This window comes from Mastigoproctus giganteus, chromosome 4 (assembly GCF_048544385.1).
Source record: "Mastigoproctus giganteus isolate SK-2022 chromosome 4, ASM4854438v1, whole genome shotgun sequence".
NCBI classification, from domain to species: Eukaryota; Metazoa; Arthropoda; class Arachnida; order Uropygi; family Thelyphonidae; genus Mastigoproctus; species Mastigoproctus giganteus.
In genome coordinates, this window is record NC_143578.1 from 80,834,665 (window position 1) to 81,123,022 (window position 288,358).

The 288,358-nt window shown below is 37.7% G+C and overlaps 1 protein-coding gene across 2 annotated transcripts; it reads right to left on the reverse strand.

The window, feature by feature from the left end:
- Positions 1-30,742: 30,742 nt before the first annotated feature.
- Positions 30,743-233,005, reverse strand: LOC150086866 (solute carrier family 41 member 1-like). Of its 2 annotated transcripts, XM_090372784.1 has the most exons (13): positions 232,924-233,005; positions 194,232-194,452; positions 149,225-149,729; positions 121,156-121,263; positions 120,506-120,577; positions 108,636-108,780; positions 96,638-96,784; positions 73,069-73,216; positions 64,716-64,789; positions 58,333-58,467; positions 54,031-54,179; positions 46,375-46,604; positions 30,743-34,664 (listed from the first exon to the last, which is right to left on the reverse strand). In XM_090372784.1, the coding sequence occupies exons 3-12, from the start codon at positions 149,648-149,650 to the stop codon at positions 46,422-46,424; spliced, it is 1,587 nt and encodes a 528-aa protein (XP_090228910.1). In that variant the 5' UTR covers positions 149,651-149,729; positions 194,232-194,452; positions 232,924-233,005; the 3' UTR covers positions 30,743-34,664; positions 46,375-46,421. The 2 variants fall into 2 exon arrangements, with proteins under 2 accessions (XP_090228910.1, XP_090228909.1); XM_090372783.1 differs by lacking the exon at positions 30,743-34,664 and having other exon boundaries at positions 46,308-46,604.
- Between the last annotated feature and the right edge of the window lie 55,353 nt (positions 233,006-288,358).

Here is a 288,358-nt window from a genome sequence, read left to right on the forward strand (position 1 = left end):
AAAAAAAATATATATATACGTATATTTAAACACCTTAAATATATAATATTTAATAATATATAATATATAATAACACCTTAAATATATAATATTTAATAATATATAATATATAATAAAACCTTAAATATATAATATAATAACTCAACAGATGGCGACACTGTTTCGGGGTCTTCTGTTGTCGTTGTAATCTCCGTGCACGAACTGTTGTGGTCCCCAAGTACCCGTATGTTAGTCGATGTCTACAGCGTCCACGTGTTTCCCGCCAAATCCTTTGTTTCAGATCCTGGGAAAGAATGTCTACTGCTCTATTTTCTTGTGTGTGTGTGTGTGTGTGTGTGTGTGTGTGCGTGCATGCGTGCGCGAACCCACAATTCATTGCGCACCCTCCAACGCTACCTTGAAAACCAACGCGGCAAAAACAGACGATTTCTACGGCATCAACCGACCAGCAAATCACCGGTAGACTCAGAGCCGTACTCGGTTTATACCCCCAGACCAAGCAGCACATCGGTTCATATCCCCCTCCAATCAGAACAAGGCGAAATACAACTTCCTACGTCACACTCACACCACTCTTAACTATAACAGCTATATTTACACATATTCTTATAACTGAAAGGGTAGCCGTGGGGATAAGCACCGGACCACCAGTAGCAACGACATGGATTCGAGCCTAGGTAAAGCAAAAATAAAATTTATATATTTAATGCCGAAAATAAGTGGCGCCATCTAGAGGGCGAAATAAGAAGTAAAATATTTTTTTCTCCGACTTCACAACTAAGCCTCGGTGCAACAGCTAAGCCTAAACCTCGGCTCGCCTCACCGGCACACACTCAAAACCTAAACGGCAAAACAAGCGACCGAGGCGGCAGCACTCACGAAAATTGACGCCAAAATTCATACAGCCGTACTCGGTTAGAACCCCAACCTTATACTACTAAGGCGACTACGATGGACTGAGACAGTATATAAATTCTATACAGTGGGACCAACTGATGATGTTGCAAACAGCAAATGCAAAATGGGAAGCATTCAAAGAACTTATCTTGGAAGCTACTAGGCTTTACATACGAACTAAGAAATATTGTTCAAGGTTTAGGCCTAAATGGATGTCAGATGAACTGATGAGGCATATGGCAGAGAAGAAACATGCATGGGATACATACAAATTAATACATGACAGAAAAGCCTATGATAGATACAAGTTGATCTGTAATCAAGTTACAAAGGAGGTTAGGCAGGCGAAGGCAGATTACGAGAAATCTTTGGCAAGGGATGCAAAGAAAAACATCAAAGAGTTCTTTACTTATGTAAACTCTAGAAGGAAGGGGATGAATCAGATTGGTCCACTTGATATCGATGGGTCAACTGTTGAGGATCCTGCTCAGGTAGCTGACAAACTAAATGAATATTTTGCATCGACATTCACACATGAGGAGTTATTTAGCGAGGGGAAAGACAGAGGTGTATTCAACTCTAGCAGTAAGCTAGAGAATCTTGTAATAACTGAGAGTAAAGTGGAGGAGAAATTGATGAAGATAAACACAACAAAGGCACCCGGGGTGAATGTGATCTATCCAGTTATATTAAAGGAGGCAGCAAAGGAAGTAAGCAAACCCTTAGCCATAATTATGAGAGCTTCCTTGGACTCAGAGGAGGTACCCACAGACTGGAGAGGTGTAAATGTGACCCCAATTCACAAAGGAAGATCAAAGGCTGAAACAAATAATTATAGACCTGTGAGTTTAACTTCTGTTCCAGGGAAAATTAATGGAGGCACTAGTTAAAGAAGCACTGCAGGATCATTTAGACAAGACTTCAACTATAGCTCGGACACAGCATGGTTTTGTTAAGGGGAAGTCTTGCCTGACCAATTTGATTGGATACTATGATGCAGTCACAAAGGAACTGGATGCAGGGAATAACTTTGATATTATATATTTGCATCTTAGAAAGACTTTTGATACTGTTGCACATGGAAGACTGCTGCACAAATTGGAGCAGTGTGACATTGGAGGCAAATTGCTGCTGTAGATAAAGGGGTGGCTGAGGGGGAGAAGACAGAGAGTGGTAACCATTGGACACTGCCCGTCGTGGACTAATGTTATTAGTGGAGTCCCTCAGGGCTTAGTGTTGGGTCCATTATTGTTTTCTGTATTCATAAATGATATTGATGAGGGTATATCAAACTTAATGTCAAAGTTTGCAGACGATACAAAGGTAGGCAGGGTTGTCAAGGACACTACTGACACTATGCTGCTGCAACAGGATCTGGAAAGGTTGAGCAGATGGCTGAGAGGTGGCAAATGAAGTTTAACATTGGCAAATGTAAAGTACTACATATGGGAAACAGCAACCCCAGAGCAACGTATCAACTCTGTGGTACTACACTGACAGTGGTAGAGAATGAAAGGGACCTGGGGGTGGTTGTGCAGGCAGATATGAAGTTCTCTAAGAGTGCAGACGGGCTGCAAGAGTAGCTCATGGTGTATTGTCAATGATATATAGGAATTTTTCTAGCAGGGATAAGGAGGTGATTATTTCCTTGTATAAGGCAATGGTCAGGCCACACCTAGAGTACTGTATACAGGTCTGGAGGCCTCATTTCAAGAAGGATTTAGAGCTGCTGGAACGAGTACAAAGAAGGGAACAAGATTAGTGAATGGAACAAAGGGGTGCTCTTACGATGAAAGGCTTACGTTTTGCAAATTACAGTGTCTGGAGACTAGGCACCAGCGAGGTGATCTGATAGAGGTGTATAAAGCGTTGAATAGTTTGAGCATGCTCAATGCTGATGGGATTCTTCCTCTCGCTCTGAATAATCACCTGAGAGGGCATAAATTCAAATTGAGGAAAGACAGATGTAGGATAGACGTGCGGAAATTTGCCTTTAGCCAGCGGGTGGTTGGTTGGTGGAACAGACTTCCATCGCTTGTCGTGGAAGTTGATAGCCTAAATAAGTTTAAGGCTCAGCTGGACAGGTATTTTGAACGAACAGAGGGGTGAAGTGGAAGTGGTTTTTTTTTTTTTTTTGGCTGATGCTGCATAAGCTTGCTTTCTTGATCAAATGCCTCTACTAATGCTAACGATAATATTAGTTATTATTAGAGTCCGCTTTAACCCTAAAAACCAAGAGCACTACCTTCTAGAAGACGAGCAACTTACAATGCCCTCACTAACTTTGCACAGTGCTTATTTGCAAGACGACAGACTCTACCTATGCCACCAAACCCAGAACAACCCGAATAAAACAGCATACATACATACTGAAACTGAAGCCCTCGGACTTAGCGGTAGCCTATAAACTGAGCAAACAGAAATTCAATAAGCCCTAACAAAACACAAAAGAATATATGCTACAAGAATGAACAGTGGAGACCACCTCGAATTTCACTACAACCACAACAACCTGATGCATCAAGAGAAAGCTGCACCAATCAGATGTGACTAAAGCTCACTTCTAAATATTGATCCATGGACGGGACATTGATGACATGAGAGAACTGAAACAACGAATGACATCACCTGCTTGTACATCAATCGGACCTACACCCAAATGCTGGCTGACTGTCCGGATTTCCTACTTTCCGATCTATGGACGGAGTCACCACCAACGAGAACAAACTCACTGAACAACGACCTACGGACGGGACTTGTATCCCATGAGTGAATACGTAACCAGGTCTTACATAAATCACTACCAAACCTAGACCAAAACCTTGGATGGACACACCCTCGCTGGACCTCCTTGGGTTCCCGGATGGCACAACTCTGTTGCCTTGGCACCTGGCCTGCAGCCTCTTGCATCCATGCCATATTGGCGATCTGGGTCAGTCCCCTTGTCTGGTCTACTATTTTTCCCTCTCCCGGTGGGGGGAGGAGACGGTTTTGCTGTCTCCTCCCCATTCTGCCACCTCTCTTTTCTCTCTAGTGGAGCATGCCCCACGCTAAACTGGAGTTGCCTTCCTTTTCGACCCCATATTTCTATCTATCTCCCCCCCCCAAGTCTCCAGACTTCTCCCCACTCTATCTGACACTAATGTGAACACGCCCCACACAATCTAAAGTCACCAATCTAAATTATTAATTTCGCCGAACATTTTGGACTTCTCCCTAGCGCTTCCGCGACGAGTACGCGATCTTAATTATTTTTTATTATTTTTTATTTATTTTTTTTTTTAGGTCCTAGCCACTGGAATCTCAGGAAATTAGGTGGCAGGACCTGCCAGAGTGAACTACATACTAGTGGGTACCTGGTCTGCCTCCACAGGGCGAAAATGGGGCAACGTCGGGCCTCAGTAGGTGTCTGGCAGCTAAATGACCAAATGAACAACTGTACAAGGCATCACACATATACAAAGCCCATACACTTTTATATCTCTGGCTTTTCCAGTCAACTGGTTCACCCACAATGTAAACTACGCGGAGATGGGGGGGAGACCCTGGTGCCGCTTGACCCTAAACACACTTTACACTTAGCATTACCGTAGTTATGAGAAATAGATTTTTCAGGCACGCCCACTGTGAGAGGCATGCATTACACGTAAACACAGCCAAACAGAAAAAATATATATCGTTAGGTGCTGTAGGTGATAACGGCAGTGGGAACGGCCTGTTATATGTAAAAGGCAGCTTAGGGGAAGTACCAGGTAAATTTCTCGTGGATACAGGAGCCTCGAGATCTATTTTAATGTGGGATTACCTTATCAGATACTGTAAAGGGTCTAATAAGGGAGAGAGAGAGAGAGAGAGAGAGAGAGAGATAATCTTTAATTCCCTTCACGGCCAAAAAGCCAGGAGTTTATATTTTTACAGCCTCCGGAAACTTCCGGGAAAATCGAACAATTATTTACAAAAAAAAGGTAATTTTACAAATGAAAACATATTTTGATACAAAGGAAAGAACTCCTTACGAGAGTTAAGTTTGATTGAGCTGACTTAACATCGAGATAACAGCACCAGCTCAATCAGACAGGAACAGATCCAAGGTACACATCAGCAATGAGCTCGGGATTGGCCCCAAGAGCAGCAGGGGGAATCCTCCAGCCACAGGTATCCCAAAATGAAGGTGTTGCAGTTATTCCTGTTATCATCTTGACTGTTGCTAAGAGGCGTTGGTCGTCGACTAAGGTAGGAAGCCGTGGAATCCCGAGAGAGTTGACAAGCTGCGTGGTACGAATCAGAGCTGGAAGGTTGTGCTTCCTGTTGGCCCACTTTAGGAGCCAGAATTCTGTGGCAAAGAGTGGTTTCTTTATTGACGGTGCCGCTGACGCCCAAATTTCAGCAGCATAGAATAAAGGTGGAAAGATAATTGTTCTCATGTACCTCACGGTTGTCTTTTTATCTCTGATATGAAGGAGATGCTGTTTAGCTGTCCACCGGAGTCTTGAAGCACGTGTGAGGAGCATGTCTATGTGGGCGTTGGATTGAAGTTTGGACAATTGGGATGAGGGTGTTGCCGACCGAAGGCTGTTGAGAAGAAGGAGTTTGCTTCAATGAATACACCATGAATTCGGACTAAGCAGGATTGATCTTGAGCCCAAACTGGCAAAGGTAAGATGTGACTGCAGTGAGAGTGTTGTTAATTTCCATTTTTACCAGATCAAGGTCTTGACCAGGGATGTTGGGAGTGAGTATCTTGATATCATCTGCATAGCTCAGTAGACATCGAGAATGTGCAACCAGTGGGAAGATAACAGATGAGAACAGAAGGCCAGAAAGGACCCCTCCTTGTGGGACTCCTGCGGTGACGGTTCTAGTAAGGGTCCGATCTCCTGTATGAAGCTTTATAACTCTGTTATTCAGAAGAGAGGAGAGAAAGCATAATATGTTCCCTGTGATCTGGAAATGGCATTCCAGGAGAGTGAGTAGTTGGTTTACTTGGACGGCATCAAATGCAGCCTCAATGTCTAAGTAAGTAACAGCTAGTTCGTGCCTTTTCTCGAATGCTGACAAGATAGTATTCGTGGTGGCTAGCAGATTGGTGATCGTTGATCTGTTTGGAAGGGAGTAGTGAATTTGGGCTGGATTACTGGGCAAGATCTGCTTGGTGAAGATGAGGAGTAAGGACTTCTCCAGGAGCTTCAGAAGGCTGGAGGAGTTGGAGATGGGTCGGAAGTGTTTAGGTTTCGATGGCGACTGAACTTTTGCTAAAGGTTTGATGAGATAGTTTTTCCATTTATATGAAAGCCTTTATAGGGAAAGACACATGAATAATCCAGTTGTGAAGATAATCACACAATATTCTCATCAATCTTCATTTTAACATTATTATGTACAACTTCTGGCATCTCTCATATTGTGTAATTATCTTCACAACTGGATTGTCATGTCTGCAATACCAGGGTGTATGGAGACTAGGCATCTGCGAGGTGATCTGATTGAGGTGTATAAAGCTTTGAGCATGCTCAATGCTGATAGAATTCTTCTTGTTGCTCAGAATAATCGCCTGAGAGGGCATAAATTCAAATTGAGGAAAGACAGTTGTAGGATAAATGTGCAGAAGTTTGCCTTTTGCCAGTGGATCGTTGATTGCTAGAACAAACTTCCATCTCTCTTTGCAGAAGTTGATAGCTTAAACAGATTCAAGGCAGAACTAGACAACCATTTGGACCGAGTGGATGGGTATAATGGGAAGGGTGTGTGCGTGTTTTTTTTTTTTTTTTTTGGTGATACTATATAAGCTTGCATCATGTGATCTTGCTAATGCTAAGTTTTATTTGACACCTGAACCTTGGCTGCACTGTGAGTGTATATAGTGTGTTCGTGTCTAACGGCACCAGGGGTTTCCCCCATTTCGCGTTGCTTTTATTGTGGGTGTAACAGTTCACTGTAAAGGCCAGAGATTTAAAAGTGTATGGATATTGTATGAGTGTAATGTTGTGTATTGTTGTTCTTCTGGCCATTTAGCCGCTACACCCCTGCTGTGGCCCAACGTTGTCGACATTATGCCTAGTGGAGCCAGACAAGGTACACTAGTATTGAAATATTTACTCTGACAGGTCCTACCACGTAATTTCCTGAGATTTCAGTGGCTAGGACCTACAAAAAAAAAAAATAAATAAATATATATATATATATATATACAGGGTGTTTCAGTTAAACGTTTCAGAACTTCTAAGAGGGGTAGGGTACATCCTGACAACTCGAAATCATATAGCAATGTAGGGTCGGAAATGCTTTCCTGAAGCGGTGTTGTACACAGAAGCACCATAAAGAAAAGAGACCGTAGGTGAGAAATCGTTTTAATAATACATGAAAAGAAGCAAAAGGTACATGAATTAAAGTAAGTGTTCGAAGTTTCTTCCATGGGCTACAATGCACGCCTCACATCTCCGACGCATGGACATCCGAACATTCTGGAATACTCCAGGCGAATTTCGAATTTCTTCGGCAGCTACTGCAATTCTTGCAACCAGCTCCTCAGCATTGTCAACAGGGGTGTCATAAACTAGCGATTTCATATGATCCCAGAAATAAAAATCAAGACATGATAGGTCGGGTGACCGCGCAGGCCAACGCACGGGACCACCACGTCCGATCCACTGTTGACCAAATGTGACATCCAGGTAGTTACGAACATCTCCGCTATAATGGGCAGGGGCTCCATCGTGTTGGAACCACATTGTCTGTTGCGTCGATGCAGAAATCTGTTCATCTCTCAAAAGTTGTGGCAATACTTGCTGCAGAAAGATCAAGTAGATAGGTCCGGTTAGACGACACGGTAACAGGTAAGGTCCGATGAGGTGATCTCCCATAATACCGGCCCATACATTGACCGAAAATTGAATCTGTGCTGCACGACGTCGTATTGCATGCGGGTTCTCGACCGCCCAGATATGGTCGTTATGCGTGTTGAAAATTCCTTCCCTTGTGAAGGATGCCTCATCGGAAAACAACACTTCAGCAGGAAAAAGGGGATTTGTAGCACATTTTCCAAGGTACCACTGTGCGAAAGCTATACGAGGTGCATAATCCTCCGGTTGCTGTGTCTGGACACGCTGCACGTGAAACGGATGCATGTCTTGTTCTCGGAGAATCCTCCAGACGCTGCGATGGGAAACCCCGACTGCGTTTGCTAGACTTCGTGTACTCGTTCTTGGATTCCCCTGTACATGCTGCAGCACATTCTGTTCGACGGCTGGAGTCCGTGCTGTTCTTACCCTGTCCCTGTCAGCTCTTTCAAATGAACCTCTCTCAGCTAACCTCTGGTGCAGTCTTGCAAAGAAATTATGACTGGGAATACGCCTCGTCGGATATCGTTCCGCGTACAAACGCTGTGCGGCTGGCCCACTACAATTTGCAGCCCCGTATGCCAAATGCATATCGGCTAACTCTGCGTTCGTGTAATCATCCATCCTACTAACTTGGCGTTCTTGTTCAAGAAATTCGAAATTCGCCTGGAGTATTCCAGAATGTTCGGATGTCCATGCGTCGAAGATGTGAGGCGTGCATTGTAGCCCGTGGAAGAAACTTCGAACACTTACTTTAATCCATGTACCTTTTGCTTCTTTTCATGTATTATTAAAACGATTTCTCACTTACGGTCTCTTACAACACCGCTTCAGGAAAGCATTTCCGACCCCACATTGCTATATGATTTCGAGTTGTCAGGATGTACCCTACCCCTCTTAGAAGTTCTGAAAAGTTTAACTGAAACACCCTGTATATATATATATAAAATAAAATAAAATAAAATAAAATAAAATTTTCGCTCAGTGGGGGTTAAGAAAATTGTGTAGGCCAAATGAGTTTAGTGTGAACGCAATTAAATTTAGTCATTATTAAATTTTAAGTTATGTGGGGTATACACTTGAGTATTAGGTAGAGCGGGGCAGGAGCCAGAAGGCTGGAGAAAAGACAGAAATATGGGAAGGATAGAGAAGGCGACCCAGATAATCAGTGGGGCAGACCCATGCCCCACCAGGCGAAGAGGGGAGTGGCAAGGAGGTGAGGGGACGGAAGATACCATCCCCTCCCCCTGTCTGTGCGGGCAGCACAGTGGTATCATCACCGTCCTCCCCACACCGGGTGGAAAAGGCCTGGTTTCGAATCCCGTCGATGACGCGAGGAACTTTAATGGGCTTTTTTCACTCCGTGGCTGAGTTAGTCGGTCTCAGGCGTAGATAGCAAGGTTTTTCTCCCAAGTAACTGGGGTTTTTTTCGTCCAGCAAAACAGGCAAATCGACCATGGAACATACGCAATTTACAGACACAAATACGGGTTAATGTATTTAATTACGGGCAACCCTAAAATAATAATAATAATAAATAATAAAATCCCCTCCCCCTGCTGGGGGAGAGAGGAAAAGATAGGACCATGCAAGGGAGCATGGGTTGAGAGCCAAGATGGCGAGCAGCAAGCTGCAGTTGGTCTTCAGTGGCATTGGTGTTCCCATTTGGGATATCACTCATGGGACCAGGTCCCGTCCAGTTTAGTCAAGTCAGTTCTTGTCCTTTATTAAGTAGGTTCAGTTGTTATTCCTGGTTGTCATGTATAGGATTCAGTTGTGTTCCAATGCAGCGAGCACAAAGTCTTCTTGCGAAGAGCTCTTGGGCGTAGAAGGAGAAAGCCGGGTACTCTTGTTTTGTATCCAGTATGTTGTGTTCCCGTCCTCTATTACAATATAGGATCTTTGTTATTAAGATGTTGCGGAGGTCGTCATAAAGCTGGTAATCATACATTAGATGTTGCCAGCTCTCCAGATCGCCGCAAACAGAGGTAGGGCCCTCTTCAATTCCCAAAAGGAAAAGTTTGGCATTGATGGCACCATATCTGGTGAGAAGGTATGCTGCATGGAGTCCAGGTGAGAACCACGTTGGGAACTTAGGGTAGACCCTGCCGACGTCAGGTAGAAACTTTCTGGTTATCTCCCCTGTATGGGAGTTTGTCCATCTCTCTTGCCACGCCTGCAGCAGGTGAGCGTACAGCCTCTTCTTTTCAGCGGTGCGGTTATTTGCTGCGTCAGTTGTATGTCCGAGACAGGTCATTGAGGTGCCCTTTGCCAGATGGTAAAGTAAACCTTTGCCCACAATCCCCAGGTCAAGGGGGAGAACTACGGTCAGGACCTGAAAGGCGTGGGTGCTCACCGTGCTGCAGGCACGAGAAGTAAATAGTAGAATCTATCTTTGGGTTGAGCTGATGATACGTCGGTTGACTAGGTAGTAGCCTTGTGATACCATACGCCAGAGGCATATGTGATGATAGGTATGAATATGGCTTTGTAGAAGATAGGTAGCGTACGACGGCCAAGGCCCCAGTCCCTTCAAGCGACCCTAGCAACGAGGGCAGCAGATTTCCTAATCTTGGTTCGGATGTTTTGTGTGTGCAGAATTCCTCCTACACGCCCCGCCTCAGTCAGTGTCAGTAAGATGGCTGTGCAACAGAAAGCGCAATGTGTTGTCGTACGCTACGCTAAATTTAAATACCAACTTATGGTGGTATTAACAATGCACTGTTATGAGAGATTAAAATTCAGTATACCACAACATACACTGCACTTTGTTGCATGGCCCTCTTACTGACACTGATTGAGGCGGGGCGTGTAGGAGTCATTTTGCGCACACTTGCCACCCCAAGAAAGTCACAAGGAATTAGTCCCACTCCTCTAGGTGAATCTTAACTGTTGGTTGCTCCCCCAATCTGAACACGTGTGGGGGGTCCAAATTTTTGCTGACGACCTGCTCAGCCCCTATGTCACTTAGAAATACAAGACAGGTGTCAATCTCCACCGAGATACGGACATTATAACAGGAAACCCACGAAACGTCACTAACTCTGACAGTCTCGAATATCCGGATTTTACTCAACATGGAGGCAAAGTCTGAAAACACCCAGGGCATTACATACCTGAATCCCAATGATGACCCCATCATCACAGAAAACTAGGATGAAGCAGCGGACCCTCGCACTGGAGCCACACAGACTGGCAAGAGGAAATATACAGGGTGTCTCAAAAATATTGGTACAAACGTTTAAGGGAGGTAGGTAACATCTAAAGGAATGTGAATTGCATAGCAACCCATAACTGGAAACGTCACCGTAAGTCGGTACACGGCGCTGTTCATCAGTTCGCGAGAGGGAAAATATCTGGTTTACTCATTCAAGCAGTAGACGGACGAAGAGCATGCATCGATATACGAACTGAGCTGGCAGACATGCACCTAGTGTATGGATTAGTAGAGGGCAATGGACGAGCCACTCAACGAATTTATGGAGAATACTTTCCAGACAGACATGTACCGGATCACCGTTTGTTTGCATGTGTGCATCAAAATTTGTGCAATTATGGGTCATTTAGAGGTAATAGGAGTAGTGCAGGCAGACCACGTTCGACTTGAAGAAAGTGTGTTGAATGCTGGCCAGAATAATCCTACTACCAGAATACGTGCCGTTGCCTCTGCCTTAGGAGTGTCTCGTTGCAGCGCACAGAATGTCTGGCACAACGATTCCTTACACCCCTTTCATCTCCAAAGGATTCAGTTACTGCTACCCCAAGATCACCCTGCACGTGTGGCTTTTGCGCAGTGGTCTCTCTAAGAAAGTGTTCAAGACTTGAATTTTCCAGCCTATGTTTTGGTCACGGATGAGGGTTATTTCACTCGGGAAGGCTTATTCAATCAACACAATGCTCATGTGTGGGCTCACGACAACCCATACGGTGTGCACCCACATGCGGCAGAACATCGCTTCACAATAAATGTGTGGGCAGATATGGGCCGTGACTGCTTAGTCGACCCATACCTGTTACCATCCCGCATGAACTCCGCTAAATATCGGATCTTTCTTGAACAAGTTCTACCAGGGTTACTTGACTATGTTACAGCAAATGTAAGACAACATTTGGTTTCAACATGACGGGGCACCTGCCCATTATGGAAGGTGTGTTCGTGACTATCTGAACAGGAGTTTTGGGGGTCGATGGATTGGCCGTGGTAGACCCGTTGCCTGCCCCCCCCCGCTTACCTGATTTATCGAGCCTTGATTTCTTTCTGGGGGGGGGTGCCCTCAGATCTATCGTGTATGAATCGCCTGTGGAGACGGAAATGGATCTCGTGGCGAGACTCTTCTGCGCTGCTGCTACTGTCAAAGAAATTCCAGATGTGTTCGACCGTGTCCGCCAATCCATGCTGCCTTCGTGTCACGCATGCATTGCATCTCATGGTGGAACCTTCGAGCATCTGTTGTAACATCATGAAATGCATTCATCTCGTACTCATTTGTTAATATTACGTCAAATAAATGTTTGCCATTAATTACTGTCTTCTGTCATTTCTGCTTCTTGTGCCTCTTCTACTACTTTCCAGTGACGTTTCCGGTTATGGGTTTCTATGCGATTCACATTCCTTTAGATGTTACTTACCTCCCCTAAATGTTTGTACCAATATTTTTGAAACACCCTGTATAAAGCCAACAGTGCTCAAGTTGGAGTGGGTGAGGCCCTCACAAACCGAACTGAAAGAACCGAAAGAAATCCAAGGTAACCAGCCAAGCCAGAGCAGAGAGATGCCAGCAAAGAAAAATAACCGGAATCCCCTCTCGACCCCTCCCTGCTGGAGGACACCATTTCCAAGAAGACGATGTTCCTCAAGGCCGCCCTTGAAACCCTGTTCAAGGAACAGACGAACAGTATAACTACAGCTCTCCGAGGGCAAATTGTCAACCTCTGGAGCAAGCTAGATACGTTCCTAACCAAAGCATACATTGAGAGCGAAAGAGCAACAGCCAAGCTCCACGCATATATTGAATGTGGCGCAAAACAAATACAGCAGCGTGCACCCACGAATGCAGAAACGCTGAGTAATTCCTCCAATGTAAAGTGTAAAGTGTGTTTAGGGTCAAGCGGCACCAGGGGTTTCCCCCATCTCTGCGTAGTTTACATTGTGGGTGAACCAGTTGACTGCAAAAGCCAGAGATTCAAAAGTGTATGGACTTTGTATATGTGTGATGCCTTGTACCGTTGTTCATCTGGTCATTTAGCCGCTAGACCCCTACTGAGGCCCGACGTTGTCCCACTTTCGCCCCTGGAGGCAGACCAGGGATTCACTAGTATATAGTTCACTCTGGCAGGTCCTGCCACCTAATTTCCTGAGATTTCAGTGGCTAGGACCTAAAAAAAAAAAATATCGCGTACGCGTCGCGGGGAGCGCTAGAAGTCCAAAATGTTGGGCAAAATTAATTTAGATTGGTGATTTTAGATTGTGTGGGGCGTGTTCACGTTGCTATCAGATAGAGGGGGGTGAAGGCTGAAGACTGGGGGGCAAATAGACAGAAATATGGAGCCGAAAGGGAAGGCAACTCCAGTTTACAGTGGGGCATGCTCATGCCCCACCAGAGGGAAGAAATAGGGTGGCAGGGTGGGGAGGGGACAGTTTACTGTCCCCTCCCCACCTGCCAGGAAGAGATGACACAGTGAGCCAAGACAAGAGAGCTGGCTCAGGTTGCCAATGTGGCCTGTGTGCATGAGTGGGAGCAAACCAGACCGTAGGGTCAGGCCACACCATCCAGAAAAACTTGAGGCCCAGCAGAGGCGATCCAATGTTGGTTTGGCTGAATAGGTTGTGCAAAATGTCACAGTTGGGAGTCATTCATGGGACTGTTGTCCCGTCCAGTAGTCAATGTTCTGGGAAGTGCAGTTTTGTCACTTCTCATAAGAGTTCCAGTTTTATCTTGCATGAAGGATCAAGCAGTGAAACCTGACATCTGGTTGGGGGTCTCTGAGAAGCTTTGTTTGACCCATCTATTCGAAGTTTGCAGGCAGAGGAATGGTCAAGCGTCTAGCATACAGGTTCTGGGCAAACTTGGTGAATGCTATATATGAGGCTTCATTTTCCAGTAAGTAGTGTTCCCGGTTTTTGGGATTAAGGCGCACTTGGATGATTAATTCAACACGAAGATCTTCATAAAATTCGCAGTCATACATCTGGTGTCCCCAGGTCTCCACAGAGCCGCATGCACACATTGGGTTGTTTTCGAGTCCGAGAAGGTGTAATTTGTGGCGGATCGCTCCATGTCCTGTTAGGAGATATAGGTATTAGGTATTAGGTATGTTCGGGGTCTGACGGCACCTGGGATTTCTCCCATCTCCGCGTATGTTCTCTGTATCGGACAAGCCAGAGATTTAAAAGTGTGTGGGATATGTACTGTGTAGTTTGTTGTGCCCATTGTTCATCCGGCCTGTTAGCCGCCGGGCCCCTAGTGAGACCCGACGTTACCAATACCTGCCACAGGGAGGCCGGCCGGGTGTTACCAATATTTGTACTCTGGCTGGTCTTGCCACTTACTTTCCTGGGATTTCAGTGGCTAGGACCAAAAAATAAAAAAAATAAAAAAAATAATAAAAAAAAATAAAAATAAAAATAAATAAATAATAATAATTATAATAAATAAATAAATCGTGGTTGATATTAGTGATACTTAGCAAGTTAGTATTAATAGTACGCGACGTGGGGCTGTGCCGTGAAAGTGAGTTTTAAAAACCAAATAGGTTCGGGCAAGAATATTGATGTTCTCTTTTGATTTTGAAATGTAGGGCTAAACGCTGTGCAAGACAAAAGTTTGGGGGAAGGATGAAGACTGGGGGGAAGAAGTTGGAAATAAGGGGCCGACAGAGTAGATGGCCCCTGCAGGTAGTGAGGCATGCCCGTGCCCCACGAGAGTGAGAAAATTGGGGAGGCAAGGAGAGGCAAGCCTCTCCTCCCCAGGAGTTTGGAAAGAAAGATCCGCTCAAGAGAGTGCGGATTTGGGTCGCCAATAGGCTGTTACGGCAGGAGAGTGCCACTGTATGTCGTCTCCATCAGTTTGCAGGCCCTAAAAAGCTGGCCGTTGAGTCTCATCTAGGTGGGACACTAATAGGGGGTTAAATCTGAGATGTCATCCTTCCAGACTGCATGTGGTCTGGGTCCTATTTTCTGGTCATTATCTTGGGGTCATAATCAAGTCTACTGGCTGTCATTATGGGGATTTATCCCTTCCGTGATGTTTGATAGTCCTCACGCTAGCTTTTGTCATTATATAGTGGGTCTATGCTGCAAGGTCTGGGGGCAGTGTCCCTTTGTTCTGATGTCACAACTATTTAAAGGTGTTTTTTTTTTTTTTTTTAGTCTGCATCTAAGGTCTTCGTATTGGGCACACTCAAACATAATGTGCACCCAGCTTTCTTGTTCCCCGCAAGTACAACGCGGATCCTCCACTATTCCCAATGCTGTAAGCTTTGCATTGAAAGCCCCGTGACCCGTAAGGAGGTAAGTCGTGTAAAATCCGGGTTGCAGCCAGGTTGGAAGAATGGGGTAAACTCTGTCTACGTCCGGGATGAACTTTTTGGTGATATTCCCTTTTGTTGTGTTTGTCCAGCGGTATTGCCAGGTTTCTTTTAAGTATTTCTGCAGTCTGTTCTTTTCAGCCTTGTGGGTTGCACTGTTATCCACTGTGTAGTCTAGGTGGGTGCAAGGCATTCCTTTGTTTATATAATAGGCTATTCCAGTACATATGATGTCCAGGTCAAGGGGAAGGGCTCCGGCCAAGACCTGTAGGGCAACAGTGCTAGTGATGCTGCAGGCTCTGGTAATGGTTAACAGGATAGTTCTATGTATTGAGTCGATTATGCGTCTATTTGCGGCGGTTGATGCCTTGTGATACCAAACCGCAGAGGCATATGTTATAGCTGGTAGGAATGTCGTTTTATAATATAAGGAGAGTACGCGACGTTTAAGTCCCCAGTCACGACGGACCACACGTGCTAACAGTGCAGAGTACTTCCTTATCTTTGTTCTTAGATGTGTGAAGGAAAGATTACAATCTAATATCACCCCCAGGTAATTAAGCTGGCTTTGGAGTTTCATTGTGGTGTTGTTCACCTTTATTTGAGTCGGCCTGTGCAGGTCAAGGGTGCCTTTCAGTAAGATTGAGGATGTCTTAGTTGGTGAGATTTTTAGGCAGTGTAAGGTGGTCCAGTCCTATAGTATCTTGATGGCATGGTTTGCTTTTACCTCCAACTGGGTTCTACTGTCGGCAGCAATTTTCAAGATTAAGTCGTCAGCAAAAGCTTGGGTTTGGACGTCACCAAGGTCCATGGCCAGGAACTCATCCAAGACAATGTTCCACAACAGCGGCCCCAGGACAGAACCCTGGGGGCAACCCCTGCAGACACTGCGGTTTACCCTACCATAGGGTGCCACGACAGTAATACTCCTGTCGGTAAGGTAAGACTTGATTGTGAGGTACAAATTGCAGGGAAGGTTGGCCCGCCTTAGCCTTGCCAGGACACTTGGCTACCAAATGGTGTCGAAAGCCCTGGCAAAATCTATGGAGATGATTAGGTAGTATTTACTGTTGGAACTGGTCACACCGTACAGCAGATGTCTAAGTGCCTCTACTGTCGAAGACTCGGGCTTAAAGCCGAACTGGGTAGACATGTGCAGTTCAGCGCTCTTGTAATGTGTGTCAATTCGGGCATATAGCATTCTCTCAAATAGTTTGCTGATCACTGGTAGCAAAGCTATCGGTCTGTAGGTGGTTGGCTGTTGTGGAGGCTTCGTGGGTGTTTTTGGGATCAGCTTCAGTCCCGCAGTCTTCCAGTTTCTTGGGAAGATGCCTTGATGCAAACAGTTATTAAACAGATTTAGGAGGAGTTCGGGGGTCAGATCCGTTACTTTTTTGATAATTTCCGGTTCGAGATAATCGAGGCCTCGGCACTTATTATTTCTTACGTGATTTGCCGCGGATTTGATGTCATCTAGCGTGAAGGTGGTTCACGGGAGTCAGTGGTGTATATGTCATTTTCTTGGCATATTCTATGCTGTTCAGCTGAAGTAGGCATTGCAGTCTCTGGGAAAATAGTGCCCAGAATATTTGTGATTGACTGTTGCCATGTGGTGGTTTGGCTCCCCTGTGGTGTCAATGTGGTAGAAATAACTTCCCCCCTGGGGAGTTTGTTTGTGATTATCCTATAGACTACCCCCCCCCTCCATGGCTCATTATTTCCTGTTATGCCTGCCAAGTTTTCCCAGGCTCTTTGTTTGCTCTTGTTTATCGCATCCGTATATCTGTTTCTTGCTTCTCTATAGCGCTCCTTTAGTATCTGGACCTCAGCAGCAGGCCATGTGCGTCTTGCCCGTTGAAAGAATTTTCTTCTTCTCATGGTCTCCCTTCTGAGTTGCTGGATCTCGTGAGTCCACCACGGGACTGTTCCCGGTTTGGGATTTCTCCTCTTCATTGATGCTTCACTCGCGCAAGTATTATTTCCGTTACCCTCTTTTGATTCTCTTCTGGGTCCGCATTCTGGTCTGTTGTTTCCATGTGTTGGGCCGCAGCAGGCATTAAGACCTCTCTGAACCTTTCCCAGTTCGCCCAGCGGATGGCGAAGCGATTTAGTGTTTGTTTAGGTATCAGTAGCCTGTTTAATGATCTTCTGATTTGGCAGGTAATCACCCTGTGGTCGGAAGTCGTCCACGAGTCTCTGACGATCCACTCATCAATGTAACCTGCAAGGTTTCCCGTGGACAACGTGACATCAATAGTCGCCTCCCACAGGGTATTACAAAATGTAGGCATCTGGTGTGGTCTGTTCAGGATAGTGAACCGAGAGCTCGAGAGAAAGTCCTCTAAAATCTGTCCATTTCTGGTACCTCTCCTGTCTGGGGTCAGACTGTGCCAGGCTGGTGAGCGGCAGTTTACATCTGGCCTAATTATGATCCTTTGATCAGGGAGCATGTCGGTCAATGCCTGCAAGTACCGAACAATATACAAACCAAAAACCAACCTGCCAAAAGAAACGCTTCTGCCAACTCCCAATATTGTTGTGCTGAGACCATTCACCGCTGACGACACCAAATCCAATGAAAGTATAAAGACCCACTTTATACAAGAATTATCTGATGATCTGAAATCGACAAGAATAAAAACAATCAGAAAAGCAAGGAATCTATGAATCATCATAGATACCGAAACCATCGAAGAAGCCAGCCAGATTATGACTAACCCCAAAATAACAACTATAGGATTGAAGGCGGAAATACCAAAGAAAAAAGGATCCTCTATCAAAATATATGACCTAAATAACAACACTATGCCAGAAGAACTGGCCTCTGAGATATACTTCAGAAACGTGCAGAGGTCCCTCCCAAATCCCAACATGAAAGAACTGGTCACACCGAGATATGCGATTAAACCCATGACAGGAAACTCCAAGAACTGGGCACTTAGCCCCGCGGCATGGCAAGTCCTTGCCATGGAGCAGCCACAGATTTCAGTAAACTGGAGCAGCCACAGATTTCACGAACACATCGTGGTCTACAAATGTTATAGGTGCGGCAAGTTTGGCCACAACACCCATACTTGCAGCCAAACAGTCCAGACATGTGGCCACTGTGCCGAAAAGGCCACGACTACAAGGACTGCCCTAAGAAAGATGAACCAATATGTGCCAACTGCAAAGGCCAAAAACTCGACGCATCGCACTCAGTAAGAGATAATAAATGTCCCGTCTACATAAAAATCAAGAGTATGAACCAATCCAGAATCGACTATGGCAGCACACCCTAAGCCATACAATACCACGATTGTGAAATTCTTCCAACACAACGCACAAAGGGCCATGGCTGAAACGGACCAAACTAGGCTCAAAGCTATTGAAGTAAATGCTGACATCATCCTACAGGAACCATATACCCACTGAAAACTGGTCAGGGGACATCCCCTAAAATACAAAATAATATAGAGGAAATAACTCCATGGGCTGCAATTCTCATAAGAAACCCAGATATAACAGACATCAAAGTGTCCCATCTATGCACAGACTGCGCCCAAGATATAACCACAATCGGTACCTTCTACATAACCTCCCTGTAGTGCAGGCCTGCAGAAGACATCACTACAGCCACCAGATACTTGGACCATGTCACCAACACGCACCAAGGAGAAAAATTTATCATCAGAGTGGATGCTAATGGCAGATCCCCAGCCTGGTACAGCCACACACCTGACAGGCAGGGCACCAGTAATGAACAGCGACTGGAGGAGTTCATTGCAAGCGCTTCCATTGCTGTACTAAACAGGCTCAACGAGTTGCCAACATTTTGTAATCTGAGATGGGAAGCGACCATCGATGTTTCCCTCGACACGCTAAATAGAGCGGGTAACATTTCTGATTGGACGGTGCAGGATGCCTGGACCACGTGCGACCACAGGGTCTTCACCTTACAACTCAATAACATTAGCATTGTAGCATTAGCATTAGTAGAGGCTTTTGATGCAAGAAAGCAAGCTTATGCAGCATCAGCCTAAAAATAAAAAATAAAATAAAAAATAACCACTTCCACTTCACCCGTCTGTTCGTTCGAAATACCTGTCCAGCTGAGCCTTAAACTTATTTAGGTATCAACTTCCACGACAAGGGATGGAAGGCTGTTCTACCAACAAACTACCCGCTGGCTAAAGACAAATTTCCGCACGTCTATCGTACATCTGTCTTTCCTCAATTTGAATTTATGCCCTCTCAGGTGATTATTCGGAGCAAGAGGAAGAATCCCATCAGCATTGAGCATGCTCAAACCATTCAAGCTTTATACATCTCTATCAGATCACCTCGCTGGTGCCTAGTCTCCAGACTCTGTAATTTGCAAAACTTAAGCCTTTCTTCGTAAGAGCACCCCCCTTTGTTCTATTCACTAATCTTGTTGCCCTTCTCTGTACTCGTTCCAGCAGCTCTACATCCTTCTTGAAATGAGGCCACCAGGCCTGTATAGAGTACTCTAGGTGTGGCCTGACCATTGCCTTATACAAGGGAATAATCACCTCCTTATCCCTGCTAGAAAAATTCCTACATATCATTGACAATACACCATGAGCTACTCTTGCAGCCCGTCTGCACTGCTCAGTGAACTTCATATCTGCCTGCACAACCACCCCCAGGTCCCTTTCATTCTCTACCACTGTCAGTGTAGTACCGCAGAGTTGATACATTGCTCTGGGGTTGCTGTTTCCCATATGTAGTACATTACATTTGTCAATGTTAAACTTCATTTGCCACCTCTCAGCCCATCTGCTCAACCTTTCCAGATCCTGTTGCAGCAGCATAGTGTCAGTAGTGACCTTGACAACCCTGCCAACCTTCGTATCGTCTGCAAACTTGGACATTAAACTTGATATATCATCATCAATATCATTTATAAATACAGAAAACAATAATGGACCCAATACTGAATCCTGAGGGACTCCACTAATAACATTAGTCCACGATGAGCAGTGTCCATTGATTACTATTCTCTGTCTTCTCCCCCTCAATCGCCCCTTTATCCATAGCAGCAATTTGCCTCCAATGCCACACTGCTCCGATTTGTGCAGCAGTCTTTCATGTGCAACAGTATCAAGAGCCTTTCTAAGATCCAAGTATATAATATCAAAGCTATTCCCTGCATCCAGTTCTTTTGTGACCGCATCATATTATCCAATCAAATTGGTTTGACAAGACTTCCCCTTAACAAAACTATGCTGTGTCCGAGCTATAACTGAAATCTTGTCTAGATGATCCTGTAGTGCTTCTTTAATCAGGGCCTCCATTAATTTTCCTGGAACAGAAGTTAAACTCAGAGGTCTATAATTACTTGTGTCAGCCTTTGTCCTCCTTTGTGAATTGGGGTCACATTTGCACATCTCCAGTCCATGGGTACCTCCCCTTAGTCCAAGGAAGCTCTTATAATTATGGCTAAGGGTTTGCTTACTTCCTTTGCTGCTTCCTTTAATGTAACTGGATAGATCCCATCCAGCCCAGGTGCCTTTCTTGTGTTTATCTTCAACAATTTCTCCGCCACTTTACTCTCAGTTATTACAAGATTCTCTAGCTTACTGACATAGTTGAATACACCTCTTGCAATCCCCTCGCTGAATAACTCATGTGTGAAATGAATAAGAACCTCCAGCGGCAACCAACAGCTGGACGAACGCTCCATACTGCAAACTGGGATCTATTTAACGAGACCCTAACTGTTAACAAAAACAGAACGATGGACCTAGAAAATGCCAGAAGCTCAGATGAATTGCAAAGGACAATCACAGATATCATCGAGAACACTGCAATAAAAAGAAAACCACCTAAACCTACCACTATGCCATGTTGGACCCATGAGTTGCAATGACTCTGGAAAACAGTCCAAAACAGGAGGAAAAACTTCCAAAGAGCAAGACGGACTTGGAACGCACAGGGAGTGGAGATACTCAGGAAACTATAGAGAGGCACGGAACTCATATGCTGCTGTCACACAGAAAAACAAACAAGAATCATGGGAACGATGTGACTAATATAAGCAACACTAATCCCTTGGGCACTGTTCATAAAATGGTCACAAACAAACTCCCCAGGGGAGGTAATAACAATCACGATCACCCCAGAAGATGTTGCAATGTATTCCTGGCACGCATCAACAAATAACATCCTGGATACTGCCTTCTGCCCTTATGTGGATCCAGAAACAGAGGAACAGATTAGGACATGTCGGGAAAACGGCGCTTATCAAACTGACGATATGGAGCCACAATTTTCAAGAGAGGAGCTTTTGCAGGCTGCATCACATATAACTACTAGAATATGCCCAGGCTCAGACCTCCTGGAGCCGGAGATCATTAAGGTTACTGAAATTGATCCTGATCTATTGCTCCTGTTCAACCGATGCATGCTAGACGAATTCTTCCCACTCGACTGGAAAATAGCCAATGTAAAACTAATAATCAAAAATCGGAACAAACCACCTTCATACAGACCAATCGCCCTTTCACCGTCTGCAATAAACTTTTTAAAGATTACTACTAGCAAGAATCCAACACTACCACCAACTAGCAAACCTACCTTCACCCAACCAATATGGATCCCGACAAGGTCGCTCAACGGCTGACGCCCTTCAAAGCCTAATCACACAAGAGTGATAAAAAAAACACCTACTGGCTATTTCCATAGATTTTACCTGGGCATTTGACACCCTATGGTGGTCGTGCATCCTGGGCCGGCTGCAGGAAGCCAGGGCCCCGGCAACCTGTACGTTATTCGGAGCTACCTCACCGACAGAATGATCATCATCAACACCCCCTACGCAATACAGAGACAAATCCACAGAGGCTGCCGACAAGGCTCAGTGCTGGGACCAACTATGTGGAACTTGCTGATGGACGATTTCCTGAACAAGGACCTGGAGGAAGTTCGTTCGCAGACGATCTTGTCTTAACAATTGCAGCCAACTCCAGATTACAGCTGGAGAACCCAGGCAAACCGCACATTACAAGCACTCCAAAACTGGGTTGGACTTCACTTGCTCCAAATCTCACCCACTAAAACTAACTCCACACTCCTCAGGGGAACGCTGGATGTACACAGACCTCCCCAGATAAAAGCAAGCAATACAGCCATCCGATTTAGCAAAGAACTCAAATATATGGGAGTCATACTTGACACACAAATGTCGTTCAAACCACACCTCATCCACCTAAGAAGGAAGATAAGCTTCGGCACGTCCTGGTTAAAAGAATCGCCCAGAAAGACTGGGGATTAAACCAATGCACAATGAAGCTGTATTACAAGCAGCACTTCTGCCAATAGCAACATATGCAGCGGGTGCATGGTATAAAAAAGCAGGCACTGCTGTCAACCCAAAGATCCGGGATTCCACCCAAAGAACTATGCTAATGTCCACTACACGTGCCTGCAGCACGGTGAGCACAAACGTACCAGATTATCGCAGGATTCCTCCCCCTCGACTTTGAAGTGGTCAGGGCATGCTCTACGAGTTCACCAGGGGTACAGCCTGCACACACCAGGATTTCAATGCAAACCCCGCAAACAACGATGTTGCAGAAAAAGAAGGCTCTAGAATGAAAAAGCCCCATGGATTATTGGGCAGTCAGATATGAAGTGCAGACTAGCAGCAAAGTACAGCTCATGAAGTTTTGCCTATATTATGCAGCAATTTTGTCAGCAGAGATAAGGACGCGATTATACCATTACATAAAGCATTAATTAAGCAACATCTTTCCTCAAATAAGGCGCCATACAGATCTGGAGCCTTATTTGAGCAAAGATGTGGGCCTGATGGAAGATGTGCAGAGTACAGTAACAAGATCAGTAAGAACAAAAGGGTGCTTTGGTTCTGCGAATTGCAGAATCTGGTTATGATGCACCTGCAAGATCTGAATGTGTTTAAATGTTCCAAACAGTGACCCCAAATTTGTGCTCACTCAACTCCCTGTCAGGGCATCTGAAAGGGTATGGCTACTGTTTGGTGTTATAGCAATGGCACACTCTTACTTTTGCAGACATTTTCGTGTTAGTCTTAACTCTTTCTACGGAGAAATAATTTGTGCTTACTTATATTGCATTTGTATATTCTGTAGTATTTAATCACATGGAACTTTTCATTTTATGCTTCCATATATGTTATTTGTTTTATTTATTGACTGTTCTGCTCACATGTCCATCCATTGGATGGACATGTGAGCAGAAGAACACCTGAAGTTCGCCTAAAGTTGAAGTATGGAGACCGCACCTAAACAAAGACATTGTGCTTCTTGAAAGGGTCCAAAGACAGGTTATTCACCTGGTGAGATTGGCAAAAGGAAATCCACGAGGAAAGACTCAATATGTGGGCTGCACAGCTTGGAAACTAGGCACCTTAGAGACTTGATTGGGATGTTTAAGTCTCTGAGAGGCATAAGCAAAATGAATAAGGACAAAATTTTCATGGTTATGATTCTAAAACAAGGGGCATAATTTCAAACTGTCAGTCTTAACCACCAATGTAGGTAATCCACCCTAAACTTCTTCCCCTCAAGTACCTTTAATTTGTGGCCCCTAGTTCTAGAATCATTTATAACTGGGAAAATTTCGTGCTCATTTTTACTTTTTCCAGTTAGACTTAAAACCACAATCAAGTCTCTTCTAAGGTGCCTAGTTTTCGAGCTCTGCAACCCACATATTCGAAGTCTTTCCTCATATGGACGCCTTTTGCTGATCTCACCAGGCAAGTTACCCATCTTTGGACCCTTTCAAGAACAATGTCTTTCTTTAGGTGCGTTCTTTATACTTGAACAGTATTCCAAGTGTGGTCTAACAATAGCTTTATATAATGGGATTATGACGTCCTTATCTCTACTATCGCTAGATTGTTCGATAAATCATCGATAAAACACCGTGGATCTTCCTTGCAACCAGTCCACAATGCTTGGAGAACATGTCTGACCATATCGTAACTCACAAGTCCCTTTCTTCCACTACTCACTTTAGTTCAACTCCACCGAATGTAAGTTATTTTGGGGTTGCTCTTCCCCAGGTGAAAGACCTTGAATTTTGCTGAATTAAATCATAGCACTTTTCTGACCATCCCTGTGATTCCAACCTGCTCTGGCTTATAAAGTAACCACTCATGTGGGACTGAGCCAAATGCTTTGCTGATATCTAAATACACAATGTCGAAATTATTCCCTAACTCTAGCTCAAAAGTGACCCTGCCAATAGCTAAACAGATTTGTTAAACATGATTTTCCCTTTACAAAACCATGCTGTGCATCCTTCAGAATTTCATTTCTATTTAAATGATCCTGAATTCCACCCTTGATCATTGCCTCCATGATTTTCCCTACTACTGAAATTAGATGGGCTGGTCGGTAATTTCCCACTTCACTCAGAACCCCCTTTATGTATTGACGATACATTGGCAGTTTTCCAATACAACGTAATCTCTCCGAGCCCAGTGATTCTCTCATTATTGGCCTTAATGGTTCAATACGCACTTGATGCCTCCCTTAAGATTATAGGGTATATGTCATCAACCCCAGGAGGTGAGTGTTTTCATTAAATAATCATGCGAAATTTCAATATCATTAATTACATAATTTTCCACTTTCTTGACAGGATTTTTCTTCTGTAAATATTGATGCAAAGTAACTGTTGAGTTCATCTGCAACATAAGTTGTGGTATCTAATACCATCCCACACAATTACATATGGGACCAACCTGATCTGTCCTTTACATTTATATATGTGAAGAATTCCTTATCCCCACTCTTTGCTCTCTCCCACTCAGTAAAGATACTATAGTGAAAATTATAGTTCACTTAAAACTTTTCTCCTTCAGAAAATAACTACCAGAATTCAACGTTGGAAGCCCAACATGGAACAGAACACCAGCATTCCACAAATTCTTTCCAATATAAGAAATTGCTTGACTCTGATTTTAAAAGATAAACTTGAGTTGGCAATTAACGAAGTACTTTTAACTATTCCTGTTAAAAAATTTCAACGCCTAGAAAATATACAGATCGTCAACGACTATCTCAGTACATCATCCAGTATAAAACCCAAAAGGGCATTTTCTGCTGCTAATCAAATAAATGTATCAAAATTAGATACAGTTTAAACAACTCTATCGATTGCTTGTTTCTTAAGAGCTCACTTTATTTGGACTGGTAGTATGCATGCTTAAACATACCTAAACTTTGTAGTGCCAAAATATATCTTTGATGTGTAAACATATTTGGTGGCACCTACTAAATTTCGGACTTTAGTAAATCAATGTCACAATTTTGCAACACAGACATGACATAATTTGATGTCATTTCCATTTCAAAACAAAGAAAAACCGAGTCAGGAGAGGCAATCATGCAAAGGATCATGGGAGGCGATCTTGGATGTGCTAAGAACTGGCATAAACCAGCTGGTTGTGGTAAAACATTTGGGACATACCATTTAGGTGGCTTTGGGCTAACCACTGCTACCCATGGCAGAAACCTTTTGGTAACCAGAGAAATAGATTTTGAGGAGAGTGATCTTGGATGTGCTCTGAGCTGTTTTATGCATTCTGAGCACACCCAAGATCATTACATCACATGTGCTTCAGCCTTACCAGTTGAAGCACATGTAATGTAGGTGTTACAGTACCCATCTGTTACTGATGCGATTGTATATTTCAACCAGCTGTGCCATTCAAGAATATTTGAATTGGTTCACAATCGGGAGACGACTCCAAATTACATGCATCAGTAGAATCTTTTGTTTGTCATTGTCCATTTTCATTAAGTTGCAGAAGTCTTCGTTGGTCATCAAGTTTGCCTTTCTTTGCAATTCATTTGAGTCGGTTGAGCATGGTGTGCTTTAGATCCTCATTCACTTGTTGTTTGGATGATTGTAAAAGTTTTAAAAGGTTTTTCTCCTCGCAGTCGCTTTAAAAGGCTATGCAGGTCATTACTGCATGCTTTGTCAGGGTCACTGTCTTGGTACATCGTCTTACACATTTCCAGTTTTGTGAATGTCCAAGTCAGATTCATACAATTTACTATCTAGTATTAGCTCTTCATTGTCATCGTAGATCTTGACATATTTCATGTGACAGTACATTTCCTCATTGCAAAATGGAATGTTACCATCTTGCACTTGTACTCGTTGAGATCCTGAACAGTCAGATTTGGTAGCGATTGTAACAATACAAATACTTGTGTTATTGCAATCATACTATTCAACACATGGCTACAATCAAATGGATAATTAGGCTATTGGCCTAATATCTTCCAAAGTTGAATCGGTAGAGTAAGCAGAAGGCGTGTGTATCCTTTTTATCACTAACATTAATTAGGTAGAGTAAGTAGCGGGGTGTGACCATAAATTGCATCATTCGTGGTTTCGGTTCTAGCTGTTCAAAATTTAGTGGTGCCATCAAACATGTTTTACACATAAAACACCTTTCTTGCGTACAGGGTACAGGTGCAATTTTTTTTTTTTTTTTTTTGTTTTTAGATTAACTGTGTTGGTAATAATATTTTTCAGAATATTTATTATAAGTTTTAAATAAACATGAATTCAAGTAATTACTTTATTGGACCTAACTGTCATCAAAATTTATGGAGAAAAATTGTTGTCTTTGGAATAACCAGTATCCTGGTTTCATAAATTAAAAATACCAGTATTAAGATTTTGACAGGTATTGTAAGCCCTACTGTCAACCCCTAGTCATATCTTGTGAAGAGAAATATTGCAACTAATATTATTGCTTGGTTTTGGTTTGGTTTTTTTTTTTTTTTTTTTTTAAGGAGCATTAGCAACTAAGGCCATATTGCTCCGGGTTATGCGGTGGTCATTCCCTGACCTTTCCGCATCCTCCGTATTTGGCGGTGACAGGCTCGAACCCCGGTTTAATCAAGAAACGTGTGCTACACACTGCTGCTCCTTCCCACCTGGCTACGGAGGCACCTAATATTATTGCAATAAGATTTCTGAATGGAGTGATTAAGCTCAATGCCAGTGGTATTCTTCCTTTGTTAAAACATCAGGAAAGATGGTTGCAATATTGACTGTTGTAACTTCCATTATTGAATGTTTGAATAAATTCAACATAGAACTAGACAAAAAATCAAAGGGGGAAAAACAGGTAATATGGGATTTTTTTTTTTTTTTTTTTTTTTTCTAGATGATGCCCTATAAGTTTTCTTTCTTGCATCATTTGCCATCAGAAGAGGAATAAACACCCAAATTCTCTTATCTATGAATCATTCCTTTTCATAAGTAAAAGAAAAGCTAATTGTTTACTGGGGTGAATAAATAAACACCTCCACCCGAATGGTGAAATAGATTTTTTTTTATCATTACCATCCTGTATATTCACTATTATGATACTTGTATATATTCTAGAGAAGCTAAGACAGACACATTTCTGTGATTTAAATATGCAGAACATGTATAAGAAAGTAACACAGAGCACAAGAAACTGTTCTAAAACATTTTATGGACTTCAGTGTTTACACACAGATACAGGAACTAGTACTGATTTGCCTGAGAGCCAATAACATGCACAATAGACTTCATTATCCACAGCTGCCAAAATAAGAGTAAACTACAGTGAGGACAGAATACTTTTATAATCAGGGCTAGTATTTGGATGGAAACAGATAAGATGAAGTCTACAGTACACCTAGTCCTGACCATTTGAACATCATGTATAACACTGAAATTTTTTTTTTCTTTTTTTACAGGCAGTTTTACTTCAGTACATCAGTTATCTATCACAGTTACTTAAATTACTGTACACATATTACATACTTTACAGTAGCAGGTTTGTGAAAAGGTACCTACTGATCAATAGGTTGGTACTGGATTAATATGCCACAATAAGTATGCCTGTGTAAATCATAAGTTAGCTACTCAAAATATTTTTAAGCATACTTTTGAAATCAGATCTTAAGGCAAGAAACGTGCATTGAACATCAGAACAATTTTAATTTAAAAAAAAAATTAAGTACAGTACATCTTGATAATAGTGTATAAGTTAATTATAAATACTGAGATTTCTCTAACAGAGAATTTCATGTTTAAGTGGCATTAAAACATGGCCATTAGTTTAAATATTCTCCCCTAATTCCATTATTTTATTTTTTTTCCATTCAATTACTAAATCTAAAATGTGTAAAAAATCTTTAACTCCCATGAATTCAACATGGAATTTGAATTACCACTAACAACAACAAATTTTTGAAGTAAACATTTCTTATTAATACTTCAATAGTCCATGTTTTATTAAACTGTTACCATAATTGGAATGTATGGAGGTACTTAAATCTATACATATACAGAAGTAAAAAATGAACCACAAAAGAAAATTAAAACTACTCAAAGCATTCATTGTTTCTCTTTGATGGTTATGGCAATGTACACATACCAGGAAGAAATAAAATTTATAATATTTATGTTTATACAATCATTTATTAGAGTTTAAATATTTAGTAAAATACAAGCAAACTGGTCAGTTTTATTTTAAGGATGTTAATATAAAAGCCACTAGATAATAAAAATTCCGGAAAAGTATATAAAACACCAAGCAAAGAATTATTACAGACACTAGGTCTGAATATCAGTTTGAAAACCATGTTAGAAGAACTTAACAGTTGTGCAGTATTCAAAATGCAATAGCCATGGCAACATTACAATAAAATTTTTTTTTTTATTTCCTGGACGGCGTATACAAAATATCCAAAGAAAGGAATACTGTTATATAAAATACTTAAGCCATAAGATGCAGGGAAAGAAAAAAAAAAAAGGATATACTTAAGCTGAATGTCACAATTACGGAAAATTGTTTTGAGAAGTAGTTCACCTGCCAACTAAATATTCCAAAAAAAGTTTTTTTTTTTTTTTTTTTTCTTCCTATCAACTGTATTTATGTCCATTAATATGATAATTCACCAGATAATGCTTTCTTAAATCACGATTTCTTAACCCATTGTTAAAAAAAAAAAATAGGTGTACAGAGTTGTGGCTGATAGCTGGTATATAATTAAACCAAAGCAGTAAACTAAGTGATTCTAATGTTTTTCTTTTTAGCAATTGCATTTAAATCAATTTTTGGAAGCAGATCCTAAAAATGCTTTCATATAAACATTGAATATGAAAAACATCCTGAAGGGTAAGGCTTACATTAACAAATAATAAAAAAAAAAAAACTACACATAAGCCAACTCCTAAACAAAGTAATATTTTCAACTTCTCACACCTGACTGACAACACATTCCCTTGCAACAAAACACCACCTGTATATGGATCAATCAAATTCAATAAGTGTGTGTGTGTGTGAGAGAGAGAGAGAGAGAGAGATTCTCATAAAAGGCATGCATGAAACCATCATGATCATAACATATGACAACATACCTTATCCAGCAATGGATTTCCAGCCAATAAACATCTACTTAAAACCATTAAAAGAATGAAAAAAAAACAAAAAAAACACATGGTTGATTTCGGCAGTATACATGTAGATTTAAGTTATTAGCATTTGGGTGCTGAAAAACACACAAGCTTTCCAAGATAGTTTCAACACTTCAAATAACATGTTCATTAACATACAAGCTATCAGTTTTCCAGTATGTGCTACCATTTCTTATTTGTGTTCCCAACTAATAAACAGTTTTAATAGACTGCAGCAAGAAAACAGCTTTTAAAATTGGCAGATGAGGTCACTACTGCTAGCCTCAGTACAAAAATTGAACTTTCTTTATACAATTTATTTATTATTATTTTTTAAATTGATTCAATTTTGACAAATTCATTAATTTGGACAATTAGGTCAACATAAGAACAAATTAAGTTACTGCTACCAAGGCTAAAAGAACAATCACTTTGTGGTAAGTTGTAACATGGAAGCACTAATACCCCCCCCCCATATTATACACTTGTTTTAGAGGTGAGCAAAGCACTAGTATGCCTTGTTCATTTCTAAAACCAGACTAGCTAATAAACAAATATAACCTTTAAACCACCCTAATGGTCAAAATCCAGCACCCATTGGAAGGTGGGTTGTTTGGGTTTTAATGAGTTTGTTTTGTTTGGTTTTTTAGGAGCATTAGCAACTAAGGCCATATTGCTCCGGGAAATGCGGTGGTCATTCCCTGACCTTTCCGCATCTTCCGTATTTGGTGGTGACGGGCTCGAACCCCGGTCTAATCAAGAAGCGTGTGCTACGCACTGCTGCTCCTTCCCACCTGGCTACGGAGGCACTAGGTTTTAATGAGGCATCAGCAGCTAGGGCTACAATGAGCCCCTCTGGAGGTAGTGCTACACCAGTGGGTACAATATATTTCATTAAACAAAATTTTTCTTTATCTAAAAATAGCAACAATTTTTATTCAAACTAGCTCTCTTAAAGAAGGAGGATCCTTGCTTAATGTCAGCCCATTTAACATTGCTTATATAATTGACAAAAAAAAAAAAAAAAAAGTTGAGGCACCCACCCCTATACAGACAATGTCATAGAAAATGGTTTGTGTGTGTACAGGATAATTCGGGAGGAATAGTAAATATTTTGGGAGGTTATCATATCGATTATTCTAAGTAAAAAATTTCATATAAACAAGTGTCCAATTCTCAATGGATACAGAGATAGCTGTTTGAAACTGGCACGCACAGCTCCCTGAATCAGATGTGACCAAGAAGCAGTTTGGTGTAAGAAGTGTTAAGAATGTCGCACATCTTCACACATGCTGAATATGCCGATATGGTGTTTGTCTACGGTTTTTGTGGTGGAAGTGCTAGTGCTGCTTGTAGAGAATACAGTCAATGGTTTTCTAACCACATTTCCATACTGGATTCAAGAGCGTTTACTAGTGTTTACACCAAACTACATGAGACTGGTACAGTTCCCAGCACTCATTTCTTTTGAATGTGCAAATGAACAAAATGTGGATGAAATAGAACACAGAATTTCTACGCATATTGGTGTTTCATAGACAAGAGTGTGGTGAACATTATGTGAGCACTGCTTGTATCCATTTCATGTACAGTGGGTGCAACACCTTCAACCAGGAGACAATACCCATCGGTTGGAATTTTGTTGGTGAGTAAACGCCGATTAATTCCATTAATACTGTTCAGTGATGAAGCTACTTTCACCCGTAACTCTCATAGGTGGTCAGACGAAAATCCTCATGCCACTGTAGAAACAAATTTTCAACACTGCTTCTCTGTAAATGCGTGGTGTGGTATCATCGACAATCACTTTATTTGGCCTGTTGTGTTACAAAATCTTCTTACACTGCCCATTTATTTAGAATTTCTGCAAAACGACCTTACACTTCTATTGGAGGATATTCCCTTGGTTACAAAGATTGGTATGTCCTTTCAGCATGGCGGAGCTCCTACACATTTTACCAGTCTGCCAATACAATATTTAAAATGAAATTTCCCTGAATGATAGATCGCTGCGGTGGTCCCGTTCACTGGCCACCAAGATTTCCAAACCTCACTCAGATTTTTGGTTGTGGGGACAGATGAAAAGCACAGTATACAAAGAAAACTGTGAATACAAGAGAGGAATTGCTCACTCGCATTTTGGATACTGTTGCCCTCATAAAGGAATGCCAAGACGACCTCAGAAGAACAATGTGTCATATTACCACAAGAGTTGCAAAGTGCAATGAGGTTGGTGATGGGATTTTCGAGAATTTATTATGAACTGTAAAAAAATTTGTCAATTATTTGCATTTTGTATTATTCAAAAAGTCAATAAATACAAACAATAAGTCATATTTCATTCTTTAATACCTCTCACATAATGGCTTTGTGCATGCCAGTTTCAAAAAGCTGTATCTCCATATCCGTTGAGACCTGGACACGTTTATATGAACTTTTTTACTCAAAATAATCAATATTATAACCTCCAAAAATATTTATTATTCCTCCTGAATCAACCGGTATAAAAAAAAAAAAAAAATTGACAATGTTAAATTCAGTTTTGTGTGATATAAGCACTAAGAAAACAAAAATGAGAGTACAATTGTGTTACGGGCCTAATGATTCTAACGAGTACACAGAAATAGTGGACCAATAAATCAGAATGTTTTGTAAAGGGGGATTTTAACTTTCCAGATATTGATTGGAAATTGTGGGTTGGTCAGAGACTAAGACTTTTGTAGATTTATTGGAAGACTTTTCTATAGTAGCACATTAGAGATGCAACAAGAACAATACTCTTGATCAGATTATCAGCAGTGATTCTTCATGGATTAAGAATTTGCAGATAAAAGAACCATTTGATGGCAATAATCACAGTATATTGATGTGGGATTTACTTAAAGTAGTAACTACTATCAAGGAGAGAGAGAGAGAGGGAAGCATTTTTGTAAAGCAGACTTCAGTGGTCTCAGAAAGGTTTTTTTAATTCAATAAAGTGAGAACTATTCCAAAAAATAATTACAGAAGCTACTAGGCTTTTCATACCGACTATGATATACCGTTAACAGCTAGAACCTAAATGGATTTCAAATGAACTAATGAGACATGGCAGAGAAGAAAAATGCGCCAGACACAAATTATTAGGTGATACACAAGCCTATAGTAGATATAAACTAGTCCACAATCAAGTCACTAATGACACTAGGCAAGCCAAGCCAGATGAGAAATCTTTGGCAAAGAATGCAAAGAAAAATAGCAAAGACTTCCTTTTAGTAAACACTAGGAGGAGGACGAATCACATTGGTCCACTTGATATCGTTGGTTTAACTGCTGCTGATGATACTGCTCAAGTTGCTGACAAACAATGTATCTTGCATCTAACATTCATACATGAGGAATTTTTAGGAAAGTGGATATCAAACTCTAACATGGAGCTAAATGATTTTATAATAACTAAGAGAAAGGTGGAAGAGAAATTGAAGTTAAGCATAAGAAAGGCACCCAGAGTGGATGAGATCTATCCAATTCTATTGAGGGATGTAGCAACAAAGGAAGTAAGAAACCCTTAGCCATAATTATGAAAGAATTTTTGGATTCAGAATAAGTTCCCACAGACTGAAGATGTGTGAATGTATCCCCAGTTCACAAAGAAAATCAAAGGGTGATAGGAGTAATTACAGACTTGTTAGATTAACTTCTATTCCAGGGAAAATAATGGAGTCACTGGTTAAAGAAGTAATGTAGGACTATCTAGACAGGACTGCAGTTATACTTCAGACACAGCACGTGATCTTTAAGGGAAATCTTGTCTGACCAATTTAATTATATATTTATGATGCAGTCACAAAGGAACTAGATAAAAAAAATAATTCTGATATCATATACTTGGATTTCAGTAAAACTTTTGATAACTGTTGCACAAAAAGACTGCTATACAAATTGAAGCAGTGCAGCATTAAGGACAAGTTATTGCTACGGATAAAGGGATGGTTGAGTGGCTATTAATGGACACTGTTCATCATGGACTAATCTCATCAGTGGAGTCCTACACACTTCGGTGCTAGGCCCATTGTTGTTTTCTATATTTATTAATGATATTGATGATGGCATATCAGGCTTAACATCCAAGTTTGAGACGATGCAAAGATGGCAGGGTAGTAATGGCAGTATGCTACTGCAATAGGATCTAAAAAAATTATGCAGATGAGCTGAGAAATGGAAATTGAAGTTTAATCTGGACAAATGAAAAGTACTGCATATGGGTAGCAGTATGTCAGAGTAATGTACTGACTGTATGGTACTACACTCAGGGTAGTGAAAAATTAAGATGTGGGATAATTGTGCAGTCAGATATGAAGTTCTGTGAGCTGTGAAGACAGGCTTGTCATGGGATTTTGTCAATGATATATATAAATTTTGCTAGCATGGATAAGGAGGTGATAAGGAGGGTGAGCCTTTGGCTGTGACAGGACAATTGCAACTTCACTTACATCTATGTACACTGTATTCATTTAGTTGTAATAAAGATTCTCTCTCTCTCTCTCTCATAATCCCATTGTAAAAGGCAATGGTCAGGCCACATCTTGAGTACTGCATACAGGTCTGGAGGCCTCATTTTAGGAATGGAGCAGGTACAGAGAAGGGAAACAAGATTGGTGAGAAGAACAAAGGGAGGTCCTCTTAACACAATGCTTCAGTTCCACGAAATGCAGCATCTGGAGAGTAGGCACCTGAGAGGTGATCTGATTGAGGTTTTAAGACCCTGAATAGAATGAGCAAGCTCAAATCTGATGGGATTCTTCCTCTTGCTCAGCTACACTTATGAGGGGGCATAAATTCAACTTGAAGGATGGTTGCAGAATAGTTGGTGAAATTTGCCTTTAGCCAACAGCTGGTTGTTTGCTGGAACAAACTCCCAGACCATCTGTCGTTGTGGAAGTGGATTCCTTAAATAAATCCAAGGAAGAACTAGACAAACTGTTGGAGAGAATGGAAAGGTGAAACAGGATTATTTTTTTTTTTTTTGCTTATGCTATATTAATTTTCTTTCTTGCATCATATTCCACTGCTAATACTATATAGGAACATCATATTCCACTGCTAATACTATAATCTACATAGGAACCAATTTTGTAATGACCTTTAGCACTATTCTGTATAACACTCAATCAGGAAATAATTAAGAGTGGAATATAAGTTGCCAATGTATTACAAGAAATGATTGATTTAGCTACATGTATTAATTTGTGTTCTTAACTTATTTTTATCTGTTTGTTGTTTGAGCAAAAAAAACCCAAAAAACCCACCACTTCTTTCGTATGTTATTGGTTGAATAACCACACCACACTTGCTGTCATATCTATGTTGTTTCTTATGACGACAGGCTATCATTCAAATAAAGTTAAGCACCAATTTTAAAAAATCTGAAACAATTTCATTAGGAACTTTAAATTCTTTAGAGAATTTTTTTTCCCACTACAGAGATAGTTCAGATCCAGAAGCTACACAATATTACATGGCACAAGGCAGTGTGACGAAAGTCAAACTGATCGAAAAAGTCAAGATGTTAACATCAAAATATATGTTGGTCATAAAGTCACAACCCAAACTGAAAGTATTTTTATTTAGCAATACGTCACAAAACATAGCAAATCACATGGCACTCACATGCTGGTAATGTTCATAACACTGTATCTAGACAGTCATAAATGAATTAACTTCCTGATAGCAAAATTTAAGCATTTCACTAAGTTTGCTGAGACATTTAAAAAAGTGATAAAGAAAGGAGTCAGGTGAGGATAAGTCCTTGGTAGTTAAACAATTGAATAATCCAGATATGAATTATCCCCTCATGAAAGAAATCATCACTATTATTGCATTAGCAACACCAACTGTTATGCTATTGTGTTGGGGCCATTTTTATTCAAGCAATGAAACTACACATTAAGCAGCTGATAACATTACAGTAAGTTTCATTAAACAAAAGAAGACAGAATCTTTACAAGGGAATAAGTTTCAAGACCAGTGTCAAGCTACTGGGATAGTTATGATTCCTGTGAGTACCTTTCAACTGTTAAAAAAACACTTATGTACATTACCAGCAATTGGAAGTCACACTTGAATATTAGTACACAGGGCGTTTCAAAAGTATGTGGCTATTTTAATTTTTTTCACAAAATTACTGTAGTTTTCAATGGCAAAACATGAAAATCAATAATAATAATAAAAAAAAAAAAAAAAAATATGCAGTACACATACCTAGTAAAATATTTACTAACACTAGGCATGTGTCAGCTTATTTTTATTACTTTTAACCATTCAAAATTCAAACAGCTACAACTCTATACAGAACCGAACACACTTATGACTTTTTTTTTCTTAAATTAGATTACAGAATACATCTCAGAATTTTTTTCACATACTTCTCAAAACACAATGTTTTGAGTGTATATATATATATATATATATATATATATATATATATATATATAGGTATTGAATAAGTGCCTTTAATATGGTGTTTAGTTTTAGATAGGTACTTAGCTGCAACCCAAAATTAGCCATAACTGGTCACCAATGCCAAACCTAATAAAGGATATTAATACGTAAAATACAACAATAAAAAACATAATATATATATATATATATATATATATATATATATACACACATACCAGTAAATTATAGGCAATGGATACATTGAAAGGGACGTTGACGAGGGCTAACCCTTTCAATATATCCTCCCATAATTACCCGAGCTATCGGTTTCTGATATCATCTGCCTGTTAAACACGGTCTAAAGATAATTTGTGCGATAGGTAGCATTAAGGTTAGCAAATAATTTAGCCGTTAACAGGCTAGATGACTTTAGCCCGACCGATAGCAAAGACACATATAGCAAATGGCAATAGTAAGGAAGAAAAGCGAACCAATAACATTAATATGGTATAAATAATAGACTAGGGAGCAAGCGCTAAAAGTAAGGAGAAAGGCTGCAAGATATAAGGAAAGCTATAGTACCTCAATCCCCCTCGAATTGCTCTAATAGTTCATGAGGTAAGAAAATGATAGAAAATAGTTATAGGTAAAGGAAAAGCTGTATTGCAAGTATACGTCGGATAATACCGGGAGCGTGACTTCCCGTCCCTTTTAGTAAGGGATCCTGGTATGTCATAAGTAAAATGCAGCAAAATAGTATAATAAAATGGATAAAATATTACCAAACAGAAGTGGACAACAGAATTGCTAGTTCCTAATAGCTGACATAGTGCTACAATGGTTTGTCATAGTATTGCCATCTAACCTCTCCAGGACGATGTAAGAAAAAACAACGTTGCAGAGCACGTGTAGCTTTATATCCAAAGATAGATGTCAGCGCCCTCGCAGATCTGACATGTAAAGTGTAGAGGAATAATTAAATCCAGTAAATTGGACAGTCGATGCGCCCTCAGGCGTAAATATTCGTGCGACACTAAGAATTTTATTATAATTTTTAAGAGGCTATAGAAGAAATGCAGTTATATTAAGGGTTCCCATGTGAATAAGCAAGAGAAGAAAATGGCTCAAGTGGAGCCAATAATTAATTACTACCTCAGAAGCAAATATAGGTACAACTTTTTCAATGAGCGTAAGCTATATAAAATATGTTCCTGAGGCAGTGCCTAAATATGTACATATTTACAGGCTCTGTAGATAACGTCGGCATTAAACAATGTAGTAGATGCATATGCATATATATTAACCTCGCAAGACTTTTGATATAATATACTGTTGGTCAAACTGGTTATGGCAATTATTTAACGCTATTAACATAGCTGTATGAAGGTTTATACTTATAAAATGATCCGGGAATCCATTCTCTATTAACTTATGTCTAAAATCTGTAAGTGTGCCAATAATATTCTCTGTATTATTGCATATTTTAATTCTTCTGATACCTTGTGACAAAATAATATTTTTGTGAATTCTTATTGAGATATTTGCTTGCCAATTGGTAAGGTCAATAGTTTTAAATCCAAAGGCCTTACGTTTGTCGTAAACATTGGTGACAATATTATTATTATGCACTTTTATGTTTAGGTCCAGGTATGTGGCTGATTTGGTACTATGCTCATTAGTAGCAACTATTTCTAGTTCTGGTGGATAGTAATTGCTAATTACTGTGAGTAAGTTTGGATGATTGAAAACAATTAGATCGTCAATGTATCTGTACATTGCTATTTCCTTATTAATATTTAATTCAAAGTAATGCAAGTAGAGATTAGCAACCAGGCAAGAACTACAAGCACCCATAGCAATCCCAGTATTTTGCCTATAAATATAGGTACCATCGTAGATATAGCTATTGAAAATGCAAAGATTTACTAAGTAAATCAAGTATTGTTGCTTGCAAGGCAATATATTATTATATTTAGCATAATATTCATTAAATACGTATTTTAAACTACTGTGTGGAATGCTAGTGAACAGATTTTTGAAGTCATAAGTGCTGATATGTTCAATAGTATGATTATGGTTGTTTAGATATTCCAAAATTGGGCTATTGTTGAGAATAATTCTAGAATTTTCTATATTTTTAAAAATAATACTTAGAAGTTCCACCAGTTTTTTATGTGGAATTTTTGAGTAGCTGTTTCTGCAGGAAGTAATAAATCTGAAACTAGTGGGTGTTTTGTGGAATTTTGGTATACAATATATAACAGGAAAATTAGTATTGGGGTTGTTTAATTTTAACTTTTTTTGCATAGCCAGTAATTTTTTAATGATAGTGGTACGGTTGATGGTTTCCAATTTATACATAGAACTGTTATTCAGTTCATTTAGCACTGTAGTAGTGTAAAATTTTCTACATATAATGCTGTAGTTGTTGGCAGCTTTGTCTATGGTAGTTATAATAAATTTATCTTGTAACAATTTTAATTGCTGCTTTATGCTGCACAAATCAAATGTTTTGGTGGGCTGTATATTTTTATGCATAATACCAACCTGTTTATTAATAGCCTGATATGTAAGGGTTATCCATTTGTGGAAAGCTTCTAGTGGTATATTATGCTTATATATATATGCTAATTTAAGGCAAAATTGCATGAGATCTAAATGTATTTGCTTATACATTTTACTGGTATTACAGATAGTATTTGGTCTAAATTTAAATCCATATGATAACAAGGTGCGTAATTCTGGGTCAGTAATAATGCTAAGGTCACCAGTAATTATATGCTTGTGATGTTTATCCACATAAGTATGATATTGAGGCAAATGACAAAAACATTCTGCCTCAATATCACTCTTTACTAAGTTGCAGGCAACTTGCTTATAATTACAAACGGTAAGACCTATAGGCTTATTATAACTGAATCTAGTATGAATATTCAAATTACTAATAGGTAATTCATGTTTGTATATATTGATCAGTTTATTTATGTTTATATGATCTAACAAGTTATAACTAAATTTAATGCTAATATATTCACTAGTGTAGGTACTTTTTCTTAATCTGTATTTAAAAATATCATTAAGTAGGTGGTTTAGATGCTTGTTAACATGGCTATATGTAGCATTGCAGATATCAGAAACCGATAGCTCGGGTAATTATGGGAGGACATATTGAAAGGGTTAGCCCTCGTCAACGTCCCTTTCAATGTATCCATTGCCTATAATTTACTGGTATATATATATATATATATATAAATATATTATGTTTTTTATTGTTGTATTTTACGTATTAATATCCTTTATTAGGTTTGGCATTGGTGACCAGTTATGGCTAATTTTGGGTTGCAGCTAAGTACCTATCTAAAACTAAACAATCATATTAAAGGCACTTATTCAATACCAATATATAATTAAGACTGATGTAATGTTTTTTCTAGTCATTTATAGATGGCATTAATCTGTTCTTGCTATAATTAATTTGATAGAAATAGTTTGGTTATATTACTTTACAAGGATATCTATTAAAATTGATTTGATATATATATATATATAGATAGATATATATATATATATATATATATATAAAAACATCGAGTCTATTTTATACTTGCCCTGTACCTTTCCCCCCAGGTTAAGAAAAAAGTGCAAATCTCCACTTAAGTGTATAAACTGAAAAGGAGCAGAAAGATCCAAAAGAATAATCAGTAAATAAAATATTTATGTTTACTGAGCCATGTTTATTTAATATAATTGCTAACAGTATAAATATAGTTATTCACCAGTACTCAACCTTATCTGCTTATGTATCCTTACAAATTTCTCGAAGAATATTATTATATCCCCATTATATATTTTTAAATGAAATTTATGTTCCTTAAATATATTTGAGATAATATCTGTTTACAATACTGATGACAGAAGAATTAATCAAAGCACATTATTATCATGTTAACAAATTTACAGTATAGATGTTAAAAATTTATAATTTTTAACATCTATACTGTAATTTTTACATCTGCAACAGAATATAAATTAAATAATTTTTTATATTTTAAAACTTTTCCATAACCTAGGGAAGGAATTACAATAACTATTAAAAAAAAAGTTTTAGAGGTTTGGGTGGGGGTTGAAGGGAGTTTGCTGAGCATCCCTGATTGGCCAATGGGGAGGGGAAGACAATCACTCTTACAATATCATTCTCTTTTCTTTTACCTTCTTGGATATCCTGATCATTGAGATCAGTTCTGCATGTGACCAAGGAACTAGCAGAGGTAGCAGAAGAACAGTATACTGCTAACAAAGGTAAAAATTGCAGTGTAATAATATAATAATTAGTAGTTCTCTTAATAGAAATAGTCCACAATGGTATCTGGACAGTACACTTTTAAACCAAGTAACTGCTCAGGGCAAGACAAGAATGAGGGAGGATGATTGAGAATTAATTTTGTGATTAATGTGGGAGCAGCTACTTTACTCAGCATCTATCTCTATAATCTACTGTTGTAGATTTTCTACATCACTTCCACATTGCAAACTTAAATTCACATTTGCTCAGATATTGTGCCCTTCTTTCTGGGTCCCTGTCCGCATGAGTTACAATTTAAACTGCCACTGCAATAATTCTTGTGTATTCTGTTGCATTTATCATTCAGTCATGTGTCCAAATATCATCCATTCAGAATTAGAGGTAGTGCATTCTTACCTACTGATCATTCCTAGTATATTACCATGTTCAGTTTTTTTTATGAGTACTCACTATGTAAAGTAAGATAATTTTATAAACACCACTATGATTTAGTTTTATAAATTTGCAAATTCAATCTTAAATGAATGTCATTCAGTATTGTATATCACTATTGAAGCTGCAGTATATTAAAATATATTCACCCTTCCCCCCCCCTTTCCTGTAATCAGAATTCTCAGGTAAAAACAGCCAAAAAATAATTATTAATTGCTTCTGAGGTATCTATAAAAAACTGTAACCCCCTCTTAGCTAGGGTGGGGGGAACTGTGGTATCCTCTAGAAGCTTGACGTGCAATGTCAAGTCCAATCCGTCTCTACCAGAGTTGTCTTAAATCATCTAAATGATCATAACTGTTTTAACTTTTCTTTAAAATTTTTCTATCAGCATATAAATTTTCTTAATTTCTGTGTATATCAAAAAGAAATAAATGAGAATTATTTTTTTTTGTAGCTGAGTTCCCAAATATCTCTTGTCAAGTTTCTAAATAGAAACAAATGAAATATTTAAATTTTTTTGGCAAAAGATTTTAAACAAGCATCTTGATTTTTAGTAAAGCAAAAAATTTCTCTTCTGAGTGTTTAATAAAGCCATCTCTTTAACAGCAAAATGTTGGCACATGAAAAAATTATCTTATTCATCAACTGGCAGTAATATTTATGTTGTCTACATCAATAATTTCAATGTTCAATACAGAATTACTTAAAAACAACGCGGGGAAAAAAAAAAAAAAAAAACTAAAAGGCAATCAAAATTAAGCACTGAACACAGATAGAATGGTAGCATATATCTCATACCAGTCTAGAGGTAAGTAATTTTTAATGTTTACTGGACATGGATCTCAATATATCATGTATTCTGGTATATACAACACCAGAGTGTATATCTTACTTTCCACAGCAAGTTTTACTTTTTAAACACCAAACTTTTACACGAGATATTATAATCTGCTACCTGCATTTACTGTAAATCTCCCTGTATTTCTGAGCTAAACACAATTTTAGTTTATTTAACACAATTCCTTTCTTTTTTTTTTTTGATTTTTTGGCCCCATAAATTTTCTTAAAAAGTTATACTATTGTATCACAGAAAAGTTAGAGATGAAGAGAACAAGCCAAATGATTTTTAAAATGTCAATTTTAAAGTTCATAAATATACTTATCTATACTCAACATCAAGTCAAGGGGTATATACTACTGAGGAAACTACAGAAATATCATCAGAGAACAAATGACGATCTTTTTTCACATGCAGATGCCAGTTTAATTTATTATATTTTTAGCATCTTAGTTTTAAAATGAAATTATTTTATATTTTGATTTGTTTTTATGAATACTTGGTGTGATGACCGTAGCATCAAAGGTGAGCACTATACTGACACCCACATGATCCACTTTACAGAACTGTGGAAGAGACAGCCTTGCAGTAAGAAATTCCTTTAATAACAACTGTGACCTTTATAATAAATTTCACTACAAACAACATATAAATTCATCTTTTATCTCAATGTTTTATTTATTTATTTTTTACCTGTTTTATATCTTAACATAAGATTAAAATATGTAAACAGTTTACCACAGATTCCAAAGCAGTAATCTTCCATGACTTAACACCAAATAAAGAGGCACTATTATTTAATTAATTGTTTTTAAAACAGTTGAACTCAGTAATTCAAGGGACCAAACGAAAAATACTCAATAAATTTATCACTTGTACGTAGTAACCAACGGCCTCCGTAGCCGAGTGGGCAGGAGCGGCAGTGCAGTAGCACACGCTCTGAGTAGACCGGGGTTCAAGCCCCTGACTACTGAATATGGTCGATCTGCCAACCCGCACTGGACCAGCGTGGCAGATTATGGTCCATTTTTCCCTCAGCATGAATTGTTCAGGAGGCTTCCATCCTGCAGTGGGTTAATAATGGCTGCACTTTACTTTTTTTTTTTTTTTTTTTTTTTTACGTAGTAACCATTGGTTACATGCATCTACAAGAAACTTCAGTAGGGAAACAAAGAAATGCATTTCCTAAAATCAAATTTCCTGCTGTGATATGATTTGAGAATTCAGCCATATAGTACAGAAGAAACAACAACCCATAATCAAAACAAAACATATTTTTACCAATAACCAAGGATAGCCTGCATTTAGGAACAAAAATTAAGAACTTAAATCTTTATATGTGATTAACTTTCATTCCTATATGAAGAGAGAGAGAGAGAGAGAGAGAGAGAGAGAGAGAGAGAGAGAGAGAGAGAGAGAGAGAGAGAAATCTCTCTTGGGCTGCTAGGAAAGAAAAACCCTGGTTAGAGCCAATTCTCATTTATTTATTGGTATCGGCCATGTGTATTGCATTCTGAATGGCAGGAATTTGGTTTGTTGTGATATAATCTGATGAATAAGGAGGCAAAAGGAATCAAAGTAACACAGTCCAATGAGTAATGGGAAACTGAAGTTAATAGCATTATATATATTCCAATTTTACAAGCATTTTGAATTCCTTTCTCTACTAATCCTATTTTTTTGGATAAAAAGTAAAACGATCATCCTAAACACAAATAGCTTGAGGTTCTTTTAAATTCATCCTATTACTTCTGTGAAGTTCACAATTACCATTACAACTGTGAATTTTTTAAAATTAAAATATGCAAGTAAACTAATAAAGATGACACATTTCACTGTTAAAATAAAAATACTACACAGCATAAACTTAAAAAAAAAATACAATGAATATGAGAAAACTAATATAATAACAAAATAAAATAAAAATACGCAAAATATATGAGGGGGAAATTCTAAAGGTTGGTGAACAGCACTCAAGGCTTGCAATGTCTAAACATTGGTAAATAGATCCCAGTATACATGAAATTTACCAATAAAGAACATCCCTGACTAATGACTCCCATTCAGGGAATCAATTTAACTGCTATCAACCAGAAAAACCAAATTTAGTTGGATGTTTTTCCTTTTATCTAGAGTTCTCAAAAATATTTTTATTAGAGAGCATCTCAAATCTTTTAGGACCTTACATTTTAATAATGCATTTCAGCCTAGGTGTGTTTAATGTTTTAATATTAGTATAGGTACATTCTCAGTCCTTTAAGCTTTTCCTTAATATTCAGTAGTCTGACTGTATTTAGTTTAATTCAGTTAAATTTGTTTTTTTTCAGGGGACAACTATTAAACTGATCCCCTTCACAGGCATGATCATTGGTTGGGATGCTTTTGGATTTATGAATTTCACATATACGAGCTGTTTTAAGATATTTATATCTATTGAAAATCAAGAGTTCTACTCCCCATTCTTCAGAAATTAATATATTTTAGATATTTTTGTTGTATCTAATTACAGTTTTCACATTCTTATCATAAATAGTTCATTTCTTCCTAAGGTATACACACTTGTAGTAGATTGCCAAAAAGATGGTCACGCATACAGTAACCTTAAAATAACAAAATTACTTGAGGTAAATATTTCTGTTTCATAACATGGAGTGTGTCATCTTTATAAACTCTTCCATATTTTCTCACTATAACCATAATTGTGTTTTATATATATTAATCCAGTGTTCAAATGCATCTAAAGCATAATAGGAACAATTTATCATCTGATATTATAAATAGTCATATCATTCTCTTATAGCTGGTATACTGCTGTTTCACAGTTTTCTGTGTTAACATCTTACAATCTGCGTTACCAAATAAACTTTAAAATACAAAAAGCTATCTAAGATGGAGAAGAAAAACATTCTTTGGAAAACAGACTTCTGACAATACAAACTAACTTAATAACAAGTACTATTGTGAAATATATCATATATCCTATTACATAATTTATTAATGTAACTGAGATTCACAACAATTATTAAAAAAATAAATAATTGAACTAAGGAGTTTGCATTAACATCCGAATCTGTTATATTTGAAACTAAAAAAAAAAATAAGTTCATACCAAAAATGCAAATATCACCACAAATTTACATTTTAACAGTGGCATCAGAAGGAAAACTAAAAACGAGTGACAAAACTTAAATAAATTTGTGCAACAAAAATGGAAGTAGAAGCTTAAGGATCATAATATAACTGGAAAAGAGAAGCAAGTATTAGCATTATGATGTAATATTTCAGTTTAAAAAACTCGTTTAACTATCTTAATTTTTTTTTTTATATAGAAGGTGTTACACCTTTTATTGATGTTTCAATAATAAAATAAAAAAAACCTCTATGTTAAGCTTTAATATGGTATATTCACTATATTCTGGTTACTTGGTATCAAACAAGTTCCAATTCCACCCCTGCTTTCTTTTTTTAAAGGATATTCTTAATGTAAGTGCTTCTTTACTGAAACTGTAATTAAAAACCTGTACATTATGATTAACTTGAATTTTTTTTTTTTATCCTGGATAAAAGCAAACTGTCTGATAGTTCATCAATCTCTTTCCAATGACTAGTCTCTTAATATTTAAAGCAAACATTCTTTGTAATATAGAAAGTAAACGGGACAAAGCTTCAGCATATGTATTTAAATTGATCTCCAGATAAGCAAAAATTGTTTATATTGATAAAGAAATAAACTGTATTAGAATTAGAAATACTCTATTTAGTAAACTAATTGATACTTAGAAATCAGATTTTATGGCTGGAATATACACATTAGAAGGTTCTGTTACTCTGTAATTTTTAAATATTTTATGTGAACTAATGAAAATTACAAGTATTAAACAGGTAAAAATTCAGATGATAAACATGTTACATTTTAGTAAAAAATGCTAAAACCTCATACTGATCCCTTTTGAAATACAAAAGTGCTAAACAATAATAGTTAAATTAAGAATTGCATTAGTATTTAATTTCAAATTATGATTCATGGATAGAAATGTATCCTTTCTCCAAATTAAAAAGTTTAACATTAAGCCTTAATCTTTGTTTTTCACTTAAGTGACATTATACTAAAATGTTGATGATTTCACTGCCAATTACACAAGCAGTTTATTTCATGATCCCTCAAAATCAATATTTGATATATTTCTTTCTGAAATTTATAATACATTTTTACAATAATCATCAAGCCAGAATAAATATACATCCAAATTCTAAAACACTGACATATTACAACAGTAATCTAAAATCTTATATAAATTAGAAATGAACTGCACACAGACCTCTTAATTAGCATGTAGAAGTGAACAGTTGCAGTCATTGTGGTAAGGTTATATATTTTATAAAAAATAGAAAATTTCAAGCAGTTAGTATTTTATATAAAGATTCATGAAAAATGCAGAGATAATAAAACATTACTTGATTTTATTACTTTTTTTTTTATTGCATGCATTCAAAATGAAATTCCGCACAAAGAAAATCTTATCAATTACCCTGTTCGACCGGTTATTTTTTCCTAGTTTTGCCAAAAACTAAATAAATAAAAATAAATTTATACAGTAACAAAGTACATGTAAATCCTACCACAAATGCCTGAAACAGTTGACATTACAATTCCTGGAATAACAGAAATATACCTCTACAGTGATGATGAATTCTAAAGACCAGTGATCATTAACAACTGCTATTCACCATGTACTTCCTTTTCACCAACAGAGTTCAACAATAAGAAGGCCAATGCTAGAAATGAAGTTCCTAAGAGATCTCCAAGAGCTGTGAGATACGGAATTGATGAATTATCAGGATCGATTTTATGCCTCCACATCCACTGAATCATACAATAAGCTATATGCAGAAGCAGGGATACCTATTTAGAAATGAAATTATCTTCAGATTTTAAATTAATTTCTATCAACTATATCACAAAGCAAAAGATTCAAAATAGAAAGTGTGCTATTACATGGGTAAAAAATTCTTATCACTACAAAAAAAGTAGATCACAGCTGAATATTGCGACTGAACATTAAAATCTTGTGATCAAGATGATCTATATTGCACAGGACTGACAATTTTTGACAAAAGTACAGTAAGATGCTGCTTACTGAAAGGGCCATGCAGCAGGACAAAGAATGGCAATAAAATCAATAGTATCTGGTTTTCATTATGATAGTGCAAAAATGTAAGTTAGTAACTGGTTTTGTTCTTAAGTAGTTCAAAACAGTTTATTTTAGTCAGAACACCTAACATTAATGCCCTATTTAATAAATTAAATTTTTTTCATAAGAGGTTACAATGTATAGTAGAACTAGAAAATGAAGGTAAAAATATCCTTAACCTTTCCACTAAACAACTGTTTCTTCATACAAAAATCTCTCACATCAAAAACATGTTCACAGTGTAATGAAATGACACCACAATTTTCAAAACAGAATTCCTTTGCATTCTGTGAGCAAAATCCCTAGCCTCAACACTCATAATGCAAATGAGTTTCACATCACACTACCATTGTACAGTGAATTTGCTCATCATCTGAATGAAATCTTCTGCAACACAGTACAGGAATTTAGGGAAAATATTTAACAGCATAAAAATTAAATCTGCACAGACAATTCACTAACTAATGTTGTAGGTCTAAGAGATTGTCAGGAAGACAGCCAACACAAACATTTGGCATCACAACAACCAGCAGCCTAACAAAAGTCTATTACAATAATTACAGTTTTAGTTCTGAATTCTCCGTCTGAACTTGGCACATTTGGTTTTTTATGTAAATCCCAAGACGAAAGGTATTCGAACTTTTAGTACTTAAGTGCCATACAAGGGTAGAAGATTAAGAAAATAAGAGGTACTTGTTGACATTACACTTGAATTTATGCAGATAATTTACCAGAAATACAAATGAAGAAAGGTTGTCCCAAAAGAAAAAAGTAGAAGAAAGAAATGAGAAAAGGTTAGTTCTATAAGTTTGGAGTTGGAAAGTGAATGGATGCTGACTGGTCAAGGTATGTGTTCAGACTGGGTTAGAAAAGGCCAGTGGAATAACAGATTGACAATTCAGAAGAACACAAGTCCATGGAAAATTAATACACTAGAACTGTTATACCTGAAACAGAGTGGAGAGAGAGAGAAAGAGAAATCGTAACAGTAGGTCATTAATTAACCTCCCTACACTCTTTTGAACAGGATCTAGGCACTTCAGAAATCTTCACAATGGTGGGATTGTTAGGAACCTTGGGAATACCATTTACATGCAAGTCCCGAAACAGTGCACTTGGTATACTGGAAGTCAGCAACCCAGGTATGAACCAACGTAGGTGTGTGTGGGGGGGGGGCATTCACATCACTGAGGAATGTCACCCTCCATGCTAGCAGGCAACACTAGCATGGAAGACAACTCTCATTGTCTGGTGCAATAGCACCATTCCAATCTGCTTAATGAAGACTTGAAGTGTCCTGTGTTTAAAGCAAAGCTCCAGCAACTCCCATATCTTTTCCATCACACAGTATGATTGAAAAGATCCAGTATTCCTTACATTTCAGGGGTATAGCTCCACAATGGTTTTTCACAGGCCAGCCACTAGATAGTCCACCAGACCAGAACCTGTTGGTAACTCATTAGAAAGCATCAGGAACAGCTACTGTATAATCTCACTGACTATTCTACCAAACTAGTGACTGGAATGAGTTTGAGTAGTGTGTATTGGGGAGAACAGAACTGTTAAGGCCACATTACGTCAAGGAGCCGGGCACACTCTTGCTACATGTACGGGATATCTAAAAATTTCATTAATACGTATATTGTGCCTACTTTTATTTTATCTACTGAAAGCATTATGGACAGTCAGATTATCTGCAAAAAGATCTAAACCTCCCTCATTCATTTCACAAATATACTTAGTCACAGTTCCATTCTTAATGATGTACATTTCAAGCTACAGTATGCAAAGCCCCACTTTTTTTCTGACAGAATCCCAATTATCAGTTGCTTCAACCACTACTCATCTCAGTTTCCCTAATTCCACATATGTCCACTGATATTCCCTGTCAGAGACTTCCTAATTTGGAATCTGTTCTTTTTTATTCCTCTGGATTAGAACATCTCTACCTTATTCTGTCAAATTCATCTATTGTCTCTATCATTCTCCCATTCCACTAATCACTCTGACTTCTTTTCTTTGAAGTTTCTCCAATCTAACTTTCCTAAGAGTGACACATTTTTTTCTTAGCAATTGCTAATGACTGCATTCAACCTGTTCATTTTCCCAGCAGAATACCGAAGAATACCTTACTACCCAACAACCCTGATCTTTTTCTCACAAACAATCCTTCAAATTACACAGTCTATGTTAATGGTCCCCTAGGCACCTCAGATCACAACTTAATGATTCTCTTCTCCAATGGAGCCTCTCTCTCACTGTCATTCTCAGCCTGATGTTTTGCTATTACAAGAATGTAAAATGGAATGATCTGCAAGATTTCTATATTTCTTTCTATTATTTTCCTTAGTTGAGTGGTTTAAATTTTCTGATCAACATTTGCTCAGACTGGGTTAGTAAAATTATTCTTGTATGGATGAAATCTTTTATTCCACTTCAAAACCTTAGTTTTCCATTACTGTAGAATAGGCTGTTCAAGATAAGAATGCTGCATATTACAAGATATTACAAGTGGATTGCACCCATAATGTCAGCTTCATTTCTGCCTAAATGAAAGCTCATAACAATTGTAAAACAGTTATTAATCAATCCAAACTTGATTTTAAGCAGACTAAGAGTAATCTTCTGAAACTTGCTTCTAGTAGTAGTAGTGGTATGTGATGCAAGAAAGCAAGTGTATGAGCTTATGCAGCATCAGCCAAAAAAAAAAAAAAAAAAAAAAATCACACCATTCCCTCCAAATGCCTGTCCAGTTCCTCCTTAAATTTATTTAACCTGTCAACTTCGACAGATGGAAGTTTGTTCCAGCAATTAACCACCCGCTGGCTAAAGGCAAATTTCCGCACATCTATTCTACATCTGTCTTTTCTTAATTTGAATTTGTGCTCCCTTAGGTTCGTAATCTGAACAAGTGGAAGGATCCCATCAGAATTCAGCGTGCTCTACCCATTCAAGGCTTTATACACCTCAATCAGATCACCAAGCAGGTGCCTAGTCTCCAGCCACTGCAATTTGCAGAACTTAAGCCTCTCTTGGTAAGAGGATCCCTTCATTCCCCTCACCAATCTTGTTGCCCTTCTCTGTACATGCTCAATATCTAGGATAATCTATATCCTTCCTAAAATGAGGCCTCCAGACCTGTACACAGTACTCAAGGCGTGGCCTGACCATTGCCTTATACAGAGGGACAATCACCTCCTTCTCCCTGCTAGCAAAATTCCTATATATCATTGACAAAACCCCAATTCCCTGCCCTGGCAGCCTGTCTGCATTGCTCAGAAAACTTCATATCTGACTGCACAATTACCCCCAGGTCTTTTTCTTGTCCAAATGGTAGGCATGCTTTCTAATCTCTTGCCATAGCTATTGGCCACAACTTCCGTCCACATATACTCCTATCTCTGTTAAAGCCTGAAGGTTTTACTGCATCCTCAGATAAAAATAAAGATGATTTAATGGCATCATACTTTTCTGCTAACTCCTGTAATGATGACCTTAAAAAACCTTCTCATATGATACCTAGTGCACTCTATTCATACAGCCTGTGGTCTTCCAAAATAAGGACGTTAAAAGAATTCCAAACAATCTTGAATCTTGCCAAGAAAACTTCAGGTCCTGATGGCATTTCTCCACTTGTTCTTAAAAGCTGTACTCTTGAGCTTGTTCCTGTTCTGTGTTGCCCTTTTACATTTTCTTACTCCAATGTTTTTCCTTCTGCTTGGAAATTTGCTGATATCAAGCCATTCCCCTGAAGAGTGTAACAAATATCTTTCCCTCTCCCATCCAATTATCACCTTTTGGTATTTACATCCATTTTTTCAAAATTGATTGAGAAATCTGTCAACTGCTAACTCTTAAATTATCTTGAAACTTTCCACCTGATCAATGATCACCAATATGGATTCCATTAATGCCAATCTATTGGCTTATATTATTCATCTTTGAGCAAATTCAGTGGAAGAGTGGTGCAATTCAAACAGTTCTTGACATTTCTAAGGCCTTCTAAACAGGCTCCCGTCTAGTTTTTTTCCCTGACCACTCTCTGCAAGTGATAGTAGATGGCCCTCTGTCTTCTCACTTTCCACTGATGCTGGTATTCCCCAAGGTTCAGTCCTTTCTCAAACTCTTTTCCAAAGTATATTAATGAACTTCTTCCACTGACTGGAAATTCTATCTACAGTTTTGCTGATGATGGCACACTACATTCCAACTACTTCAGTGGTGTAAAGAAAATCTGAGATAATTTTAATCCTTCTAAAACTCAATTGTTTTATTTCTAAAAAAAAAAAAAAAAAAACTGCTCTTCTGCTTATCTTCAATGACCCTCAAATTTCTAGACAAGATCACATCTCTATTATAAATGTCTTAAAATAAGCAGATCAACAAATATTGCTTAATAATAAATGCTCCTATGCATAAAAAAATTGGGTTTCCTTTCTCATTATCAGTTTTAATTTTCTTCTAAACTGGTTTGTACAAACTGCAAATCTGCCCTGCCTTGGTATATTGTTTCCACATTTAGGGCTATGCCACTAAAACCTCTTAAGCTTCTATACTCCATTTAAAAGAGGTCAGTTGCATTAATTAATGACCCAACTCTACAAAGTCTCTCCACATTCTCATAGAGATTCAGTTTCTGCTGTGTACCTTTTTATAGCTACTTCCACAAGCACTGTTCTGAATTAGAATCAGTAATCGCCCCCCCCCCCCCAACTCTTCCAAACCAGGTCTGAACACAAATCAAAACCAGTAAGCATCCATTCACTGTTCAATTAAAAACTCACAGAACTAACTTTCTCTTCTTCATCTATCCCTTTCTTTTATGGAATGATCTTTGCTCATAATTTTCCAAAAATTACAATCTACAGCAATTCAAGTCCAATGTCAACAAGTATCTTCTGTCTTTGTGTATGGGTTGCAACCTACCACAACCTACTAAGTATTAGAACTTGGATGCCTCAATATTTCTGATGTACTCATTCCGAGAGAGAGAGAGAGAGAGAGAGAGAGAGAGAGAGAGAGAGAGAGAGAGAGAGAGAGAGGAAGTCAAGGTAATGCCCAACTGAGATATATGATCTTGTTTAAAAATCTGAGTGCCTTTGAAGAGGAGTAGAGGAGCAATAAACTTTTTTGAGAGTAACTAAGAGAGGAATGAGTTTTAGAAGGATTCAACTTAACTAAGTATTCTTTACCCCACTGCAGATTGGTATTTAACTAATTGGCAGCACATATTTGAGATGTCTGAAGCTGGACAAAATTTCTCAAACTAGAAGGCGTGCGACCATCAACAAAACTATTCACAACACTTCTGGTTAGTGGAAAAAGGCAATTAATATATATAAGAAAAAGAGGGAGAAAGCACTGAATCCTGGGGAAACTGAGATTTAGTTGAGAAGTTAGAAGACAGATCTTCTAACTTTTAGTCTTCTATTTCTAATAAACAACTTTTCCTTTATTTCTAATCTAGCCTTTGAATAGGTTCTATTACTTAAATATTTAAATAGCAGCAAACTAATTTGAGGTAATCTTTTGAAATACATTTTGATTTCCTGTGGACTGTGAAAATGTGCGAAATGTACACATGAGCTGGTGATATTTTTAAATTTTTGAACACTTTAATTTTATAAATTGATTTTTTGTTATCTTTTTGGTTGAAAATTGCAATCCAGTTAAGTGTTTATCCAATACAGCAGGTGAATTGTTTCTTAACTTTGCCTCGGAAATTATACAAAAAATTATACATGTAAAGTGTTGAAGAGGGAAATGTGCTGCCCGCTGTTCGGTTTTCAGTGAATTGACATAATAGAAAAATTAATTTGAACTTTATTTAGTAAGGTGTAAACTATAAATTTATAACAATACGATTGTGATTTGATAATGTAACCAACATAATACCTAATGTAATTTCATAGCACAGAACATACTATTGTCACCTAACCCAGGAATAGCATTATTGTACTTGCATATTTCTTAGTTATTGTATTTTTAATTTAAATTTAATTTAAAATCCTGCTTCAGAATAGAGCAGCAAAAAAAAAGAGCTCAAAGGAGTAAGAATGCTCTGGCTCAAGTGAGAACCATTGAGAGCAACTGTCCTATGAATCTGGACTTGATGTGCTCTACAGTGAGAAAAGAGGAATTTTTATAAGGGAGAAGTAATATGAAATATGTACCATTGGTAGAACAAAAAAAGGTTCATCTTCCACCTTTTACACGTAAAGTTTGAATTCATGAAGATTTTTGTCAAGACTTTGTTTAAAGAAGGAAGTGAATTCTGCTACTTAAGAAGTGCTTCCCAATTTATCAGATGCAAAATTTAAAGAATTTTCTCAAATAAAGAAGCTCCTCAAACATGATGCATTTGAAACAAAGTTACAAAATACAGAACTATCAGCTTGGCAATCATTTAAAGCAGTTATGTAGCACAGAATTCTTGGAGAAATGAAAGAAGATAATTATGACTCTCTGGTGTCAATTTACTGCAATGTTAAAGATATTGGCTGCTGAATGTCACTGAAAATTCATTTCCTTCATTCCCAATTTCAGCCTTCCCCCCTCAAAATTTGGAAAATGTGAGTGATGAGCAAGGAGAATGCTTTCTTCATGGTGTATTCACCATGGAAAAGAGGTACTAAAAGAGGACTAAAGTCACTGGGATACTGCCATGATAGGAGCAAAATGAACTGTGAAAAAATTGAGCAGCAAACATTTCTAAGGAAACAACGTATGTGGTATATTTTATGTTTGATTAAAGTATTTTAAAATTAAGACATTTTTAAGATAGCATATGTATTACTGAATAATATTTAAAATTATTTGTTTATTAATATACTACTGGACATAGCTGAGAATCACCACCACTAATGCTAAAGTTAACTGTGACTCTGGGTATTTATATATATTTATTTTCTTTAAGAAATTTTTGCACATTATGTTCAGCTGATATTCCATTTTGGAATAAAAAAAAAATAAAAAAAAAAAACACTGTGCAACTAATGCGCAGAGAAGATAGAAATAGAGATTTTAAATATAACTTCTGCAAAGGAAAACAATTACCAGCTTACAGATATCAAAACTCCTGGGCATGCAGTATTTAAAACTATGATAATAATAAAATATCTGGAACTCGTTTCATACCTGAAGCAATGCAGCAGAAAGGTACACTAGTAGGAAAACAACATCAACTGAGGTGTTACCAGCCTTTAAGAGTCTTATCACATAAGCAAAAATCAAATGACCAGGAAGGGCCATAATTAATAGTACCCTGGCTGTCTTGGCATGAGCACCTAAAAAAAAAAAAAAAAAGGGGGTAGGAACGAAGCTGTGAATTCAGTAAAGAATATATTCAATGAATTTACTATAAAAGTAATTACACCATATTTATTAGCATAAGTTGCACCAGGCATGTATGATAATCAAATTATGTTATCCAAGTAAACCAAGGTTGTGATGTTTAAATGATCAAATTCTTTCAAATACCAATTTGCCTCAAATTTAAAGAATTTAGATTTATAAATAATTTTCCTAGTTTTTTTTTTTTTTTTTCAGGATGAAATTTAAGTCAAGTAATATTTATTGTGACATGCAAAGACTAATAAACTGTCACTTAAAATTATGACTCAAATCTTTTATTTATACCAACTATTTGTTTTCCATTCGATTCTAGCTTTCCACATATTTTCGCATACTTCTCTCCATTATTCTCTTGCCTGCTATGTTTATATTCTGTAGCTTTCCTGGTTGCTTCTTTTCTTAACTTCTGTAGACATGCCCTATACACTGTAAATGATTTTATAATGTCCCCCATAAGCTAAAAAAAAGTGGCACAAATGAAAACAGCAAAGTTATACTGTGTTAGTTACTAGCAGTATAATTAGCACCAACTAAGTAACTGTCCTGTTTTCAGAGCAACACAATTAAAGATGTAAGGTACAAAAAGTTTTACCAAAGGAGATAAGAGCAGCTATATGATTTTTGAATGCAGAATGGGAGACAAACAATTCACTACAGATGGGGTAAAGAATACCATAGACTGTATGGTGTCTACAGTGAAATTCCCTACCAGCCAAATGATATGGGGGGTGGGGGTGCATTTCTTATCTCAGAGTAGGTCATCTGCAGTTTATAAAAGGTTCCATAAATGCCAATGGATACCTGGCTATACTGAAAGGCAAATTGCTGCCAACCATTACAGACCATTTCAATCTGCCAAGTAACTGCATCTTTCAGGACAACTCCGCTCCTATCATTGGGCAAAAAGTGTAAGTAGGCACTTCTGTAGTTACTTTAGCTTCATTTCTGCATTCGAGGTTTGACAGTAATGTGTTTACATTTGTTACAGGTGAAAAAGTGGTTGGAAGAATGGTCCATTACAACTCTTAGCTGGCCAGGAAACAGCCCGGACCTGAATCCTACAGAGAACTGCTGGCATCGTGTTGAATCAGCAGTTGCCAGAAAGAAACCTAAAGACCCTTCATGAACTTCAGGAATTTGTGTTTGGAACCACGAACTATTAGTTAATTATCTTCAGAAATTCAATCTTGTCAATGCCTCGACAATGTGCTGCTGTGATCGGGGCCAGAGGCAGTTCAACTAAGTATTGGTTTGCACCTGGTAAACTTTTCAATTTGTTTTCCATTTAAAATGATAAACTGAAGAAAACTGAGGGCTTCTGATAACATTTCAGCCATAATTGTTGTTTTTACCAAAACTCTTGTATAAAGGTTGCAAATGCTCATTTTGGAATATTTTGAGAGCACCTGTCAAATATTAGTTAGTTTTGCCTTAACTATTAATAAATATCTTTTGTTTATATTTCTATTTGTGATGCTAGTCATTAATGTAACATTAATATTATGAACAAGAAAAGGTTTAGAAATTCCTAGGTGATGTATTTTCTTTGAACACCAGTGTATCATCCTTAATTACCTGTCTGTTTCAACCAGATTATGCATCCTTGGATAAAATGCAACTGAAGGACTGTCGCCGATTCCCAGAATTTTAACCACATTTTTTTCCTTCTGTTCCACTATTATCCTATCAATAACAACTTGCATTTCTGTTGTTGCTAATTTATCCCCATGGTGCTGATCAATTCTTTTCTCTTATAAGAAGTCTTTCTTGATTTCTACATTGATAGACAGAAATCAAAATATATCATTCTTTCCTTAATTTTTGCATGATGAAACGGCGCAGGTGGGCAGGAGCAGCAGTGCGTAGCACACGCTTCTTGTGCTATGCTCAATGACCACTGCAAATTCCCAGGAGCAATATGGCCTTAGTTGCTAATGCTCCTAAAAAAAACCAAATAACAAGCATGATGAAATGATTTTGCACTAATTTTGGAGACATTTCCACCTTGCTCTAAAATCTGACATGTATTTTATTTGCATCCTTTTCATGAGTAATGCATAGATGGAATATATCCTCATCTCTATATTATTAGGCTGTTTCAGCCTTGAAACATCTACCAAATCTCATTTTTAGAAAAAATGAGCATTACTTCATATATCCCTCTCTCCAAATCACAGGGTTTCCCTTTAGAATTTTATCCAAGATAGGTCCAGAATGCAGTCACCACTATTATAATCCACTTCCTCTCCCCCACCAATAAAGATTGGGGTAGACACTGATCAATCGAATTGTACATCCCCCATAACTTAAATCTATGCCTTCTGTATTTCTACTCGCAAGCCATAAAGTTTTCTTAACACTGAAGGAACCACTACTATACCCACCACTGAAAAAGGGAGTTGTCCCAAGGTTCCAAAATCCCAACAAGTATCTGTTTTGAAATTGCTGGATCATCGCTAAACTTGTAAAATACATGTTTTGCAGAAACCAGATCTTCACCCCAATGTTCATCATAATTTGCCATATCATTGTTTGCTCTGTTTTGCTACTCTCAGACATTGTCATCTACCATCATAAATATTACTCCCGCCGACATTGGTGATTTTAAAGTAATTGGATTTGCGAAAATTCTCTGTAGAACAGGGAAGTTCGACAAAATATTATGGTTTTCTACGTTTCTGGTACATTTGTGCAACAGAAAAATATATTGTGCAGGCAGTGTGAAAAGCGGAAGTAAATTTTACCAGGGACAAGTAACAAAATATGTTCCACCAGTTGAGCTAAAAATGATTGTTCTTCCACCTCTGCATATAAATCTTTGATAAATAATGAATTTTGTTAAGGATCTAGACAAAGAAAGAAGTGGATTCTGCTACCAAAGAGAAGTGTTCCCCAATTTAACAGACACAAAAATCAAAAGGAGTCTATCGGCGCTCAAAGAAACTCTTCCAAGATGTATTTGAAATAAATAGTACGGTATGCTGAATTAGCAGCTTGGAGATCATTTAAAGCAGTTGTACACAGATTTCTTGGAAGAATGAAAGAGGTTAATTATGAATCCCTGGTATCAACTTTATTGCAGTGTTATAAAGATAGAATGAAGAAAATAAACATTTTCTTCATTCCCATCTCAGTTCCCCCACCTCAGTTTTGGAGATTTAAGATGAGAAAGAGGAAGGCTCTCATATGGACACATTCATGATGCTAAAGTTGCACCAAGGTTCCTGGGACACTGCCAGGATGGCAGATTACTGTTAGTTTAAGATAAAGCAAAATGGACTACTATAAGAAAATCTGAGTGGTAAACATTTCTGAGGAATTATCTTTCAATGAAGACATGATAGAAATAATTTTGGAATTGACAGATCACTTTCCTTTAGCATCTGCAACTTTTGTGTCGGAAGTTTTTTTTTTTTTTTTTTTTTTATATAGCAAGTATTAGCATTAATTCTAATAAGTAATAATGTTAAGATCATGGTAATAAGAAAAATATTTTTATTATGATGAAAATACAGCATAAGAGATGTGATATTTGAAAGACAAATTAATGCAACCAGCAATATTTATAAAATTAAGTTTTATTGATTTTTGAAAATCTGCTTTTAGTAATATTCACTATTTCTATATTGTTTTGTTATATTTAATTATTAAACATAAAAAATTAAATTGTACATATAAACTTTGATAGCAGAAGATAAATTATACTTCAAAAATTGCACATGGAACTGGAATAGTCCCTACAGTCTACTGTCCAAAAGAACCATTGGAAATATAAGTCAGTAACATATAATATAGCAACTTTAAGTGATGTAATTTTCAGTGTGAGTTTCCACATTACATGCTGCTATCATATATTACCTCATATTATAGAACTGGCTGGTATTGTTCTGATTTTTAGACGATAAATATTGCCTCTGAAGCATACTGTTTCTCATTCTAATATTATTTATACTGATCTCAGAATGTTTAATTTCATTATAATGGCATTAGAAATCACTAGTAGATTATCTTATAATTAAAAAAAAAAAAAAAAAACACTTTGCAAAATGAAATACTTTCCTATCATAATTTATATTTTATACATACTTTTACCAAAGAATGTAAAGCAGGGGTTAACACAGGCACGAGAATCACTGGGAGGGAGGGTACCCATTTCAGACCTCTGGTGAAGATAAGTGGATATGCGACTGGCTTGAACTGCAACTAGGTTTCCACCAACCCCTGTGAATAGCAAAGGAAATTTTTTTAAAAAGTATTAATAAAGGCATAATGATGCAAGTAAGCTGGGCTTATTCAGCCTAAACTATACAATTTAATGCAGTGGCATTAGTACACATAACATCTCATATTGAAAATTCCTCACAAAGGGTTTCCTATCTTCTTATACCTCAAATAAGTAATGCTTACCCAGCACAGAAGACCAGCTGTTACTTATTCTCAATGGGTACCAACACCACCCAAACAGCTGTTTTAGTGCTATTTTGTCCCTCATCAGTGAGTGAATATGTAACCCAATGGCATAACAGCTGACAAGTCAGTTGTGAATTAATTTCACAGTATGATAGATGCCAAATGGGGCACAGTTTCTCTTCCCACAGTCTGAGGCTTTTTAGCCCTAAACCCTATATGCATCAGCCTAAAGCAAAATATACTGTCATTAGGCTTCATCCATAGCTATCTGGCAAATCTTTCCTGAAAATTTATACAAATCGTATTTTTAAATTTTGAGGTAGAATGCTGTTTCAAAATTTAGCCCATTACTTAAAAGAATATTTTCTTTCAATCATTCTACAATCATATTTCCTTCATTTAATACATATATGTAATACAATTCCTCCTATGAAGGAAATTATGACAAATACTTAGTTTTCCAAGCATTTTAAGCTTTAACAGTCTACACACACAAAGTCACAAGACATTCCAACCAACAAAACAGAAGAGTCTCTGTCTCTCTCTCTCTCACCCTCCCAGCTGTTTCAGCATTTTCTTTGATGTCATACACTGTAGTAAAACAACAAATCATTTTCAGTTTAGGGAACAGCTAGCAGTCAGACTGGTGCACGGTCGGGGAGCAGGGAGGCTGCTGCATTACTGATTTTTTTGCCACATGACTGGGCACATTTTCATGGTGCAGGATCCAGTTATCCTTCAATTTTTGACATCTTCACCTCACATTCTCATGCAAACATGTTGAAACCTCAATGTAATAAGCAGGAATAATGTTTCTCCCCTAGTCAGAAATTTGTGGGGCAGTGTGCCCTCATCATTGAGAGAGGGGGGGAAAAAAAACCATCATCAAGACTTTGGCAGTGCATTTTTGTTGCACGAGACTTCTTGGGCTGTGGGGACATTTTTGTGTGCCATCTGGATGATGATTCCACCTTGGTTTAGAGGTAGTAGGCAAACATCCCCAGTGACCACTTTTCTCAGGAAGCTCAGAGCCTGGGTAGATTTTTCAAAGAAATCACCTGTGATGGCTTTCCTGCAGTCCATGTGATCATCCAACAGCATGTAGAACAAACTTTGCGCGTGCACATGCCTAAATCTTCTATCAGGATTGTGTATACTGAGGGTACAGTCCAACTTCATGAGCAATCTCAACAAAGGCCATTTGCCTATCATTTCACATGAGTTACTTCACTTTTGGTGTTTCCTGCCATTTTTTAACCACTTTTTTAACCACTATCACCTGTACACTGCCGTTTTCTTCAAAGCATCTCCATAAACTTTCTGTAATTCTTGCAACATCTCTGTAGGCACTTTTCCCAAGTTTAAAGAAGAAATTGATGTTAGCATGCTATTCAAACTAGCATATCTTGCAATCAACCAGCTATGACACACAAGTGAAGCGTCAAGCCACTTCCCAGTTTCCCATATATTGATATCTTATATATTGATAATGGCATATCAGGCTTAATGTAAGTCTAGAGATGATATGAAGGCTTGCAAGGTAGTTATCACAGTAATCAGGGTATTCTACTGAAACAAGATCTAGACAAATTAGGCAGACAGGCTGAGAAGTGGCAATTGAAGTTTAATGTTGACAAATGCAAGGTACCTCAACCCAGATTAATGTACCAGCCATGTGGTACCACACACTCAGGGCAGTGGAGAATGAAAAAGACACAGGGATAATTGTGCAGCCAGATATGAAGTTCTCCAAGCAGTGCAGACAGGTTGCCAGGAGAGCTCATGGTGTTTTGGCAGTGATATACAGGAATGAGATAAGGAGATGATTATTCCATTGAATAAGGCAATTGTTATGCTACATCTTGAGTCCTGCTCATCTTTGAACATGGCATAATTGGACATAACATGACATAGCTCTGTTGGAATGGGTGCAGAGAAGAGCAACAAGATTGGTGTGGGGAGAAAAAGGGTGTGTTCTAACCAAGAAAGGGCTTCAGTTTCACAAATTGCAGCCTCTGGAGAGTAGATCAATCAGATCTACTCACACTTAGCAAGTAGTTCTGATTGAGGTTTTTTTAAGAACTTGAATGGATTGAGTAAGCACAATGCTGATGGAAGCCTTCCTCTTTCTCAGACTACACGAGGGTACATAAATTGAGGGTACAGTTGATTGCTGAAACAGACCTTCATCAGGTGTTGCAGAGGTGGATAATTTAAATAAGTTAAAGGAAGGACTAGATAAACTGTTAGAAGGGATGGACATGTAGAGATTATACATTATACCTCCTGTTGATTTTTTATGGCAAGTCTAACACAGATGGTCTTTATCATATCACCAACATTACAATATTGCTATCGTTACATTCATTTTATACTTTACAATTACACAGTTAATATCTTCCTGTGTGGCCATCCACACCTCTACGTATGCAAAGAACATACCCAAAAGGAACCTGAATATTTCTAAAATGGAATACGTTGGAACATTCTAGTATCTCTCTCGACAAACATCCCATAATACCTTCTATACACATAGACGCATGCATATCCACCTCCATCACAATATGTCAACAAGCACCTCTAAATTCCATTTATTATAATAACAACCAATTTTTATACATTTCCAATTGATAACTTTAATAATATCCACACAAAACATGCTAGGAAGGTGGAGGAATTTTATATTACTTTTTAAAACATTTGTCTTATATAATAAATACAGTAATCTCATTTGGAGTATGTACAGATACGTTTTTCAGGTGTGGACCCTGAGGGTTATGTATGTATATGTGCATGCTTTTGTTGAGTATGTATAGAGGTTGGAAGAGATGATGTGAATGAAAAATTACTCAAGTGAATCTGTGGAGTACACAATTATTACACCTGAAATATCTCTGCATCCAATGAATTTAGGTAATTTTGAGCAAAAAAGTTTATATAAACATTGGTCAGATTCCAAATAGAGTTATCAATAGTTCTGAATATGGAGTAATGCAATGTTCACAGAATCTCAGCAATGCACCATTGTAAGAATTATGAATAATACATAGTTCACTGATTTTTACCAGTGCACCATCTCCGCTCTTAAGGTGTGTGAACTCTAATCAAATGTAGCCTGAAGAAACATGTGCAGCGTGAAGAACAGGTTTGTTCTTAAGATGTCTTTTACATATACAACATAAATGAGAGCTTACATATGCTCAATTTTTCCTACGTTCTATTAATATTTTAAAAATAAACAAGGAGTTACCTTTTATTCAGTCAGTAGGATTTCTTCTTTACCAAATCTCCTTATACTAATAAATTACGAAATATGTTGAAACAAAATACATAATTTAAAACTCATGTGTTCCTCACTATTGACACATGGACAGTCTAACACCCCAGGATCACAGCGGTGAACCCCAACCAAATCCTAGAAATATTAAACCGCCCCATGCAACCTCTTATTTATTCGTATAAGGAGATTTGGTAAAGAAGAAATCCTATTGACTGAATAAAAGGTAACTCCTTGTTTATTTCTAAAATATTTACATATACAAAATGCTAAAAAACAAAATTCAGTTGTAACAACTTCATTTTTATTATGGAGATCTTTCAGAATTTGATACATTCCAATGTTTTTCAGAAAAGAGAAAAATTCGTTGATATTTGCTTCATCACCAACAATATGTTTTAATGTTATATGTTCTGAGATGGAGATGCTGCTATCACTGAATAGCAGTGGTGTTTTCTGAACTGCAGAGTTCCAAACTGAAAAATTATCAGCAGAGTTTTCCAAATGTTTGAAGTACCAGCTCACTTCCCAGTGTTCACATCCTATATGAGTGTGCAGTTTGACAGGATGCGGCTGAGCAAAAAGAACATCATTGTGGCAGTATAGCATAGTCCTTATGCTAATACACAAAGGATATCCATGCATCTTTGTGTTTCCCAATCAGGAGTATGGAGGGCATTGCATAAAGAAGGCATATAAATTGTGTTCAATACCTTGACACATAGATATGGTGATCCCGACTCGTGGCTGGAATTTTGTAATTGGCTGAATGACAATGGTGCATTTGCATTGTTACATCCTGTTCAGTGGTGAACTCAATTCATTCAAGAGTGTCAACACACAATTTCCATGGTCAACAATTAATCCCCATGCCACTGTGAAGAATAATTTTCAATATCAATTCAGTGTTAATGTGTGGTGTAGAATCCTCTATGATCAATTGGTCCATTTATTCTTAAGGGTCTTACCCAACAGGTGTATCTACAATTTCTGAAACACAAATTGTCAAACCTGTTAGAAGATGTACAACGTTGAATGTACTTCAAAACACACAGATTTTGTCCTCTGTTCTCATGCAATGGCTACTCAATGACTGGTTCTCGTTGACAGATTGGTTACAGTGGTCCACAAAATTGGTCACCTAGCTCACTGGACCTAAACCCTTTAGATTTTTGCCTATTTGGGTGGATGAAAGATCATACATATCATTTTTACAAAAGTTCCAAATTTCACAAATCTCACCACTATCATAAACTCAATACCCAGGGGAGAGAGAGAGAGAGAGAGAAGGAATTTTATTATCTTTATGGTTTTTTTTTTTTTTTTGTTTTTTTTTTTATTATTATTAGAAGAGGAAGATAATGGAATAACACAAAAGTCTGGGATAAGGATTTTTATGATATTAACATTTTAACATAAATTAAAAAATATTCAAGCTTCATAACTGCCCACAGCTGTGGTTTTCAAAGCATGTGCCACAGAACCCTTGGGTTACTGTTGTTTTTACCACTGTTGTTTTTAATTTTCATAAACGACATTGATGAAGGGATAGAGAGCGTGATGTCTAAATTTGCAGATGATGTTAAAATTGGTAGAGTAGTTAATGATCACTGTCAAGCTGAGCTTCTTCAGAGAGACCTAGATAGACTTCAAGAATGGTCAGAAAAATGGCAGCTGTGCTTTAATCCAACAAAGTGTAAGGTATTACACCTGGGAAACAGTAATCCCAAAATAACTTATTCACTTGGTGGAGTTCAACTAAACCCAGTACTGGAGGAAAGGGACTTGGGTGTTACGATACGGTCAGACATGAAATTCTCTGAGCATTGTAAACAGGTTGCAAGGAAGGCCCATGGTGTCCTATCGATGATCTATCGAACTTTTGCAAGTAGAGATAGGGACGTGATAATCCCATTATATAAGGCCTATGTTAGACCACACTTGGAATACTGTGTTCAAGTATGGAGACCGCACCTAAAGAAAGATATCGAGCTTCTTGAAAGGGTGCAAAGAAGGGTAACTCGCCTGGTGAGATCGGCAAAAGGGCGTCCTTATGAAGAAAGACTTCGAATATGTGGGTTGCAGAGTTTGGAAACTAGACACCTTAGAGGAGATTTGATTGAGGTGTTTAAGGCTCTGAGAGGCATCAGTAAAATGAATGAGGACAAAATTTTCAAGATTATAAATGATGCTAGAACTAGGGGACATAAATTCAAGTTACGCGGGGAAATGTTTAGATTGGACTGCAGGAAGTTTTATTTTAGCCAGCGAGTTATAAATTACTGGAATAAGTTGCCTTCATGGGTGGTAGAGGCCGACAGTTTGGGGAAATTCAAAGGTCATCTGGATAGTACTTTCGGGTAAGGGAAGCGCATAGGATGATAGGATTAATTTCCTTTTTATTTAATTTTTAATTTCATTTTATTATTTTTATTTATTTATTTAATTTTTGTTTTTATCATTGTTTTGTTCGGATTTTTTTTTTTTTTTTTTTTGGCTGGTGCAGCATAAGCCATAGGCTTTCTTGCACCATACGGCCGTTACTAATACTAATACTAATATTGATGAAGTTACAAAATAATGATTCTATGGTTCTGCCAATGCTCAATTTATATTTTATCACTAATTTTAATTTATTGTTAATTATTACTCTTTAAATATATTAAGCAGTGTTTAGATTTGCATAAGGATTGTGCTGCAAAAAAGTTTGAAAAGCACTGCTCAACATAATGCACTATTTTGGAAAAGTTAAGTGTAAGAGAAACAAGCTGAATTTTCTTACCATTGATAACAGGTTGGAAAACAGCCATTCCTTCAAAACGAGACACAGCAAAATCCAAAATACATCCTCCAATACTAATAAAAGATGATAATAAATAATAATTTACTGTTTGGCCTAATGTCATCAACAATGAATAACAGTAAGTAACTATTTTTTGTTAAATGAGTTTAGGAAGTAATACACTTTTTTTTTTTTCCTTTTTTTTTTTTTTTTTTTTTGTTAATACCAAAAACAAGCAGAACAAAGAAAAATAGGTGCAAACTGCAATATTAATAAATTGCATAAACTCCTATTGGCAAAAATAATACCTAAAACTTTTTTTTTTTAAATACAGTTTACAACTTGTAAGTTACCACAATTTGGTGACTTGCAGAAATTAGTAAAGTGACCTTGTAACTTCTTAGGAATGTATTCCTTCTGCAAAAACCAATATTCTTAGTATTCCACTCATTGTTTCTATATGCATAGTACTGCTTGTTATTTTTGTATGCATCTAACATTACTTACCTTTATCCATTCTAACCTATTCTTAATTTAATTTACATTCATAAATTACTTACATTATGTTCAGGAATGTGTGGTTGGTTATGCTTTGCAGTATCTGATGCTTGTCTTTTTTTATTTTTCTTTCTTAATTTTCAATTTATGTAACACAGTGGTGTGAGTTGTTTCTGGTTTTTCGGTGCGAAAGCAGCTTTGGCTAAATTGCACTGGTGGAGTGAGATGCTAAGCTCTATTCACACTGCCACCTACAGTCTAGTTTATTTTATTTAACTTGATACAAAGGAAGGTGTCCCCACAGCCACAGTCCATTTTTATGTACATTTTGGAGAATTCCATGCCACCATGCGGTATAGCAAGCATTTTCAATATCAAATTAAACCACAACTTGATATTCCTTTCTGAAGACATTTTGTATTGTTTTTCAACTTTGAGCCATTCAAGCATTTAGCAGTTTTTTTCAGAGGTCATACACGACGAAATATGTTGTTTTGTTCTAAATACCACATGAGTCCTGTGTTAATCATTTTCTCCACGACCTTTTCAAGGTAGCTGGTTAATACAATGGGACAGTAATTTCTCCGGTTTGTGAGATCTTTGTTTGGTTTGGGAAGGCTAAGACTATTGCATGATGCCAACTGTATGGTAACTGATTTTCTAATAAAATTTTAGTATACAAATCAAGTAAGGCTATCTGGGACTGGTCATCTATTTACTTCCTCATGCAATATATTCTTTCAGGATATATTGCACTTTTGAGTGTGAGAGGGCTCCTTTTAAGTTAATGCATTGTAAAGTGGAAGATTTTTTATTGTTTTTAGTGGTAAATTGTGAGGAAGATTTTTCAAAATTTGCTTCATTTGTAAGACGGGTGTGATTGATATGGATCTGTTATAGCATGTCCTTTCCAGTTTAAAAATGGCAATATTTTTCAGTTCCATTCATCTTTATTTTGCCCAGACAGTTTGGTGATGGGAATTTCTGCTCATGAGTCAATGCAATGATTTGATCCAAGGTAGGATATTTATGAAAAACGTTCCAAATTGTTTCTTTCTCATTTGGCTTGAGAACAATGTCATTCCACCAGACTCGGAAAGAACTGTCTTTGTCGCAAGAGTTATGTTACTTTTAAATCACCTGATCACTAACACTTGAGGTCAGTCTTAAAGTCATAATCATGTTTCTTTTTATAGTAAAATTATTGATATTTCAATTGCTTATGTTTTTGCACAGATAGAATGTTGTGATCAACATTTAACTATCTGCAAATGTTGCTATATTAATCAATTTTAACATGAGATTTGACATGGCAATGTGTTTCACAGCCAAATTTGTACTTTGCATCCTCACTAATGATCACAGGATGCAGAGTTCTAGTATTTCGGGATCTTTGTCAATGTGCTACTGCTGACCCACACTATGTTTTCCATTACTGATGAATTGTGAGTGTATGGCTATGATCTGAAACAAAAGCCCAGTCCTCTCAACTGAAGCCTGTTTTTCTCTGAGAGAGAGAGAGAGAGAGAGAGAGAGAGAGAGAGAGAAATTTAGTCAGTGAACCAGGAATAAAACAGTTCTATAGCAATTTTGCAGTGCCAAAAAGTGGACTTCTGCAAATTGGCACTTGCATCATGACAATGCTCCTGCACAATTCCTTTCAAAGAATTCCAGTGTTGTTCTCCCTCCACCCCCACAATGCTTAAAGCAGAGATGGGGGGAACCCCTGGTGCCCTTACCCCAATTCTCAGACATCAGAATGGCAACTATGAGACAGATTATCAAAAAGCATGTAACAGTTTAAACTGCCATGCAAGATGACATTGAGAAAACTGCTTCATGTCTGAAGGTTGCTGAAGTAGAGCTTGGTGTTGATGAAGCAGTCAGGCTTCTTTCAAAGGTGGCAGAAGCAGTCAGGCTTCTTTAATATTCATAAGACTAAAGAACAACTCATGCAACAGCTCTGGGTCAGGAATCTGAAAAACTCTCAGCCTTCTGAAATGTACTGCTTGTTTGATGTTTGTGGATCTATCGAGAACAGAACATATTGCCAACAGTGATGTCTTTGTGTGTGTGCTAGATGTGAGGAGTGTGAGGATGTTAGGAACCAACTCAACGTTGCTATGGGCCTTTACGAGAGCTTGAAGAACAGGGTCAACACTCTCAAAGGATTTAAATCGGGGAACCCATCAAGCTCTCAGTGGCCTACACCAATGCCAGAGCTCTTGCACTTGATCATCAAGCAAAACAGCAGCAATCCCCAAGGCAGAATGCACTGGTCCCACAGGAGCTAGTTGTCAGTGACTATTGTCAGAGAAACAGGAAATATATTATTCAAAAGTTGATAATGTTGTAGAGCATATATCACCTTTTAAGAGCATAAAAGGTGATAATGTTAAACATATTGGGACTAATGAATTTAAGTGTAAAAGATCTGCGGACTTAAGTACAGGTCAATGTATTGAAAAAAAAAAAAAGTCACAAGTTAGGGTTGAAATTGAAAGTGCCTGCAATTCTGCCCAGACATGATTGGAGGGAGTATATGATGAGAGCCTTGTCAATCAGTTTGGCTCCGGAGAGACTGTGCAAGGCTTATGGGTTAGAATTTTTCACAGTGTGGTCTGTGCTTTTTATCACGAGAGACTACTTCTACAGGGATGAGATACACTTAAACACAGATTAATAGATTAACAATGGATGCACACAGTAGTGAAAGTGATTCTTGCATTGCTTCTAATGGAATGAGCAGCAGCCTGGAAAGCAAGGTGTTGGGGACTTCTAGAAGTGCTGGGAACCATCATGGAACAAGTAAATACATGGGCTGTGTTAGGATAACTAAGACTAAGAACAGGTGCATGTACACCAATGGTAGTATAGTAAGTAAATCTGATGAATTTTTTAAGTGCTGGTCAAGACATCAAAGGTGGACATTGTTGGGATATCAGAGATGTGGTGTCATACGGATATAAGGAATGCAGAATTTGAATTTGGAGAGTACAATGCGTACAGAAAGAACAGACAGGACAGAAAGAGAGGAGGGATTATGCCGCAGGTTAAAAAAACAAATCTGAGGCAGAGCATCCAGTTCACGTGGGTGACCAGTGCAATGTTGAGTCAGTTTGTTGTGACACTGGAAAAGCAAAAATGAGTAAGAATGTGTTATAGGCCTAATTACTGGCTCACTCTATTACAGAGAAACAGAGTGAGCCAGTAAATCAGAATAACTTATAATGGGGAATTTTAACTACACAGATATTGACTGAAACTTGTAGGCTGGTCATATGCACACTAGCCATACTTTTGTGGATTTATTGGATGACTGTTTTCTACAGAAGCATGTTCCAGAGGCAACCAGAGGAAGTAATACTATCTGATTATCAGCAGTGATCACAGTGTACTGAAGTGGGATTTACTTAAAGATGTAAGTACTATTAGGGGTAAAGAAGAGGGTTTTTGTTTTCGTAAAGGTGACTAAGAGTGGTCTCAGCCAGTTTTTAAATTGTATACAGTGGCACCAACTGGTGATGTCACAAACAGCAAATTCTAAATGGGAAGCATCCAATGAATTAATCTTGGAAGCTACTAGACTTTTCATACCAACTCAGACACACTGTTCAATTAGGCCAAAATGGTTGCCAGATGAACCAAAATGAGACTCATGGCAGACAAGAAAAATGCATGGGATGTAAGTTAATTATCAGGCAACACAAAAGCCTATGGCAGACATAAGTTAGTCTGTAATCAAGTCACAAAGAAGGTTAAGCAGGTAAAAGTAGATTACAAGAAATCTTTAGGTATCAGATGCAAAGAAAAACAGCAAAGACTTCTTTACTTACATAAACTCCAGAAGGAAGGGGATGAATCAGATTGGTCCATTTGATAACAATGGTTTGATTGTTGAGGATTCTGCTCACGTAACTGACAAACAGAATGAGTAATTTGCATGAGGAATTCTGTCCATGGAGGTCCTCATGGACTAGAGAAGTACAAATGTATCCCCAATTCACAAAGGGGATCAAAGAGTGATATGAGTAATTACAGATATGTTAGTTTAACTAATTTTCTGGGAGAAACTAATGGTGTCACTAGTTTAAGAAGCAATGAAGAATCATCTAGACAAGACAGCAGTTATAGTGTAGACACAGCATGGGTTTATTAAAGGTAATCCTGCCCAACCAATCTGATTGGATAATATGACGTGGTCACAAATGAATGGATGCAAAAATTAATTTTGATGATACTTAACATTTCAGGAAAGCTTTTGATAGTGTTGCACATAAGGTTACTGTACAAATTGGAGCAGTATGGCATTAAGGGAAAGTTGCTGCTACGGATAAAGGGATGGTTGGGTGGGAGAAGACAGTGGTAATCAATGGACACTGCTGTTAGTGGGCTCACCTGTCTGCCAAAGGTCTTCACCTCTCAAACCCATATGCACACCAAAGAGCTGTCACCCTGGCCATAACAAATGCTTGCAACTCAACCTTCAAGCACAAGAATCCATCTCCCTTCCCCTGGGAACTACAACGACTCTGGCACAAAATTAATGACAAGAGGAAGGCCTTCCATTGGACTAGAAGGTCCTGGCCCCCACTGGAGGTAGAAAGCCCACAGAATGCAGTATTGAATAGCAAGAAACTCCTACGTGGTCTTAATCCATCAAAAGAAGAGGATGTCGTGGGAACACCTTGTAGCCAAAACAGGAAACACTGACCCTTGGGGAGTGGTATACAAAATTACCACCAACAAACTCCTCAGAGGTGAAGTCCTGACATCCACCATTACACCACATGGCACAGCCACCACAATCTGTCAATAAAATTCTGGACAGCATCTTTCAACCACCAATCAAAGACTTCACTGAGTGTCGAGATACCAATGACAGCTACATCACTCCAGCAACTGTGGATCCCATCCCTTCAACACTAGAGGAACTCAACCAAGCAATATCCAAGCTACAGGACAGGAGGTGCCAAGGTCCAGATATTCTTGAGCCTGAGATTGTCAACAAGGTGGCAAACTTCTCTCCAAACCTTCTCCTAAAAAACTATTTAACAATTGTTTTGCTAGTAGGACCTTTCCTACAGATTGGAAAATGGCAAATCTCCATCTACTTCTGAAAAACCCCAATAAAACCACCTGAACAACCAACATCCCTATTCTGTCCTCAGAAAACTCTTTTGAGAGGTTCCTCTTCTACAGGATCGACAAGCACTATGCAAATACTAATCTTCAGTTTAATAATCAATTCAGCTTCTGTCCTGTAGCCTGTCCTGTAATAGCGGAGAGAGCATAATTCAAGTTGCAGAAGACTACTATACAGAATTATACGAGGGAATGATGCCAGCAGCAGTGGGAAGATGGATTGCAAATTAGTAACACATACAACAGGTCTGGAGGCTTCATTTTACGTGTACAGAGAAGGGCAACAAGATTGGTGAGAGGAATGAAGGGATCCTCTTACCAAGAGAGGATTAAGTTCTGCAAACTGCAGTAGCTGGAGACTAGGCATCTGCATGGTGATCTGATTGATGTGTATAAGGCCTTGAATGGGTTGAGCACACTGAATTCTGATGGGATCCTTCCAATTCAGATTAAGAACCTTAGGGAGCACATAAATTCAAATTAAGAAAAGACAGATGTAGAATAGATGTGTGGAAATTTGCCTTTAGCCAGCGGGTGGTTAATTGCTGGAACAAACTTCCATCTGTCGTGGAAGTTGAGAGGTTAAATAAATTTAAGGAGGAACTGGACAGGCATTTGGAGGGAATGATGCAATTTTTTTTTTTTTTTTTTTTGGCTGATGCTGCATAAGCTCATACACTTGCTTTCTTGCATCACATGCCACTACTACTACATACCCGATATCCTTCCTGATGAGGTAGAACATGCGTTGAATAAAATGAAGGATCAGAAAGCCCCAGGGGAAGATGAAGTCACTATAGAGTTGTTAAAACTGGGAGGAAGAGACAGGACACAAAAACTGGTAAGACTCTTCACAAATTGCATTAGAAAAGGTGCGACACCTGAGGAGTGGAATAATGCGATAGGTTTTGCTGCATAAGAAAGGAGATAAATCAGAAATTGGAAATTATAGACTAATTAGCTTGTTATCCCACATCTACAAGTTATTCACAAGGGTCATTACTAACAGATTAGAAATACTTGATGAAAATCAAACAAAAGAGCAAGCTGGCTTCAGGACAGGATTCTCAACTATAGATCACCTTCACGTAATATCACAGCTAATGGAGAAAGCAAATGAATATAAAATACCATTATGCCTGGCATTTGTGGATTATGAAAAGGCATTTGACTCCATAAGGAAATGTTTCAGGCACTGGAAAGACAAGGCATAGATACCCCACATATTATGATTTTGAAGAAAATATGAGAACACTACCTCTTTTATTAGACTAGACAAAGACATTAACAAATTTAAAATTGAGAAGGGAGTTCAACAAGGTGACACAATATTGCCGAAACTGTTTACTGCTGCCCTTGAGGAAGCTTTCAGAAGACTAGACTGGTCTCAGAAAGGAGTCAATGTGAATGGAGAGTACCTAAACCATTTACAGGTAACACTGTGGTCATAAGCCACGATCCCAAAGAATTAGAGGAAAATCTTAATCAGTTATGCACAGTTAGTAAGGATTTTGGACTAAAGATGAATATGGCTAAAACAAAAGTAATGATGAACAAGTATGCCACAGAAAGGAACAATGACTGAAGGATCAGTAATTGAAAAGGGGAAGTGGGGAAGTCATATACTTATCTGGGACAAGTTATTAGCTGTAATAATGATAAATGGCTGGTGGCTGGAACGCAAGGGAAGAATAAATTTTGGATGGATAGCATTCAGGAAATATAGTCACATACTGAAGAGCAATATCCCAGTTTATCTGAAATGTAAAATAATGAACCAATATATACTCCCCACCTTGACTTATGGAAGTGAAACTTGGGCACTCACCAAAAGAATGGAAGAGAAGTTGAGAACTACACAGCGAAGAATGGAATGAATTATATTGGGAATCAGACTGTTAGATAAGAAGAGAAACAAATGGATTAGGGAGCAAACTCTTTTAAGTTAAAGGACATTCTTATCAGAACTAAAGAACTAAAATGATCTTGGGAAGGCACACAGCTCGAAGACATGACAGATGGACTAAGAAAATAACAAAATGGTACCCAAGAGGAACGAGAAGACAATGATGGAGAGGGACATATGAAATTCACAAGTTTGTGGGTAGTAAATGGATGGCCATTGCACAAAACAGAAGGAACTGGAAAGTTGCTGGAGAGGCCTTCATCCTGCAGTGGATTGAAAATGACTGATGATAATGATTCGCCTTTTCTTTGTATACTGCACTTTTCATCCTCCCCACAAACAAAACTAACGGAGTGGGGTCTGGAGACCCTGGTGGCCAATGAACAGATCCATCGTTTAGGGAAATTTTGATTTAGATATTGTATCACCAGACGGGTATAATGTGCAGGAGCTCCATCATGCTGAAAGTACATACCACTCCTTGTAGCCAAAGGAACATCCTCCAATAGTAGTGGAAGTTCATTTTGCAGAAATTCTAGGTAAATGGATATTCAGCACATGTGAAGATGTGTAGCATTCTTATCAACACTTCTAACCAGGTTCTAACTGCTTCTTGGTCACATCTGATTCAGGGAGCTGTTCATGCCAGTTTCAAACAGATGTATCTCCGTATATTGAGAATTGGATACATGTTTATATGAACCTTTTTACATATAATAATGCATATTAACCACCCAAAATATTTACTATTCCTCATGAATCACTCTGTATACTACATACTAAAGAATAAATAAATATGCATACCTTGAAATAAATACAGCACTAATAACGGGAATCCAACCAGAATACAAAACTTTCTGCGTATATTTATTTCTCCTTGCGATGACAACCCACAGGGGAATAAGCACAAGAAAAATAACAACTAAGGTAGAAGCAAGCCAAATATCTGTGTCTGTAAGAAATTATTTTAAAACATGTTTTACGAATCAAAATATTATGAAAATCAAATGGTTTAAAATATTAACCACTTATTTACTAAGTATCTGAATAATATCTTCTACGTTTCATAGTATAATAATTCAATTGGAAGATAAATAGAATAAAAACATTAACAATCACAAAATAAACTGAATTTATTTTCTAAAACTTTATCCAGAACTTATGGTTATTCTATGATTATATGAAGCAATAACTACTGTAGCATCACAATGCTATTTCAAATTGCATATAAACCAAGGGCAGTCAAGGCTCAATATGTCCTAGGTCTAAATCTGATTAAAAATTCAGAAGAGCTACCTCTATTTTATTCCATAGGATTATTTCTCTTCCAAACTCTCCTTGTTTATACATGGTTCGAAATTTAAAATGATCAAAATATACTACATTAAAATCAAATAAATGCATTCAATTTTCTAAGCTCGTGAATGATTAGACATCCGGAGAGACTACTTCTACAGGGATGAAAAAGGGTGCAAGAATATTTGCTGATGCCACAGACTAAAAGATTAACAGTGGCCGCAGGTAGGGGCAAAAGTGATTCTCACACTGCTTCTATTGGAATCAGCAGCCTGGAAAGCAAGTTTCTAGAGATTTCCAGGACTATTGGGAGTCATAATGAAACAAGTAAATGCAAGGACTGTGTTAGGGTAACTACGAGTAGGAACAAGTGCATGTATACTTGCATGTACATCAATGCTAGAATTAATATAATTGATGGGTTTGAAGTGCTGGTCAAGACATCAAAAAGGGATATCATTGGGATATCAGAGAAGTGGTGTCACACAGATATAAGCAGTGCAGAATTGGAATTTGGGGGAGTACAGTGTGTACAGAAAGGATACAGGTCAGGAAGGAAGGGGAGAGAGGGAGAGAGAGACAGAGAGAGAGTGGGGGGGTTATGCTGTTAGTTCAGAAATAAAATCGAAGGGAGTGCATCCGATTGACAATAGTGGACAATGCAATGTTCAGTCAATGTGGTGTGACATAAGCACTGGGAAAGGAAAAATGAGATGTGTGTCATAGGCCTAATGAATCTGGTGAGTACAATGAACAATTGGGCAGAGAAATAAATAGTGTGCCAGTAAATCAGAATGTCTTATAAATAGGATTTTAACTTTCCAGATATTGACTGGAACTTGTGGTTTGGTCACTCACACTAGCAAGACTTTCAAGAATTTATTGGATGACTGTTTTCTACAGTAACATGTTCGAGAGGCAGCCAGAGGGAGTAATAAATAATACTCTTGATCTGATTATTAGCAGTGATTAATCATGCATTAATAATTTGCAGATAAAGGAACCACTGGGTGACAGTGATCACAGGGTACTGATGTGGGATTTAATTAAAGATGAAACTATGATCAAGTGAAAGGCTTTTGTTTTCCTAAAGTTGACTACAGTGGTATCAGACAGTTTTTAAATTCTACACAGTGGGATCAACTGATGATGTTGCCAATGGTAAATTCTAAATGGGAAGCCTTCAGGAACTTAATCTTGGAGGATACTAGGCTTTTCATACCAACTAAGAAATACTGTTCAAGGTTTAGACCTAAATGGATGTCAGATGAATTAATGAGGCTCGTGGCAGAGAAGAAAAAATGCATGGGATGCATATAAACTATCAGGCAACACAGATGGCAGATATAAGCTAGTCTATAATCAAGTCACAGAGGAGGTTAGGCAGGCGAAGGCAGATTACAAGAAATCTTTGGCAAAGGATGCAAAGAAAAACAGCAAAAGAGTTCTTTACTTACATAAACTCTAGAACAAAAAGGATGAATCAGATTGGTCCACTTAACATAGTTTGACTTTTGATGATCGTGCTCAGGTAGCTGATAAACTGAATGAGTATTTTGCTTTTACATTCACACACGAGGAGTTATTCAAGGAGGGGAATGCCAGAAGCTTATCAAACTAACAGGGAGCTAAGTGATTTTGAAATAACTGAGAGCAGAGTGGAGTAGAAATTGTTGAAGTTAAATATAAGAAAGGCACCTAGTGGTGGGTAGGATCTATCCAGTTATATTAAAGGAGGCAGCAAAGTAGTAAGAAAACCCTTAGCCATAATTATGAGAGAGCTTCCTTAGACTCGGGAAGGTATCCATGGACTGGAGGTGTGCAAATGTATCCCCAATTCATAAAGCGGTTTCAAAAGGTGTAACTATAGACCTGTTAGTTTAAACTTGTGTTTGGGGGGGGGGGGAATAATGGAGTCACTGGGTAAAGAAGCATTACAGGATCATCTAGACAAGACTGCAATAGTAGTAGTTAAGACACTGCATGGGTTTTTAAAGGGAGGTCTTGTCTGACCAATTTATTGGATACTAGGATGTGGTCACAAAGGAACTGGATGCAAAAAATAATTTTGATATCATATACTTGGATTTCAGGAAAGCTTTTGATACTGTTGCACATGAAAGACTGCTGTACAAATTGGAGCAGTATGTCATTAAGGGCAAGTTGAAAGGCTTTTGATACTGTTGCACATGGAAGACTGCTGCACAAATTGGAGCAGTGTGGCATTGGAGGCAAATTGCTGTTATGGATAAGGGGTTGGTTGAGTGGCAGAAGACAGAGAGTGGTAATCAATGGACACTGCTCAACATGGACTAATGTTATTAGTGAGTTCCTCAAGGTTCAGTGTTGGGTCCGTTGTTGTTTTCGGTGTTTATGAATGATATTGATGATGGGATATCAAGTTTAATGTCCAAGTTTGCAGATGATACAAAGGTTGGCAGGGTCGTTAAGGACACTACTGATGCTATGCTGCTGCAACAGGATCTGGAAAGGTTGAACAGATGGGCTGAGAGGTGGAAAATGAAGTTTAACATTGACAAATGTAAAGTACTACATATGGGAAACAGTAACCCCAGAGCAACGTATCAACTCTGCGGTACTACACTGACAGTGGTGGAGAATGAAAAGGACCTGGGGGTAATTGTGCAGGCAGATATGAAGTTCTCTGAGCAGTGCAGACGAGCTGCAAGAGTAGCTCATGGTGTCTTGTCAATGATATACAGGAATTTTTCTAGCAGGGATAAGGAGGTGATTATTCCCTTGTATAAGGCAATGGTTAGGCCACATCTTGAGTACTGTATACAGGTCTGGAGGCCTCATTTCAAGAAGGATGTAGAACTGCTGGAACGGTTACAGAGAAGGGCAACAAGATTAGTGAATGGAACAAAGGGTTGCTCTTACGAAGAAAGGCTTAAGTTTTGCAAATTACAGAGTCTGGAGACTAGGCACCGGCGAGGTGATCTGATAGAGGTGTATAAGGCTTTGAATGGTTTGAGCATGCTCAATGCCAATGGGATTCTTCATCTTGCTCAGAATAATCAGCTCAGAGGGCATAAATTCAAATTGAGGAAGGACGGATGTCGGATAGATGTGCGGAAATTTGCCTTTGGCCAGCGGGTGGTTGGTTGGTGGAACCGACTTCCATCACTTGTTGTAGAAGTTGATAGCCTAAACAAATTTAAAGCTCAACTGGACAGGTATTTCGAACGAACAGATGGGTGAAATGAGAGTGGGGTTTTTTTTTTTTTTTTTGGCTGATGCTGAATAAGCTTGCTTTCTTGCATCATATGCCTCTACTAATGCTAATGCTAAGTTGCTGCAATGGATAAAGAGATGGTTGAGTGGGTGACAACAGAGAGTGGTAATCAATTGACACTGCTCTTAGTGGACTAATGTTATTAGTGGAGTTCCCCAGGGTTCAGTGCTGGGCCCATTGTTTTGTGTATTCATCAATGATATTGATGAGGGTATCACGGGCTTAATATCCAAGTTTGCACATGGGCAGGGTTGTTAATGACAGTATGCTACTGCAAGATAGATAAGTTGGGCAAATGGGCTGAGAAGTCACAACATTGAAAAATGCAAAGCAGTGCATATGTGTAGCAGTAACCCAAGAGAAACGTACAAACTGTGGTACTACACTCAGGGAAGTGGAGAGTGAAACAGACCCGGGGGTAATTGTGCAGTCAGATATTAAGTTTGCTGACAGTGCCGACGGGCTGCCAGAGCAGGTCATGGAGTCTTGTCAATGATATATAGAAATTTTGCTAGCAGGTACAAGGTGATTATCTTGTTGCACAAGGCAATGATCAGGCCACAACTTGAACACTGTTTACAGGTCTGGAGGCCTCATTTTAGGAAGGATGTAGAGTTGCTAGAACAAGTACAAAGGGCAACAAGATTGGAGAGGAGAACAAAGGCTTAAGTTCTGTAAATTGCCATGCCTGGAGACCAGGCACATGCGAGGTGATCTGATTGAGGTTTATAAGGTTTGTTATTTGTTTGTTATTTGGTTTTTAGGAGCATTAGCAACTAAGGCCATATTGCTCCGGGATATGCGGTGGTCATTCCCTGACCTTTCCGCATTCTCCGTATTTGGTGGTGACGGGCTCGAACCGAGGTTTATAAGGACTTGAACGGGTTGATCAAGCTCAATGCTGATGGGATTCTTCCTCTTGCTCAGATTAAGAACATGAGGGGGCATAGATTCAAACTGAGGAAAGACAGTTGCAGAATAGATGTGAAAATTTGCCTTTAGCCAGCAAGTAGTCGATTGCTGGAACAGACTTCCATCTCTTGTTGTGGAAGTTGATAGCCTAAATAAATTTAAGGCTGAGCTGGACAGGCATTTAGAATGAATGGTGGGGTGAAATGGGAGGGGGTTTTTTTGGCTGATGCTACCCAAGCTTGCTTTCTTGCATTGTATGCCTCTGCTAATGCTAATCCCCAGGATCAGACCTAAAGGCCTCCAAATCCAACCCCAGATCTATCCAATGCACCTCACAACCTCGAGAAATTGAAAACATTGTGTCTAAGTTTTTAAAATAAACATCGTTAAAATTCACGAATGTACAAACATACAACAAATATTTTAAAATTACTTTAACTACATTACTTTTCAGTTATGGAATTGCGCAAAGTGTGGAATGCCTATTCAGCACGGAATGCAGTTTTTGAGTGGGCTCAAAAACTGCATTCCGTGCTGAATAGGCATTCCATACTTTACTCTTTGGTTATGGAATTACACGATGTAGTTTACAATATTCCATGAGGTAATTGCAATTCTTCATATGTTGGTTCTTCTAGGTTCTTAAATACTTGTTTAAAACAACATGCAGCATCAGTTAGGACAATAAGGGCCACGGCATCTGAATTGTTATTTCATTCGATAAAAGAGGATCACATCTTGTTTAATGAAGGTTAAGTTTTTGAATGTACAGCACGATTTCACAAGACTTTTAATAGCTGAAACCTTAGAAATGAAAATAAAAAACGAGATTAACATCCGGAGATCTTTTCTCACATCGGATTCATGGTTTTTCGCACATGCAGGTTATCAAGTAATCTCTTAGTAATAAATAGTGTGGGGACAGACAGTTCACATTAGTCAGTTTCCTACCTGTGATCATGATAAAAAGAAGAAAAATTTTGTCCCTTTATGAAGGAAAGGGATTTTTAAATATTTATTATCGTATATTTGTACATTCGTGAATTTTAATGACATTTATTTTAAAAACTTTGACAATGTTTTCAATTTCTCGAGGTTGTGAGGTGTATTGGATAGATCTTAGGTCGGCTTGGGGGCCTTCGGTTATCCCAGGGATGTCTGTCTAAGTATTTGTGAGCTTAGAGAATTTAATGCATTTATTTGATTTTAAATGTAGTCTATTTTAATCATTTTAAATTTCGAACCGTGCATAAAAAAAAAAAAGGAGAGTTTAGAAGAGAAACAATCCTATGGAGAAAAATAGAACTCTTACTTATGCACAAATTTTCTTTATAGCGGAACAATACTTTGTTTCGAAACCATAAACAAAACTAAATTGAGAAAACATCCCGATTCGCCAATACCAAATGAATCAACAATTTCAAGGTTAGTAACTCATTTTCTAAAATATTGCTTTTGGGACAAAAAAACAAAAAAAAAAAAAAAAAAAAAAAAAAATTGTTCATTGCTAAGTAAAGAGAGGGGGAAAAGAGAGATGTTCATCAATGTTTCCTGTTGTCACCCAAAAATATCATTGAGAAGATTTGCATAAAACAAACAGTTGTACCATAATAAAGTACACAAAAAGGCATCCATCGCTAACTTTATGTAATGTATGAACTTAAAGAACTTGATAAAGGGGAGTCAAAGAAAAAAAAAAAAAAAAAACTGCATTAATATCACTGGATTCAAACTTTGGACTGTTGTCTTCAGTGAAGCTTGGTTTCACTTGAGTGGTAACATGAATATGGTGTGACACTTCACATCACCAAGTAATTGAAAGTCTTCAAGAAAACAAGTTTAGAAAAACATACCAGGATTTAATACACAAGTTTACTATGCTACTTAACATAGCAACATTACTAGTTCAACAAGACAGGACAACTCACCACACATACAATGAAACAGTGGTAATGCTGAGAGACTTTATCGGTGATTATATTATTTCAAAAAATATATGGCCTACAAGAACTCTGGATTATTTCTAGGGTTTGTTGAAAGATGATATGCAGAATAAAATTGTGAACATAGACATACAAATGTTCTAAAGGTGTCAATTTCAACATTCATTACAATAATTACTTGATTACACGATTTAATAGTAAAAGAATCTTACTTACTGATATTTGAGTTGAGCAAAAAGAATTTGGAACAATTGCAAGTATAATCTAAAAAATGAGAGCTAAGTAATAGTGTACACACTTGGGGTGGGGTGTGGGATTAAAGGATGAAAAGGATTTGGGATTACAAAAGAAAAAAAGTTCAACATGCAGTGTAAACATGTGACAAGACATGCAGAGTTTTAGCTATGATTTGTCAGAATTTTGCAAGGAGAATTCTGAAGAAAGTGCAGGGAAGGGAGGGACTAGATTGGTGAAGTAGCAGTAACCATTATCATTATGAGGAAAGGATCAGAATATTGTATATGGTAAGCAGAGATTACCAACCTAGGTGGATTTCATAAAGTGTAAAAGACCCTGAGGAGAATTAGCACAATGGATGAATGAACGAAGGAGAAGGAATCAATTTGGTGAGCAAGACAAAATCTTCTGAAGTTTACCTTTGAGCAGTGTTGTGAAACACTGAAATAAGCTGCCTGGAGGGTTGCCAAGATGGAGAGTTTAACAAAATTTAAGGAGGAACTGGATAGGCACTTCTTGATGAGGTATAACGAGGGGATTTTGTCAATAAACTGCATATATATATATATATATATATATATATATATATATATATATCTCCTTGTCCGTTGAAAACTTTATTCATTTCTGAGATGTAAAACAGAGATTTCTAGGATGGAAAAAACAACAATTCTTGAAAAGCCCAACTACGTTGTCCATGCTTTAAAATTAACCCATGAACTCCTGCTAATCCAATAAAACTTTATAATCAGTGAAGACTAGCAGCAGCTGCCCAAATCTACAAAATTGTAACACTGCAACCTTTCACCCATAAATCCCAGATGATCCCTACTTGTCTTTATACTGTTTTGTTTTTGTTTTTTTTTTGTTAGTTGTTGGCACATCTGCTTCTGTAGCCATAATGCACCTCCCAAGGTTTTACCATTAGCATAGGCATATGATGTAAGAAAGCAAGCTTATACAGCATCATCCAACACAAAAAAAAAAAAAAAAAAACCCTTCCACTTCACCCTTCATTCGTTCAAAATACCTGTCTAGCTGAGCTTTAAATTTATTTAGGCTATCAACTTCCACAACAAGAGATGGAAGTCTGTTCCACCAACCAACCAACTACCCACTGGCTAAAGGTAAATTTACACACATCTATCCTACATCTGTCTTTCCTCAATTTGAATTTATTCCCTCTCAGGTGATTATTCTGAGCAAGAGGAAGAATCCCATCAGCACTGAACATGCTCAAACCATTCAAGGCTTTATACACCTCTATCAGATGACCTCGCCGGTGCCTAGCCTCCAGACACTGTAATTTACAAAACTTAAGCCTTTCTTCGTAAGAGCAACCCTTTGTTCCATTCACTAATCTTGTTGCCCTTCTCTGTACTCGTTCCAGCAGCTCTACATCCTTCTTGAAATGAGGCCTCCAGACCTGCATACAGTACTCAAGGTGTGGCCTGACCATTGCCTTATACAAGGAAATAATCACCTCCTTATCCCTGCTAGAAAAATTCATATATATCATTGACAATACCCCATGAGCTACTCTTGCAGCCCATCTTCACTGCTCAGAGAACTTCATATCTGCCTGCACAATTAGCCCCAGGTCTTTTTCATTTTCTACCACTGTCAGTGTAGTACCACAGAGTTGATACGTTGCTCTGGGGTTGCTGTTTCCCATATGTAGTACTTTACATTTGTCAATATTAAACTTCATTTGCCACCTCTCAGCCCATCTGCTCAACCTTTCCAGATCCTGTTGCAGCAGCATAGCATCAGTAGTGTCCTTAACAACCCTGCCAACATTTGAATCTTCTGCAAACTTGGACATTAAGCTTGATATACCATCATCAATATTATTTATAAATACAGAAAACAATAATGGACCCAACACTGAACCCTAAGGGACTCCACTAATAACATTAGTCCACGATGAGCAGTGTCCATTGATTACCACTCTGTCTTCTTCCCCTCAACCACCCCTTTATCCATAGCAGCAATTTGCTTCCAATACCACACTGTTCCAAATTTGTGCAGCAGTCTTCCATGTGCAACAGTATCAAAAGCCTTTCTAAGATCCAAATATATAATATCAAAGTTATTCCCTGCATCCTGTTCTTTTGTGACTGCATCATAGTATCCAATCAAATTGGTCAGGCAAGATTTCCCCTTAACAAAACCATGCTGGGTCCAAGCTATAACTGAAGTCTTGTCTAGATGATCCTGCAGTGCTTCTTTAACCAGTGACTCCATTAATTTTCCTGGAACAGAAATTAAACTCACAGATTTATAATTACTTGTCAGCCTTTGATCTTCCTTTGTGAATTGGGGTCACATTTGCACATCTCCAGTCCATGGGTACCTCCTCTGAGTCCAAGGAAGCTCTTATAATTATAGCTAAGGGTTTGCTTACTTCCTTTGCTGCCTCCGTTAATATAACTGGATAGATGCCATCCACCCCAGGTACCTTTCTTGTGTTTATCTTCAACAATTTCTTCTCCACTTTACTCTGTTATTACAAGGTTATCTAGCTTACTGCCAGAGTTGAATACACCTCTGACATTCCCCTCGCTGAATAACTTCTCATATGTGAATGTCGACGCAAAATATTCATTTAGTTTGTTACCTACCTGAGCAGGATCATCAACAGTGGAAACATCGATGTCAAGTGGACCAATCTGATTCATCCCCTTCCTTCTAGAGTTTACATAAGTAAAGAACTCTTTGCTGTTTTTCTTTGCATCCCTTGCGAAAGATTTCTCGTAATCTGCCTTCGCCTGCCTAACCTCCTTTGTAACTTGGTTACAGATCAACTTATATCTATCATAGGCTTCTGTGTCATGTGTTAATTTATATGCATCCCATGCATTTTTCTTCTCTGCCATATGTCTCATTAGTTCATCTGACATCCATTTAGGCCTAAACCTTGAACAATGTTTCTTAGTTGATATGTAAAGCCTAGTAGCTTCCAAGATAAGTTTTTTTTGAATGCTTCCCATTTTGAATTTGCTGTTGGTAACATCATCAGTTGGTCCCACTGTATAGAATTTAAATACTGTCTCAGACCATCGTAGTAGTCTTTACGAACGCAATAACCCTTCCCTTTACCCCTGATGGTAGTTACCTCTTTGAGTAAATCCCACTTCGGCACACTGATCACTGCCACCTAGTGGTTCCTCTATCTGCAGATTCTTTATGCATGAAGAATCAGTACTGATAATCAAATCAAGAGTATTACTCCCTCTAGTTGCCTCCTGAACATGCTGATGTAGAAAACAATCACCCAATAAATCCACAAAAGCCTTGCTAGTGTGTGAGTGACCAACCCACAATTTCCAGTCAATATCTGGGAATTTAAAATCTCCCATTATAAGACTCTGATTTACCGGCCCACTCTATTTTCCTGTACAGTAGTTTCTTATTATACTCATCAGAGTCATTAGGCCTATAGCACACTCCTACTCTCAATTTTGATCTCCCTATGTTTATGTCACACCAAACTGACTCGACACTGCACTGTCCAGCAATGTCGACTGGCTTCACTTCATTGGATTTTGCGTGTTTCTTAACTAATAGCATAACCCCCTCCTTCCTTCCTATCCTGTCTGTAGATGGCGTACTCCCCAAATTCGAGTTCTGCATTCCTTATATCTGTGTGACACCACGTCTCTGATATCCCAACAATATCCGCCTTTGATGCTTTGAGCAATACCTCAAATTCATCAAATTTATTTACCAAACTCCTAGCATTGGTGTACACGCAAGTATACATGCACCTGTTTTTTTTCTTAGCTACCCTAACACAACCCATGTGTTTACTTGTATCACAATGACTCCCAGCAGTCTATGAAATATCCTGCATCTTGTTTTCCAGGCTTCTGCTCATTCCAATAGAAGCAGTGCAAGAATCTCTTTCACCTCTGCCAGTGGCTACTGTTAATCTATTAGTCCTTGTACCCCCCCCCCAAGCTAGCAGTTTTTTGACCCACCTAACACTGCCTCGATAGCATCAGCAAATATTCTTGCACCCTTTCTATTTAAGTGTAACCCATCCCTGTAGAAGCAGTCCCTTCTGTTAACAAGTACAGACCAGGCTGAAAAAAATTCTACCCCTTGAGCCCTGCACAATCTTTCCAGGGCCAAATTGATCGACAAGGCTCTCATCATATACTCCCTCCTATCGTGTCTGGGCAGAATTGCAGACACTTTTAAATTCAACCCTAATTCACGGCTTTTATTCAACAGTGACCTGTACTTGTTAAGTAATTATTAGTGCCAACGTGTACAACTATATCATATTTTGTGCCCTTAAAAGATGATTACCGCTCTACAACGTCATCAAACTTTGCCCATGGCAGACATACCCTGGTCCTGTTCCACCTATCCTTTTTACAAAGCATGTTCCCCATTTCCCTGACAATAGTCACCAACAACTACTAGTTCCTGTGTGGGACCAATGCATTCTGCCTTGGGGGGTTGCCGCTGTGTTGCATGTTGACCAAGTGCAAGCTCTGGTATTGATGTGGGCAGCTGAGAGCTTGATGGGCCCTCACTTTAGATCCTTCGAGGGCATCCACCCTGTCCTTCAAGCTCTCATATAGGCCCATAACAACGCTGAGTTGTCGCCTGATTTCATTACACTCCTTGCATCGTGCACACACAAAGATATCCCCCATGGCAATATCATATCCCATACCCGATTGCTCCACAAACATCATGCAAGCAGTGCATTTTAAAAGGTTGTGATTCAGAGGGCAACTGCCTCCCTCAGTTCTTCTCTGAGCCACAGTACTCCCATTAGCTTGAGCCTTTTGCTTTGCTGCCTTGAGTCATTGAATCGAAATCATTTCAATAAAATTTCAATTTCAGTACAAAATTATAACCCTAAACTTGTATCCCAACACAGTTATAACGCTATATATATTTTTCAGTATCAAATATTATCTACGAGTTCCGTTTATATAACTTCCGTATCAAGTTATGTATTAATTAATTATGTTACGTTTGTAATTTAAGTCGTTATGTATTTAGTTAAAAGTACAATTTAATTGACAATGACGTTTAACAAAATTAATAGATTTTGCTGATCAATTGGCAATATTATGTTATATACTATACTTTTTTACAGTACTTTGATCCAAACCCGAGGCGGGATTCAAACCCACGACCTTTGGGTTGCCAGGGAGGCACTTTACCCACCCGGCTAGCCCAGTCAGTTCTTTATACTGTATAAGCTTGCTTTCTTGCATCATTTGCCACTACTAATAGTAAATGCTAACTGTAACAAAAATAGTATTTTTGTTATAGTTAGCTTCATATTTTTTTATAAGAAAAAAAATTAAATAGAAATTAAGATTTGGTATATGCAGAAAAATAAACAAGAGAAATGTCACAATACTAAAATTATTTGTAGCTATATGGAGGGCATACATTGAAATTTAAATTAGGATATAAGCATTTGTTATAAGATGGGACTACTTACACAGAGGGTAGGTTGAAATGTTTCAACTTTGTTGGTAATCACAAAATAATTGTACTGATCCATAAAGAAACGCAACCAATTTTTTAATTTAACCAAGTCAATTTTTATTACATTAATGGCAGGTAAACAGTGGTTTTTCATTCCATAATACAAAGCAAACCAATCACAGAACACACAAATTGACACCATATATTACCACCCACCTTAGTTACTTTCAGCAACTATTCAAATTTTGCATTACTTACTTTCTAAAGACTTTGCTTTCTAAAGCATCTGGCGACTAGGCACCTGTGAGGTGATCTGATTGAGGTGTATAAGGCTTTTAATGGTTTGAAAAGGCTCAATGCTGATGGGATTCTTCCTCAGATTACGAACCTGAGGGGGCTAAACTCAAATCGAGGAGAGAGTTGTAGAATAGATGTGCAGAAATATAAATTAAACTGAAAGTCCACAACAAATGACAATGTTTATATAATACTGAGGAATGGGGAAATTGCAACAGAGGAGGGTGCAAGGAGGACAACTATATCAGGTATGAAAATTTTTTGTTTTGCAGTTAATTGAATTAGTGCAGACAGGCTTCAAGAGTAGCTCATGGGGTCTTGTCAAGGATATACAGGAATTTTGCTAGGATAAGGAGGTGATTATTCTGTATAACGGTATATAACGTGTATAATGCAATGGTCAGGCCACACCTGGAGTACTGCATACAGGTCTGTAGGTATCATTTTAGGAAGGATGTAGAGCTGCTGGAATGGGTACAGAGAAGGGCAACGAGATTGATGAGTGGAACAAAGGGTTGCTCTTACCAGAAAGGCTTAAGTTCTACAAATTGCAGCATCTGGGGACTAGACACCTGTGAGGTGATCTGATTGAGGTGTATAAGGCTTTTAATGGTTTGAAAAGGCTCAATGCTGATGGGGTTCTTCCTCAGATTACGAACCTGAGCGGGCATAAACTCAAATCGAGGAGAGACAGTTGTAGAATAGATGTGCAGAAATTTGCCTTTAGCCATAGACTAGTTGATTGCTGGAACAAACTTCCATCAGTCGTTTTGGAAGTTCACAGCTTAAATAAATTCATGGCAGAACTAGACAAAACTCTGGAGTGAATGGATGGGTGAAATGGGAAGGTTTTTTTTTTGGCTGATGCTACATAAGCTTGCTTTCGTGCATCATATACAAGAAAGCAAGCTTATGTAGCATCATTTAGTGTGCATTACATCAAAATAAATTGATGTAATGCACACCAAAACAGACAGATAACAAGGCACTGAGGAAAACTTTTGGTAAAATTGATTTTGATGAAATAAATGCTGTTGCAATTACAAAAGTTTGAAAAATTCATTATAAAATAATGAATTTTCCAATAATATAATTTGGCATAAAATATGCCAAATTATCTTCCAACACCGTAGCCGAGTGGGCAGGAGCGGGAGTGCAGTAGCACACGCTCTTTGAGTAGACCGGGGTTCAAGCCCCTGACTGCTGAATACGGTCGATCTGCCAACCCGCACTGGACCAGCGTGGCAGATTATGGTCCATTTCCCTCAGCATGAATTGTTGAGGAGGCTTCCACCCTGCAGTGGGTTGATAATGGCTGCACTTTTTTTTTTTTTATGCCAAATTATATTATTATTGGAGCCATTTTGATTTTCAGCAATTTTTTTAAGTATCAGTCAATTCTGTTATTCAAATACTACCTAGTAACAAAATACAAGAAATATTTTAAAAGTTTAAAATCCCATGGTGTAGGATTTAAGTTAAAACTAAATCCTAACAAATGGGAGGCCCAAGCTTAACTTGTATAACAGGCTCAATCCTGGACATACTTTCTCCCAATTTCTGGTAGAAAGTATGCCCAAGTAGGCAGCAGCTTAATCTGGCTGCTCCATTTTTTGCTTTTTTTTTTTTTTTTTCACTAATCAAATCATGTTAAGACGTGACTTATCTCAAAAAATATGGGCGGGGGGACATCCAAGGGCATATACATTATATAATATTCTAGAAAAATTAGCAATAAGAACTAAAAACAGATATAAAAGAACATGCACATGCTCTCTTAGGGGTATTCCCAAATGTATGCTAATAATGAATTAATAATGAAACTGATAAAATGAGTCTGCTTAAAAATAAGGTATTTTAGGGTGGGGGAACACATTGCTACTCTCCCCATGTAATTGCTACATGCATTAGCATCTTCTTTCAGAGAAACAAGAAATTTACTTTCTAGCTTATACAGAAGATTTGAAAGTACCATATTTCCCCATGTATAAGACGCACCTTTTTTCGAAAAATTTGGAGTCTAAAAACTGGGTGCATCTTATACAGTGGTTGTAGATTTTTTTTTTTTTTTTTTACTTGCATTTCCCGCTTGTTGTCCTTGCGCTCATTGTTTCGCACTTGTACCGGTATATTATGTTACATTTTGCCACGTTCTGCCCAGAAATGGCTCAGAAAAGATTTTCTTACAGTGCTGAATTCAAGTTAAAAGTGATCCAGTTTGCAAAAGTGAATGGAAATCGTGCTGCTGAACATAAGTTTGGTCCTCCTCCATCTGAGAAAACAATCAGAGACTGGCTACGGGAAGAAGAAACCCTACTGAAAATGCCACGGCAGAAGAAGGCCATTAGAGGCAAGTCAGCAAAATGGCCTGATTTAGAGAGGGAATTGAAGATATAGATTGAGGAGCAAAGGGCAATTGGAATTCCTGTGCCCACAAAGATGGTTCAACATGAGGCAAGAAGAATTGCTGATGAAAAAGAAGTTACTGATTTCAAAGGAGGACACAATTGGTGTTTCAGGTTCATGAAACGGAATGGACTAAACATGCATACATGCACCAGACTTGCCCAAAAGATGCCTGAAAGCTATGAGCAGAAGGTCGTTGAATTTCATCGTTTTGTCATTCAATGCCGGAAGACACATCAGTTTGAGTTGGGACAGATTGCAAATATGGACAAAGTCCCCCTTCAATTTTATGTTCCAAGCAACAGAACTGTTGATAAGAAGGGGTGAAAATTGTAACTGTGAAGACAAGTGGACATGAAAAGAGCCATTATACAGTTGTTCTAGCTTGTTGTGCCAACGGAACCAAGCTGCCTCCTATGCTGATTTTCAAACGCAAAACAATGCCAAAAGAAGACATTCCTCGAGAAGTGATTGTCCACATTCATGAAAAGGGTTGGATGGATCAGGATGGGATGAAGATCTGGTTTGAGAAAGTTTGGAACAGGAGACCAGGTGGGCTCTTACGCAAACCTGCCCTATTGGTGTTTGATCAGTTCAGGGCACACAACAAAAAATACAAAGAAGATTGCTGCAGAGCAAAAAAACAAAACTTGCCGTCATACCTGGAGGCTTGACATCCCAGCTCCAACCACTTGATGTCAGCATTAACAAACATTTCAAAGCTGCCATGAGAGACAAATGGAACCAATGGATGAAGTCTTCTGGGGACAATTTGACACCAGCAGGATGAGTGAAGAAACCAACTATAGAAGTTTGTACCTGGGTGCGTGAAAAGATCCTGGGATAATATCAAGATTGAGATCGTTGTCAAGTCATTTAAGAAGTGTGGCATTTCAAATGCCATAGATGGAACTGAGGATGAGGCAATATATGAAGACAGTGATTCGTCATCAGACACAGATGAGGACAAGCTAATGGATAGGAATTTTGACAATGATGAGTTGTATGAATTTTATGATGAATAAAACTTGAGTTCAATAACTTTATGTAATACATTTTTTTTTTTCAAATTTCGGGCCCCAAAATTAAGGTGCGTCTTATACATGGGGAAATATGGTATTTCATATTAAATGATATTGGATACAGACAAATAATCATGCAATTTCAAATACAGATGTTAAGGCAAGAGAATCACTTGCAATCATCAGGTCTCAAAATAAATAAATAAATAAATCCACTCAACTCATTTTCACCAAGTTACATAAAAATGATATCCAATCTTACCTTGCTGGAATTCAATTTAAAAAATTTGCAAACAAAGATCTGGGAATAGTCTGGGATAGTGGCCTTACCTTCCTACTCAGGCCTGACTTATCAGAGTAGTCAGTTTGTTTGTTATTTGGTTTTTAGGAGCATTAGCAACTAGGGTCACATTGCTCCCGGGGATATGCGGTGGTCATTCCCTGACCTTTCCACATCCTCCGTATTTGGTGGTCACGGGCTCGAACCCCAGTCTAATCAAGAAGCGTGTGCTATGCACTGCTGCTGCCTCTGCCCACCTGGCTACAGAGGTGCCTGATCAAGCCATGTGCTCTGAAGATGGCTCATTCTGCTTGGAGAAGTTGAAAAAAAAGTTCAACGAAATTTCTTTATTGAATAATATGGTTAAAAGGAGGATTGCTGACTTGTCTAGTGACATAGAAGAACAGACGAGTGCTGAAATCAAAGACTTTGCATTTGGATTGTTCTCAATTCAGTTGGATGGATCCACAAATCTTTCATCCTGTTCCCAGCTTCTTGTCTTTGTTCGGTATGTGAAAGATGCTTCCTGTCAAGGAAGAATTCTTATTCTGCCATTCTCTCAAAAGAAATACCAGAACTGTGGATGTGACGGAAATACTATCAGAGTTCTTTGACCATGAGGGAATGAACTGGCACAATCTATGTGGAGTGTGAACTGATGGCACCCCAGCTATGCTGGGAGCAAAAAGTGGCTTCTAAATGCTTGTTTGAGATCGATCTCCTAGCCATCATTAGTGTTCACTGTGATTCATCAGCAAGCTCTTGCTTCAAAAACCCTTCCATCTCATTTTCAGGATGTTCTTGAACAAGTCATCAAAATTGTGAACTATGTGAAAAGCAGTGATTTGAATTCCCAACTGTTCAAGCAATTGTGCACAGAAATGGATTCAGAGTATAAGAACCTACTCTACTACAGCAAGGTGCGTTGGCTATTAAAAGGCAATGTTGTGGCACGAGTGTTCAACTCTGAGAAGAGTTGCAGAGTTTCCTACAGATGCAAGAAAATCAAACTTGAAGCTACCTTCCATCCATGAAAAGCAGTGGGTCTTTCGCTGTGCATACCTTGTGCATATTTTTGATCATGAACAGACAATCTAAAGCTGCAAGGAAAGAAAACTACCATTCAGTTCATTTATACAGAAGCTCAAAAACTGGAAACAAAAGGCTGAGGAAGGGAACTTTGCCATGTTCGAATCTCTTTCAGCAATAACTATTAATGAACTGTTGGATCCTGGCATTGCAAAGGACGTTGTAACATACCTCAGCTGTCTCCGAGAATTTCGGCAGTACTTTCCAGAAATTGAGAAGTACTGGTGTTCATAAGGAATCATTTTCTAGTTAAAGTCAGCGATGTCCAGGATGATCTGCAAGATGAACTTTGAAATGATTTTGGATGCAGAGATGTCTTTGAAGTGTCCTCTATCTATGAGTTTTGGCCAAAAATGATGGGAAACTACCCCAACATTGCAAAGGAATGCCTTCAGAAGCTCCTGCCCTTTGCAATGACTTATCTTTGTGAATTAAGCTTCTCAACGTTGGTGCAGCTGAAGACAAAGGCTTGGAACCAGCTTGAATGTGAGGCAGATCTTAGATATGCACTTTCTACAACAGTACCTAGGATTGGGAAACTAGTGCAGAAAATTCAGGAGAACATCTCTCATTAAAGTAACTTTAGCTTAAACTGGTTTGAGTTTTTTTTTTTTTTTTTTCCATTCAGCAGATGCCCACAATGTTCTGTTTCCACATAGAAAGTGTTCAAATGAGAAACATTGTTCCATTAAATACTTTTAAATTGAACTAAGTTGTGGTTTTTATTGACATTTCTTTGGTTTCAAAAAATTGCTCAGCTATGAGCCCTGCTAGGCCATGACATGTAAGGCAAAAAGCCAGTTGGGCCACATAGCAAAAAAAAAAAAAAAAAATGGGAAACACTGACTTAGCTGATTTGCTTACCCCTCTTATCAGTACCACAGATTATACTGTTCAAAGTAGTACTCATTTTTTTGAGATCGTTAGGAATTAAATATTATGAAGAACGAGGTTATGGTTTCCTTCGACATGGTTGCCCTGTTCATACCTATTCTGATTCAGCCTGCCATAATGTTTGTTAGGTGTTGCCTCGAATATTTGTTTGTCCAACTGTGCTATAGAGAGTATGGTGGTTCTTTATATAAGCAAATTCAGGGGCACTACTATGGGAGCACTAATTAGCGCCTCTCATAGCAAATATTACATATTACTACAGAGGCTTTTGAAGAGGACATTTGCAGGTGTTTTCAGAGGGGGGGGGGGGTCAGAGTGACTGCTCCTCCAGTATCTTAATTCCTTATCTCTGTATACTGATTTTACCATTTAGATGGAGGCAGACAATGCTTGAATGGTTTAGTTCAATGTGACGGTTGCTGTTTAGTGACTTTGGTTTATAGAAAATCCATGTGCAGCACCAATTTACAAATTATAATTCTGCACATGCCCTGGGCCATCTACACAGCATGGCTAGAATTTTAAACTGCGTATGCTCACTGTTTCTATTATTGATAGGGAGACCGAGTATACCAGAGTCAGATTGGAGTCATCTCCCTCATGTTTAGATAGGTTCCAGTTTCAAGATAATAGTCCTCATAGACTATTGCATTTCGCTACACTCCATTGCTACAGCATACATTCCCAACTATCCAGGCATATCTGCATGTCTTGCCAGGGTGATATGATGTTACTGTATTAGTTGTGTACAGCTCCCAGGCAGGAAGTCACAATTTATGTACCCATGCAAGAGTGGTTTATCACATTACTTATCTGGATTGTAGGGATGTTATATTGGGAATTCTAAATGTAGGTTAGTTGACTGGATTTCTGAGCATGAGGGGGCTATAACGATAAGCTGATTTTGGTGCCTCAGCCAATGCTGAGCACTACTGCACTTCCACTATGGGGCCCAGTCTAATACTGGGATTCTGGATTATGCTTCTTAATACATGCCATCTGCCATGGTTACAGGCCTTCCATATAGCAATGGAGGGTCTCACCATTAATCGTAATGCTGGGACCAGCATTTCACCCCATTGTGGAGCCACTATTTTACACCATGATGGGAGGTGGCAAGTTAACAATTGAGCTGCTAGACGTTACAACAGTAACGTCTAGCAGCTCAATTAACTTTATTTCTATTGCTCTACTTACTCCCTCGCTCCCTCTTTTTTTCCTTTCCTTTTTCTCCTGCTTACACTATGCAGAGGTATGGATCATTTGCACATGCATGGGAATTTTCCTTTGTAATACATATATCTGGTTCGCTGTCATTGATCTTAAGTTGAAGAGGCCAACTGCCTTGAAAGCTTTTCATTTTATTTTATATACCGTGCATTTCACGTTTTATCGCTTTTATTTCGCTGTCATATTTTAATTGTATATAATCCTGTTTTATTTTTATTTTATGTAGTCAGTGATTTTAAATTCTTGTATATATTTATATTTTCCAATTTTGTATTATTGTTTATTTCAATAAACTGAAGTCAGAAGAAGCAATATTTCCTTATTATAAATAATGTTCTGTTTGCTTCAACAACATATAGGCTCTCAACAGAATTGAATTGAGTTGAACTGAACCAATCGAGTGCAGTGTTTCTGGCAGATGCAATATACCTTGGACCTATAATTTAGGTTGTTTAAGTTTAGGAAACCATAGGTGATCTAAGGTGTTTTTGATCTGCACTTTTATGAAGCAAAAAAAGAAAGAAAGACAAGCCTATCAAATATGAGTCCCACAAATACAGTCTCTGATACTACATGGAATGACATTGTGCAAGCCTGCATTCAATTCACCTCAGCAGATGGTTTTATTCCTCTTCCTGGAAAAAAACTTGAACCCATCATACTGCCCAGAAGTTGACATTCAATGGCTTGTTACAGTTGCCACTCAATAACTGAGAAAGTATGCAAAAGTGTTGACAAAAGAAGAATGCAGCACCCCTTAGAGCTGGAAGCAGTTGTTCTGCAATGGAATTCACTTTGATAGCAAAAGTGAGACACTTAAAAACTGACCTTTGAGAAACTCCAACCTCATGGCAAAAAAAAAAAAAAAAACAGGTTAATAGAGGGTGGCTCCTACAAACTAAGTAGAACTTAGGGAAACCCCTAAGTAGACAAGGGGTCCCAATCTTTTAATAAAAAAATCATAAATGAAGTTCCGAGGCAGTGACCTCCACAATAAAGATATTATGCACTTCTAAAATGCTGATCTCCAAGTCATTTCATATGCTTTCCCACATCAAAGGAAACTGACAATTGATACCCACATTTGATAAAATAATGTGGACAGAGATTTCAGCTGAATTATATTGTTTAATATGGCTACGTTACCTTCAGAAGCCATATTACAACCATAGAAATAAAGTTATTTTCTTCAAAATGATATAATGACATGTATTAACCATGCTTCCCCAAGAGATTTGTGGCTAGACTAATGGAATTTTTTTTTTTTTGCTAGGAGACCAAACTGCTCTTTAAATATTCTCTTATACAGAAAAAGCAGGTTGAGTTAGAAAAATTATTTAATATTTTCCTTTTCATGTTTAATAATTTTGTAACATTTCTAGTCAAACAGCACTTGAATGGGAAAAGAGTGTTGCTTTCAACTCCTTCAGTACTAATAACATTATATTCGCCCTCCTCCTCTAAGAAGAGAAGGGTTGACATGATTAGAGTTGCTTTGGCAATGAGCTGGTGTGCTACACCAACAGAGCAACTAAGTTTTGAAGATAAGTTACTTTTTCCACACACATCTGTTCAAAAAAAAAATTTTTGCACTTGCTTTCACTTGACATTGTGATTATTTCTTCATCACTCTTGTAGGGGTTATTTAACTAAATTTTATCATTTTCATCTGATATCTATGCCCAAGAAGTGTAAAAAATGTATATCATTCCCAGAGGGTGAATTTTTTACAGTAATAGGTTACAAATGGCACGATACACAAAGAATGTTTATTCAAAAATAAGGCAATAGTAATTTAGTTGATAATAGAATTTTATTTATTAATTTTTTTAATAAAAAAATTTCTCAATATGGATAGCAGCTTTTACATTAACAGAACTATTTTCTTTGAAATAAAAAAATCATTAACTGTGTAAATTGTCTAAAAAATTGTTGCCTGTTTTTGACATTTAAAGAGTGCAATCACCAGATTTAGACATGGACCTAAACCATGCAATTATAAATTTATCCTCACAAAAGGACACCACTAGGTCTCCTCAAATAGCAAGGCTACAAGCCGTGGCTTATGGCAAAATCTGGGACTAACCAGGCATTAACTTTTTCACAATTTTTGTCAAATAGATGTTTCTGCAATGTGCTAAGCTTTACACCACAGCATGCTTTAGAGTCTGCTGATCACTGAATTAATTACTCCATGAGCTTGGAATTGCCACCTCTTGTCCTTTTTGGAAGCAAGATGAAAATAATAAAATTTAAATTTAGTGATTTTTTTAGATATTTTTATGACAATGCCAAGTGAAAGAAAGCACAAAGCAAAATAACTTTTTAATAGATATTTGTGGGAAGTAACAAATCTTCAGAACAAACTATCTACTAGCGCAGAGGTTCCCAAACTTTCTCGGTTAATGGCACCCTTAGTGTCCCAGTAATTTTTCCATGGCACTCCTAGGCCAAAAAAATACCTAACACAGTGGGTTTTGACATTTTAATATATACCTATATAATTTTATTCTTTATATAGAGGTACTAAATAAAGATCAATTATAGATCACCACAAAATTAAAAAAAGATATGGTACAATGGATACCGTACACCTTTTTATAATGAAATAAATGTATAAATTTCAAAAAAAAAAAAAAAATAAAATAACAATAACTTTAAGTAACTTAAACAGAAATTACACGGCACCCAAGAATGTTGTTGCAGCATTCTAGTGTGCCATGGCACCCCAGTAGAAAACCACCGTACTAGCGTAATGAACCAATTTGTTGCCAGAGCAAGGGAAGTATCTTCGATGAGGAAAATTTAAGAAACACTGAATTCTAAAACTAACCTTGCAGTGGTTAGTCTTAAAAGGAACTATTTTAATCTATCTTGCACAATTATAATATTCAAAAAAATTAACACTGTTAATTAAAAAAATTAACACTGTTAAAGCTGTCAAAGCTAAAAAACCAGAAAAAATGAATATAAGTACTGAAATGGTTCAGCTGTTATGCCACAACCTGAAATAACCAGTGTCTACAAATGAATTTCCTTCATATACTGATATTGTTCTTCAGATATCTTCAGATTCATTGTTCATTTTTTTGTAGTTGTTGGCGCATCGGCTTCTGTGGCCATAGTGCACCTCCCAAGGTTTTGCAGTACTTTCATCCAAGCCCGAGGCGGGATTCAAACCCGCGACCTTTGGGTTGCCAGGCAGACACTTTACCCACCTGGCTAGCCCGGTCGGCATATCTTCAGATATTGTTTCCATTTGTATTCGGCTGTAACATAACTGCCAAAACATTACATTACAGTACTAATTTTTTCTGTTACTAACCAGAGTTAATCTAGCATTAAGTTCTTTGAATATTTTAACTTTTCAAGAGATTATGATAGTGCATTTTAATGCTAATCAAAACACTGCTTGATATTTCCTCTCAAATTCAAGTAAGGGCCACTTGAATAGCTCAAATCCCCTAGAAGACGAATTTATAGCCTGCTTTCACTCTCCTGTTTCAAGAACAGAACTCTGGGAAATACGAGTTGTTGCAGTTATTAACAAATGGAAAACGATGTAGCCCATTTCAACATAGAAAGGTTTGCATTACTGTAACTTAACAATTACTATTAGAAAATAAGTAGGGTACCAATCCTTACAACTATCTAATCCTCCAATATTGGAAGATATGGACCCCCACCTCAATTTTCATTAACTTCAATAGAAAGCTGACCTAAAAGACAAGGAAAAAAAATATTTTTTTTATTAACTACTTGTTTCTCAATATAATTTATCTTATTATTCATTACAGTGTCAGAAATTAAGAGTATATTTAAAGGTTTCCCATTTACAACTAATTCTTGTCATCTCTCTCTCTCTCTCTCTCCCCAAAAAGCAACCTGACTGCTGAAAACCAACATCTATTGTCCTTTCCCTCCCCCCTCTTAATGTGCCTGCAAAAGGGTTAATTTTGACATTATTACCTTACAAAATCATGATTAAAAATGTTCTCTGTATTTAAAGTGTCTATTTGAATGTCTTGTAGTCATGAGAATTACTTACAAATGGTTTTGAATAGCAAACTACTAATGCCTGCCAGCAGAGCCAAAGTTGTAACATCTCCAAGAGAAGCAGCAATGGGTGTAGTAACATTATCAGGGTTGACATGGCACTTTCTGGACAGAATAACAACCCCTACAGTCACACAACCTATAAAAACAAAATAACAAGATGTAATTTCCTAACTTAAAACTGTGTGCAAACAAATATTTCTAAAGCATTACATTGATGAGTTTACTTCCAACCAGAAAGGGAGGGGGGGACATTGAGACCAGGAATACTGGAGAAAATGTTGGAAAACACTGAAAAGGTGAGAGGCAAACATTGCTGCTTGTAGCATGTTCTTATTTACTTTTTTCTTTTTTTTTTTTTATTTGATATATGTTCTACCATACCAAAATTATTTAGACCAAAAGTTACCAGGATCTTCTTATATAAATAAAATTAAAACTAGAAATATTTGGCATTATTATAGTTACAAGAACGTAAGGTCTAATTATAAACTTAGCCAATACCAAAATATTTCACAGGCAGGACTCATGCTTTTAGTTTGAGTCAAAAAAAAAAAAAAAAAAAACCACAATTGAATACTCCTGCATTTTCATTACAAGTGCAGAGTTTGCCTAGGACACAACAGACAGATACACTTATTACATAAGATATGAGGATGGTTCAATAAAGAATCGCCCTCACCTACTTCCACATATCGCAGAGTCATGATATTTTGTATACATATCTCTGTACTAAAGGTGTAAAATTTCAGCCCTGTCTCAATTTGTTTTTCTCTTACAGAGCTGAACGTGTGACGAAGTAGCATCATGTACAAAGCTGAAGCCAGAGCTCTAATCCTGTATCTGTTATTAAAGGGGAAATCTCCTAAAGAAATCCACGAGGAGATGACTGCTCTATATAAGTATGAAGCCCCATCCTATGGAACTGTGAAGCACTGGCATAGACAGTTTAGGTGTGGTCAGACATCGGTAAAACCTGAGCCCATTCCAGGTCATCCCCATTCAGCCATCGATGACAGCACAATCAGAAAAGTGGAGTCGTTAATCATGGAAGATTACCGGATATCTGTGCATGAATTGTCCCAGGAGGTGAAGGTTAGTGTGGGCTCTGTTGAAACAGTTCTTCACGACCAACTCCAGTTACAAAAATTGAGTGCAAGATGGATTCCCAGATTATTGAATCGTTTCCAAAAGGCTGATTGACAACAGAAATCACAAGAGTTGTTAGCCCTCTGCCAAAAAAATGAGGAAGACTTTTTCTCTCGTCTAATCACTCAGGATGAAAGTTGAATACACCATTTCGACGCTGAAAGTAAAAAGCAATCCATGGAATGGTGACATCATGGTTCCCCACCCCTCAAGAAGGCAAGGGTCCAAGCATCAGCAGGAAAGGTCTTGTTGACAGTGTTTTGGGATGAGAAAGTCGTAATAATGACTGATTACCTGCTGAAAGGTAGAACAATTACAGGTGCCTATTATGCCACTTACTCACAAAATTAAGGGAGAAAATCAAAGCATGTAGGCGTAGCATGCTGTCCAAAGGTGTGAGAATGCTTCAAGACGATGCCCCAGATCATACTTCTGAAACTGCAACACAAGCGGCCACTTGTGGATATGAAATACTGCCCCATCCAGCCTACTCGCCCAATCTTGCACCATCAGGCTTCTTGTTTCCTTCCCTCAAATCGTTTCTTCGGGGGACCCACTTCCCTGATGACAAGACACTCATTTCTGCAACAGAATCATGGTTCAAAGACCAACCTCACCACTTCTACAAAAACGGTATCTGTAGCCTCATCCATTGATGGGAAAAAGTGTGTAAATCTGCACAGTGGCTATGTAGAGAAGGAGTAAAACCTGTGCCAAGAATCAACAGGCTAGCAACCTCTGTAGCTAGGTCAGGGTGATTCTTTATTGAACCGCCCTCGTATTATTACAACTCCAGATGCCTACAGCAATTCTTCGGAGCCACAGTTCCATAGTTTATATCCTGTGGCATATACATTCAGAACCACGTCTAGCAGCATATATGCCAGGTGGCCACTTTATTAGGAACACCTACTTAATTGTCAATAGATCACTTTTTTACCCACAGAACAGTATGGATTCAACAAGGAATGGACTCAAAAAAATGCCACAGGGATGCTGGGTCATGTTGACCCAACTGGTTTGCAAACTGGGCGGCTGCAGATCTCTACTCATGTATCCATTAAGCCACGAGGAGAGGCACCTGGTAGGAAACAAATTCCAGATAATCTGTAGCATCCAAACAGTGAGCCTTTTGATATCAGTGGAGCAATGTGCAACACAAAAACACTCCTCTTGTCATTAACACTGCTGCCACCACTACCAGCCTGCATTGTTGGCATAGAGTTCCACAAACTCACAGCTTTTGCCATATTCTGGGCCTGCCATCAGCATGAAACAGAGGAACTGGAAACTTTCTCGACCAGGTATTGCTTTTCCAATTCTCTACCATTCAGTGTGGACATTCACGAACCCAATGTAGTGGTACAGTCAGTCCTCGTATAACATGTGTTTACATTACACAAATTTGATCATACACGATTTATAAATAGGGGAATGATATCTTATATAACACGAACCGAATTCGCTTATGCACGATTCGCCTTTGTGTTTACAAGAAATGGCAGTCAAACGTGGAATCACCCCAACTGAACGCAACACAATAGGAATGAAGAGAAGATTCTGAAAATGTATTTATGTTTTTTTTATATCAGTGAAGGGGAAACACATTTCCCATAATAACGTAAAAACCCACACAATTCCAGCTATCGGCATTATCGCAAATGCAATTAGATCGAGTTTACTACCAGTTTATAACAGATTCCACTAGCAAGAACGCAACTGGAAATTATTTTTGTTTTATGGTAGTAACCCCCAGAAATGTGCTTTAGTAAAATGTGAGGTGTTAAGTGTATCTCTGCCTTTACGGTGTTGTTTATTCAGTTGCTACACACGCAGCTTTGTTTATGTGTATCAAGCGTGCCTCCTCGTTTTGTAATTGTGCTTTATTCCCTAAAAATTAGTAAAATACTTAAAAGGTGTGAAAAGGGAAGCGTCCTGGGGAAGACACTGCAGATTCAGAGAGAAAAAGAAAAGCAATATCGATAAACAGAGGCGGACTGGATCAAAAATTCTTACCCGGGAAAATTTAGAGTGGCCTCACACTAGCGTTTATGGCCAAAATCACATTGGCCTCCGACCCACCGGGGTTTCCCTGGTAAGGCTTATGGCCGCCTCTGTCGATAGAGAAAAAATATGAAATTGTGATACCCTTTGAGCGAAATGAAAGACCATGTGATATTGCATGTGCTACAAGCCTAAATGAGGCAACGCCAAGAATTTGAAAGAATGCAGAGAAAATAAAAACAACTTACATAGCAGGAACAACTCAGCGTAATTAAAATCCATTAGATTAAAACAAAGAATTGGAAGAGATGGAATGGCTGTCATCTGTTTGGATAGAAAATCAAACAAAAAACAAGTTTGCTTACGATAGAAGCAAAAGCATTAGCAATATTTTATTACGTAATAGTTGTAATAAAATACGTAAGTATTTTATTACAACTATTAAATACGTAAGTATTTTATTACGATAGTTTGATTAATTACGATTAATAGTAAAAAAATACATAAGTATTTTATTACGATTATTTATTGTTTGGTAATGTTTTGGTTACAAATGTGTGTTCAATCTTGGGTGGTCGGCACCTAACCCTATTTTTCCCATAGGGCCTGTTATTTATATTGCACAACTTTGCATTGCACGAGGGTTTCTAGGAACACAACTATCGTGCTATACGAGGACTGACTGTACTTCATTTTTTTTCTTGACAGTAGTAGTGGAACCCAGAAGTTGTGCATTCTGAAATGCCCAGTCTGACTGACTAGCCTTTCTGTTATCTTGAACATGTCTGATTGGCCTACACTGGCCCCTCATCAATGAGCTATTTCCAATCACAGGATCACTGTTGACCAGATGTTATTTGGTTACTGTGCCAATCTTGATATATGTAAAAGTATGTAAAAGCCCCAACAGGGTTGCAGTTTCTGAGATACTCATAATAGCACATCTGATGCCAATTACCATGTCATCTTCACAGACATTCAAATCTTTCATCTTGCCCATTCCCACACTGAATTGTACATGTATAGCACCCTATGCATCCATCCACTTTGTTTATATTATGAGGTAGGTACAAACACATGATGCTGTTAATGAAGGAATGTCCCATTTCATGAAAAAGGTAGATGTACCCAATAGTGGCCACATGGCAGTATATTAGTGCCATGCATATATCTCTCTGTTAGATATAAAGAGTGAGGAATTGAAGCAGAAATTTAGTATTTTGATGCACGAGATTAAGTAGCCAAGAAAAAAAAAAACATACTCATGTCCTGGAAAGAAGTCAATCAAGAAACTTATCAGGAATGCCAACTCAATTCTAAGCATAAGGCTACAGAGAAGGATCATGAGGGGCAGAATATGCAGTTCCCATGGAGATTGTAATCTGTGCAATAGGAAATATAGGACTAGGGAAGAACCAACCTGAAGAATCTTTCCAATAACAACAACATGGTTCACAGCTTATATAGCAACCTCCAATAAGGAACTAGAGTCAAATGACTTGCTAAAATCAAAGTACACTATCAAAATTGTTTCCTACATCAAAATAGTTTAATATCATTTTCTTAAAATAGTTAAATATGATTTTCCCCTACAACAAAACAATGTTGTGTGCCCTTCTGAATGCCATTTCTATCTAAATGTCACTAGATTATACTCATTGTCTCCAAGATTTTCACTATCACTGAAGTCAGACTAACTGGTCTATAATTACTCTTTGAACTGCCTTAACGTACAGGTGACCCCCGCTTAACACCGATAATTCGTTCCGGAAAAACAGAGCGTTAAGTGAATCCACACTAAGCGAGCGCCGCATTCCCATAAGGTAACATATGTATTTGTGAGTTGCGGTCAGTGCTATAGGATTGATTTTGATACATAAGTAGTTACCACTGGAATTATGTGGTAACTACTTATGTATCAAAATTAAACTTCAAATTCCAATTAATCATGAATTTAATTGATGAATTTAATCATGAAAATTGTATCGATTATGGGTTGTACTTTGGCCCTCTTCCTGGTAAACTAAAAGGGGTTTTAATTTTAAATTCCCCGCAGCATTACCACCCAACACTAAAGTCAACCGATCCTTCGCCACTTTGAAACCTGGCATGTTTTTTTTCTTCTTTCAATATGAAACGTCTTTTAGGCATTCGTTTCCAAAAAAGTCCGACTTCCTTTATGTTAAAAACTTAAGTATAACACATAATACCCCTCTTCAATAATTTTAGCAAGTTCTTTTTTGAAAGTTTTGGCTCCTTGATCTGCACTTGTGGCTTCTCCCTGGATTTTAAATCTATTCAACCAGCCCTTACTAGTTTTAAATGGTTCCACATTTTTTTTTTTTTTTTTTTATGTGAGTTTTCTTCAGATCATCACCTAATCTCTCTCTCTCTCTCTCTCCCCCCCCTTTTTTTTTTTTTTTTTTTAATAATAACTTAACTGAATTCTGCATTCAATTAATAACTTAACTGAATTCTGAATTAACTAATTTTATTGAAGATAATATCCAATTCTGGATATTATATCTTCAATAAAATTAGTTAATGTCTCTCCATTTCAATCCTAATAGCCGGCCTAGTGCTAGCAGTGGAACAGCTGTTTTTCCCGCTGTAAAATGAATTTTATTTTTTATAATTGTTCTTACAGTTAAACTTGCCAGTCCTAAATTATGGAACACATCCGCTTGTCGTTTGCCCGGAATCGATTTGCTTCAAAACATCTAATTTAATTTTCAAATTTTATTTTTCTTACATTTGTAGTCTTCATACTGCGTCCAGACGTTGCTTTTTCATTCTTATCCGCCATTATTAACCCTTCGAAAATGTAACTCCGTTGGTTGCATTAATTATGATACAATGTTCGGGTAAACTGTCTGTTACACACTATGTCTAATACTGTACTGAGTGATGACTAGACTTCGGATAAATGCATATAATGCAAATATTACAAGCAATATACTTGATCATTTTTAAAATGTTGATCTCGGAACTACGTAACAAGTCACCATAGTGCAATTAAATTAGCGTGGGAGAAAATTTCTCAAGTCAGCATGGGAAACATTTTAATGCTGTTTTGCTATTCATTTTCAAGCTATCGACTCCATCAAATGAAACTATTTTGTTGAATATGCCAAAAACGCAATCTGTAAAAGAGCATTATAGTGATTTCTGACAGTGTTATAGTTAGATATGGGTTATAATATAAGAACAGCGTTATGACAAATCAGAGTAAAGTGAACCGTGTTATAACAAGAGCCTGCTGTATTGGAATTATGTTAGTACTTCTCCAATACAAAGGAATCTCTCTGCCAAATCCAATGATGCCCTCACAATTAACCTCAATGGTTCAATACACTTTCTGGCCACCTCCCTAAAAATTTTGGAATATGCCATCAACTCCATCCACTTTACTTGCCTTTAGGCTCAAAGCTTCCCTAATAAACAATCAGTAATTTCATGCCTCAGCCTCACTTGCACAATCTCTCCTTAGCACAAAGGGACTTTCCATACCAGTCAATCTGTATCATTTGACCGTATTTTGTACTTATTATTTTTTGTTTTGTGGTTTTCACCTGTGCGTTTTAATCCCTAATTTTCTTTTAAATTGTGGAAGTTATTCTCATAATCAGCACTCTTCCCATGAGCAATCACGAGTTTAACTTCGTTTACTGTAGCCTTACGTGCCGACATATCATAACCTGCACTTTTCATTCATTGTTCAACTTGTGATTTATCAGAAGTCTGACCCCCTTATTATTACTAGAAACTAATTTCTTGTTTGATAAGTTTCCCTTATTTTATACATTACATATTACTATCAAACACATGTTTCCTTAAATGTCTAAATGTTCATGCTTAACATAGGGAGGCAGTTACAATGGTGTAACCACCATTCAGAAATTCAAATTCTCATCCAACTTCTATTTTGCAAAATAGTAGTTTTTTTTTTTTTTTTAAACTGATTTTGTAGCATACACTTATTTGTAAATTTAATGCTTAATGATTCAAATGAAATTCTGAGGTAGGATTAAATTTTTTTTAAAAAATTAATTTTTAATTATTGAACAATTTTAAATTACCCAAATGAATTCAAAGTCTAAGCATGGTGCCTCAAGACCCACATTTTTTTAAAATTATTAAATAAATTATTTACTGATTCAGGATTATCAGTAAATAATTGTTAAATATTTAATTGTTTTGTTTCAAGTATCTCTCCTTGAACTTAAACAGGTGCCAAAATACTAAGTGAACAAAAACGAAATTGAAAAATGTTCTAATATCAATCATTCTACAATCATTATTCTTGTTTTTAATATTTTTAATAGTTAATTGATCAGCAATTAGGCATCATTATTTTGATTTATATATATGTAATAATTCATCTGATTTTTAAAAAATATTATCACTTCTTCTAGCTGAAATATTTCATCCAACAAATGGCTGAGCCTAATGCAAAGAAACAAGCTTGAAGACGAGGACCAGGGTCATGGTAAGTTTTAGGCTGATTGGATTCAACTTTCCTGGCATATGGATGTATCCAAAATAGAATCAGCCAGTGCTTTTTGCAAAATATGCAGTAAAGACATTAAAATGGCAGCTTCAGGCTTATTTGAACTGAAAGACCACTTCAAGGCAAAAATGCATGAAAAAAATGTTTGAAACAAAGAAGAGAGCATCCATCAAGAGCCTCTCTGCTGCTCAGCCAACACAGGAAAATAACAGTTACTAGAGCTGAAGTTTTATTTGCAAGTTTCTTTGCACACACACAACCTGGATTCTTCAGTATCTGATCACTTTTGTGACTTGGCAGCTATAATGCTTCTTGTCTGGTGCTTTGCCACAAGTTTCAATCAAAGGGGACCAAAAGAACACTTGTTATTAAAAACTTCTTGGCACCATCTGCAACAGAACCAGTTATCAAGCTGTGAAGACAGAATTCATTCTCAATGAAAAATCAACGAGTCAAATGACAAGAAACCTGAAAAATGATCAACTACTTTTGAAGATGGTTTAGAACCCAAGACATTGCTGGACATGCTAGTATGCAGCAGTGGAACCAGTAAGGCCGTATTCAAATGTTATTGACAATATTTTCTCAAGTTTAAATATCCCTTGGAGTAATTGTACTGGCTTTGCCAATGACAAATGCAATGTCATGATAGGGATATCAAACTCTGTTCACCAGGGCAAAGCTGAGAAATCCTGATGTTTTCATCAGTACTAAGTGCATTTGTCACTTGGCTAATTTGTGTGCACAAGATGGGATCTGGAAACTGTATCAGTAGGTGGATATTTATTACTATTTTGAGCATAGTATTAAACAAAGAAAAGTACACAAGAACTTACAGCTATTCACAGAGGTGGATAACCTGAATATACTTAAACACTGCCACACCTGCTGGCCGTCGCTGCATAATGTGGTGGAAAGGATCCTCAACCAGCATGTGGCACTTTCATCTTATTTTGAAAGACAGAGACAATGAACAGCCTGGCAGTCAGAAACATCTATACACTTTTAAAGTCACCACTGACCCTGATGACCCTGCCATTCTACCATTTTAAAATGAGTTCAATAAACTTTCAAACAGATGAATCTCAGATAGGTGGCATGATATAGTAGATAGACAGATTGTTTAGGAAGATTTTAGTTAAATTTGTGGAGATGGTCTTTAAACATATGGTTTACTTCAGGCTCATCAAATTTAGTAATCGTGAGGTGAACCATGACAGCACACTGGCAGTAGGCCTGTATAACAGAACACTGAATGAAGAAATGGAGACTGACAGTGAAGTCAAAATGTAATTTTTTGAGGATGTAAGAAATTTTTATGTGGCTATGGGGGGAGTTGAAAAAAATTTCCATTTCACAATCAGGTGTTGAGAAACCTCAAAGTACTAGACCCAATCATTAAAGATAATCTGCAGTACCTGCACATCTGCAGATAATTTTGCTCCACATCTCAATCAGTAAGCTCTTAAAGGTGAATTTAATGATTATTATATGCTATCTGATAGCCATACGCCTCTGACAGAAAATGACAAAAAAAAAAAGCTTTCATAGCTACTGGGCCGCCGTAGCCTTCATAGCTATTAGGCCGCCGTAGCCTAGTGGTCAGGCGGGCGGGTGCATAAGTACACGTGCCTTGAGTGACCGGGGTTCAAGCCCGTGACTGCTCAATATGGTGCTGTTTCTTGTATTCTGTCTATCTTGTGAACTCCTCTGACCGTTTGGTCGTACCGGAGTATAAACAGAAAATTTATTTAATTTACTGGCTGGTTGTTATCAGTCAGAGAACAAGTATTGGTCCTCATCTGCTTGTCAAATCTGAAAGTGATTATTCAGCAACTACTGACCTTGCTTCACAGCAATGCTGACTGTGAATGATCTTTCTCCATGACGAAGAACATCCACACAGACTGTAGGAGGCCCATGAATGCAGCAGACACTGACTTCTTTTTTGAAATACAAAATGATACCAGTTATACAGGCTTTAAGCCCACTGACAGCATTTTGAAAAGTGCAAAAGGTGCCTATATTGCTTATAATACAGAGCACCCTAAACCAAAAGAGGAAAATAAAGTTTCAGGAATGGCAAAATTTGTCTCTATTATATGTTTAATTAATTCGTATATGACAATTTGTTGTTTTCAAACTATTGATTTTTATTGATCCAGAATACAGGTTTTCATCTCAAGAGGTTGACAAGTATGACTTTCACCAGTAAAGACTGATGCAAAGTATCAATTCATCAGCAGAGTTATCTAAGACATTCCCAGACCCAATATAAAAGGGTGCAATCTGATTAATTTTCTTCTTTGTATTCAAATACATGAAAAACTGCTGGACCCCATTCTTTGCTTACTTAGCCAATGCTTTCCCACATTAGCCTTTGCCATCCTAACCTTCTCTAAGGTACTATTAGAGATCAATGTGTAGCTGTTGTAGGCTGCAGTACTTTTCATTGCTTTAATTTTCCATGCCATCTTTTTCTGCTTTATTAAGCTGGCTATCCCTGTATTCATCTATCTCAACGTCCTCCTTATGCTATTTTTTTTAATGGTATGCTAGGGGGCTTTGCCCCCTGCTTGCTGCACTCACTTCTTTTGATAAAATAAAATACTTAAAGAAGCTTTTGACACTCTCTTCCTCAGCTATGAATACATATGGAAATCAAGAATGGTACTGTGTGGTCATGCTAGATAAACAAAGCATGTGCACAAGGTTTATCTAGCATGACCACGCTTAAACAAAAGCTTATTTTACCACAGTAAAACAAGCTTCTGTTACATATTTTAGTATTTGTTATGTATTACCAAGTAACCTGCATGCCTCTTCTCCCACTGGCTGAATAAATATCACTAGGAGGAAAATTATTTTAATATATAGAAAGATATGCATTTGTGGCTTTGTGATTATTGCTTTAAAAGGTGTTCGATGTATTAACCCTCTTTCTATAATCTGCCCAATTAATAGATACTATTTAGCATCTTAAACTCAGTCCCCATTCATGAAAACTACTGTAACCTCTTTCTTCATCTTTCAACTAATAACTGCATAATCACTACATGCTAATGGTTCCTATGCTGTTAACCCTATGATATCATCTGATTTATAAGTTAATGACTAGGTCTAGATTATTTTTACTCCTAGTCTAACTGCTGGTACATACAGTTCATTTAAAAAATTTGTTCCTCATGGTACGTTTCCCTCCCACTTACTCCAATCAATTAGGGGGAACTGAAATCACCCATACAAAGACATTCAGTCACCCATTCCATCTGCATGTAGAGATTCTCATCATGCTCTTCACTATCTTCTGGTCCAAAGGTTACTCCCACTCTCATTATACCTTTGTTTCCAGCTGACTAACACCACACAGATTCTATGCTGGCAGACAAGTTCTAAATATGGAAAAGTTCTTTTTGTGCCCAGGCTGCTTTCAATAAGAAGCATCACCCCACCACTACTTCTATCTTCCATATCCTTTCTGAATACACTAACATACCATAGTGAAACACATCATGCCCAATTTCCAAGTGATATTATGTTTCATTTAGCCCCATTATGTCAGTGTTAACTTGGAGTTCGAATTCACTCAATTTTATTAAGAACACGCCTGACATTACTCTAGACACAGTAAACTGCTATGTATTCTTCTACAGTTTACTAACAGACACTTCTTTAAGTTATTTTTGCTTGTTTTTCTAGCCTTAGCCTCCCACTCATTTAAAAGTTACTACTCCCAAAACACCTTGCCAATATCATCTATTGCAGCAAACAACAACTCTTGAGGTGTGTGTGTGTGTGTGTGTGTGCGTGTGCGCGCGCGCAAGCATTACTCTGACCCATAGACAAATAAAGACATCTATATTGCCCTTGTCCCTTCTAACTAACAGTTTTCCTGGATCCTTAAGATATACACTGATAAATCCCCCCCCCCAAAGCCTTGCAGACTCCCTTAAATTTTGAATTAACACCCAAGCTTCAGCACATACACATTCTGACCTAACTCGTGGCATTACTTCAGTATATTCTTATATTTATCCAACAAATCACTAGGTCATATTAATTTAATTGTTAGTTTAATTTCACCAACATGAATAATAATGCTTTCATTAAATCTCCCTTCCTTAGAATTTGACAAACACACCCTGGTTCTAGTCCATCTATCTTTATTATAAAATAATATTCAGTTCTGCAACCTAAACTGGACCACAAGAACAGAACAGTCAAATGCAATAATATTATTATCTCTTCAGAACAATACTCAGATAAATGGAAAGGAAAGGGGAAAAAAACCCATTTTCTAATGAATGTATAATGGAGTAATACTTACCAAGGACAAGGCTGGCAACTGAGGCAGTAACCAAACTACTAGCACAAAGGAGAACAGCATGATCCAAGTCAAATTTGTGTGCATTGATCCAGTCAATTACTACAGCAAATATGGATGCAAAACAACCAACAACTGCTGCTTGACACTAAGTAGGAAATAAAAAGAATACAGCTCTTAAGACAAAAAATAAATCATCATAATCTTTTAAGATATTTTAATATTAATCCTTTCCAGAGTATGTATCTAGATATGTTTTATATGTATGAGCTCAAGGGTTGCTCTTACAAAGAAAGAGCTTAAGTTTTGCAGATTACAGTGTTTGGTGACTAGGCACCTGCAAGGTGATCTGATTGAGGTGTATAAAGCCTTGAATGGTTTTGAGCATGCTCAATGCTGATGGGATTCTTCCTCTTGCTCAGAATAATCACATGAGAGGGCATAAATTCAAATTAAGGAAAGACAGTTGTAGGATAGATGTGCAGAAGTTTGCCTTTAGCCAGCAGGTAGTTAATTGGTGGAGACTTCCATCTTTTGTTGTGGAAGTTGATAGCCTAAATAAATTTAAGGCTGAGCTGGACAGGTATTTGGAACATATGGAGGGGTGAAATGGGAGAGTTTTTTTTTTTTTTTGGCTGATGCTGCATAAGCTTGCTTTCTTGCATCGTATGCCTCTACTAATGATAACACTTTGTACAATGTGCAGAATATTTACTTAAAAGAGTAATCTCAAGTACATGATGATCTGCAATTCTTGTTACCTTTTCAGGGACACATTCTAAAAATTGGGAGCATTCTGAGGATAAGTAGTCAGTTCCAGTGAATGGAATTAACTTCTTGTAGAGTTACCATGCATTCCCAGAAACTGGGGATGCTTGGTAACACAAAATTTATACTCTTAACTTACACCACGTTCCAGTTGCTGAATTAACAATAAGATTCTGTTCAAACCTTGCATACCTGAGAGAGCCACAGTGACTGGCCATCTATATTAGTTGAAAGTTAGTTTAATTTAAGATTTTGGGAGGACGGGAACACTGGGAACACTTTAGATGCCAGAAAGAGCCGTCAAACTGAGAATTAGATGACTGCTTATCATTCAAAGTGATGGGGGGTCAATCCAACAATATGTGCCATTATTGAAGGAAACCTTCAATAATGGCACATATTATTGTCATAAGAGATTGGTCTCATCATTAAATTCAGGCTGAGATAAGCAATTTTGTCTTATTCTTTGCTGAGAATCCAATAACATTCACCTTACAAAAATAACAATCACCATGATATGGCGATAGCACTTTTGCTCTCTCTCCATCTCATAGATATGGCAAACAGCAGCAAATATTTCTTTTTGTTCAACCAGTCAAGTAATCCATTCAAATAACATGTGGTGCCACACCTTATTTTCTACCTAGAGGATAGCAAAGTATAACTGGTAAATTTTCAGAATATTTGTCACGATTGTATACTATTGTGATTTAGTTACGAAAGAGCGTACACACACACACACACACACACACACACACCAGAATTTGCTGGGAGGAGGGCAATTTTTATATTTTCAAGGCATGACAAAAAATGTGTTTCAGCAATTCACCAGATCATGCCTGAAGTAATTTATAATCAAATAATTAAATTACAAAATAAAAAGGATAGAAATATATTTAATGTGTATAAACAATAATAATAAATAATGTATCCGATAGGTATGCAAGTTGTATAATCAACTTCACCTTGTTCCCATACTTGGTCATCTAAATGCAAAACTAGAACAGATCTGGATTAAGCACCTAGAGATTTAGTCCACATTTTTTTCCTTATGAAAAAAAAACTTTTTGACCTGTGGTGTCTTAATTAACAGACCCAGACAATATTGAGAAAAGCCAAAAGGCAGGATTCAAAGTGAAAGACTAATTTTACAAAGCATAACAGAAGGGAATGTATGACCTAAGCTTTGTCAATTTCAGACTCAAAAGACTGTGCAGAGGTGGACTACAATCTCTCAACATAGCCTGCGCCTTTAAGAAAAGTGCAAGTGTATTTGCCAGTACTATTGAGGCAGTAACAAGTTTATCAAGAAACCACACAGACCAATTAACTATCATGGCCAAAAGCGCCGGTAAATTTGATTTTTCATACTACTTCAAACGATTCTATCAGTCAAAAGGTTGGCACAATCTGTTAGTTGCAAATTTGTAGTAATAAGGGGGAAAACAAGGCTTACCAAAGGTTCTTATAACACTCTAGACTGCAAAAACTGGAAATGTCTGAAAAACTATGGGACCACAAGAAAGTAATGACCAACTAATGCTAAAGCTATAGGAATAACCAATTTAAAAATTTCTTAGGGAAAGCCACCCCACCTCTGATTGGTCAACATGATATATGTCAGAGTTATAAAAAAAAAAGCATGAAAAGAAACTGACACATTTGTATACTAATGCTACCAATTCAGTTAAGAAAAACAAATATGGAGTAGTTTTTATAGTAAAAATGCCCATATACAGGAATATTAGGCACAATGTCAATTACATATATTTGGATCTATTCAAAATGTTACAGTTTGAACAAAGAATTTGAATACTTCAGCATGTATATTATGTATGAATTATGTTCCATGACTGGTTTACCTGTTTTCTAAAGGAAACCCTATGAGGCAGTAGCAAGTTTCTCAGGAACCACTTGCGTGAGAAAAACTGCAGCCATTATCAATCCACTGCAGGATGGAAGCCTCCTCAACAATTCACATTGAGAGAAATGGACCATAATTGCCACACTGGTCTAGTGTAGGTTGGCAGAACGACTGTATTTAGCAGTCAGGAGCTTGAACCCTGGTCTACTCAAATAGCGTGTGCTACTGCACTCCCGCTCCTGACTACTCAGCTACAGACATACAGACCAATAACTATCTTGGCCAAAGGCATTGGTAAATTTGATTTTCACACTAGAAGGTTGTGACATGATCAATTGCAAAGTAATACGGGTCGTACATAGGTTCTTGGTAAGTCTTAAACTATTGCCTAACTCAGCCTCAACTGAGATGACCTTTGCACCACCAACATGATTTAAACACAAATTTCATTCCAAATGTGAAGCAACTGATATAGCTGCTCTCTTACTATGGACATACTGCTACCAAATGTACATTTTTGCTGTTGCACAAGCAACTGTATGGATGTCATTCCTCCATATGTCCTATTTGAGCATCATTTGAGAACCTTGTTCACTCCCACCCCTTAACACTGTAAAAAACCAAGCATATTGAGATCAAAGGAATGCCATGGTCCACTTTAATCTATATAACATGGGTGGGGAGGGGGAGTACATAACTTATGCAGAAATCTTATCCATCAGCATAATTATCTTGGAGAAGAAGAAGAAACACCACTTAACTGTGAGGCAAGAGGTATAATTCAATCACACTGTTGACAGTTCATTCATAAATTTATAAAATATATAATAAATTTCTGTTTATTCTTGATACAGCCAGGGCTAGAAGAGTTTACATATTCATTGTGACTACATACAATTCAATTATTCTGATCAGCCAGAAAAGTGTATAAAATAATTAATAAAAGAAAAGAAAATAAACAACCTATGCATTTCCCTCCTCCCCTAGGTAATTATCCAGCTGACCTTTGAATTTCCCAAATCTGTCAGCCTCAACCACCCATGTAGATAACTTATTCCAGTAATTTATAACTCACTAGCTAAAATAAAACTTCCTACAATCCATTCTAAGCTTCTCCCCTCGTGACTTGAATTTATGGCCCCTAGTTCTAGAATCATTCAAAACCATGAAAATTTCGTCCTCATTCATTTTACTGATGCCTCTCAGAGCCGTAAACACCTCAATCAAGTGCCCTCTAAGGTGCCTAGTTTTCAAGCTGTGCAACCCACATATTCAAAGTCTTTCCTCATAAGGAAATCCTTTTGCCGATCTCACCAGGCAAGTTACCCATCTTTGGACCCTTTCAAGAAGCTCAGTCTTTTTTTAGGTGTGGTCTCCATACTTGAACTCAGTATTCCAAATGTAGTAACACCATAATCCCTTGTATAATGGGATTATGATGTCCTTATCTCTACTAGCAAATGTTTGATAAATCATTAATAGGACACCATGGGCCTTCCTTGCAACCTGTCTACAATGCTTGGAGAACTTCATATCTGAATGCATCTAACTCCCAAGTCCCTGTCTTTCACTACAGTCCAGTTCAACTCCACCAAGTGTATAAGCTATATTTGGGTTACTGTTCCCTAGGTCTAAGACCTTTTTTGCTGTGCTGAAGCTGCCACTTCTCTGACCATTCCTGAAGTCTACCTAGGTCACACTGAAGAAGCTCTGCTTGGCAGTGATTATTAACTACTCTACCAATCTTTACATCATCTGCAAATTTATACATGCCCTCTATCCCTTCACTGATGTCATTTTTAAGAAAATCAAAAACAGTGGTCCCAATGCTGATCCTTGGGGAAGGCACCCCACTTCTTACATTAGCCCAATCTGAGGAACAACCATTTATCACAACCCCCTGCCTCCTTCACTGTAGCCATTCTGCTTTCCTTCTAAGGATTTTCCCTGTGATTCCAACCTGTTCCAGCTTACAAAGTAACCGCTCATGTGGGACTGAGTCAAATGCTCGGTTGAAATCTAAATAAACAATGTCGAAATTATTTCCTAAATCCAGCTCATAAGTGACTCTGTCAAGATAGCTAAACCAGATTTGTTAAACATGATTTTCCCTTTACAAAACGATGCTGTGTATCTTTCAGAATGCCATTTCTATCTAAACGATCCTGAATTCCATCCTTGCTCATCGCTCCACTACTGAAAGTTAGACTGATCGGTAATTTCCTGCTAACACAAAACTCCAATACATTGGCACTTTTCCAATCGCATGGAACTCTGAGTCCAGTGATGCTCTCATAATTAGCCTTAATGGTACAATGCACTCACTTGCCACCTTCCTTAAAATTATAGGGTGTATGCCATCAGCCCCAGGAGCCTTATCTGTAGGCTCGAAAGCTTTTTCATTATATAATCATGTGAAATTTCATCATTTAATTACTGTTTTTCAACTTCACTGCCATAATTTCTCATTGACAAAGGATTTTTCTTCTATAAATATCGATGCGAAGTAACTGTTGAGTTCATCCGCAACATCAGCTGGGGTGTCTAATACACTCCCACATCCATTACATAAGGGTTCTATCTGATTTGTTCTTCTCTTCTTTGCATTTATATATATGAATTCCTTATCCCCACTCTTTGCCAGTGATTTCTCATAATTTGCCTTTGCCAGCCTAACCTTTTCTGTGGCACTATTACAGATCTATTTATAGCTGTTATGCGCTTCAGTACTTTTTTATTGCTCTAACTTTTCCACGGAATTTTTTTTGCTCAAGTAATCTGGCAAATTTCATTATTCATCCAACTTGGAATCTTCCTCATGGAGTATTTTTTTTAAAAATGGTATATATGCATTCAGGGCTTCTGTGATTAATGTTTTAATTCAATTATCATAATTCGATTGTATTCACTCCCAGTTAATAGAAGCCATGTAGCACTTCAAGCCATCATAATTTCCTTTCCCAAATTTATAACACTTTCCTTTGCCTTTTGCTACCTCTCTTCACTGTCCACCACAGAACTCGCTGATCACTTCCTGCTACTGGTTCCTGTACTGTCAGCCCTATTATGTCATCTGGTTCATGGATGACAATCAGGTCTAGAATATTTTTTTTCTCTAGTATCTTCCCTGACATGTTTATACAAACAATAATCATCTAGTTGATTTAAAAATTGTTCCTCATTGAGTTTCCTTCTCATTTGCTCCAATCAATTAGAGGCAAATTAAAATCACTCATAATAAGACATTCACACTTACTTGCCCATTCCATTTGCATGTAGAGGCTCTCATCATAATCTCTTCACAATAGTCTGGCCTGCAGATTAATCCCACTCTGCTTACAACTATTTCACGCCATGCAGATTCTATCCTAGCATGCAAAACGTTTGAATCAGGGAAAGCCTTCATCGTGCTCAGGCTGCTTTTGATAGATAAGGATCATGACCCCCCCACCACCACCACCCCCTCTATCTGCCTTATCCTTCCTATATACATTGTACATACCATACTGAAACTCATCATCCCTTATTTCTGGGTGGCACCATGTTTCCATAAACTCTATTATGTCAGCGTTACTTGTTCTAACCAGCAGTTCAAATTCACTCATTTTATTGATAACACTTCTGACATTACTGTATAAACAATTAAGACTTATTATTCTTGTATAATTAAATACCCCAACACACCCCTTACTTCCCTGGCATTAGCTAACCGCTCATTTGAAATGTTTCTGCCCTCAGAACATCTTGCTTATATGATCTGTTGCGGTAACAAATAAGAACACTTAAGGTATATGAAAGAGTTACTTTGACCAATATCATTAGATAAATGCATATCACCCTTGTTCTCCCAAACTAGCAGTTTCCTTGAACCTTTAAGGTATCTTCAATGATACTGGCAAAAACCTTTGCACCACCTTTGCTTAAATGTATCCCAACTCTACAAAACAGATTCCTTCTACCTACAAGTGCAGATAAAAATTTCCCCCCAAAAGCCTTGCAGAGTCCAGTGTTGAGTTAATCTGCAAGGCTTTTACAGCATATAATCCTTCCTATCGTGTGTGGGCAGAATTGCAGATGTACATTCTAACCTAACTCATTGCATTTCTTCAGCATGGTCCTATATTTGATCATGTGTGCTTAATGTCATTAGTCCCCACATGAATAATAATATTCTCTTTACCCCAACTTAAAATCTGACAATCTTTTGGTGATATCATCAATTGTTGCTCAAGGCAGACATACCCTGGTTCTAGTCCACCTATCCTTATTACAAAAAATATTTTCCATTTCCCTAACAAGTCAGTCTCCTAACAGAAACTAAGTCCTTTTGAATCAGAGCAGTTTGCACTTGGTTATTCTGTTCTGGGACCAAATCAGGAGTGCATAACTTGGTGGGTTACTAGAGTCTTGAGTAAGCTTCCAGTTACAATATTCTTGAGGGCAAGCACCCATTTTTTCAGTGACTCAAATTGTTCTAGCAGTACACCAAATTAATTTTAGATTGGTACTCTCTGTACAACAGTGACAAAAGAATCACCAGGTGAGCTATGATTATCCACCAGGTCAATGTCGGAATACATGCCACAGATTCTGCAAACAATGAAACCATGACTCACCTGGAAATCACCGCTAGCTATTTCCATACGAGTCATGATAACCTCTGATGAAGTATTCAACGTGGATCTTGTCACACTCATTGTTTAAATTTACTATCATTACAGAAAGTAACTTTTAAAAAAAATATTTATAATATTATAAAAATTGAATTTACAAACTATTACAGAAAAAAAAAAAATTATATCAAAATAAAAACTTTACCATATATTAAAGAAATTAACTAAAAGCAATCAACTAACCCAGTGGTTTTCAACTGGAGTGCCACAACAACATTCTTGGGGTGCCATGTAATTTGGGTTTAAGTTACTTAAAGTATTTTTTTTTTTTTTTTTTTTTTTGAAATTCATATATTTATTTCATTATAAAAAGGGTACGGTACAATATCCATTGTACCATATCTTTTTAATCTTGTGGTGATCTATAATTGATCTTTATTTAGTACCTCTATATAAAGAATAAAATTATTATATAAGTATATATTAAAAAGGTCAAAAACCACTGTGTTAGGTATTTCTTTTGGCTAAGGATGCCATGAAAAAATTACTGGGACAGTAAGGGCGCCGTGAGCTGAGAAAGTTTGGGAACCTCTGATCTAACCTCTCTAATCACTATGCTCTCTTAATCGAAGAGCAGTACAAAAACAAGTCTGGTTTGCTCACTACGAATGCCAACAGAAGAATTAACAGTACTTTTTTTTTATGGCTTGAATCTGAAACTCCCTTACTTGTGGCCATGCATGCATGTCAACCACTAGACCACAGCAAGCAAGGTATGTAGAACTTTCCCTACATAGGAGCATGTTGCATCTATTGAAGGTCAGTATAGGTGCTATCATCACTGATAATGTTTAGTATGCTTTTCCAAGTGAAGCCTATCCCCACTGGATTATGGAATATGTCTGATGGATTTTGCCCAATGTACTGGAGCAACAACTTCTCAGTGAATGTTTCATAAAGATCATAATCCCCTGGCTTTGGTAATGTGCAGTTGCCTGTGGTACTGATATGGTGATCACCGTACAAGACCTTCCAAAGGCGCCTCCGTAGCCAGGTGGGAAGGAGCAGCAGTGCATAGCACACACTTCTTGATTAGACCGGGGTTCGAGCCCGTCACCACCAAATACGGAGGATGCGAAAAGGTCAGGGACTGACCACCGCATATTCCCGGAGCAATATGGCCTTAGTTGCTAATGCTCCTAAAAACCAAACAACAACAACTACAAGACCTTCCACACTACTCATTAGAAGATGCAAATGTAATCCAAAATAACAGTGATTTACAGTAATGCTCTGACAGCAAAGAACTGTGTTCTACTTTCAGCATTCATACAGGGACGGCAACTCTAAGTGCAGATCACAAAAAATAAACCTCCATTCTCAGATGTTGCAGTGGCCTACCATTTCAAGGGGAAAGGAAGGATTTAATATAACATAATTCACAGTAAGGACATGGCAACATCTCAACCATACTCTAAAGTGGTATTTCCGAAAGTGTGGTACAAGTAACACGCCCCTGCCCGGTACACAGCAGGGTTTTTTAAATTTTACTTCATCATAGTTTTTTAGATGCAGAAAACAATTCAATAAAATTTAGTACTGTGGGTTCACTTATAGCAGTGGTGTCCAACCTATGGCCAGCGGGCCGTATCCAGCCCACAAATAATTTTTGTACAGCCCGCGTAGCAATGAGAAAATGGCTACGTTGTTCAGATCAAAGTGTTTGCAAGCAAATTTCACACATGAAATCATATAAATATTTAAAAAGAAACAGAATAACAGATGGGCATCTTCATTCCATATTGAAAATTGCAAATTTTCAACCAAATTTTGAGCAATTATCTAAAAATATCCAGCCTTAATCACCTCATTAAATGTTAAGTTTTGTTAAATAAACATTGTGTATTGTACTTAAAATTTAAAATCTTTTCAGGTTGTAGGTTTTCTAAAGTGAGCATTTAAAAGAAAAAGTAAGGTTTTAAAAAAAAAAAAAAAAATGATTTTATAATTTTGATAAAATCTAGGAAATAAATCACTGGAATAGATTTGTTTCCATTTCCATTTTTCCATAAATTTCCATTTTTTATATATAGCCTGAAAATAAAAAACGATAAAAATGAAACAAACTTTTCTTTTACATATAACACACTAATTTTTCTCGAATCACTCAACACGGCCTACAAAACAAATCAAATTTTGAATATGGCCCCCTGTATAGGAAAAGGTTGAACACCACTGACTTATAAATGGAAATCACTGGTTAATTGAATCAAAACTTGAAAACCTGAACCCTTTATACGTTGCAGTGTGTAAAACTCGTTAGAATCACAATTTCACTTTATTGAATCAAAAAGATGATAGAGCTATGTAATCTGTGATTTTTCAGGTCCCCCCCCCCCAATCATTTTATCAAACTACACTATTACATGATCCAGCATATGCACATTATGCTTTGTGTGTGTGTGTGTTATTTGGTTTTTAGGAGCATTAGCAACAGACCATATTGCTCTGGGATATGCGGTGGTCATTCCCCGACCTTTCCGCATCCTCCATATTTGGTGGTGACGGGCTCGAACCCCAGTCTAATCAAGAAGAGTGTGCTACGCACTGCTGCTCCTTCCCACCTGGCTATGGAGGCGTGCGGGTGTGTGTTTTACATGTAGTAACCCAAGCAATGTTTTAAGAGACATGTGGGTAGTAATCACTACATAATTATGCCGTTTGTTTTCTCCGAATAAACTGTGTTATATATATGATCTACACTTGCCTGTCAGAATGCTTGTTGATTTTTATTATTACTTCCATTTTTTAGAATTATTATTGTATTCATTTTAAAAAATTAATATATAACTTTATTATATGTTAATAAATGAATACCACATATTGTACTGTATTTGCTCTATTCCAGAGGAAGTAGTATTACTAAAACTAATCCCAAATTACCTTTGCCAGGAAGGGGTATGCCAGTAAGACTAAACTCTCAAAAGAGAGAGTAGTCTTAGAAACTTACAATTATTGTAAGTTGGAGAAACACTGCTCTAAAGAATTGGTTACTGCTTTATTTATGCTGTTGTGCAATTTCACTATCTCAAGATAAACAATTATTTGAACTGTTTGTCACAATAGCACTTTGGATACGTTTCGTACATTGTCAGCAGAATGTAAAAATGAAAAAATCTGGTTTGATCATTTTCACATATCATATTTACTATGCATGTGTAGAGACTATGTGCAATATACAAAGGGTACTAGGAAAGTTTTGCAATATGACGCAACAATGAATCACAGGAAGCTGCTTGTTGCTGCATGTTGAGACATGTTCATACGTGCATAGTAGCCGCCGCGCCAAGTCGATGGGCTCAGTTATTCATTAGTAGTGAGAGTGTAAAGTGCTTGCGATGGCATCGTGGTCACGAAATGAGATAAGGACAGTTTTTTGCGGTATAATTTGGTGCGTGGTTTAACCATAGACCAGTGCTTAGAAGAAATGACTCTTGCACTAGATGATGATTGTCCACATCGTACAACGATATTCAGGTGGTATAGAGAATTCCAAAGGGGAAATTTCACTCTGGAGGATTCTGAGAGGCCGGGAAGGCCACGAACGTCAGTTACGGAGGAAAACGTTACTGCTGTGAGGAAAATGCTTGACGAAAACAGGCGAGTGACCTACCAACAGAGAGGATACTTTGGGCCTAAATGCACCAGCAATTCGTTCGATTCTGCAAGATCATTTGCACGTGAAGAAACTTTGTTCTCTCTGGGTGCCGCATCAACTGACTGAAGAGCAGATGACACGACGTGTGACTTGGTGCCGGGAGATGTTAAAAAAGTTTGATAAGGGACAATCTCGGTATGTGAACAACATCGTGACAGGTGACGAGACTTGGCTGTACTATTACGATCTGCCGACCAAGGCTCAAAACAAAGTTTGGGTCTTTGATGACGACGACACACCCGTAATTGTCAGAAAATCCCGATCTGTAAAGAGGAAAATGATAGCTGTATTTTTCAAATCGAGTGGAATTGTGGAACGTGTCGTTTTGGACACGCAGAAGACAGTCACAGCTAAGTGGTATACTGAACAATGCCTGCCTAAAGTCATTGGATCTATGAAGAACCTGCGGCCAAAGTCAAGAATGAACACCTGGTACCTCCATCACGATAATGCTCCAGTTCACCGCGCCAAAGCCTGCACCGAATATTTGACCACGACAGGACTGAAACTTCTCGAGCACCCTCCCTACAGTCCAGACATTGCTCCCTGCGACTTTGCACTGTTCCCGCATGTGAAAATGAAGCTAAAAGGGAGGCGGTTTTCCAGTGATGAGGACCTTCTACGGGCTTGGGACAACGAGTGTGCTTTACTCCCTAGTGAAACTTGGCAGAACTGGTTTAAAGATTGGTTTCGGAGGATGGAGAGGTGTATTGAATGTAGAGGAAATTACTTTGAAAAAATTAAATAAACAAAGCTGTACTGCAAAACTTTCCTAGTACCCTTTGTACTAACTTGCTAGGAATGGAGTTGTTCCCCACTGTAATTTAATATAACTATCAGCAATAGCAAACCAACAATGTTAAACTACTTCATAAATTGATAACTATTAAATATTCGTAATGAACCATACCTGAACCAAAGCCATATTACCATAAGCCATTTTTAGCTGTTCCTTTGTCGTATCCATATGTCCAAGGTTAGCCTACAAAATGTGACAATTTGATTAAAAGGATTCTAAATAAATAAAAACCTTGAAATTCAACATAATTTAACAAATTATTCTAAAAACATTCAAAATAATATAGCAGCTGCTTTTATTTTATTTTTAATTAAAAAAAAAAAAAAAAAACTTACGTCTGTTGCAAACTTTACTACATAGAAGTATTTTTATTGCAGGACAGTAAAAAGGCAATAAAGCAACACAAAAATTTAGTTTATCTGAAAACCATACTGAACATCAGCATAGTTTTAAAACTATACAATACTTTCTGTGCAGCTTTATTACTCTTTTAATGTCCTGCAATAAAAAACTTCCACATTACCTTCACTAGTGTGGAACAGACACATAGGTCCAAACTCAATGTGAATGTATTCACATTATCAGATATACTTAAATGATACCAATTTTTAACTACTTTAGTAGGTTACTGCATACTAAAATGATGCAGCTACACTAACTTTACGTGATAATGATATACAATATCTTTTTAATGATATACAATAACATTATATAAAGTGATGATATACATTTTTTTCTGAATCTAGGGGAAGAAAACTAACCTGCGTTGAGAGCCTTGCTGCCAAAGTCATTTCTAAATTCCCTTTCAAACCAAGGAGAGATGGAACCAAAATGAACAATTCTGATACTGTCACAAAAACTGGCCAATGCTACAATAAAATAAAGTTTATTAAATATTCATTTTAAAAAATTTCAATCTTTCTTAAATATATTCTTTACTGAATTCATAGTAAATGTGATTTTCATTCCTATGATATGAGTGGACATGTTTAAAAAATACTGAAATGGATAGGCAATAATCATACAGATGAAAAAAGTCTTCGTTATAACTAACAAAAAAATAAATAAATAAAAATTTAATTTATTTATTATTTTTTACCCCTTTCAACAATAATCTTGAAATTTCACTATCACATAAGACTCAGATTTTTTTTTGATAACATAAAAGCAAAAAAAAAAAAAAAAAAAAAACATGAAAAAACAAAAGTTAAAAACGTTTTGATTAATAGATGCTACTTCCCATCATGTGTTACAAAAATTGTGATTGGCTCAATATACATCTAGCTTATCTGAAAATTTCATAACACTGTAGTGTTATTAAATTGTGTTGACATATTTTACGCCACAATCAATGCAAATCAAATGTTACTAAATGAATACTAAAATTAATATTTACATCATTCTAATAGTTTTTTTAGTTGCATTTTTTATTCACTTTTTGTCTAGCAAACAGTACCATTAGCACTGAAAAAAAAAAAAAAAAAAAAAATGGTATCTTCCAATTTAAGTATCTGTTTGAAGGTGAAAGAAAGTGAGATATCTACACTAAGTTTTAATGCTGGAGCAGAATAAAATTTGTCAAAGTATATAATTCCACTGGGAGTAGGAATGCTTAGCAGACAGATTCAAAAATATTAAACATATTACATTTTCTAGTGTATAAATCACTAATTTTGGATTGGCTACAAGAGGTCCCTGACACAACTGGGAGGAGCACTCTTTGCAGCAAGAGATAGGTGTCTGCTGTTGTTAGGGGAGTTGTGAGCTCTGTGGTCAAATGGTGGAGGATGCTCCTCTTTTAGTTGCAATAACTAAACCAGTCCTGAAAATAGGTTACCAAGCTGGAGGATTGATTAATCCTTGCCAACAGAATTAATATAATACTTAATTACTTAATAGAATAATTAAAAATTAATAGCATTAAACCTTCCAATATCCATCATTATCCCTCCAGCGATCTTTTTTTTTTTTTTTTTTTTTTATTTTGCTGGAATTTAGCCTTGTGCTATAGGCAGATTTTTGCTGTGCTGCATGGGTTTGGGCTCCTTAAATACAGAATCATTGATATCCATTTGGTCTTACATCCCACTAGTTGACTTTTTTTTTCTTTTTTTTTTATTATCCCAAACTCATTTTAGGTATTCAGTACAGAAAAGTTGGGGATCCACCACAATTCACACTTAGCTGTGTGTCCACCTCCTTGAAGAGTAGGCACTGGGTAGGTTTTCCAGATGATTGCCTTCCCAGTGGCAAACTGGAGAGACATCTGTACAAACAGATGTCTGTTTCTGGTCATTTTGCAGAGTCCTGTATCACCATGATATCCCTGGCCACTGTGATAGGGGTCAGGAAAATTTACTGCCAGCAACTGATCGCCAGCATTTACCGCCACATCAGTTTATTGCATTTTACCGTCTAGAAGCAATGAGATGTGTTTGGTCAAATCATAAAAAGTTATTTTTTATTTAAGTTTCTGCCTTAAGCTATGATTAGCATGTTTTTGGAATTCTATGAACTATGAGGGAACAATACGGAAATAAAAAAAAAAAAAAAAACCACATGTATGGAAATATGTAATTTAATAGGAAGATTATGTATTTTAATAGTTACATGTATCACAAAAATAGTAAAAAATCCATTATTTGAACAATATAACAATTGGTTAATTTTAAACTAAACTAATTATAACATTAGGTATGTCATAGTACACTGCAAAAATTCAAAATGAATGTTAATGCAATCTTCAGAACCAGTCACGTTGGGATAATTAATTACTAAGAAACTGTAATATTTACAACACAGTATGTAAATTATTAATAAGAAATATTATGCGCTATACCTCTTAGATAATCAATAATATCACCCCATTCATCGTATGCACTGGGTAGGTTTTTAATTCGTTCAAAAGATGTCCTCTGGTTGGGCATCCAATCCATGTATTCTCAAAATAATCAACAACTTCTCGCAATTCTGGAGGAAAAACATCATTTTCACACAAATGTTCAAAAACGACTGTCACAATTGGAGTGGACACAAATGCAATTGCTGCCAAAATTCGCATATTTAAACAAAATTAGCATCAGTTTCATAACATTGTTTCAATCCATTATTCTGAATGGAACGAAAAATACATTGTGAAAAGTGGAAAAAACAACCCCGTTGCAAAGCGTCAGGAAAAACTCTTCTGCAAGCATTCATCATTGCCGTCTTAAAATCTATAGTTATTGATTGCGGGGACATAGATGGTTCCAATACTTTCAGCTGCTGTAGTAGAGATACATACGTTTCCTCAGACTTGTTAGGCAATAATGAATAAACTAATGGAAGCAATATTTTGTCCTTGAATCCATGTATCGTATACAGCTGATAAAAAAGTAAGGGAACAGTTTTGAAAGTCCCATCGGCATAACAGTGTTCACTTCACGCTAACAACTGCAAATTTCTTTTCGTACTGAAAATTAACATACGATTGTCTTTGGGTCCAGAATCAAATTAAAGAAACAATTTTCCATTGCATGATGTTTTATATTCTTCTGTAAAAACTATGTCTCTACGATGTGTTGGAAGAAATGGGCCATCAAAATTTCTATTTCTTATATTTCGGATCGTTTGTTTCATTGTATCTACGCTTGGAAGCTTAGGGGCTGCTGCTGCTTGGCTACAGATTCTCAAAACATTTGAAATAATACTATGAGGCGTATTATTTGTTGTTTCTGCATAAGTTTGAATGGTGTCAAGAAGTTGTGCTGCCTCAACTCCTGCTGCGTCTCCACAATGATTGTGCTCTTTCCATGTTTTAACGATAGTGTTATCTACCGTAGTAACTTGAGCGGCACATTGGGTTTTTCGGTAATTTTGACACTTCCAATGAATTTTTGTTTCATTTTGCCTATCTTTATAAAACAAATGTCCACTAAAGCACAATTTCGGTTTTCCTTTTTCTGATTTCAAAAATTCCACCGACATCATGCATTCACAAACTCAAAAGGATGAAAAAACTCAAAATAAGAAAATGTCGTGATTGTAAGAGATTATAAATATATAAGTACCTCCCTAATTGGCATGGCCTACCCCCACTCCCCTAAAACATGCTTTTAGGGCATGTTAAAGAAACTTAAATAAAAAATAACTTTTTATGATTTGACCAAACACATCTCATTGCTTCTAGATGGTAAAACGCGATAAAATGATGTGGCGGCAAAATGCGATAAAATGACACGGCGGCAAATTGTTTATGCGATAAACTGAAGCAGTGGTAAATTGCTGGCAATAAACTTTCCTAGACTCACTGTGATAGGTCAAAACCTGAGTGGTGCTTCTCGTTTTCTATAAGCTTATTGAAAAGTTGACTTTACTACATACTGTTATACTTGCAAAAAATGTGGGGACTCTAGAATCATTGGGGTTAAGTTTTTTGAAGCATGTCTGATCTAATTTATTTTCATTCAACAATCTTTTAAGAATATCATATATGTCAGCATCAATAAGGCCTGAAACTTTTCTATTACAAATATTGTTACCAAAAAATCACATAGCTGCCTCCTTTATCAGTCTTCTTACTCGTCAATAAAATCAAATCAAGCCTTCTTACTCGCATGCAAGTTGCAATCTTTAAGGTGGAATAGGGCTGGTTTTTTTTCCTTCTGGATAAGTTGTCCATGTGTTTAGTTGTTCTACTGATGTAATCTCTGTTATAGTTAACACCTTTTAGGTCTGGGGTAAGGGATTTCACTGTACTGGGATTTTCAATATTCTTTAGCCATCTAAAAAGAGCATCTCCAAGATAAGAAGGTTACTTGGAATGGGAGTGAACTGAATGCCTTTAGGGAGAATCAGGATCTTATCGTCTATTAGGGTTCTGCTGTGGCGATTGTGGATAAGTCCGTTCTGAACTGGTAGTACCTACAATCATGGGAAATGGTTTTGGGAGGCAATTAAATTTGATTCTATATATACAGTGCTGTGTAAATCCCTCACATATCTTCTGAGATCACTAGAGTGAAGAGAATGTATGGGGGGAAGGACATAATCCCTGAGTATTCTGACTAGTGGTTGCTTAGTGCCCACTCCAAATCAAACAGGAACTGTATTAACTATAATTGTAGTGATTCATTTTCCCACAATCATGTTGATGTGGGCAGGGACAATGATATTAAGAATGTCACTTGGCTGCACGCATTCTTCTTAGGCTGCAAAGGTACCATTACCTCTAACTTAGCATATGGATTTTTTAAAAGAATAGTAAAGTTATTACAGTACCAAACTAATAACATTTATCAGACATTCTCAAATATTTCCCAATAAAATCAAAATTTCAAAAATATTTTATTACCAAATTAAAAATTATGCTTTTTTTTTTTTATTTATATCACTTTGTTCAATTTATCTGTCAAAAGAAACAAAAAATAGTTGGGGGAACAAGTGCATAATTGATCCATTCATTTATTATTGCATCAATTAATGTATTAATTAATACATATATTAATTATGATTAATTAATCTACTACCCCCCCTTGTAAATGGAGTCAAGAAGCCTGAGAAAGGTTTTGGAACACTGCCCTAGATGTGGGAACAATATTCCACAGTGCGGAAAATCTGAGATTTATACAGAGCAAATAGCTGTTTAGAAGAAACGTAACACTATCTTCAGTATTTGGTGGTCATGAGCTTGAACCCCGGTCTAATCAAGATGTGTGTGCTACGCACTGCCACTCCTGCCCATGGAGGCACCTATGAAAATAAAGGTGATACGACAAGCAAGAAGAAGCTTTCAAGTTGATAAGCTTCTTTATCGACTTAAACAAGATACACAATTACAAGTACTTATATTATATTATTAACAAGTACTTATATTATATTATTATAATATAACATATTATATTAGCCTTATGCATGCATTAACAGGTGTAGATCATGTGAGGGAAGAGGAACAACGAAATACTCAACCATCAGACTCGGTGAAAATGGTGTGGCATACGCTAGTCCTATTGTTAATCTGTCACCTCTCATTATAATGTAAAATAACAGCCTCCATAATAGGATGTATGGGGGTATTAGCATTAGGATTAATCATGGGACAACAAGTCACAAATATATGGAGGGCTTCCAGGTACAAGAGGTGGCAGAATCACAGCCAGTCTCATATTTCAATACTACTTATATATATATATATAAAACGGACACTTTATCAGTGTCCGTAATTTGTTTTTAATAAACTTTAATATTTTGACTGTTGTCAGTAGAAGCAATATTTATTTCATTATGATTATTCCTACACACTTCTGTAATACCACCCAGGTAAAAACCAGCAGAAGCAGGGATCGACGTGTGGTTTCAACATTACACAGAGGAATCTACCCATCTGTATCAATATCATTAGGTGACAGATGACTCAGAGTGCAACCAGACCACCACTTTACTTACTGGAGGAACGAAGTGGTGGAACCCATGCTTAGTCTCCAGAGCAAAGCTCCTGCAATCCCCATTTTTTCCATTGCATAGCATGATAGATATCTTTTGAGGTTATGATGGGTAACATGGCAAATTCTAATATTCCTTCCAATGAGGGTACATCTATTAAAGTATCTGCAGGCCAGCGACCACTATATTGTCCACCAGGAGACATCCAGATTAGTTATATAATCTCACTGCTTCTACTGTGCCCTCCTCTACCACTTAACCCCCCCCTACTACTTCCTGTCTTCCCACTAGTACTTTCCATTTTCACTTTTTTTTTTTTTTACTGGGCTCTTCCTGTCTGTAGCCTTGGCTACCACAGGGTTCGCCCCGCCAGTGCTTACACTCCCTACTGCCCAGCCCGGCCCGGCCCAACTCCTCATGGCATTGGATTGTAAAATAGAGGTTTTTGTGTGAAAATATAGGCCCATAGGCTAAGAGCCAGATGAACAACAAAACCCCATACTAATACTATACAAACACTCACTAACCTACATAAATCTGGCCTTAACATAGTTTTGTATCCATCACATTGCATGATGCAGAGTTATGGGGACCTCCAGAGCTGCATTACAAATAAGACTATACCTCTACTGTGCCAGGCAGCAATCAGAGGTAGTATAAGTAGAGTATGTATGTGTTCAATTAATTCATATCCTGTCCTCCAGTTTTACTTTGTCTACTGACTAGATACAATTAAAATATGGAATAAAGGATTTCCTCTTTCCCCATCTCTTCAGAGTGCACAGGGGAGTGTTTGCAACTGAAACTGTACAAGATATGGACTGGATATGGAAAAACAAATGTCAAAAAAGACAAAATTTGGAATTTGGAAAAGAAAAAAAAAAGATTAATGATTATTGGATATGAGGAATTGCACGAAAGTGATGCCTCCTAATTTTCTGCTTTCAAATGTGGCACAGTAGATTATTTCGCATGTCACTGAGTGGTCACTAGAGGTCTCTAGTTTCACCATACTGAGTGGCACTGTGATTGCCTCGCGAGTGCAGCACACCGATAGTTCAAAATGGTGGATGTTACAGATATATGTACCAAGCAAAGAGTGGTGATTGAATTTCTTTCAAAGGAAGAAGTGACACCTATCAAAATCCATAGACGTCTCAAAAATGTTTATGGTGATAATACTGTAGATGTGAGTACAGTTAGACGTTGGGTAAGACACCTTAAGAGTGTGGAAAGTGATATCTTTGACAAGCCCTGAATCTGTCAACAAGTAACGCCAGTGACAACAGACTACAAGAGCAGGATCGACGAGGTGATCAAAGAGGACCACAACATAACATGCGAATTATGTGATGCAGTAGGTATCACGAAACCAGCTGTGATAACCATCATAAAGGAACTATGCTATAAGGTTTGCACCCGATGGGTTCCAAAAATGCCGACACATGAGCACAAAGAAGCCAAGAAGTGCTGGAGTTCTGTACAGTCATCTGTACAGAACTCCAGCACTACGAGAGCAAAGGAGAGGTTTTTCTTTCACACAGTCACAGGTGGCAAAACCTGGATTCACCACCATTATGACCCTGAACCAAAGAGACAGTCAATGGAGTGGCAGCATCAAAATTCACCATACAAGAAGTTCAAAAGACAACCTTCTGTTGATAAAGTCATGGTGACAGTGTTTTGAGACAAAGATGGGGGTCTTGCTTGTGGACTTTTCAGCTTGGCAATCAACTCAGATCGATATGTGGAAACATTGAAAGAGTTCAACCAGACAAAAACCTTAAAGAAGTTCTACTTCTCCATGACAACCCACAACCACACCAGTCTGCACACAATGGAGGCTACTGCAAAACTGGGGTGCACTGTTCTTCCTCACCCCTCTCATAGCCCAGATCTTGCACCTTCTGACTATCGCCTCTTTGGCCCGCTGAAGGATGCACTCTGTGGAACCCATTTTGCAGATGACCAGCTCAAGCAGTGTTCGCAAAGCCCTCTGCAGCAAGAGTAAGGACTTTTACAGGTTTGGAATACAGCATATGACTAAGAGATGGCAGAAATGCAGAAAATTTGTGGAAAAATAAGTGTTTATTAATGATTGAGGATTAATTGATGCAAAAGGCTTAGGCTTGAAGCCTTATTCCCTCAAAAGGCTTGAAGGAATTAAATTTTCTGAGAAAAAAAAATAGGAGGCATTACTTTTGTACCGCTCCCCATTATTAGAGATATTTTTTACCGGGCTGGAAAGTTGTGTTGCCTTTGTTTTCTCCCCCTCAATTATTTCTACACGATTTTTCATAACTTTGAGAAGTTATCTACATTTCTATCAACTAAAATATCTCAATTTTTAAAACATTTCTATTATAATGTAATAGATTTTTTAAAAAAAATAAGGTTTTTTTTTCTAAAAAGGGTTATGCAATAGCACATATTAAAAAAAAAAGAAAAGAAAAAGTGTCAAAAAGTTAGTTAGGTATCCGATTATAGGGTATCATGACAGAACTTTTCATGCTACAAAGCTTATAAGTTATCTATTTCATAAGAATTCAATTTTTATTTTTAATCCAACTTCATTATGTTCATATCTTCAGACATGTGTCTCACTGTGTGCTATATAAATTGTGCACCATGACACAAAAACACCTGAAGATATTGGCTTGAACAACAAAGTAATGGTATACACAAAACCAAAGCTGAGTAAGAAAGAATTTCTTGTGCAACTCCAAGTAGTTGTTGTAAACCCTACCAATGAAGAACTGATATGATAAGATTGATATGGAAATAAAAAGACCGATTCACTTGGTCCTTGAGGCATTCACTGAGATATGCCAAGCTGTGCTTGCTTACCCTGGAGTCTAAAATGCTGATGAAACTGATATTCACTTGACACTCAAGTCAAGTGGATGTAATTTCAGCAAAGTCTGGTCGGTCTGTGACAAAATATTCTTGTATGTAAAGGTGGTAACCAGGATTTCCCCTATACGCTGCTGAGTCATCTAATGTCAAAGTGCCAAAGCGGCATTAAAAAAAAAAAAAAAAAAAAAAAATCTAATGAAATGTTTGTATCTTTATGTGTATATTAATGCGTGCGTTTTGTTGTATGCTGTAAGCCAGCACCTGGCATTTAGCAGTCAGTGGGCAGGAGAACAAAGGCTCCCCTACCCCTGATTCCCAATCCCAAGCCACGACGAGGCAGCCAGGTTCTACTATCATGAGACACGTACTGAGATTGCCACAAGGAGAACCTCAAAATAATTTAGAAAGGAAGGGAAAGGGGGGGGGGGAGAGAGAGAGGATGGAGAAAAAGGAACCGAAGAGAAGAGGAATACAGATAATTCTCTAGAAATATAAGCAGAAGAATATAAAAGAGAAAAGTAAGAAGATTACAAGGAACAAGTAATTAAAAACTAATTATCAACAGCTATGCATATACAGGGTGATTCACTACCAGTGCGACAAACTTGCAGGAGGTGTAGGGGGCACAAAGACGAATCGGAATCACATAGCATTGCAGGGTCCGAAATGCCTTCGTCATGCAGTAGAGGACATTGAATGTGAGGTCGCGTGAACAGCGATCCCACCGGAAGTCAGCATTTGTGAACCGTTTCTGTTGAAGAAACCAAGCAGCAAAAGTCCTCCGGAGTAGACAATCCGCAGGCGCCAATGATTGGACGCGTTGCAAATGGTATGAACTCATTTGGTTTGTTGACAGTATTCTCCATACAGTAGATTGGGAAATACCCAATCGTTGGCCTATCGCTTGAGTACTCTTACTCTGATTGCCTTCTGCAAGACATAGGACATTCTCATCATTGTCTGGCGTCCTTGTTGTTCGCTCTCGATTCATGGTACCTCTCGTGAAACAACCAGTCTCACGTAACCTTCTGTGCACACGTGCGAAAATCGTATGATGAGGGGCATGCCTGTGCGGGAAATGTTCCTGGTACAAGCACAGAGCGGCACGCCCATTACAGTCCACAGCTCCATATGTGAGGTGCATGTCGGCCAGTTCAACGTTTGAATACTCGTCCATCCTACTGCCTCGGGAACTGGTTCGCAAATACTGACTTCCAGTGGGATCACTATTCACGCGACCTCCCGTTGAACGTCCTCTACCGCATGACGAAGGCATTTCGGACCCTGCAATGCTATGCGATTCCGATTTGTCTTTGTGCTCCCTACACCTCCTGCAAGTTTGTCGCACTGGTAGTGAATCACACTGTATACATACAATCAATTTTACCCAGTAATCACAATAAACCCAGTCTATCAACCATTAGGGTTAGATAATTTAAATTCAAAACTCCAAAAACAACAAGGCAAGAATCACACAAATAAGCAAATCGAAAGACTGCAAATCAATAAGATTACAAAACCTTGAAAAACTTACAACTAAAACAGCCAATCAATCAGCAAACCTCCAACAACACGATTAATGCAAGATAACAACACATAACAAGGTAATTAATCTAATACCACTTCCAAAACCCAGGACACAATCAGAGGGCAAGTCCAAATAGGCAACTTAAAATTTAACTTAACAATAATCAAGCAGTATTTTTCAATTTAAAAAGTGATAGTCTGACCCCAAACCCCAACACCAAAAAACTGGGATCAGGGGCAAGCTAGCAAACACATAAATGCAGGCTGTCACGATAGAGACATCCAAAGAAAACAAGAAGAAAACACTAATGTTGAGAATCCTCAACCAGTACTGATGGCAAATTACTAAACAGCCACAACTTAATATAGAAGTTCAGCTGTTCAGTCTGTGACAGACAAATCCTCTGCTTGCACCTACACAATGGTGGGACAATTAGTAACTCTGCATATAACCATCATGTGCAAGCACACTGTAGGTGCCACCAAGTTGCAAACCAAAGTAGGGGCAAAGTGTGGCACCCACACCACACAGAGGAATTGTGCCCCTCTGTGTTACCAGGCAACACTAGGTGGTAGATGACTCATCAATCAGTGTAGTACCAATACTTAACCTATTGGAGGCTTGAAGTGGTGGAACCCACATTTAGTTTCAAGAGAAAGGCTCTGGCAAATCCGCCCCCTCCTCTTCCATCAATGCAGTTTCGCTGACGTCTTTTGAGATTATGATGGACATCATGGCAAGATCCAATCTTCCTTACATTTCAAGGGAACAGTTCTAAAACTGTGATCACAAGACAGCTGCTCTGCTAGATAGTCCAGTGGACAGGACCAAACCTATTGGTAACTCTAGGAGGCTTTAGGATCACCTAGTGTATAATCTTGCTGCCTCTACGCTGCCAAACAGTGACTGGAGGGAGTTCAAGTAGTGTATGTGGAGGGAGGTGGCATTGGTGAGGAAATGTTATGTCGAGGAGCTGGATATATTCTTACCATGTGTACATCAAACTGAAAAATTTCATTACTTAATACAGTATGTCCTCTCCTCACATTTTCTTATTACTAAATACATCATGAACTATCAAATTAATAAAACAAACTTTTCTGTGAAAAGATAACACTTCCTCATTCATCCCACAAAAATATTTGGTCTCAGTTCTAATCTCAATGATGTCCATTTCCACTTACAGTCTGCCAAACCCTATGTACTTTTTCTGACAAAATCCCAGTTATTGGCTGATTAAACCACTGCTCGTCCCAGTGTCAGAAATATTTGCTATATGATTCCTTTCACTTTGAAAGTCATACTTGTGCATATGTCCATTCTGATATTCCCTCTCAGAGACTCAGTAATTTGGAATCTCCTCTTTTCCATCTTCTCTGGCTTAAAATATACTGACCACATTCTGTCAAATTCTTCTGTTGCCTCTATCATTCTCCCAACCCCATTAATCACTTCGAACTCTAACTTCATCTCTTTGAAACTTGACTTTCTCCAGGCCAACTTTTCTAACAGTGAGGTAATGTCCTTGGTGATTTCAATGTTCACAACTCCAGCTGTCTTCCGTTTCCTAGTCACATGGACCCTGCTGTTCACATGCTGAGGCTTTTGCAATTACTAATGGCCTCACAGAGATTGTTCATTTTCCTACCAGAATACAAGACAATCCTAACCACACAGCAAATACTCCTGATCTTTTTCTCACAAACAACCCTCCAAAGTACACAGCCCAGGTGAGTGGTCCTCTAGGCAGCTCAGATCACAACTTGGTGATGGTCTCTTCCCCAATAGAGCTTTTCTCTCATGGTTATTCTTAACCTAGTATTGATTGGTATTACAATAATATAAAATGGGATAACCTGAGAGACTTCTTTTCTTTTCCTTGGTTAGATTACTGTTTCAAATCATCTGATGTCAATGTTTGCTCAGATTGTGTCAGTCAAATTATTTTTATAGTGATGGAATCCTTCATTCCACACTCCAAATTAAAACCTTGTCCTTTATCTAAACCTTAGTTTTCCAATGAATGTGTTAAGGCTGTTAAAGAAAAGAATGTTGCATATGATAATTTGCTTGTTTCCAAATCTCCAGGTTCATTTCCAGCCTACACAAAAGCTCAACAATTGTAACGCAGTTAATCAGTCCAAACTAGATTTAAAACAGGCTAAGAATAGAAAACCTGCTTCTTATCCAAATGATAGCTGAGCATTCTTGTCTCCTGCTAAAACTTTTGGCAGCAACTTTTGCCCATCCCTATTCCCACTTCTGACAATGATAACCTGCTAGCATCCTATTTTTCTTCCAACTCATGTACTAATGATCTTGGTAAACCACCTCCCATAATTTCCAGTATATTCCATTCAATGTCTCATGTGGTCTTCCATCAAAAGAATGTCAGAGAGATTTTGATCAATCTTAATGTTAAGAAAGCTCCAGGTCCTAATGGTATTTCTCCTTGTTCTCAAAATCTGTGCTCCTGAACTTACTTATTTTGTGTCGGTTTTTTCACTTTCTTATTACAAAGATGTTTTTCCTTCTACTTGGAAATTTGCTCATATCCAGCCAGTTTCTAAAAAGGGTGACAAATCCCTACCATGCAATTATCTTGCCATTGCTATTACTTCTACTCTTTCTAAAGTAATAGAGAAATCAATTAATCCACAACTCTTAAACTTTCTAGAAACCTTGAATCTGATCAACGATAGCCAATATGGATTTCATCAGTGTGAATACAATGATGATGTTTTGTCTTGTTTTCCATTGAATTCCACCTATGGTGAAATTCAATGAAGTTTGGTTAGGCTCAAGCACTAGTCTTGACATTTCAAAGGCTTTTAATCATGTTTTGCAAAAAGGTTTTTATATAAGCTTCCATCTTATGGTTTACCAACTGTTTTTTGTAACTGGGTATCCAGTTTTCTCTCTGACCACTCACTACAGGTGATAGTAGATTGCTCTGTCTTCCAAATTCTGCACTAATGCTGGTGTTCCCCATGGTTCAGTTCTTTCTCCCATTCTTTTCCACTTGTATATTAAACACCTTCCACTGACCAGAAATCCTATCCATAGTTTTGCTGATGATAGCACATTGCATTCCACCTTCCAGTTTGAGAAATATTGCCCAGCACAAAGAGCTTCAACTTCAACTATCAATTCCTTAAAATTGCTGATCTCCAGGTAATTCTCCAGTAGGACAAAGATAACTTAGTTGATTTCAATCCTTCTAAAGCTGAGTCCTGTCATATTTCACAAAGAATGGATTCTTCTGCTCCTATACTTATCTTCTATGACATTCTGATTTCTGGGCAGAATCACATCTCTCTTGGGGATTACCCTGACTTCTAATCTCTCCTGGCATAAGCACATGACAGATATTGCTGTCTCTGCATCTAAAAACTGGGTTTTCTTTCACTCTCAGCATTACTTTTCTTTCAAATAGCTGTTCACTTATAACACGTTGTTCCCTTGTTGAAAGTGTGTCACGATGTCCAGGGTAAACGCAAAATTACAAATCCAGTTATTATCAGTTAATTTGAAGTCCATAATATTTTTCAGTTTTAAAAATAGAATGATGTCATCTTTAAGATCCCATACTTGCCGAAAAACTTTTCCTAAGCTAAGCCATCGAATTTGGCCATGATAAGGAATATCTGTGTACTCAGATTCAATATCTTGAAGAAACTTAACGAATTGTCTGTGTTTCAGGCCCCTCGATCATATTAAATTTACTAGTTTAACAATACAAGATGTGACATGTTCAACTTTTAACCCATTTTTACATAATACTTGTTGATGTATAATACAATGAATTGTAATTATTTTATAATCAGGATAATTTTCACAAATTTTATCCTGTACTTTCTTTAACGCTCCAACAATTTTACCTGTCAAACTTGGTGCTCCGTCAGTTGTTACGCTTACCATTTTGTTCCATTGTAAATTATATTTTAAGCATTTTTCAACTTTTTCAAATATATCAGCTCGTCGAGAGCTATCAAGTACCATGTTATGGATTCTAATACTGATAATAATTGCTCATTCAAATTTGTATCAATACATTCAATTCTTCTTACTACGGTTCACCGAAATAAACTTATATTCTCAAATTTGTGTTTAATATCAGGACATATAATTCCACAAGATTCAGTCATACATTCTTTAATATAGTCTCCATCAGAAAAAGGCTTGTTGCTTTTTGCAATTATATGAGAAATAACAAAACTTGCTTCTATAGTAGCTTCTTTTTCCTTAGTTAGCTGCGTAAACACACAACAAATTGTGTGTTAGCTGCGTAAACACAATTTGTTGTCTATAGATAAATTAGGTAAACACAATTTGTCTATAGACAAATTGTGTTTACGCAGCTAACACACAATTTGTTGTCTATAGATAAATTTTGAATCAATCCATCAGCAGTTTTCTTTCTTGCTTCCGGAGTTAAATTGGCACCATATTCGGAATGTTTAGTAGTTGAAATGTCTTTTAATATTGTACTCTTTCAGCACCGAGACACTCTCTTGGCAGATGAGACAAATAATCTGATTATTTATGTTAGCAAAAAAATATTTTGTGTTCCACTCTTCATTGAAGACACGATGCTCTTGTTGAATTTTGCATTTTTTATTCATTTTTAAAAAGGCATAAATATTATTTTTTATCGCTACTGGTACTAAGATGATAACCGAAGATAACGCAAAAAAACTAACTGCGGGATGACTGTCAGAGAAAACAGATTGGAACTGCGGCCGGTGCATTGGCTCGCTCTGCTTCGCGCACAATTTAAAATTCTATCTCAATTTGAACAATAGAGAGATGATAAAACAATTTACAAGTCAACAAATTCTATAATGTATTACATATACAAATTTATTTTTCAAAAAGGCGTCGCAAAAGCCATAAAAATAAGTAAACTTTTTTTCGAAAATACAATTAAAGCTCGCAGGCTGCACAAAAATGTGTAGCGGGCCGCATGCGGCCCGCAGGGCATAATTTGCCCGGACCTGTAGTGGAATATGCTTTTTGCTGCCTCTGATGTTTGCTGTACTTTTTATTTTTATTATGAAAGAGTCAGTTTCCAATTATTTTAAACATTATTCAAATATATATACAGGCATACCTCGGTTAACGTTACCTCTGATAACGAAGCTTCGATATAACGAAGTCCGCAATTTCAAGCCCTATTTAATATAAAAAAAAATATTCCAGTTTAATCACCTGAAATCTAAACAAACTGAAGAAATTACGGAAACCTTTGGGGCTTCTTGTGGTTGGTTCGAGAAATTTAAAAAACGGGCCAGGATTCATAGTGTAAAATTAACAGAAGCTGCAAATAAGTTTCCAGCAAAACTAAAGGAAATAATTGAACGTGAAAATTTTCCACCAAATTTGGTGTTCAGTGTTGATGAAAGCGGTTTGTTCTGGAAACGGTTTGTTTTTGTCTACCAACAAAAAGCTTCATTTCTATTGAAGAAAAATCAAAGCAGCCAAAGACCGTTTAACGTTACTCTTTGGATCAAATGCCTCTGGCGATTATAAATTAAAATTGTTATTAGTTTACCATTCAGAAAATCCGAGGGCGTTAAAAGGTAACATAAAAATGAATTTACCTGTAATATGGAAAGCAAATAGAAAAACGTGGGTTACCAAGGAGTTATTTACTGATTGGTTTGTTAACCACTTTTGTCCTGAAGTAAAACGGTATTGTCAAAAAAACAACTTTGAAGAAAAAGCTCTTTTGTTGTTAGACAATGCTCCGGGACATCCTACTGATCTTAACACGTTAGACACATGCATTCCTGTCAAAGTTGTGTTTCTTCTAGCAAACACAACTTCCCTGATTCAACCATTGGTTCAGGGAGTAATAGCATCATTTAAAGCTTATTATCTGCGTCGAACATTAAGCAATTTAACTGAACTAGAGGATAAAGTGGAAATGACAGTTAAAACTTTTTGGAAAAACTACACCATTATAAACATTGATAGTTCTTGGAAAGAAGTCGCTAAGAAATGCTTAAATGGAGTTTGGCGCAAAATATGGCCAGAAGTTATACTAGAAGAAGAAAATAACATCCAAGAAATTAGAAATTAAGTTATCCAGATGGCTCAATCAATAGGTTTTGAAAATGTCGATGAAGAGGATGTTAGAAATTTATTGAATGCAGAAGATGATGGTTTTTCAGTGGAAGATTTAGAAAACCTTGTTAGCAACGAAGACAAAGATAATGAAGACGAAGTTAAAGAAGTTCCTGCCAAAAAAGTGTTAACCGAAGATTTAAAAATGTGCTTAAATGACATTGAAAACGTTTTAAATTTTTTTAGTGAAAATGATCCTGATTTAGGAAGAAGTTTTATTGTTAAGCGATCAGTGTTAAATGCAATAACTCCTATAGGCAATTGTTAAATGAAAGAGAAAAAAAGCATAAGCAATCAACTTTAGACTCATATTTTAAAATGTGATTTCACTTTGTATGTAAGTTGACTGTTTATTTAATAAAACTTTTCTTTGTTCGAAAAAAAAAAAAGCTTTTCATTTTCTTTACGTAGGAACGTATCCCTATTCTGGCCATAGTATTTTTACCTCTGAAAACGAAGTAATTTCGTGGGACGCATCCTATTCGTTATTCGAGGTATGCCTGTATATATATATATTTAACTTAAGCAAAAACTGCTGTACTGAGGAGGGTTATAACGAAAAGTGTTTAATAAAAAAAATTCTTTTGCATTAGTATCAATTTCTTGTACTATATTAGACATTGTGCATTTTAACAATACTCATTTAAAATCGAATTATCAAAAATATTTCAAGCAACTATATAAGAGCTGCTGTTACAGACTGATCACTGTCTCCACCAGGGAGAGCTGATGAGATTTCAAACAATGCAAAGATCTACATACAAAAAGAGCCTTTGCAATTCTTTACATGTCCAACCTATTAAAAAAAAAAAAAAAAAACTTTTAAGATAAAACTCGTGCAGATGAATTCATATGGTTCTCTGTTCTTTATCATGTATACTGTATGTTTATGGCCAGGTTTTCGTACTGTTCAGGGTTAAGATACTGTATAATATATAAAAAAAAAAAGAGTCAAACCCATTACAATGTCACTGAGGATACCTATGTATCAGTGTCATTATCCAGTGGGAAGATAGGCTGGTGGAAAGAGGAATAGACTACAGCAGTGGTTCCCAAACTGTGCTCTGCAGATCCCAAAGGATCCACAAACACTTTCCAGGGTATCAGTGGTTGCATTTCTGTAATGGCTACTTGGAATTTTACTTATTTTTTTAAATTAAAGGAATAATGTTTTGTTAAAAATAAATGGAAATCTTCAATTGATATGTTTATTTTGCATGACCGTAAGAATATCTAGTTAAGAAGCCCCCTGTACCACGATGATACAAAGGTTGGCAGGGTTGTTAATGACAGTAACGACAATGTGCTACTGCAAGGGGATCTAGAAAATTTGGGCAGATGAGCCAAGAAGTGGCAACTGAAGTTTAACATTGACAAATGCAAAGTACTGCATAAGAGTAGCAGTAACCTTAGAGTAACATACCAACTGTGCAGTATTACACTCAGGGTAGTGGGGAACGAAAAAGACCTGGGGATAAATGTGCAGTCAGATATGAAGTTTTCTGAGCAGTGCAAACAGGCTGCCATGGGGTATTGTCAATGATATATAGAGGAATTTTGCTATTAGGGAAAAGGAAGTGATTATCCCTTTGTATGAGGCAATGGTCATATTTGGTTGCTTGATGTGGTTGCTTGAGCATGTACAGAGAAGGGCAACGAAGGGATCCTCTTACCAAGAAAGGCTTAAGTTCGCAAATTGCAGTGGCTGGAGACCAGGCACCTGCAAGGTGATCTGATCAAGGTGTATAAGGCCTTGAGCATGCTAATTTCTGATGGGATTCTTCCGCTTGCTGAGATTACTAACCTGAGGGTGCATAAATTCAAAGCAGTAACATTAATGCCAATTTGTTTTTATTTATCATGGATCAGAGGTTAAAAAGAGGTAGCTAAAGTAAACAGTCAAGTAATACTACAGTAAGTACAAGTGTAACCAATGGTGAAAGTGAATCTCAATGTTTTATGTCACCATCCAGGAATGGTAGTACAACTGCAGAAAGTAGAAAAAAACGAAAGCACAATGATTAATATTTGTCTCTGGGGATATTTGTATAGAGGTGATGAAATTGCCCCTGATGCCCTATGCATCTTGTACAACAAAGTGATACTAGCATTAGTAGAGGCATATGATGCAAGAAATCAAGCTTATATAGCATTGGCCAAAAAAAAAAAAAAAAATTCCCATTTCAACCATTCATTCACCCCAAAAGTTTGTCTAGTTCAGCCTTGAATTTATTTAAGCTGTCAACTACCACTACAAAGATGGAAATTTATTCCAGCAATCAACCAACCACTGGCTAAAGGCAAATTTCTGCACATCTATGTAGAATAGATGTGCAGAAATTTGTAGAAACTGTCTTTATCAATTTGAATTTATGCATCCTCGGGTGTGGAATCTGAGCAACAGGAAGAATCCCATCAGCATTGAGCTTACTCAAACCATTCAAGGCCTTATACACCTCAATCAGATCACCTTGTACATGCATCTCCAGACTGCAATTTTCAGAACTTAACCCTTTCTTGGTAAGAGTAACCTTTTATTCCAATCACTAATTTCATTGCCCCTCTCTATACTTGTTCCAAAAGCTATACATCTTTCCTAAAATGAGGCCTACAGACCTGTATGCAGTACTCAAGGTTTTTCTTGGCCACTGCCTTATACAAAGGGATAATCACCTCCTTATTCCTGCTAGCAAAATTCCTATATATCATTGACAAGACCCCATGACCCAATCTGGCATATGACTGAACAATTACCCCCGAGTCTTTTTCATTCTCCACTACCCTAAGTGTAGTACAGCACTGATGATATGCTACTCTGGAGTTACTGCTACCCATATGCAGCACTTTCATTTGTCAATGTTAAACTTCAGTTACCACCTCTCAGCCCATCTGCTCAACTTTTCCAGATCCTGTTGCAGTAATGTACTGTCCTTACTGTCATTAACAACCTTACCAACCTTCATATAATCTGTAAACTTGGACATTAAGCCTGATATACATTCATTAATATCATTGATAAATACAGAAAATAACAATGGGCACAACACAGACCCCTGGGGGACACCACTAATAACGTTATTCCACGAAGAGCAGTGTCCACAGAGAGTGGATTACTACCACTTTGTCTTTTCCCACTCAACCATCCCTTCATCCATAGCAGCAACTTGCCCTTAATCTTGTTAATACTGTTAGAACTTGTGCAGTAGTCTTCCATGTGCAACAGTATCAAAAACTTTACTAAAATCCAAGGATATGATATCTGAATTTTTTTTTTTTTTTTTGCATCCAGCTCCTTTGCGACCACATCATAGTATCCAATCAAATTGGTCAGCCTAGACTTCTCCTTAACAAACCAATGCTGTGTCTGAACTATAACTGCAGTCTTGTCTAGATGATCCTGCAGTGCTTCTTTAAGCAGTCACTCCATCATTTACCCTGGAAGCGAAGTTAAACTACCAGGTCTGTAATTACTCGTGTCATCTTTCGATTCCCTTTTGTGAACTGGGATTACATTTGCACATCTCGAGTCCGTGGGTTACTTCCCCTGAGTTCAAGGGTGCCCTCATAATAATGGCTAAGGGCCTGCTTACTTCCTCTGCTGCCTCCCTTAATATAAACTGTATAGATCTCATCCGCCAACAATTCTCCATTTAAACAATTTCTCCACTTTGCTCTCATTTATTACAAAATCCTTTAGCTCCCTATTACAGTTTGATAAACTTCTGGCATTCTCCTCCCTTAATAACTGATCATCAGTGAATGTAGATGCAAAATACTCATTCATTTTGTCATCTACCTCAGCAGGATCATCAACAACTGAACCGTTGATATTAAGTGGACCAATCTAATTCATTCCCTTCCTTCTAGTGTTTACATAAGTAAACAAGTCTTTACTGGTTTTCTTTGCATCCTTTGCCAAAAATTTCTCGTAATCTGCCTTTGCTTGCCTAACCTCCTTTGTGACTTGATTACAGACTATCTTATATCTACCATAGGCATCTGTCTCCTGATAATTTTTATGCATCCCATGCATTTTTCTTCTCTACCAAGAGTCATTAGTTCATCTAACATCCATTTAGGCCTAAACTTTGAACAGTATTTTTAAATGGTATGAAAAGTGTAATAGATTCCAAGATTAATTCCTTGAATGCCTCCCATTTAGAACTTGCTGTTGGCAACATCATCACTTGATTATACTGTAAAGAATTTAAAATCTGTCTGAAACCACCACAATCTCCTTTACAAAAGCAAAAACCCTTACCTTTACCCCTGGTGGTAGTTACATCTTTGTGTAAATCTCACATCAGTACACTGTGATCACTGCCATCTAGTGGTTCCTTTATCTGCAGATTCTTAATCCATGAATAATCACTGCTGATAATCAGATCAAGAATATTACTTTCTTTAGTTGCCTCTCAAACATGCTGCTGCAAAAAACAATCATCCAATAAATCCACAAAAGTCTTGTTAACGTGTAAGTGACCAACCTACAAGTTCCAGTCTATATCCGGGAAGTTAAAATCACCCATTATAAGACAATCTGATTTACTGACCCACTATTTCTCTGTAGTTGTTCGTTGTACTAATCAGAGCCACTAGGCCTATAACATACTCATACTCTCAATTTTGCTTTCACAGTATGTCACACCAAACTGACTCAACACTGCACTGTCCATCCATCCATGTCAACTGGATGCATATCCTTAGTTTGTGTTTCTTAACTAACAGCATGGCCTCTCATCACTTTCTATCCTGTCTATCCTTTCTATACACTTTGTTCGCCCCAAAATTCCAATTCTGCATTTCATATATCTGTGTTACACCAAGTCTCTGATATGTTGTTATGAGCATTAGCAACTAAGGCCATATTGCTCTGGGATATGCTGTGGTCATTCCCTGACCTTTCCGCATCCTCTGCATTTGGTGGTGACTGGCTCAAACCCCGGTCTAATCGAGAAGCATGTGCTACGCACTACTGCTCCTTCTCACCTGGCTACGGAGGCGCCACGTCTCTGATATCCCAACAATATGAGGGGGTATCAAAAGGTTCGTACCCTGACCTAGATAAAACATCAGTAGAAAGATGGAGTTTTTAATATAAGTCGCCTACATATTCAATAACTAACACGTGAAATTTCATTCCCTTAGGCGATTGCACACCAGAGGTGGAGCCCGGAATCTGAGGAAGGACGCTATAGTTGACAAAGTGGAGTATCAAGCGTTGATCAAGTTCCTACATTTGCAGGGCAAGAAAGCTCAGGAAATTGACAAAGAAATCAAAGCTGTGTGTGGGCAGACCAACCATATTTAGAAGTCAGGGGTTTGAACCCCAGTCTACTCAAAGACTGTGCTACTGCACTCCCGACCACTCGGCTACTGAGGCCGTCTATGACACTATAAAAAAGTGGAAATGGGAGTTGCAGTGCAGTTATACAAGTGTCTTTGAGAAGTCAGGAGAAGGAAGGCCATCAATATCCACAGACAATGATATGATTGAAAAGGTTGAGCAGCTGGTGCCGAGTGACAGATGTGTGACAATTCATTTCATTACAAATGCAGTGGGAATTCATTATGGGTCTGCCCACAGCATTTTACATAGACCATCTGGATGCTGCAAGATGGGCTCCACAATTACTAGTGCCTTTGCAGAAGCAATGTCCTCGCCAACTGTTGGATTTGTGTAATGTAAGTGTTGAGAACTTTTTTGATCGGTTGTTGACACGAATGCTGGGTGTACCAGTATGATCTAGAGACTAAAGACATGTCAAAGCAGTGGAAGCACACCTCCTTCCTCTCCACCTCCCAAATAGGCAAAGATCACTCCATCTACAAAGAAGGTGACGTTGTCCTTGTTTTGGGTTATCCTGACAGATTACCTACCTCGTAGTTCCCACTTACCAGAAAATACTACAGATAATCTTTTTGAAAAAGTTACGCAATGCTTTGAAGGTGAAAAGGCATGGAATGTTAATCAAAGGTGTTCGTCTTCTGTCAGGAAATGCACTGGCTCATATGGCCATTGACACCACCAACTTTGTTGCCCAGTGCTGCTCCGAATTACTGCAGCACCCACCCCACCCTATTCTCCTGACTTAGCAGCACCACCAGACTTCTTGTTTCATGAAATGAAACAACCATTGTGTGGATGCCACTTTAATTCATCTCAAGAAGTCATCAATGAAGTGGAATTGTGGTTTCGGGCAAAAAGTTAGATTTCTATGATCAAGGCATTAAACAACTGATCCATAGATGAGAGAAATGTGTTACTATACATGGAGAGTACATAGAAAAGGATTAAAGTTCCTGTGAAGTTTCACCTTTTTAGGGCTATTATTTCTGGGTAAGGGTACGAACTTTTTGATACCCCCTCGTATCTGACTTTGTCTTGACCAGCACCTCAAATTCAAATTTATTTATACTTCTAGCATTAGTGTATATGCAAGTATACATGCACTTATTCTTACTCTTAGTTACCCCGACACAGCCCATGTATTTACTTGCTCCATGATGACTCCGAACAACAGTTATCAAACAGTTCTATGTTATCTGCCAAATTTTGTAGACATTGTGATACTAATCACCCTGAACATAAGGACAAAGATAATTTTTTCAAGAGTAAGCTCGAGGCATTAACAAACTGTCAAAGCCTTCTAAAGAATAAGTTAGCGTATTGCACTTGCAAGAAAAGCCCATACAATTGCAGAAACTCTAATTAAGCCATGTATGGCAACTTTTGTACTTCGTGAACAGTCAAAAAAGAAACTTGAAACAGTTCAGTTATCTAATAATAAAGTGTTAAAATGTTTCATTCAAGATCTGTCAGCAGATATAAAAAAAACAACTGATGTCGTGACTTAAATCCAGCTTTGCTTTTTCATTGCAACTTGACAAATCAACAGACATGTCTGGGCTAGCAATATTACTTGAATTTGAACATTACCTTTTCCAGAACAAAATCGAGGAAGATATACTGTCCTGTAAATCTCTTGAAGGTCATGCAACTGGAGAAGAAATGTTTAATGTAATAAATAGTTAAATGATACAACATGAAATCAGTTGGAAGAAGTGTGTTGATGTGTGCACTGCTGAGGGCACAGCAGTGATGGGAAATGTGGCAGGGGTGATGGCACGTATCAAAGAGTTGGCACTGTCTTGTTTGAGTAGCCACATTGTATGCTCCATCAACAAGCACTTGTCACCTAAACAATGGAAAGAGACCTAAAAACTGTGTTGAATAATGATGTAAAGATAGTGAACCACATTAAATGTAAGCCACTTAATAGGAGAGTGTTTAAGTTACTTTGCAAAGAAATGGGCAGTGAACATACATCACTGCTGCATCATACAGAAACAATGTGGCTTTCTAGGGGAAAGTTCTTGTTAGAGTTTTTGAACTTTGTTTGGAAATTTCTTTTTTCATTGATCACCCATTTTATCTTTCTCACTGTTTGGTAAATACATCTTGGCTGCAGAAATTGGTATGCAGACATTCTTACAAGGATTAATGAACTAAATCTCTCATATCAAGGAAAAAATTACGTTAAAAAGACATAACTGCATCATTTCAACATAAACTTGAATTTTGGAAAAGGCATATAGAAAAAAAAAAAAAAAAAGTATGGATGCTTTCCAACTCTAAATGACTTTTTGATAGAAACATTATTTAGCCTGGAAGAGACTATTTATGGTAGCATCGTCCAACATTAGGTGGTTTGAAACAGGCATTTCAGAAATTCTTCCCATCTTCTACCGATGACACTACCTGGGTTGAAATCCATTGTGTTTTAGAGAAACAAAAGCCGAGAATTAGGGTTGAATTTGAAAGTGTCTGCAATTCTGCCCAGACACGATAGGAGGGAGTATATGATGAGAGCCTTGTCGATCAATTCGGCCCTGGAAAGATTGTGCAAGGCTCAAGGGGTAGAATTTTTTTCAGCCTGGACTGTACTTGTTAACAGGAGAGATTGCTTCTACAGGGATGGGATACACTTAAATAGAAAGGGTGCAAGAATATTTGCTGATGCTATCGAAGCAATGTTAGGTGGGTCGGAAAACTGCTAGCTTGGGGGGAGACAAAGACCAATAGATTGACAGTAGCCACTGGCAGAGGTGAAAGAGATTCTTGCACTGCTTCTATTAGAATGAGCAGAAGCCTGAAAAACAAGATGCATGGTATTTCAGAGACTGCTGGGAGCCATTGCGGTACAAGTAAACACATGGGTTGTGTTAGGGTAGCTAAGAATAGAAACAGGTGTATGTATACTTGCGTGTACACCAATGCTAGGAGCTTAGTAAATAAATTTGATGAATTGAGGTATTGCTCAAAACATCAAAGGCAGATATTGTTGGGATATCAGAGACGTGGTGTCACACAGATATAAGGGATGCAGAACTGCAATTTGGGGAGTACAACGTCTACAGAAAGGATAGACAGGATAGGAAGGGGGGAGGGGTTATGCTATTAGTTAAGAAACACATAAAAACCAAGAAAGTGAAGCCAGTCGACATCGCTGGACAGTGCAGTGTTGAGTCAGTTTGGTGTGACATAAACATTGGGAGATCAAAATTGAGAGTAGGATTGTGCTATAGGCCTAATGACTCTGATGAGTATAATAAAGAACTGTACAGGGAAATAGAGTGGGCCAGTAAATCAGAGAGTCTTATAATGGGAGATTTTAATTTCCCAGATATTGACTAGAATTTGGGGGCTGGTTACTCACACACTAGCAGGGCTTTTGTGGATTTATTGGATGATTGTTTTCTACATCAGCATGTTCGGGAGGCAACTAGAGGGAGTAATACTCTTGATTTCATTATCAGCAGTGATTCTTCATGCATTAAGAATCTGCAGATAAATGAACCACTAGGTGGCAGTGATCACAGTGTGCTGAAGTGGGATTTACTCAAAGAGGTAACTACCATTAGGGGTAAAGGGAAGGGTTATTGCTTCCGTAAAGGCGACTACGATGGACTGAGACAGTATTTAAATTCTATACAGTGGGACCAACTGATGATGTTACCAACAGCAAATTCAAAATGGGAAGCATTCAAAGAACTTATCTTGGAAGCTACAAGGCTTTACATACCAACTAAGAAATATTGTTCAAGGTTTAGGCCTAAAGGTTGTCAGATGAACTAATGAGACATGTGGCAGAGAAGAAAAATGCATGGGATACTTACAAATTAACACATGACACAGAAGCCTATGATAGATACAAGTTGATATGCAACCAAGTTACAAAGGAGGTTAGGCAGGCGAAGGCAGATTACGAGAAATCCTTGGCAAGGGATGCAAAGAAAAACAGCAAAGAGTTCTTTACTTATGTAAACTCTAGAAAGAAGGGGATGAATCAGATTGGTCCACTTGATATTGATGGGTCAACTGTTGATGATCCTGCTCAGGTAGCTAACAAACTAAATGAATATTTTGCATCGACATTCACACATGAGTTATTCAGCGAGGGGAATGCCAGGAGGTGTATTCAACTCTAGCAGTAAGCTACAGAATCTTGAAATAACTGGGAGTAAAGTGGAGGAGAAACTGTTGAAGATAAACACAAGAAAGGCACCCGGGGTGGATGGGATCTATCCAGTTATATTAAAGGAGGCAGCAAAGGAAGTAAGCAAACCCTTAGCCATAATTATGAGAGCTTCCTTGGACTCAGGGGAGGTACCCATAGACTGGAAATGTGCAAATGTGACCCCATTCACAAAGGAGGATCAAAGGCTGACACAAGTAATTATAGACTTGTGAGCTTAACTTCTGTTCCAGGAAAATTAATGGAGGCACTGGTTAAAGAAGCACTGCAGGATCATTTAGACAAGACTTCAGTTATAGCTCAGACACAGCATGGTTTTGTTAAGGGGAAGTCTTGCCTGACCAATTTGATTGGATACTATGATGCAGTCACAAAAGAACTGGATGCAGGGAATAACTTTGATATTATATACTTGGATCTTAGAAAGGCTTTTGATACTGTTGCACATGGAAGACTGCTACACAAATTGGAGCAGTGTGACACTGGAGGCAAATTGCTGCTATGGATAAAGGGGTGGTTGAGGGGGAGAAGACAGAGTGGTAATCAATGGACACTGCTCATCGTGGACTAATGTTATTAGTGGAGTCCCTCAGGGCTCAGTGTTGGGTCCATTATTGTTTTCTGTATTTATAAATGATATTGATGATGGTATATCAAGCTTAATGTCCAAGTTTGCAGACGATACAAAGGTTGGCAGGGTTGTCAAGGACACTACTGACACTATGCTGCTGCAACAGGATCTGGAAAGGTTGAGTAGATGGACTGAGGTGGCAAATGAAGTTTAACATTGACAAATGTAAAGTACTACACATGGGAAACAGCAACCCCAGAGCAACGTATAAACTCTGTGGTACTACACTGACAGTGGTAGAGAATGAAAGGGAACTGGGGGTGGTTGTGCAGGCAGATATGAAGTTCTCTGAGCAGTGCAGACGGGCTGCAAGAGTAGCTCATGGAGTATTGTCAATGATATACAGGAATTTTTCCAGCAGGGATAAGGAGGTGATTATTCCATTGTATAAAGTAACGGTCAGGCCACACCTAGAGTACTGTATACAGGTCTGGAGGCCTCATTTCAAGAAGGATGTAGAGCTGCTGGAACGAGTACAGAAAAGGGCAACAAGATTAGTGAATGGAACAAAGGGGTGCTCTTACGAAGAAAGGCTTAAGTTTTGCAAATTACAGTGTCTGGAGACTAGGCACCAGCGAGGTGATCTGATAGAGGTGTATAAACCTTGAATGGTTTAAGCATGCTCAATGCTGATGGGATTCTTCCTCTAGCTCAGAAAAATCACCTGAGAGGGCATAAATTCAAATTGAGGAAAGACAGATGTAGGATAGACGTGCGGAAATTTGCCTTTAGCCAGCGGGTGGTTGGTTGGTGGAACAGACTTCCATCCCTTGTCGTGGAAGTTGATAGCCTAAATAAATTTAAGGCTCAGCTGGACAGGTATTTTGAACGAACAGGAAGGGTGAAGTGGAAGTTTTTTTTTTTTTTTTTTTTCCTGGCTGATGCTGCATAAGCTTGCTTTCTTGCATCATATGCCTATGCTAATGCTAAACTGGATGGCATGTCTGTGCAAAATTACAAGTGTTTGATAAGTATTACATCTGATACTAGCTTAAAACAGAAATTCAGTGTGCTTACTCTGGTCAAATTCTGGTGCAGTTTTCTTCAAGAAAATCAACAAGTGTCTAAATTTGCATTGCTCAAGCTTCTGTTTCCTACAACTTATCTGTGCAAAGCTGGATTTTCAAGGTATGCAGCAACAAAATCTACATATTGTTACAGACTATGTTGCACCAGCCATGAGAATTTGGTTGTCTACAAAACTCCCAACCTTGTAAGATGAAGAAACAATACCATTTTTCACACTAGTAGCCAATGAAGTATGAGCGAATGTATATTTGAGTATTCAAATAATGACAGTTTATTTAGTTATTTTTTTGTCAGTCTGAAAAAGGTAGATGGTAAACATATAATAAATTAGTTCTGAGATATAAATTTTTAATTTTGGATACCTATCATCCGGACACACTATATTTAAGTGAGCAAAGATGTGAGGATCAGTGGTCATTTTTCGAAACCAAAAGGGTTCGGCAAGCAAGAAAGTTTGGGAAACACTGGACTACAGCACAAAACCTAAACAGAAAAGTAAACCATACTAAAAAACAGTATAATAAATCTATGAGAATTCACCTGTATGGTGTATCCTAGAATTCATTTCCCAAAAGTACACGTTACCCACCTTAAATTTAAAAATAACACCTAACCACATTTATAAAGAGTGCTTAAAATTTCACAAATTACAATCAATACATTCAATAAGAGGCAACTGTAATTAATATTGATCATACCTGAACAGTATCAAGGACCACACCAGCAGCAACCGTTCCAAATCCAGCAATGAGAAATGGAATGAACACTTGAAAAGCTATGGTTTTTAGAGATTCGTCAGAATATGAATCTTCTTTTTCATCAAGCTCATCAACCCTGTCTTCATCTAGGGTTAGCACAATATCACTATGGTCTTTCTCAGATAGTTCTGTTGTATCCTCTTTAATACTGTCCTCATAAACTTCATTTACAGCACCTGTAAGAAATGTTCCATTAGCTGCCTTTCCTGGAATTGTGCCATTTGATACTGTATCAGTTTCAGGACTATTCAGGCACATATCTTCTGGGCCATTGACAGTTAGTGCCAACAGTTCAGACTGCTCACTGTCTCCACCAGGGAGAGCTGATGTAGATAGTTCGTTTTCCTTCATGGCATGTGTTACCATTTTATAAAGAGATTTGAAATGACAATGCACAGAACTACCTCTAAAAAAAAGAAACTTTACAATTCTTTACATATCCAACCTATAAAAGAAAAAAACAAACTTTTAAAATAGTCTCAAGCAGAACATAATTCTTGTAACAATTTACACAAGGAAAAAATGAAAATACCTGCTCTCTGAGGGTAGCTACAATACTTTATGTAAAGTAAATATTTTTAACAGCACTACCATGACACATAATACAGGTAAAACTATCAATCTAATAATAACAAGAAAAATTAATAAGCATGGACAATTACCATGGTAGCTGATGTTAATCCATCTATTTCAATTTAAATGTAGGTGTGTGGCAAAATTGCTAGTGATTTACAATTAAACACAAGTTAACAATTTGGAAAAAATAGTAAATATTTCAGAATTCTTAATCGCAACTGCTTGAGTATCCACATATTTAAAAATTGCAAAGAATGTGCCTGAAGCCCAGTTATCTTAAGTCCTATATGTCAAAACGTAAATCCAAAAGAAATTTGTAAGTTCCCATTAGATACTGAAGCTGAATGATTTTTTTTTTTTTTTTTTTTTTTTATTTATTACAAAATTCTGATTCACTTCATGAGTAGTCACAGTCTGCTGGTAGCCACATAAAAATCATACAAGAAATCATTATTTTAAAGATGATTTTTCTCCTTTCAATAGATTTTTCAAATTTAAGAAACTATGGCAAAAATTTACCTAGGAAAGCACTACAAGTTACTCTCTTAAAACAAATAGAACTTGAGTATAAAATAGCAGAAAGAGAGAGAGATAGAAAGAGGGTGGGAACCCATCCTCATGCAACAGGTGAACCCTCCATTAGGTATACATATATCTGATAATTAAAATAAATATGATATTTAAAATAAACATCAGCCAGTAGTACAGCAAAAATGCAGAGTGAAACGAAACGCGTAATAATATAAAATAAACAAACAGAGAAGGGAAAGTACAGATAATAGGACAAAAAGTAGTCAATAATCCCCTGTATAATTTAGTCATTAAACCCAATTAATAAAAACAATGTAAATTTAAAATAATGCCAATTATATATAATTTAGCGGTACCCCCCCCCCTTGAAGGTACCAGTTCCAAAAGACGTGAAATATCACGTCTTTTGGGACTGGGATAGATCAACCAATCCTCTGCATTGGTTGATCTATCGGAGAATGGGAGGGTGGTTTGGTTCTTCGATATTTCCACCTTTGTGATGATTTGTATGACGATTGAAATGCAGCGATTCCATGACCATTATTGGCCTCGTGGTCCTCTGTCGATATGGGGCATAATGGTCAGTCCATTTTGATATTTTAGTTTTTGTAGTTTCTTTAACCCCTTTTTGGTGATATTTCACGTCTTTTGGAACTGGTACCTTCAAGGGGGGTACCGCTAAATTATATATAATTGGCATTATTTTAAATTGACATCGTTTTTATTAATTGGGTTTAATGACTAAATTATACAGGGGATTATAGACTACTTTTTGTCTTATTATCTCTACTTTCCCTTCTCTGTTTATTTTATATTATTATGCGTTTCGTTTCGCTCTGCATTTTTGCCATACTACTGGCTGATGTTTTTTATTTTAATTTTTATTTTAAATATTTTAAATAAATATTTAAATATTTTAAATAAATTTTTATTTTAAATATCATATTTATTTTAATTATCAGATATAATTAGGCTTCATGTGGAGGATGTGCATTTGCTGCCTCTAACGATAGCTTCATATTCATATTTATTTCTTTTGCTTAACTTTTACATCACATTATATATATACCTAATGGATATACATGACAATCCAATTTTAAGATTATAATGCATTCATGTGAAATACATGTTCTTTTGTGATTTCTAAATTATAGTTTTGCCTAATCAACTTGTTTCTTTCTCAAAAGGAAAGTTTCTCTCCATTTTCCTTATACAAAGGTGATACATACAGTAAAATGTATCACCTTTGTATAAGGTGACTACAAATAACAACACTATATTAAATATATATTTTAATTAATGCCAGCACAATAGGAAGGGCATACACAAACATAAATACACAGAAGAACAAAAAAAAAAAAAAAAATTAAAACAACCAATTTATATGGCCACCAATTTTGGTCCTGTCCTTGGAAGATAATGCCTTTAATTGCTGCACGGTGTTCTGAAAGTCTAACAAGTCCTCACATCGTTTTCATTTGAGGTGGACTTTAATTTCCAGGAACAGAAAAAAAGTCACACACACGGTGCCAGATCTGACCAATAAGGCAGGTGCTCCAATGTTGTGACCTTGCTTTTCATTAAAACTCTCACTGCAACAGAGGAATGACAGCATATTGTTATGATGCAAGAACCATTTGTCAACCCATAAATTTGGCCATGCCTTCCGAATTTTTTCAAGATGGCTTCCTAAAATCTTAATGTAGAGTGTTTGATTAACAGTGATTTCACAGAGAAAATTCATGATGAACAACACCACAACAATCAAAGAAACCAACAAGCATGGACTTGATCTTTGATCGAGATGTCTTGCTTTCTTTAAATGGGGAGAAAAGGGAGTCTGTCACTGCTTGGTTTGTGGATCATACTGAAAGACTCATCTTGTGTTATCACTGAATCCCAAAAGTTGGGAGTTTCACTAATTTTTTCCAACTTTTCACTGCAAACTCTTGGCACGTGAACTGTTCTGCAATTAGTCAAATGCTCTTCCATCTGTCTTGGATGAGCATTCAACAATCTCTCAAATTTTTTCAACTTCATCTGCTATTAAAGTTGGTCTTTCTGTCTTCTTGTCATTACTGACACCTTCCCGTCCCTTTCTGAACCATTTGTGCCATTCACACACACGTGGCTGACTCCGTTTTCATCGCATACACTTTCCGTAATATTTCCAAAGTTTCTGCACAGTGTTTACAAAAGTTTCAATAAAATTTTAATAACAATTCTTTGCTCTAAATTATGATAACTCATTTTTCTGCCAAAGGGCAAAAAGATTAATTCACTTAAAGAAGCACAGTTCAATCAAAATTTAACCGATTGCAACAAAACAAAAACTGATCTGTACAGGGGAAAAAAAGCTACAGCACTATATGAATGCTGAAGTATGCAGTAGTAAGGCACTGGTAAACAACAATTCTCATTTTATTTTAGTCGCACCTTGTATTACTAAATATACTGTCCTTTTAAGAATCCTCACAAAACATAATCAGAGAGTGCTAAATCCGAGGAGCACAGTGGCCATTCAATGGAACCCATCCAAACCAACAAGGAACTTTTCTTCTAAGAATTTGTGGACAATTTTTGCACTGAGCTGGTACACCCCACATTTAAAAAAAATAATAATAAATAAATAAATGAAATAATAATTCTGAAAACTGTCTTTTAGCAGTCCCAGGTAGCTTTCTCCTGTCATAATTCCCTCAAAGAATCAGTCCGAGAACTTTTCCTGTTAAAAACTACAGCCAAGGAAGTAGGCAAAATGTTGTCTAGCAAGGAACATTTAAATACTTCTTAGAGAATAAATGGAGCTCATTAAGAGTAATAAACACGTATGGCAGTGGTTTTCTACCTTTTTTTTCAATAATGGCACCCATACTCAATTTTCTGAGAATAATAGATCCAATTCACTGTGTGCGTGTGTGCGTGTGTAGGCACTCCCCGGCTTACGTAATAATCTGACTAAAGGAAATTCAACTTTATGTAAGCTTTTGCAGGACAGTGCAAACTTAAACAAATCGTGGAAAAGTATTTTGCATCCCGTAGGAATAAATGGAGGTATCGAGAAAATATCATAATGTGAACCCATTAACAATAAAAGACAGGTTGCTACAATGGATAAAGGGATGGTTCACTGGGAAATGACAGAGTGGTAAGAAATGGACACTGCTCTATGTGGACTAATGTTATTAGTGGAGTCCCCAGAGTTCGGTGTCGGGCCCATTGTTGTTTTCTGTATTCATCAATGATATTGATGAAGGTATATCAGGCTTATTGTCCAAGTTTGCACACAATACGAAGGTTGGTAGGGTTGTTAATGACAGTATGCTACTGCAACAAGATCTGGAAAAGTTGAGCAGATGGGCTGTGAGGTGGCAACTATAGTTTAACATTAACAAATGCAAAGTGCTACATGAGGATAGCTGTAACCATAAACTAACATACCAACTGTGCAGTACTACACTCGAGGTGGTGGAGAATAACTTCATATCAGACTGCACAATTACCTCGGGTAATTGTGCACTCAGATATGAAGTTTTCTGAGCAGTGCAAACAGGCATAAAGAGTAGCTCATGGGGTCTCGTCAATGATATATAGAAATTTTGCTAGCAGGGATAAGAAGGTGATTATTCCCTTGTATAAGGCAGTGCTCAAGCCACACCTTGAGTACTGCATACAGGTCTGGAGGCCTCATTTTAGGAAATGTATAGCTTTTGGAAGAAGTACAGAAAAGGGAAACAAGATTAGTGAGTGGAACAAAGGGTTGCTCTTACCAAGAAAGGCTTAAATTCTGAAAATTGCAGTCTGGAGAGGCACCTGCAAGGTGATCTGATTGAGATGTATACAGCATTGAATGGTTTGAGCAAGCTTAATGCATATGGGATTCTTCCTCTTGCTCAGATTCTCCACCTGAAGGTGCATAAATTCAAATTGAGGAAAGACAGTTGTAGAATAGATGTGCAGAAATTTGCCTTTAGCCAGCGGGTGGTTGATTACTAGAACACTTCCATCTGTCTTTGTGGAAGTTGACAGCTTAAGTAAATTCAACGCTGAGCTAGACAAACCTTTGGAGTGGATGGATGGGTGAAACAGGAAGGTTTTATTTCCCTTTCGCCTGATGCTATATAAGCTTGCTTTCTTGCCTCATATGCCCCTACTAATGCTAATATGCCACCATCTTTGCTTATCCTGTACCATGATACAGGACAAGTGCTGATGCTATTTGTCTAAAGTTTCAGGTTACTTTATCTTCTCTAACTACTTCAATAAACATCTACCTTACCCTGGTTGTTTTTGAAAGAGTTGTTTTCACAGAGTAAAGATGGTAACAGAAAATCCAAGATTCTCTCCATATGCTTTTTTCCTCTTTTTTTTTTTTATTATGAAAACCCCAAGCACAAGTACCATTCATGGGTTGAAGGTTGAGAAGATGAACGGAGATACTAACTGACACTAGACTTAATTTCTTTAGATAGCAGTTTTCAGGAAATACACATTAAGGAAGATTGAAATTTGAAGATTGGAAATTTCTTACACTTAATGGTCTTTTAAATTAGAAAATGAAATAAAATAAGACTGATATTTCTATTTTATGTTGAAAACTTTTTTTTTTTTTGCAATTTTTTTGCTGAATTATTTATTTTTTTGAAAATAAGATGTCAAAAACACACACGTTTTAAAATTTTTAATTAAAACTTAAAAGAACATGCAGTAAGTACTGGAATCTGTTCCCACATCTGGGGTGGTGCCCCCAAAACCTCTCTCAGGCTTCTTGATTCCATTCAGAAGAGGGCAGTTAGGTTAATTAATGATTCATCTCTAACAGAGTCTCTCCACTCGCTTTCTCATAGACTCACTGTTTCTGATGCATGCCTCTTCTACAGATATTTCCATGGGCACTGTTCTTCTGAATTAGCTTCCATAATTCCCGCTCTCTCCTTCAAAACAGTCAGAACACGTGCCGCCACCAGCCAACATCCATTTACTGTCCAACTTCAAACCCACAGAACCAACTTTTCATCTTCCTCATTTATTCATTCAACTGCTGTTTTCTGGAACAACCTTCCTTCATACGTATTTCCTGAAAATTACAATCTACAGAAGTTCAAGTGCAATGTCAACAAATATCATCTTTCGTCTTCTCAACCTCCAACCCAAGCACGGTACTAAGTACTATAGGTTCTAATACTTCTCGTGTTTGGGGTTCACATAAAAAAAAAAAAAAAAAAAGAAAAGAAAATATAAAATATAGGCATTGTTTAAGAACAATTAAAAAAAAATTCAAAAATTAAAAAAGACAGTTCGACGCCCATCAGGTGACACCGCCACTGTTTTTGCTACATTTTAAAGGCCACCACTTAACCCAAAATGCAGGGGTTAAGATGGATGCAGAGAATAATGACATCCCATTGCTGGCTATCACAGAAACCAACAGATATAGTGCTTATATAAAACTACAATTCATGCCACCCACAGCCAATAAAAATAAGATTACTTAAGTCTTACATCCTATGAGCCATCCAAACCTGACCTTAAACAACAAATTCCTTCTCCACATCATTAAGAAAGCAGTAGTCCTCGAGGTTGTCACAGACATTCTCTCTCAGGTATGCCAGACAAGCTGTACTTGCTATCTGGGAGTCTAAAACACTGATGGAACTGATATTGGGGTGACATTCAAGTCAAGCGGACCCAATTTTGGCAAAGTCCAGACGGTCTGTGACAGACAAATCCTCTGCTTGAACCTTCACAACGGTGGGATTGTTAGTAATCCTGGGTATAACCTCCATGCACAAGGACACTGTTGGGTGACCACTCAGGTGTGAACCAATGTAGGCAGGGTCAAGGTGTGGTGCCCACACCACACCTTGTCATGTTATGTCAAGGATCTGGGTATATTTGGGTCCTTGAGGTTGTCACAGACCTTTCTCTCAGATATGCCAGACAAGCTGTACTTGCTACCTGGGAGTCTAAAACGCTGATGGAACTGATATTCGGGTGACACTGGACCCAATTTCGGTGAAGTACGGACGGTCTGTGGCAGCCAAATCCTCTGCTTGCATCTTCACAATGGTGGGACTGTTAGTAATCCTGGGTATAACCTCCATGCACAAGTACATGGTGGGTGACAACCCAGGTGTGAACCAACATAAGCAGGGGTCGAGGTGTGGCACCCACACCACATGGAGGAACGCCGCCCCCTCTATGTTACCAGGCAGTACTAGGTGGTAGATGACTCATCAACCGGTGAAATCCCACCACTTTGCTTATTGGAGGCTTGAAGTGGTGAACCCATGTTTAGTCTCTGGAGCTAAGTTCCAGTCAACCCTTCCCTATCTCTTCCATCATGCAGTATGATTGATGACTTTTGAGGTTATGATGAACGTCGTGGAGAGATCCAATATTCCTTACATTTCGAGGGTACAGCTCTAACACTGTGTTCGCAGGCCGGCCACTAGTAAGTACACTGGACCGAACCTATTGGTTAACTCTCTAGGAGGCTTCCGGATCAGCTAGTGTATAATCTTGCTACCTCTACTCTGCCAGATAAATGACTGGAGGAAGTCCGAGTAGTGTGTATGCGGGGAGCATTGTCAAGGTCACGTTATGTCAAGGAACTGGGTATATTCTTACCACGTGTACACCATATCCAAAAATTTCATTACTTCACACAGCATGTCACTTTTTCTTACTATTGAATACACCATGAATTGTCAAACTAATACAGCAAGCTGATCTGCAAAATGAAATAAACCTAATTCATTTCACAAATATACATGGTCTCAATTCTAATCTCAACGATATCCATCTCCACTTGCAGTCTGCCAAACCCCATGTACTTTTTCTGACAGAATCTCAGTTATCGGTTGATTCAACTACTGCTCATCTCAGATGCCCAAATTATTCGCTGTATGAGTCCTTTCGCCTCAAAGGTGGTACTTGTGCATATGTCCGTTCTGATATTCCCTGTCAGAGACTTGGCAATTTGTAATCTCCTCTCTTTGATGTTCTCTGGCTTAAAATCTCTTACCTTATTGTGTCAAATTCATCTGTTGTCTCTACCGTTCTCCCAACTCCACTAATCACTTGGAGCTCTGACTTCCTCTCTTTGCAACTTGACTTTACCCAGTCCAACTTTCCTAACAGTGAGGTAATTTTCCTTGGTGATTTTAATGTTCACAACTCCAGCTGGCTTCTGTTTTCTAGTCACACCGATCCAGCAGGTCGAGATGCTGAGGCTTTTGCAATTACTAATGACCTAGCACAGATTGTTCATTTACCTATAAGAATACCGGACAATCCAAATCATACAGCCAATACGCTTGATCATTTTCTCATAAACAACTCTTCTAAGTACACAGTCGAAGTGAGAGGCCCTTTAGGCACTTCAGATCACAACTTGGTGATTGTCTCTTCTCCAATGGAACCTTTATCTCATGGCTATTCCCAACCTCGTGCTGTTTGGCATTACAAGAATGCAAAATGGGATGACCTGCGAGACTTTATTCTTCTTTTCCTTGGTCGGATTACTGTTTCAAAACTTCTGATGTCAACGTTTGCTCAGATTGTGTCGGTGAAATTATTCTTGCAGGAATGGAATCCTTTATCCCACACTCCACTTTAAAATCTCATCCTTCATCTAAACCTTGGTTTTCCAATAAATGTGCTAAGGCTGTTCAAGAGAAGAACATTCCATATCGTAATTGGCTTTTTTCTAATTCTTCAGTTTCATTTTCTGCCTACACCAAAGTTCGCAACAATTGTAAAGCAGTTGTTAATCAGTCCAAACTAGAGTTTGAACAGGCTAAGAGTAGAAAACTTGCTTCTTGCCCTAACGGTAGCCGCACATTCTGGTCTCTTGCCAAAGCTATTGGCTGCAACTTTTGCTCATCTCTGCTCCCACCTCTGTCCAAACTAGATGGTTCTGTTGTCACTTCAGCCAAGGATAAAGTTGACCTGCATCCCATTTTTCTTTCAGCTCATGTATTAATGATCTTGGTAAAACACCTCCCACCATTCCCAACATGCTCCATTTAATGCCTCCTGTGGTCTTCCGTCAAAAGGATATCGGAAGGATTTTGACGAAAAGAAAGCTCGAGGCCCTGATGGTATTTCTCCACTTGTTCTCAAAACATGTGCTCCTGAACTTACTCCTATTCTTTGCCGCCTTTTTTCACTTTTCTTATTCCAAAGGTGTTTCTCCTTCTGCTTGGAAATTTACTCATATCCAGCCAGTTTCTAAAAAGGATGACAAATCCCTCCCATCCAATTATCGTCCCATTGCAATTACTTCTACTCTTTCTAAAGTAATGGAGAAATCAATTAACCACCAACTCTTAAACTACCTAGAAACCTTCCGTCTGATAAACGATTACCAGTATGGATTGATTCAGTCAGTGTCGATCCGCTGGTGATATTCTGGCTTATGTTACCCATTTATGGACTAATTCAATGGAAAGTTTCAATGAAACGCAAGTAGTTGCTCTTGACATCTCAAAGGCTATTGATCGTGTTTGACATAAAGGTCTTCTAAACAAGATTCCATCTTATGGGTTGTCAACTGCTTTTAGTAATTGGTTATCCAGTTTTCTCTCTGATTGCTCACTGAGGGTGATGGTAGACGGCTCTCTGTCTTCTAACTTCTCCACTAATGCTGGTGTCCCCCAAGATTCAGTTCTTTCCCCACTCTTTTCCTCTTGTATATTAATGACCTTTTTCCATTGACTGGAAATCCCATCCATAGTTTTGCCAATGACAGCACAATTTATTTATTTTTGTTACACAGAGCATTAAAACTATGATAAATGAATTAGCTTTCGGCTGGGTGGCAGCCTTCATCAGATTAAAATACTTTGAATGGCAGTTAGAATAGAGATGCACTGCCAGGATGGTGCGTGAGACACGTGGTTAATTGTTTGTTGATGTTTGTGGTTGTGACGTATGGTGGTGACGTGGCCAGCGTTTGTCCATGGACAGAATTACTGTTTCTGTGATGGGGTTAAGTTGACAACCACTGTTCCTGTTCAACGAGGTATCCGAGCATTTTATACTTAACGATTCCAACCAGGTGCGCCTTAGGTAATGGTGGGACTTGTCTACAACCACGACATCACGGTGTGGGTCGATGTCGTGGTGGGTTGTCCAGGCATGCTCGGCAATAGCTGAGTGTTCTACATCCGCCAAACGGATCGCCCTTTTATGTTCTGAGAGGCGTTTCTCGAGACGACGACCAGTCTCTCCAAAGTAGCAGCTCGTGCAGTCACGGCAAGAGATGCGATAGACCACACCACTCTGTAGAAGGGTGGGGACAGGTGTTTTTATGTTGGAAAGGAGAGAACGCAGTTTCTTGCCTGGGAGTTGGATGCACTTTACCCCATGCGATCTTAGGATTCTACCGATCTGCTGTGACAGGTTGGGGTAGTATGGGATGAATGCCCTCGTGTAAGACTCGTCACTGTTGGTCGTCACGTTGTCGCGTGCTTGTAGATCCCATCTGTTAAGGACATCGATGGGGTAGCCACACCTCGTAAGGTCTACTTTGACTCTGGTGATCTCTTTGCGCCTTTCATCTGCAGAGCTGGAGTGTGTCCAGGCGCGAGTTAGCAAGGTTCGGGCGGTTGAGAGGAGGTGGCCCCGTGTGTGTGCTGACTGGAAGTTGGTAAATTGGCCAGCACACATAGGCTTACGATAAACTGTCGTCTTTAAGCATGTGTCTTCGCGCCGGACAAGTGTATCTAGGTATGGTATAGAGTTGTTCGACTCCAGCTGGCCAATTTACCAACTTCCAGTCAGCACACACACGGGGCCACCTCCTCTCAACCGCCCAAACCTTGCTAACTCGCGCCTGGACACACTCCAGCTCTGCAGATGAAAGGCGCAAAGAGATCACCAGAGTCAAAGTAGACCTTACGAGGTGTGGCTACCCCATCGATGTCCTTAACAGATGTGATCTACAAGCACGCGACAACGTGACGACCAACAGTGACGAGTCTTCCACGAGGGCATTCATCCCATACTACCCCAACCTGTCACAGCAGATCGGTAGAATCCTAAGATCGCATGGGGTAAAGTGCATCCAACTCCCAGGCAAGAAACTGCGTTCTCTCCTTTCCAACATAAAAACACCTGTCCCCACCCTTCTACAGAGTGGTGTGGTCTATCGCATCTCTTGCCGTGACTGCACGAGCTGCTACTTTGGAGAGAATGGTCGTCGTCTCGAGAAACGCCTCTCAGAACATAAAAGGGCGATCCGTTTGGCAGATGTAGAACACTCAGCTATTGCCGAGCATGCCTGGACAACCCACCACGACATCGACCCACACCGCGATGTCGTGGTTGTAGACAAGTCCCACCATTACCTAAGGCGCACCTGGTTGGAATCGTTAAGTATAAAATGCTCGGATACCTCGTTGAACAGGAACAGTGGTTGTCAACTTAACCCCATCACAGAAACAGTAATTCTGTCCATGGACAAACACTGGCCACGTCACCACCATACGTCACAGCCACAAACATCAACAAACAATTAACCACGTGTCTCACGCACCATCCTGGCAGTGCATCTCTATTCTAACTGCCATTCAAAGTATTTTAATCTGATGAAGGCTGCCACCCAGCCAAAAGCTAATTCATTTATCATAGTTTTAATGCTCTGTGTAACAAAAATAAATAAATTATGAATCCAGAGCACGCAGGCGTGTTTTATTATGCAATGATAGCACATTGCATTCCACTTTCCATTTTGAGAAACCTTGTCCTGCTCAATCAGCTTCAACTTCTCAAAAATCTTCTACCAATTCCTTAAATGCAGATCTTCAGGTAATTCTCCAGTGGGGCAAAGACACCTTAGTTGATTACAACCCTTCTAAAACTCAGTCTTATCTTATATCTCGTAAAAAGGATTCTTCTGCTCCTATGCTTATCTTTAGTGACCTCTGATTTCTAGACAAATTGATATATCTCTTTTGGGGATTACCCTGACTTCTAATCTCTCTTGGCACAAGCACATTACAAATATTGCTTCCTCTGCATCTAAAAAACTTGGTTTTCTCTTTCGCTCTCAGCGTTACTTTTCTTCCAAACAGTTGCTCACTCTGTATAAATCGCAAATCCACCCTGCCATGGAATATTGTTCCCACATCTGGGATGGTGCCCCCAAAACCTCTCTCAGGCTTCTTGATTCCATTCAGAAGAGGGCAGTTAGGTTAATTAATGACTCATCTCTAACAGAGTCTCTCCACTCGCTTTCTCATAGACGTACTGTTTCTGCTGCATGCCTCTTCTACAGATACTTCCATGGGCACTGTTCTTCTGAATTGGCTTTTATAATTCCCACTCTCTCTGTTTCAAAACAGTCCAAACACATGCTGCCACCAGCCAACATCCATTTACTGTCCAACTTCAAACCCACAGAACCAAATTTTCATCTTCCTCATTTATTCATTCAACTGCTGTTTTCTGGAACAACCTTCCTTCATACATATTTCCTGAAAATTACAATCTACAGAAGTTCAAGTCCAATGTCAACAAATATCTTCTTTCATCTTCTCAACCTCCAACCCAAGCACTGTACTAAATACTATAGGATCTAATACCTCTCGTGTTTGGGGTTCACATAAAAAAATATATATATATATCATCATCATCATCAGCCATTTTCAATCCACTGCAGGATGAAGGCCTCTCCAGCAACTTTCCAGTTCCTTCTGTTTTGAGCACTGGCCATCCATTTACTACTCAAAAACTCATGAATTTCATCTATCCATCTCCACCTTTGTCTTCCAGGTTTTCTTCTAGCTCCTCTTGGGTACCATTCTGTTATTTTCTTAGTCCATCTGTCATCATGTCTTCAAGCTATGTGTCCTGCCCAAGACCATTTTAGTTCTTTAGTTTTGATAAGAATGTCCTTTACTTGAGTTTGCTGCCTAATCCATGTGTTTCTCTTCTTATCTAACAGTCTGATTCCCAATATAATTCGTTCCATTCTTCGCTGTGTAGTTCTTAGCTTCTCTTCCATTCTTTTGGTGAGTGCCCAAGTTTCACTTCCATAAGTCATGGTGGGGAGTATACATTGATTCATTATTTTACATTTCAGACAAACTGGGATATTGCTCTTCAGTATGTGACTATATTTCCTGAACATTATCCATCCAAAATTTATTCTTCTCTTGACCTCCAGCCATTTATCATTATTACAGCTAATAACTTGTCCCAGATAAGTATATGACTTCACCTTTTCAATTACTGCTCCTTCAATAATTATTTCCCTTTCCGTGGCATACTTGTTCATCATTACTTTTGTTTTAGCCATATTCATCTTTAGTCCAAAATCCTTACTAACTGTGCATAACTGATTAAGATTTTCCTCTAATTCTTTGGGATCGTGGCTTATGACCACAATGTCATCTGCAAATTGTAAATGGTTTAGGTACTCTCCGTTCACATTGACTCCTTTCTGCGACCAGTCTAATCTTCTGAAAGCTTCCTCAAGGGCAGCAGTAAACAGCTTCGGAGATGTGTCTCCTTGTCGAACTCCTTTCTCGATTTTAAATTTGCTACTGTCTTTGTCTAGTCTAATAAAGGATGTAGCACTCTCATATATTTTCTTCAAAATCATAATATATGGAGTATCGATGCCTTGTCTTTCCAGTGCCCGAAACATTGCCTTATGCTGTATGGAGTCAAATGCCTTTTCATAATCCACAAATGCCAGGCATAATGGTGTTTTATATTCATTTGCTTTCTCCATTAGCTGTGATATTACGTGAAGGTGATCCATAGTTGAGAATCCTGTCCTAAAGCCAGCTTGCTCTTTCGGTTGATTCTCATCAAGTATTCTTTCTAATCTGTTAGTAATGACCCTTGTGAACAACTTGTAGATATGGGATAACAAGCTAATTGGTCTATAATTTCCAATTTCTGATTTATCTCCTTTCTTATGCAGCAAAACTATGATTGCATTATTCCACTGCTTAGACATCACACCTTTTCTAATGCACTTTGTGAAGAGCCTTGCCAGTTTTTGTGTTATGTCTCTTCCTCCCAATTTTAACAACTCTACAGTAACTTCATCTTCCCCCGGGGCTTTCCGATTCTTCATTTTCTTCAATGCATGTTCTACCTCATCGGGAAGAATATTGGGTATGTCGTATGTGTTGCTACTTTGCAATCCATCTTCCCCACTGCTGGTATCATTCCCTCGCTCCTTGTATAATTCTCTATAGTAGTCTTCTGCTATTTGAATTATGCCTTCTCTGCTGTTTATAAGTACACCATCGCTATTCTTCAGTTTCAGTATCATTTGTCTTTCTGTATTACTGCTTCTGGCTGCTGATTTAAATCCTTTGTTTTCCCTTAATGCTTGTTCTACTTTTCTTGTGTTAAATCTTCTTATGTCCTCTCTGAGTCTCTTTCTAATGGCTTTGCATAACTCAGTATACTCACTTTTCTCCCTGTCAGTGTTTTTCTTGCTCTTCATTTGTCGTCTTTGGTTCATCATGGCAAGTGTTTCTTGACTAATTTTTTCTTCTTTGGATTTCTGTTTCCCTATAGGTTTCTTGGGCTTTATCATATATATATATATATATATATATACACACACACACACACACACACACACACACACACACACACACACACACACACACACACACACACACACACACACACACACATTTCTCATCATGTGAACGCCACATCAAAAAATTTCATTACTTCATACAGGAAGTAATTCTCTTACTATTGAATACACCATGAATTGTCAAAACTAATAGAGTAAGCTTATCTGCAAAAAGCTCTAAACCTACCAAACACTTCCTAATTCATTTCACAAATATACGTGGTCTCAATTCTAATCTTTTTTCTTCTTTTCCTTGGTCGGATTACTGTTTCAAAACTTCTGATGTCAACTTTTGCTCAGATCGTGTCAGTGCAATTGTTCTCATAGGAATGGAATCCACACTCCACTTTAAAAGTTCGTCCTTTATCTAAACCTTGGTTTTCCAATAAATGTGCTAAGGCTGTTCAAGAGAAGAACACTGCATATCGTAATTGGCTTGTTTCTAATATTTCAATTTCATTTTCTGCCTACACCAAAGCTCGCAACAATTGTAAAGCAGTTATTAATCAGTCCAAACTACATTTTGAACAAGCTAAGAGTAGAAAACTTGCTTCTTGCCCTAATGGTAGCCTAGCATTCTGGTCTCTTGCCAAAGTTATTGGCTGCAACTTTTGCCCATCTCTGCTCCCACCTGTCAAAACCAGATGGTTCTGTTGTCACTTCGGCCAAGGATAAAGCTGACCTGCTAGCATCCCATTTTTCTTCCAACTCACAAATTAATTATCTTGGTAAAATGCCTCCCACCATTCCTAGCACACTCCATTCAATGCCTCCTGTGGTCGTCCGTCAAAAGCATGTCAGAAGGATTTTGACAAATCTTGATGCTAAGAAAGCTCCAGGTCCTGATGGTATTTCTCAACTTCTCAAAACCTGTACTCCTGAACTTACTGCTGTTCTTTGCCACCTTTTTTCACTTTCTCATTCCAAATGTATTTTTCCTTTTGCTTGGAAATTCTCATATCCAGCCAGTTCCTAAAAAGGCTGACAAATCCCACCCATCGCAATTACGGCTACTCTTTTCAATGCTTCCATCTGATCAACAATCGCCAGTATGGATTCTGTCAGTGTCGATCCACTGGTGATATTCTGGCTTATGTTACCCATTTATGGACAAATCCAATGGAAAAGTTCAGTGAAACAAGCAGTTTCTCTTGACATCTCAAAGGCTTTCGATCGTGTTTGGCATAAAGGTCTTCTAAACAAGCTTCCATCTTATGGTTTGCCAACTGTTTTTTTGTAATTGGTTATCCAGTTTTCTCTCTGATAGCTCACTGAGGGTGTGATGGCAGATGGCTCTGTCTTTTAACTTCTCCACTAATGCTGGTGTCCCCCAAGGTTCAGTTCTTTCCCCCATTCTTTTCCTCTTGTATATTAATGACCTTCTTCCATTGATTGGAAATCCCATCCATAGTTTTGCCGATGATAGCACACTGCATTCCACTGTCCATTTTGAGAAACCATGCTCTGCTCAATCAGCTTCAACTTCTTGAATATCCACTACCAATTCCTTAAATGCCGATCTCCGGGTAATTCTCCAGTGGGGCAAAGACAACTTAGTTGATTTCAATCCTAAAACTCAGTCCTGTCTTATATCTCACAAAGGATTCTTCTGCTCCTATGCTTATCTTTGACACTGATTTCTAGGAAAAATGATATCTCTTTTGGGGATTACCCTGACTCCTAATCTCTCTTGGCACAAGCGCATTACAAATATTGCTTTGTCTGCATCTAAAAAAAAAAAAAACTTGGTTTTCTCTTTCACTCTTACTTTTCTTCCAAACAGCTGTTCACTCTGTACAAATCCCAAATCCGCCCTACCATGGAATATTGTTCCCATATCAGCGGCAGTGCCCCCAAAAATTCTCTCAGGCTTCGAGATTCCATTCAGAAGAGGGCAGTTAGGTTAATTAATGACTCCTCTCTAACACTCTCTTAGACAGTACTGTTCCTGCTGTATGCCTTTTCTATGACACTTCCATGGGCGCTGTTCTTCTGATTTGGCTTCTATAATTCCCCCTCTCTTTCAAAACTGTCCAAACACTTGCTGCCACCAGCCAACCAACATCCATTTTCTATCCAACTTCAAACTCACAGAACCAACTTTTCATTTTCCTCATTTATTCATTCAACTACTGTTTTCTGGAAAAACCTTCCTTCATGCGTAATTCCTGAAAGTCTACTGAAGTTCAAGTCTAATATCAAGAAATTTCTTCTTTTGTCTTCTCAACCTCCAACCCAAGCATGGTACTAAGTACAGCACTGTAGGTTCTTATACCTCTTGTGTTTGGGGGTTTCATAAAAAAAAAAAAAGTAGCACAACCAATCAATCCAAATCAACTGTAAGAGGAACAAATATCTGCATCTCTTACTAACTAGGAATTAACAAAAAATAGCCAAATAAACACGAGATAACCTTCTAAAAAGGCTCAGCCTCCAAAACAAACAGTCCAACAACTGGTCAGCAATCCTAATAACTCCAGGGATCTGTTGGGAATAATACAGATGTCTCTATACCAGACTGGACAAACAAAAATGACGTTTAATATGGGAGGTCGGAACATCTGACATAACATTCCATGCCTTCTAGGGCAGAAATTTGTGGGAATTTGATAAATTAATAGTCCTTTCTATAGGCCAACAAATAGAACAGGAGAAAAATTCAGAGGCATTTTGCATTCTAATTCTACAAACAAAAGTCTGGATTTTGACCAACATTGTTTGTTTTTTTTTTTTTTTTTTAGGTATAAAGTGGTAGCACAACAAACACACACTAAACCCTCAAATTTAACAGACTAATAGGGGAGAAGGGATGTCCGTTAATTCCAAAAGTCTGTTAAATTGAATGTAACCTAGGGGGCATTTTTTATTGTTCTTAATGAAAAAAAAAAAAACCTTTAATACAATATAAAATTATGTTGCAATTTGGTTTGATTTATGGATATCTGAAACTGTTTTTTTTACACTGTAAATTTCTCAATTAGTTCTAATTTCTGTGCCACATATCGAGGGTTTACTTTACTCTATATATAAAAACACTAATACAACAACATCCCCCCCCACTACAGATCTCAGCCTACTGCGGTAAGAGATGTCAACGTTCAGAGGGTTTTGGGAGGAAGCTTTCATTTAATCCCAAGGGCTCACATCTGGTGAGTATGGGCTTGGCACACCTAAGGTCCTGAGCTAGATATCATCATTCTTCTCTTTCTCAGTGATTCCCTTCTACGTCTCTCACACACACAGAGTAATTCAGAATTTTTTGGCTGGTGCAGCATAAGCCTCAGGCTTCCTTGCACTATATGGCTAATAATAATATAGCAAGGGTGGCCAAAAAGTCGATTGCGATCTATCAGTCAATCACGGCGTTAATTTCAGTCGATCATGTCACAACGAATTTTAAATATATATAAAAAATAGATTAGTCAAAATCGAAATGTTATTATTATGCACCCCACTGCATACACTTCTTACAAATCCATTTAATCACATGACTACTCTTGTCCCTGTGCAGCCGCTAGGCTTTTCTAGTGAAAATTCCCGCAGTTACGTTGTGGAGAGCAGTGTATGTGTCGAATTCTTATTTATCTTTCTTAATATTAATAACTGGGCAGTACTTATAGGTTAATTTAATACCCTTTGATTTAAAATGAATACTACGAAAAAGAGTAAAACGTATCATTTTCATCAAGAGTGGGAACTAGAATACTTTTTGTAATAAATTTTTTTTTTTTTTTTTTGTTAGTTGTTGCTGCATCAGTTTCTGTGGCCATAATGCACCTCCCAAGGTTTTTGCATTTTACTGTGATCCAATCCCGAGGCGGGATTTGAATCGGCGACCTTTGGATTGCCAGGCAGGAACTTTACCCACCTGGCTAGCCCGATCGGCTTTTGTAATGATAAAAGAAAAATGTTTTTTTTTTTTTTTTTTTTTTGATTTGGTAGTTGTTGGCGCATCGGCTTCTGTGGCCATATTGCACCTCCCAAGGTTTTTGCAGTACTTTGATCCAAGCCCGAGGCGGGAATCGAACCCGCGACCTTTGGGTTGCCGGGCAGGTACTTTACCCACTCGGCTAGAAAAATGTTGTTGTTTCATTTGAAATGCTTAAAAGTGCTCTTCAAGATCTGCAATTATCTCGAAATACTGTGATGCGATGCATGGAAAAAATGAGTAAAAATGTGAGCAAACAATTGTTTGCTCAACTGGCTAATTGTGTGTCCTTTTCTTCACAACTAGATGAATCTACAGACGTCAGTGGTACAGCTCAATTGCTCGTTTTTATTCGTATGGTTTGACGATTCTGCCACTAGAGAAGAACTGCTAGATATGGTTTCATTAAAAGAAAGAACTAGGTCTTGATATATTTAACGCATTCAAAAATTTTTTTGTTGAAAAAAAAAAAAAAAAAAAATTAAATTACCACTATTTAAGCTCTTGTCAATAACAACAGATGGAGCTAAAGCAATGACAGGGGATCTTAACGGATTCATCGCATTGTGCCAAAAGGATGACGAATTCCCAGATTTGAGTTATCACTGTATCATCCACCAAATGTTAGCCAGAAAAAGATTAAATACTAAAAATGTTACGGACATAGCCTTGAAATCGTGAATTCCATCAGAGGACAATCTCTTCAAAGGAGACATTTCAAAGTGCAACTCTATGAAAATGAACCAGATCTGATATTACACACAGATGTGAAGTGACTGAGTTGGAGTAAGTTTCTACAGAGATTTCGAAATTTGCTGAATGAAATTAAAAAAAATTGCTGATCAAGGGGGAGATGATTATCAGCAGCTACAAGATATAGAGTGGTTATGTGATCTGGCTTTGGAAAAAATAAAAATGTGGGTGACATGATTAGTAGTATTTCTGCATATAAATTCTGGCAATGGCTAAGGATCTCAAAGGAAAAAAAATTCTAACATTTCGCAAGATGATTTGCAAAAATATTTTATTATTATCCATATGGTGCAAGGAAGCCTGAGGTTTATGCCAAAAACCAGCCAAAAAAAATTTGAGTTCCTGTGTGTGTGTGTGTGTGTGTGTGTGAGTGAGAGAGAGAAGGAAATCACCAAGAAAGAAGAATGACGATATCCAGCTCAGGACCTTGAGGATGCCAAGCAAATACTTACCAAATGTGAAATCCTGTTTTCGAATTTAATAGTGAGAATTATGTTTCTGATATTGAGAAAGTTGTGGATGATTTTGAAACCAGATTCAGTGATTTTAAAACAATTGAAGACATTGTTCAATATATTTCTTATCCATTTAATGTAGACTTAGATACGAAACAAATTGCAGAAAAAAAAAAAAAAATCACTGCAATTTTTCGCATGACAAAAATATTGCTTGAAAATGAAATTAATACATTGTGAAACAATATCTTTCTAAAAGCCAGATCATCAGAAAAAGATTTTTAGAAATATGTTTGCCGAGAGAGGTACCCAAATGTAAAAAAAAAAAAATGCGGTGAACTTTTAAATTCCCGATTTGGTTCCACATATCTATGTGAATCCGCCTTTTCGTATTTGAAACAAAATCGCTCTAATCTTACAGACTTGCATAAAGAAAATTCTTTACTGTCAGCCTTATCACAGTATATCCCCAAATTTGAAAGCTTGGCAGATGACGTGAAGACACAAACTTCACATAAATTAAAAATTTATGTATATTAATTTAAAATAAGAATTCTGAATTGTATTTAAAATTTATAAACAATTTTCAATATGTGTTGATTAACTCTTAACCATGTGCAATGAAATTCTTGAGATGGTAATCGCGGCACATTTTGAATTTAAAAAAATGTAGATCACATCATAAATTAAGTTAGCCACCCCTGATATATAATATAATAAATAATAGCTATAACAATGTTTCTTTCATGACTATCTTTAATACCTGGCCACCTCACATTGACCATCAGTTCCAGGAAACTCCTCAAGAAGTTGGCCATTCCTGGAACTGATGGTCAGGACTTTGCCCTCTTGTCTATACTCAGCAAAGTCCTGACCATCAGTTCCAGGAACGGCCAACTTCTTGAGGAGTTCCTCATCGGCTCCAAGATCTCAGTCCTTAATCAGCCACACCAGCTCCCGACCTTTTGCAACACCCTTTGGGAGTCCACTATTGATGTCTTTCTTGCTACAGGAAGTATTGCACCGTTCGTAACCAACTGGAGGGTGCAAGACTCATGGACAACATCAGATATGGACAACATGGACAATAACCTTTAAAATTACCAGAACTCTAACAAGAACACCGTTAATCAAGCAACTCCGCCATTAGCAACTAAACGGGTATGTATAATACATTCCTGTAGTATGGCTATATGTCTACTCAAAGCCCCTGAGGAAGTAGCAGAGGTATGGCCATGAGGGAGAATGTTATTTTCACTAACTTTTGCTAATTTTCTCCAACTTTCTCTAATCTTCTTTAAATTTACATTAATTTGTTGTTTTTATATGTATCTATGTTATATATAAGGCTATCCGTACTAGGGCTAGATTTATATATAACTAGCAGGTTTGTTGGGGTCACTACAAACCTGATGCTCCCAAGTAGTACCACAATTTAATAAGTAATAATGCAGAAATAGATATATAACCCACGCACGTCTAATGCCTAATTGTCACAGGACAATAGCATTAACGTAGGAGCCAATACCCTCATTTATGCTATTTAATATTTAAATCTAATTGTCATTAGACATAATTCCAATATATATATATCCATATATATATATATATATATATATATATCCAAGTATGAAAAAGCAAATAGTAAATCTTATACTAAATATAAATATTATAATAAATATTAAATAGTCACATAACCAATTAATGCCATCTAGGACGATTAAACATTACATCGGTCTGTATAAATATGAATATGAGTTAAGTTAATAGTGGTAAGAGTTTTTAAAGGTAAAATATGATATACTAGCTTATCAGGTAAACCAAAAACCATGGCGGGTACCCAACGCGACCTGGAAAAAAAAATCAATATATGCCATGACATAAGCAATAAATTATAAACATATATAAAAATACCATTAAAATGTTAATTATGGCAATAAGATACTTTGAAAGGGACTTTTTCTAGGGCTAACTCTTTCAATGTATCAACCATAATTAACGAGCTATCCGTTTCTGTAGTCATCGTCCAGCATAACTATGTCCAAATATATGTAAAATAGTAAGATAGAGCCAAAAGGTAGTGACGAGAATAAAATTGTTAATTAATCCCAAATTTAGCAGTAAGCTGGCAAGATGACTGTTAGCCCGACGGATAGCCAAAATTTAAATTAAAATTATAGAAAGAGCTATAATTATTATTAGGCATATGTGCGTAGTTGATAGTAAATGCAGTCATGGTAGTCTAAGCAAAAATAACAGTGGGAGATATCGCTAACCAAGGCGAATGGAAGCTCCCACTGTTATTTTTGCTTAGACTACCGTGACTGCATTTACTATCAACTACGCACATATGCCTAATAATAATTATAGCTCTTTCTATAATTTTAATTTTGGCTATCCGTCGGGCTAACAGTCATCTTGCCAGCTTACTGCTAAATTTGGGATTAATTAACAATTTTATTCTCGTCACTACCTTTTGGCTCTATCTTACTATTTTACATATATTTGGACATAGTTATGCTGGACGATGACTACAGAAACGGATAGCTCGTTAATTATGGTTGATACATTGAAAGAGTTAGCCCTAGAAAAAGTCCCTTTCAAAGTATCTTATTGCCATAATTAACATTTTAATGGTATTTTTATATATGTTTATAATTTATTGCTTATGTCATGGCATATATTGATTTTTTCCAGGTCACGTTGGGTACCCGCCATGGTTTTTGGTTTACCTGATAAGCTAGTATATCATATTTTACCTTTAAAAACTCTTACCACTATTAACTTAACTCATATTCATATATATAGAGTATTAAGGATAATAGAAAATTATTAGAAAAAGTAAATCAATCCAATAATACCATCAGGGACCTAAGAAAACACACAAAAAAAAAAGATAAATAAAAAATAAATATCGCTTTTTACCGACAATCTAGATTACTTCAACTGGAGCCAACCACCCAGACTGAAGGCAAAAAACGACAAGAGGTTCTCTGTTTCTGTGATGATCAATATATGCTAAGTAATTTAAATCTAAACCAAATATAAACCAGTATAGGCCAAATATAAATCGAATGTAAATAAAAAGTTAAGAAATTTTAGAATTATTAGAATCAAATGTAAGAAATATAAGTAAAATATAAATGTAAGCATATATTAATCATCATTGACCCAACAGATGATTAAACTTATATCTTGGACGTAGGAGAAACTATTTCTTATCTATACCACTATTTTTCGCCTTTGTGGAGTTCAGGTTCTATTATTCCTACTCCTTTAGTTTTTCTTCTTACTATCTGCATGTTTCTCTTTGCATTAACTACAATTTAATTATTTATTTATATTTATTTTTACCGTATCCATCACATAGGGGGCACCACATATTATTTTGACGACTATTAGATTATGTCCTAGGTACGGTAAATATGTAGTATGTATTATATATTTAATCTTATTTTAATCCTTAAATTACATTCTCTGTCGGGTCAACGATGATTAATATATGCTTACATTTATATTTTACTTATTTCTTACATTTGATTCTAATAATTCTAAAATTTCTTAACTTTTTATTTTATGAAAACCCCAAACACGAAAGGTATCATAATCTATAGTACTTAGTACCGTGCATGGGTTGAAGGAGACGTATGGGGGGGGGGATGCCGGAAACTTTGCTCTAGAGACTAAACATGGGTTTCACCACTTCAAGCCTCCAATAAGCAAAGTGGTGGTATTTCACCGGTTGATGAAAGTCATCTACAACCTATTTACATTCGATTTATATTTGGCCTATACTGGTTTAGATTTAAATTACTTAGCATATATTGATCATCACAGAAACAGAGAACCTCTTGTCGTCATCTAGATTGTCGGTAAAAAGCGATTTTTTTTTTTTTTTTTTTGCGTTTTCTTAGGTCCCTGATGGTATTATTATTGGATTGATTTACTTTTTCTAATAATTTTCTATTATCCTTAATATTTTATAGACATTATGGGTGTATTGCATGATTGCTTGCAACTGCATTGACCCATAAATATATATACAGGGTGATTCACTACCAGTGCAACAAACTTGCAGGAGGTGTAGGGGGCACAAAGACGAATCTGAATCACATAGCATTGCAGGGTCCGAAATGCCTTCGTCATGCAGTACAGGACGTTGAACGGGAGGTCGCATGAACAGCGATCCCGCTGGAAGTCAACATTTGCGAACCGGTTCCCAAGGCAGTAGGATGGATGAGTATTCAAACACTGAACTGGCCGACATGCACCTCGCATATGGAGCTGCAGACTGTAATGGGCGTGCCGCTCTGCACTTGTACCAGGAACGTTTCCCACACAGGCTTGCTCCTCATCATACGATTTTCGCGAGACTGATTGTTTCACGAGAGGTACCATGAATCTAGAGCGAACGACGAGGACGCCAGACAATGAGGAGAATGTCCTACGTCTTGCAGAAGGCAATCCGAGCATGCGTACTCGAGCAATAGGCCAACGATTGGGTATTTCCCAATCCACTGTATGGAGAATACTGTCAACAAACCAAATGAGTTCATACCATCTGCAATGCGTCCAATCATGGGAGCCTGCAGATTATCCACTCCGGAGGACTTTTGCTACTTTGTTTCTTCAACAGAAACTGTTCGCAAATGCTGACTTCCAGCGGGATCGCTGTTCACGCGACCTCCCGTTCAACGTCCTCTACCGCATGACGAAGGCATTTCGGACCCTGCAATGCTATGCTATTCCGATTCGCCTTTGTGCCCCCTACACCTCCTGCAAGTTTGTCGCACTGGTAGTGAATCGCCCTGTGTGTGTGTGTGTATATATATATCCAATATTTTAAAATAAAATAAAACATAAGCCAGTAGTATGGCAAAAACTGTAGAGCGAAAATTAACATAAAAATAGCCCAAAATAAAACGAACGAACGGGAAAGGGAAAATAAAGGTAAGACAAACAGTAGCCGAAAAACCCCTATATAATTTAGCACTTTAAATCCAATTAATAAAACCGAAATAAAATTTAAAATAATGCCAATTACATAATTCCATGACCATTATTGGCCTCGTGGTCCTCTGTCGATATGGGGCATAATGGTCAGTCTATTATTTTGATTTTATCTTTTAGTAGTTCCATTAACCCTTTTTGGTGATATTTCACGTCTTTCGGAACCTTTCTGGGGGGGGGGGTACTGCTAAATTATTATGTAATTGGCATTATTTTAAATTTTATATCAGTTTTATTAATTGGATTTAAAGTGCTAAATTATTTATATAGGGGTTTTTCGGCTACTGTTTATGTCTTACCTTTATTTTTCCCTTTCCCGCTCATTTGTTTTATTTTGGGTTATTTTTATGTTAATTTTCGCTCTACAGTTTTTGCCATACTACTGGCTTATGTTTTGTTTTATTTTATTTTAAAATATTGGATATATCTTGGCTTCATATGGAGGATGTGCATGTTGCTGCCCCTAATGAAAGCTCAATATTTATTTATTTTATTATATTTTAACTTTTGTCATTATTCAAACACACACACACACACACACACACACACACACACACACACACACACACACACACCTAATGGTACTAGTCATAGCCAATTTTCAGGTGGAACCATGTTTGTGTTAGCCCTAGTATGTCAGCATTATTTGTCCCAACCAGTAGTTCAAATTCGCCCATTTTCTTGACATTCCTGACAATTCCATAGATACAGTTAAGACTAATATTCTTTTAAAGTTTACTATCCTAACGCACCCTTTAAAGTTTTGTTTCCCCTAGTTTTATCTTCCCACTCATTTAAAATGTTGCCACCCTCAGAATCTTGCCAATGTCAGCTGTTACAGCAACAAACAAACAAGAATTGAGATGCGTGCAAGCATTACTTTGACCCATATCAATGGATAAACACTTGTCTATATTATGTTTCTTCCACTAACTAGCAGCTTCCCTGAACCCATAAGGTATCCTCAATGATACTGACAAAAACCCCTACACAACCTTTGTTCAAATGAAGTTCAAAATAAAATCCTACCTACAAGTGCAGACTACACGGATAAAAATTTCACTCCTAGAGCCTTGCAGAGTCTCAAGTCTTCAGTTAATCTACAATATGTGTACATGAAAAAGCAGCAGCATGGAATAACTTACAGGCATTTTGGCAAAACTTTTTAAAAAATTATATAACAAATAAAAAAAAAACTATAAGGAGACTTTGCTAACCAACAGTGTACAAAAAACTAGAATGTAATGAGCATAAAATTCTTCTATAGTTGTGTCTTAATTTTTGATTCCTCAATTCAGAGGAAGTCAGTGATGAACATGGAGAAGGATTATACCAGGTCATTTCTTTAATAATAAAACACTACAACAGAAATCAAGTCATACATTACTGTCAATTACTGACTGAAATGTTGAGAAAAGGCTTGAGGGGTAACAACACAGAGCAAAAAAAAAAAAAAATTTAAAAAAACAGGATCAAAATATTACCTCAAAATTGATATTTTATTTGAAGCTTGTTAAATAATTTTTTATCAAACCAAATAAAATAAAAATTAACATTTTTCAAAAATCAAATGCATACCCATCAACTTTTAGAAATTTTCAGAAGATGAAGTAAGGGATTCCAGCTTCATCTGGAATGCTTAAAAATGGCATTTCAGCACTTTCCAAACATAATTCCCCCATTTAAACTTACTTAATCAGTTATAATTAGCATTAGTAGAGGCATATGATGCATGAAAGAAAGATTACACAGCATCAACAAAAAAAAAAAAAAAACTTCCCATTTCACCTATACATTCACTCAAATTGTCCAGTTCTTTCCTTGAATTTATTTAAGCTATCAACTTCCACAATGACAGATGAAAGTTTGTTCCAGCAATCAACTATCTGCTGGCTACAAGCAAATTTCTGTACATCTATTCTACAATTATCTTTCCTCGATTTGTGTTTATGCCTGCTCAAGTTCATAATCTGAGCAAGAATCCCATCAGCATTGAGCCTGTTCTAACCATTCAAGGCCTTATACACCTCAATCAGATCACCTCACAGGTGCCTGGTCTCCAAACGCTGCAATTTGCAGAACTTAAGCCTTTCTTGGTAAGAGCACACCTTTGTTCCCCTCACCAATCTTGTATAACAGCAATACAAAGTGAAAGATAACTTTACTGTTTATAAAGTAAACAGGGGTGTTGTAAATGAATGAATTTGAACTGTTGGTCAAATCTTCTAAAGCTGATATTATGGAGGTAAACTAAGACAAGGATAGCGACATCCTGAGGTTATCAAAAAGGAATATAATCTTGATTATGTGTTTATGAGAGATGAGACTGCACTTTTAACTGAAAGTGGATTGAAAGCAGAGTGTTACCACAGTCTATCAAATTCAGGTTAGAATTGGTTGGTGTTGGTTATCAGGTGGTAATGTAAAGTTTGTAGTAGAGGTATGTTACAGGCTAAATAATTACAGGGAATGTGAGAAAAATCTTTAAACAAATTGCTCCTTAATTGCAAGGAGTGATCAAGCAATATAACAAGCAAGGCTGTTTTTTGAACCACATGGACAACTGTTACTTATATCACTGTACCTGAAAAAATATAAGGGGGGCCAAATATTCTTGATTTGGTCCTCGTTAAGGATCTAAGTATCAAAGATAAAGTGCAGGAACCATTAGCAGTAGTGACTACAATGTCATGAGATGGGTAGTGTCCAAGGAAATTTCAGTGGTCAAAGACAACGGAGAGGGTTTCAATTTTTAAGAGTGGTAGGAACTATTGGTGGTCAAGGGACTTCTTAGGCAATATCAACAGGGATGGCAATTTCAGGTCACTGGATACAAATGCTCTATGGAAAAATATTTAAATTATACTGGAAATCAAACATCTGTTCCAGTGAAAAGGCATCAACAAAAGGAGGATGCTAAAATGGATGACAAGAGTGGACAGATCTCATACAACAAGAGCAGTTGTATGAGACTCATACAACTAGAGTATCTACGACACTGCTACATATGAGAACTATAAGCGGTACTCAAGTTGTGCATGAAAAACAAACAGTATGAGAAACTGCTGGCAAAAAGAGCTAAAATTGAGGACAAGGAAGTGCTTCTCATTATCAAATAAAAAAAAAAAAAAAACTATCATACTCATCCCCTCCAAAATAAAGATGGCAAAACATAAACAATCCAGATGGAACAGCAAATGAGCTGCAAGACGTATTTTGCATCCAGTTTGACAACTGAAAGCCTTCATTTGAATCAGGAAGAAAGAAAGAGACAGACTGCTATACGATTAGTGATATAATGATCTCTAAGAATCACCTATCAGAAAAATTACTGACATCGAGGAAAGGTAAGGCTCCTGGTGAGGGGGAGGACAATCCAATCAGAGATTGGCAACTCAGGGGCAACAATCCCTTCGGACTAAAGAAGTGCAAATGTCTTATACATTCATAAGGGAGGGGTGTCTTATACATTCATATAGTGTTGAGTCAACTAGATTGATGATGCTAGCTTCTGTAATGGGTTAAGATAACAGAATCTGCAGTTAAGGATACATTGCAGAAACATCTTTTGTGAAAATTAAGTCTTGTCTGACAAATATGTGAATCAATTGGAGAGAATTTGTCATTTGTTGTTACCAAATGATATTATAATAGCTCTCGATATTCAAATGCAAAGTCCACACTCTGGGGAGTGTGTGGAGTCTGATGAGAGAGGGATTCTTGAAGACTTCCTCTCTACTTCAGGGCTGGAGGTACTGAATGTGCAAGGACACCAGCCAACATATTCCGTCACATGTGGGGAGTCCTTGATAGATTTAACTATAGGTACAACTGCTATTTATAATAGGATAGAAAGCTGGAGAGTAGTGGAAAATTTCTGAACAAGTGACCATAGAGCAATTATTTTTGAATTAAAACACACTGATGTTGTAAGAGAGGATAAAGAGTTAAAACGGTTTGCAGTAAAAACTGCAAACTGGGGAAGATTCGACATGGCCTTTTATACCCAAGTTGATGATATAAACTGGGATGTATTGAGTAAATTTCTAACACATATGTAAGAGAAAGAGGATCAAGAGACCCATGGAGTTCTATTTTTAAATTAATAACTGATAAAGTTAATTTTAAAGATGTTTATCATACTGTGAGTTGTAGAAATATAAATACAGTCGATTCCGGTTATTTGGGACACATCGGGACTAGTGCATTTCGGCCCGATTAAGTGGTTGCCCCAATTATCCGAAGTTTCACATAAAAAATTGTAACGAATGGGCCTAGTGTGCTGGGGTCCATGGTTGTGAAGAATATACAATGATAACCCAGTTTAATATAATACAGTAAAATATACAATGGCAGACAGCTTCTGCCATTGTATATTTTATTGTATTACATTAAACTGGATTATCATTATTTTTTTTTTTATGAAGAATATACAAACGTTAAAAATGCAACAGACCCCTGCTTTACAATTGGTTTACTGTACAATCAAATCACGTTACGATGGAGTCACCATAGTAAAGCAAAGTTCACTATACGATGTGTAGTAAGTGCCAGTCATTGTGATCACGTTTGTGAACTGAATTTTAATACAGTACTATTAAACAGCAATTCTAATTAGCGAAAATAGTAGGAATATTATCCAAGGCTATAAAAGTAAAGATATATTAAGCACAAATTTACCCTTTATTACCTTACCAATTAAAAAGTTAAATGATACCTGAAAATAGGAAGAATATACGTGATAATCGGAATAATTAATACGTACTGTAATATGTTACATACTAACTAGTTGACATTTCTGTTCACTGACATTTGTGGGTGGGGGTTAAAACTTAAAACAGTAAAAAGATAAGCAATCAATAACAAACACGGCACACACAAATTGCAAGTAACACGATACGTGCAAGTGAGAATGGAGTAACAAATTACGAAGCTTTAAAAATAGGAATGAAGAGAAGATTCTGAAAATTAATTTTTTTATATGATTGAAGATTCCATGAAAGTGTAAACACATTTCACCATTTGAGCATGAATAGGCATCCACTTGTAAAGAACATCAGGAATATCAATAAGATATGATGCTGTTGTTAAATACTTGGGAATAAAAATAGGAGAATGAATAAACTTTGTCCCAAGTGCTAAATATTTAAAAGATAAAGTGTGTACTCTTTACGCCAAGTTAAGAAGAGTAATAAGAGTTGATTGGGGCATAAGGAGCCCAGCTCTAAATTTACTGTACGATTGCCTATTTGTTCCTATTATAACTTATGCGTCTATAGCATGGCTTCATAGGATAACAAACTCTGATTAAAAAATATATAATGCAGGCTCAGAGATTTGCTCTCATCTGTTACCAGAGTATATCAAATGGTATCAACTGATGCTCTGCAAGTGGTGGCAAATTACCGGCTGATTTACAAATAGTGCTTACAGCATTATGTATTGTACAAGAAATAAAATCAGAAAGTTGGTCTTGAATGTGAATTTCTGTCCAGACTTGGTTAGCACTAGAAAATTTGGAACAGCAGCGCCTCTGGAACATGTTTGTGGATAAATGGAAATTCACTTACTTTAATAATTTTGTTTACTCTGTGTTTAAAAGGAGAGTGCAATTAAAGCTAGATAGTAGAGCCCGCCTCCCATGGCAGGGACGGAAACCTAGCCCATTGGGATAGGCTGGATGAACAATGAATTCAAAGTCTACTTCCTCTTGCCTAGGCCCAAGTGACATTGCACACTCTCTAATTTGAGTTGTTTAATTTGAAATTTTTATTTTTTTAAATTGTTTTAAGCACAGCAAAAGTTATAAAAAGATAAGTTATGAACAACATAAAAACCACTGCGGCTTGGGAGGCTTACTTGGTATTTTGAATGTACGACAAATCTGGCTAATTACTATAACAAAGTTAAGAATTCAGATGCAGGAAACAATTTTAATATTGTACAACTCCATTTTAGTAAAACTTTTGATTCAGTCACTCTACGAACTGGAGTGCACTGGGGTTACTGAGAAGGTCCCTAAGTGAATCTAGGACTAAGTGAACCTAAGTGAAAATAGGGGGTAATAAAAATGGACATTCTTCATATGACTAGCGTAACAAGCAGCTCCCTCAGGATAAATGTGTTGAGCCCCTCTCCCCCCCTTACTACTGAATTTCCTTCATGTTATTAATGAAGGAAATCAGTCAAAGCTAGCTGATGATTTAACAGGGGTTGTGGTGGGTAACTAACAGGTGGCAACTTTCTCTTCAATTATTAAAAAATTGATTGAGTTTTTGAATTCTGTTTAAACAGTGCAAATATTTAATCTTTCTTAAAGGATTCTAGTACTTATTGTACATACTTTAAGTTTTAATAAAAAATAATTTTAAAACATGCTGTGTTTTACAACTTTTATTTCCAAAAAAATAACATTTCAAACATAATACAAAAACAATCTTATTTTCAACCAATTTTCCAGTTTAAAAAACCGTTAAGTATACGAAATTTCAAATATGCACCTATATTTCTTGTTATTATGTATATAAATATTATTAAAAAATAAAAGCATTATATATATCAACACCATTAGTTACTTCTTTTTAAGTTTACATCAAAACTATTTCAAATTTCACAGACTTCAACTGTGCATGAAACTTAAAACATCTCTTGCTTTCCTCAATGTAGCAGCCATCTGGAGAAAATATTGGGTTTTTATAATCACCTTTACTATGCAAAAAGAATAATAAATCTTTAAAAACAACTACAATAAGAATATAGTTGTTTACTTAACGGTGGGAGGGAAAAAAAAACATAACCTGAAACTTTAAACAAACACAGCATCTGGGCTTTTCTGTAATCACACTACTCGCCACTGTTCTTGGTGTCAGTGGAATTCCCAAGGGTCAGTGTTGGGCCCATTGTTTTCTATATTTATTAATGACACTGATGAAGGTATATCAGGCTTCATGTCTAAGTTTGCATATGATCAAAGATTGGCAGGCAGATGGGCTAATAAGTAGCAACTGAAGTTTAAAATTGACAAATGCAAGGTACTGCACATAGGTAATAAAAATCCGACGTTAACGTACTGTACCAAGTACTACACTCAGGGTAATGGAAAATGAAAAACACCGGGAAGGGGGGGGGCTGTGTAGTCATATGTTCACTGAGCAGTGCAGACAGACTGCTAGGACAACTCATGGAGTTTTATCAATGATATAGAGGAATACTGTCGGCTGGGACAAGGTGATTATTCTGTTCTATAAGGCAATAGTTAAGCCACATCTTTAGTGCCACATACAGGCATGGAGGCCTCATATTAGGAAGGTGGATCCGTTGTAACAGGGACAGAAGAGCAATTTGATTAGAGAAGGGGAACAAAAAGGCACTCTTACGAGGAAAGGCTTCAGTTCTGCAAACTTCGGCATCTGGAGACTAGACACTTGCAAGATCTCAATGTGTTTTAAGCTTTGAACGGACAGAGTAAGATCAATGCTGATAGCATTCTCCTGCCTCTTGCATAGACTACACATGTTAAGCATAAATCCAAATGAGGATGGTTGTGGGACAAGATAAGTAGAAATCTTGCCTTCAGCCAGCAGGTGATTGATTGTTGGAACAAAACTTCCACCTGATGTGGAAGTGGATAGTTTGAATAAACTCAGGGAAGAACTAGATAAACTGTTAGAGGAGATGGTCAAGTGATATAGCTTAGTCTTCAATTTTTTTTAATTAATTTATTATTTTTTTTGCTGATGCTGTAAAAGCTTGCTTTCTTGCATCATTTGCTACTATTAATCCTAATATTAAACCAAAAAGCCAAGTAGTAGCAGACAGATGATGGGTAAGCTTACAGGTTATCACATGAAACAACTGCACAAAAAAAAAAAAAAATTTTTTTTTCCTTTGAAAATTATTCTACCTTTCTATATTTAGAAAGGTAGAAAAAATAAGGTTTTTAATCATTGATTAACACAAAACCATTATTTTCAAGGATCACTCACCACCACCAGGTTAAAGCTAAGTAGGAAGGTAATCCAGATCAGGTTACGATGCTTCTGAATGATAGATGGTTACACATCAAGTCTCATGGGGGGGGGGAATCTGGGGGCAACTTATAACAGTAGGGGCAGTGGTTCCCAATCTTTTTCCTTTTGCAGCACATCCAAGCAGCTTCATGCAGCACACCTGTCCTCTTCTTGATATGTATTCAACGGTGGTTGTATGAATACAAAAACTGTTATTTGATCATTTTTTATTTACTTTAAGCAATAATCACTAAACATTTAAAATTGCAATGGGCTTAAAATCATGAAAATAGCTTCTTTTATCATGGTTGCTATTCCATGGTTTTTTTTTTTTGTATATTTTCTTGAATTTAAAGATTCAAAAAATTTCCTCAGACAAAAAAAAAAACTACCAATACCCAAGTTTGCCACCATCCTGTTGCATGCGTGTGCGCACACGCACATACCCTTGCATAGCACAGTGATTAAAATTTAAAAAAAAAAAATTTTTTTAAATGTAGAAAACCTATTAGGGATGCTAGATTAGATTCTTTTGCCACATTTTAGCCTGATCAAAATGTAACCAAGCCATATTACAGTATTTGCTTTGTAAAACTATTTCTGAGATGTTGCTTTTATTTGCATGATGACATCCAAGAATACCTTAATCTTATAACTCAAGGAATACCTGTTTAAGAGGGGGAGGGGAAGTTTTTTTGAACTATTGTGGCCATTAGCTTATGTGGCCAAGTTGTTCCTTATTTCCTATTTATGTAGTATACCATACTGGATTCCCTGTAAACATGTCTCATTTGGAAGTGGGTATAAGAAAGTGACAATTTTGAAATTTATTTCAGGTATATAAAGCATTGCTATGTAATATTTTTATTTTAAAGTACAGAATTATTAAAAAAAAAAAAGAACCTACAGCAAAAATGCATCTGCCACTTAAACCATTTCATCACTGACAGCAAAATGGTAAAATGAAATTGTTTATTATAAAAATGCTTGCTTAACAAGTCACCTTTTGGTCACCATGTATTCAGGTTAAAAAAAATTGGGAAAATTTTATTTTCAGCTATAATATGGGTGTTGTCTGACACTTGCATTATATCAAAGTTGCACTTTATTACCATACTTTCACACTGCTAAACCCAGCTATGCCATGATGTTTTATAGGAAAGCCTCATCACCACCCTGCCAGCTGGGACTACATAACTAAACAATATTAGTAAATTAATAAGAGGAGTTTACCTCAATATCGTACGTGGAACACTTCCGTATGATACCCTCCAGAAATTAAACCGGAAAAAACGAAAAAAATCGCAACTTACCGGTACATAAAAGTAAAATAAATAATTAAAGAAAAATATAAATAATCAATTTAACACAATTCAAAAACAATTAAAATTCAAATTAACGCAATTAAAAGAATCTAACGAAAATATTCAAAACGATTTTCCTTCCTGGAAACGATTCAAAAAAATAGTTTTGAATATTTTCGTTAGATTCTTTTAATTGCGTTAATTTGAATTTTAATTGTTTTTGAATTGTGTTAAATTGATTATTTATATTTTTCTTTAATTATTTATTTTACTTTTATGTACCGGTAAGTTGCGATTTTTTTCGTTTTTTCCGGTTTAATTTCTGGAGGGTATCATACGGAAGTGTTCCACGTACGATATTGAGGTAAACTCCTCTTATTAATTTACTAATATTATTATCAACGTAGAACATATTGAGTATTACATCTCTGATTCATACTATATAACTAAACAATATAAGGCAACTGCAGTTATGAACATTTCAGTCTCAAAGAAAGCCAAAGTTCTACATGGTTCAAGTGGCATTAAATAAATTGATTAATTTTTAAAATTCCTCTGATGAGATTTTGAGCTAAAGGAAAGAGGCAAAACAAATCATCAGTACTTCTACTAACTATACAATTTAAAATTAAACCAAACACAGGAAAACACAGAGCAAAAATACAGGTTGTCCAAGAAAGAAGCTACACTTCAAGGGTTGTTTCCTTAAGTGATTTTTAAGCAAAAAGCTCATATCAACATGGGTATGATACCCATGTGCATACAAAACAAAGAAAACACTAGAATACTGCATTAAATGTTTATTCCAGAATTAAATTCCAAAATGTTTTACCTTAAAACTTAACTGGAAAATCTATTTTAAGAAATTAATACCAATTTAGTGAAGACCATTTCTTAAACAGGAAATATAAATAGATGATTATAATTGGTTGCTCAAAATGTCTGACTATATGCAAATTCCTGCACATAATGATTGTTGTCCTCTCCACCACTGACTGGCCAATTTGAATGTGGTCTGTAACATCCAAATTTCTGATGCAGTACACCCTTGCTTTAATATGACACCAGACAGTTTTATTTTATCATCTTTGCAAAATGCTATAGCTTATCTTTGTGTGAAAATTAAAGTAAAAATATATTATCACTTTGTCACTTTATATTTTCTTTAATTATATTAAAGAAAATATAAAATGACAAAAAAAAAAAAAACTTTAAATTTGTGTACCTATTTTATCAAGAGGTATATCAAATAAGTTCTGTTTTTAATGAAAGGTATTCCAATAAAGAATTCAAGTACTATTGAATTAAGTCTAGCTATGCAAAACTTTGAAATACTAATAAAATTAAATATTTAGAAGTACTAATTTACTTGCTTTTTTTTTTTTTTTGGCTGATGCAGCAAAACCCTGGGCTTCCTTGCACCATATGACTAAAAGAAAATAATTTTATTAACAATTATTTGTTATTGCAGTATACTACTGATGAAGCTATAAAGGATAATGTTTTTTTTGGAGGAAGAAGGAACAGTAATGGGTGCAAGCAACTGCATGATTCAATTTTTTATCCATTTGTTGTTCAATATTTCAGTGTAACTGAGGGGGATACAATCTGAACTGCTAAAAGGCTCCATTACCAATTGAGAGAACAGAAGCAGCATCCAGTGAATATAAATATATGGAATTTTTAAAAAAAAAAAAACCTTCACATGTTGTTAATACTTAGAGCCCTTTCATAGTGAATTCCATGCCATTTCATTCTGAAGTGCATACAAAAGAAATGTACCCTTTCATACAGCCCACAGTGAGTGAGATCATGATCAACTTCCAATTACAGCTCAGGTGGAGCAGCATGAGGTCGATACAAGCTGGCCATATGAAAGACAATAACTAACAAATGATGCAAAGAAGCAAGCTTATATGACATCAGCAAAAAAAAAACTTCATTTGTTTATACCATCTAATAATTATTTCCCTAATTCTTCCTTATATTTATTCAAACTATCCACCCACCAGGTTAATTCCAACAATCAATCACAAAAGCAAATTCTCACATCTACCCTGCAGCAACATTCCTTTATGTCCTCTTATATTTGTTGTCAAAACAAGAGTTTGGATGCCACCCACATTTAATTTACTCAAAATCCATTAGCATTTAGCCCTAAACATTTCAATCAGATTCCCCCCCCGCCCCCCCACACACAAGTGCCTAGCTTCCAGACACCACAATCTGCAGAACAAGTCTTTTATAATAAGAGTACCCTTTTGTATTCCAGACTAATCTCTGTGCTCTTCTCTGCACTCATTCCAACAACATTCATTCTAAAATGAGGCTTCTGTGCCTGTATGCAATACTCAAGATGCAGTCTAATGACTGCCTTATACACAACAGGATGATTACCTCCTCATTGCTGGGGGTTAAGTGTAGTACACCTAATTCATACATTAATCTGGGATTACTGCTGCCCATATGCTGTACCTTGCATTTGTCAATATAAATGTTCATTATAAGCTGAATAATGATATAAATGAAAATATGGGTGATATCAGTTGACCAGCACACAATTCATACAGCTGGAATTCCATAAGCAGACAAGTAGTATTGTTGCAATAAAGGCCAATTCAGTAAAAATTGATATATTTCTCTATTTATACTACCAAAGTTTGTGACTATGTAAGGGACCAACATTAAACTATATTGTAAGAATCATGTTCTTTCACTTTCCTGCAGTAGAAAGAGTTAATCAATAGCAGATTTGGCAATTTTCTTTTTTTGGGAATAGTTTTCTGGTGCTTACTAGGTAAAATACCAACACATTCACTATTCACAATAAGCACAAAAAAAAAAAAAAAAAAAAAAAAATTGCTTCTAAAGAAAACATAAAAAACACAATTAAAACTTAAGCAGGATTGTTTTTTGTTCCATGTAAAATATAATTATACCTGGGTTGAAAGGTGTTCCTTTAGTTAAGTGATTGACAATTTTACTTGGAGCAAAAAAAATACTGCAAATATAAATTTGCAAAGCTAACAATTATGATATTCATTAATGTTGCTAATATTAAGGTGCACTAGAAAAGCTAGGAAGGTAAAAATTGTATTACTCTGGTTTTTAATGCTAGATCCTGGAAATGCTCCAATTTTGATTATTCACTGTTCATTGCATCCTGGTTTTTCACTTTCAGAATCTTTTTTTTTCTCCATTTTTAATCCCCAAAAATCCTCAATCTAACTACTTGAAACTGCTTTCTCACTTGAAACAGGTTATGACACATGGTTATTCACAACAAATGAAGATACTGTTATACCAAGTGAATTTACTGAAATGGTTACAGGAAACTATATAACCACCACAATATAAGTGCTTAACTTAAAGGTAATCTTTTCATACCCAACTGAGTAATTGGAACAAACTTCCATCTGTTGTAGTTAATCCAGCAACTTAAATAAGTTCAAGACAGAACCTAGACAAACATTTGGAGTGAATGGATGGGTGAAATGGGAAGGGCGTTTTTTTTTTTTTTTTTTTTTTTTGACTGATGCTATCTATATAAGCTTGCTTTCTTGCATCATATGCCCTACTAATGCTAATTTCATCAGGCCTAGAGAGCTAAAATGCAGTGGCAAAATATTTCCAACTACCATCAAACTACTTACCAACATCTTCCCCTCGGAGTATCCATTCTATCAAGAATTTGAGAAAGAACAGTAGACATCTTACTGGCACCCACTTCCAAAGAGAAGACATTCTTGTACCTGGACATTAACTATGTATTCCACTATATCTCTAGTGAAAATCAAAACAATTCATTCAACAAAGTCTGAACCAGTAGAAACTACTAGCTTGCCCCAAAAAACCTGCTCATAACCTGATTTCTCAGCCTTATACACAGCATAGCTAAGATCCCCATGTTGACCATTCTATAATAAAGAAGACTAGTTACAGGATAGCCAATTTGAAATGTTGCCAGTTTGTTTCATTTTTACACTATAAATAGTAAGTCTGTGCACAAACTGTTAAAATTAGCTAACTACACACACTGACAATATATTAATTGGTATTAGCAGTAACAAATGATACGAGGCTGCAATCTTATTAGAGCATCAGCCAAAAAAAATTCCCCACATCACTTGTTTGTCCCATCTAATTTGTCTAATTATTCCTTAAATTTATTCAAACTACTCACTTCCACAACAGCAGATGGAAGTTAGTTCCAGTAATTAACTACCCACTGGCTGAAAATAAAAATATCATGAACACTCAGCTTAATTAATCCATTCAAAGCCTTAAACACCTCAAACAAATCTCCTAGTAGAAGCCAAGTTTTCAGACACTGAAATCTGCAGAATTGAAGTCTTCTTTAGTAAGACTGCCCTTTTGTTTCCCACTACTTCATTGCTCTTTTCTCCATCCATTCCAATGGAATGGATTCCACATCCTTTCTAAAAGATTGCATCCAGACTTACAGGCAATACTCAAGATACAGCCTAACCACTGCTAAAAATAATTAGCTCCTAAGTTCATGTCAGTCAACATCTGGAAATTTAAAAGGCCTCATAAGACATTCTGATTATACTGGCCCATTGTTTCTCTGTACAGTTGTTATTTTCACAGTCATTCCATTTTTATTTTCCCAGTGCTAATGTCAAATCAAAGTGACAACATTGCACTAGTCACTAATGTCAACTAGGTGCACTCTGTCACTTCTGTGCTTCTTAACTAAGAGCACTCCCCCCCCCACATCTGGTCTGTCATTTTGTACATTCCTTATGTTTAAGGGCACCACATCTCCAATTTTGCTACAATGTTGCATCTGATGACTTAACCAAATCAGTACTTTAAATTCAAATCTGTTTACTATACAAGGTGGACCTATTAAATAAAGAAACTGCACATGCAGCTGACCTTAAACCATTCCCTATTTGTCTGCCAACTCATGTTCCTACATGCCCATTTACTTTGCAGTGAGACAGGTTCTCTCTACCTTTAATTTGTGCAGTTTTCTGCAGTTTGTCCAGTTTGTTAAATTTTTAACAAAACTAGAGAAAACACCAAATAAAATTTGAGTTGTTACATCAAGTTGACAAGGAAAACACTATTTCAAGAGTTCATGTGTTTAGCATTAGCATAGGCACACGACGCAAGAAAGCATGTTTATGCAGCAGCAGCCACAAAAAAAACCTCCCATTTCACCCCACCATTCGTTCCAAATGCCTGTCCAGCTCAGCTTTAAATTTATTTAGGCTATCAACTTCCAAAACAAAAGATGGAAGTTTGTTCCACCAATCAACCACCCACTGGTTAAGGAAAACTTCCGCACATCCATTCTACAATTGTCTCCTCAGGTTCTTAATCTCAGCAAGAGGAAGAATCCCATCAGCATTCAGCTAGTGCAACCCATTCAAGGCCTTATACACTTCAATCAGATCACCTCGCAGGTGCCTACTCTTCAGGTGCTGCAATTTGCAGAACTTAAGACTTTCTTGGTAAGAGCACCCCTTTGTCCCCTCACCAATCTTGTTGCCCTTCTTTGTACACATTCTAGCAACTCTACATCCTTCCTAAAATGAGGCCTCCAGACCGATACACAGTACTCTAGGTGTGGCCTGACCATTGCCTTGTACAAACGGGATAATCACCTCCCTGTCCCTGCTAGCAAAATTCCTATATATCATAGACAAGACTCCATGATCTGCCCTGGCAGCCCATCTGCACTGTATCAGCAAACTTCATAATTAACTGCACAATTACCCCCAGGTCTTTTTCAGATTCCACTTCCCTGAGTGTAGTAGCACACAGTTGATACGTTGCTCTTGGGTTATAGCTACCCATATGCAGTACTTTGCATTTGTCAATGTTAAACTTCAGTCGCCACTTCTCAGCCCGTTTCCCCAACTTATCTAGATCCATTTGGAGAAGCATACTGTCTTTAATGCCGTTAACAACTCTGCCAACCTTTGTGTCCCCTGCAAACTTGGACATTAATCGTGATATACCTTCATCAATATCATTGATGAATACACAAAACAACAATGGGCCCAGCACAGAACCCTGGGGAACTCCACTAATAACATTTGTCCAAGAAAAGCAGTGTCCATTGATTACCACTCTGTCGTCTCCCACTTAACCATCCCTTTATCTATTGTACCAACTTAACCTTAATGCCATACTGCTCCAATTTGTACAGCAGTCTTCTGTATGCAACAGTAGCAAAAGCTTTCCTGAAATCCAAGTACATAATATCAAAATTATTTTTGATATTCAGTTCCTTTGTGACCACATCATAGTAAGCAATCAAATTGGTCAGACAAGACCTCCCTTTGACAAACCCATGCTGTGTCTTTACTATTACTGCAGTCTTGTCTGGATGATCCTGCAATGCTTCTTTAACCAGTGATTCATTATTTTCCCCAGAACAAGTTAAACTAACAGGTCTGTAGTTACTTGTGTCACCTTTTGAACTTCCTTTGTGAATTGGTGATACATTTGCACACCTCCAGTCCCCTGAGTCCAAGGAAGGAAAGCTCTCTTAATTATGGCTAAGGGTTTGCTTACTTCCTTTGCTGCCTCCTTTAATTTAACTGGATAGATCCCACCCTCCCCCCAGGTGCTTTCCTTATGTTTAACTTCAACAATTTCTTCTCCACTTTGCTCTCAGTTATTACAAAATCACTTAGCTCCCTGTTAAAGTTTGATAAACTTCTGGCATTCCCCTCATTGAATAACTCCTCATGTGTAAAGGTAGATGCAAAATACTTATTCAATTTATCAGCTACCCGAGCATGATCATTAATAATCAACCCATCTATGTTAAGTGTTCCAATTCATCCCTTTCCTTCTAGCATTTACTTCAGTAAAGAAATCTCTGCTGTTTTTCTTTGCATCCTTTGCCAAAGATTTCTCATAATCTGCCTTCACCTGCCTAACCTCCTTTGTGACTTGATTACAGACAAGCTTATATCTGCCATAGGCTTCTGTGTCACCTGAAAATTTATATGCAACCCATACATTTTTTTTTTCTCTGCCACGAGCCTCATTAATTCATCTGACATCCATTTAGGCCTGAATCTTGAACAATATTTCTTATTTGGAATGAAAAACCTAGTAGCTTCCAAGATTAAGTCCCTGAATGCTTCCCATTTAGAATTTACCATTGGTAAGATCATCAGTTGATCCTACTGTACAGAATTTAAAAACTGTCTGAGACCCCTGTAGTCACCATTACAAAAACAAAAAGCCCTTCCCTTTAGCCTTGATGGTAGTTACATCTTTAAGTAATTCCCATATCAGTACATTGTGATCACTGTCACCCAGTGGTTCCTTTATCTGCAAATTCTTAATGCATGAATAATTACTGCTAATAATCAGATCTAGAGTATTAAACTCTCTAGTTGCCTCCCGAACATGCTGCTGTAGAAAGCATGTCATCCAATAAATCCAAAGAAGTCTTGCTAGTGTGTGAGTGACCAACTCACAAATTCCAGTCAATATCTGGAAAGTTAAAATCCTATTTATAAGACATTATGATTTACTGGTGCACTATTTCTCTGCACAATTCCTCATTATACTCATCAGATTCATTACACCTATAACACACACTTCTCATTTTTCCTTTCCCAGTGCTTATGTCACACCAAACAGACTCAACATTGCATTGTTCACCAACATCAATTGGATGCACTTCCTTAGATTTTACACATTTCTTAACTAACAAACATAACCCCTCCTCCCTTCCTATCCTTTCTGTACACATTGTAGTCCCCAAATTTCATTTCTGTACTTGCATATATCTGTGTGACACCGCGTCTGATATCCAAACAGTATCTGCCTTTGATGTCTTGACTAGCAATTCAAGCTCATCAAATTTATTAACTATACTCCTAGAATTGGTGTACATGCAAGTATACATGCACATTTTTCTACTCATAGTTACCCTAACACAGCCTGTGTATTTTTTCCACTATGACTGCCAACAGTCTTGGAAATTTCTATTGCCTTGCTTTCTGTGCTGCTGCTCATTCTAATAGGAGCAGTGCAAGAATCACTTTTACCTCTGCCTGCGGCCACTTAACCTTTTAGTCTGTATCCCCCCCCCCCCAAGCTAGCAGTTTTGCGACCCACCTAACACTGCCTACATAGCATCAGCAAATATTCCTGCACCCTTTCTATTTAAGTGTATCCCATCCCTGTAGAAGAATTAGTCTCTCCTGTCAAGCACAGACCAGGATGTGGAAGACTATAAATGACCAGGCCATCCAGTATCCATGAAAACTGATGAAAATGTGGACCAGATAAGGACATTGATTAGACATGATAATTGTTTAAACATTACAGTGGTTGCATCAGAACTCCATATGGACAAAGAAACAGAAATTTAACTGAAAATTTTGGCATGAGAAAAGTGTGCGCCAAGATGTTCCCAAAAATTTCAAATGAAGATCAAAGGATGAGAAAATTTCTGAGTAATGTAATTACTAGCAATGAAAGTTGGCCATTCCAGCACAACCCATAAACTAAAAGACAGTTTAGTTTATGGGTTAAAAGAATTTTTTCTTCAATGCAATAGAAGAAAAAAAAAAACCCAAGAATATCAAAATCAAAAACATGCTTCTTGTTTTCTTTGACATTAGACTTATTATGGAGGAATACCTCCCACCAAAGACCATCAATCAAACATATCTCACTGAAGTTCTGACAAGGCAGTGTGAAAAAAATTTGAAAAAAAGAGACATGAATTGTGGAGGGATGGTTGGATGCACCAGCACATAAACCACTCTGTGTTCAACAGTTTCCAGCCAAAAAATAAATCCATATGTGTGAGCCATGTTCCCTACTTGTCGGACCTAGTGCCTGTCTCTTCCGTAAGCTGAAAAGTGAACTTAAGGGAACCCATTTTCAGTCCACTGAAGACATTCAGAAAAAAAAAACAACCCAAATGTTTAAGAAGAAACATAAAGTGTGTGCAAGCCCAAATTGATTGTTTTAAAGGGGATAACTTGTAAGGTACAAAATATTTCATTATATTTATTTTGTTGCAAGTTTAATAGCTGCACCTCATACTCCAAGCATTAGCATACATGTAAGTATACACACCAGTTTTTGCTTTTAATAATTATAATATATCCCATGTATTTTCTTGTTCCCATGAGGATCCCCCAGCAGGCCTTGTTCCAGGCTATGGCATATCCCAATAATGCAAGAATTACTTTCAGTTCTGCCCACAGCTGCTGTTAATCTAGTAGTCTGTGTATTGCCCAAGGTAGCATTTTCCTGACCCACCTAACACTGACTTGATAGCATCAACAAATATTCTTGTGACCCTTCTATAAAACGATCTCTGCTGGTAATAAGCACAAACCATGTGGAAAAAAATTCTGTCCCATGAGCCTTGGCTCAGTCTCTCCAGGGCCAAACTAATTGACAAGGCTTTCATCATGTACTCCCTACTATCTTATCTGGACAGAATTAGACACCAATTTTAATCCTAACTTGCAACTTTTTCTCAACATTGCCCAGTACTTGTTAAGCAAACCCTGAGATCTCCGATTCTTAATATCATTAGTACCAACATATGCAACAATATCACTTTTTATGTTGTTAAAAGATGAGCATTATCATCACAACAGCATAAAATGTAATACTGTTTCACTCTACATCAAATTTTGCCCCTAGCAGACATACCCCAATTGTACTGCAGCTTTCTTTTTTAAAAATATATTTCCCATTGTCCCAATAACTGCTCCTTCCTGTAGGATCAGAGCTTTCTGCCATGGAGGATATCACTATTGTGTGATGCATGATTGTAGACTCCAGTGTTCTTCTGGGCAGCCAAGTACTAGATGGGACAGTCTTATTAATTTCAATAGCATCAACCTTATTCTTCAAGCCCCCATATACACCCATCAGAACATTAATTAGCTGTTTAATTTCCTCACACTCTCTGCAAAGGCACAGAGACATCCCTTTGGCCATATGTCCCATTACAGATCACTCCACAAAAAAGTGAAAGTGGTGCACTGTATGCAAGGGAACTGTAATTTCTCTTGATCCAAAGCTTCCCAATACTTTGAGCTTTTTGCTTTGATGCCCTTGTTTGAGGCAATGATTTTATTCTAAATTTAATTAAAAAAAAAAACTACAGAAACCAAGAGGTAAGAGTACACTATTCCCAGATTATGCAACAGCCACATTTATTACACTATTATATTTCTAAACAATAGCTACTGACTTTCTAAATGCTTAGCTAAATACAAATATAAGCTAACTTATGATCAAGATCTTCAAAATATTTATTTGCTACAGTTTAAAAAGCTGTAATTAACTACTACATTGTACTACACCACAGTTACCAGATGTGACATATGATGTTCATGCCAAAATTAACTATAACAAATGCTCTACAAATATCAAGTTGCAACTTAAATCCTTAGTTAAATTCTAAAATTAGCTAACATACATAATTAGAACAATTAAAGTTATTTATTAAACAATTTATTATATTAAGTAAAAAACATCAATTTTCAAGAGCTTGAAATTTCCCCTATAACACAGAAGCCCAAATTAGACTTCATTTGTTTGTGTCATGGCCTCCAACATTTACATTATATTCATAAACAAAATCTTTTCTTCCTCTTCATTTGGAGCTCCATTTTCAAAAACAACCTTCCTTAGATAAAATGGATATTAAATGAAGAGAATGCTGCACAAAATTTTGTAATTTAAATCTCTGATGTTCCCAAGTTTAAATGAAATAATATAATGATACTTACCTTTCACTAATTATTATAGTTTAAGGCCTCCCTGCTGTTGGATTGAAAACTGTTTCTGGACTAGGGATGTCTGTAAACCCTGCTACTGCTACTGGCCTTACCAACCTCTGGATGTGACCTGCGTGTCTGGCTACACTAACAACCAAAGCAACACTGGTTGTATCAATGGAAGAGGATACCATACTCATCACAAGTTGGGTGTGGTGCATGACTTGTAGCTACTGTCAGCAATAAATATTAAGAATAATATCAATAAAAAAAAATGTGACAAATAGAATTTAAGAATCTTTCTTAATAGAAATAAAATTATTTACCTCTAGCCCTGTCACCAAATATTCGGAACCATCCTATAATGGTTTCATCCACCTCAACAAGCAACTATGACTACTGATGATACTTTCACACATTTGATGGATGGATGGATGAATTGTATATCCACCCCCAAATCAACTCAACTACCTTGTTCACAGTTTATATAGTTTGTGTACGGACCAATATACATGTTGTGCTTGTGCATGTCAGAGGAATCTCTACTCTGTCTAATATCAACCAACTATATCACTAATTGAACAGAGAACTTAAACCTGAATGACAGCATGAAGATAAATTTATTCAAGGACAAAAAAAAGTATATTTTACATATGAAACAATTTTCTAATCCTCCTGTACTCTTCAGTAGGTCAAGGAAATTCTAAACAATGGATCAGTCATTTACAACCCTCAATTTTTTTCTCAGGATACAGAGTCCACTTGCCAAAAGTTAGTCAGCAGGCTGAGGGGGGGGGGGAGATTTGGTAACAACTAATTTGCAGTAAACTCAAGTCATGTAACAAATCAAAAATAACAATGTCTACCTTGCTTATTAAATTCGCAATATCAACTTTACAAAGCGGCTTTTATCAGATAAACTCAGTTGAATACAATACTGGGCAGTCAGCTGAAGACACCTTTTACTTATATATATATATATATATATATATATATATATATATAAGGTGTGCCAATAAAGTTCCAGACAGGTGCAATGAAAAGAACAAAGTAAAGGAGCTCAAAAACCGTTTTAGTTTTGTTCAAAATAATCACCCATATTGAATGCACTTCATCATTCTAAAAGTTTCTGGAGAGAGTCATAGCAAATGCATCTGTTATGTTTTTCTTTAGGTCCTAAACATACTGGAAGTCTGCTGGCGCTAGATCAGGAGAGAAGGGTGGTTAGTTGATCGGTAAAATGCCATGTTTCATCAGAAATGTCTTCACAACAAGTGAAAAATAGGCAGAGGCATGGTCTTGAAACAAAAACAATCTGTTTTTCTCAATTTGTTTTCAAAAGTCTTTGAAAAATATGATCAATTGAACAGCAGCCTGGAAAGCAAGGCAATGGGGATTACCAGGAATGCTGGGAGTCTTAGTGTAACAAGTAAATACATGGGCTGTGTTGGGATAACTAAGAGTAAAAACAGGTGCAGGTATACTTGCATGTACACCAATGCTAGGAGTATAGTTAATAAATTCAATGAGCTTGAAGTGCTAGTCAAGACATCAAAAGGCAGATATTGTTGGGATATCAGAGACATGGTGTCACACAGACATAAGCAGTGCAGAACTGGAATTTGGGGAGTACAATGTGTACAATTTACTTGAGCGTGTACAGAAAGGGTAACACGATTGGTGAGGGGAATGAAGGGATCCTCTTACCAAGAGAGGCTTAAGTTCTGCAAATTGCAGTGGCTGGAGATTAGGCACCTGCACAGTGATCTGATTGAGGTGTATAAGGCCTTGAATGGGTTGAGCACGCTGAATTCTGATGGGATCCTTCCACTTGTTCATATTACGAACCTAAAGGGACATAAATTCAAATTAAGAAAAGAAATATGTAGAACAGATGTGCGGAAATTTGCCTTTAGCCAGCGGGTGGTTAATTGCTGGAATAAACTTCCATCTGTCATTGTGGAAGTTGATAGGTTATATAAATTTAAGGAGGAACTGAATAGGCATTTGGAGGGAATGGTGTGATTTTTTTTTTTTTTTTTTTGGCTGATGCTTATACACTTGTTTTCTTGCATCACATGCCACTGCTACTACTACAGAAAGGACAGACAGAACAGAAGGAGGGGTTATGCTGTTAGTTAAGAAACACAAAATCTAAGGACATGCATCCAATTGATGTTGATGCACAATGCAATGTTGAGTCTGGTATGACGTAAGCACAGGGAAAGGAAAAATGACAGTAGGTGTGTGTTATAGGCCAAATGAATCTGATGAGTATGAGCAATTGTGCAGAGAAATAGAGCAGGCCAGGAAATCAGAGTGTCTTATAATTAGGGGAGGTACTCAGGGGAGTACTCAGGGGAGGTACCTATGTACTGGAGATGTGCAAATGTGACCGCAATTCGCAAAGGAGGATCAAAGGGAGAGATTAATTTCCCAGAGATTGACTGGAATTTGTGGGTTCGTCACTCACACATTAGCAAGGCTTTTGTGGATTTATTGGATGATTGTTTTCTACAGCAGCACGTTCAGGAGGCAAATAGAGGGAGCAATACTCTTGATCTGATTATCAGCAGTGATTCTTCATGCATCAAGAATCTGCAGATAAAAGAACCACTAGGTGGCAGTGATCACAGTGTGCTGAAGTTGAATTTACTCAAAGAGGTAACTACCATCAACAGTAAAGGTTTTTACTTTCGTAAAGGTGACTACAGTGGTCTGAGACAGTATTTAAATTCTATACGTGGAACCAACTGAAGATGTTACCAACAGCAAATTCAAAGTGGGAAGCATTCAAAGAATTAATCTTGGAAGCTACTAGGCATTTCATACCAACAAAAAAATATTGTTCAAGATTTAGGCCAAAATGGATGTCAGATGAACTAATCTAACATTTGACAGAAGAAAAATGCATGGGATACATATAAATTAACAGGTGACACAGAAGCCTATGATAGATATAAGCTGGTCTGAAACCAAGTCACAAAGGAGGTTAGGTAGATTACAAGAAATCTTTGGCAAAGGATGCAAAGAAAAAGAATTCTTTACTTATGTAAACTCTAGAAGGAAGAGGATGAATCAGATTGGTCCACTTGATATCGATAGTTCGACTGTTGATGATCCTGCTCAGGTAGCTAACAAACTAAATGAATATTTTTCATACACATTAACACATGAGGAGTTATTCAGGGAGAGGAATGCCAGAGGTGTATTCAACTCTGGCAGTAAGCAAGATAATCTTGTAATAACTGGAGTAAAGTGGAGGAGAAATTGTTGAAGATAAACATAAGAAAGGCACCTTGGGGTGGATGGAATCTATCCAGTTATATTAAAGGAGACAGCAAAGGAAGTAAGCAAACTCTTAGCCATAATTATGAGAGCTTCCCTGGACTCAGGGGAGGTACCTATGTACTGGAGATGTGCAAATGTGACCGCAATTCGCAAAGGAGGATCAAAGGGAGAGACAGGTAATTACAGACCTGTTAGTTTAACTTCTGTTCCCGGGAAATTAATGGAGACACTGGTTAAAGAAGCATTGCAGGATCATCTAGACAAGACTTCAGTTATAGCTCGGACACAGCATGGGTTTGTTAAGGGGAAGTCTTGTCTGACTAAATACTATGATGTAGTCACAAAGGAACTGTATGCAAAGAATAACTTTGATATCATATATTTGGATCTTAGAAAGGCCTTTGATGTCTTCCATGTTGCACATGGAAGACTGCTGCACAAATTGGAGTGTAGCATTGGAGGCAAATTGCTGCTATGGATAAAGGGACGGTTGAGTGGGAGAAGACAGAGTGGTAATCAATGGACACTGCTCTTCGTGGACTAATGTTATTAGTGGAGTCACTCAGGGTTCAGTGTTGGGTCCACTGTTGTTTTCTGTATTTATAAATGATATTGATGATGGCATATCAGGCTTAATGTTCAAGTTTGCAAACGATACGAAGGTTGGCAGGGTTGTTTATGACACTAATGACTGTACACTGCTGCAACAGGACCTAGAAAAGTTGAGCAGATGGGCTGGGAGGTGGCAAATGAAGTTTAACAATGACAAATATAAAGTACTACATATGGGAAGCAGTAATCCCAGAGTAACGTATCAACTCTGTGATACCACACTGACAGTGGTAGAGAATGAAAAGGACCTGGGGGTAATTGTGCAGGCAGATATGGAGTTTTCTGAGAAGTGCAGATGGTCTGCAAGAGTAGCTCATGGTGTCTTGTCAATGATACACAGGAATTTTTCTAGCAGGGATAAGGTGATTATCCCCTTATATAAGGCAGTGGTCAGGCCACACCTTGAATACTGTATACAGGTCTGGAGGCCTCATTTTAAGAAGGATGTAGAACTGTTGGAACGAGTACAGAGAAGGGCAACAAGATTAGTGAACAGAACTAAGGGTTGCTCTTACGAAGAAAGGCTTAAGTTTTGCAAATTAGTGTCTGGAGACTAGGCACCTGCGAGGTGATCTGACTGAGGTGTATAAAACCTTGAATGGTTTGAGCATGCTCAATGCTGATGGGATTCTTCCTCTTGCTCAGAATAATCGCCTGAGAGGGCATAAATTCAAATTGAGCAAAGACGGTTGTAGGATAGATGTGCAGAAGTTTGCCTTGGGTGGTTGATTGCTGGAACAAACTTCCATCTGTCGTTGTAGAAGTTGACAGCTTAAACAGATTCAAGGCAGAACTTGACAAACATTTGGAGTGAGGGGATGGGTTTTCACCCATCCCCTCACTCCAAAGAAGGGGTTTTTTTTTTTTTTTTGGCTGATGTTATATAAGTTTGCTTTCTTACATCTTGTGCCCTTGCTAATGTTAGCATCTTTATCATGAACTTCTATTTAAAAAAAAAAAAAAATTTAGGCCTTGATTTTGAAGTTCACTGCATGCTCTGAAACACCCAACACTCATCTCTAGTGAAAATGCAGTCAAGGAAATTAGGACTGTCTTCACAAGTCTGGATGAAGTTTTCGCATGATAGCACTCAAACACACTGGTATGGCTTACGTTTCATCACCATAAACAATTTTTAACATTTCATGTTTCTGGTGCATGATTTTCCCAGTTTAAAGCAAAATTTGATATTAGTTTGTTGCTCCATTACAAAATTGTGACATGGAAGGTTAACGCTAAAACAGGTTGTTACTTGTAACCTGTCAGCCTACTGGACAATCTGTTGGAGGAAGCTTGAATTACAATACACCACTTCCATTTATTTTCAAACTCAGAAATCTACTATTCTACTCATTAAAGTACATTAGACTGCATTGATTTCTGTTTCCAAAAGTTGTGGTGTTTCTAGGTGTATTTTTAGTGATAAGTTTAAAAATCTGAACTGTTTTTACCTATGTTATATGCACATTACTTCACTTGTGACTGACATGTACAGACTTGCAAGCTGGTGCTATGTATGTTTCTACTACATTCAATTGTTTTCTAGTGCAGTCTTGCTAACCAAGACTTACATCTAATGTGATTTTCACATTCTGGTGGTTGCATGAACAACCCAAATGTTTTGTCATATTTGCAGTAACTGTGTTGCAGCAAAACCCAATGCAAGATATAATATCATTTGTAAAAAATATATATATATTCCACATATTTTGGAATTAAATTAGATGACCAAAATAAAAGTTGGGCCCCCATAAAGTGTACCAACCATGTATGAGGGCTTGCAATTGTGGAAATGTGGTAAAAAGACAGCCCTGACATTTGCCATTCCTACAGTGTGGAGAAAACTTCACAATCATATTAGTAACTGCTACTTTTGTCCCATAAATGTACCAGATTATAATGAAAGGACAAGAAAAGCAGTGTACTCCCAACAATATTAATTCAGCTATAAGGCCAATTTGCTATTGACCTAAGCTTCCAGTACCACTACCACCACGTTGTTTTTAAATGTATCTATTCTTTGATAACAGTTTACACTGCCCAGAAACCTTCATTCTGTTCACTTGTTAGAAAAGTGACTGAAAACTTTTAAAGAAAATAAGGGATGTTTTCTTATTTGCTCCAGAGCATTATAATCTAAATAGGGCTGTTGCAGCTAAGGAATCAGGCAAACATATTTCACATCCCTGAACAGTTTTCCACTGATGCCCTGAGAGTTTTTCATGCTAAGACAATCTGTTTAAAATAAAGGCTTAACACAGCTTGTACAACTTGCACAGAATGATGTTCAGATGCCAAGGGTACCAGCAGAATAAAATAATACAAGTTTTATGACCACCTTAAAAACTTCAAATTTAAATATTTTATGTCAACAGATGCAATGCATTTCTCAAATTAAAGTTAATAGACCTTGAAATATGACTTTGGCTAAAGTTGAAAGTTAGCCAGTTATTTATAATCTAAATTACTTTTAAGCTACATAATAAAAAATGATTCCTTTAAGTTTTATTTCTAAGTTTGAATTCTTATATTACATAATACAAAAGAGTTACAAAAAATGGTTTCCCAGTGGCCATTTAAAATATTAGAAAGAATAAGTTTCTTTCAACAAAAACAGTATTGTTAAATTATGATTTAATTCAATAGATTCATCTTACAAACTTAACAATATATACAGTCAGACCTCTATACAATGAAATCAATCATTTGCTTGAAAAAATTCATTAAACAGAAATTATTAAAGAAATATCACCTTTTCAACAATGAAAAATACTAATTCAACATTCAGAAATATTGTAAAAGATGGGAAATAAATCAAAAATAAGTGGGAATGAATAAATTAACATTTTAAACATTTAATTTATTAATACATACATGACTACACATGATATATTAGAACACTTAAAAATGTGAAAAAATATTTGGCTACTTTTTCTTGTACACTGAATTTTACTGTACGTTGTTCATAAAAATGTTCACATTTGTTTAAACAATCAAATATATTTTCTGGCACATTTTCTTCACACTGAAGGCCTCAATGCAAGTTTCAAATGCTGCCAACATTTCATGTTTGGAAGGTTTAATATTGCCCTCGCTGCCCTCATTTTCATCCAACTCATTGTCAATATTGTCACTAGTTCTTTGAATACTCTCCAAAATGTTGGAGTCACATGGATATTCAGCTACTATGACATCATTATCAACTCCTAAAAATTTGTCAAGAACAATTTCTCCACTGATCAAACCTCTCGCTTGGAGTTCTTCCCAAAATTGTTCAATGTCTTGTAGTAGTTTACCCTCTCATTGCTGTTAATTGGTGTTCTAGCAAAGCCTGCTTTTATGAAAAAATTCTTAATCATTGTTTCTGTTGCATCTTCACTCCACACTTTTGCCAACTCTGATATGCACATCTGAAAATCTATAGGTTGGTTGGTTTCTATTCTCAGTATAATTATTTTCAGTACACACCTTCAGCAGTGCATTTTCAAATTCTTGATAATGCCTTGGTCCACTGGCTGCAATTTAGACAAGGTATTCGGAGGGAAGAAAAGCTTCTCACTTGTAAGTTTCGAAATTACCGAGTGAAGGTGGGAAGGGCAGTTGTCAACAACCAACGCAATTTTTGTTTTCTTTCTCCATCTTTCTATTGAAATTTAAAACCCACTATTCAGAAATTTCACTTATCATCCAAGATGTTTTGTTGTAGTCCAAATCTAATGACTTCACTCCTTTGAAACATCGGAGTTGTTTACTTTTGACTGTTACCAAAAGCTTCAGTTTTTCATTAACAGCCATATTTGCACCAACCAAGACTAATTCTCTCCTTACTTTTTACCACCTACACATTTATCACCTTTAAAAGTTAGTGTATTGTTCTGCAAACATTTAAAAAATAGACCTGTTACATCAACGTTGAATGTGTCTTTGGACTCAGTCCAGTCCTACATAATTTTTCAAAACTGTTTCTTTCCAGTGGGTATAGTCTTCTTCGATTACAACCCCACTTTCACCAGAAATAATTTTCTCAAGTAAGGCATGGCACTTTTCAAATTTTTCCAGCCAACCAGAACTCTGGCTATGAATGTTTTATGCCTCCAAAAAAGATGTACACTCCACAGCCTTTTCTTTTATTAATGGCTCTGATATCAGCATGTTTTGGTATCAAATCAACTTCATATACTTAAAAACAGCATCACCTACATCTTCATAGACAAATTTTGCATTCTTCCAACTGGGGTCCTGTTTCCTTAAACAGTTTGAGAATCAAAACATGGTTTTTCAAAATGGTTGATACACTACTGCCAAGAATACCAAATTTTAATGCAATTTTTCTTTTTTTTTTTTTTTTAACACCACAATCTACACCATTAAGCACTTCCACTTTTTCCATTATACTCAAAGATTTCCTCTTAGACATTGTAAGATTATTTCTACAACAGCCAAAACAAAAAGCTGATTTAAGGACTACTTGTATCTACAATGTAAACAGAGACAGATGAAATTTTTAGCTCCTAAAAGTTAAAGTGATTAATTCCTAATCCTTTTAGCTCTTAATTCTTGATTTCTACAGATTCAGCTCTATCACTTTTAGGCCAGAGGTGCGAACCCAGGTCTCTCGAAATCAGTTTGTTATATGGAAATTTTCTTCGTTATACAGAAATTATTTTCAATGTAATAACCAAGGGAAACAAAAATTGCTAAATAGAAAAATTCAATATAGGGAAGTTCATTAAAGAGAGGTCCAACTGTAGTTTTGTTACCCAGAATAATAAATTCTATAAAAGAATTCCTGGAGTCTGGTATAAAATCCATAAAATTCTTACTTGAGCCACTAATACACCAATTCTAGTGTACTAAAAACAAAATTCTTAAGGTATTCGTTTATCTCATTCATTTACGTAAAATCAGTAAGTATAATAAAATCACTATCTGTTTAGATGACGAAATATGACATTTTGCACCATAGCCCTCAATTCTTTCTTCTTCTTTTTTTTAATATATAAAAAAAAAACACAATTGACTGTTGTTGAATACAATGTAAAGTTGTATCTAGGGTGTTTTTGGTCTCAATGAGAAATTCTTGGCCATGGATTGGATTTGATTTAATCTCTTCTTCATGTTTAGATCTGTTTCCATTACCATGTGTTCATTTCTGCATCATCCACAATTTTATTTTCTAACAAATCACCTCTAAATTGTAGGAAAAAGGTTGTTGAATCCACTGTTGTCATCTTGCTGTAAATATCTGCAATCTTCAATTTGAAATCAGCAAATGCAGGACCTGAATAAGAAATTCCCACATAAGAAGTTTTCCCTTGTAGTAGGTTTCGTTTCTTAATTCCCAGTTTCAACTCTATATGTTGTGATGTATTATTTTCCCACGTAAGAAGTTTGCCAGGTAAAAGATGTCCCCGCATAAAAAGTATGTGATAAAGAATACACTGTGTATTATTATAATGACGTTTTCCCACTTAATACTTTTTTTAAATATAGAAATTCTATTTTTATATAAAAAAATAAAAACAATATAAAGATTTTGGTAATCGAACAAGTTAATGCATAGCATCATTTCAGTTCATAGTAAACCAACAAGTAGCCTCTGTAGCTGAATGGTCAGGAGCAGGAGTGCAGTACCACACTGGGCATAGTGGGGTTCAAGCCCCTGACTACTAAACACAGCTGATCTGCCAACCCACACTGAACCAGTATGGTAGATTATGGTCCACTTCCCTCAACATGAATCGTTGAGGAAGCTTCTATTCTGCAGTGGATTGATAATGGCTGCAGTTTACGTTGCCTTATTGTGAAGGCCTTCACATTGAGTTGCTCTGATATTGCACTATCTCCAATAAGCAGCTCTTCTCCGCTGGAGAAGACTAATGTTACTTATTCTCGACGGATCGCACCACTCGTTGGTGGTGGGATCCACCGAGGATCCACTGGTGAAGTATTGCCTATTCGAGAATCTACTGTCGAAGGTAGTTCAATATGAGATATAACAAATGGTCATTTCACCTACTTCAGTGATTGACTACAAACTAAACTAAAATTATACTACACACTTAACTTCTTCAATTAGTGAATTTTCCATAGTCTGAGACTTTCAGCCCTAAAACCTTTTTTGTTTATAAACATTTTGATATAATGGAAGTGACATATTGCAATTGTTTTCACTGCCATGTGCAAAAGACAGCATGTCCAGAGGACTTCTACTGTATGGGGGGGAGGAACATACTACAGTAAAATAAAGCTAAGTTTCATTATGAGATAAATAAAAACTACAAAAAAATTTAACCAGATAAATAAAAGCGATAAAAACCATGCATATATAAATCTGAAAAACTTCTAGACAATTATACACTCCTGCAGAAGAACAGTTTGATTATATTATTAGCTTCCACTCACACACTAAATTTAATGCATGATAGCATCTGTGCCTTTTTTTTTTTTGTTTTAATCACATAAAAAAATTGTTTTTTTAATGAACTGAAAACAGTGATCTATCAATTATGATTTGCTAACTCAAATATATCAAACAAAAATAAAGAGAAACCAATAATAATTAATAAAGTGTTCAGTTTATTTTATTTTTTTAGAATTTAAGGTCATCGAACACCTAAACTGAGACCCAGACACTTGCATGCTATCTGAATAATGTCATGTGAACAGCTGTATTTTTGTCAGCTGTTCACATTTAGCTGGCAAAACCAAAACCCTATGGCAAGATCAGACACCTGTCACTGGTGTCTCATCGATGCAAAGTTGAAATGGGATTGCCTAGAAAAAAAAAATAGGCAGCACTTTTGGTCAAATGACGTCTATTAAACACCAAACAAAATATTAACAACTCTTAATTCATAGTATATCAAAATGAAAACAGAAGACATTATATAATCAGTTGGAAAATGCTGGTGCGCACAGGATTTGATTTCACTTGCAAATTAAAAAAAAAAAAAGTAGCACCTGTCAGATGGCATACTAGCAACAGAAAATTAAACTCTGTTTATAAAAGACAATAATAGTGATGTCGTGTCGATACTTAAAGGTTTAGCTGGGCACACCATGTACTTCATGTCATTTTCTGCAGAAGGAATCAATAGGTTCAGCTGGGAATACCACGGATGTCATTTTCAGCAGAAGGAAGCACATATTTTATCCATTTATTTTATATGGTATTATCATATATATTTTGTGTCAATTTTATCCAACTCATTAAATTATTGAGAAAAAGGACCAAAATAAGTAGGAATCATTTGTTTTCATCAGTACCTAAATAACGCAATATTAAACTAAATGTTTGTTTGTTATTTGGTTTTTAGGAGCATTAGCAACTAAGGCCATATTGCTCCGGGATATGCGGTGGCCACTCCCTGACCTTTCCGCATCCTCCGTATTTGGTGGTGACGGGCTCGAACCCCGGTCTAATCAAGAAGCGTGTGCTACGTACTGCTGCTTCTTCCCACCTGGCTACGGAGGCGCCATTAAACTAAAAATAGACTTTAAAGCACCACAGCTGATTAGCCTACAAATTGCTTCACTGGCGTAAATGAAGCAGTTTGCAAAATAGTCAGAATTTTTAAACATACCTATACATTTAAAAATATGCATTTTATGATAACTCCCCTCTTCTCCAGCTAAACCAATGAATTCAGTATCTAATTATGGATTTATCGATGAGAAGTAATTGCACAGAGTGATAGCAACACATCTTTAGTAGTTTATGAACTGGAAATATGAATATATTTTTACAATGAATTTTCTTTACCTGATCAACAATAATATAAACCCTATAACATTAATTTACATTCATGTATAGAAGACTCAATTATCCAAGGTCTCTACAGCCCACCAAAGTCTCAATGGGATAACAAAAAGAAACATGGAATCCATTATGAGTGTTGCTTATTTACATTTTGTAACATTCCTTTACTACTGTAAGGTTAATTTAATGTTCTTCTCTTTGTTTTTAACTTTTTTTTTGCATGTATCCATTATGTTAAAAAGGAAGAGGACTCTCCTTTCTACTGAACAAAATATCTCATCAATAAAATGAAAAGGCATCTAAAGGGTGAACTTTAATGAGTTTTTACTTGAACACAAGGAACAAGTCACTTTCACCAACAAGATGCTTCGAAATTTACATATTACCACTTGTAAGAATGGCAAATCAAGAGAAAATGAAACCATTTTTTTTTTTAAATCAAATTGATATTAAATTTTACATCAAATCTTTTCATGTTGTAGTATATTTTTTTATAAATGTGAATACAATCAGTAAATAAATGTTTTTATCGCATTTACACAGTTTTCCTTTCATTTTAAAGATCTTTGAAAAAGATCTAATCATACAAAGAGGTTACAGATAAGATTGTAAAGGTTGCAGAGCTACTTCAATTGGAGGTTGTTGCCAAAGATGTGGAGGAGTTAATAGCAGAAGAAGGAATTATCTAATTGAAAATTTATTGACTTGCAGGCAGCGATAGTGAAAGAAGATGCTGATGAAATGCAGGAGGATTTCCAGAAACCAGAAAACCACTTCCACTTCACCCCTAAAGAGGGGTGAAGTGGAAGTGGTGTTTTTTTTTTTTTGGCTGATGATGCATAAGCTTGCTTTCTTGCATCAAATGCCTCTACTAATGCTAATCTTACCAAAAAAGATATTTCCCAACAACCCTAGATAATCGCACATCTATTGGCTATTAGAAAAATAGCATAGACCCACATACAGTCCAATTTTCATACCCCAGACTTTTTACAAAAGCGTGCAATTTAAAAAATTATAAAATTAACAAAAAAAGAAGACAGGCATAATGTCAGTAAGTTTAACCTTTTGAGCATCATCCAGAATCGACATCTTCAGCTGATAAGTGCGCTGCTGCAGAGGTTGAGGGCTGTGGAGATTTAGAAGGGATCAGCTGCTCAACCTTATGAAAGAACGTATTAATGTATGACTGGATAGTGCCTTTTCTTTTCATTGTAGATTTATTTGTAGTAAGAAAGCATATTTCATTCACCCCTTTGTTAACTTAACAATCGTTCGCTATCAGGATCCATCTTCTCAAACCTCTTTCACTGCCGATGCAATTATACAAAATGCAATTGCCATCTCTCTGGTGATGAAGTGTCTTGGCTGCTTATTTGGTTTATCTTGAGCTTCATCAGCATCTTCTTCTTTCACTATCGCTGCCTGCAAGTCAATAAGTTTTCCATTAGATAATTCCTTCTCTTCTTCCGCTATTAACTCCTCCACATTTGTGAAATGAATTAGGAAGGACTTCCTAATTCATTTCACAAATATACGTGGTCTCAATTCTAATCTCAACGATGTCCATTTCCACTTGCAGTCTGCCAAACCCCATGTACTTTTTCTGACAGAATCTCAGTTATCGGTTGATTCAACTACTGCTCATCTCAGATGCCCAAATTATTCGCTGTATGATTCCTTTCGCCTCAAAGGTGGTACTTGTGCATATGTCCATTCTGATATTCCTTGTCAGAGACTTGGCAATTTGGAATCTCCTCTCTTCGATCTTCTCTGGCTTAAAATCTCTCTACCTCATTGTGTAAAATTCATCTGTTGTCTCTACCGTTCTCCCAACTCCACTAATCACTTGGAGCTCTTTGACTTCCTCTCTTTGCAACTTGACTTTCTCTAGTCCAACTTTCCTAACAGTGAGGTAATTTTCCTTGGTGATTTTAACGTTCACAACTCCAGCTGGCTTCCGTTTTCTAGTCACACCGACCCAGCAGGTCGAGATGCTGAGGCTTTTGCAATTACTAATGACCTAGCACAGATTGTTCATTTACCTACAAGAATACCGGACAATCCGAATCATACAGCCAATATGCTTGATCTTTTTCTCACAAACAACCCTTCTAAGTACACGGTCGAAGTGAGAGGTCCTTTAGGCACTTCAGATCACAACTTGGTGATTGTCTCTTCTCCAATGGAACCTTTATCTCATGGCTATTCCCAACCTCGTGTTGTTTGGCATTACAAGAATGCAAAATGGGATGACCTGCGTGACTTCTTTTCTTCTTTTCCTTGGTCGGATTACTGTTTCAAAACTTCTGATGTCAACGTTTGCTCAGATCGTGTCAGTGAAATTATTCTTGCAGGAATGGAATCCTTTATCCCACACTCCACTTTAAAATCTCATCCTTTATCTAAACCTTGGTTTTCCAATAAATGTGCTAAGGCTGTTCAAGAGAAGAATGTTGCATATTGTAATTGGCTTGTTTCTAATTCTTCAGTTTCTTTTTCAGCCTACACCAAGGCTCGCAACAATTGTAAAGCAGTTATTAATCAGTCCAAACTAGAGTTTGAACAAGCTAAGAGTAGAAAACTTGCTTCTTGCCCTAATGGTAGCCGAGCATTCTGGTCTCTTGCCAAAGCTATTGGCCGCAACTTTTGCCCATCTCTGCTTCCACCTCTGTCCAAACCAGATCGTTCTGTTGTCACTTCAGCCAAGGATAAAGCTGACCTGCTAGCATCCCATTTTTCTTCCAGCTCATGTATTAATGAATTTGGTGAAACACCTCCCACCATTCCCAACACGGTCCATTCAATGCCTCCTGTGGTCTTCCGTCAAAAGGATATCAGAAGGATTTTGATGAATCTTGATGCTAAGAAAGCTCCAGGTCCTGATGGTATTTCTCCACTTGTTCTCAAAATCTGTGCTCCTGAACTTATTCCTATTCTTTGCCGCCTTTTTTCACTTTCTTATTCCAAAGGTGTTTTTCCTTCTGCTTGGAAATTTGCTCATATACAGCCAGTTCCTAAAAAGGGTGACAAATCCCTCCCATCCAATTATCGTCCCATTGCAATTACTTCTACTCTTTCTAAAGTAATGGAGAAATCAATTAACCGCCAACTCTTAAACTACCTAGAAACCTTCCGTCTGATCAACGATCACCAGTATGGATTCCGCCAGTGTCGATCCACTGGTGATATCCTGGCTTATGTTACCCATTTATGGACTAATTCAATGGAAAGGTTCGGTGAAACACAAGTAGTTGCTCTTGACATCTCAAAGGCTTTTGATCGTGTTTGGCATAAAGGTCTTCTAAACAAGCTTCCATCTTATGGTTTGCCAACTGTTTTTAGTAATTGGTTATCCAGTTTTCTCTCTGATCGCTCACTGAGGGTGATGGTAGATGGCTCTCTGTCTTCTAACTTCTCCACTAATGCCGGTGTCCCCCAAGGTTCAGTTCTTTCCCCCACTCTTTTCCTCTTGTATATCAATGACCTTCTTCCATTGACTGGAAATCCTATCCATAGTTTTGCCGATGATAGCACATTGCATTCAACTTTCCGTTTTGAGAAATCTTGTCCTGCTCAATCAGCTTCAACTTCTCGAAAATCTGCTACCAATTCCTTAAATGCCGATCTTCAGGTAATTCTCCAGTGGGCAAAGACAACTTAGTTGATTTCAACCCTTCTAAAACTCAGTCTTGTCTTATATCTCGCAAAAAGGATTCTTCTGCTCCTATGCTTATCTTTAGTGACACTCCAATTTCTAGGCAAAAGGATATATCTCTTTTGGGGATTACCCTGACTTCTAATCTCTCTTGGCACAAGCACATTACAAATATTGCTTCCTCTGCATCTAAAAAACTTGGTTTTCTCTTTCGCTCTCGGCGTTACTTTTCTTCCAAACAGCTGCTCACTCTGTATAAATCGCAAATCCGCCCTGCCATGGAATATTGTTCCCACATTTGGGGTGGTGCCCCCAAAACCTCTCTCAGGCTTCTTGATTCCATTCAGAAGAGGGCAGTTAGGTTAATTAATGACTCATCTCTAACAGAGTCTCTCCACTCTCTTTCTCATAGACGCACTGTTTCTGCTGCTTGCCTCTTTTACAGATACTTCCATGGGCACTGTTCTTCTGAATTGGCTTCTATAATTCCCGCTCTCTCTTTCAAAACAGTCCGAACACGTGCCGCCACCAGCCAACATCCATTTACTGTCCAACTTCAAACCCACAGAACCAACTTTTCATCTTCCTCATTTATTCATTCAACTGCCGTTTTCTGGAACAACCTTCCTTCATACGTATTTCCTGAAAATTACAATCTACAGAAGTTCAAGTCCAATGTCAACAAATATCTTCTTTCGTCTTCTCAACCTCCAACCCAAGCACGGTACTAAGTACTATAGGTTCTAATACCTCTCGTGTTTGGGGTTCACATAAAAAAAAAAAAAAAAAAACATCTTTGGCAACAACCTCCAATTGAAATAGCTCTGCAACCTTTACAATCTTATCTGTAACCTCTTCGTATGATTAGTCTTTTTCAAACCCTTTGCAGCCTTTAACATCCGGTGGGCATATTTTCTTCCTTGAGCCATTTAAACAACTTTTAGTAATTTCCACCTAGACCTTATTAATGTTTAAGATGGCGTGGTAAATACTGTAAGATTTCCAAAAATCTCTTAACGTAAAATTTTTCTCACAGTCTATAAAAATGTTGTGCGTAAATAATAATTTTTCTCACCGTCTATAAAAATGTTGTGCGTAAATAGTATGCTTTTAAATTCGAAATAACACCCTGATCCATAGGTTGGATGAGTGAAGTAGTGTTTGGCGATAGAAGTATGACGCTCAAATTAGAATTGAAATCATCTAGATGCATAGGATGTCCAGGAGCATTATATAATAGAAGCAAAATCTTGAAAGGAACACTGTTGTCTTTACAATATTTTCCAACCTCAGGAATGAAGCAGCATTTAAACTAATCCTCAAAGAAAGATATTGTTATCCATGCTCTGATTCGATAGGAAATGAACGGGTAAGATGGCTTTATTGATGTCCTCAAATGCAGGAGGATTTCCAGAATGGTACACACAAGCAGCGGCATTAATCTGTAATCTCCCACTGCATTAGCCCCAAGCAAGAGCATGGCCCCCATCTTTTGAAGCCTTGAAACCTGGCATTGTATTTTCCTCTTTGGCAATGTATGTTCAATCCGGCATTTTTTTCCAATACAGAGCAGTCTCATCATCATTAAAAATTTGCTGCATCGAATAGCCACCTTCAATGTTTTTCAACAACATTACAAAATTTCTCTGGAGCTGCAGAATCGGCACTGGCGACTTCATCGCATACTTTAACGTTTTGGAAACCAGCGCGATGCTTGAACCTATTAAACCACACATTGCTTGCCACAAAGCTGGCTTGGGGTTCGCCGTACTTATCCTTAATATCTTCATAAATACCTCTTGCTTTTGTGTGAATGACCATTGGACTCAGGGGCACTTGCTTCTGAATCTGATTTTCCATCCACATTATTAATAGCTGATCCATCTTCGATATAGCACCTGAATGCTGTTTTGTGATCACTGTTGATCTTATGTGCATTGATCGTTTGACATGTTCTTTTATACACACACTGTCCTTTAAAATAGTATTTACTGTTGAAGCAGTGAGACCTAATTCCCTTGCAATAGATGACAAACTTTGTCCTGCTTTGTACTTCTTAAATCATTTTCATCTTCATTCCTAAATCAATTTTGTTTCATTTCTGAGCACTTTTCACTGGTAGCTTTCCCTTCATCATTGTAATACGTAAATAGGAATGAAGAGAAATTTCTGAAAATTTGTTTTGATGTAAAAAACCTTTTTTACTGGCATTATTTGGAAAAAATGCATTACGTTACCTAGAAATCATCACAAAACCCGATGCGCATGTATTGTACTTGTTGCTGCAGTGACACAACAAGTACAATTGGGCAATGACACGCTATGTTATACCGTTATATCAGCATAACAATTAATACACAAGTGAATGTGCCAAAATCTACAGCCCTGCTTTTGAAGGAATATTGTGAAAGAAAGGGAAGTTGGACAGAAACGTGAATCCAGATGAAATTCAACAAAAGTGTTTCGTTATGCCTGAGAGTTCTCAAACTGCACCCAAAAAAACTAGAGCTGAAATAATGAAGAAATATTGTGAACGGTATTCAAACTATATATAGAAATTCAAACTATTCCAAATAATAAAGAAATTCAACCACAGAGTTCTAATGTGCCTGATACTTATCAAGAATCTAAAACTCCAACAGAACGAATGAAGGAATATCGTGCACGAAAAAAAGCAAAATTAGAAAAGGCTAATAATGAGATTCCTGATTACATCCCTATATAGTGTCTACATGAGCTGACTGCAAGTTTGAAAAACTAGTGTACAAAAACCCATTTGGATTTAGTTGTAATGTTTGTGATCATTTATGTAATCAATTAGATTTGAAACCATTTCCAACAACTTCATATGAATTACTTCAAAATGAATTTCATTTACAAGTAGTGAGTACTTTCATGATGGGTAATACATGTCATACTTCATTAAAGAGGGAAGGATACCAACTATGGCCACATTAAATGGATTTATATATCCTACTCATTTGCCTCCACTAGATGCTGTAACTGAGCGTTTGATATCACCACGATTACCCTTTATGCAAATTTGTCATTTACGTTATGAACACTGACAATATGGGATCATTGGACAAGTAATAAATGTACCAGTTAACGTAAATATGACGGTTCATCAATTACCTAGAGAATTAGATGACGATTATGCCATTAATGTACATATAAAATGAAGACTCAAACATAAATCGTCATATCTGCAAGGATGTGTGCAGAAGAAAATAGTGCAAATATGGTTATGGTATTTGATAAATTAACCTTTGTATAAATTCTATGGCATAAAAGTGAGTGACGATTTCTTGGAGGCAAATGATGATAGTGAACAAGAACATTCAAATGACATTGTGGAACCTGTCAACAATGATGAACTATTGTTAATTCAACAACAAACATTATTATGGTCTGAAGAAAAATATTTATGTATAGCACCAGGTCAGAAATCATCTCCAACAAGTTTCATATTTGATATACATGCAGAAGAACTTTCTTTTCCAGCTTTATATATATGGGACATGCACAAAAATTTAAAAATGGATTGAAAATTACTCCCTTTAAGATGGCATCAAGTGAAATTCGTAGATCTGATCGTCATGGAGTAACTCCCTAACATTTGCTATATATGGCAATGAAAATTATGCTAATGCGTACCACAGAAAATTTGCAAATTGCATTTAAATCAGTAGGAATAACAGCTAACATTACTCATTCTATATTGGAATCAAAAGAATTTATAAACAAGTCATTAGAGATTGCTCCAGAATTATGGCATTCACTACAATTTCATGAATTAGACAAGTTGTTCGACAGTCCGATAGTACATTTTCTAAAATTCTTACAAAAATAGGCAATGGAGAAGCGTTATTACCAGATGAACTTAAAATTATAGAATCTAGATTTGTTATCAAACAAGATGATACTAATTTATGTCCGCAAGGGATTCGAAATAAAATTCATAAAATGTCAGTGATTGAAACTGTAGGACTTCCACACATTCTACTATTATTGAAAGGAAAACCGTAAAAGATTACTACAAATATAGATGTGGTTGATAGATTGGTAAACAGAACAATATGAAATTAACACGTAGATGTTCACAATTTGCTTTAGTATGTGCTTGTGTTTTGACTATACATAAATCTCAAGGAGGGACCTTTGACAAAGTTGTATATAATTATGAGAAAGATCATCATTAGAAACTTGTATACGTGACATTATCCTGAGTGACCTCATTACAAGGTTTATATATTACAAATCCACATGACGATTTCACATTTCACCACGACAAAGCTACTAGTAATACAGAACTTCGTGCTGAACTAGATCGCTTGAAAAATAAGCTACCATCTCTACAGCATGAACTGCAAGATTTCATACAAAGTGGCATATCTATATCATCAATGAACGTACAAAGTTTACGGGTCCATGTTTGAGATATCGAAACTGACACAATCTTACAGCAATCCAAAATATTGCTATTAAGTGAAACGTGGTTGGATAATGATGAACATATGTTACTTAAACCATTCCAATGTGTGACTCAATTTAAAAGTTTGGATGTTAGTAATAGTGGTGTTGCGATACATCAACGTGGAGGTTCAACTATCACCAATTATCTTTGCAAAACATAGCAGCAATGCGACAGCGGTATCAGATGAAATTGAAGACATTCGTGGATCTTTATGCAAATTCAATAGTGAATAATTTTCATCATTGCCATATACATCTCTCCAGGGATGTCGTTAGAAATAATCCAAAAATTCATAAACAAGAATTTGATGCTGTATTCCATTGAAGGTGCAAAATAACTAGAAGAGCCACTGGATCATATACCTATAGTTCTCGCTGGTGATTTCAGTCTAGAATTAAATTCTGAGGCTGGAAAGAAGTTTCATAAATTTAGGAAACATGTCTTCAATTTAGATATTAAGTCAAATACTTTAGTAAATACTACACGTAATGGAATGACAATCCATTCACTGAGGAATTAAAATCGTTTGAGTGTTAAAATTATATATATCTTATTCAGTTACCACGGACCAATAATTTTAGTGTTACTATAATATTTTTTATACGAATTATTTCATTATACACTAGTACAATGAAATAATTCCATTCACTGTACTGAAATTTTTTTCAATAAAAATAATGCAGCAATACTTTTTTTTTTATTTATTTTACTGTATCAGTTTCATGATGTTTTATTTTACTGTACCAGTTTCATGACGAATTCTTGCAGTAAAGAATTCGCCTTTAACAGCTGCCGCTGACACATTATCAGTCTCAGAGTAGAGTGGCAACAACTCATGTACCTGGTACATAATTTTTTTTTACATGATTGAAGATTTCACCATAATAACGTAAAAACCCACAGAATTCCAGTTATCGGTATTATCGCACATGCAATAAGACAAGACAGTTTACTCGCCTGTTTATAACAGATTGTACTAACAGAAAAGCTCAATAAACTGGAAAGTGCAAATTGTGTTTATTGTTTTTTGGTCGTGATCTCCAGAAACTTGCTTTAGAAAAATATCACAAAAGCATTCAAAACTGATTCTTATAACGGACATATGATAACGATGAAAGTGTAATGCAATTTCCATTATAACTTTTACCTTTTAGGGAGATAAATAGCTTAGTAACATAGCAAAATTTAACTTACAAGGACTTGGAACAAATTACAAAAAAAAAAAAAATTATGTTATTGGGTTCAACATTACAATATTTTCACAATACCTCCATTTATCCCTACAGAAGAAAAATATGTTTCCATATTTTTCAGTTTGCACCAGCCAGCAAAAACTTACACGTAAAGTTGAGTATTACTCAAGTCAGGGAGTTCCTGTACTTTAATTTTTAAAAAAACTTCAGAAGGATGCACAACTCTTACTCATGTGCCTCTAGAGTTGTTTTAATAAGTTAAAAAAGGCACTTATTTTTTCTTTATTCACACAATGATTTCCACAATGTTAGATTACAATTTTCAGGATATTGTCATACTTATATCTTAACTTTATTACATTGTAATAAATTTTTAAATTAAATTTATAATTAATAAATTTAATTGTAAAATTTATTATTTTTTATCGAATTGAACTATAAATCTGCTAACTGATTTTCTTAACTCAATTTAAAAAATACTGAACTATAATAAATGAGAGAAACCAATACAATAATAAAGAAAGATTTTATAAATTTCAGAATTTAAGGCCCCCCCACTAACACAACATATTGACACAATGCATGCTTGGATAGCAACTGGCAAATGCAACATGGATGTCTGTATTTTTGTCAGTTGAACGGTTACTGTTATAAGTAATAGTACTGCCAAATGATGCAAGCTTATATGTCAGATATAAAAAACAACCCACCTTTTCTGTCCATACCCTCTAATTTTGTCTAATTCTGAAATTTATTCAAACTACCCACTTACACAAGACTAGATCGTAGTATGTTTCAATCAGATACTCTGGCTGAAAGCAAATTTTTACATGTATCCTGCAGTCATCCTTTTTCAACTTGCGTGCGTGTGTGTATGCCATTTAAAGCCATAAATACTTCAATGAGGTGTCACAAGTGACTAGTTTCCAAGTGCTGCACTTTGCAGAACAAGTCTTATATGGTAAGATACCTGTTCAAATCTTTCCTAAAATGGAAAGATTGAAAAATGGGCCTACCAGACCCTGTATACAGTACTCAGGATGTGGCTTAACCATTGCCTTTATAACAGGATAACTGCCCCCTTTTTCCACAAAGTTCTCCAAGCAACACAGACAGGTTGCTATTCTAGCAACCTGCCTACACTGCTGAGAGAACTTGTTGGACTGTATAATTACCCCTAGATCCCTTTCATACTTAGCCAATGAGTGTGGTACCACCTAATAGTATGTTATTCTGGAATTACTGCTGTTCATATGAAGTACCTTGCATTTACCAACGTTAAACCACAATTACTACTTCTCAACACATCTGCCAAGTTTTCTAGTTCTTTCTGCAGTAGTAGCAAGAACTAGTAGAAAGATAGATGCCTTTGCTTGATTGGCACCTATTAAACTCCAAACAAAAAACAAATTAATGTCTCTTAATTCATAGTAATTCACTACAGAGAGCTTTACAACAGTTAAAGAATATTTAAAAAATTAAAAAGTGGCATCTGACAGACACCACACTAGCAACAGAACTTTAAAAATTCAAAAAATCCAAGTATAACAGTCACATGAAACATAAGGCAGAACACAATTTAATGGTTTATTGAAACAAATTCATGAATTAATTTCCTTCATTTCTTGCCATGAAATATACAGGGTGTCTCAAAAATATTGGTACAAACATTTAGGGAAGGTAAGTAACATCTAAAGGAATGTGAATCGCATAGGAACCCATAACCAGAAACGTCACCGCAAGTCGGTACACGGCACTGTTCATCAGTTCGCGAGAGGGAAAATTTCTGGTTTACTCATTCAAGCAGTAGTTGCCGCATGAAGAGCATGCATCGATATACGAACTGTGAGCTGGCATACATGCACCTAGTGTATGGATTAGCAGAGGGCCCACAGGGTGTGCACCCCATGCGGCACAACATCGCTTCGCAATAAATGTGTGGGCAGGTATGGTCGGTGACTGCTTAGTCGGCCCATACCTGTTACCATCCCACATGAACTCCGCTAAATATTGGATCTTTCTTGAACAAGTTCTACCAGGGTTACATGACGATGTTCCAGCAAATGTGAGACGCAACATTTGGTTTCAACATGACAGGGCACCTGCCCATTATGGAAGGTGTGTTCGTGACTATTTGAACAGGCATTTTGGGCGTCGATGGATTGGCCGTGGTGGACCCGTTGCCTCGACCCACAATCATCTGATTTATCGAGCCTTGATTTATTTCTGTGGGGGCCCTCAAATCTATCGTGTATGAATCGCCTGTGGAGACGGAAATGGATCTCGTGGAGAGACTCATCTGCGCTGCTGCTACTGTCAAACAAACTTCAGGTGTGTTAGACCATGTCCGCCAATCCATGCTGCGTCGGTGTCATGCATGCATCGCGTCTCATGATGGAAACTTCAAGCATCTGTTGTAACATCATGAAATGTATCCATCTCGTACTCCATTGTTAATATTATATCAAATAAATGTTTGCCACTAATTACTGTCTTGTGTCATTTCTGCTTTTTTTGCCTCTGCTACTACTTTCCCGTGACATTTCCAGTTATGGGTTCCTAAGCGATTCACATTCCTTTAGATGTTACCCACCTTCCCTAAACGTTGGTACCAATATTTTTGAGACACCCTGTATAGAAACAAGTTACAATACATGTATTTTTATAAAGCTATTTTGCATAGTCTGTTTCTGGTTTAGCAACTAACAAATCTTGTGTTGTGATTACTGCAAATACACTGTCTTCTATTTCACCTGATTCACTATCAAGAGATTCCTACAACTGTCTCTACATCCACATCCCTACCCATGGCAAACTCAACAAAATTGTTTTTCCAACATTTACTAACTTTAAAAAACAGCACATACTCAACCAGAAATGGCTGTAGGCAATTCCCTTTTTGGTCTTAAGTTCTTTGCTTGCATAGCCTGTGATCAAAGGTCAAGCTAGCTGATAATCACTCAACTGACAGTTCTTTTATTTGTGCCTGATATAAAAAATGAACCAATCTCAAATATCAGAAAGAACTTCTCAAAAAAAAAAAAAAAAAAAACTTTGTGCATTACTAGAAGAATGAGTCAATGAAACATACAGGCACTTTCTCTAAATACTGATATGGTTCAACAGAGCAATATGCATTTGATTATTTCCTTGACAATGGAAATTTCACTGTCAGGGAAAAATTGTAGCATTTTTTATAAAAATCTTAAAGTGGACTAGAAACAGGGTGTCTGCCAGAAACAACAATTAATGACACCACCAACAAATTGTTAGATTATTATGGTGTAAAGAGAACATTATTATTCAAATGATAACTAATGATATGAAGCATTAGCATGGGCACATGATGCAAGAAAGCAAGCTTATATAGCATCAGCTAAAAAAACACACACTTCTCATTTCACCCATCCACTTGCTCCTATGTATGTCTAGTTCTGCCTTGAATCTGTTTAAGCTATCAACTTCTACAAGAGGTGGAAGTTTGTTCCAGCAATCAACCACCCGCTGGCTAAAGGCAAACTTCCACACATCTATCCTACAACTATCTTTCCTCAATTTGAATTTATGCCCTCTCAGGCAATTATTCTGAACAAGAGGAAAAATCCCATCAGCATTGAGCATGCTCAAACCATTCACGACTTTATACACCTCAATCAGATCACCTCGCAGGTGCCTAGTCTCCAAACACTGTAATTTGTAAAACTTAAGCCTTTCTTCATAAAACCCTTTGTTCCATTCACTAATCTTGTTGCCCTTCTCTGTACTCGTTCCAACAGCTGTATTTCCTTCTTAAAATGAAGCGCATGCATGCACACACACACACACACACACACACACACACACACACACACACACACACACACACACACACACACACACACACACACACACACACACACACACACACACACACACACACACACACACACACACACACACACACACAAACTGGCAATTTGTTTGACAAATACATGTCCAATGATGAAATATAAGTCACCTGTTAAAAATTATTTTGTAGAAATGGGATACACTTGAATAAAAGTGGCACAAAAGTTTACCATTATCATTACACTATGGATAGAATTAACACTCAAAAGCAGCCTGAGTGTGACAAATGATTTTGCAGATTCAGGAATTGCATACACTACTACAAAATCTGTGTGGTGCAAGGTTAGCTGGTTGTTATTTGGTTTTTAGACCTGGCTACGGAGGCACCACAAGGTTAGTTGGAAGCAAACGTATAATGAGAGTGGCAGTAACCTACAGACCAGAAGCCTCTTAACATTAACAACAAGAACTTCTACAAGCAAATGGAATGAGCAAGAAAGTTTGAATGTCTTATTATGGATGATGTCAATTTGTCCCTAATTGACTGAACAACTGGAATCAGAACACATTGCGGGGAACAAAGTTTTTAAATAAAACTAGATGATTGCTATTTCTATCAGCATAAGTAAAGTACTAGGGGCAAAAGAATATTCTAGACCTGATCATCTCCCATTAACTCAGTTGACATCATAGGGCTGACAGTACAGGAACCATTAGCAGGGAGTAAATGCATTACATGAAGACAATATTCTGTTGTCTCTACAGCATGCAATTTCAATCTGAAAGGAGACAATTATTTCTCCTTTTATACATACACCAATGAGCCAAAACATTATGTCCACCTACCTAATATGACAGTCCTCCATGTGCAACCAAAACAGCTTGTGGTATCTGGTACCAACACGTAAACAGCAGATCCTTTAACTCCTGTAAGGTCCGTGGTTGAGAGGCTGCAGATCGGAGTTACTGTTCCAACACAAACCACAGATGCTGGATGGGATTGATGCCTGTGGAATTTGGAGGCCAGGGCAATACCTGGAAGTGTTTCTCATGTTCCGCGAGTCTGGTTCGCGGAACACGAGGTATCCAAGCGGTGTGGAATGGCGAATTATCCTGCTGAACGATGGCACCGCCAGAGGGGAAGACCCTTGCCATGAAAGGGTGTACCTGGTCAGCAATGATGTTTAGGTAAGTGGTAGATGTCAGAGTGCCCGGCACATGAATGATTGGACCCAGGGTATTCCAGCAGAACATCGCCCAAAGCATGACCCTGCCACTACTGGATTGTTTTCATCTCGTGGTGCATCCAGGCGCCATCACTTCCCCAGGTGACACCCACATACCTGGCAGTCAACATAGTGCAACAGGAAACGTGATTCATCAGAACAGACGACCCTCTGCCAATCACTGAAGGTCCAGTTTCGATGCCCGCGTGCCCATTGTAGGTGATGTCACAGGTGAACTGTAGTTAGCATAGGCACTCAGAGCGGCCTGCAGTTACGCAGCCCCATTTTTAGCAGGGTTCGATGTACTGTGTGTTGTGACACATTACTCCTGTCACCAGCATTCCAATTACCGGCGAGTTGCGCCACAGTCACCCTTCTGTTGCCAAGTATCATCTGTGAGAGCCTTCGGTCACCTCAAGCATTATGAGCCGACATCTCGCCAGCGATTCATGGGTTTTCCCTCCTCAGACCACTTTCGGTAGGTACTAACCACAACTGACCATAAGCATACCACCATCCATGCCATTTTGGATATGCTCTGACCCAGTCATCTGGCCATTACAATTTGGCCTTTGTCAAACTCACTTAAGTCCACTGCCTTTCCCATCTATACAGTGTCCCAAACTGCACACGCACCTTAGTTTGCCTGCAGTTGCTTCAATTTGCATAAGGACCACTATCCAAACGTTCCCAAAATTTGAATGTTGCATGGGAACTACACTAGTATGGACTTGTAGTGCTAAGTAACACTGCATGCATCCTTTGTGAATCAGTGTGCCACGTGGTGTCGGGCTGGATAGTCATTGAATATTTATGTGCGCAGTTCTTTTGCAGTGTTTCGCATAGTTTGCAATTGTTATGATAGCTGATGTGAGAGAGCAATGTGCTTGCATCAAGTTTTGTTGCCTTCTTAACGATACAGCAGCAAAAACCCATAAGAAGTTCAAACAAGCTTTTAGTGACAATGCTTTAGGCCAGACACAGACCTACTACTAGTTTAACAGTTTTAAAAACAGTTGAATGTTGGGATGACAATCGCTCTGGGCATCCATCATCCAGCACCAACTCCGGGAAAATGTCACAAAAGTTCGGGGGGGGGGGGGATGATCTGGGAAGACCATCCACAACATTTGTGGCATTGTAGGACTATCGTATGGCATGCATCAGCGGATTTTGTGAGACAAGTTGAACATGAGAAGGATTGCAATCAATCATCCAGGCTCAACATCTGGTTAGTATGGGCTTGGCACACCCAGAATCCTGAGCTAGGTCTCTCTCTCTCTCAGCAAAGCCTCAGGTTTCCTTGCACCACATGGATAATGATGATAATGAAGTTCATACCACATTACTGAGTGAAGACAAAAGATCAATGGAAGTTAGCAGAGATATTCAAGAATGGGCCAGGAGTGATCAAAACTTCCTTTCTACGGTAGTCACTGACAATGAGAGTTTGGTATATGGGTGTGACCCAGAAACCAAGCAACAATCAACCCAGGGAAAAAACCCACCTTTGCCTGACCATAGAAAGCCCAACAAGTGATGAGCAATGCAAAGTTCATGCTGATCTGTTTTTTTGGACATTGACGGGATTATCCATAAGGAATTCATCCCTCCTGGCCAGACCATGAATGTAAAGTTCTACCGTGACATCCTGAGGCAGTTAAGGGAAGCAGTCAGGAGGAAACGCCCAGAGAAGTGGCTCCATCATGACAATGCACCGGCCCACATATCTCTTGCTGTGGCACAGTTTTTGGCATCCAACAACATGGCAATCGTCCCCCCCTTATTCACCAGACTTAACCCCCCCTGCAACTTCTTCCTCTTCCCAAGAATGAAAATCAAGCTGAAGGGTTGAAGATTTGACAGCGTAGAGGATATTCAAACTGAATCGCAGGCGATGCTGAACACTATGACAAAGGACTTTCAGAACACATTCAAATCATGGGAGAAGTGCTGGGATTGGTTGTTGTTTATGCTCTCAAGGGGACTACTTCAAAGGTGATGAAGTAGTCCCCTTGTATGTATTTTGGAAGTACAAGGGGAAGTCCCCTTGTATTTCCAAAATGTATTTATTTTATAAATACATTTTGGGAATTTTTGGGTAGCACCTCGTATGTGCCCATTTCAGAGCAAAGTGATTTCATAGATTTTATTCACTCAATTTAGCGTTTTGGCATCCTTAGTCAATTCAACTTTGCTATCCTGGGACTGCCATATTCTGGCAAATAATATGAAATGATTTAAAAACAAAGCTGTATATTTTTATTAGAGAAAAGAGCAATTTTGGTATACAATAAACCTAATTTATTTCTAAATTAAAAATGATCCAAAAATATAGAGCAAAATTGTTAATGTTTCGAACACAACACAAAGTCTATGAAATGATAACCATTAAATATTAAACTACTTTAATTGTTGTAAAACCACATTGTAAAAATTTTTACAATGTGGTGAACTAAAAACACCAAAAAAAAATGTATTAGAGAAGTACATTACATAAATATTTTCAACGTAAGTTAATTACTTGCCGTCACTTCTGCAAACTTATTGATGACATCATCAAAAATTAACCTTTTCAAATGTTTCCCTTTGTATACTCAGAAGGGCTAAGTTACTAATCTGATCCTGTACCATTAATGCCCAAAGGTAAGACAATCATTTTCAATTTGCTGAATGAACGTTCACAGCTGGCAATGGAAACGCCCATGGCAAGAAGTTGCAATGAAATTCGTAAATTTGGAAACACATCTTCTCCATAACTTACAATAAAAAATAAAAGTTCCATAGGAGTATTGGATGCAGAGCTTCCATGGGTTTCAAAGAAGCATTTTGCAGTTGCATATTTCATTAAATAACTCTAAACCTTCTACATTAGTGTCATAAAATTTTCCAAATACATTACATTTTTGATGAACAATATTCAAATCTTCATTTCTAAAAATGATCTTTAATATCCAGTTAGATTCCAAATTTTAGGTTCAGGTTATTAAGTTGAACAAAACTAATTCATTTCCTGTTGAAGCTGGTCTACTTTTCACGACTCCCATGATCTCTTCTGCCGAAATTTTTACGTCCTTGCCTAGTTCTCCAGTCATCTTTTTTTTTCCTCTATAAGTACTCTCCAAAGTTCACATCTATCCTTTCTATTTTATACTGATTCTCAACACAAATCATCATGGTTTTCCGCAAAATATTTTGGGAGAGATTGAAGATACAAATATGCTTTGTGAAAGTTTGTAAGATCTTGAAGCCTTTTCTGAACATGGTCAAACCTTTTGAGGATACTGTACCAAAAAAGGAAAGAGAAATAAAAAACTGAAATGAATAATACCTTGCATACGATTTACTACTACTTCAAATCTAGTTTCTTTTGTTGCATTGAGATCTTCAGACAGTTCCTCCAACAGACCTACAACATCAATGGCATAATGAATTGGTTTAACAGCCTCCATCCTCACACTCAATCTTGTACCTAACACCCGCTTTACCATATTGGAACAGTTTTTTACAGTTCTTCCCAATAAAGAGTTGATCGAGAGAAGAATGAATAAATATTTTCAATTATACCAAAAAGTCACAATAAGAGGAACTGCATTTGCAACATGTATAACCCTGACACATTCAAACTGTGATTATCACAGTTAACAATGCAAGGGGATTATTTTTTAAGACATGTCTGCTCAGAATTCCGACATTATATGCACAAACCTAAAGGCGATCCACTAGTACATTACTTTTACAGATGATTTTATTTACCTATAAGAACTTGTCCTTCAGTTTGCACCCATGAAGCTCGGCGCCCGGAGGCAACTGCTCCCCTCGCTGTGCCTCTGAATTATTCAAACTTCTATTCAAAGAAAAATATCCCAACTTGAGATTTTGGACTACAAATAACATCTGTTTGGTAGTATGTGTATCCGTTACCGAGCATATTCTGATATGAAACATAAAATCAAAATACAGGAGATGCATAAAGGACACCAAACTTGAACAATTCACAATGAACAATCCAACTGACAACAATACCAAAGAAGGTATAAAAGAACTTGTTGCCGAGCAGTTCAACCCAAGTGCTCCCATTAAATTTTTACTTATCACAATTAAATATCACAATTATCATGACATGATCATGCAGTGTCCATATTCCAGTAGGCAGAGAGAACGGAGCAGTCATATCTTTCTGCCTTAACAACGTGTACTCATATATTGCTTGCCTCTTCAAAACACATATATTATATACTATTATTAGCCATATAGTGCAAGGAAGCCTGAGGCTTATGCTGCACCAGCCAAAAAAAAAAAAAATTTCTGAATTACCCTGAGAGAGAGAGAGAATGAAAATCAGAAGTTGAAGGGAAGGGAATCACCAAGAAAGAGAAGAATGATGATATCCAGCTTACCCAGCTCAGAACCTTGGGTGTGCCAAGCTCATACTCACCAGATGTCAGCCCCTGGGGTTACCATAGATACTATGTCATGTACATTAAGATTCCTTTTATTTACTTATTAAATAAATTTACTTATTTGCAAAAACATTGTATTACAGTAATTTAAGAAATTACTACCATGGATTGTTATTTTCAGAAAACATTACTTTTTTTTTAATCATTATTTCCTGTGGCAATTACAATTTTCTCTTATGCTTGATTTCTGCTCTTCAGGATGTTAGGAAACCCACTGATTTTGTGCAGGATTGGGCTTCTCTGCACACTGTTCAGCCAGTAAGTCAGCTGCTTTGTAACCCATTCAGTGAAAACCACATTATTTCCCATCACTTTAGGAACATTTACCCCTTGATGTTTGAGTATCAATCCTTGACATTCGGTTACTGGGACATACAAAACCTGTAGTAATGCTTAGCCATCATGATACACATCCCTATACCATTAGCTCTAACCTCTTTAAAGAAAAATGGTCCAACTACAAAACTGGTTATAAATCCATACCAAACAATAACATGTAGACAATGAAGAGGCAAGTTTTGACAACACCTGAGGTGATGATCCCCACACCCAAAAAAACAATTACGGATATTTACACTGCCAGCGGAAATACACCTTATCAGCAGATAAAATGTTCCCCATCACTAACCTCCATCCTTACCAGAAACCAAGGAGCAAAGTTGTGACACTAATGTGGTTCAGCTGAAGTTAGTTGTTGCTCCACATGAACAATGTATCAAAGAACTTCAAGAACAGTAGGCTGTAGAAGTTAAGCTGCCAAGATACTACCCAGGTATTAACATACAAATGTTGATTTCATGCTCCCCAGTTACAGCTAGACATCCACCAGTACTGCTGTAACTTGCCATTCGTCCCCTGCCATGAGTTACAGATAATTCACTAGTTTCTTCAAATGCTCACCATTTTGGAAAAGTATCATTTCCTCTTAATCCTTTTAAATTGCCATAATTCTTTAAGTGCAGCTAGGGAGTTGTTTTAGCTTTAACAATAAAGCACAAATTTTTTTTTTTTTTTTTTTTGGGAGTAGTAGTAGTGTTAACTGCATTTTCCATCTGTTTATAAATTGGGGATGATATATAAACTCTGGGCAGAAAGAATCAACACGCTAGTCAAAGAATTTTCAGCTCCAAGAAATAAGTTTTTGAAGAATTTTGCTGCTTTATTGACCTAATCGTTATATTAAATCATACTCTACAAGTAGCTTTACAGTCCTAGTCACACTCGTTATTTTATTTTCAGTTTAGCTAGAGATTTTGTAAGCTACTACTTGATATAAGGAGAACATTTGTTTTGTTTGAATCTGCTTCCATTATTATAGTTAGTGAGAGGTAGGAGAATTCAATGTTTTTTAACTGTGGTAAATAGGTATCTCTAAAGTTTGAATCACTTAAGTTGCTTAGCTGGATAATTTTTTTAAATTATAATTATCTTAACTTTCAAATATAACAGTATATAAACTACATATAACAGAAACTTGGTAGTGTGGTAGTATTATTGCTATGTAACTGGTGTATCAATAAGACCATTTGAATTTTAATTATATATAATTAATAACAAACTTCATGGCATAACTGGTGCATAGTGTTATTACTGCAATCGACATATTTGTTAGTGAAGTATTTTAAATTATACTGAATTTTAAAAAAATCATGCCTCAGACAAGAGATGTCCAGCTTGTTTGATGTTTGCAAGGCTATCAGGAATGGACATGATATTACCAATTGGGGGATGTCATGTGTGTGTGTGTACTCGACGTAAGGAAATCAGGCACCAAACGAGCATTGTTATGAGCTTTTAGGAGAGTTTGTAAAACAAGATGGATGCCCTTGAAGGAACTAAATTGGGGGGGGGGACATTAAGCTCTCAGCTACCCACATCAATGGCAGAGCTTGCACTTGATCATCAGGCAACACAGCAGCAACACCCAAGGTAGAATGTGCTGGTCCCAAGGAGCTAGTTATTGTTGGTAACTATTATCAGGGAAACAGGAAATGTATTATGCAAAAAAGAACAGGTGGAATAAGACGAGAGTATGTCTGCCAGAAGCAAAAGTTGATGACGTTGTAGATGGACAAAGATGTCAAAGACGATATTGTTTTACATGTTGGCACTAATGACAATAACAGAGCTGAGGACTTACTTAACAAGGGAAGAGCAATGTTGAAAAGAAGTTGCAAGTTAGTCTTAAATTTGAAAGTGTCTGCAATTCAGTTCAGACAATAGCAGGGAGTATATGATGAAAGCCATGTCAATCAATTCGGCCCTGGAGAGACTGCAAGGCTTGTGGGGTAGGATTTTTCCCAGCATGGCCTGTGCTTGTTAACAGGAGACTGCTTCTACAGGGATTGGATGCACTTAAATAGAAATGGGGCAAGAATATCTGCTGATGCTTTCAAGACAGTGTTAGGCGATTCAGAAAGCTACTAGCCTAGGAGGATACACAGACTAATAGATTAATAATAGCCACAGGCAGAGGTGAAAGTGATTCTTGCACTGCTTCTATTGGAATGAGTAGTAAAGCCTTGAAAACATGGTGCTGGGATTTCAAGAACTGTTAGGACACACAACAAGTAAATACATGGGCTGTGTTAGGGTAACTATGAGTAAGAGTAAGTGCATGTATACTTGCATATACAACAATACAAGGAGTATAGTAAATAAATTTGAAGTGCTGGTCAAGACATCAAACGCAGATATTGATTTCCAGAGACATGTCACTCATACATAAAGGTTGCAGAATTTACATACAGGGAGTACAATATATACAGAAAGGACAGACAGGATAGGAGGGATTATGCTGTTAGTTAAGAAACACAAAATCTAAGGACGTGCATCCAATTGACATAGGTGCAATGATTGCAATGTTGAGTCAGTTTGGTGTTTTTTAGGCACTAAGAAAGCAAAATTGAGAATAACAGTGTGTTACAGGACTAATGATTCTGATGAGTACAATGAACAATTATAGAGAGAAATGGAGTAGGCCAGTAAATCAGAATGTCTTATAATGGGGGATTTTAAATTTCCAGATACTGACTGGAACTCTTACATCACAGACTAGCAAGGCTTCTGTGGATTTATCGGATGACTGTTTTCTACAGCAACATGTTAGCGAAACAACAGTCAAGAATAATACCCTTGATCAGATTATCAGTACTGATTATTCATACATTAGGAATCTGCAGATAAAAGAATTGCTAGGTGGCAGTGATAAGAGTGTATTGATTTGCAATTTACTTAAAGATGTAACTACCATCAAGAGTACAGAGAGTTTTTTGCTTTCATAAAAGCAACTACAATGGTCTCAGCCAGTATTTAAATTCTATACACTGGGACCAACTAATGATGTTATCAACAGAAAACTCTAAGGTTTAAGCCTAAATGGATGTCAGATGAACTAATGAGACTGTCACAGAAGAAAAATGCATGGGATGCATATAAATTATCAGGCGACACAGAAACCTATTGTAGATATAAGTTAGTCTATAATCAAATCACACAGGAGATTCGGCAAGCAAAAGCAGATTACAAAAAATCTTTGGCAAAGGATGCAAAGAAAACCTGCAAAGACTTCTTTACTTATGTAATTTCTAAAAAAGGGGATGAATCATATTGGTCCATTTGATATCAAAGGTTCGATTGTTGATGATCCTGCTGAGGTAACTAACAAACAATGAATATTTTGCATCTACATTCACATATGAGGAATATCTGTGGGGAAGTGGAGGCCAGAAACTTATCAAATTCTAGTAGGGAGTTAAAATGATTTTGTAATAACTGAGAGCAAAGTGGAGGAAAAAAATTGTTCAAGTTGAACATAAGAAAAGCACCTGGAGTGGATGGAAATGTAACCAGTTATATTCAGGGAGGCAGCAAAGAAAGTAAGCAAACCCGTAGCCGTAACTGTGAGAGCATCCTTAGATTCAGGGGAGGTCCCCACGGACTGGAGATATGAAAATGTAACACAAAGGGGGATCATCAAATGATGAAACGAGTAATCACAGATCTGTCATTTTAACTTCTGTTCCAAGGAAAATAATGGAGTCACTGGTAAAAAAAGTAATGCAGAATCAGCTAGACAAAGCTGCAATTATACTTTGAACAAAGCATGGGTTTGTTAGGGGGAAATCTTGTTTGACTAATTTAAATGGAAACTACAATGTGGTCACAATGGTACTGGATGCAAAAAAAATAATTTTGATATCATATACTTGAATTTCAGGAAAAGTTTTTGATACTGTTGCACATGGAAGACTATTATACAAATTGAAGCAGTATAGCAATTAAAAGAAAGATGCTGCTATGAATAAAGGGATGGTGAGTAGGAGAAGATAGAGTGGAATTGGACACTGCTCTTCGTGTTATTAGTGGACTCCCTCAGGGTTTGGAGTTCAGCCCTTGTTTTCTGTATTTATCAATGATATTGATCAAAGTATATCAGGATTAATGTCCAGGTTTGCAGAAGATATGAAGGTTGTTAATGACAGTACACTACTGCAACAGGATCTTGAAAAGATGAGCTGAGAGGTGGCAACTGAAGTTTAACATTGACAAATGTAGAGTACTACATATAAGTAGCAGTAACCCAAGAGAAACATACTAACTGTGGTACTACACTCAGGGAAGTGGAGAGTGAAACAGACATGGGGGTAATTGTGCAGTCAGATTTTGGACTCTTGTCAATGATATATAGGAATTTTGCTAGCAGGGACAAGGAGGTGATCATCTTGCTGTACAAGGCAATGGTCAGGCCACACCTTGAGTACTGCATACAGATCTGGAGGCCTCATTTTTGGAAGGATGTAGAGCTGTTGTAACAAGTACAGAGAAGGGCAATGAGATTGCTGAATGGAACAAAGGGTTGCTGTTACCAAGAACAGCTTAAGTTTTGCAAATTGCAGTCTGGAGAGTAGGCACCTGAGAGGTGATCTAATTGAGATGTATAAGGGCTGGAATGGTTTGAGAAAGTTCAACGCTGATAGGATTCTTCCTCTTTCTCAGATTACTGAGAAATGATTGAGAATCACCTGAGTGGATATAAATTCAAATCGACGAAAGACAGTTGTAGAACAGATCTGCAGAAATTTGCCTTTAGCCAATTGGTGGTTGATAGTTGGAACACACTTCCATTTGACGTGATAGAGGTTAACAATTTAAATAAATTCAAGGCAGAAGTAGACAAGCATTTGGAGTGAATAAATAGGGTTTTTTTTAGTTTTATTTGGCTGATGCTATATAAACTTGCTTTTTTGCATCATATGCCTCTACTAATGCTAATTACTTGCAATTTAAAAAATAAATAAATCAACCAGCCTCACTTAATGCATCTCCAAAATTAATGTTTTCAGAATTCAACAGAGATAAAAAGTTCTTAACATGATGCACAAAAGGAATAATATGGGTATGCTTAAGGGACTGATTCATTAGCTGTCAAAGAAAAAGATTTTTGTAAATGTATCCCAAAGTTTCTGAATTCTCGAGAAAGAGAGAGATCTGTATTTGGCCAGATGCAGTTGCTCTTTTCTCTAGCCTGATGACAGAGAATCTCCAATAGAGAATTCCAAAATGCCAACTAACAGCTAATTAGTTTACTTTTTTTGAGTGAACTACATGATGGCACACACATTTGCAATTAATCCTTTTCTTTGACTTGTACTAAACTATTTAGTCAATCCCATGTGGCACAAAATGTTTTATTTTTATATTCATTGTTCTATTAATGTCAAGTTCTCCCTCGAGATTCAACCTCTCACCATTAATATAATGAATCAAAAGTTAAACATAATTTAATTTATTTTTTGGTAAAAAAATAAAAATTCAACAAACACTAGTTTAATTTTGAGTCATCACCTCTTGTCAGACTTGCATTTTTTTTCGATAATGATTTTCTTAAATTAAAAATAAATTTAATTTACATCAGTTCCTTGAAAACAATTCTTTATAAGGATGTTTTCTTAATTAAAAATTTCACTTTCTATAAGTCAAACCAAATTCAAGTAACAGACAATTAAACCTTCAGACTGAATGATCATAACTGTTAGTTGCCAATGGTGTACAAATGCAATAAAACATGATTTAATTACTATTACACTAGCTTTTTACCCCCTTAATTTATATATTATCCCAATAAATATTTTGTACCAGCAATAAATCATTTTATTGAGTAAAGTATTAAGAGTTTTTGGAATACAACCTACAAATGGTTAAGTCAAGTCCATTTTCCAAATAAGATAGATACCAAACGTACATAATAAAAAGCAATATAATCAGTGAGCCCTTGTCTAAGGCATGGCATAGCATAGATGTACTGAACTAGTACAACCTACTGGGCTACCAAAAGTCCTCCAACATTCTTATATCAAACCAAAATTTTATAAGTTTAGCTAATTAACTCAAAATACATTGGATGACAACTGGTCTCTGTGCTACAGTACAATCATTGAAGGATAGTTGCAGAATAGATGTGTGAAAGTTCACCATTAGCCAGCAGGTGGTTGATTGCTGGAACAAACTTTTATTGTTGTGGTAGTTGATAGTTTAAATAAATTCAAGGAAGAATTAGACAAACTATTGGTGGGAATGAATAGGTGAAATGGGAGGCATCTTTTTTTTTTTAAATCAGCTGGTGCTGTCTAAGCTTGCTTTCTCGTGTCATTTGCCACTGCTAATGCTAAACAAAAATTATTTCTAGCAATTCATTCATAATATGCAATCATAATGATTTTTTCCCATAGTAACTGTAAAGATTTTCTATTCACTTTCTATACGTGAAGAAAATTCCGCTTGAACAATGAACAGATATATAGTTAAGGTCTGGATTTGGTTTTTATTTTCTTAATTCATTTTTTTAAATCCATTATTTTAATAATTCCTATGAGAACAAAAAAAAAAGTGCAAAAAGGCCATCATTAGATAAAAAAAAAAAAAAACCCAAAGCAATGCAGAGATTATAAAAAAAACTGTCCTGGTAAAAGCAAGATGCTAAGTTAACTTGTGTATAGCGAAATTCCGGAAAATCGAAGCCGGATTTAGGCTTTGATTTTCCGGGCGCAGCTACTCCGAGGTACCAAGGTTGCTTTGGGTGAGGAGACGGGCCAATGCAATTACGATAAGGAGTAAAGTTTTTTAGCACTAAATATTTGTGCGCCAAGTCCCCTGACCACCTAAATCCGGCACTATGAAAAATAAATATTTGTCCACACAATTTTTCCAACCCCCCCCCCCCCCCCCAAGCCCTTGTGGGAAGTAGAATGCAGGAGTTTATCATTCGAAAAATGCGACCAGTGCGGTCGAACCCAGAAATCACACTTTCAATGCGAGTGCGAAAACCAAAACAAATCTCAAGTTAGTAAAACAAAGCTAGGAAAAACGCTAGCGTTGTTCGTCCTTTGTTTCGCCACTCCGCTTCCAATGATAAGAGTATATTCTGTCAAGTTACAAATACTGTTTTAGAACGAGAAAAGTTCGCAACTCTTGTACTGACTAACAAAATAGCAAATAACACATTAATACTTATTACATAAATCAGCGTCATGGCACCGCATTCACGTTTCTTTTAACGCAGTATTAACGGCATCACAAACCAACAGGACGGAGCCAGAAGAAAAGAAAACAACCACGAGGAACAATTTTGTTTGTACCAAAAAAAAAAAAAAAAAAAAAAACTTTCTATACTAAACCATTACCGAAAAATCCCTTTTTTTTTTTTTTATTTTAACTCAACAAAGAGGACTTTTCGTTACAAAAAAAAAAAAAAAAAAAAAAAAAACTTACAAAGAAATATTAAAAACTTTTACTGTTGTTAATAATTATTACTGTGGTATTTATGATCGATTGGGAGCTCACTTGATATAATTACCAAACACTTAATACAAAACAATAAGATTAAAAGTTTAATTATTGAAATATGGCTTCTTAAATCTCAATGAAACTATTGTGTAACGTTTGATATGAAATAAGCTTACAAAACTATTCTAAATAATAATTATTATTATCTGGTTGATGTGCTCTATCTACATACAAAGTATGTTTTAACATTTTGATATACTTTACTTGGCACTGTTGATATACGAACGGATAGCATATTCATCAAATAATTCACCTTTAATGCTTCAGGTTTTCAATAGCAATAACTATCAACTAGCTGGACACACATATCAACGAGCGACAAAATACAACATATCACAAGTTAGCTTACCTTAAGTTTTCAACTGTCTTGAAAGACAGACATGAAATCCCTCCAGCACACTTAAATGTTCCAGATATTAACAGAGGTAGACGCAAAGTCGCAAACGCCAAAGATCAGGAAAACCCGCACGAGGACGTCATATATGACGTCATGCACTTATGAAAGAAATAAAAACCGATTCGATTTCCTTCTGATAACGAAAACATGCAATGCAGGGGCATACCATGACTGGTTGTTCCTATTGACTTATCCAATGAAGAGCAAGTTATTCGAATGAATGATCGCAGTTGGAACGAATTACAGTTGGAGTTTCATATTAGCGAGTTACTCTACATTATCAATTACGGCCATCGGCAAAACGCATGGCAACACAGCAGTTTCAGTATCACAAATGCTCTTATCACGTGATCGATTGTACTCTATAACAGTTGTTCTCTGTGAGATTCCTACATTTTGCGCAGTATTTGTGTCGTGTAAGATTAATATGCCTCGTAATTGTGTGAATAGTCCGGATGACTTCTGTTACGTATGTGAAGAAGTCACGTTAGGTTCAAGAAAGCGTCCCTTAACTCGAGCCATAAAAAAGGCCAACCTCTTGTACTCTGGGTGTAAAGTAGGCGACCAGGACAAGAACCGCACATATGCTGCACTACCTGTTCATCAAAATTCAACGCGTGGATGAATCGAAAGGGTCGTTTTAAGCCTTTCGCAGTGTCCGTGATATGCAAGGAGCCAAAAAATCGCGTCACAGACTATTACTTATGTATGGTTCCTCTTATTAAAAAAGGGATAACAAAGAAGAAAATATGGACAATGACGTACCTTAATATATCACTTGCAATTCGTCCCGTGCCTGATGGTGAATATGAAGACACTGATGAACATCAACTTGATATACACGAAGACGTACAGCAGCCGTCTACGTCAGGGGATCCACTATTTTGTCCAAACCTTTATCCTTCTGAACCACACAAGGTCACAGGAAGTGAGCCTAATGACCTCATTAGGGTTCTTGAGCTTTTGGCCTCAAGGTTACAATAGTGGATTCTTCTAGATCATTCTGTGAAAGTGACACTTCGTACTCGAAATAAAGAGAATGATAAATTCTTTCAAACAAAAGTGAACCACTGTTTGTAAGGATGTTGATGGTTTAATGGCAGTAATGAACATGAGGCATTCCCAAAGAATGGCGACTATTTATAGACGCTTCTAAGGCTGTGTTATTACACAGCCTTAGAAGTGTCAATAAATAGTCGCTCTTAGCCTTAAGGCTGTGTGGTATTACACAATGGAAATATGCTGCCTGCAGTACCTCTTGCGTATGCAGTCCACAAAAAATAAACATACACAAACATGGAGAACATCTTCTTAGGTGTACAATTCGTATGTGAAGTACGAGTGGCAGATATGTGGTGATTTAAAGGTAATCTCCATTTTATTAGGACTACAAAAGGGTTATTCTAAGTATTGTTGCTTTCTCTACGAGTGGGATAATCGTGACAAATATATGCATTACGAAAATCATTAACACCCCAGGGGCTCACATCTGGTGAGTATGGGCTTGGCACACCCAGGGTCCTGAGCTGGATATCATCATTCTTCTTTTTCTTGGTGATTCCCTTCTACTCTCTCTCTCTCTCTCTCTCTCTCTCTCTCTCTCTCTCTCTCTCTCTCTCTCTCTCTCGGGGTAATTCAGAAATTTTTTTTTTTTTTTTTTGGCTGGTGCAGCATAAGCCTCAGGCTTCCTTGCACCATATATGGCTAATGATAATAATAATAATAATAAATAATAACACCTGGAATGAAGAACGTAGCATATGAACCTCCGGAAGATCCAAATAAAGTTTTGCTTCCACCACTCCACATCAAACTGGGGCTCGTGAAAAATTTCGCAAAGGCTTTGGTAGTAAACGGCCCTGCATTCACATTCAGTACTTGCAAGAGAAATTCCCAAGACTTCGTACAGAGAAGATTAAGGCAGGCGTTTTCATGGCCACAAATAAGGAAACTTTTCAAAGACGAACAGTTCGACTCGAATGTGTCTTTAGTGATGGAGAGAAATCACCAGAGAAAGCCTTTCGAAATGTTTCGACTGGTTTTATAGGAAAATTTAAAACCGGCAATTACAGGCAACTTGTGGAAAATCGCATAACTTCTTACGAAAAGAGAGCCAATATGGATGCCTTATTATACTAAAAATACACGGAGCTGAATAACACGCTACCAATATGGTTGCGTGTTATTCAGCTCCGTGTATTTTTAGTCGTAAATATGCATCTTAAGTGCTTTTTTAACTAAGAAAAGTGTCATACAGGAATATAAACAACGGAGGAATTCGGTGGTGAGAAAATTTTTGCCTTTTACTTGGGAATTTGGTCTGGTTGAAGTGTTAGTATCTGCATCCTTTGTTGACAGACCACTTTATTGGCTGACAACAGAGCTACAGAGAGGCTGCCGATATAACGCGGTGGCCACGTTTCAACCTGACACCTTGACTGGGGAGGAGCCCCCAACGAGTATACATCGAAGAGCTACTGTGCTTCATCAAATTGTGTCCAAATCGAGCGTATTATATGAGAGAAATAGGTATAACAGTGACTCCCCCCACACCAATATAAACTGATAATGGTGATATCCGAACTTTTTTTCTGGAGCATCACATAGACCTTTGAAAGCCACCATTGAAATCGCCTTGGAGAAGTAATCCTGTTGTTCTAGGGGCATTTTTGCGTTCGGCTGTCCCCCCCCCCCTCATGTGTACAGGGTAAGCTCAAAACTTTGCCAGCACATCACGATACAGGAACTAAACACACGAACTTGTATAATACCTCATTCTTCGCCAAAAATCAACCTCTATTATACACAAAAAACAGCCACCCGATTATCCAGATACCTCGTTTATCCGACATTCGTGAATAAAATGCAGCAAGCTATGCAAGAAAACCCTGCTAAGCAGCATGAAGTGTTGCAAACGGACGCTAACCATGAATTAGTTGCCCTCAAGATCCAGGAAGTACATGGAGACCCGATACACAACACCTATAGCGAAGAGGACGATCGCAAACAAGTAGTCAAAAAATCGGACAGGGAGAGTAGGAGTCAAAGCGAACCAAAGGACCTGCCTGATGGCCCTGGCTCGCATTCAGAAAAATCTAAACCAAACAACACCCCCCCCCCGTACCCCTCGCTCCTGGAGGGACTGCCCATGGACCAGGCTCGCACATTAAAATCAGCCCTGTAAGATCTATTTAAGGATCAAAGTAACAGAGTGACGGCAGGCTTTAGAGGCCAAATCGTAACGCTTATTAAAGAAGTCAGACTCACAGGTCTGTAGTTACTAATTTCGCCAACTGATCTGCCGCCCTCGTAGGTAGCACAAAGGTTACAATCACAGTATTTCCACACTGGACGGAAATAGCCTAGGTTCGAAACCCGTCAATAACGCATCTGCACATGCTCGAGACTGCGTGAATCTAAGGATTCCTTCGTTATAAAATCTAAAGGTTCAAATATTTGGCTGTTAAAATACAAGGTATAATAAATGCATTGGATTATCATTAATTCCAAAACAGAACATCATTTGGATAGTACCAATCCGAAGGTAGTTGATAAGGAAAAAGAACTAGTGGTAATTACGGGATCCGGAAAAGTTGTCCCCCGCATTTCGTCTCTCACATTTCGCCCCCAGTAGATAATGAATAGGCTATAGAAATGTAAATAATACACCTAATTTTTTATTGATTCTAATTTATTTTGTTTTAATAGAATGAATCAATCAAAGGCAAAGGTAATCAAATCAATCATAGAATAAATGCACATTATTACTGTTTAAAACTCGAAGTTGTATGCAATGCCTCTAAGGTAATCAATCACATTACGATTTTGAAAATCTTGGACTATTCTTTTGATTCTAGCAGAAATTGCAGCATACTTCTTGTTCCATCAGAAAACCACTCCTGGCTACGCGCCAATAACTGAAGATTGTTACCAGTGGAAAAAATAAGCATGCGACCCGGGAGCAGTTCGTCCTGAGAATCATACATTAAAAACTGTTTAATAGATTTGATAATTGAGAGCTATTAAGTGCTCAATAATTCGTATATTCTATTATTTTATAAATCAACAGGGATTACCTTTATTTTAGATATCATCATCATCAGCCATTTTCAATCCACTGCAGGATGAAGGCCTCTCCAGCAACTTTCCAGTTCCTTCTGTTTTGAGCATTGGCCATCCATTTACTACCCAAAAACACATCCATTTACTACCCTAAAATCCACTCATGCACACCTTCTCGATGGTATTTTAGATATAGAAAGCTTCTTTTCCAACTCTTCTAGTCCAACTCGCTAATAATTCTTGAGGATGGCGATATCAATTTTGCAAAACAGGTGGGACATCTTCCCCACTGTTAGAACCGTAGTGTTCAGACCGTGCGGTCTCAACAATGAGCGCTCAAGACTTCTGTCTTCAAACACCATACCTCTGGCAGCAAGGAAACCATTATGTGGATTGGCATAAAATTAGATTTTTGAAGGTCTAAACTGTTTAATAAATATGGACCGATTATTTCTTTTGGTCCTGTAGTTGGACTTTAGAGTTAAATTTAGGGGTCTACTCATTATCTACTGGGGGAAAAATGTTCCGGGGGCGAAATGCGGGGGGACACTTTTCCGTAAACCGTAATTACAGCCTGAAATTAGAAAAGTTCATGCTCTTATCAGTGCAGACAGGCTGCTAAACCTGATCAAGAGGGTTCTGCAATTCATATCCTCATTCTTCTCTTTCTTGGTGATTCCCTTCTACTTCAGACTGTTGTTCTCTCTCTTTTATTTTTGGCTGGTGCAGCAAAAGCCTCAGGCCTCCTTGCACCATACGGCTAATAATAACAAAGCTCATAAAGACCCACGTGATACCGAAGCAGAGGCCCAATAGAACCCTGTGGAGAGTCGCAGGGTTCTATTGGGCCCCTGCTTCGGTATAACGTGGGTATCCGTATATTGTGCTGCCATAGCAACCACTAGGATTAATGGAAGAGAAACAAGATACCAGCAGCAGAATGAACCGCTAGCTTGGGAAAGAAGACTTCAGAAAAAGATAGAAGAATTAAGAGTCAAGATAAGCCAATTGACCCAGTACCAGCGGAGCAACAGGAGGAAGAAATTGACTGGAAAAGACAAGAGCATCCTCAAGAGAGACAGCGTCCACAGCAAACACGAGACTAAAAAAATCAGAGAATAGGAGAACACTTGGACCACACTGAAGCAGAATCTTCTCGCACACAGCAAGAGACTACGTCGATACAAAGAGAGCTCGCAGAGGAAAATAAACAATTAAATCTTCGATGAGGGCCAAAAAGCCTTCTACAGGAGTCTCGGGAAAGAAGGGAACAGACCACCCCGAGCAGAACACGATCGAGGAGTCTGGGGCAACATATAGAGCAAGGAAGTAAGACATAACAGCTGAGCCCCAGGAAAGAACTAGAACAGAAGAAAAACATAGGACGTACAAGAGATGAGAGAATGGCAGGTTCGAGAGGAAGAAGCAAAAGAGTCGATCATGAACTCCCACAACTACTGTTACAAGAAGCTCACTTGCACATACAAGCACCTGGCAGAGCAGTTCACCTGAATGATAAGGCACCCAGAGACAATCCCGAAGTTTCTCACTCAAGGAATTACGTATCTGAAACCTAAAGACGAAGCTACAAGAAACCGGGCGAAATACAGGCCAATCACCTGCGTTCCAACGATGTACAAGATCCTGACTAGCTGCATAACCAAGAAGATATCAGACCACTTGGAGAGCCAGAACATAATGGCCGAACAGCAGAACGGATGCAAGGAACAATTGACCATAGATCCCACGGTTATAGAGCAAGTCTACAAGATGCACCGCAACCTGTATATGGCCTACATCGATTACCGCAAGGCCTTCGACTCTGTACCTCATAGCTGTCTAATAGAGACGATGAACATCTCTGTCACTATGCGATGAACTTTGTTCATCGCATAGTGACAGAGCAACGATGGCGAAATGGAGTACCACTATTAAAGTTGAGCACATCGCAATCAGACCAATCCCCATCAGGAGAAGAATCTTTCAGGGAGCCCACTGTGGTTCTGTCTAGCACTTAACCCCCTATCCACTATGCTCAACACCAGCAAGTATCGATATAACCTCAAAGAAGGAAGGAAGTACCTGTACACCTTCACCCACCTGATGTACATGGATGACATCAAGTTCTACGCGGCAACCGAGAGACAATTCCAGCAACTACTCTGGATCACCGAAGAATTCAGCAATGATATCAGGATGGAAGTTTGTTCTAGACAAATGCAAGACCCACTGACTGCACCAGGGAAAATTAGTCAGCCGAAACTACCAGCGGCAGACGTAAAGAGATTGAAGCCATGGCAGAGGGAGAGACCTACAAATAACTGGGGATGATGCAGGCTCAGCAGGAATAGCACAGGAAAATCAAGGCCTGAAGCCTGCTGAAAGCAAATCTGGAGGAAACACAGTTAAAGCTATAAACATCTATGCAGTCCCAGTGCTAACGTACTTCTCCGAGGTCATAGATAACACGGAGCTGGAGGATACCATGAGAAAACAACATCACCCAAAGTCAGCCGTGGGGAGATTGGCAATAGCTCGGAAAAGAGGAAGGGGCCTGATAGACCTCACCCAGCAACAGAAAACAGCGATTGTAGTAGTAGTAGTAGTAGAGGCATAAGATGCAAGAAAGCAAGCTTATGCAGCATCAGCCAAAAAAAAAAAAAGAAAGAAAGAAAGAAATATATATATATATTTCACACATCCATTCCCTCTAAAAATCCAATTCCTCCTTGAATTTATTTAAGCTATCAACTTCCACAACAACAGCAGATGGAAGTCTGTTTCAGCAATCAACTACCCGCTGGCTAAAGGCAACCTTGCGTACATCTATTCTACAACTGGCTTTCTTTAATTTGAATCTATGCCACCTCAGGTTATTAATCTGAGCAAGCGAAAGAATCCATCAGCATTGAGCCTGCTCAAACCATTCAAGGCGTTATAAACCTGAATCAGATCACTTCGCAGGTGCCTCCAGTCTCCAGACGCTACAATTTGCAGCACTTAAGCCTTTCTTGGTAAGAGAACCCCCTTCGTTCCCCTCACCAATCTTTTTGCCCTTCTCTGAACTCGCTCAAGCAACTCTACATCCTTCTTAAAATGAATCCTCCAGACCTGTACACAGTACTCAAGGCGTGGCCTGACCATTGCCTTATACAAAGAGATAATCAACGCTTTTTCCCTACTAGCAAAATTCGTGTATATCATTGACAAGACCCCACGACCTGCTCTGGCAGTCTGTCTGCATTGCTCAGAAAACTTTATAACTGACTACACAATTACCCCCAGATCTTTTTCATTCTCTACCACCCTAACTGTAGTACCACACAATTGGTACGTTTCCCTGTGGTTACTTCTACCCATATGCAGTACTTTGCATTTGTCAATGTTAAACTTCAGTTGGCAATTCTCAGCCCATTTGCCGAACTTTGCTAGATCCTGTTGCGGTAGCATACTGCCATTACTATCATTAACAACCCCACCGACCTTTGTAGCATCTGCAAACTTGGACATTAAGCCTGATATAACTTCATCAATATCATTAATAAATATACAAAACAACAGTGGGTTCAACACTGAACCCTGGGGGACCAAGAACCACAAAGAACATTAGTCCACGAAGAGCGACCTGAAGGATTACTTTCAGAAACACACATTAGCACTCTATCAGACCATAAGGAAGATAGACAAGCGGTATAGCCCATTCACCCTAAGCTAGGAGTCCCTTCCTACCCAGACGGCACAAACAAAGCTAGAAAGAAGACACTACAATGACCTCCATCAAGATTACATACATAAAATTGCTTCCAATGCATGGCTCACCAGCGGAACGCTCTTCCCCAAGACTCAAGGATTCATGCTCGCCATCCCAGACCAGGTAATCAATACCAAAAACTATATAAAATACATCGCCAAGGAGCCCGGAGCCAGATGACAAGTGTCGACGATGCCACCTAGCTTCAGAAACGATCCAACACATCACTGCAGCCATGTTGGCAACCGGTCTAATATATTGAACGCACGTGCAGGTATCCCAAGACTGAGGAAAGTTCAGCGTCGGCACTAATGGAAGTGCAGAGGGATGTTATCTTAGTAGTTGTTATTTCAATATTTCTGACTGCTGTTGCAGCCCATGGAGTTTCAGTTATTCTGTAGTAGGAGGGGTATCCAATTACATTGCCATTGTATATGGTTTCTGTATGAGAATTACGTCAATGTTTTCTTCTTGTGCTTTATGCTTGAGCTGGTCAACTTTGCACGTTGCACATTAATTTCAAGAAAATTTATCTCTGGGTATTATTATTATTATTTTTATTATTATTATTTTTAGGGTTTCCCGTAATTAAATACATTAACCCGTATTTGTGTCTGTAAATTGCGTATGTTCTATGGTCGATTTGCCTCTTTTGCTGGACGAAAAAACCCCAGTTACTGGGGAGAAAAACCTTGCTATCTACGCCTGAGACCGACTAACTCAGCCACGGAGTGAAAAAAGCCCATTAAAGTTCCTCGCGTCATCGACGGGATTCGAACCCAGGCCTTTTCCACCCGATGTGGGGAGGACGATGACGATACCACTGTGCTACCGCGCAGACAATATCTCTGGGTATATTCTGTTTGTGCGGTGTCTAACCATAGTTAGTTCTATTTTGGTAAGAACTCTTGGCTTTGATATACGCGTCACAGGCTGAATCGCTGATGGAGTGGTCGTGTGGCAGCTTGTTCCTCTTGCAATTTTCACAAATGGCGGGTTGGTATTTGTTAGGGCACGTGTTGAATTCGTGCCCATGTTGGGCACAATGGCCACAGGTTGACTGCCGTTGTTTATACATATGCTACGTGTGTCCAAACTTTAGGCATTTGAAGCGTCGGGACTGGGACATGTTCTTTAAACCGATGGCAACGCCAGCCCACAAAGACTATTTCCTGTTGGGTAAAAATGCGCTAGGCGTCCGGAGATAATTCTTCGATCCAGTTTACCGTTGATGGCGAACTAGTTTTGGTACAGTACTTTGGAATAAGGTTCTGGTCTATGTGCTCCTCACTCAAGCTGGTAACTTCCCTAAAACACCTGGGTATCATCCTGCATTCAAAGCTCTCCTTCTTCCAGCACCTCTCATACCTTCAAGAAAAAATCAGAAATTATGCAGCCTTAATCGTCCGAATAAGCAGGTGTGACTGGGGTCTGAACCGGAGAACACTCAAACTCCTGTATAACGCTATATTCCTCCCTGTTATTACATACGGATCCGGGATTTGGTATCATAGAGCAATAATTGTTCGCAATAAATGCAAACTGGAAACAATTCAGCGAAGTATATTGCTTGCCATTACCAGGGCCTGTTGCACAGTAAGTTCTCCGGCCCTCCAGGTTCTTGCAGGTGTCCTCCCCCTTGACTTGGAGGTTATCCGTCGAGGATTGCACTACTGCCTGTCGCGGGGAATCCCAGCTACCATCTTTGGACATACCATCGACACAACCGCACTGACTGTAAGCAAGAAAAGAAGAAACTAGCTGCCATGTTACTACAAATCTGGCAGACAAGATGGGAGGAGACGGACAAGGGCCTGATAACTAAGAAATTCATCCCGGATGTCAAACTAGTTTATCCAAAGTCGCCGCCTTGGTTCTCTCCTGGCCTCTACTGTACATATATTATAACTGGACACGGCTCTATAAATCATAAGTTGACTACCTTGGGAATCATCAATAACCCCTACTGTACATGTGGAGAAATTGAAGATTGGGACCATCTTCTTTATAACTGCACAATTTATAACGATCTTCGAGGAACACTGTACACCAGACTCCAACACATACCTCAAGGACCGGAGCACCTGCTAATTTCTGAAGAACAATATTACAAATCATTAACGGAGTACGCACAGAACCTCTTTTCTAGGCGCAGGACTCTACAACCAACTCAAGCCAGGGATAGAAACCTGTAAAGGACTTACTCAAACTTGAAATAAAAAATCTGTACTTGACTGTTTTACCAGCATCGACTTGCTAACCCTGGAACATCCAGAGTAGGATTACCTGCTAACTTTCCGTATGGTTGGGTAGGCTCCAGTGGTCTTGACCACTCCACCGCAAAATATAAGTCACACTCAGCACTCTCACTGAGTGGTTTTTCTACCCTTCTGGAGTTATCCCCTCCCCCTTTTCTCCTGGTGGGGCATATGCTTCACTGTCAATTTAGGGGATGCTCTTACTTTCATCCCCCCCATCTTCTTCCGTACACCCTGTCTGCCGCACTCTACCTTATTATTTTTTATTTATTTATTTTTATTTTTTTATTATTTTTGCTGGACGAAAAAAACCCCAGTTTCTGGGGAAAACCTTGCTATCTACGCCTGAGACCGACTAACTCAGTCACCATTTCAAGTTTAACTGTCAGGCCTTCATTATCTATATGGAGGTGTAAGATTATCCCCTCCACCTAGTATCATATTTCTATGATGTCGGTCCCAGTCGCCACTGTTATCCTGTTGGTTGGGTTTGTCATATATTTTTCAAGAGCATCTTTAAGTTGGAGGAATTTATCAATTGGGGTAACTTAAAGTTCATCGTTTACCTTGGTATCATCTTTTTCAAGTTCACTGGATTCATCATCAGAGTTCGGTTCCCTGGTAGGTGGGGAATCCGTACAAGATTTTAGGGTTTTTCTTTTACTTTTCCTTTTAGCTGTCTGGGAATTTGTATCCTTGTGAGCTGTCTCAAGGTCGTGAGGCGTAAAACCACACCTGATCCGAGATGAGGGATTCAATTCTGTATAGTATATCTTGGATTTCTTTCTATCACACTGGAGATAATCATCCTCCTTCCTATCCCGGGTGAAAAAGGCCTAGGTTCCAATCTTGCCAACCATGCAAGAATTTTTTTTTTTTTTTTTTTTTTACAATGTGGCTGAGTTTAGTTGGTCTCCAGCGATGATAGCATGATGCCCCCCACTTATGGAAACTCTGGTTTTTCACCCAGCAACCGGAAAAATCGACCAACAGAATACACGAAATCTGGACACAATATACCGACGCCTCATAGCCTTAGTTGTTTTGCCGCTTAACACACACACACACGCGCCTAAAGACAGCTATTTACATAAAATGAATATTACAAGATTTCCCCAGGACAATATTTAAGCTACAGGGGGTTGAAGTTATCAACTAAGTACAATGTAATTTTCATTATAGGATACTCACCCTTAGGGACGGCCTGATGTACAGGCGAACCAGGCAGCCGCTTAGAGCGCCTGAAAGGACAATATTATAAGCATAGTTCTCTAAATGCGCCTCCGTAGCCAGGTGGGAAGGAGCAGCAGTGTGCAGCACACGCTTCTTGATTAGACCGGGGTTCGAGCCCGTCACCACCAAATACGGAGGATGCGGAAAGGTCAGGGACTGACCACCGCATATCCCGGAGCAATATGGCCTTAGTTGCTAATGCTCCTAAAAACCAAACAACAACAGTTCTCTAAATAATAATCAGAAACAATATATCACTATTTACATTTTCTTTTTCTTGTATGCCTTAAAAGTTACGAAGTCTTGATTAAAGTGAACACAAAATATTACTTTTCTCATGTGAATGAAGTTTTTTCCGTTGGGACATGGATAAAGAGATTTTGAGGGCGGAAAGCTACAAAAAAAAAAATTCGATTAAGCTTTTCTACCACTTAATAAGGATGAATTCAAAGTATTTCAATGCCAAGAGGTCACAATCCTTAAACTTGAGTACAATGAAACCTATTCAAAGGAAGTTCATTATTCTGGATCAATAAACCTTATCTGACAACTTCTATAGAATTTTTCAGCAAAGATGGATTTTTACGTCACTAATCAATATTGAAGGGCCCAATTTAAAATTTTTGCCTAGAGCGCAAAGAAATTTTGGGCCGGCCCTGCCCTCACAAACGTTGTAGGGCGAATATCCTATAACTTTTGTGCTTGTCGAATCACCAGTCATATTTTGATTATTCAGGATTTCTGCAGTGTTTGGTGGGAACATCCTGCATATGCCATCCCTCCCCACACTGGGTGAAAAAGGCGCGGGTTCGAATCCAGCCGATGACGCGAGGAACTTTAATGGGCTTTTTTCACTCAGTGGCTGAGCTAGTCGGTCTCAGGCGTAGATAGCAAGGTTTTCCCCCCAGAAACTGGGGTTTGGGGGGGAACCCCAGTTCCCTCCCACTTTCTGGGGGAAACTGGGGTTTGTCGAAACATGAGAGTCACAACTTGTCAATCACTGCTTTCCCATTGTTTTGCTTGCCGCCATGTTGGAGGATGTACACCATTCTGGAGTTTACCGTGATATTTATTCGACTTTGAGAATGCCGCACACTACAAATGCACAGTTAAAAAATTACATAGGTCATTTCCTAATTAGATATCGACCACTGCGTTCGGACAGCAAAACAGACAAATCGACCATAGAACCCACGCAATTAACAGACATAAGACACACAGCACGGCAGATGAATTTAATTATTCGGGTGGCCTAAATATAATAGTTTGGTTTTCTTTTCTTTTTTTTTTTTTTTTTGGCATATACTATCGAGCTTACTGAGTTTAAATCCTGAGAGACCTTACGGTCCATCTTGACTTTCTATCTTCAAAATCGAATTTACGAGTACAATACCAATCAGCAGGACTGAACCTAAATATTATGTCGTCAAGACGAGGATATGAATATAGTACATGTTACGAGGATATGAATATAGTACATGTTATCTATATAATATCGGTGTAGATATACCATAGTTTACCCATAAATTTGAACTACGTATGTAGTGTAAAGGTATCGTTTAAATTGTATCTAATATTGTGGGTGCCTTCACAACGAGATAGCTGGTATTGCACTAGTTCGAATAAATAACGCTTCTCTAGTAGAGAAGACTACTGTTATTTATTTTCAGTGGATGCCACCACCCAGACGATCGTTTCGAAGCTAGTTGGCTTCATCATCGGTGGGTGGACGGGTACCCTGGTAATGCAACATGCCATCACAGTTGCGAAGTTATTTCCATAATATGAGAGATGCCACAATATGACCGATGATGAAGCCAACTAGCTTCGAAACGATCGATAAGCTAGCGGTGCAAAGTGCTGGGTGGTGGTATCTACTGAAAATAAATAACAGTAGTCTTCTCTACTGTAGAAGCGTTATTTATTCGAACTAGTGCAATACCAGCTATCTCGTTGTGAAGGCACCCACAATATGAGATACAATTTAAACGATGCCTTTACACCACATACGTAGTTCAAATTTATGGGTAAACTATGGTGTATCTACACCGATATTATATAGTTAATTACCTAACCCATAAGAAATTATACCTTGTGCATTTCATCTTCTAATAGTATATGTTATGTATGACTAGTATTAGATATGGTGCCCTTTATACAGTATATATATATATTTTTTTATTATTATTTTTTTTTTATTTTTTTTTTATAATTAAATAGTAAATTATCTTTGCCTTTCCAAGTGATGTCAGGCCATCGCGTCTTAAGCTCATCTGTCGGTCCGGCTCTGTCAATTAATAATTGATTCACTAACAGACCAAATGCTCGTATAAGACTCATTGTCTTCATTGTCAGAAGTCAAAATAATATGCTTCTCACTGAAGTTTTATATACGTACATGTACTTATAAAATATTCATTTATTGATCAATGTAATTCAAACAATTGTGCAACATTTCAGAATAATACTTTGCGCATTTCAGTTTACAAAATTTCAAGGATAGAACACTTGCTGACTGTATGGTTCAGCTAACATAATAATGACCAATGTCGAATTGGGCGAAATTCCACAAAAGCTGGGAACAGCAGCTTATTATGTAATATTAGTTTGTAGGTTTTGTTTCTACGTCATATATCAGCTCTTTGCACCGCTAGCTTATCAGTGACAAAGAGACACTAAAACGGAAGCCATCAAGGTCGGGTTTCCTTCCGGAAAACTGGCAGAATTTTATAGATTATTTGTTTTGTTTTTTAATTTATAAGAGCATGTTAAAGTTATTTATTTATTCTTTTTTTTTTTTTTTTTTTTTTTTATTTCATGTAGTCTCTTCTTTGACTTTTATTTCACTTCTTTAAAACTTGGGTTGAAGGATTTCGTACTCTGTAGTCAGTTGTTTCCAAAACAAGTGCCCAGGAAACTAACGTCATGAGGAGCAACTATACTGTATCCGCAAACTGCATGTATTTTATGATCGATATGCTTAATTTACAAAATGAAAATCCAAAATTACCGCGAGACAAAAAAAAAAAACCCTTCTATTGTCAATGACCAATCCACTGGACTTGAAAAAGTTCTCTAGAAATTATAGAAAAGGTGAATTGGGAAAAGTTCCCAATTCACCTTTTCTATAATTTCTAGAGAACTTTTTCAAGTCCAGTGGATTGGTCATTGACAATAGAAGGGTTTTTTTTTTTTGTCTCGCGGTAATTTTGGATTTTCATTTCTAGAGAACTTGAAAAAGTTTTTTGAAATTATAGAAAAGGTGAATTGGGAACTATTAAAACGACTGTTTATTAGTTCTGTTCTAATTATTTTATGGCATTTTTATAATTTAATGTGAATTAGAAATAATAATTCACAGCCGGCTTGTGCGCATGTCATATCGGCACTAGGAACCTTCTATGTTATTGCGTTCTACTGCGGACAATAAATAGATAGGCCTATTCCATGAATACATAATAGTAAAGTGACCAGATCCTTAGTATTCCAATGCGGGACATGGGGGGGGGGGATTTACATCCCCTAGAAACAATATACACTTTTTTTTTTTACAATTTATTTTTTTATTTAAAAATATATTCACATAAAAATATAAATTAAAGACATACTTCTTTGAACTAAACATAAAAAAAATATTACACTTCTTAAAAAAAAAAAAAAAAAATATATATATATATATATATATATATATATATATTATAAATAAGTTGTGGACATCAACTAACACACAACTGACCGTAGAAATGCTGAAAGCAATACTACAAGTAAAGCGCAATTTTGCTCATTCTTGTGAAGAATTTTACTAAGAATAGCAAATACTGAAGAATTATTAAGAAAAATTTACTCAGCGGAAAAATATATTTAATTTCTCTTGTTTTTATTGTTAAAAGAGTATGTATTTTTATTATTAGTATTATTTCACAAAAAAAACATAACCTTTTTTCACTAAACAAAAGTGAAAGTCGATTAAAAACATGACCCCTATAAAAAGTGTTTTTTGTTGCTTTTTTCCTTCTAATTACAACTATTTTTCTCAGTTCATGTCCTTCACGCAACCTTCTGTTCGTCACGTAGCGTAAGAGGGTACCGTATACTGATTTTCAGCCTTTCACTTGTCACTTGTTTGGGAAATTTGTACCTGGATGAGTCAGAAATTGGAGTAAATAATGCCGGCAGAAACATCCATAATTTAAGATATTCAGATGATACAACTCTGCTGGCAGAAAGTGAGGAAGATCTAATACAATTGTACAATTGATTTCAATGGTTAAAGATGAGGGCGAAAAAGCGGGACTGCAGCTTAACATCAAGAAAACAACAATTATGAAAACAGCTGGAACTGGGGAAGTTAAAATTAAAACGAAGGTCAGAATGGTATGAGGCGCCGTAGCCTAGTGGTCAGGCGCGCGGGTGTGTTGATTGACTGGGGGTTCAAGCCCGTGACTGTTGAATACGGTGCTGTTTCTTGTATTATGTCTATTTTGTGAGCTTCTCTGACCGTTTGGTCGTCCTGGAGTATAAACAGAAAATTTATTTATTTAATGCTATAGTTTTTTTTTGGTAGTTATTGGCGAATCGGCTTCTGTGGCCATAGTGCACCTCCCAAGGTTTTTTGCAGTACTTTGATCCAAGCCCGAGGCGGGATTCGAACCCGCGACCTTTGGGTTGCCAAGCAGGCGCTTTACCCACCCGGCTAGCCCGGTCGGCTTAATGCTATAGTGTTTCTCATAACAACTTATGGGTGTGGAAGCTGGACAATGAAATAAGCAGACAGAAGAAAAATTGATGATTCTGAATTCTGGTGCTGGAGAAAACTGCTACGCATACCATGGTCCATGGACTGAAAAAGTTACAAACAGAGAGAGGTTTTCGGATCGCATCGAGCCAGAAACATCACTGGAAGCCAAGATCACCAAGCTACGATTGACCTATTTAGATCGCATAATGCGATCTAACTGAATGGAAAGGTTAGTGGAACAAGGGGAAGAAGTCGGCAAAGAACACGCTGGCTCGAAACCATCAAGAGTGACACTGGCATGGGCATGAAGGACTTCAAAGTGGATGTTGAAGACTGGACAGCATGGAGGCAGCTCGCCATAAAGTCTCTGAAGTCGGCTACGACTGAACGGATGAAAACAAACAAAAACACTTGTTTGGAGATGTCTAGGTAAATGTCTAGACTGGAGGAATTTTTTAAAGGCTTTTTCAATTGGGAAGTGTAGTTGCCCCCTGTGAGTTATTCATGATTTTTTAGCCAGCCCAACATGCAGGTCAGCCCCCGAATACACACACTTTCTACAGATATAACAGATCACGGCAGGAATGCATGTCACTATCGCATGGCTGTGGGGATGGCGGAAGGTCGTAATATCTATATTCCCCAAGGAATAAGCTGGATACCGTTACATTATTATTATTATTATTATACATTAAAAAAAAGGGCTAAAGTAAAAAGAAAGCCCACACGAGAAACATGCAAAAGTTTGATGAAATTTACCAGTAAAAGTACTTTGCCATAACGGCATTTGTATTGTTCTCGCTCGGTGGGTGTTATCGGTCTGGAATAGCAGTTGAATCCCACGGGAACTTGAAACCCTCCCGAAGTGGAGGGGTAACCTGACCTTTTTTCTTTAGAATCACTAATTGAATTAACTAATTGAATTACGAACAGAGTCATATTGGAAGTTCTGGCATCGTAAAAAATGTTCGTAACGTAGTTTCACCGGTAAACTTTTTCGAAGTTTGCCGTGCTTCTCGTGTGGGCTTCCTTTACCTTTGCCCTTTTTTTTTCTTAATAAACAATTTATCCACTAGACCACCAGTGATTCTAAAAAGCATTCTCAAACGGACAGAAACAAAGCAGTGATTGGCATCTGCCAATCACTGCTTTGTTTCTGTCCTCACAAATATCACTTTCCTCATAGTGATATTTGTGAGGGCCGCCGTAGCCTAGTGGTCAGGTGCGAGGGTGCATAAGTACACGTGCTTTGAGTGACCGGGGTTCAAGCCCGTGACTGCTGAATACGGTGCTGTTTCTTGTATTCTGTGTATTCGTAAACTCCTCTAACCGTTTGGTCTTCCCGGAGTATAAACAGAAAATTTATTTTATATTTATTAGAGCCAATGAGAGAAGAGGTCGAAGAAAGCAGTGATTGGCATCTGCCAATCACTGCTTTCTTCCTGTCCGTTTGAAAGTCACAGCTTGCCAATCACTGCTTTCCCACTGTTTTGCTTGACCTCATGTTGGAGGGTGTACACCATTCTGAAGTTTACCATGATATTTATTCGACTTTGAGAATGCCGCACACTACAAATGCACAGTTAAAAAATTACATAGGTCATTTCCTGATTAGATATTGACAGTGCGTTTCAAATATGCGCTCCATAAAAGACTTTGAAAAGACTTACTCCATATACCTCTACACTTTACGTAGAAAAGCGTACATAGGGGTAGGCGAGCAGCGGGCGAACCCCCCCCCCTAGTCTATACATTAAAAAACGCTTTCCTCATAGTGATGTTTGTGAGGGCCGCCGTAGCCTAGTGGTCAGGTGCGAGGGTGCATAAGTACACATGCTTTGAGTGACCGGGGTTCAAGCCCGTGACTGCTGAATACGGTGCTGTTTCTTGTATTCTGTGTATTCGTAAACTCCTCTAACCGTTTGGTCTTCCCGGAGTATAAACAGAAAATTTATTTTATATTTATTAGAGCCAATGAGAGAAGAGGTCGAAGAAATTACATCACTACAAATGCACCGGTAAATAATTACATGGATCATTTCCTGTATAGGTTTCGATCAGTGAGTTATAATGTTGGTATTTAGTATAATGTTATTATTATACAAATAATAAAACTATATAAATATTTACAAAATACACTGGTGTGCAAAACTTAAGGGCCAACAATATTTCTAAAAGTTACAACCAAAAAATAAAAGGAAACAGCCTGTGGCGATTTGCATAAACGGGGCCGTTCAGTAGAAAGCTGGTGCACATGCAAAAATTTGAATTGTGATTAGAGGGCTCACATAAACAGATAGAGGCAGCAGTTCAGCAGTTATGTGCAAATTACCAAATGGTGATCACGATTGTTACAGACGTTCGTTTGGTTTCATACAGTGCTACAGACAACGAAATGGCCAGTAGACAACATCTGGATGACTTTACCCGAGGTCGAATAATTGAGAAGCTCAAGGAAGGTTGAAGTGCGAGGAGTGTGGCAGCAGAGTTCGGTATCGTCCATAGCATCGTCTCACGTGCGTGGTCGGCCTTCCCAACGACAGGTACAGCTGTCGAAGGACCATTGGTGGTCCTCCACGAAAAACAACGCCCAATGATGACCGCTATATACTCCTACAGGCCAAGAGGGACCGACACCAGAAAGTGGGATCCATTGCACATCAGCTGCACAGCACAGGGGCACAGGATATCGCAGTTTACTTTGGCCAGGCGACTCCACAAAGGTGGACTGTTTGCATGACGGCCAGTACGCTGTGTCCCTTTAATACCTGCCCATTGGAGACACCGTTTACACTAGTGCATCGAATACAAGGACTCGACAGAAGCGCAATGGGGTAAGGTACTCTTTACTGATGAGAGTAGATTCAGTCTCAGCAGCGATTCTGGGCGTCAGCTAATCTGGCGAGAGGTTGGCACATGGTATCACCCCGCAAACATCACTGAAAGGGATCGATTGGCGGTCGAGGTGTTCTCGTCTGGGGAGGCGTTATCTTGGATGGACGTACACAACTCCAGATACTGGAAGGTGATACTATAACTATTGCACGCTACTGTACTGAGGTAATTCTTCCCCATGTGCGTCTGTTCCGAGGTGCCATTGGCCCCGAGTTCGTGTTTATGGATGATAACGTCACACTCCATCGCACTGCATCTGTTGATAGGACATTGTTCGTATGGATTGGCCTGCCCGTTCCGCCGAAATAAATATCATCGAACACATATGGGACGCTCTGGGGAGACACCTAGCGGCACGTCCACACTCACCAGAAAATGTTCAGCAGCTGAAGATGGCGCTAACAGAGGAATAGACGATGTTACCGCAAGAACCTATAAACAACATTGTTCTAAGTATGGACATGCAGTGCAAAGCCTGCATCAACATTAGGGGTGGCCATATCTCCTAATGAGGACCACCTCTTCTCTTTGTTCCATCTTTAACAGTGATGCATCTGTATCATGGCAGCCAGTGCTATGTTGCCATTTTTGAATAAAGTCCCTCTGTACCGTTTTGTTTCCTTGTTGTGTTGGTGTTGTTTTCTTCATCATTTCTGTACCTCACGAGGTTCCTTTCGTATGCTTTTCCTATATCCATGCCACTCCTATGAGAAGCTACAGGTGAAAACCTGACTGGTCCTTAAGTTTTGCACACAACACTTTTTTTTAGTAGTAGTGGCATGTGATGCAAGAAAGCAAGTGTATGAGCTTACGCAGCATCAGCCAAAAAAAAAAAAATCACACCATTCCCTCCAAATGCCTGTCCTGTTCCTCCTTAAATTTATTCAACCTATCAACTTCCACAACGACAGATGCAAGTTTGTTCCGGCAATTAATCACCCGCTGGCTAAAGGCAAATTTCCGCACATCTATTCTACATCTGTCCTTTCTTAATTTGAATTTATGCCCACTTAGGTTCGTAATCTGAACATGTAGAAGGATCCCAAAAGAATTCAGCGTGCTCAACCCATTCAAGGATTTATACACCTCAATCAGATCACCATGCAGGTGCCTAGTCTCCAGCCACTGCAATTTGCAAAACTGAAACCTCTCTTGGTAAGAAAATTCCTTCATTCCCCTCACCAATCTTGTTGCCCTTCTCTGTACACGCTCAAGCAAATCTACATCCTTCCTAAAATGAAGCCTCCAGACCTGTACGCAGTACTCAAGGCGTGGCCTGACCATTGCCTTATACAGAGGGACAATCACTCACACCAGTGTACTAAACTATTTACAATCATACCTTTACTATATGGGGATGATGGGTCCCATCATCAGCTGACATTAATATACAAAAACCGTTAAACGTTAAATGGAAGGAACACAAATGAGTTACTGGGCAGAATCAGACAGTTGCTGTTGACAATGTAGAGCACGCACGTGGGACACATGCCAACTTCGTCGCACTGCAAAACAACTACATCCATAACGTTCACCAACTTCGTGCACGTGCTTCACTGTCTAATACATGACCACACCTGGAATCATTTGATATACAATTTTAATGTTTTTTTGTATATTAATATCAGCTGATGAAGGGACCCATCGTCCCGATATACTTTGTATATTTGTAAATAGCATATTTTGTCAACATTTTAGTTAAAATATTTCAGTCCTGCTCTTTCGGATGCAACAATATTCCTCATGCATTATGGAATCCAAAGAAAAAGGCCTTTTCCTAAGTGACCTATGCAAACTCAGGTAAATAATTATATAGTGATATTTATTCGACCTTCAGAATGCCGCGTGGTGGGGTAGCCAATGGGAGAAGAGGGATGCGGGTCAGGTACAAGTGAGCGGGGCAGTTACGTCACTACAAATGCATAGGCAAATAATTACATAGGTCATTTCCTGATTAGATATCGATCAGTTCGGTTTGACGGGTAGAAAAGATTTGACCTACTCTGTTATAACTCTACATATTACGTAGAAAAACATGAGGGGGTTTGCGAGCAAAGCGAGAAGGGGGCGAAGCCTCCTAGTTATCATTTAAAAACTTTTTCTCCTTTTATGAGATTTTTTTATCTCGTGACGGGTACCAAGTACATGGAGTGGTTGGTTGTGTGCAGTTGCTATTATTATTATTGTTATTACAGTTGGTCGAGGAACTGTCTTATTATCCTTCAGGATCTCGGGTTTCTGGAGTACCATATAAGTGTTCTCTGGGAGAGCTCTTGCTGCTAGGTTCTTATACATGGTGATCTGGATGGTCATTACTTCTTCCATATGCCACATTTCTTTGATTTCCTGTCTTAGATCTGACTAGTTCCTGATCTTTTACTCGTATGTTTTCTGGAGGGTGCTGGTGTTGGGCCCTGCTGTGTCGATCAGGTAGGTAGCCATTTCCTTGTTGCCGATGAGGGTTATGTCTGGTCTGATGTGCGGAATCGTCTTGTCCGTTTTTTATAACACAGTCCCAGTATAGTCTGTGAGTAGACGTCTCCAGTAACACCTGAGGCTTGTACTTGTAATACGGTAAATATTCTTTGATCAGCTAGTATTTTTGCGTTAACTTCTAATGTATTATTCTGCTGACCTGGTCGTGTCTGTGAGTGTACTCCGCTTGGGTGATCACCCTGCATTCCACAGTAACGTGCTGGTTTGTGTCTGGGGATAGGTGGCATCATCATCTGTTAAACCAGGGGTTATTCCTGGTGCTGACCACCTGGTCTTGAATGGCGAGCATGAATCCTTCGGTCTTGGGGAAGGGCCTTCCGTTCGTTATCCAAGCATTGGAAGCCAACTTGCCTATGTAGTCTTGATGGAGGTCACTGTAGTGTCTGCCAAAGAGTATCTTCTTCGCCCATCTTTCTGTGTGAATGTGGTTTCCTTGTCGAGGTTGAGTGTTGTGCCGTTTGTCTACCTTTCTCATGGCTTGGTAGATCCATCGGTACCATACTTCTGAGGATTCCACCCATCACCCCAAGGACTGTCTCCTCAGTAATTCAGTCTTAATCGCCTCCACTTATTTGGGAGATTCCTTCCTCATAAACTATACCATGGCTCTTGAGGCCAATCTACATAAAGTTTCAACTGACCACACCTACAGGCATTAGATTCTGAATTGCAACTGGGCAATAATACGTGAGAATTGAGTGTCAGTGAACGTTTTTTTTTCCCACTCGGACCTCTTCAATACGTGACTTCATTGAGGTTTATATCACGTCAATTGCTGGCTTTAGCTGAACTCCCCATCTAGATGTACACCTCGCCCCAGGTCTGGGATGCAACTAGAAATTCATATTGTGGGGAAAAGAGCTGAAATTTGTATGTATCTATTATATTAATTAATTTATTATTGCATATACAAAAAATCAACTTCTATTTCAACTTGAAAAAAAAAAAAAATTAAATCTACTTTATATCTAAGTCTAGTTTCCGTTTATTTCTTATAATAGCTTAAAGTAGACAGTAATAAAACTAACAGTAGAATATTTGTAGAAATTTAAACTGATAATTTTAAAATATATAAATTTCTTGGAGAGTCCAAATGCACCGTTACATCCCACTAGTTGTCCTACTACCACAACTTAACATGTCGCCAATTCCTATTTTAAATTTATTTTGACTGGCATACCGAATGTAATTAGGCTTACCTTCTGTATGTCAAGAAATAATTGGCCATAAAACAGAATATATTTATTTATAACATTAAATGTACCTTTGAGATGCAGCCTTTATCCTCCATTGTTGCAAAGAAATATGCTTTATAATAGTCCCCTCATTCAAATAACACAAATTGTGGATGCACTGTATGTTAAATGTTGAGAGCGTATATTAAAACACCCTCAATACTTCTGTTCAAGAACAATGTCACTCAGGCTTCATCACTACTAATTATTACTGTATTCTGACCGCCCTCTAGTGGATTATATATGTATATATATATTTGTTAATTATATCGATCTGTATCATTTTTTTTTTTTTTACTGCTTAGTTTCCTATTTTGCAGTTGAGCTTTAGTTCATACCTATAGGATATATATTTTGATCTGGATTAGTAATTTTTATCTTTTTTAAAGAGTTCATGTCTGTTTGGTAAACCATTCATCTATTCATTAGAAATATATTCTTGTATGGTGTTTAATTTTTAAATAAATAGATAAATTAATAACTCTAAAAGAAATTTAGTAATATTTTGAGGTATGAATTTCTTTGAATAACTGAAAATTGCCACTTCCTTCCCAATTTATTATATTTTTTAGCTTGAAAGAACTAAAAAAGCATTCCATTCTATTGTGCTGATTATATTGCGTAATTTGTACTTCTAGTGAAGCAGCCATGAGATAAATACGATACTAGTTGGTTTCATCAATATATGCAGGTGGCTCTGTGTCACACTTTCAGCAATTTGGTGGGTAGCTTACACAAAACACAGAGAACCAGGGGGGGGGGGGCAAAAATAATTAAAATATGCCCGAAAATTGGCGGGTTGCTGTTTGGCAGGATATAACGTGAGTAAATGTGCTTTTCCAGTTAACTCGTCGATCGCATGATCTGGCACCTGGTTCTGGCGGATGTTTGAAGGTGTGTTCGTTTTGCATGGTTGAGGTACAATAATAGGAATTGTTTACAGTATACGAATTTTGAGCTAATAGCAAGAAAATATTTATATTTTCTTCCTATCAGACAAGCGGAACCTATTATATATTTCAATACATTTATATGACATTTTATTTTCTCTAATATTTATCAAAGTATTCGAGGCCTACTTCTTTAGATACGAGGGATCTCCCTTATTTTAGAAATTTAATTAATAGTTTACTATTTAATCACAATCAAGGGAGGTGATATTTATAAATAATATTTTTCTAAAAAGGCAACGATTTATAAGAAAATGTGCCTATAGGCGTCTCTTCAGCTTGGCAAGCTCAAGATATGTTTTCGCCTAAATCAGAGATACCCCTGGCTTAGTGCCGTGAAGAGTTCTAAAGTCAGGGTATCTGAGTGTATCTTTGTACCTTACAAATAAAGATCATATTTATACTCAAACTTTGTGATAGCATGCTCCCCTAAAATGATAAATGAATTTTTGCGACCTCCCCATAAATAAAAGTAATGATTTCATTTCGGTTATAATTGGCCAAGAAATAAACATACAACTTACTTTTAATAATTAAAATTTAATCTGTATATAAATTAAAGCAATGGCATAGCTAATTACTTTATAAAAAAACTGTTTACCTGAAAATAAACGAAAAACAAAAAGATTTGTCATCTGGGGCTCGAGAGCGCATATTTTTAGAGGCCTTAAAAATATGGTCACCGCGAGGGTCTTGGCTAACAGTAATTACATTGTTACACCCTGCTACCATCTTAGGGTACGGGCACAAATGCGCCTCGATAAATCCAGCCTTGCCAACAGGCCGATATTTGACAACAAAAACATAATCTTAAAGTTAAAAGGAAAAAAAAAATAGCACTTCTTCTTTTGTTACAATACACTTGTATTTTATTTACTTACAAAAATGTTTTGTAAATAAATAAAATGAGATCTTCTTCTACTTCTTCAATGTTAGTAAAAATATCAAATTTCTAATTAAAATCTACTGGCTTATATAGCCATTCATTTTACGAATTCTCATCTCTTATGAACATTGCTTTGGAAGATCTTAAGTAAGCTTGGCTTTGTTATAAGGAAGGAATGTTTACAACTAGAAGAAATGGAATTTATTTTCGTTTTTTACAACGTACTTAAACCTCTTTTCAAGATGCTAAATTTTTAGAAATAACTCCAAACTCTCAGTACTCAGTTATCTCTAAAATTAAAAAAGAGGGGGGGGGGATTGTCCATTATCAAAACGATCGTAAGTTTCCCCTCACCTGTTTGGGCCGCATTTACTATTATTGCACAGGTAAAATAAGATCCTTCCAGATGAAACCACCACATCAACCCACGGTAGAGGGAGCAAATACTCTTATCACTGGGACTTCTTTTCAAGCAGAACAAAAAGTTACTTTGGAGAAACAGCTTTTCAAAACAGCTAACTTTCTACGATCATTTTTTTCTCTTCATATAAACCCATAGAGTAATCACATTTACAATGGTTGTAGAATAGATGTGCGGAAGTTTGCTAGCGGGTGGTTGATTGCTGGAACAAACTTTCATCTGTTGTTGTGGAAGTGGATAGTTTGAATTCTTGGCTGAATATATGTGGCCTAGTTCTAAGTTATTATGACTCATCCCGGAGGCTGTTCTTGGAGATCTTAGGTGGAATTGAGATTGTAGTTATAGTTTTTAATAGTACTTAAGCTATCTAGTAATCTTGGTTGTTGTTGTTGTTATAGGATTTTAGTTAAGTTGTTGTTGGATTTTGGGAGCCTCAGCGATTAGGACCGTATTGACCCGTGTATATTGTCTGTAAATTGCATGTGTTCTGAGGTCGATTTTCGTCTGTACGAAAAATCCGAGTTTTCTGGAGGATAAAAACATGCTACCTCGCCTGAGACCGACTAACTCAGCCACGTTGTTAAAAAGGCCAATAAAAAATTCCTCCTGTAATTAATAGGACTCGAACTGTGGCCTTTTCCACCCGGTGTGGGGAGGACAGCGATCCTACCAACTGTTACCCAAGAGGAATTAAATGATCTAGGGCTTTTATTGTTGTTGTTGTTGTTGTAGTTTCAAATTGCAATTATTAAATTCGGGCCACCCATAATTTCTTATATACACCCATATATGTATTATGCCTGTAAATTGCGTATGTTCTCTGGTCGATTTGCCTGTTTTGCTGGATGAAAATACCCCATTTTCTCGGGGGGGGGGGGGGGGAATAACCTTGCTATCTACGCCTGAGACCGACTAACTCAGCTACGGAGTGAAAAAAGCCCGTTAAAGTTTCTTGCGTCATCAATGGGATTTGAACCCGGACCTTTTCTACCCCGGTGTGGGGAGGATGGTAACGATACCACTGTGCTACACGAGCAGACTGTTGTTGTTGTAGTAGGGTTTTAGGAGCATCAGCAACCAGTAAATCTTGGCATTGGGGAAGGTGCGAAGGGCGCCTGTATCAGAAGGGCGACGCTCACATGCCACATCAGTTCCCTGCCAAGCTATTTCAATACCCGTGGCTAGCTGACGACATGGCGCCCTGAGATGACGTCGCATCAGGATGAGAGCAGAGGACGGGGTAAAATTAATTTTCGCCAAATGGCGTGTTTTCAGAATGCGATTCAAGCCTGCATGCATCCTTAAATCTAAGTTCTACTGCATAGCAGCATAGATCTATTGGACATCCAGAACGTAACTTTGAAGGGACCAATCAGGCGACCGCATCAGCGCGTGCTCGAATGCATAACAGTTCGCAATGAACGCATTGTGTACATTCTACGGTACTGAATAATTTAGAAGTTATAAATAATGTGTATATTGTTTTTGTGCTTGCTATATAAACAGTTCGTATTTGTTTTAACACTCAAGTACAGTACGTATATGTTTGATTCACACAAGGCTTCAACGAAGTTTTAAAAGCTACCAACATTTCATGTTTAGAAAGTTTAATATCTTCGTTGCCTCATTTTCTTCCTCTTGTCATCGATACTGTCACTAGTTCTTAAATTGAACTTTTTTTTTCGAAACTGTCCAAAAGATCGGAATCCTCGGATATTTAACTCCTGTGACCATGTAAACAGAAATAGAAACTTACGGCAAAGTGTGGATGATTCACTTCCGCGAAACAACAGATGACCACTTGTCGGGGTAAAGGAAAACCACTCTCCTAAATCTCTAACAGGATGCTTATAGTAGAAGGTTGACCTGAGCCTATTGTCCGAATATGGAGTACGCCTTGATCTGCCCACTGGCTATGGATACATAGAAAGTAGTTGACCAGCTCGACTTCTCGGTAGCATGTGAGACAGGTAGCTTTGTAGCTACCTGTAGGATTGTTTTTACCGGTACCACTAAGTTCAAAACGGTAATCTCTTTAGCTTTTAATTCATGCTTAGCAACACCACTATTGTCTGAATTGCTTACAGGCCAGAGACAAGAACAATGCGTATCCACTTAAATCTCTCGTAAGCTGTTCGTTATGTGAAAAATATCTTTCGTTGTATTGAATGTTTTGAACCAATGTGAATTCAAAAAAAAAATTCGCGAAATTGAAAAAATCGCTATAAAGAAGTTCATTAAACAGAGGTCCGACTGTACTTATTATTATTTATTATGATTTTACCTAATTATTAATGACCATAATTCCTTGAGGCCAAAACGGGGTGGGGAACGATGAAAACGGGACAATGAACGAGCTGATGCTTTGAACGGAATTCAAAGTTTTTTCGGCATCCTTATGTTTCTGGCTACGTAGATGTTGGTTAATGTCACTCCCAGTGGCGGCTCGTGACTCTGATGTATGGGTAAGTGTCCAGTTAATGTTTTGTAATACTACAAAACATTAACTGGACACTTACCAATTACAGGCTTGGGTAATCTAGAAATTTTATTTAAAAATAAAATCCATTTTTCTGTTTTTATTTGTTGAAATTGATTAATAACTTTTTCATTCAAGTTTGGTTCACTGTTCAAATCCGCACTGCTGGCTCCGCAGTTCCTTTGACTCGTTTTATCACCTCTATAAAACATGCGTATTGACAACCTGCCAACTAGGCATTGACTCAACCACTGGGGCCAAAATGTGGAACTGAGTAGTGCACAGTTCCACCTACGGTTAACCGTAGGTGGAACGAATAAAAACACGATTTCGTGTTTTTATTCGTTTATTATTGAAATGATTATTGGAAATAGAAGATGAGTATACTATATGCGGGACCTGTTAATAAAAATATTCATTGCGTTGCATTGTTGTTCACAAATTTAATATAACTTTGTTGACTATATATTTAGATTTAAAAAGCAGGGGGTGCTGCAGTTCCACAGTACCTACCAAAGAGCCGCTCCTGGTCATTCCTGCCTCCATGAGCAACAGAAAAATGAACATTACAATGTTGACAAACCACTTTTGTTTTATCACTATACCAATTGTCCAGTTTAATAAATTTGAATTCTTTTTGAAGGTCTTCGTTAAATACGTAATTTCTCTTTTTTGACATTTTAAATTTTGAAGCTTAAAACTTTTGAAATTATAAAATAAAAACTTTAAAATGTGTGTATGCGATAACTGACAAGCACAAAGAACAAATGCTGCTACAGACTAATTGACACGCAAAACATTGTCGGTCTATTTCCGTCTTAGTGGTAACCACCTGCAGATAGAATTCTCGGCATTCGATCGACGAATGGTTACACGAATGACTGCTACCCACAATGGCAGCCATCCTACGATATAATCACTATTGTAGGTTATGTTGCGCCAATATTTAAGCGCTTTTAATTATTATTATTTTTTTAAACTGAACAAAAATGGTATTTTTATTAAAACGACAGGACGGCCGGCGAATAGCAAAAAAACGAGACTGTCCCGTTGTAAATGGAACGTATGGTCAACCTACCAATGATCAAAAATAGGCGCGTAGCCACGAATTTGCCAATGGCGCCAAAAACTTAGCTACAACCTCTGTCAGCGACTGAGGCCAAATGCTCTGTGTATACTGCATGTGTTCTGTAGTCGATTTTCTATTTGCCTGCCGAAAAAGCCGAGTTTTGGGGAGAAAAGTCCATGCCACCGTCGTTTGAGAGAAAACGATTAACTCAGCCACGTTGTGAAAAAGGCCCATAAAAATTCGAAAGGACAGCGATTCTACCAACTGTGCTACCCATGAGGGCAAGGCTTTTATTAATAGGGTAATGCTATTATTATAATTAATGTTATTGTTAGTGAGTGAGAGAACGGGATATGTTCATACTGTTATTGTGTTTTAGTCGAGCCATAATTATGTTTTTAAAACGTGCACATGATTTGTATTAATAAACATGCCTTGCTTCTATTAAAATTTTTATACTGATGAAAAAGTTTTCTTTGTACATCACAAAAGCTGATGTTTTTAAAAAATCCCATTTGTACTATTGCTCCTAATCGTGGTCTACTGAGACTGATTTGGATATGTGGTCATGGGGGCGAATTGAAAAGTTCGTGGTCTGTGTATGAAAGAGTAGAGGCAGAGTGTTAAAATTTTCATATTTAATGCATACCACTTCAGGTTCGTGCGGTTTCAATAACCTCTTTTTTTATTTAGGGGTTCTGCAGTTAACAAAGTTGTGTATTGAATGAGAAAAGATGGACAAAATTTGGGGGAAAAGGTACTAATACCATGAAAAAAGAAAGTGCCTGGAAGATGACTCACGATGTGAAAGACCTACAATGTCCATCACTCCAGAGGTCGTTGACACTGTGCATAATCTGGTGATGAGTGATCGACCAGTGTGACAGTTCGGTACATTGCCAGCTTCTCGGCCATCTCGCATGAACGTGTGTACCACACAGTAACAGAGGTTCTCGCTATGAAAAAGGTGCCAGCACAATGGGTCCCAAAGTTGTTAACAGCAGATCAAAAACGCAGAAGAGTTGTCAAGCCAAGTGAACATTTACATCGTTATAAGCAGATCCAGCAAAATTTCTTTGCAAGTTTTGTGACCATGAATGAGATTCCTATCCATCACTTTCAACCGGAAACAAAGGTGCAGTCCAATTAGTGGAAACACAGCTCTTCTTCTTCCCATCCCCACAAAAAGGCCAAGTTGATCCTTCTGCTGGCAAGATGACAGCATCGGTTTCTTGCAATGCTGATGGAGTGTGTTTCTAGTGTGGACATGTTGTTGCGTCTTATGTAAGGCGTCGTCTAACAAAGGCGGAGATGAACTAAACGTTAGTTCATCTCCGCCTTTTTCTAGTGGATTACCTTCAAAAAGGACAGACAGTCATAAGGATATATTACGCAGACCTTGTGAAGCGTTTGCGTGAAACATCAAAGACAAACGCCGAGGGAAACTCAGCAAAGGAGTCTTGTTCCACCAGGCAATGCGCCTGCTCACAAGTCTGTCATTGCTATGCTGCACTGCATGAGTGTGGCTTTGAAATCTTAGACGATCCCTCATATTCATCAGAATTGGCATCATCCGCCTCTCACTTATTTCCTAATTTCAAAAAATACCTGGCTGGACAATTTACGGACATAATATAAAATGAGCCTAAAACCCTACGACGGCAACAACAAACAAGAAATATGTTTAACAGGGGACCTTAAACGACTTCGTATTTTCTGATATCGAATTAATGGGTTTTTCTGTAACTTTATCCGGGTAGCACTCTAAGATGTATCAATATTAGACGGGTGCGTCGCCAGAGGCTTTCTTGGTGGGGAGAAACTGATGTTGAAATAGAATAATTACACGGTACTAATTCTTGGCGGAGGGAGTTTACTAGCCCATTCGATTTCCTCCAGTGTCACTTACATTAGGAACCAAATATGATGACATAAAATAAGTTCTTTTAATTAAAAAGTAGTAGCTTGCGTACCCTGTTTACTTCGTGCTGAATTTTTCTGGATGACGAAAAGAAAAGGTGGGGGGAGTGTTGAACGACTGCTTGCCACTCAGTTATGTCAACTAATAGAGATACTGTATCTTTATTTACGATAATTCCCTTCGTTATCTTCGGAACTTGCCATTGTTTATTTTCTGGATTACCCACTGTTGCCTGCATGTGATGCAACGATAACCTTCACAACTTAATGCAAAAGCTGACAAAGTGAATGTTTAGAATAGCTTAAAGTAGGGAAATTATTTTTAATATTTTTTATGATAAGATATCCGAGTACATTAGAGAGTAGAAAGCAAGAGCAATTAAGTTAATGCTGAGGTATTAACATTCACAAATAAACAAATTACATTAAAAAAAAAAAAAACACAATAACGCAATGGATAGATTTAAAACTATAAAATAAAGAACGCAACAGTCCTGGATATCTTAGTAAACGCCATTCAAAAGAAATCCAGGAGCTGCGGGAAACATACAGATGCGTAATAAATTGATACGCACAAACAATTAATTATTAATTAATTTAAAAATAAATGTGACTGTAAAAATGTCTTCTTACACCAGAAGGCTGGATCTAACCACAAAGAATGTGTTCCTATGAAACTTAAATGTTGATAGCAGAAATGACGGTATTGCGAATCTAGATAAGTTCGATCCCCACTAAGAATGACTTATGATGTATTTAACCAAACAACACTTTCGTACTTGAGCAGCTAGAACTAGTTATTTGTATAACTTCAAATCAGAGAAAAATATAATAACATTATTGTATTTAGTGGTCAGGTGGGGCTAAAACCACAGTCAACTGAAACGAATGTTTTACTGTACCTTTGCTCTGATCACTCGGCTGTGTCATTGAGAAGCGCCTCTTGGAAAAAGGTGTTCCGAGAAATGATAGCCAAACTTCAGGAGGTTAAACACAGATTTGGGACCACACAGATATCCATTGGGAAAAGTTAGAACCTTTCTGATTAGAAGCTTTTGGGTTGAAAATTGTATATGCGCATGTATTCTAACATTGCAAAGCTATGAGCGTTTAAAGCTGTGTACATGAATGTTGCTAAAACGTGCTAAATGAAGAGAAAATAACAGAATTTCATAAGTACTGTATTTCAAAATTTGTTTACTTTACGGTAATAACTGCAGGTGACAGCAATTTCGAGATAAACGTCACCAAGTTGTCACGTTGGATGGATGCCACCGCTTGAAAACGCTCATAGCTTTAGCAGTCAAGCGCTTTTAGAAACAGATGTCATTTCTTTTCCTATACTTACAGAATTTCTTCGTATTTACGTAAGTATTAGCATCAATGATTCAACGCAAAGTATTTCCCTCGTTTGTAATTTTTGCTGATACATCTCGAGCCCTTCACAATACTCCCACGGGAAGAAATCAAGTTAGGAAATTGAGTTATGAAAAAATTAAATTAGTGTGACCCAAGGTATATACATCCATGAATAATTTATAATCGAGAATAATTTTTCCATGTAGGAAACGCATTCTAAATTGTGAAATTCATTTTATGGCATATAATGAATTTTATAATGTAAGAAACAATACAGTAGAATAGATTAACACGAGCATTGTAGAAGGTATACTTGCCTACAGATAAATAAATTTTCTGTTTATAGACGGCCGCATAAGGTCAGAGGAGTTATTATTATTATCATTAGTCATATGGTGCAAAGAAGCCTCAGGCTTCTTTGCACCTGGTGCTTTTGCTGCACCAGCCAAAAATAAATTTCTGAGTTACCCTGTGTGTGTGAGAGAGAGAGAGAGAGTCAGAAGTAAAGGGAATCACCAAGAAAGAGAATGATGATACCCAGCTCAGGACCCTAGGTGTGCCAAGCCCATACTCAACAGATGTGAGCCCCTGGGTTCATAAGATAAAAGAGAAATAGAGAGCTCATCACCGTTATAAGCAGCCATAAGGCTTTTAACCATGGTCAGCTGAAACTGGTGCAATACCTACTAATGTATCCTCGGTTATGGCTGCCTGTACGTGCATATAATCATTATATCTTGTTACATATAGGTAACACAGTTATCTGTAGTAGATAACTGTAATAAAGAAAGATAATTTCACTTCAAAAGTCGGGTATTATATAAACATATTTTCTAATCATCCTCTTTTTTAAGAAGAATATAATTATTGCAGGCTGCAATTACAGAAATATTGTTGCTTTGTTTTTACTGCTATACTCACATTTTAGAAATTCTAATCAATTTCTATGTATGCAGTAAATATAATTAGACTGCAGTTCAAACATTAATTTTAATTTTGGCAATAAAATGTTCTGCACTTCGGCACATCTTCACGTTCAACCCAATGCCTTTTTGATTTTTGACCGCATACTACAATAGCTAAAGTGAAGTATCGAAATGCCAGCCGAATGCGTCTTCTTGAAAGCACTGAACTCTGACTTTCTACGTAGTTTAAATCAATACAAACTATCTCTTTTCACAGTGTCATCGTCCTTTGGGATGAGAAATAAAAATTAAACTAGAAAACGGAAAATTGGCACTTTTTACCTAGACAGTCAATGACCATTCTTATAAAGAAAAAAAATAAATAAAAATAAAAATGAACAGAACATTAATATAAAACAGTCAGCATTGCGACTTTACTAAAATTTTTATTTTCTGTTAGAAGTAATCACGATTATATCAATGTTTTGTTTTAACAAAATAAATAAATAATCAATCAATTAACAAAAATCTAATTATACTTTATTCATTAACTAATACGTAACTAATATTGCAACGCCCTCTGGTAGGTTTTAATTGTTTATTCATTAACCAATACACTTAACTAATTCATAAACTAATACATAAGTAATATTGTAACGTCTTTAAAGGCGCTATTTTATAAGCTAGGTGTTGCATGAGACCTCCACCTACTTCCCCCACTCATGAGATCCCAGAAAAGGGCCAAAGCAGAAACCGCTGTTTTGGAGAATGGCATTACATTTTGAATAAATAGCATGAAGTATGCTTCTCCATTTGAGTGGCGTTTCCGTAGCCAGGTGGGCAGCAGCAGCCGTGTGTAGCACACGCTTCTTGATTAAACCGGGGTTCGTGACCACCAAATACGGAGGATGCGGAAAGGTCAGGGAATGACCACGGCATATCCCGGAGCAATATGGTCTTAGTTGCTAATGCTCCAAATAACAAACAAACAATCCATTTGAGCAGTGCTTTTTATTTAAAGTGCACAGTTCAATACTGAGACAACCTTCACAATTTCAATACTGAGACAACCTTCACAATTTCAATACTGAGACAACCTTCACAAGTCCCTTCACAATTTCAAATAGATGCAGCAAACTTAGTTTGCTCAACGCTACGTACAAATTTATCTATGCCCTACCTGTACAATAAAGTGCTATCAGTTAATAAATATTGAAATTATAATTTAATAATTAATTTGCTTGACTTCAGACCTGCGTTTTTTACCAAGACACTTTACGTCATGGTAGAAAACGTAGGTCCAAAGTCAAGATTGATAACGTCTTTCAACATGTGGGGGGCGTGCATATGCTATCCGCAAATCATGTGACATTTGTCTATATAAAGTCACAAGCGAAAATAGCACATAAAACTCATGGACATTTAAGTAGAAAATTTTTTAAGCGTTACATTTTTATTATATTGCACGTCATGAATAATTTGAACATTAATAACTTAGAAATGAATTCTACATTAATGTTGAACTAATTTCCAAAAAAAAAAAAAAAAAAACCTGTTTAACAAAAAAAAAAAATAAAATAAAACATCTACTGTCACAAAAAACAACTATTAGCAATGGTTACTGGTTACATGGTGCAAGGAAGCCAAAAGCTGCACCTCCTTATGCTGCACCAGCCAAAAAAAATTAATAAATAAATAAAATAAAATAATAATTAGCAGAAAAATTTTAAAAATAATAAAAGAAAAGGAAATAGACAACCTATGCATTTCCCTTCTCCCGTAGGTAACTATCCAGCTCAGCTGACTTTGGAATTTCCCCAAACTGTCAGCCTCTACCAACCATATAGGTAACTTATTCGAATAATTTATAACTCGCTGGCTAAAAGCGATTGCTTTCTGCAATCTAGTCTAAACTCCCCCCCCCCCCCCCGTAATTTGAATTTATGGCCCGTAGTCCTAGAATCATTTATCACCGTGAAAATTTCGTCCTCATTCATTTTTACTTATGTCTCTCTGAACCTTAAACACCTCAGTCAAGTTCTCTAAGGTGCCTAAATTTCCAAGCTCTGCAACCCACATATTCGAAGTCTTTCTTCATAAGGACGTGTAAGATGAAAAATCTTACATGTTAATATTTTAGAAATGAGTGAGATTTATTTAAAATAAAGCTTAGAAAATAGCAAAACAGGACAGTAAACATTTTCAGTCACAAATATTATTCTAGGTCACTCACAAGGATTAAAAAAATTAGACAAGGTTGAATTAGAGAAGGGAGCGGTAAGCTATTAGCAATTAGAGATACATTTCAGTTCCCACCGTGGCAAAGAATAAACAATAACAACGGGAATGGTGACAGCACTAATGGCGACCAGGTGCGAATATCTATGGCTCTGAGGAACAAAAGGGCTGTAGTCTGAACATTGTGGGACATCCCTTTGTCGGCCAGGTAGTAAATACGGGTCAAATTACTCCGGCTAGCAATCTATTTGCGTCTGACTGTCGGCGATGGCAAAGTTGTTAGAGCAATGTAAAATAAATCTGCTAAGTTTAACGAGGGGTGGCGAAGGTGACGGCGAACTTCAAAGCAGCGGATTGCCTGGGAAAAATTTGGAAATTTATTAAAATGAGCTCTGAATATACAGCTTGAGAAATTTTAAAGGACGAATAGGAAATGATGAAAATAAGAGAAAATGAGAAGATTGGGTAAAATCTGAGAAAATAGGTAGGCCCGACATAAGGAGGCGGTACGTGATTGAGATGACAAAAGTGAGTGAACGGGGAGAGAAAAAAAAACACACAGTTGAGATTTCGTTTGTGTTTTTTGTGAAGATGAGTTAGAGACACACACACAGTTGAGATTTCGTCTGTGTTTTTGTGAAGATGAGTTAGAGACACACACACAGTTGAGATTTCGTCTGTGTTTTTGTGAAGATGAGTTAGGGACACACACAGTTGAGATTTCGTTTGTGTTTTTGTGAAGATGAGACACACACAGTTGAGATTTCGTTGGTGTTTGTGGAAATGGGTTAGTAAAAACATAGAGTTGAGTTTTTGACGGTGTTAGGGAAAGAATGAGTTAAAAGTTACTGAGTTGAGTTTTTTGTTAGTGTTTGTGAAAATTGGTTAAAAAGAACACAGAGTTGGGCTTTTGTTGGCGGTTTGTGGAGATGAGTTAGGAAAGACAGACGTGAGTTTTTTGACAGTGTTAGTGGGAAAATTGAGTAATAAGTTGTGTAGGGTTAGATAAATCCTATCCTATCCTATCCTATCCTATCCTGTCCTGTCCTGCCAGCCAGTTGGGAATGTTCTGACAAAGTTAAGATGGAGTAGTAAGATAAGTTTAAGTACAGTCAGTGGGTTAAGAAGGGTTAGATGAGTTTCATAATAAAAGAGAACAGTCGAGTAGTTGGTCATGGAAGAAATATAGTAGAGAGAAATAGCCTAGTCCGTCATCGGAAGGAAGTGAAAGTGGCCAGTGTGAAAATAAGTGAAAGGAGGAACCTTGGTAAACCGAAAGAAGCAGCCTTGTGAAGCTGAAAGTAGGAGCCTTGGTAAGGAGAAAATAAACCTAGTCCGTCATCGGAAGGCAGTGAAAGTGGCCATGTACATATAAGTGAAAGGAGGAACCTTGGTAAACCGAAAGAAGCAGCTTTGTGAAGCTGAAAGTAGGAGCCTTGGTAAGGAGAAATTAAGCCTAGTCCGTAATCGGAAGGTAGTGAAAGTGGCCAGCATGCAAATAAGTGTTGTGTACGGAGAGAAATAACCCTAGTCGACCATCTGAAGGCAGTGATAAAGGCAAGGCGCAGATAAGTGAGCTGAGAAGATAAAGTTGTAATTCCTAGTCCGCCAGAATAGCTAAACCGAAGGTTAAGTAGCAGTATCGAAGACGAGCCCATAATTTCCTAAAAGACACAGTGATGCTCTATCCAGACGTAGACTACAGCCATGGAGAAACTTGAAGTTCTGAGATGAATGCAGTTGGTAAACGATGATGCCATTCCCAGACAAGGAGCTGAAGGCCCCAAAACGGAGAAATCCAATTCGTAAAATTAAGTAAGTGACTAGATATATATAGTATTCTCCCTCACAAATAAAGGACTGTTGGAACTCTAATATCAGATTAGTATAACGTTTAGAAAGATGTTAAAGGAAGGATATACAAAAATATAAATATATACATAAATATAGAGATAAGTCAGATGATAGTTTTGAGTTTTGATTAATGTATAATTAGACATATGTAGAAAGGAAAAGGAGAGAAATTTGATATTTGTTATTAGTTATTGTCTAACATATAGGTATGATATATTTTGGGAGGGAAGGGTAGAGAAATACAGAGAAAGAAAAAGCCTTATGAATGTAGCTAACCCTTGGGACCAGCATTAGTCCAGAAATTGATGTCAAATGTACTATCTGTCTTGATTAAAGAAAGTTGTGAAGTTATATTCCCCAAGACAAAATGAGGCACTAATTAAATTAGAAATTAAGAGTGAAATTCCTAAATCAATTTATAAGGTAAGAATAAGATTTACATAAGAGAAAGAGTGTGAACTAAACCTCTTAAGTAATTATTGTTCATGTGTGGAGAAAGAAGAAACTAAAATAAGTTTATGTAATGATATTGATTGAGTTGTATTGAAGTGGATAACCTTGTTTAGAGTAAAACCACTGTATTTAAATGTCATATATAACTGATAATACATAGGCAAATTTGAGAAATAATAATATGTGCTTGAGAGTTGATAATTTTTGTATTGTGTATATAAGTGTAAATAAAATGTTATGTTATATATTAATGTGTGTGTTGTTTGTCATTCTTGAACACTCGGCCTGTCCGAGGGGAATTATAAATAATTAAGAAGTTTCCTCGAATTTGTAATTCTCCTGTAAAGTAAAGTCAGAAGTGTAAGTGGGGAAATTAAACTAAGGTGGATAAACACATTATAAGGGAACATTAAAGAAATAAAAATATCATAATCATTCTTCTTGTATTCCACCCCCCACAGACGCCCTTTTGCCGATCTCACCAGGCGAGTTACCCTTCTTTGCACCCTTTCAAGAAGCTCGATGTCTTTCTTTAGGTGCGGTCTCCATACCTGAATACAGTACTCCAAGTGTGGTCTAACAATAGCCTTATATAATGGGATTATGACGTCCTTATCTCTACTAGAAAATGTTCGATAAATCATCGATAGGACACCATGGACTTTCTTTGCAACCTGCCTATAATGCTCAAAGAACTTTATGTCTGACCTTATCGTAACACCCAAGTCCCTTTCCTGTACTACTGGCTTTAGTTCAATTCCACCAAGTGTATAAGTTACTTTGGGGTTACTGTTCCCCAGGTGTAATACCTTACACTTTGCTCGATTAAAGCATAGCTGCCATTTTTCTGACCGTCCCTGAAGTCTATCTAGGTAACTCTGAAGAAGCTCTGCTTGGCAGTAATCATTAACTACTCTACCAATCTTTACAGCATCTGCAAATTTTGACATCACGCCCTTTATCCCTTCATCGATTTCATTTATGAAAATCAAAACAACAGTGATCCTAATACTGATCCTTGGGGAACCCCACTTCTTATATCAACCCAATCTAAGGAATAACCATTAATCACAACCCTTTGCCTCCTGCCCTGAAGCCTTTCTGCTATCCATCTAAGGATTTTCCCTGTGATTCCGACTTGTTCCAGCTTATAAAGTAACCGCTCATGTGGGACTGACTCAAATGCTCTGTTGAAATCCAAAAAAAACAAGGTCGAAATTATTCCCTAAATCCAGCTCATGAGTAACCCGGTCGAAAAAGCTAACTAGATTTGTTAAACATTTGTTTTACTTTTTCTTCCCGAATCTCCCACCCTCTCATTTCTTGTACGTCCTTGGTTTCCTTGCGTTCTAGTTCTATCCAGGGGGCTCAGTTTTTATGTCTTACTTCCCTGCTCCATATGTTTTCCCAGAATCCTCAATCGTCTTCTGCTCGGGTGGTCTGTTCCCTTCTTTCCCGCCTTCTCCGAGACTGCTTTCTGCCTCTTTGGTCCTGATTGAAGATTGGGTTGTTTATTTTCCTCTGGTCGCTCTCTTTGTATTGGCGTAGTGCTGAGTGCAAGGAGGTTCTGCTTCAATGTGTCCAAGTACTGTCCTATTCTCTGATTTATTTTTTTTTGTCTCATGTCTGCTGTGGACGCTGTCTCTCTTGAGAATGCTCTTCACTTTTCCAATTAATTTCTTACTCCTATTGCCCTGTTGGTATACTGGGTCCATTGGCCTATCTTGACTCTTAATTCTTCTACCTTCTGCTGAAGTCTTCTTTCACAACCTGGCGGTTACTTCTGTTTTCGGTTCTTCTGCTGCTGGTCTCTCGTTTCTCTTCTATTAATCCTCGTGGCTGCTACCGCAGCACAATACACGACTGTGTGGATGGCCTTCAGTGTTGCACCATTGGTTTCGTATTTTTTACTTTCGTAAAACCTGTGTATTCTTTCGTATTCTTTACTTTCGTTAAACCTGTGTATTCTTTCGTATTCTTTACTTTCGCAAAACCTGTGTATTCTTTACTTTCGTATTCCCTTCGTATTCGTTTTACGAAGTATTCCCTTCTTAAAAATTATATACCCCTTTCGTATTCTTTACGGAAGGGGTACATAATTTTTACTTTCGTAAAGAATAGGAAACCTCCTCTGGTTTCGTATTCTTTATCCTTTGTAGATGATCGCTCAGGTCCTGCTTGATTTTTCCCAAGGTTGCAGGAGCTATCAGGTTCTTCGTGACGATGGTCCTTCTCTGGTCCGCTATTCGCTGATCGGTGACGTGAATATCCAGGAATCGTTCCAACCACTTGGTATATAGTCTTGCCCTGTAAGTTGTCACATCGGTCTCCACCTTCGTTATTTCGTAGTATGCTTGCATGATGTACGTATTCATTTCAATGCTCCACTTCATGTGTTTGCATTTTCTCCATTCCTGGGTGGCCACTACCGCAGTTGCATAGGAAGCACTTCCAGTTAGTGTGGCTGGATGGTCTTGCCCTTCTCTGCATAGGAAGCACTTCCAGTTAGTGTGGCTGGATGGTCTTGCCCTTCTCTTGTGGTAGCCATATGGGGAACAGCGCCACTTGCTTCACTGTCCTCCTCTGGAGACCGTCTCTGATTTTTCGAACCGACCCCTCTGTCTAAGACCGAAATGCGAGCGACTTGATCCTGCATCACACTCGATGTAGTCTGATTAATATTTATCTGCGACATCATCCATCTCTGGAAGTGGACCTGTTTAGCTTCGGCTTATGTCCAGTGGTAGTTCTCGGTAGTGACGCAAGATGTCGCCACAATCTACCTTAGCCGCAACTCCGACCTTGGGGTACATAATTTTTATTACTATTAATTGATTTATTATTATAATTTTATTAGTATTATTATACCGGTCTCCCAGCATGATGGAGCCGCGTTCGTTTCCACCAAGGCGGTACTCGAACCCGAGTCCATCAGGCTGGTAGCCAGTGTCGTAACCACTGGGCCATCGCTGCCTTTATTATTATTGTTGTTGTTGCTGCTGCTGCTCTTATATTATTTCTTCCTGATGGGGGATTATTATTATTTTATTATTATTATTCATATGGTGTAAGGAGGGCTGCGTTTTATGCTGCGCCAGCCAAAAAAACTTTCCAAGTTACCCTGAGAGAGAGAGAGAGAGAGAGAGAGAGAGAGAGAGAGAGAGAGAGAGAGAGAGAGAGAGAGAGAGAGAGAGAGAGAGGAATCACCACAAAAGAGAAGAATGATGATATCCAGCTCAGGACCCTTGGTGTACCAAGCCCATACTCGCCAGATATGAGTCCCTGGAGTAACATTTTAAGTTTCAAGCAGAAACATAAAATTTATTTAATTACATTTATTACACTACAATAGTATGGTGGACCATACCAATGCGAACCACTAATCCTTTTCTGCACTAAAATTGCTTGTGCGGCTAATGAGCACTTCAGAGTTTGACACTTCTGCCCTAAATTATTTGTAATTATTTTAACTAATTAATTTTTCGACTTATCATGCAGTAGTTAAACATAGCTGCGTGGGTAGCACAGTGGTATCGTCACCGTAATCCCCACACCGGGTGGAAGAGGCCCGGGTTCTAATCCCGTCGATGATGCGAGGAACTTTAATGGGCTTTTTTTACTCCGTGGCTGAGTTAGTCGGTCTCAGGCGTAGATAGCAAGACGAAAGCTGGACGAAAGATAGCTGGACGAAAAACCCCAGAATCTGGGGTTTTGCGAAACAGACAAATCGACCACAGAACGCATGCAATTAACAGACATAAGAGAAACAGCACGGCAGATGAATTTAATTATTCGGGTGGCCTAAAAATAATAGTTTGATTAGTAGTTAAACATAATACTGTATATTGAATTAACATATATAGAGCAATAAAATAATAAATAAAACAATATACCTACACACAATACACACGAAAACCTACACATACGAGTAGGTTTTAGTGTATGCTGTTTTATTTATTTGTATATCTTTCCTTTATTTTAAAAATTTTATATTTATTTCTTTTTCGTAATACAAATAATTTTATATTTATTTCTTTTTCGTAATACAAATAATTTTCGCCTAAAAATATAAGAAAATTGTAATATCAGTAAAGTTTAGTTCCCTCAATCGAAGTGCCAGGGGCTACAGCGTCCCTTCCCCCCCCATGTGTGTTCGATGCAACTCTATGATGTCCTATCGGTGATTTATCGAACTTTTGTTAATAGAGATAAGGACATCATAGTCCCATTATACAGTACAAGTCTATTGTTAGACCACATTTGGAATACTGTGTTCAAGTATGGCGTTTCTTGAAATGACAAGTGTGGTTCAAGTATCGAGCTTCTTGAAAGAGTCCGAAGGTGGGTAATTGGCTATGAGATCGGCAAAAAGGGCGTCCATATGACTTCGAATATGTGGGTTACACAGTTGGAAACTATGCACCTTAGAGCAGGGGTTCTTAAATTGTAGTTCGCGATCCACAAAAATATTTTGGGGGTTGCAGCAACCATTAAAATCTTGAATAAATTAAATATTTATTATAGAACTATTGAAATTATTATACACCAGAAATTATCGTTATTATTCTTAAACTGTGGTCGCAACCCCTCCAGGGGTCGCAAAAAAGACTCTGGGGTCGCTGATAATTTCGTATTATGAAAACGGGTCGCGGATAAAAAAAAGTTTAAAAACCTATGCCTTAGAGGAGACTTGATTGAGGTGTTTAAGACTCTGAGCTGCAAAAGTAAAATGAATGAGGACGAAATTTTCGCTGTTATAAATGATTCTAGAACTAGGAGTCATAAATTCAAGTTACGGGGAAAGAAGTTTAGACTGGATTGCAGGAAGTTTTATTTTAGCTAGCGAGTTATAAATTACTGGAATAAGTTACCTACATGGGTGGTTGAGGCTGACAGTTTGGGAAAATTCAAAGGTGAGCTGGAGAGTTACCTATGGGAGGAGAGAAATGCATAGGTTGTTTATTTCCTTTTCTTTTATTATTTGTTAACTATTTATTTTATATACTATTTTATCTTTTTTTTTTTTTTTTTTTTTGTCTGGTATGCCTTAGGCTTCCTTACACCATATGGTCATTACTAATACTATGTAAAATGCCTTATTTGGTAGAGTCAACTGTTTTTATATTTATTACTGAATGTCTCATCACATTTTAAAAATGGTTTGGATGCAAAGATGTAATTGGGTAGGTGGCGTACTGTTGTTGCTGTTGTGAGTGTGGTGTTTTTATTCTCTTTCGAAATACTATTATTGCTAATTATCGAAGTTTTGTAATTATGATTTTTCTCATTTGTGAAGAAAAGAAGTTTAATTGCTGCCGTAGAGACTTCTATTACCTTGGATGATAAGTATTTTCTACAGTTTTGTTAGTTTTTAAATGATAGGCCTAGCTGACACAGTTACCTTGATTTACCTTGCTTCGTTGCGTATGCGATATTGTTGCTTTCTGAAACTTAGGCCTAATGTGATGCGTTCGTTATTATGTTTGTCTGTGATCTGAAAAAAAAAAAATGCAATTTATTCTGTGACGATTACCTTGCTGTTCTTGTAGAAGTATAATCTTTGACAATTGTAGTAAGAATCGCAGAAAAGCGATTATGTAACGCTCGTAAATCGAATATTTCTTAATATTCGAAGAATCAGAACTCTCTTGAATTTCATACAATATTACGGAAAATGTCGAAAATTCCATATCTAACATCAGTATGAATGACCAAATACAACAAAACTCTTCGTGAATACATTTACAAACTTATTTATGTTCATATGCAAATTGTAACACGACATATCGATAAACCTGGATGATGCAAGAAAAAGTAAACTTATAAAAACTGAAATAAGAATTCAACTTGCATGAGCAGTTTAGGTAGTAAAGTCTGTTAGCAGTAAGAAAACTAATTATTACATTCTAAACTGTAATTATTACATAGGCCCGATGAGAGGGGTGGAAAGGGGTGGAAAGGTGGACGATTAATAATTAATTTAAGTACTTAAATTAACTTTTAATAATCATTTGCAGATTTTTTTTAACAAAAATTTCCACGAACTTAAAATAATAAAAAGTTTTTATTTTATTGATTAATTATATGTTATAATTAACAAACACGTTGCTTTTTAACTCCCACATCTACATATGGACCCATACGCACACACGAACGCATATACAAATGCAAGAGGGAAGCCGACATTCGCACCGGGACTTCATTACACACAATTGCTGTCATTTTTTTAAATTATTTATTAATTAAAGCGGTCCCAGCCAACATGCCACGACCAAAACAGATACATATGAAAAAACTTAAAATAATCAAATTACATAAAAATAAATATTATTATTAAATACCAGACGGAGTCCAAACAACGGTTTCAATCAGCTCATCGCAAAGAGCTACATTTGCTCCGAGTATGTCTGTACCAGGAACTCCGTTTAGAAAGGCCAGCAGCACAAGGAGCTGGCGTTGCACTCACAACTATAGGTAATCCAGCACTACACCATACCACATTACCAAGGCTTCCAGATGCAGGTCTTCCGCCTAAGAAATATAGCAGTTGCAAAGGCCTGTAAAGCCAAGGAGTTCTCCTGTTTATTAAGTACAATCGTCTCACAGTCTTCCGCCATAAGATTGAGATTACTCACCCGAGATATCAATTCAACTCTTAGATCGCTATACTCCTCACAGTTCTAAATAATATGTTCCCATAATTCCCTTTCACTACAGTTGCAACTAGATATTTCGGTTATTCCTAAATCGTGCAATTTTGCATTAACCGAACCATGACCAGCCAATAAGAAAGTAGCTTGTAAGTTTGGTGCAAGCCATTTAAACTTTATCGAGGTTGCATTTCTTATATTTGGAAAAACGTTTTGTGTAATCCGTTCTTTATTACAAGCGCTCCTGTCAGACATTTACCAGAGCATCCCAGATTATTGCCTTTTCCTTCTTGGGATCTCCCAAGAGTCCACCTCTATATTCAGAAAAGAACTAGGAATTCCACGGCGGACGGAGTAAGCTAACGCACAATACACCAAATGTAGATCAATAGGTAATTTGCTAGTCACAACCTGCAAAACTTGGGTCGAAACAGTCCTGAATGCCCGTCTACGCGTGTAGCACAGTGGTATCGTCATCGTTCTCCCCACACTGGGTGGAAAAGGCCCGAGTTCGAATCCCGTCGTTGACGCGAGGAACTTTATAAGGGGCTTTTTTCACTCCGTGGCTGAGTTAGTTGGTCTCAGGCGTATATAGCAAGGTTCCCCTCCCCCAGAAACTAGGGTTTTTCGTCCAGCAAAACAGACAAATCGACCACAGAACACATGCAATTAACAGACATAAGAGAAACAGCAGGGCAGATGAATTTAATTATTCGGGTGGCATAAAAATAATAGTTTGTTTTTTGTTGTTTAGTCCTGCATGCCGAGGAGTAGATAGCAAGGTTTTGGGTTTTTCGTCCAGCAAAACAGGCAAATCGACCAGAGGACACACGCAATTTACAGACACTAAATACAGGTTTATGTAATGAATTACGGGTGGTCCTAATATAATAATTTCAATTTGAGTCCTGCATGCCATGCACATCCTAAGGAGCATTACTCTTTGAAAATGGAACTGAGCTTCCTAGCAAATACTTTCTACTTCGCATTCAAACCAAATTGGTTATCGCCGGGATAAATACACATTTATGTAGCAAGTTCAGCATCCTACCTTTTATTCTCCAGCCAACCCTAGTGAATCTAGTAATCATCCCAATAAATTTCCTCACCTCTTCGAGATAGATATGTAATGTGTGAGTTGAAAGTTAATGATCCATCAAGCATAATGCATAGATATTTTGATTGCCTTTCCGATTTTAGGCTCGATCAATTTATTCTCACAACTGAGTGTCTTCTACCCGAAAAATGACCCTTGAAGACCATTATCCTTGTTTTGGTTACTGATACAGCCAGTTTATGTAACTTACACCAGCTATTAAGTTCAAGCAAACCTGCTATGACCTGGTTTCTAGTTGCGCCCGTGAATTTCCTTCAATAAGCAGGACAAGATTAGCATACGCCACCACCTCTGTATGCTCGAAGACTCTACGCAACCAGTCCTCCTAAACTAGGTTCCACATTAGCGGTCCAGAAACCGAACTTTGTGGGCATCCCCTTGTCACCTCTCCTACAACGTAACCAACCGATGACTACTTCACTCACTGTACGGTGAGTGAAGTAGTCGTCGGTTCAACTAAGACCCTGAAGATCTTAGTTGAACAGCCTGCAAGCCATCACTCTAGCCATCATAAGAACTCTTTTCCATTGAATGCAGTCAAAAAGCCCCCCTCAAAGTCAATAAAGGACATACTTACTGTTCGAGCCTAATATATAGTTCCACACTGCCCTCCCGAAGTACATATTCTGTTCCACGACCTTGAGTAAATCCATATTGTCTACTAGTGTAAATTTTTTTCAGTATGATCCATGATCCGTTTCGCCAGCATTCTTTCAAACACTTTTCCTAAATCATGGAGGAGGGCAATAGGTCGATAAGATCGTGGATCATATTTTGGCCTAGATGGTTTCTTCAGTATCAGCCTTAATAAGGCATCCTTCCATGGTGATGAAAAGACCCTGTCACGCAGGCAGCTATTAAAGACCTCAAGAAGGATCCCTGTTATGAGCCACTGAGCTCGTTTAATGACCTCTCTTTCAATGAGGTTCATCCCCTGGCATTTATTGAGCAGGACTGCATCACAGAATTCAATCAGACTAAAGGGATCCTTATTATGTACCGCAGCGTAAGCATGATTCAGCAGTTTCATCAACGTATGTTCCTCATCATCTTGCTCAGAGGTAGTATCCCTAATCAGATGATTAGTGGAAAGGAAGTCTGCCAAAATAGCAGACTTCCTTTCTCCTCCAACTTGTACTTTCCTCGTCAACATCTCCAATAGAGTATGTCATATCTCCATTATATATTTTAGTTTTTTCAGTACATAGCTTATATACAATTCCCTATCGGTTCTCATTACCCACTGATCTAACCAACGTTCTCGAGACGGTTAATTTTGATTTAGGTATCATACGCACATATGCACTCCGTATCCTCTGATACTCTACTTTAAGTATATTAACTTCCTGGGCTCTATTTTTACGCCGACTCCTTTGGTACCTTTTCCGCACTTTATGGACCTGCTTCCGAAGTTGAGTTAATTCACTAGACCACCATTAAACTGGAATCCTATTACAGTTGTTTTGCTTCATAGATGTCAGGAAGCCTCAAAGAGAGAGCGCTGAAGTAAGTCTACAGCATTCTCTCCAGACATCTGACTGAATGCTCCCAAGGTCCAGATTCCCAAGTCGAACATGAATACGTTCGTCAAACCTATCCCACTTTGCTTATTTGATAGTAAATCGCCGTAACTGTTCCTGAGACGGAGCTAGTTTCGTCAAGTCCCTAGCAGAAAATACAATGGCCCAATGATCAGAGCAGATCAAATCTGTTCTTAATTGCCAATCGTTCACGATACCAGCTGCACTTACGTTACTGATTGTCATGTCAATATTTGATTCTCCATTAATAGTGAAGAAAGTACTATCTGGACTTGTCTAAACAATCTGATAGGTTACTATGACGCAGTGACCAAGGAACTGGATGCAAAAAATAATTTTGACAACATGTACTTGGATTTCAGGGAGGCTTTTAATATTGTTGCACATAAAAGACTGCTGTAGAGACTGGAGCAATGTGGCATTAAGGGCAAGTTACTGCTATGGATAAAGGGATGGTAAAGTGGAAGAAGACAGAGAGTGGTTATCAATGGGCACTGTCCTTCGCGGACTAAGGTTATTGGTAGAGTTCCCCAGGGTTGGTTCAGTTGGACCCGTTGTTGTTTTCAATATTTATCAGTGATATTGATGAAGGTATATCAGGCTTAATGTCTAAGTTTTCAGATGACACAAAGGAAGGGTTGTTAACGGCAGTCATCAGGGTGAGCTACTGCAACAAGGTCTAATAAAATTGGATTGAACAGCTGAGAAATGGCAATTGATGTTTAACATTGATAATCCAGGGTACTGCGTATGGGTAGCAGTAACCCCAGAGTAAATTATCAACTGTATGATACTATACTCAGATTAGTGGAGAATGAAACGATCTGGAGGTAATTGTGTAGTCAGGCATGAAATTCTCTGAGCAGTGTAAACATGTTGCCAGAACAGCTCATGGGGTTTTGTCAGTGATATACAGAAACTTTGCTAGGAGGGATAAAGATGTGATTTTCTCTTTGTGTAAGACCATGGTTAAGCCGCATCTGGAATACTGTATACAGGTCTGGAGGCCCACTTTAGGAAGAATGTAGATCTGCTGGAACGGGTTCAGAGAAGGGTAACCAGACTGGTGAAGGGAACAAAAGGGTGCTAGAAAGGCTTCAGTTCTGCAAATTGCAGCATCTAGGCACTTGCGGGGAGATCTGATTAAGGTGTTTAAAGCTGAGTGGATTGAGTTTAATGGCATTCTTCCACTTGTCGAGGCTATACACATGAGGGGGACATAAATTCAAGTTTAAGAAGAGGTGCTTGCAGGATAGATGTGCAGAAATTTGTCTTCAGCGCTTCCGTATGGTTGATTGTTGAACAGACTTCCATCTGTAATTGTGGAAATGGCTGGGTTGCATATATTTCAAAGAACTAGGCAGATTCTTGGAGGGTGCGGATGAATGAACTGTGTAATTTTTTTTTTTTTTTTTTTTTTTGGCTGATCCAATAAAGCAAGCTATATAAGCTTGCTTTATTGCATCATTTGCCATTTCTGTTACTACTACTAACTATCCTAAGATTACTGCTACCCATATGCAGTACATTTCATTTGTCAACTTGAAACTTCAATTGCCATTTCTGAGCATAACCACTTAATTTCTTTTAAAATATTGTTGCAGTAGCATGCCGTCATTACTGTTGTTAACCACCCTGCCTATCTTTATATCATCTGCAAACTTTGACATTAAGTCTAATATACCTTCATCAATATCTTTAATAAATATTGAAAACAACAATGGGCCCAGCAATAAACCTTAGGAACTCCACGGATAACATTAGTCCACGAAGAGCAGTGTCCACTGAGTTCGAGTCCCGTCGACGACGGGAGGAATTTTTGTGGGCCTTTTCACAACGTGGCTGAGTTAATCAGTCTCAGGCGAGGGGAACATGGTTTTTCTCTCCCGAAAACTCGGGATTTTTGTCCCTCAAACTGAAAAGCGACCTCAGAATACACGCAATTTACAGACAATATGCACGGAGCAATATGGCTTTAGCCGCTGATGCTCCTAACGCCCTACAACAAAAATGACATTTTTTTTTTTTTTTTTTTAATACTGCAAGACGATCAAATAAGGTCGGAGTACTTTACAAGACAGACAGAATAGAACGTCACCGTATGTATCGTGCCGACAAAGTTGCCATAGAAGAACTTCCCAATGTGTTCGCATACATAATTTGTACAAATTATTATTTAACGGTACCGGATCACATGTTGTGGAACCACAGTCAAGTCAAAGGCGTGTACTATTGTAGCCTTGGCATTTGCCTACTCGACTGTGGTGGTCTTTATTGTATCTGTTTTATGACTGCTGAAATACCAGCACCACAGTTGATAGTGGCCGTGTATTTTAGTGGCTCTACAGATGTTCCATCTGTTAAAATGCGTTCCAGTAAAGCCCTAGGACTACAGCCAGCCCTCAATATTCAGTGTTGCCAGTCCGCGGTGCTTCAGTTGGAAACTGGAATGTAAAAAATATTTAGCATTAAAATGGATGCTAATACTGTATTTGAAAACAAAAGCAAGATTTAATTTTTGTGAAAATTGTATCAAACATATGCAAATGTTATGAATCAGTTTTCTTTGATTCTGATATTAATTACGAATGTGCCTTACCTGTTTTCGACAATGACTGCCTTAACACTGCAAAACTTTTTTTTTTTTTTTTTTTTTTGGAATTAAATAATAAGTTTACGTTTACACTCCACAATGGCCCCAAGAGAAGAGAAGAGAAGATTTACAAACTTGGAAATAATTATTAATTGTTTTATACAACACTTACAATACAACACTTAATAACGGGCATTTCATTTTTCAACATACAGGCTCGATATCGGATGTATGTACTCGTCCACATATGTTACTACAAGATCAGACGTTAATAGACCTTTACCAAAATTTGAATTTAATTTAGAAACATAAACGTCAACCGGAATGGTCTTCCGGCCAAATTCGAACAATGGAACTTAAAAAAAAAAAAAAAAAAAAAAAAAGGTAAAAAAACTAAAAAGTAAAGTAAAGTAAAAAGATAAAAAAAAACACTGGAACTAAGACCTTTCAAACGACATACTTGAAACTTCCACAACATAAATAAAAGGCAATGTGCAGGGTTGGCATATTCACTACAACAAAAACCGCCGTAATAAGAAAATTACACCAGATAGAGAGAGAGCGAAAAACATTTTATTTTATTTGAAATAACAACTGAAAAAATTTTTTAAAAAGTTAATGGCTTCTACATGGGTTCCATTTGTGTCCAACAGGATGTCGAAACGATATTGAATCCTCTCAACTGCCCCAACATAATTTGTATCGCCCAGTGCTTTTTGTGCTGCATAACACCACTTGTTTTTTAACATTGTTTCAGGCGCTGCTGGATAGACTGCTTTTCAAGTGCTTTCCTCATACATAATAGCATGTACGTACGTTGTGTGCAACTTTGTTCCCACAGTACCTAAGGTATTCCTCTTAAACTCGCCTTGTTGTTTATCTCTGTGTTAAATATCTCTGCAAAAACAATCATGTATACCTTCGTGGGTAGCACAGTTGATGGGATCGCCGTCTTTCCCACACCGGGTGGAAAGGACCCGAGTTCGAGACTCGTTGATAAAGGGAAAAATTTTGATGGGCCTGTTTCACAACGTGGCTGAGTTAGTCGGTCTCAGGAGAGGGTAGCATGGTTTTTTATCCTGGAAACTCGGGTTTTTCTTCCGGCAAACAGAAAATCGACCTCAGAACACACGCAATTTACAAATAGTATACACAGAGTAATATGATCTTAGTCGCTGATACTCCCTAAACCATACTACAGCAATAGTCATGTATGCTCTGTTGATTTGTATGCATAGTGATATACAAACTAACCCAACATACATGACTGGCTTCTTAGAAATCCTCCAGCAAAAGTCCCCTAAAAATTTGCTGGCTTCCGTCTTTGCCTCGAGGAGCGTGGTCGGCTTCTAGACAAAATTAAAACTCTGTTTTTTGACTTTCCACCGCAACCCTAGGTTTGCAGTAGGAAAGCCGAGTAAGGAAAGAAAGAGAGGAGATGGAAATGTAAGCAAGTTAGACAGATATGTCAGATACGAGAAGGGGAAAAGGGGAGTAGGCTTCCCCAAAAAAAAAAGAAAAAAAAAAAAAAAAAAGAAGGAAAAAAAAGAGAGAGTCATATTGCACAAAATTAAATGTGAGTGACTTGAATAGGAGAGATATCTTAGATGGTCCAGATTGTATTTAACGCGACTCGGCACTCATGTTGGGAAGATTATGATATGAGGGATAAAAGCAATTATACAAGTAAGTTTTTTTTTTTTTTTTTTTTTGACAGATGCAACAAAAACCTAACCTGAAACTTTTGTCCCTTATTAAGGATGCCACTGTAGCTATTCCGTCTTACAGAGTGCAGAACGCTTGTTTGAATCTACGTAATAGTAAAATTCTTATAAATTGTGGTAGATGGGAATTCTTTTGAACCCTGTGTGGCGGTCCTGGAATATATACAGAATGCTTATTTTATACTGTAACGCTTTTATACTAAACACATAACTCCTTCAAAAGGAGATTCTGGCAACTGCAATTCAACATCGTCGAACTGCAGTTGCCATAAAATGAGTGCTGATGTGGTTTTAAATTGGTTTAAAATTATTCATTCAAAATCCTATATACTTATAGATACATCTTATGGCAGCAGACAGCTGGACCGTTCCCCTTGCAAGCAATAATCGTAAACAGTGCAGGATAGTCTGGCTTATCAGACGTATGATTGCATTAATCTATAACCAAAACGGTTGGACTCGAACGAACTAATCAAAGTGCATGCAGTATCAAAACTGATTATGGAAATCAACGAATTAGCTTCGTCTCAAAGATATTTCCAAACTCGTATTCCGTCGTATCATATAAAATTCAAGCTAATTGAATTGATATGAGGAAAAATAAAATGCAATAACGCAAATAAAAATAGCACGTCCAAATTTATATATGTGGAAAGATTGGTATAGGAAGCTATTTCGCACGTTGCCGAATAAAACTGCGTTAACGCCATTCGTCATGTGGATGAAATCGTACAGAAGTACAAACAGCGAGCAAAAAAATCACTGGCTCGATTTCAATTCACCCGAGAGTCTAACCTTCTGACTAAGGCTCCATCCGTATCGATGGGTTAAAGCAGGGGTGGGCAACAGTCGGCCCGCGGGCCACATCCGGCTCGCGACGATGTTGAATCCGGCCCCCTCGGTAAATGCATAAATATAGAAAATCCATACCTGACTACACTCGCCGTAAACGTTCGGCTTAATTCGGTTCAATCGGGAATCGCGGCCAGTACAACAGTAACCAAGTGATTCTACGCAGCGTCAAAGAGTTATTTCCTAATTATTATTGTAGCATCGATCGAACGAAGTTCCTTTGGGTTTGACTTCTTATTGAAAAAAATAATATTGGTGCGAGATATTTTATGTTTTATGCCCTTTCTAATTATTACAATTTTTAATTTAATATAATTTATAGCCCATAAAATGAGCCAATTAAAAAAAAAAAAGAAAAATTGATGCCGAATGCCGCATTTTCAATGATAATTGGACATTCAGATATTTTTTTAAAAAATACATTAATAATTTGGTAATTCAAGTAATATAACATTTTTTAGGTTCTGATTTTTTTTATTAAATCGTTCAATCTATTCCGGCCCGCATCATGATGCGAAAATTTCATTCGGCCCGCATCATGATACGAAAATTTCATTCGGCCCGCTGACGAAAAAAGTTGCCCACCCCTGGGTTAAAGGGTCCTTTTCAGACCATTCAAAGTTTGTTATAGAGTTTGTCATATTGTAAATATACACATTTTAATTATTTATTAAAATAAATAATTAAAAACATTAACTAAATCAGTACCTCTGAAACGCCTTCAATAATTTTTATTTATTGATTTTTTTTAAAGTGATTGCTTGATTTTTTACATTTCATGTAAAAAATTAAGATGCATCTGTGATTTCATTTGAAATCACAGATGCATCAAATCAGCTTTTCCCAGTCTATCGATTGCAAAGTAGACAGGGTCAAAATGGAATGCTCGTTAATAAAATGTCTTATTTTTAAAGTACAGTATGTTCATTGCATTACGGATTCGTATGACGAATAGGAACGTTGTTTTGATGCGCTTCGGTTATTCCGAGCCTGGAGGTAAATAGTCATGGGGGTAGAGTGTAGAGTGTGTTTACTGTCAAACGGCACCAGGGGTTTCCCCCCCCCATCTCCGCATAGTATACTTTGTGGGTGGGAAACAGAACACTGTCAATGCCAGAGGTTTAAAGGTGTATGGATTTTGTATATGTGTAGTGTCGTGTACCGTTGTTCCTCTGGTCATTTAGCCGTTGGGCCCCTAATGGGACTCAACGTTGCCCCACTCCGTCCCGTGGAGGCAGGCAGACCAGGTACACCATTATTATAATTATTTACTCTGGCAGGTCCTGGCACCTAAATAATTTGATATGTTTAAATTTAGACGTGTGGGGCATTCGCTTGATATAGATAGAGCGGGGAGGTAGACTGAAGACTGGGGGGGAGACAGAAATATGGGGACGTTAGGGAAGGCGACCCTAATGGTGCCTCCTTAGCCAGGTGGGCAGGAGCAGCAGTGCGTAGCGCACACTTCTTGATTAGACCGGGGTTCGAGCCCGTGACCACCAAATACGGAGGATGCGGAAAGGTCAGGGAATGACCACCGCTTATTCCCGGAGCAATATGGCCTTAGTTGCTAATGCTCCTAAAAACCAAATAACAAACAAACAAAACAACAAGCGACCCCAATCAGTCAGTGAGGCAGGGCCATGCCTCACCAGAAGAAGCGGAGGGAGAAGAGACAGAACTCCTCTCCTCCCCCCGCCAGGGGAGAGGGGTTACAGGTACCACGCAAGGGAGCGTTATACAAATTGCCAGATGGCGCTGGCAGCAGAGCTGCAGGTTGTCAAGGTCGGTACAGAGTCCAGATCACGTAAGTGTTGTATCCGGTGAAGACATCGTTCCTAGCACACGGGTCGCGTCCAGGTTGTACTATCAGTTTTGTTGCCAGGCTTGGTCTGGTCGTGGGTGGATGTATACCTCGGTTGCTACTGGAGGGACATTCGAATTCAGAATTATGTCTTAGTTGAGCGGGAAGGTTTTTCGTCTCTCGAAGAGATCGTGGCAAATATCTTTAAGGCATTGTAGTGCCTTTCATCACTCAGGATGTGATCTTCCTGGTCTAGCGGCAGGTATTATATTTTTGTTATTAGTTGGCATCTTAGATCTTCATATAGTTCACATCTGTACATTAGGCGCCCCCAACTTTCAGGGAGTGACATAGTGGATCGTTAGCGATTCCTAGGATGGAGAGTTTCTCCCTAATGGGCCCGTGTCCTGTTAGCAGGAAGGTAGCATGTAGACCTGGGAAAAACCAAAGTGGCGACTTTGGGTAGGTCCTTTCGACGTTGGGTATGAATTTCCTGGTGATGTTTCCCTTGGTGGAATTGTTCCAGCGGTCCTGCCATATCCGCATTAGGTGAGTATCAAGTCTCCTTTTTTTTCCATCGTGAGGGTGTTTGTTGGGTCTGTGGTATAGGCAAGGCAGATTACTGTTCTGCCTTTTGTGAGGTTATACATTAGGCCTGTCCGGACAATCTCCAGGTCAAGGGGAAGTCATGGGAGTGGAGACTACAGCGAGGCAGCTTGATGTCAACAGTCACAGAAATGACAATTGGCAAACAGTTATTCCTGTTTTACCTCTCGCTGTGGTCGTGACGGGGATTGTATACTATACATTGTAGATAACTGGTACAATAAAGATCATTTATTTACGTTATACAGAAGGCCTCAGGAAAGTGGACACTATTCGAGATTACAAGTAGTTTGCCCTCACTTCCTTCTACAGGAAATACCGTCTTCGTTCAGAAGAAAATATCGGTCAACGTTGTTCAATTTATCTTATAGCCAAGATCTATCGGCCAATATTTCCCATACAAATAATTAGAAATTTAACCTTGAAACTGATTCTCGACGTGGTCTCATTTGGGGAGAACGTGGAACAAATCTCCCATTCCTCTGGAATCAGGGAAACACTGTCTCCGATGCTAGAGTGGCAATAGTTTAATGGTCTGGGAAGGAATCATGATAAACGGCCGCACCGATCTTCACATCTTTGAGGAAGACACCTCGATTGCTCCGAGGTATAAGGACGGAATTCTTAAGTCATGTGTGAGGTTTTTCGAATGTGTAATAGTCCCCTGAATTCATTTTTATGGATAGCTCAGCTTATCAACGAATTCCGTGAAAGTGACGCTACTCTTTGGATGTGACTATCCAGATCTTTGGACCTCAATCAAAATTATATGCTTTCACTTTAGAGCGGTTCCCAACCTTTTTTTTTCCCCACGCGAACCCCTTTCAACGTAATATTTTTATCGCGAACTCCTTTTTAACGTAATATTTTTATCACGAGCCCCTTTCAACGTAACATTTTTATCGAACCACTAATCCTATATTCTCTGAAATCGTATAATAGTTCTGAATTTTTATTATAAAATATTTCCAGTACTATATTTTTATAAGCGACACTACTTAATAAAATTTATAATTAAGCACCTATACATAACAATGGAAGAATGAAATAAAAATTTAGTATGTATGGAAAATATATTTATTTAACAAGATATACTGTAAGAAAGTTAACTATTATAAGGAATTATGGGAGATGTGGTTTCTTTTGTTGGCAGTTTTGTACTTTATATTTAATTTTAATCTTTATTATTTATTATTAGTTATATTTTGTAGTTTATAAAAATATACATATGTAAATCTAAGCAGACGCCATTATAGAATTTTTAGTGCGAACCCCCTTGAACACTGTCGCGAACCCCC

What these genes read in the sequence shown, in the direction of transcription:
- LOC150086866 (XM_090372784.1), bottom strand. Translation starts at nt 149,650, where the DNA reads ATGGTAACACATGCCATGAAGGAAAACGAACTATCTACATCAGCTCTC. An exon ending in AGTGCTGTATTTATTTCAAG is followed by an intron (nt 64,790 to 73,068) that starts GTATGCATATTT and finishes ATCTTTTATTAG; the next exon opens with TATTGGAGGATGTATTTTGG. An exon ending in TTTCCAACCTGTTATCAATG is followed by an intron (nt 58,468 to 64,715) that starts GTAAGAAAATTC and finishes TGCTATTCACAG; the next exon opens with GGGTTGGTGGAAACCTAGTT.